At 56.2% G+C, this 255394-nt stretch overlaps 27 protein-coding genes, 1 long non-coding RNA gene and 12 other non-coding genes across 49 annotated transcripts in view; 19 read left to right on the top strand and 21 right to left on the bottom strand.

Annotated features, from left to right (window-relative positions):
- Positions 1 to 16129, top strand: part of SYN1 (synapsin I) — a 22427-nt gene extending 6298 nt beyond the window's left edge. Inside the window, 11 exon segments of the mRNA XM_043501079.1 lie at positions 1885 to 2041; positions 3081 to 3170; positions 10014 to 10076; positions 10698 to 10840; positions 11230 to 11304; positions 11956 to 12058; positions 12259 to 12399; positions 12939 to 13002; positions 13199 to 13314; positions 13316 to 13763; positions 14219 to 16129. Of these exon segments, the coding sequence (XP_043357014.1) occupies positions 1885 to 2041; positions 3081 to 3170; positions 10014 to 10076; positions 10698 to 10840; positions 11230 to 11304; positions 11956 to 12058; positions 12259 to 12399; positions 12939 to 13002; positions 13199 to 13314; positions 13316 to 13762 (1399 nt within the window). The 3' untranslated portion in view covers position 13763; positions 14219 to 16129.
- On the bottom strand, positions 3693 to 7484 carry TIMP1 (TIMP metallopeptidase inhibitor 1). Of its 2 annotated transcripts, XM_043501078.1 has the most exons (7): positions 7331 to 7484; positions 6618 to 6731; positions 5994 to 6029; positions 5257 to 5354; positions 4993 to 5110; positions 4505 to 4626; positions 3693 to 4138 (listed from the first exon to the last, which is right to left on the bottom strand). In XM_043501078.1, exons 2-7 carry the CDS (start codon positions 6706 to 6708, stop codon positions 3908 to 3910), a joined length of 696 nt encoding a protein of 231 aa, XP_043357013.1. In that variant the 5' UTR covers positions 6709 to 6731; positions 7331 to 7484; the 3' UTR covers positions 3693 to 3907. The 2 variants fall into 2 exon arrangements, with proteins under 2 accessions (XP_043357013.1, XP_038237762.1); XM_038381834.2 differs by lacking the exon at positions 5994 to 6029 and having other exon boundaries at positions 6582 to 6731; positions 7331 to 7483.
- Positions 16094 to 28253, bottom strand: ARAF (A-Raf proto-oncogene, serine/threonine kinase). The gene is made up of 16 exons (XM_038381833.2): positions 28197 to 28253; positions 25293 to 25494; positions 24128 to 24231; positions 23620 to 23722; positions 22865 to 23019; positions 22478 to 22570; positions 21772 to 21919; positions 21281 to 21308; positions 20816 to 20946; positions 19922 to 20124; positions 19045 to 19221; positions 18656 to 18702; positions 18226 to 18344; positions 17801 to 17932; positions 16865 to 16999; positions 16094 to 16607 (listed from the first exon to the last, which is right to left on the bottom strand). Exons 2-16 carry the CDS (start codon positions 25467 to 25469, stop codon positions 16476 to 16478), a joined length of 1884 nt encoding a protein of 627 aa, XP_038237761.1. The 5' UTR covers positions 25470 to 25494; positions 28197 to 28253; the 3' UTR covers positions 16094 to 16475.
- Positions 28254 to 31816: 3563 nt separating this feature from the next.
- LOC119847038 (olfactory receptor 1G1-like) lies at positions 31817 to 32574 on the top strand. Its single transcript, XM_038381400.1, is given in 2 exon segments — positions 31817 to 32114; positions 32117 to 32574. Coding segments are annotated over 2 exon segments (702 nt in total). The 5' UTR covers positions 31817 to 31870.
- Positions 32575 to 34511: 1937 nt separating this feature from the next.
- LOC119847037 (olfactory receptor 1B1-like) lies at positions 34512 to 38773 on the bottom strand. The gene is given in 3 exon segments (XM_038381399.1): positions 34512 to 34679; positions 38085 to 38203; positions 38206 to 38773. Coding segments are annotated over 3 exon segments (855 nt in total).
- Positions 38774 to 43989: 5216 nt separating this feature from the next.
- Positions 43990 to 44927, bottom strand: LOC119847036 (olfactory receptor 1E5-like). The gene is given in 2 exon segments (XM_038381398.1): positions 43990 to 44165; positions 44168 to 44927. Coding segments are annotated over 2 exon segments (936 nt in total).
- Positions 44928 to 63692: 18765 nt separating this feature from the next.
- LOC119847035 (olfactory receptor 7A5-like) lies at positions 63693 to 85880 on the top strand. The gene is made up of 3 exons (XM_043501691.1): positions 63693 to 64165; positions 64236 to 64404; positions 85632 to 85880. The coding sequence occupies exons 1-3, from the start codon at positions 63693 to 63695 to the stop codon at positions 85878 to 85880; spliced, it is 891 nt and encodes a 296-aa protein (XP_043357626.1).
- On the top strand, positions 79410 to 79600 carry LOC119847536. The gene has a single exon (XR_005290110.1). It is a non-coding gene; the product is annotated as a U2 spliceosomal RNA (small nuclear RNA).
- Positions 85765 to 92987, bottom strand: LOC119847463 (cold-inducible RNA-binding protein-like). Of its 2 annotated transcripts, none has more exons than XM_038382261.1 (7): positions 92809 to 92987; positions 90779 to 90893; positions 88744 to 88850; positions 87640 to 87730; positions 87469 to 87553; positions 86915 to 86979; positions 85765 to 86432 (listed from the first exon to the last, which is right to left on the bottom strand). In XM_038382261.1, the coding sequence occupies exons 2-6, from the start codon at positions 90879 to 90881 to the stop codon at positions 86916 to 86918; spliced, it is 450 nt and encodes a 149-aa protein (XP_038238189.1). In that variant the 5' UTR covers positions 90882 to 90893; positions 92809 to 92987; the 3' UTR covers positions 85765 to 86432; position 86915. The 2 variants fall into 2 exon arrangements, with proteins under 2 accessions (XP_038238189.1, XP_043357068.1); XM_043501133.1 differs by having other exon boundaries at positions 85765 to 86780; positions 92809 to 92967.
- A 2909-nt stretch (positions 92988 to 95896) lies between these two features.
- Positions 95897 to 102342, bottom strand: LOC119847320 (RNA-binding protein 3-like). Of its 4 annotated transcripts, none has more exons than XR_006276716.1 (8): positions 102192 to 102342; positions 100725 to 100855; positions 100236 to 100342; positions 100036 to 100141; positions 99866 to 99947; positions 99286 to 99350; positions 96304 to 96381; positions 95897 to 96078 (listed from the first exon to the last, which is right to left on the bottom strand). XR_006276716.1 is itself a non-coding variant. In XM_038381996.2 (7 exons), exons 2-6 carry the CDS (start codon positions 100825 to 100827, stop codon positions 99287 to 99289), a joined length of 465 nt encoding a protein of 154 aa, XP_038237924.1. In that variant the 5' UTR covers positions 100828 to 100855; positions 102192 to 102341; the 3' UTR covers positions 98203 to 98884; position 99286. The 4 variants fall into 4 exon arrangements, 2 of the variants coding, with proteins under 2 accessions (XP_038237924.1, XP_038237926.1); XR_006276715.1 differs by having other exon boundaries at positions 99286 to 99353; positions 102192 to 102341; XM_038381996.2 differs by lacking the exons at positions 95897 to 96078; positions 96304 to 96381 and adding an exon at positions 98203 to 98884 and having other exon boundaries at positions 99286 to 99353; positions 102192 to 102341.
- A 382-nt stretch (positions 102343 to 102724) lies between these two features.
- On the top strand, positions 102725 to 120703 carry LOC119847033 (metalloproteinase inhibitor 1-like). 2 transcript variants are annotated; one of them, XM_043501131.1, is made up of 7 exons: positions 102725 to 103883; positions 105861 to 106022; positions 116860 to 117009; positions 118490 to 118587; positions 118786 to 118903; positions 119746 to 119867; positions 120380 to 120703. In XM_043501131.1, the coding sequence occupies exons 2-7, from the start codon at positions 106013 to 106015 to the stop codon at positions 120620 to 120622; spliced, it is 741 nt and encodes a 246-aa protein (XP_043357066.1). In that variant the 5' UTR covers positions 102725 to 103883; positions 105861 to 106012; the 3' UTR covers positions 120623 to 120703. The 2 variants fall into 2 exon arrangements, with proteins under 2 accessions (XP_043357066.1, XP_043357067.1); XM_043501132.1 differs by lacking the exons at positions 102725 to 103883; positions 105861 to 106022 and adding exons at positions 110847 to 111010; positions 111994 to 112189 and having other exon boundaries at positions 120380 to 120702.
- Positions 120704 to 121914: 1211 nt separating this feature from the next.
- On the top strand, positions 121915 to 124026 carry LOC119847032 (lysozyme C-like). Its single transcript, XM_043501656.1, has 4 exons — positions 121915 to 122070; positions 122781 to 122939; positions 123348 to 123426; positions 123835 to 124026. The coding sequence occupies exons 1-4, from the start codon at positions 121932 to 121934 to the stop codon at positions 123899 to 123901; spliced, it is 444 nt and encodes a 147-aa protein (XP_043357591.1). The 5' UTR covers positions 121915 to 121931; the 3' UTR covers positions 123902 to 124026.
- Positions 124027 to 129748: 5722 nt separating this feature from the next.
- Positions 129749 to 131624, top strand: LOC119847297 (lysozyme C, milk isozyme-like). The gene is made up of 4 exons (XM_038381953.1): positions 129749 to 129890; positions 130323 to 130481; positions 131022 to 131100; positions 131558 to 131624. Exons 1-4 carry the CDS (start codon positions 129752 to 129754, stop codon positions 131622 to 131624), a joined length of 444 nt encoding a protein of 147 aa, XP_038237881.1. The 5' UTR covers positions 129749 to 129751.
- Positions 131625 to 139803: 8179 nt separating this feature from the next.
- On the bottom strand, positions 139804 to 139877 carry TRNAT-AGU. The gene has a single exon. It is a non-coding gene; the product is annotated as a tRNA-Thr (tRNA).
- Positions 139878 to 141218: 1341 nt separating this feature from the next.
- On the bottom strand, positions 141219 to 141292 carry TRNAT-AGU. The gene has a single exon. It is a non-coding gene; the product is annotated as a tRNA-Thr (tRNA).
- Positions 141293 to 144640: 3348 nt separating this feature from the next.
- Positions 144641 to 156469, top strand: LOC119847249 (zinc finger protein 501-like). Its single transcript, XM_038381859.2, has 2 exons — positions 144641 to 144854; positions 153807 to 156469. Exons 1-2 carry the CDS (start codon positions 144704 to 144706, stop codon positions 155036 to 155038), a joined length of 1383 nt encoding a protein of 460 aa, XP_038237787.1. The 5' UTR covers positions 144641 to 144703; the 3' UTR covers positions 155039 to 156469.
- Positions 156470 to 165109: 8640 nt separating this feature from the next.
- TRNAS-CGA lies at positions 165110 to 165191 on the top strand. The gene has a single exon. It is a non-coding gene; the product is annotated as a tRNA-Ser (tRNA).
- A 3683-nt stretch (positions 165192 to 168874) lies between these two features.
- Positions 168875 to 168947, bottom strand: TRNAK-UUU. The gene has a single exon. It is a non-coding gene; the product is annotated as a tRNA-Lys (tRNA).
- Positions 168948 to 170739: 1792 nt separating this feature from the next.
- On the bottom strand, positions 170740 to 172938 carry LOC119847502 (histone H2B 8). The gene has a single exon (XM_038382346.2). The coding sequence runs from the start codon at positions 172882 to 172884 to the stop codon at positions 172504 to 172506; it is 381 nt and encodes a 126-aa protein (XP_038238274.1). The 5' UTR covers positions 172885 to 172938; the 3' UTR covers positions 170740 to 172503.
- LOC122457239 lies at positions 170740 to 181930 on the bottom strand. Its single transcript, XR_006276714.1, has 2 exons — positions 181897 to 181930; positions 170740 to 171303 (listed from the first exon to the last, which is right to left on the bottom strand). It is a non-coding gene; the product is annotated as an uncharacterized LOC122457239 (long non-coding RNA).
- LOC119847496 (histone H2A.J-like) lies at positions 173245 to 175129 on the top strand. The gene has a single exon (XM_038382335.2). It carries the CDS (start codon positions 173289 to 173291, stop codon positions 173676 to 173678), a length of 390 nt encoding a protein of 129 aa, XP_038238263.1. The 5' UTR covers positions 173245 to 173288; the 3' UTR covers positions 173679 to 175129.
- LOC119847157 (histone H2B 8) lies at positions 178843 to 179673 on the bottom strand. The gene has a single exon (XM_038381670.2). The coding sequence runs from the start codon at positions 179631 to 179633 to the stop codon at positions 179253 to 179255; it is 381 nt and encodes a 126-aa protein (XP_038237598.1). The 5' UTR covers positions 179634 to 179673; the 3' UTR covers positions 178843 to 179252.
- Positions 179979 to 181314, top strand: LOC119847513 (histone H2A.J-like). The gene has a single exon (XM_038382370.2). The coding sequence runs from the start codon at positions 180032 to 180034 to the stop codon at positions 180419 to 180421; it is 390 nt and encodes a 129-aa protein (XP_038238298.1). The 5' UTR covers positions 179979 to 180031; the 3' UTR covers positions 180422 to 181314.
- Positions 181931 to 182222: 292 nt separating the features above from the next.
- LOC119847515 (histone H3-like) lies at positions 182223 to 188998 on the top strand. Its single transcript, XM_043501130.1, has 4 exons — positions 182223 to 182581; positions 187452 to 187457; positions 187957 to 188297; positions 188759 to 188998. Exons 1-3 carry the CDS (start codon positions 182253 to 182255, stop codon positions 188276 to 188278), a joined length of 657 nt encoding a protein of 218 aa, XP_043357065.1. The 5' UTR covers positions 182223 to 182252; the 3' UTR covers positions 188279 to 188297; positions 188759 to 188998.
- TRNAN-GUU lies at positions 183733 to 183806 on the bottom strand. Its single transcript has one exon. It is a non-coding gene; the product is annotated as a tRNA-Asn (tRNA).
- TRNAS-GCU lies at positions 184543 to 184624 on the bottom strand. The gene has a single exon. It is a non-coding gene; the product is annotated as a tRNA-Ser (tRNA).
- On the top strand, positions 184736 to 184807 carry TRNAA-CGC. The gene has a single exon. It is a non-coding gene; the product is annotated as a tRNA-Ala (tRNA).
- TRNAG-UCC lies at positions 185567 to 185638 on the top strand. The gene has a single exon. It is a non-coding gene; the product is annotated as a tRNA-Gly (tRNA).
- TRNAM-CAU lies at positions 186022 to 186093 on the top strand. Its single transcript has one exon. It is a non-coding gene; the product is annotated as a tRNA-Met (tRNA).
- A 2580-nt stretch (positions 188999 to 191578) lies between the features above and the next one.
- LOC119847514 (histone H4-like) lies at positions 191579 to 192062 on the bottom strand. The gene has a single exon (XM_038382371.2). It carries the CDS (start codon positions 192054 to 192056, stop codon positions 191745 to 191747), a length of 312 nt encoding a protein of 103 aa, XP_038238299.1. The 5' UTR covers positions 192057 to 192062; the 3' UTR covers positions 191579 to 191744.
- Positions 192063 to 192934: 872 nt separating this feature from the next.
- LOC119847202 (histone H3-like) lies at positions 192935 to 200866 on the bottom strand. The gene is made up of 2 exons (XM_038381759.2): positions 200494 to 200866; positions 192935 to 193335 (listed from the first exon to the last, which is right to left on the bottom strand). Exons 1-2 carry the CDS (start codon positions 200820 to 200822, stop codon positions 192996 to 192998), a joined length of 669 nt encoding a protein of 222 aa, XP_038237687.1. The 5' UTR covers positions 200823 to 200866; the 3' UTR covers positions 192935 to 192995.
- TRNAT-AGU lies at positions 198569 to 198642 on the top strand. Its single transcript has one exon. It is a non-coding gene; the product is annotated as a tRNA-Thr (tRNA).
- Positions 199065 to 199136, bottom strand: TRNAE-CUC. Its single transcript has one exon. It is a non-coding gene; the product is annotated as a tRNA-Glu (tRNA).
- Positions 200867 to 202327: 1461 nt separating the features above from the next.
- LOC119847197 (histone H2A.J-like) lies at positions 202328 to 210018 on the bottom strand. Of its 2 annotated transcripts, XM_038381755.2 has the most exons (2): positions 209925 to 209978; positions 202328 to 202851 (listed from the first exon to the last, which is right to left on the bottom strand). In XM_038381755.2, exons 1-2 carry the CDS (start codon positions 209964 to 209966, stop codon positions 202504 to 202506), a joined length of 390 nt encoding a protein of 129 aa, XP_038237683.1. In that variant the 5' UTR covers positions 209967 to 209978; the 3' UTR covers positions 202328 to 202503. The 2 variants fall into 2 exon arrangements, with proteins under 2 accessions (XP_038237683.1, XP_038237682.1); XM_038381754.2 differs by lacking the exon at positions 202328 to 202851 and having other exon boundaries at positions 209523 to 210018.
- On the top strand, positions 203263 to 211292 carry LOC119847200 (histone H2B 8-like). 2 transcript variants are annotated; one of them, XM_043501128.1, is made up of 2 exons: positions 203295 to 203686; positions 210733 to 211292. In XM_043501128.1, the coding sequence occupies exons 1-2, from the start codon at positions 203310 to 203312 to the stop codon at positions 210734 to 210736; spliced, it is 381 nt and encodes a 126-aa protein (XP_043357063.1). In that variant the 5' UTR covers positions 203295 to 203309; the 3' UTR covers positions 210737 to 211292. The 2 variants fall into 2 exon arrangements, with proteins under 2 accessions (XP_038237685.1, XP_043357063.1); XM_038381757.2 differs by lacking the exon at positions 210733 to 211292 and having other exon boundaries at positions 203263 to 203690.
- LOC119847199 (histone H2B 8) lies at positions 210327 to 211292 on the top strand. Its single transcript, XM_038381756.2, has one exon. The coding sequence runs from the start codon at positions 210356 to 210358 to the stop codon at positions 210734 to 210736; it is 381 nt and encodes a 126-aa protein (XP_038237684.1). The 5' UTR covers positions 210327 to 210355; the 3' UTR covers positions 210737 to 211292.
- A 1874-nt stretch (positions 211293 to 213166) lies between these two features.
- LOC119847201 (histone H4) lies at positions 213167 to 213757 on the top strand. Its single transcript, XM_038381758.2, has one exon. It carries the CDS (start codon positions 213196 to 213198, stop codon positions 213505 to 213507), a length of 312 nt encoding a protein of 103 aa, XP_038237686.1. The 5' UTR covers positions 213167 to 213195; the 3' UTR covers positions 213508 to 213757.
- Positions 213758 to 218869: 5112 nt separating this feature from the next.
- Positions 218870 to 236707, bottom strand: LOC119847031 (RNA binding protein fox-1 homolog 1-like). 2 transcript variants are annotated; one of them, XM_038381392.2, is made up of 12 exons: positions 236294 to 236707; positions 231345 to 231578; positions 223948 to 224091; positions 223504 to 223557; positions 222912 to 223004; positions 222561 to 222621; positions 222216 to 222269; positions 221611 to 221743; positions 221323 to 221362; positions 220728 to 220783; positions 220235 to 220307; positions 218870 to 219755 (listed from the first exon to the last, which is right to left on the bottom strand). In XM_038381392.2, the coding sequence occupies exons 1-12, from the start codon at positions 236378 to 236380 to the stop codon at positions 219711 to 219713; spliced, it is 1074 nt and encodes a 357-aa protein (XP_038237320.1). In that variant the 5' UTR covers positions 236381 to 236707; the 3' UTR covers positions 218870 to 219710. The 2 variants fall into 2 exon arrangements, with proteins under 2 accessions (XP_038237320.1, XP_043357051.1); XM_043501116.1 differs by lacking the exon at positions 236294 to 236707 and adding an exon at positions 232354 to 232473.
- Positions 236708 to 237177: 470 nt separating this feature from the next.
- JOSD2 (Josephin domain containing 2) lies at positions 237178 to 243366 on the bottom strand. Its single transcript, XM_038381752.2, has 5 exons — positions 243209 to 243366; positions 242765 to 242954; positions 240465 to 240590; positions 239868 to 240062; positions 237178 to 237581 (listed from the first exon to the last, which is right to left on the bottom strand). Exons 2-5 carry the CDS (start codon positions 242887 to 242889, stop codon positions 237482 to 237484), a joined length of 546 nt encoding a protein of 181 aa, XP_038237680.1. The 5' UTR covers positions 242890 to 242954; positions 243209 to 243366; the 3' UTR covers positions 237178 to 237481.
- A 1450-nt stretch (positions 243367 to 244816) lies between these two features.
- Positions 244817 to 248820, bottom strand: ASPDH (aspartate dehydrogenase domain containing). Its single transcript, XM_038381745.2, has 7 exons — positions 248117 to 248820; positions 247639 to 247783; positions 247092 to 247176; positions 246677 to 246826; positions 246297 to 246514; positions 245738 to 245895; positions 244817 to 245363 (listed from the first exon to the last, which is right to left on the bottom strand). Exons 1-7 carry the CDS (start codon positions 248334 to 248336, stop codon positions 245326 to 245328), a joined length of 1014 nt encoding a protein of 337 aa, XP_038237673.1. The 5' UTR covers positions 248337 to 248820; the 3' UTR covers positions 244817 to 245325.
- Positions 248821 to 255394: the final 6574 nt, after the last annotated feature.

The raw sequence follows: 255394 nt of genomic DNA, 5'->3' as shown, positions 1-255394 counted from the left end.
CTGGGAAGCCAGGAATCGGGGTTCTTCGGCCCTGGGAGGGGAGTGGGGTCTAGTGTTTGGGGGTGGGGGCGGGAGCCAGGACTCCTGGGTTCTCTTCGTGGGACTCTCTGTTTCGGTGCCTGCGTGGTGCTGGGCCCAGCCAGACCATCGGTCACTGACTCAGGCCAGAGATGCTGGATCTGGCCTCTTCATTTGTAACTTTTCTGTTCCAAATCACAGGCAGGTTCAAATCCTGCCACCACCGCTGAGGGGCGCTGTGCTGTGGGGAGCAGGCTGGGGGGCTGGGCAGGGGGGTGCTCTCCCCGGGCAGTCAGGGCCGGGCACTGGGGTCTCGAGGGAGCAGGGGCTGGGCAGGGTATGGGCTGGGGGGGGTCCAGAGTGGGAGAACGCCATCCTGTGGCAGGTTATGGGGCTGCTCTGTGGGTCCCGTCTTGCCTCCGTCAGCCCCGGACCCCCTACGACAGGAGCTACACCCCAGATTTGGCGCTGTCCCTGGGAGACCTCCGGGCTCTGCCAGGCTCAGGTCCCCAGGTGCCCAGCCCGGGTTTGTGGTGTCTCCCCGAACATAGCCGGGTTTGTTCGGCCCCCGGCACATGGCCTTGGGGAGCCCATAGGTCAGCAGAGAGCCCCACTGGCTGTGCCCTTGAAGTTGGGGCACCATGTGTCTCCCACCTTAGGCTGTCCCCCTGCCACTGAGAGGCCATGCAAGGTATGGGGAAACTGAGGCACAAGCAGGCCTTCTAAAATCTCCCCCTCCATCTCTCTCTTCCAGGGCCAAATTATTCAAGGGCAAGAAGCTCCATGGTGATGTCGAGGTGCGGGTGGAGCAGGTGGGTCTGGGCCCCGTGGGATTGGGGGTGCTGGGGGGTGGATGGGGGCGTTGTGGAGGTAGAGGGGCTGGTGTGGGATGGGTACTGGGGGATGGGAGGGTTGGTGACGGGTCGTTGGGGGGGGGATTTGGGGCGCCCTGTTCCATCCGTGGGTCTGACTCCCACATTCACCCCTTCCAGGCCGAGTTCTCAGAGATGAATCTGGTGGCTCAGGCCAATGGGGCCTTTTCGGTGGATCTTGAGGTTCTGCGCAATGGGGTCAAGGTGGTGAGGTGAGTGAAGGGGGGGAGGACCGGGGGGGCAGGAAAGGGGGGACCCTAGCCAGGGGCTATGGGTTCGGAGGGGAGAGGACTGATTGGCGGAGCGCTGCTCCCAGACCCCTCTCCCCATTCCCCCCTCCCATCTAGCTCCCCCCCCAACTGGCTCTGTGTGCGGGGGGGGGGAACAAGGGGGTCAGGGCTCTTTCATGGGAGACAGGGAGGAAGTGGGGGGTGCAGGGCTCACTCTGGGGGGCGGAAGGGGGAGGACAGCAATCCGTTGTGGGAGAAGGGGGGCATAGAAAGGGCAGGGCTCACCAGTGAGGTGTGGTAGGTGGGATTTGCGGGGGAGGGAGGCCCCAAGGGGGGGGAAAGGGAGGTTATGGGGGGCAGGCTCATTCATGGGGGACAGAGAGGATGTGGGGGTCAGGATTTCCCTGTAGGGGGCAGGGGGCACCCCATGGGGGTCAGGGACACCTCATGGGTGGAGGGGCAAGTGGGGGTACAGGGTTCCCTTGTGGGGGTAGGGGGCACCCCATGGTGGCAGGTGGGATCTGGAGGGGCAGCGACAAGTGGCAGGGGCAGAGTTCCCTTGTGGGGGGGCAGGTGTGATCTGGGGGGGCAAGGACACCTCACAGGGGGCAGGGGAAAGTGGGGGGGCAGAGTTCCCTTGTGGGGGTTGGGGGGCACCCATGGGGGGGCCAGTGTGATCTGGAGGGGGGCAGGAACTGGGGAGGGGCCAGGGGTGCACCATGTGGGGCTGGGCCCCGTGTCTAAACCCCCTTCTGCCTGTCCAGGACGGTGCACCCCGACTTCGTGCTGGTGCGGCAGCATGCCTACAGCATGGCCCCGGGGGGCGACCACCGGGGGCTGGTCATTGGGCTGCAGTACGCCGGGGTGCCCAGCGTCAACTCCCTGCACTCCATCTACAACTTCTGCGACAAGCCCTGGGTGGTGAGCGCCCGGGGGGGGGAATGTGGGGGGGCTGCCAGAAGGGAAGGAGGTTAGTGGGGGGAGCAGAAGGTGGAGGGGGCCGTGGGGAGGGGGGGTTGCTGGCTGTGAGGGTCTGGGGTCTGGCAGGTAGCCATGGGGGATGGGGAGTTGGTGGGTAGCCGGAGGGCTGGTGGGTAGCCAGGGGACGGAGGGGAATCCAGGGGGCCAGGGGGTGGTGTAGTGGGTAGCCAGGGGGCAGGCTGATGGGTAGCCGGGGGGATGGGAAGTCAGCGGGTAGCTGGAGGGCCTGGGGGGCTGGTGGGTAGCTGGGCGGTGAGGGAGGCTGGTGGGTAGCCAGGTGGGAGATGGGGGGGGGCAGTGGGTAACCGGGGAGGCTGGGGGGGTGGTGGGTATCCAGGTGGGAGACGGGGGGGGCAGAGGGTAGCTGGGGAGGTTGGGAGGGGGGCCGGTGGGTAGCCGGGGAGGGTTTGTGGGTAACCGGGTGGGAGATGGGGGGCTGGGGGGGCTGGTGGGGGCCAGTGGGTAGCCAGGTGGGAGACGGGGGGGCAGAGGATAGCCGGGGAGGCTGGGAGGTGGGCTGGTGGGTAGCCAGATTGGAGACGGGGGGCTGGTGGGTAGCCGGGGAGGCTGGTGGGGGCTGGTGGGTAGCCGAGCAGGAGACGCGGGGGGCAGTAGGTAGGCGGGGAGGCTGGGAGGCTGGGAGGGGGGCTGGTGGGTAGCCGGGGAGGGCTTGTAGGTAGCCGGGTGGGAAATGTGGGGCTGTGGGGGGGGCAGTGGGTAGCCGGGGGGGGATGGGAAGTCGGCGGGTAGCTGGAGGGCCTGGGGAGCTGGTGGGTAACTGGGCGGTGAGGGGGGCTGATGGGTAGCCAGGCGGGAGACGGGGAAGGGGGGGCAGTGGGTAGCCGGGAAGGCTGGTGAGGGAGCTGGTGGGTAGCCAGGCAGGAGATGGGGGGGGCGGTGGGTAGCCAGATGGGAGACGGGGGGGGCCGGTGAGTCTCCGGGTTCTGCACCCCCCTGACCCGTCCCCCTCCCCTCTCAGTTTGCCCAGTTGGTACGGCTGCGCAGGAAGTTGGGGGCTGAGGAATTCCCCCTCATCGAGCAAACCTTCTACCCCAATTACCGGGAGATGGTGAGTGGGGCAGGGCTGGGGGGCGTGCAGGGGGTGAGGCTGGGGGGGCTGGGGGCCAGGCAGGGGGGTGGGGCTGCAGGGGCGGGCAGGGGGAGAGCCTGCGGGGGGGGCTGGCATGCAGAACTCAGGGCATGGGGGGCACGCATAGGGCACAGGGGTGGGTAGGTCTTGGGGCTGCCCTGGACCCCCAGGGGCTGCCCTGAGCCATAGGGCCACAACCCCTCAGTGAGCTGGGCGGAAGCCTTCACCAAGGGGGGCCCATTGGCTGCAGCCTCAGGGAGCCCCGGGGGGGCAGAGGTGAAGGTAGGGTCGGGCCTGGCCACCCCCGGCTCCTCGGGGAGGGCCCTCAGGATTGGGAGGGGGACAGTCAGGGATTGCGGCGCGGGGGGGGGTAGCTGGGGATTGGAGCATGGTGGGGCTCTGGGGTCACCAGAATGTGCCAGGGGGCAGCTGGGGCTGGGGGCTTGCACGTCCCCTGACCCCCAGCCCCCCACCCTGGCCCCTCAGACAACGGTGCAGATCTGAGTCCCAGCAATTTCTTTATTTACGAATCAAAAACTCAGGAAACCACTTTTAACAGAGCCCAAGCTTGGCGGGGGCGGGGGGGGCACAGAGATGGGGAAAGGGGGTGACCCCCCGCTTTTGCCCCACCCCCCAGCGCAGAGCACTCCGGGAAGACCCCTGGTCCTGCCTCTGCACAGGGGGGGGTCACACATCCCAGTCCATGGTGTGGGGGGTCACTGCCCTTGGCTCTGGGCTGTCTTGAGCAGGGCCCCGGGGAGGCTGCTCTTGAGGGTCTCCCAGGCGCAGAAGGGGTCGGCCCCGGGGGGTGCCCCCTGGCTGGGGCGGGGCAGGCAGGCCAGACGCTGGGCCTGGGGCCCCTGCCAGCTCCGGTCCAGCAGCCCGTCGGTCCAGAGGCACTGGGCGTCGCCAGACAGCGCGCAGGGCATGGAGTTACACGGCACCACCTGGAGAGGGGGCGGGGTTAGCGAGAGAGCCACGCCCACCCACAGGCCCCGCCCACGTATCACAGACCCCGCCCCTTGACGCCCCACCCCCATCCCTCCAGCCGCAGCACCTGCAGCATGGGGTAATGGCACCAGGTAGAGATGCAGGGGCGGGGCTAGAGAGAGCCACACCCATCCCTCCTCGATCCCGCCCCCTGCCCACAGAGGGGCCTCCTGGACACGCCCATCCCACATAGACCCCGCCTCCCAAGCCCGCCATCTGCCCCCCCCATTGGGCCTGGTGTACCATGGCATCACCTGCGAGGGCCGGAGAGGGGGAGATTAGGGACCCTCCCACCCCCCATCTCCCTGCCCCCCAGAACTCACTTGGCAGGCGCAGCCCCCTCCGTAGGCCTGGCTGATCCCACGGCGCTGGCTGGGGGGAACGCGCCCCCAGGGGCGCACGAAGGAGCAGGTGGAGACCGTCAGGCGCTCACCCTGCCGCACAGCTGGGGGCAGAGGGCAGAGGGAGTGGGTGGCACAGCGCCCCATAGCACCCCCGAGCCCCATAGTGCCTCACCCTCCCAGTGCCCCCCAGCCCACCCAGACACTCAGAGCCCCCCAGCTCCCCCAACCCCCCATAGCATCCTCAGAGCCCCCCAGAGTCCCCAATCCCCTGCAGACCCACATCCCCCCACCAAGACCCCCCCAGAGCTCCCCCCCATAGCCCCACAGACCCCTCCAACGACTCCTAAAGGCCCCCCGGCCCCTATAGCACTGCACAGCCCCTCAGCCCCCCCTCCCTGCACCTTTGGGTAGGGAATGCTGTGTCTGGGGCAGGGGGGCTGCCCCAGGCCGGTGTCGGGGTGCCTTACCCATGATGAGGTACTCCTCCCCCTTCAGGGGGGCCGGGGGCTGATACCCACAGACGCTCTCCAGGGTCGGGGTTTCTACGAAGTGAACGTCTGCCGGTGGCTCAAACCCTTTGTAGATCTGTGGGGAGACACGCGTCAGAACAGCTGGGGGCGCTGTGGGGCGCGGGGCAGGGGGACTGGCTGGGCCGGGGGGGAGCTCCTGGCTACCCCAGTCCCGGCCTGAACCAGCAAGGGTGCTGTGCGGCTGGCAGGGGTGGTTGGTACCTTGGTGGTTTTGATCTCGTGGCGGACCCACGGCACGGATTCCCCACGGCTGTTGTTGTGGCTCAGCGAAGTGACCCCCACGAACCTGCCCCGAATCACTGCACGGCAAAGAGACAAGGGTCAGGGCACCCCCAGAGGCCCCCAGAATGCCTCCCACCCTCCCTCCCATGACATCTAGAACCATTTGATTCTGATGTGACACAGATTATGGGGTGGGAGTGGGGGGGCATGATCCTGGTCGCCCGAACTCCTGGGTCTTCCCCACGCCTTGGGGGTGTCAGGGGAAGGGGGTCTCCCCCTCCTTCCCGGACTCCTGGGTTCTTCCATGCCTTGGAGAGAGGAGGATCCCCCCCCGCCCTCATACACACTCTGGAGCTGTGACCCCAGAATCAGCTCGGGGCCTCTCCAGAGGGTAATAGCTATACTGACGGTGGGGCCCAGGGGTGGGGGGGAGCGCTGCCCGGTTGGCTGGAGGGGTGGAACATCACAGCTGGGGGCGGGAGGGGTTGTTTCTAGCTCTGGGGGAGGGAAATGAGCATTTGATGGGTGTTCAGGGGAGCTGCAAAAATTGGGGGAGGACTGTGCTAGGGGGTGGAGCATTTGGGGGTCACTCACCTACATCAGCCTGGCAGAATGGCATCTGGGGGTGCTGGGGGTCAGGGTGAGGGCTCAGAGGGGGGAGCTGGGGGGCTCAGAGGGATGCCGGGCGATAGGGGGTGGGGACAGGGGTCACTCACCAGTGTCGGCCTGGCAGAACGCCATCTGGGGGTGCTTGGGGTGGGGGGGCTCAGTGGGGGGTACTGGGGTACAGAGGGCTCTGAGGAGTACTTGGGGGCAGTGGGTGGGGTCGGGGTCACTCACCGACGTCGGCCTGGCAGAACTCCGTCTGGGGGTGCTTGGGGGTGGGAGGGCTCAGCGGGGGGTGCTGGGGTACAGGGGGCTCAGAGGGGTGCTGGGGGGCAGGGCGTGGGGTCAGGGTCACTCACCAATGTTGGCCTGGCAGAACGGCATCTGGGGATGACGAGGGACAGGGGGCGAGGGTACTGGGGGCAGGAGGGCAGGCTTAGCGGGCGGTACTGGGATACAGGGGGGCTCAGCAGGGAGTTCTGGGAGGCAGGGGGGCTCAGCAGGGAGTACTGGGAGGCCGGGGGTGGGGTCAGGGTCACTCACTGACGTTGGCCTCGCAGAACGCTGTCTGGGGGTGCTGAGGGACAGGGGGCGGGGGTACTGGAGGATGGGGGGGCAGGCTCAGCAGGGTGTACTGGGGGATGGAGTGCTCAGAGGGGGGTACTGGGGCATGGGGGGTGGGGTCAGGGGTCACTCACCAACGTCAGCCTGGCAGAACGCCATCTGAGGGTGCTGGGGGGCACAGCTGCAGGCGGCTGTGGGGTCCCCCAGTGCCAGGACCAGGATCGCTCCCGCCAGCAGCCGGCTCGAAGCGACAGGGCTCATGATGATGCTGGGATCGAGGGGGTCTGGGGGGGGGGACGGACACGGTTAGGTCCAAGAGAGATGGAGACACCCCCCGCCCCCCAAAATCACCCCAGCCTGGCCTCTCCCAACAGGGGGCGCTATGGGGGGCTCCCCACTACTCCAACCTCAGCCTCTTCCAGCTGTTTCTGCTCTGGCCTGGCCTGGGCCTGGAGACGGGGGGGCGCAGGGCTGGGCTGGCAGGGGACTGCGGGTCGGGAGTGAGGGGCACCGTCAGAGCAGCGGGGGGGGGTGTTTCTCTGCCAGAGAAAAAGGAGAAGTTAGAAGAGAAGTGGGGAAGGGGCTTGGGGGCCCCAGAGGAAAGGACTTGGGGGGGCCAGCAGAAGGGCAGGTGGGGGCTAGCGGAAGGGGCGGGGGGGCCCAGCAGAAGGGCCGGTGGAAGGGGCGGGGGGGGCCCCAGCAGAAGGGCCGGTGGGGGCCGGTGGAAGGGGCGGGGGGGCCCAGCAGAAGGGCCAGTGGGGCTGATGGAAGGGGCGGGGGCGCCCCAGCAGAAGGGCCGGTGGGGGCCGGTGGAAGGGGTGAGGGAGCCAGCGGAAAGGACCGGGGGGGGTAGCAGATGGGCCGGGGGGGCCCTCTCTCTTACCTGGACCGTGGGGCTGTCGGGCTCCGCGGTGCCTGGCTCAGCCCCGCCGGCCCCTATATAGTCCCACGTCCCCCCCCGGCCCCCCCTTTTCCTGTGCCAGCCGCGCTGGGCGGGGGGCGAGGGGGGTGATGTCAGCGGGGGGGGTTTCTCTGACGTCTCTTGCCCGGTGGGGGCGGCTCCAGCTCCCCCCTCCTCCCAGCGTCGTCCCCCCATGAGGGGGGGGCTGATTAGTCAGCAGCCGCGGCTGGTTCTTGAGAACCCAGCAGCGAGTGGGGGAAGAGCGGGGGGGTGGGGGATGGTGCAGGCTCTATGGGGAACCAGGGGCTGGCTGGGGGCTCCGGGGGGCGGGCGGGGGGCTCTCAGCCCCCTCCCTTGGGGTGACACCCCCTGCAGCTCCTCTGCCCTCTTCCTACCCCTGGTGCTGAGCTCACAGGGTCTTATATCATCTGCGTCACTGGGACCCCGCTGCGGGTGGGGCAGGGCAGCTGGGGGCTGACTCACCCTGGGGACTCAGTGACCTCCTGCCCCCAGGGACACCCCCGCCACAGAGAGCTCAGAGCAGTGGGGGGTGGGGCAGGGAGCCAGGACTCCTGGGTTCTTTTCTCCCAGCCTGGGCTAGAAGGTGTAGGAGGTTCTGCCAGCGACACCGGCCCGTTCTGGTTAAACCTGCCCCTTTGGCTGGGACTCCGTGACTTGCCCTGAGCCGGGGCTGTGGGTCGGGAGTGAGGGGCACCGGCAGAACTGGGGGGGGCAGGGCTGGGCTAGCTGGGGCTGCAGGTCGGGAGTGAGGGGCACCAGCCTAGCTCGGGGGAGCCCAGGGCTGGGCTAGCAGGGGGCTGTGGGTCAGGAGTGAGGGGCATCCCTGCCCTGTGTGTGCCAGAATGGGGTTAGCCCCCCCACAGACAGCCAGTGTCCTGCTCCCCACAACGCCCCGGCTGGAGCAGCGGGGGCAGGGCTGTGTGTGGGAGGCTCCATATGGTTGTGGGGGGCTGGTTGCGAGGGCGATTTGCAATCCCAGGGGCCTGGCTAGGGGGAATTGGGGCAGGGTGTATGGGGGATCCGGGGCCTGGCTGGGGGGATTTGGGGGGCAGGCTGTATGGGGAATCGGGGGCCGGCTTTGGGCCTGGCTGGAGGGGTCAGGGGGCCTTAGTGGGGACAAGCAGGGGGCAGGCTGTGGTGGGGATTGGGTGCAAGCTGGGGGCCAGGCTGGGGGGATCGGGGCAGGCTGGGGAGCAGGCTGGGGGCCAGCAAGGACAGGCTGTATGTGGTGGGGGAGGCACGTGTGGGTCGCGCTTGCAGAGAAAGTCTGGGTTTCCCAATGCCGGTGGCAGGAAGTGAGGCAGGCGTGGGGGGGGGCGGTGACTCACCCTGGGCTATGGGGGAAGTGGGGCTGTGACCCCAGGATTCCCTCCCAGCCTCACTCCTTGCACAACCTGGGCTGTGCTCATACACACATCAGAGCCGGGAAAGGGGCGAAGGATGGGCCGCGAGTCTCAGAGCCCCCCTGCCCCTAAACCAGATGCTCCCCTCAACCCAGAGGTGGCTGCGGCAGGGGGAGGCGTCCCCATGTGGCGTTATATGCAGCTGTTCCCCAGCTGCCCCGCCCCAGAGCTGGCTGCATCTCAGCGCCGGGTGGGCTGGCTCCGGCTGACACAGCTCGTTGTTATTTTCTTTAATAACAATTTACTGAAGTTCATGGGAAATTATTTTCTGTCTCTGATCTTTGACCCCTGCCGGGCAAAATCCACCCAGTGATGCCTGAGTGCAAAGTGTCTGGTTTCTGTATGTCCATGGAGTGGGGCCTACTGGGGGGGGGGCTGGGATCCAGGACTCCTGGGTTCTCTCCCTGGCTCTGGGATGGGGGTGGGGTCTGGTGGTCAGAGCAGTGGGGTGCTGGGAGCCAGGACTCCTGGGTTCTCTCCCTGGCTCTGGGAGGCGGGTGGGGTCTGGTGGTCAGAGCAGTGGGGTGCTGGGAGCCAGGACTCCTGGGTTCTCTCCCTGGCTCTGGGAGGCGGGTGGGGTCTGGTGGTCAGAGCAGTGGGGTGCTGAGAGCCAGAACTCCTGGGTTCTCTCCCTGGCTCTGGGAGGCGGGTGGGGTCTGGTGGTCAGAGCAGTGGGGTGCTGGGAGCCAGAACTCCTGGGTTCTCTCCCTGGCTCTGGGAGGCGGGTGGGGTCTGGTGGTCAGAGCAGTGGGGTGCTGGGAGCCAGGACTCCTGGGTTCTCTCCCTGGCGCTGGATGGTGGGTGGGATCAGGTGGTTAGAGCTGTGTGTGTGGCCGGGGGGGCGGATCCCAGCTCAAAGGGATTTCCAGGGAGTTGGGGGCTTGGGGCCGAGGTGTGATGGACCCGCTGACCGGGGTGGGTGTCTACCGGGGGGGGGGGTCCATGTCTGGCGCGGCGGTGAGTGGGGGATTTACATTTATAGCCCGTTATTCCAGGAAGGGAGGGGGGTGGTGCCAGGCCACGGGCAGACGGGCAGGGAGCCAGGCCTGGATTGGAAACAGATGGCCGGGGCTGAGGGGCAGCCAAAACCGCGCCCGGGCGTCTGGACTCACGGGCTGGGGGGGCTGCGGTTCAGGAGTGAGGGGCACCGGCAGGGCTGGGGGGCCGAGCCCAGGGGGCTGTGGGTTGGGAATGAGGGGCACCCCCTGATTCCCCCCTCCCCTCTCTCTCTCTCCCCCCAGCTGACGACCCCCAGGTACCCTGTGGTGGTGAAGATGGGCCATGCCCACTCTGGGATGGGCAAGGTAAGAGCCCCGCCCCCTTTGCCCTCTATGCCCTGTCCTCCGCCCACTTTGAGTGGGGTATCCCCAGCGGTCCCCCTGCATTGGCCCCCTAAGTAACTAGAGGAGGGAGGAGATGGGGGTTGGGGAAATACTGAACAGAACATGTGTGGGGTGGGGCAGACGAAGAAGGTTCCCGCCTCTCTCCCCACTAGTCAGTCTGAGCGGCCAAAGCAGGAAGTTCCGCCCCAGGGGGTGGGGTTTGGCTCTCTAGGGGCGTGGCCTGCCTGACCTGGCAAAACAGGAAGTCCCTCTTCAGAGGGGGCGCGGGGGGGGCAGAGATGTTTGTCTTGGGGGTGATGCTTTGATTGGGGAGCGGAGGCATCGCCGATGCCTGCTCTCAGCTGGAGGGCCCCTAGGGGTCAAACGTGCCCCACGGCTTGGGGCAGCCCGGGGGGAGCCCCCCCACGGCATCCCCTAGGTGTGAGATGCCAGGTTCAGAACCTCCCCCGCGGGGTGATCCCGCCTGGCCCTGGGGGGCGGCCCGCGGGGTGATCCTGCCCGGCCCTGGGGGGCGGCCCGCGGGGTGATCCTGCCCGGCCCTGGGGGGGGGCCTGGCGCTGACGGGTCCCGCCCACCCCCCAGGTGAGGGTGGAGAACCAGTACGACTTCCAGGACATTGCCAGCGTGGTGGCGCTGGCCCGGACGTACGCCACGGCCGAGCCCTTCGTCGACGCCAAGTACGACCTGCGGGTGCAGAAAATCGGCACCAGCTACAAGGCTTATATGTGAGTGTCCCCCCCGGCCTGCCCCCCGACACCCCAGTCCCGTTCCGACCCCTGGCGCCCCGTCCCGTCACACCCCCCAGGGCCCCAGTCCTGCCCCGCAGCACCCCCTCAGGTGCCATCCCCACCGGCGCCCCCATCCCACTGCCCCATCCCCCAGTGCCCCCGTCCTGCTGCCCTGCCCCACGGCGTCCCTGTCCTGCCCCATAGCATCCCCTTGGGGTCCCCACCCTGCTCCGTGGCACCCCGTCCCACCTGTCCCACCCCACAGCACTTCCACCCTGCACTGTCCCACTGTGTCCCTGTCCCACCCTGCAGCATCCCCTTAGGGGCCCCCGTCCCACCCCACAGCACCCCCGGTGTCCCCCTCTAACGCAGCCATCTCGGCCCAGGAGAACCTCGGTCTCGGGGAATTGGAAAACGAACACGGGCTCGGCCATGCTGGAGCAAATCGCCATGTCTGACAGGTGCGGGGCTGGGGGGGCGACCCCCTGGGGGCGGAGCTCCATGGGGCTGGAGAAGGGGTGGGGCTAAGGGAGGCTGCAGGGGCGGAGGGGCAGAGACTAAGGGAAGGGTCACTGGGGTCGGGGCTGAAGGGGGCTAGTGGGGGCTGGGCTGGGGTAGTCCAGGTGGGCGGGGCTAAAGGTGAAGACCCCAGTGGAAGGCAGGGACGGGAGGGGTCTGGTCACCCACCGGGGGGGTGGGAGCAGGGTTTGGGGGGGTCCTACGAGGAGGGCTGGGGGCTGGGCAGGGAAGGGAAGGGGAGACCTTTGAGGTCGGTGTGGGGGATGGGGGCAGTAGGGATCCTGGTGGGGTGTCCATGAAGGCGGGGAGGCCGGGGGTCTGTCTGGGGGGGCATTGTCTCTGTGTGTGGGGGGAAGTCTGTCCATGAGGGATGGGGGATAATAGGGGGCTCCCCAGGGCTGGGGGGCAGGGGGTCTCTCTGTTGGGGTCATTGGGGGGAGTCCCTCGGGGCTGGGGGTCTCTCTGTGGGGTCTTTGGGGGGCCCACAAGGGCTTGGGGGAAGGGGGCCTCTCTGTGGGGGTTATTCCGGGGGTCCTCAGGATTTGGGGTGAGGTCTCTGTCAGGGGGTGTTGCTCATCCCCCCTACCCCCCAGGTACCGGCTGTGGGTCGACACCTGCTCAGAGATTTTCGGGGGGCTGGACATCTGCGCAGTGGAAGCCCTGCATGGCAAGGACGGGCGCGACCACATCATTGAGGTGACCACGCCGTGGGGGGCTCGGGGGAAGCGGGGGGGGGCTGGGAGGCCCGGGGGGAGGGAGCCCACAAGTGGCTGTGTCAGAGTCTGTCTCCCGGATGCCTGGGTCCCCGAGGGAATGGCTGATGAGCCGCTCCCCACCACTGGCCGGACACCTGGACACCACTGCTGCTAACGTCCCCCCCCATTTCCCCCTCCCAGGTCGTCGGCTCCTCCATGCCCCTGATCGGGGACCAGCAGGACGAAGACAAAGAGCAGATTGTGCAGCTGGTCCTGGGGCGCATGGCGCAGGCCCTTCCCCGAACCCCCACCCCCTCCCCGGTGCGGGGAGGCCCGGCCCAGGTACCCCCCCTGCTCTGAACCCCCCCTCCCCAGGTGTGTGGGGGGGCCCAGTCCATGTACACCCCTGCTCTGAAACCCCCCCTCCCCAGGTGCCCCCTGCCCCGAACCTCCAGCCCCTCCCTGGTGCGGGGGGGGGCCTGGCCCAGGTACCCCCCCTGCCACACCCCCCCCATCCCAGGTGCCCCCTGCCCCGAACCCCCACCCCCACTGTGGGGAAGCCCCAGGCCCTCCACCAGCTCTGGGCGCCACGTCCCGGGTGGGACACACGAGTCTCTGCATCAAACGCCGTCCTACCACCTGGGTCATCGTGCAACGCCCAGGGGAAACTGAGGCACAATACAGTATTCACACCAAACATTACGAAAATTCCCCCACCCCACCCCCCCTCCCTGGTGGGGGGGGCTAGGTCCAGGTACCCCCACTCCCCCATAACTTTGTGACCCCCACTTCCTGAGCAGTTCAGGCCCCCCCCACACATCCCCTCCTCACCTCCCCGGGCGCGACCCCTCCCCCAACTGACGCCCCCTTTTCTCTTACAGGCGCAGGGGGCCCCGGCTGGGCAGAGACCAGGACCCACGGCGCAGCAACGGCCCCCCCCGCAGGGTGGGTCTCGAACAGCGACTCCCGCCCCCCACTGCACAGCCCCCCCCGAAGTCCCCCCTTTCTGCCCCCTGGAGCATGGCGCCCCCCACTGAGCCCCCCAGACCCCACAACACAGCCCCCCCCACCAACCCCCTGGAGCATGGGGCCCCCCCATGTCCACCCACTAACGGTCTTTCTCTCTCTCTCTCTCTTGCAGGGGGACCACAGCCACCGGCCCCACACCCCCAGCGCCCCCCGTCTCAGCAGCGCCCCCCCCCACAGGGGCAGCAGCTCTCCGGCCTGGCCCCCCAGCCAGGCGGCCCCCCCCCTGCAGCAGCGCCTGCCCAGCCCCACCGCCCCCCAGCAACGCCCCATGGGCCCCCCCCAGCAGCGCCAGCTGGGCCCCGGCATCCCACAAGGCTCCCGAGCCCCCCAACCCGGTGGGGGAGTCCCCCCAACCCCCCAGCCCCAGCGGGGACCCAGCCCCGGGGCTGGGGGTCAGTCCCCCCAGTCGCAGCCGAAGTCCGGGGGGGCCCCTCCCCAGCCTCAGCAGCCTCCCCAGCAGCGCCCCCCAGGGGCCCAGCAGCGAGCGCCACCCCGGCAGAGCAGCCAGGGGGCGCCCTCCGGCCAGCGGGTCCCCCCCCAGCCCCGCCCAGCGCCCCCCACCACCCAGCAGCCACGGCCCAGCGCCCAGGGGGGCAGCCGGCCCCCTCCAGCACATGGGAAACCCCAAGTGGCTCAGAAACCCACCCCGGAGCTGCCGGTGCCCCAGCCCAGATGAAGTAGGAACCCCCAAGCCCCTAGGACTCCTGGGTTCTCTTGGGCTACTGGGAGGGGAGTGGGGTCTAGTGGTGGGAGCCAGGGACCCTGGGTTTCTCATCCCCGGCTCTGGGGAAGGGTGAGTGTGGTGGTCTAGTGGGGAAGGAGCTGGGCTGGGATCGCCGAAAGCCTGGCTCTCCGCCCTGGCTCTGGGAGGGGGACCTGGGGGCTAGTTGTGGGGGTGGCGGATGGGGGGTCTCCAGTGACTCCAGCTTCTCTCCCCCTCACCGCTTATGGCCTGCGCCCGGGGGGTTGGGGGGTCAATGCCTGTCCCAGGGGGGCCCCCTCACTCACCCCCTGCTGTGCTACTGCCTGGCATGGATTAATCGTGTCTTTCTCTCCCCCCTTCCTCTCCCCCCCATGGCCCCTTTCCCCCACAGCAAGTCCCAGTCTCTGACCAGCTCCTTCCCCCTTGCAGAGCCGGCACGGGGCAGCGCTAGCCCAGAGGACGCCCGGGCTGAGTCCATTCGCTCGCTGCGCCAGAGCTTCGCCAGCCTCTTCTCCGAGTGACCCCCGGACCCCCCAAACCTCCTCAGAGACCCCCCAGATCTTTGCCAGCCTCTTCTCCGAGTGACCCCCAGCTCCCCCGAGACCTCCTTGGACCCCCCGAGACCTCCCTGGACCTCCTGAGACCCTCCGAGACCTCCTCAGAGACCCCCCAGAGCTTTGCGAGCCTCTTTTCCGAGTGACCCCTGGACCCCAAGACCCCCCCGGACCTCCCGAGACCACTCTGGACCCCCTGAGACCCCCGGGCCCCCCTGGAGCCCCCGAGACCTCCTCAGAGACCCCCCAGAGCTTCGTCAGCCCCATCTCCGAGTGACCCCCCTCGGGACCCCCTGAGGTTTGCCAGCCCCTTCTCTGAGTGACCCCCCCGGAGCTTCGCCAGCCTCTTCTCCGAGTGACCCTCCGGAGACCTCTCCAGACCCCCAGACACCCCCCAGAGCTTCACCAGCCTCTTCTCTGAGTGATCCCCCCTGCTGCCCCTGGTTCTCCCCTACTTCCCTCGGTGCTCCCCGAGACTCTCCCCTGCTGCCCTAGCCCCTAGAGACCACCCCACTGTCCCCGGTACCCCCTGCTGCTTTTCAGAGACCTCCCTTTTCCCCCAGAGACCCTCCTGTTGTCCCAGCCCCCCAGAATCCTCCTCCACCCCTGGTTCCCCACACTTCCCCTGGCCCCCCAGAGACCCCTCTGCTGCCCCTGGGTCTCTCCCACTGCTCCTGCCCTGCTGTCCCTGGGAGCCCCCGAGATCCCCCCCAAGTGATGCCATGGCCCCTCTCTGACACCCCCAACGGCCCCATTGATCCTCCTGGGGACCCCAATGACTCCCCCTCACTGCACCGTCCATCCCCCCGACGGGGACCCAAAGGAGCAGAAGACCCAGCACCTGCCGCTGCCTGGAGCCGGAACTGCTGCACTCAGCCGCCCCCCGGACACCGGGATCCCCAATGCGCCCTGTGCTGGTGGGGGGGGACAGGGGCGGGACATGGACGTATGTGTTTGTGCTACTGACAGGTTGGTGTGGCTGTGTGTAAAAGTAACAGCTCCCACCCCCAAATGCACCCTAGCCGCCCCATAACACCTCCACATCCCTGCCCCCAGCAACACCCCCCCATGGTGCCTCCCACAAGCCCCCCACCGCCGAATCCACCCCTAATACCCGCACATCCCTGCCCCCCCATGCTGACTCATGCAAGCCCACAACCCCCCAACTGCACTCTAGCCCCCCACATCCCTGCCCCTCAGCAACACCCCCCCAGGCTGCCTCCCACAAGCCTCCCACCCCCAAATCCACCCTAGCCCCCCATATTATGCCCACATTCCTGCCCCCCCAGCAACACCCCATACCCCTCCTCTGATACCCCCCTACGTAGCACCCCACCAGCCCATCTCCCTTTCCCCAATTGCCCCCACAACGCCCTCCTGCCCCATCAGCTCCCCCTGTACAGATCTCAGAGTCTTGCCCCCTCTATATTTTTGAGCACCCCCCCAGCGCAGTGTCGTGATGCCCCCCCAGCACGTGATGTTTGCGTGTCGTTTCCGTGTCGTGCCATGACGCTTTGACCCCCTGCCCCAAATTGGGCCCGGGGGGGGTGCAGGAGGGAGCCCAGGATCGGGCCCCTCCCCCTGCTGGCCCAGCTGCTGCCCTCCCCCCCAGTTCCCACTGTGAAGGGGATGGGGTGGGGCAGGGCAGTCGAGCACTAATTGCTCCCCTTCCCCCGGTTAGTGATACTTGTGACACTGTTGTGGGTCCCCGTCATCTGTGATGTCAAAGAAACGCGGCGCGAGGCCGAGAAACCAGAGACTGATATATTAAATTCGAGATTTAACAGCCCATGGGTCACCGTTAATGCAGCCGCCTCTGGGGCGGGGCAGCCGGGAACGGCCGCACAGAACGCCGGCTGGGGATGCCGGGATGAAGCCACCTCTGGGGTGGGCAGCTGGGAAGAGCGAATTGCCTGGGGGGGATGACGGGGGGGGGGATGGGTTCACACATCGATCTCCATACAAGCTCCCCAGCCCCTTGGTGTGTTTGCCCCCGTCTCCCATAGTTGCTCCTGGACGCCTGGGTCCCATAGCCCCCCCCCCCAGGCTGAGGGAGGCTAAGAGCAGCGGGCAGCTCCTGGCACCGGGGGGTCGTCCGCCCATCCTGGCATGGGGCAGTCTGTCTGTCCGGGCTAGGCGAGGGGGGGCAGGGGCGACGGGGGGGAGGAGCCGTCGGGGTCCGAGGCGCGGTGCAGGGAGGGCTCGGACATGCTTCGCTCCAGCTTGGGGAGGAGGCGCTGCAGCTGCTCCACTGTGGCCAGGATCTGGGGGGAGAAAGGGGGTGAGATGGGTCCCTCCAAGCCCTGCCTCCAGGGACCAGCCCCGGAGCTGGGGAGAGAACCCAGGAGTCCTGGCTTCCTGTTCCCCTCTCTGACCACTTGCCCCCGCTCCCCTCCCAGGGCTGGAGAGAGAACCCAGGAGTCCCGGCTCCCAGCCCCCTTCTCCACTCTGACCACTAGCCCCCACTCCTCAGCCAGGGCCGGAGAGAGAACCCAGGCATCCGGGCCCCACCCCCGCTCACCTGGGGGAAGAGGGGTCTCTCCTCTCGGTTGAATTTCAGGCAGTTCGTCATGAGTCTCTTCAGGGCCTTGGGGCAGGTGCTCGGCACCCGGCTCATGTCAGGGGACAGGTACCCCCGGCCCACCATGAACAGGATCTGGCGGGCGAGGGATTGGGTCAGAGCCAGGACACCCCCAAACCCCCATTTAGAACCCCAGGAGCTACGGGTCGGGAGTGAGGGGCACCGGCAGAGCTGCGGAGAGCCCAGGACTGGGCTGGCAAGGGCTGCAGGTTGGCAGCGAGGAGTGCTGGGGGGCTGCTGGTCGTCAATGAGGAGTGCTGGGGGCTGCAGTCGGCAGGGAGGGGTTCCAGGGGGTGCAGGTGGCAGCAAGGAGTGCTGGGAGGTGGGAGTCGGGAGTGACAAGCGCCAGGGGGCTGCAGTCGGCAGTGGAGGGCACTGGGAGGTGTGGGTCGGCAGGGAGGGGTGCTGGGGGGCTTCAGGTCAGGAGTGAGGGGTGTCGGGGGGGCAGCGGGGGGTGCCGGGCGGTACCTGGTTGTGGCTATGGATGTGCCCGTAGGGGAGGCTGTGGGTGCAGGAAGGGGCCGGGAGGTTGTGGGGGGGCTGGGCAGCACTGGGAGGGCCCAGGGGGGTTGTGGGGGGGCCGGGCGGTACTGGGGGGCCCAGGGGGGCTGTGGGGGGGCCGGGCGGTACCTGGTCGCGGCTGAGGACGTGCCTGTAGGGGAGGCTGCGGGTGCAGGGAGGGGCCAGGGGAGCTGTGCGGGGGCCGGGTGGTACTGGGGGGCCCAGAGGGGCTGTGGGGGGGCCGGGCGGTACCTGGTCGCGGCTGCGGACGTGCCTGTAGGGGAGGCTGTGGGTGCAGGGAGGGGCCAGGGGAGCTGTGCGGGGGCCGGGTGGTACTGGGGGGCCCAGAGGGGTTGTGGGGGGGCCGGGTGGTACCTGGTCGCGGCTGCGGACGTGCCCGTAGGGGAGGCTCCCCGTGCTCAGCTCGTACAGAACCACCCCGTAGGCGTAGACGTCGGACTGGAAGCTGTAGGGGCGGCTGTCCTGCATGCGGATCACCTCGGGGGCCTGCGGGGAGACACCGTTAGGGGGCTGTGGGGTGGGGGGCCTGCAGGGGGCGAGGTGGGGGGGACTGGGCAGGGAGGGGTGGGGGTGACGGCAGGACTTTAGGGGGGTCAGCAGGGCGCCGTGGGGCACCATGGGGCTCAGCAGGGCACTGTGGGGGTCAGCAGGGTGCTATGGGGCGCCGTGGGGGTCAGCAGGGCGCCGTGGGGGTCAGCAGGGCGCTATGGGTCGCTGTGGGGGTCAGCAGAGTGCTGTAGGGGTCAGCAGGGTGCTATGGGGAGCTGTGGGGGTCTCACCATCCAGAGCACGGAGCCCCGGGGCTGCTCAACCCGGCGGGCCCCACTCCAGTGCGTCTTCACCGTGGCCAGGCCAAAGTCGCCGATTTTCACCGTCAGCCCCTCGTGCAGGAAGATGTCTGGGGCGGGGGGTTAGGGGGCGTCCGGCACCAATGAGCCTCCCCCGATGCCCCCACCTCAAGGACAACCCTGCAAGTCCCCTCCCCCACCGCGCCCCACAGCACAGAACCCCGCCCCCCGCCACCTTGGCATCCCTCCGGTTCCTCTGGCCCTGCTGCCATCTTGGATATGGCCCCCATTATGCTGGCCCTGCCGCCATCTTGGATATGGCCCCCCATTATCCTGGCCCTGCCGCCATCTTGGATAGCCCCCCCCCATTCCCCTGGCCCTGCCGCCATTGGAGCCTGGCATGGGGGGGCCGGTAGGATACTGTTGGATTTCAGGTCCCGGTGGATGATGTTCTTGGCATGAAGATAACTGGGGGAGGGGAGAGAAACCGGGGGGAGCCCCCCATGAGCAGCGTCCCTTACCGTGCCAGCCCCCCCCACTCCCATAATGCCAGCCCCCCCACCCCTCCCCCATTGGCAACCTCCCACCATGCCAGCCCCCCCATACCTCCATAACGCCAGCCCTCCGTCTCCCACCCCTCCCCCATTGGCAACCCCCACCATGCCAGTCCCCCCATATTCCCACAATGCTAGCCCCCCCGCCCCCCACTGGCAACCCCACATCGCGCCAGCCCCCCATATTCCCATAACGCCAGTCCCCCCCCACTCCTCCATAGCACCCCCCCGTCAGTCCCTGCCCCCCCGGACTCACTCCATGCCCTGGGCCGTCTGGCGCGCCACCTCGGTGCGGGCGGGGGCGTCGAGCCGGGTCTCGCACACGTGGAGGTGCCGGTACAGGCTGCTGCCCTCGCACCACTGGGTGATGATGGCGAAACTCGGCCGTGTCATGAACCCCATGAACAGGAGCACATTGACGTGACGCGTCCGTCTGCGGGGCCGGGGGGGGTCACTGAGGGGGCAGGCGCCCGGGTCCGTCCTCCCCCCCGGACGCCTGGGTCCCTCCCCCGACACCATCCCTGGACACCTGCTTCCCCGCAGACTGGTACCCCCGGAAGCCTGGGTCCCTCCCGCCACCCCGAGATGCCTGGGTCCCTCCCCCAACACCGTCCCCAGACGCCTGGTTCCCCCACAAGACTGGTACCCCCGGATGCCTGGGTCCCTCCCGCTGCAAACTGGCACCCCTGGACTCCTGGGTTCCTCCCCTGACACCAACCCCAGACGCCTGGTTCCTCCCCAGATTGGTACCCCCGGAAGCCTGGGTCCCTCCCGTTGCAAACTGCCACCCCTGGACTCCTGGGTTCCTCCCCCGACACCAACCCCAGATGCCTGGTTCCCCCCCAGACTGGTACCCCCGGAAGCCTGGTCCCTCCCGCTGCAAGCTGCCACCCCTAGACACCTGGATCCCCCCTGACCACCCCCCTGGATGCCTGGGTCCCTCCCCCCACACCCTCCCCAGACGCCTGGTTCCCCCCTAGACTGGCACCCTGCAGACGCCTGGTTCCCTCCTGCCCACCCCGGATGCCAGGGTCCTTCCAGCCCCACCCGGACACTGGGGTTCTCCCTGGATACCGGGGTCCCTCCTGCTCCTCCCAGAGGCCAGCGTCCCTCCCGGATGCCGGGGTTCCTACCTGAGTACCTGCATCTCGTTCTTGAAGGCCTGCACCTGCTGGGCCGTGGGCTGCGTCACCTTGAGGATTTTGACGGCCACGTGGCCGTGCCAGCGGCCCTGGTAGACGGTGCCGAAGGACCCGGCTCCCACACGGCGCAGTAGGATCACCTCGTGCGGGGGCACTTCCCAGTGGTAGCCCGAGTCCCGGTAGCCCAGGGCCTTCTGCAACGGGGCGGGGGGGAAGAGGGCAGTGGGGGGCTTATCTTGTTCCCTCCCCCAACCTACCCCAGCCTGGGGCGGGGACGCCCCAGCCGAACGCCGCCACCACCAGCCTCGGACCCAGCCTCAGTTTCCCCTGGTGCAGATCCCTGGAGAACGACCGATCCATGGCTTCTTCGGAGCCCCGCTTCATGGGAAGGCCCCTGGGGTGCCCCCCCCTCAGCTGTCACTTCTCCCATCGGCCCTGCAGTCTCACCCCCTCCCCAGTAGGGCAGTTTCCTAAACCACGCCCCCGTGCTGCGGCCCCGTCCGTGGGGTGCCCCAGAGCAGGATGGGTACTGTCCGTGGCTTGCGGCCAAGTACTCCGCCCCCCCCGGCCTTTCTCGCTGGTCCCCCCATCGGTGTCGTGGAGGAGTCAGGGGGCAGGGGATGGGGGGGCCGGCTCAGGGGTTGGGGGAGTCAGGAGCCCTGAGGATGGGGGTCAGAGGTAGCAGGCCGGGATTGGGTGGGGGGCAGGAGACAGGGGCCCAATGTAGGAGGGGGGAGAGCATGGGGGGGTACAAGGTATGGCGAGTAGGGCAGGATTGGGGGATTGGTGGGCAGGGCATGAGGAGGAGGGGGGTATAGGGCATTGTGGGGGGCAGATACACTGTGCGGGGAGCAGACATCCCTCCCAGCCACCCCCGCAACTCACCACCTTCTTCTTGTCCTCGGCCGACCCTTTCCGCTCCTTGGGGGGCTGCGGAGGCGACTTGGAAGGGGCCCCGCGGCGCCCGGGAGGGTCCTGGGTTGGGTTGGGACCTGGGGAAGACCCTTCCGCCCCATCTGAAGGTGGGCAGAGAGAGTGGAGTGAGCCGGGGACCCCAGAGCAGCCCCCCGACCCATGGCCTCCACTGAGCCCCCGCCTGCCCCATGCAGAACTACACCCGCCCACCAACCCTCCCACCTGCCCCCCGCAGCACGGCACCCCCCCGAATCCCCTGCCCACCCCCCACAGCACAATGCTCCCCACCGAACCCCCCACTGCCTGGTGCCCCTCAGAACCCCCGACCCACAGCCCGGCTTTCCCTGCAGAGCCCCCCACTGAGCCTCCTGCAGCTGGGTGTCCCCCACCAAACCCCCCCACAGCCCGGCGACCCCAAATGTCTGGGCTTCTCACCGTCTGTGATGAAGCTCATGGCTGCGATCTGAAAAAGGGGGGAAGAGCTCAGAGACCCCGAGAGGAAATGAACCCGCGGGGCCCCGTCTCCGTGCCCCCTGCCGGCGGGGCCGAGCCCTGCATGCGACCCACCATTCCTGGCCCCTTCCCCTGTGCTGCCCACACTCGCTGGCCCCCCTCGTCCGGGCCCCCCAGGCCGGACATGGGTTGGACAGGCTCCCCCCACTGGTCCCAGGGAATTCCTGCTCGTTAATAGCAATTAACATGACACCTAGAGGGGACAGGTCCTGGGCCCCATTCCCCACCCCACTGAGCTAGCCACTCCCTGCCCTGGGGTCAGATGGGAGCCGGAGCCCCCTGGAGGGGCCAGGCCCCTGCCCCGTTCCCTGCCCTCCGGAGCCAGCCACTCCCTGCCGTGGGGCCAGAGGGGAGCTGGCGCCCCCTAGAGGGGCCAGGCCCCTGCTCCGTTCCCCGCCCTGCCGGGCTCTCACCTGCTGGGCAGCGGCGTCCCCGGGGTCAGCCGTGCTCACCATGTGCACGTTGGGGGTGGAGGTGGAGCGGTGGCGCTGAAGGGGCTGCCCCCCACCGGGGGGGTCCGGGAAGCTGAAGGTGTCGGGGCCAAGACACTGCTGGCGGGAGCTGGGAACGGGGGGGGGGGCAAAGGCGGACGAGAGCCGGGTCAGCTCCTCCCTTCCTCTCTGCGCCAACGGGACCGACCTCCCGGAGTCCCTCGCGCCAGGGCGGGGTTCCTAGCCCCTTCCTCCTCCTTGGGGGGGGCTTCTCTGACTCCTCCCCAACCGATCTCCCTCCACCCTGAACTGGGGGGGCCGCAGGGTCCCGGCCGCGGTCGCCCCGGGGTCAAACCCAGAGCTCTGACTCCAGATTCCCCTGTTTACACACCCTGGGATCCTGTTAGCTCTTTGCAGCAGCCCCCCAAAGCTCTTTGAGAGTCGCTGCCCCGCAGCCTGTCAGGACACCCCCCCAACCCCTTCTTTCCCGGGCATCCAGGTTTCCACAGAACCGTATCACACCAGATTGCTTCCTGGCGCCGTTTACACAGCCCAGGCCCTGGCTGCTCTGGATCGGTGACCCGGCCTCTGTCTTAGCTCCCCCCACAATCTTTGTCCCCTCCAGAAACTTGCTGGGGGTGATTTCCTCCCGCGCCCCCTGTGTGGTGGGATTGGGGGGCTCCAGTACCTGGTGGGTTGCGGCGTTAGGGGGGCCAGGCCGGGCCGGGACGAGGGGGAATCCTGCCCTGGCACATCAGGATACGGGCCATGACTGTAAATCCTGCGGTGGGGGAGAGAGAGAGGGAATGTGGGGTGCGGGTGCCCCTCACTCCCGACCTGCAGCCTCCTGTCCACCCAGCCCTGGGCTCTCCCCAGCCCTGTCGGTGCCCCTCACTCCCAACCCGCAGCCCCCTGCTAGCCCAGCCCTGACCACCCCCATCTCACACCCAGCTGTGCTGATGTCTCCCACCATCCCCTTCCCATTAGCACCCCGGATGCCTGCATCCCCTCGTCCCATGGCAGGCTAGGGAGTCCAAAGGACTGGGGGGCCGAGGGGCCCGCGGGGGACACTCACGGGCAGTGGGCCACGCCCAGGTCCACGCAGATGGTGGGCACGCGGCTGCTGCACTGCTGGTGGAATTTGTAGCCACACGTCTGGCAGCGGAAACCGTGGAACAGGAACTTGAGGCAGAAGTCGCAGAAGGCCAGGCTGAAAAATGTCTTACGGACCTGGGGGGACAGACGGGGTGGGGGTGGGGGTGGGGGGTGAGGCGGGGACAGACAAACACCGCCCAGGGAACAGCCACCCTGGGGTGTTGTTGTAGGGTCTCTCAGGCCTGGGCAGGGGCTAATCTGTTGTAGGCTCTCTGAGAGCGCGGTGTGGTGTTGTAGGGTCTCTCGGGGCCTGGTGTGTTATTGTAGGGTCTCTCGGGGGGCCAGTGTGTTGTTGTAGGGTCTCTCAGGAGCTGGTGTATTATTGTTGGGTCTCTCGGGGGCCGGTGTGTTGTTGTAGGGTCTCTCGGGGCCGGTGTCTTATTATAGGGTCTCTTGGGGGGCCAGTGTTTTGTTGTAGGGTCTCTCAGGGGCCGGTGTATTATTGTTGGGTCTCTCGGGGGCCGGTGTGTTGTTGTAGGGTCTCTCGGGGCGGGTGTCTTATTGTAGGGTCTCTCGGGGGGCCAGTGTGTTGTTGTAGGGTCTCTCGGGGCCGGTGTCTTATTATAGGGTCTCTCGGGGGGCCAGTGTTTTGTTGTAGGGTCTCTCAGGGGCCGGTGTATTATTGTTGGGTCTCTCAGGGGCCGATGTGTTGTCGTAGGGTCTCCTGGGACTCACAAAGTTGTGCATGGTGAGTGGCACTTCATCCAGCACCTCCACGTAGAGAACCTGCCCCTCCAGCGGGCTGATGTCGGTGTCCCACTCGGTCAGCAGCTTCGTCCTGACAGAGAGACGGGTCAGAACTGGAACAAGCCCCAGGGCCCCCCAGCCCTGCCGGTGCCCCTCACTCATGCCCCGCAGCCCCCAGCCCTGCCGGTGCCCCTCACTCCCGCCCCGCAGCCCCCGCCCCCAGCCCTGCTGGTGTCCCTCACTCCTGTTCTGCAGCCCCCAGCCCTGCCGGTGCCCCTCACTCCTGACCCCAGTCCTGCCGGTGCCCCCACTCCTGCCCTGCAGCCCCCAGCCCTGCCGGTGCCCCTCACTCCCGCCCCGCAGCCTCCAGCCCTGCTGGTGCCCCTCACTCCCGCCCCCAGCCCTGCCGGTGCCCCTCACTCCTGCCCTGCAGCCCCCAGCCCTGCCGGTGCCCCTCACTCCCGCCCTGCAGCCCCTGCCCCGCAGCCCCACTCACCCGCCTGGGCGCCGATACACCACGCAGCAGTCCTGGTTCAGCCCTCGCACCTTCAGCGCTTTGTCTAGGGCGTCGTAGACGGTGGCTCCTGGTCGCACGTTGACCTGATGGTGGGGAGGGGTTACACATGGCTCCTGCCCCCCCACCGGGGCACTGGTGAGCTCACCCCCCTCCCCCTGCCCAGACGGCAACAGACCCCCCCAAGAAGCCAGGCAGACCTCCGCACTTGTGCAAGGGCATGGCTGGAGTGGGGATTGCCTCTAACCACTGGAGAGCCGTGCAACAAGACATACGTGTGTGCAATTGCATGGACTGTGCTCATGCTCCCTTGCATGCCCAGGGAGCCGTGAACCAAGACACATGCGTGTGCAATTGCACATGCCTTGTGCATGCCCAGGGAGGTGTGTAACAAGACACATGAATGTGCAGTTGCACACACTGTGCTCACACTCCCCTTTGCAAGCACAGACAGCCAGGCAATGAGCCACACAGGTGGGCAATTGCACAGACCGGCCCTCACTCCCCTGCCTGTCTCATGCATGCTGAGCCAGCCATTCAACGGGAAGCATGAACATGCAAATGCATGGATTGTGATCAAAATCCCTCGCACGCCCAGGGAGCCATGCAACGAGCCACATGCATGTGCAATGACACTAACTGTGCTCATATCTCCTGCACACCCAATACATACCTAGGGAGCCGTGCAAGAAGCCGCCCATGTGCCAATGCACATCTGGTGCTCACACTCCCCTGCACACCTAGGGAACCGTGCAAGAAGCCACATGCCTATGCAATCGCACGGACCGTGCTCACTCTCCCCGGCACACCACAGGTGTGCTCCGGCAGCCGTGCACTGAGCCACACACGTGTGCAGTTGCACGGACAGTGCTCACACTCCCTGCATGCTCAGGGAGCTGTGCGAGAAGCCACATGCCTATGCAATTGCATGGACTGTGCTCACGCTCCCCGGCACACCATAGGTGTGCTCCAGCAGCCGTGCACTGAGCCATACGCGTATGCAGTTGCACGGACAGTGCTCCCACTCCCTGCACACTCAGGGAGCCGTGCAAAACGCTGGAGGCCAGGGCAGCAACATGCGCTTGTGCCACTGCCTGGCGGGGCCCCTGCTCGCTCCCAGCCCCCGCCCGGCGAAGGGGCCCCTCACCACAGTGCGCTGCTGGTTGGGCAGATAGACCTTGACGGTGCCGGTGCCGGCGCCCGGGCCCGGCTCGGCAGCGGGGCTCTCGTCCGGCGCCGGCCCCCGGGGCGGCTCCACGGGTACTGGGCCCCCCACGTGCAGGCCATTGGAGATGGGGCAGGCGGACTCCGAGCTGCGCCGCATGGGGGGAGGCCGGGGGGGGCAGGGCCTGGGGAGAAGTGGGGAGAGTAAGATACATGGTGCCCCCCCGCCCTCGCCCCCCAGAATGGCAGCCCTCCCCTCACCCCACAGCACCCCCCCACCCCGGCGCCCGTAGCCGCTTGCAATCCCAGCCCTAGGCTCCCCTCACCCCCTGCTCTGCCAGCCCCCCTCAGTCCTGACCCTGGGTTCTCTCCCTCGCTTTGGGATGGGGCAAGGGTCTGGTGGTTAGAGCAGGGGGGGCTGGGAGCCAGGACTCCTGGGTTCTCTCCGGCCCTGGGAGGGGAGTGAGGGAACAGCAGTGGCTCGAGCTGACAGCACCCCACCTAGTGGGCTATCAGGCGGGGGGGGAGGGGGCTTTGCCGAAAGCCGAGAACTGGAGTCTTTGGGGCCGGCGAAGCTGTGGGGTGAAAACCAGCCCCCAGCGCGGAACATCGTGAAAGCGTCACCCCACGGCTGGAAACAGCCCACGGCGCCTGGGAGCTGCTGGGCAGAGAGCAAAAGCCTGGCGCTGGGGTGCAGCCAGCTCTGGGGCAGGGCACCTGGGGAAACAGCCACATACAACATGGAGGTAGGGGGGTGGGAGATTCCATTGCACTGGGGGGGTCGCTGCAGCCCCCACTGCCCCCCTGCTATGGGGGGAGGGAGATTCCATTACACTAGGGGGGGCGCTGCAGCCCCCACTGCCCCCCTGCTATGGGGGTGGGAGATTCCATTGCACTGGGGGGCTCGCTGCAGCCCCCACTGCCCCCCTACTATGGGGGAGGGAGAATCCATTGCACTGGAGGGGGGAGCTGCATCCCCCACTGCTCCCCTGCTATGGGGGGAGGGAGATTCCATTGCACGGGGGGGGCGCTGCAGCCCCCACTGCTCCCCCGCTATGGGGGGAGGGAGATTCCATTGCACGGGGGGGGTGCTGCAGCCCCCACTGCTCCCTTGCTATGGGGGGAGGGAGATTCCATTACACTGGGGGGGGCGCTGCAGCCCCCACTGCTCCCCTGCTATGGGGGGAGGGAGATTCCATTACACTGGGGGGACGCTGCAGCCCCCACTGCCTCCCTGCTATGGGGGAGGGAGAATCCATTGCACTGGAGGGGGGCGCTGCAGCCCCCACTGCTCCCCTGCTATGGGGGGAGGGAGATTCCATTACACTGGGGGGGGCGCTGCAGCGCCCACTGCTCCCCTGCTATGGGGGGAGGGAGATTCCATTACACTGGGGTGGCGCTGCAGCCCCCACTGCTCCCCTGCTATGGGGGGAGGGAGATTCCATTACACTGGGGGGGCGCTGCAGCCCCCACTGCTCCCCTGCTATGGGGGAGGGAGATTCCATTGCACGGGGGGGGGCGCAGCAGCCCCCACTGCTCCCCTGCTATGGGGGAGGAAGAATCCATTGCACGGGGGGGGCGCTGCAGCCCCCACTGCTCCCCTGCTATGGGGGGAGGGAGATTCCATTGCACGGGGGGGGCGCTGCAGCCCCCACTGCTCCCCTGCTATGGGGGAGGGAGAATCCATTGCACGGGGGGGGCGCTGCAGCCCCCACTGCTCCCCTGCTATGGGGGGAGGGAGATTCCATTGCACTGGGGGGCGCTGCAGCCCCCACTGCTCCCCTGCTATGGGGGAGGGAGAATCCATTGCACTGGAGGGGGGCGCTGCATCCCCCACTGCTCCCCTGCTATGGGGGGAGGGAGATTCCATTGCACGGGGGGGCTCTGCAGCCCCCACTGCCCCCCTGCTATGGGGAGAGGGAGATTCCATTGCACGGGGGGGGCGCTGCAACCCCCACTGCTCCCCTGCTATGGGGGGGAGGGAGATTCCATTGCACGGGGGGGGGCGCTGCAGCCCCCACTGCTCCCCTGCTATGGGGGAGGGAGAATCCATTGCACGGGGGGGGGGGCGCTGCAGCCCCCACTGCTCCCCTGCTATGGGGGGAGGGAGAATCCATTGCACGGGGGGGAGGCGCTGCAGCCCCCACTGCTCCCCTGCTATGGGGGTGGGAGATTCCATTGCACGGGGGACGCTGCAGCCCCCACTGCTCCCCTGCTATGGGGGAGGGAGAATCCATTGCACTGGAGGGGGGCGCTGCATCCCCCACTGCTCCCCTGCTATGGGGGGAGGGAGATTCCATTGCACGGGGGGGGCGCTGCAGCCCCCACTGCTCCCCTGCTATGGGGGAGGGAGAATCCATTGCACGGGGGGGGGGCGCTGCAGCCCCCACTGCTCCCCTGCTATGGGGGGAGGGAGATTCCATTGCACGGGGGACGCTGCAGCCCCCACTGCTCCCCTGCTATGGGGGAGGGAGAATCCATTGCACTGGAGGGGGGCGCTGCATCCCCCACTGCTCCCCTGCTATGGGGGGAGGGAGATTCCATTGCACGGGGGGGCTCTGCAGCCCCCACTGCCCCCCTGCTATGGGGAGAGGGAGATTCCATTGCACGGGGGGGGCGCTGCAGCCCCCACTGCTCCCCTGCTATGGGGGGAGGGAGATTCCATTGCACGGGGGGGGCGCTGCAGCCCCCACTGCTCCCCTGCTATGGGGGAGGGAGAATCCATTGCACTGGAGGGGGGCGCTGCATCCCCCACTGCTCCCCTGCTATGGGGGGAGGGAGATTCCATTGCACGGGGGCGGCGCTGCAGCCCCCACTGCTCCCCTGCTATGGGGGGAGGGAGATTCCATTGCACCCGGCTGAAGGGGGTGGAGTAGGAAGTTCCTACCTGTCACAAGGAACCAGCCACCATCTTGACTGAAAGTTACCAAAGGGGCGTGGCCTGGGGGACTGACGTCAGATGGGCGTGGTCTGTGTGGGACGGGTTTAACCCTTCCCCTGCTGCAGGACTCCTGGGTTCTCTCCCCGGCTCCGGGAGGGGCCTGGGGTCCAGTGGTTAGAGCAGGGCGGGGGGCGGTCTGGGAGCCCGGACGCCTGGGTTCTCCCCGCTGGCCCTGCGTCTCTCCCCGAGCTGTGACCCTCCGCGCGGCGGCGGCAGAGACCGGGGCCCGGACGCCTGGGTTCCCTGGGCCTGGAAGGGGCGGGTCTGAGCTTCCCATTTAGGGCCAGGCGCTGGGGGGCGCCGGGCAGGGAGCTCTGGGGGGCTGGGTGGGAGGCACCGGGGGCGGGGGGCGCTCTCCCCTGGCAGGCAGGGCTGATGCAGGAGGACGCTGTGGTTTTGATGAACTCCTGGGTGCTGTGCCCCCCTTTTCCCCCCCAAACTAGCCTTCAAGAAACTTTTCTCCGTTTTTCAGTTTTTTCCCTCCTGCCACCAAGTGCAATCGAAAGGGTCCAGGCTCTCGCTTGCCCCGTCCCCCGGCTTCCTCTGGGTTCCCCCCAAAGCTGGAGGGGGATTGGAAACAGGATGGGAACAGACGTGTGGGGTCCCAGGTACCTTGTGGGGTCCCAGGTAGGGCCCTGCTGTCGCATCTGGAGAACACACCCAACCTGACATCAGTGTGGGGACGTTTTACAGCATCTGGGCAAAGAACCTAATTAAAAAAACCCCAAACCCCAGTTTTTATTCCTTTCCCGCCTTCAGCAAATCTCAAAAAAAAAAAATTTAGGGCAGGGGGTTGTTGCCCCCTCTGGACGATCCTGTTTTGAAAGGACTCTGGCCGGCTCGGCTTGAGATTGGGGGCTCCGGGAACAGAGCGCTAAGGTAGACCCCGTCGATCTCAAAGCACGTTCCATGGGAGAGCTCAGTGTTAGTGCCATTGTATTCAGGGGAAACTGAGGCACGGGTCACAGGCACAGCGAGGCTGAGAACTGGGGTCTGTGGAGTCCAGCGCTCTGTTGGCTCTGTGTGGGGACGGGGGGGCGAGGGGTTGTGATGGGATGGCTGAAATTGAGGGGCGCTGTACAGACCCCTGCCCGACCAAGACTGTGCAGCTCCTGGCATGATGGGGGAGGGGCCCCAATCTTGGTAAGGGAGGGATCTGCACAGCAGCCAATGTGGTGGGGGAGCCCCCCCCCAAACACAGTGAGAGACCTTTCCTGTCCTGAACAGCTCAAAGTCTAAAGACACTGAGGCAGAGAGCTTGGAGGACAAAGGATAGGGAAACTGATTCACAGCTTGGTGAGAGGGACTCCCCTAAGATCTTGCAGGATATCAGTGTGGGGGGAGGGAAAAGAAACCAGGCGTCCTAAGACCCAGTGATGGGCTCTACCCACTGGGCCATGTTGTCTCCAATTCGGCCCCCTCTCCGCCCCCACAGCTGGTTGAGCCCCATGTCCGAGTGCCCCGGGGCTGTGGTGAGGGTGGCGTTGCTGCTCCCTCCTTCTGTCCATCTCCACTGGGCCCCATCCAGAGAGTGTCCAGAATGGGGAGCGAAGCACTCAGGTATCTGAGGCCTCCAAGGTGGCAGAGAATCAACTAGGCAAGATGTGGCCCCTGGGTCTCTGGTTGGGGCCCAGCCCCTGGCCCCCAAGGGAGCTGGGAGGTGCCCGTGGGCTGGCCGGGTGAAGGGGCCAAGTCCAGATCTCTGGGGGGCTGGGCATCTCCCCCACCCCTCGCTGCCCCGGGAATAGCACTCAGCTTCTGAGGGTCCCCGCAGCTCAGTGCATGGGGGCCTGGAGACCCCCAGCGGCCCCTGAGCTCCTGAGCCAGCCTGGATCCCACACCCGCTGCTGGCAAGGGCAAAGAGCCGCAATCCCCACCCAGGGACCTTTGCTAATGAGCCTCACTGGGAGATGGCTCCAGGGACCGAAGGGTGAATTAATGGGGTCCCCAGGGAGCCCAAAGCCGCCAGCCAGGCACTGGGGAAACAGCTAACGTTATCTAACAGCAAAAGTTATCACTGAACTGGGACCAGAGAGCGTCTGAGTGGGACAGAGCGGGGGGGCGAGGGGGGAATGGGAGCCAGGACTCCTGGGTTTTCTCCCTCGCTCTGGGAGGAGAGAGTGGAGTCTAGTGGGTTGGGGGGGGGCAGGACTCCTGGGTTCTCTCCCTAGCATCACAATTGGTGTGCGAACTGACTGGAAAGCCCTTGCTGAAGTAAGCTGGAGTGCAAGAGTTGGCAGGGAAGGTCTCTGTTCGTGGTGGGGAGAGTAGTAGGTTGTTATCCTTGTTGAGTCCAGCTACTACCCACAAGCCGGTTGGCTTGTCATTTCCGACCCACTGGGTTGGCAGGTACGTGACACTTCCCAGGACTGTAGAGGCCGAGAAGGCTAAAAGCCCACCGGGCAATCGCTGCAATGCAGCTGCCTCTGGGGTGGAACGAGCTACTTGTCCTGTTCTCCGCAGCACGGTGCCCCCTAGCGCCCAGCCCTGACTGCCAGGGGAGAGAGCCCCTGCCAAGCACCCCCTTCCAGCAGCACGGTGCCCCCTAGCGCGGTATTGGGGGGGTTCAGGCCAGCAGTCACTGTAAGGCTGTGGTCCCTTGCATAGTAGGTTGTTACCCCCTGTGCTGGGCAGGGCTCAGCAGAATTCCCAGAATTCCACTGCAGGTCCCCCCCCTGGCGTCCCACTTGTCCAATCAGAGGGCACAAGTCACAGCATGTGGCTTCCTCGGGGGGGGTCACAGGTCACGGGGAGCCAATCGGGGAGAGGGAGGGACCCGACTGTTGCAGAGAGGTGTCAGGGGGCGATGGGCCCATGGGCAGCGGGAGGGCGGGGAAGGGCTGGGGGCTGAAGGGACACCCTGCAGTAACACCCTGCAACAACACATGCCACAACCACACCCCACTGCAACAACACACCCACATCACAACACCACACCCCACTGCCACAACACCCACCCCCGCAGTGCAACCACACCCCACACTAACACCCATGCTGTAACAACTCCCAGCGCATCAACATCCACTGCAACAACCACCCAGCAGTGCAATCACACCCCACACTAACACCCATGCCACAACTCCCTGCGCAACAACATACAGAGCCTGCAACAACATCCACTGTAACAACACACACAACACACCCACACCACAACAACACACACTGCAACATCATCCACGCACATTGCAATAGCACTCACTGCGACAACACAGACACCGCTTGCAGCAACACCCACTGTCACAACACCCCGAGTTCGCAACAACACCCACTGTTGGATAGAGGGGATGGGTGGATGGATGGATAATGGGGAAGGATAGGTGAAAGGATAGTGGGGATGGATGGATGGGGTGGGTGGATGGGTGAATGGATAGAGAGGAAGGATGGGTGGAAGGATAGTGGGGATGGATGGATGGATGGGTGGAAGGATGGATAGCGGGGAAGGATAGGTGAATGGATAGTGGGGATGGATGGATGGGGTGGGTGGATGGATGGATAGTGGGGAGGGATGGATGGACGGGGTGGGTGGAAGGGTGTTGATGGAGGGACAGAGAGAAGGCCTGGCCCCTGTGGACATCTTCCTTAGCCACCTCTCCCTGGCAGACCTGGGCTTCACTTCGGCCATGGTGCCCAAGCTGCTGGCTGGCACGTTGACAGGGGAGCAGGGCATCTCCTACATCGGCTGCCTGACCCAGATGTATTTCTTCATCGCCGACAGCTTCCTGCTGGCCGCAATGGCGCTGGACCACTACGTGGCCATCTGCCGCCCACTGCACTACCCCGCCGTGATGAGCCCCGGGCGCTGCCTCCTGCTGGAGGCCACCTCCTGGCTGAGCTCCCACCTCTACTCCTTGCTGCACACCCTGCTGGCTCCTGCCTTCCCTTCTGCGCCTCCAACAGGATCCCCCACTTCTTCTGCGACATCTTCCCCCTGCTGAACCTCTCTTGCTCCGACACCTGGCTCAGTGCCCTGGTGTTGCACACCAAGGGGGCCCTGGTGGTCAACGTGGTGCTGGTTTTCATCCTCCTCTCCTATGAAGCCATTGTGTCTGCCGTCCTCAAGGTCCCTTTGGCTGCCGGCCAGCGCAAGGCCTTCTTGACCAGTGGCTCCCACCTGGCTGTCATAGCAGTCTTCTACGGCACTGTCATCTGGGTCTACTTCCAGCCCTTGTCCAGCTTCTCTGCCGAAAAGGATGCTCTGGCAGCTGTCATATACACTGTGGTCACCCCTATGCTCAACCCCTTCATCTACACCCTGAGGAATGACGAGATGAAGGGGGCTCTGAGAAAAGTCATCAGTTGGATAGTGGCCTCTCTGGGAATGTAGGTGCTGCTGCGGGTGGGATTTGGATCTCCCCAATGCCTCGGAGATGCAGTGCAGGAACTCCACTGTACAGTCTAGAGGTTGGCTCTAAAGTGAGCTTTGGGGGCCGGAGGCTGATGAGGTATTTCTGAATCTTGAGTTGTCTTCTTGAGTCAACCTCTTTCTGAGTCACCTTGATGGATCCTCTTTTTGAGTTGTCTTTCTGAGCCATACTGTTCTTGATTTGTCTTGAGTCATCTTCTTAAGCTGTTTTATTGAGTCATTATTATATGCAGTGTAGCTGTAGCTGGGTCAGTCCCAGGATATTAGAAAACCATGGTGGGTGTAGTAATATCTTTGGTCAATTAAAGATATTACCTTGCCCATCTTGACTCTCTTATTGAGTCCTTATCTTTTGGAGTCTTCTTGATATTATTGAGTCATCTTCTTCTTGAGTTGTCTTTCTCAGTCGCCTTCTACTTGAGTCATCTTTTTCAAGTTGACGAGTCATCATCTGAAATCATCTTACTGAGTCATCAACATTTTGAATCTTATTAGTTGTTTTCTTTTTGAGCACCCTTCTTTTTGAGTTGTCGTCTTTTGGAATCTTCTTCAATTGTGTCTTCTTGAATAATCTCCTTTTTGAGTAATCTGCATCTTGAGTAATCTCCGTTTTGAGTCTTCTTCAGTTGTCTTCTTGAATAATCTCCTTCTTCAGTAATCTCAATCTTGAGACTTCTCCAGTTGTCTTCTAGAGTTGTTTTCCATTTGCGTTTTCTTCCTTTTTTAGCCATTTCCCTGAGTCATCCTCTTGAGTTGTCTTCCTGAATTGTCTTGATTCTTCTTGTGTCATCTTCTTCTTGACTCATTGTCACGGATCCACAGGATTGGTGCTATGGCCCCAGCTCGGGTAGTCTCTGGGAGGAACCCCATTCAATGTGCCTGACCCCCTAGGGATTCCATTCTACAGCACCTCTGCTTCACACCGTGAGCTCCATTCAGCGAGTCCCATTGAGACAGATCCCCGAGGGAGACTTGTCCTTTCTTAGGGAGCAACGCACCTCCTCTGCCAGCATCTTCAGGGATGCTCGGTCAGCGCTGTCCAATAGTCGGGGTTATTAGTCAACTGGAATCCAGCATAGGAAGTCTTTGGTTAGCACAAAGAAATGGAAGCCCCGCTTGGCTTTAGTGAAACTCATTGGTCAAGCTCCATCTGTCCCCCCATCTCATCTCCGTCACCAGACTCCAAGGTGTGCCTCAACTGATTTCCACCTCACCCCCTGCTCTTGTCCTTTGTTCCTGAGCTGGGCAGATGTGGCTCAGTCCCCCCTGCGGAGAGGCAGGGCCATCCATATCACTCTGGGTTGTTGGTTGGTAGGTGTTCATGTCCTGGTGATTGGATTTGCCATTGTCTTCTCAAGAGCTCCATTGGTACGGGACCCAAGGCCCCAGGCAGCAAGGTGCCATCCACACTTGTGTCTTTGCCTGCCCCAAGAGCAAGCCGTCCCTTTTCCGTCACTGGGTAACAATGCAGCATATAGGGGAAACTGAGGTGCACATAAGGCTTCATGAAAATATTACAAAAAATTCCCACTTTGTTACAGCCATTGTCTTCCTGCAACTTCTTATGTCATTGTCTTCTTTAGTAACCTTCTTCTGATGTCCTCTTTGGAGTTATCTTCTTCCCGAGTCATCTTTTTCTATAGTCTTCTGTTTGAGTTGATGTCTAATTGAGTTGTCTTTTCGAGTTGTCTTCTTAAGTCATCATCTCTGTCCCATACAGACGCTCAGCGATAACTTCCTCTCATTAGCTCTGTTTTTCCAGTGCTGGGCTGATGGCTCAGGGCTCTCTGGAGGCCCCGTTAATTCACCTTTCAGTCCTCAGAGTTCCAATGAAGCGGTCTCCCAGCTGGGCTCGTTAGCAAAAGGCCCTTGAGGGAGATCGCAGTGCTTTGCCCTCATCAGCGGTGGGTGTGACTCCCTCGGCGGGACCCAGGCAGGTTCAGGTGCTTAGGGCCACTGGGGGTCTCCAGGCCCTGCTGTGCTGAGCTGGAGGTGGGGGGCTCTGGGAGCTGAGTGCTGTTCCCAGGGCAGAAAGGGGTAGGGAAGCTGCGCAACCCCCCAGAGATCTGGAGATAGGGAAGAACCACCAGTTGTCACCTGCACTGTGGCCAACCAGGCACCTCTGCCAGGGGAATCTTGAGTTGGAGCAGAGGGGTGATTTTCCCTGTGTTTGACCCTGGTGTGACTGTGACTGGAACCCAGTTTTGGGGTGCACCTTTTAAAAGAGGATGGGGAAAAATTGCAGAGGGGGGCATGTGACACTGTACCTCAAAATACCACCCTGGAGCCCCTGTATTCACCCCGGTGATAAGGTTGTGCTGGATTTGGTACAATGCGTGCCTTGCAAGGTCTCATTTGAGACATCACAATCGGCTAAACGTTGCTACCCTGTTGGCTGGCGCATGGGTCTCATTGGATGGGGAGCTAGGAAGTCTTGCTACGTGTTTGTCACTGAAATATGTGGCAAGTGGGAATGCCCACAGCCGGCCTTTCAGTGGCAAGAAAGGAGCAGCACACGGACAAGACGGATTGACCTCTCGATTGGCTGGACAAGCGCTGAGGGCCCATCAAGAAGAATCCACTGTCCTGGAGACTCCTTAGAGGGGGCACGTACACCACGGGGGCGGCCTGAGCCCCAAGTCATGACCAGGAGCTTTCCAGCACCTGGAGAGAAAGTATAAACGATGATCGCCGGGAGGACAAAGACTTTGAACTGGGGAGATTGGTCCCAGGCTGGAAGGGAATCTAGCCTGTGTATTGAGAACCGGGAGCTGCCTGGAATGTCTGGCCAGGGGGGCTGGGGGGAGAAAAGCCATCTGATTCCAATCTTGCTTCGTCTGATAAAGTTTTGCATTTAGCCTGCAAGTCCATTTTTATTTCCTAGGTAACCAACTTTGACCTCTGTGCCCACCATTTATAATCACTGACCATCGATCTGTCTGCAGTTAATAAACTCATTGTAACGGTTTGTCCTGCCCAGTGAGTTTGTTGGTTGGGGAATCTGGTCAGACTACAAAGGCGGGTGTGCGTCCACTTCCCTTTGATGAGGGGGCGAACTAATTAATGAGCTTGCACTGTTCAAGGGAAGGTCTTGAGCAGCGTAAGAGTGGACATCTCCAGGGTGCAAGGCTGGGAGTCTGGGGAAATTGGCTGGGGTCTCCCTGTGTATAATTCATGAGTGGCTGAGAGAACATTTATGCAACTCAGCTGGGTGTGTCCCTGTGTGTTGATGGCTGAGTGATCACAGCACCTGGAGGGGCTTGCAGCTGGTCAGTGGCATGGTGTTAGGAGAGACAGGCCAGGCTGGAGAGTTTAAGAGGACTCAGTGGTCCTGCAGGCTAGATTGTAACCTGGGGGTATGTCACAGGGTGTATGGGGATGGATAGATAGATGGGTGAATGGGGATAGATAGAGAGGGATGTGTGGATGGGATAGTTAGATAGATAGATTAGATTGGATAGATAGGGGTATGGGGATGGGTAAACAGAGAGATAGATGGGTGTGTGGGGATAGATAGATAGGGCATGGGAATGCATAAATAGAGAGGGTGGATGGCAAAGACGAGACTTGCCGCCAATCCTGTAATGAACTAAATATTTATTCACCCAGAGAAAGAAACGAGGGCGTTATCTACATAGTGAAAGACACACCATGAGCTGTTGGTGCCTAGGGCAGCCCTTCCTGAAAATGCCAAGGAGAGCAGACACTCCCCAGAGTGGTGGGTAATACTGAAGTCAGACTCCCCAACCAGTCACAAACTGTGCTCCTGCTCCCCTATGCTGGTTTATCAAGAAGCTGAAAAAAGAAATCACACAGCCCCCTTTGTTGCCTTCCAGTTCTCTGGCTCCCAATCAGCACCTGGGGCTAGTACAGTGAGAAGTTATTTAAAAACTCTGCTCACTAAACGAAATGTTCTTCTGACCCTAAAGGGCCAGCCATGTTACCAGGTCAATATTAGATTTGACCCAAAATACCATGCTGCTGGCCAATCCTTTAGCGTCTAAAACTAAATGTTTATTATAAAAGAAAGAAAGAAGGAGAAGAGAGCTGTTAAATGGCAAAACAATCACATACATACAAAGACTTCAAAGTCCATAGATCAGGTTCTAAGCAGCATTGGTGAGTTTGCTGGCTTGTAAAGTCCTTTTGGAACAGATCCACCCTGTGGATGGGTCTGTCAGTCCTTTGTTCAGAGCTTCAGTGTGTAGAGAAGTTACTCCCCGGGTAAGAAGCAGGATTGAAGACAAAATGGAGAAGACATAGCTGCCTTTTCATATCCTTTGCCACGTGGCATCTACATCCCATGTCCCAAACACAAGCTGCCCAGCACATGGAGTGGAAAAGCCTTAGAGGTCTCTGTTTACCGACCTGACCCTACATGTCTTGCTGACTCAAAGGCCTAGCCCCGGGCTTCTCTCAATAGGGTCACCGTACAGCTGATGGCTTTTGATGGGCCATCAAACAGGCTGGCTCGTGCCTGTGCCAATCTCCAGAAACACAGCACAAGTTGGAAATACAAATATACCCCACGTATTTATAACTCATAATACAATAATGATACATACATATAGCCGTGATTATCATAATTAGCCAATCCTATCCTTCCGGCTGATACCTTACATGGCGTATCTGGTGAGATAAGTTGCAACTTTGTAATATTGGTCTCAATAATATTATAAACGGTCACCCCTATTCCATGCAGCATCACAGACGCACCAACGGGAGACGGCCCAGAGATGCTATAACACGTGAACTCTTTGCATTCTGCAGGGCTAACCCGGCTGGGGATGCCAGGCCTATGAGGGGAGCTCACGTCCACTGATATCAGGTGCCTGATGTTTGCGGGGCAGGGGAGGACCCCGCTTGTGGGGAATGAGTGATTCACCCTGGGTGACGTGTCTCCCCCGACCGGGGGGTTCCCAGTGTTAGCAAACAGTTTTATAGTCACAGAGCAAACACTGCACCATGGTACCGCGGGGCACCGGTAGCATCAGGCGGCTGAACACACGAGGTGCGGCCATGCCATAAAGTCCCAATGCCAAACACACCTGGCCTGCCGGCGTCACAGGGACGAAGTATTCTGGATCCGGCCAAAGGCTTTAAAGGTCTGTATTTTCATCGTGGACAGACAGGAAAGGCCCTGTGCCCCATTCCCTGCCCCACTGAGCCAGCCAGACCCCCGCCCTGGGGATGGATGGGAGCCAGTGCCCCCTAGAGGGGAAAGGCCCCACGTCCCATTCCCTGCCCCACTGAGCCAGCCAGACCCCCGCCCTGGGAATGGATGGGAGCCAGCGTCCCCTAGAAGGGAAAGACCCCCTGTCCCATTCCCTGCCCCCCTGAGCTGGGACCCCAAGTCTCATGGCCTCTGGGAGAAACCCCCCCACCCCATCAGTCTCCTCAGAGCCCCCTGGACGTCCTTGTTGCGCAGGCAGTAGACGAAGGGGTTGGCGGCCGGGGTGACGACGGTGTACATGACGGAGAAGACGGTCCCCCGGGGGAGGGTTGGGGGGCGAGTAGCTGGCCCCAAGCTGGAAGTAGACCCCAACAATGGCCCCGCAGAACAAAGCCACCATGGTGAGGTGGGAGCTGCGATGAAGATGAAGGGCCCCAAGATGACCAGGCTGCAGTCGAAGAAGATGGCCGCCTCGCTGACCCGTGTCGGGGAGCAGGAGAGGTGCAGCAGGGGCTGGTGGTCACAGAAGACGTGGGGCAGCCGGTTCCCGCCCCGGTGGCTGAGTCACAGCAGCAGCCCATCACGGCCAGGTAGTGCAGGCAGGTCGCAGATGGCCACGTAGTGGTCCAGAGCCGTGGCTGCCAAGAGCAACGTGTCGGAGATGCCGAAGAGGTAGAAGAAGAAGAACTGGGCCAGGCAGGTGTGGAAGGGCCCGGCCCGGCGGCCGGAGGGAGCGTGGGCCAGCGCCTGGGGCACGGGGACCGCGAGCAGGCCCACATCCACCCGCGACAGGCTGCGGAGGAGGGAGTACATGGGGCTGTGGAACCGGGGGTCCGCTGTGGTGAGAGCCACCATCAGGGAGTTGCCCAGAACGCCGGCCACGTAGAGCGGGAGGAAGAGGAGGACAAGGAAGGGCTGAGGGCCCGGGCGGGACGACAAGCCCAGCAGGATGAACTCGGAGATTTTGCTGCCATTCTCACAACCCATGCGGCTGTGGGGAGAAGGCAGGGAGCCAGGGTCAAAGACCAGGCAGTAGAACCCAGGTGTCCTGGCTTCCAGCACCCCCCCAGCTCTAACCCCCCCAGTCCCCTCTCCCCTCCCAGAGCCGGGGAGAGAACCCAGGAGTCCTGGCTCCCAGCCCTCACACACAGTCGTACCCTAGGATTCTGGTTCCAGTTCTGGAAAAGGTGTTTGGAGCTGTGTCTGGGGGAGTGGGGGGTGCTGGGAGCCAGGACTCCTGGGTTCTCTTCCCAGCTCTGGGAGGGGTGTGGGGTCTGGCGGGTTAGAGCAAGGGGAGGCTAGTGTCAGGATCCTCCCCAGGAACCTAGGCATCCTGGCACCGGCCTACATTGTGGCTGCTGGTCCCTAGGCACGGTGCGGTGGGACAGGTATGCCTGGTTGTCCATCCCTGCCGACCCGAAGTCTGTCTGTCCAGGCCTCCCAGCCTAGCGCTGGTGTGGAATTGTCAGTCACTGAGCAGGGGGCTCTCTGCTGTCTGTGTGTGTGCGGGGGTGGGTGTGTGTCCATGGGTCCATCCACCGTGAGCTGTCTGTCGGTCCCATGGGGGGCCCGCTCTACCCCTTCCTCATGGGCTGCGACCTGAAGCCGTTCAAGTCGCCGGGGCACCCGTCACAGCCTGGGTGGAGGGCACTGAGTGCTAGATCAGTGGCTCCAAGGTGAGGGGTGTGGGGTCTAGTGGTTAGAGCGGGGGGCTGGGGGCCAGGATTCCTGGGTTCTCTCCCTGGCACTGGGAGGGGAGTGGGGTCTGGTTATTGGAGCGGGGGGGGGGGGGGACGCTGGGAGCCAGGACTCCTGGGTTCTATCTCTGCCTCATTCCAGGCTCTTGGTGCCTTTGTCACACAGCTGAGATCACACGTCCCTCACCCCCAAAGAGCCTCCTGTGGGGGTGTCCTGGGCTCTGAGCGCTGGTCCCATTCCCCACAGGGGGCCTTTTCCCTTTTCTGCCAGGGCTGGGGGGGGCAGGGGGTTACAGAGAACATGGGACGGAGCCCTGGGAAGTGAGGTTCACGGGACCATGAAGGACCCCTGGGATCCAACGCACCAACACCACGCCCGCCTCCCCAAACACAGACCCACGCACAGAACTACAAACAACACACACACACACACGTACAAACACCACCCACACCCCCGAGCATTTCAGAAAACCCAATTTCCATTCTGGGACAACGCCCGAGAGTTTGTAAAAGGTGTCCCTCTCCCCCCTCCGGCTCCCCTTGAGAAGGAAAATTCAGAAAAACTTTGCCTGGAAATGTGGTGTCTTTTCGCCCCGATTGTGTAAACAGGTTTCGTTCTGCTGATCTCAAAGCACAACCGAACGACCGGGCGCAATTCCATTATGTCTCTACAATTGTGATGGCTAACATCGAGCCATGGTTTTAAGGATTTTCTTTCCAATTCGATCCATTTAAATGCTGGAAATCGGAGGCAGCTAGACCTCAACAGGGGGCCAGAAACAGAACTATTTCATGACAAGTGATGCTGACGACAGGCTTAGGAACCCTGAAAGCCCAAACAGTTCACCTCCCCTGTCGAAAGACGCAAAGAAATATCCTTCGATTGAATCTGAGTTCGCCAGCCACGTTTTTCTCACTTGGCCGCTCTGTGCATTCTCATGATTACCGCCGGAAAGCTTCGTTCGGCGGGTGTGCTGTGAAATTGACGGGGACAGACACAAATCGAATCATTCCCAGCCGACAGGAAAGATGGGCTGTCGGATATAATATAGAGCGTAAAAGAGCTATGGGGCTAAAATAACGTGACCAGAAACGTTTTACGGCAATATAAAAGCCATGCAGGGCTGGAAAGGAGGGGTTTTTAATCTCAGAATGAAGGGTCCTGTCATTACAGAACGTGGAGGTAAGTCTGATTTCTGGCAGAAAAATGACCCCACCGGAAAGTTGTCAGCCGACTGCACCAGGCACACAAATGCCCTCCTCATGCAAACACTCACCTACCGCTGGCCCATTCATAGCACAACACAAAACACACAACTACACACAACCCCACTGCTCCAGGCTCTGCTCCCAGCCCCTCGCACATCAGGCGCCGGGTAGCTGAGCCCCCAGAACAGGGGATCCGATTCCACCTTCCCACAAACCCGGTGTCTCCCGGCTCCCTGTCGTGCCTGTCACCCCCTCCCAGCCTGCACCCCCCCACACTAGCAGCCGCAGCGACATCCCTCTCCGAGGGGCAGGAGAGGGGCGGAGAGTCAGACACCAAGGAACAGGACAGCTCAGGAGTGATTCCGGAACAGGATCAGCAAAACCGGGATCCCACAATGAGATTTATACACGTGCAGGGAACCCCAAGGGACCCTGAGCAGAGAGCAGCAGGAGAACAAAGAAAATGCCAGATCCCAGGAGGGGTCAATCAGCCGTAGCTCCGCTGGAGTCAATGGGGCAGATCCCAGGAGGGGTCAATGGGCTGTAGCTCCATTGGAGTCAGTGGGGCCAGATTCCAGCAGGGGTCAATGGGCTGAAGCTCCAAAGGGTCAAATTATTTCCTGACCCAGCCCCGTCCGCTGCACCTTCTCCTAGATTTCCTGACCTCCCGTGTAAATTACACAGCTTGGAGGAAGTCCCCAAAACCGTTCCTAGGGCAGATTGTTTAGAAAAAACCCTCCCGCTGCTTTGAAAAATTGCCTGTGATGGAAGCGCCGTTGCGGCCCTTGGGAGGTGATGACGATGGCCAGTTGCTCTCACCATTACAAATATCCCCCTCCACCCCCCTGGCTGTTCCACACCACACAGAGTTTAGCATGGGAGCAGCCGCTGTCAGGGACAGGAACAGGGGAGCTGAGGTGATCCAAGTTGGTCTAGTTGTTTGCCCAGCTGGCCCCATCCAGACCTGCCCCTTGTAGCTGAGTCCCGTTGGTTTGGGTGCTACAGGGCTTGAATCATGTTTACGTCTTGCTTCTGCCCCTGCTCTGATTTTCAGCCTCCTTTTAAAACCTGGTCTTCCCAGAACTGGGCACAGGATTCCAGGATGGGTCTCTGCAATTCCGGAAGCCAAGGGAAGTCACCTCTATGAGGGTGTTGGGGTCTGGGCAGCGCCCGGCACAACGGGTCCCTGATCTCGGTTGGGGTCTGGGCAGCACCTGGCATGACGGGGCCCTGATCTCAGTGGGGATCTGGTAGATAGACAGACAGGCCAGTGTACAAGGACATCGGAGGGTGAAGAGTCACTGCATGGACACGTAGTGAGAGGCAGCGAAGAGGATCTAGGTGGGAGGGGAAACTGAGGCAAGGGATTGGGCAAGGACTTGGCCAAGGCCAGCCAGCGGGTTGTACGTCATGGCTAGGAATGGCTCGGGGTCCTTTGGCTGGGTTTTTTCACCACAGCTCAATAGTTCAAACCTGAGACCCATTGGCAAGTCGGGATTGGAAGGAGTGCGGGGGTCGTCACACGGTTTTGCTCGAGATCCCTGATGGGAGAGGCTTAGATGGGATTGCGAGGACAGAGGAGGAGCATGGGGGAGACTGGAAAGATCTGGGGCTGTCTGAGACACCAGCCAGCATGTACAGAAGGGAGGGAGATAAAAGCCCCCCCCCATCGTCCAGTGCTCCTCTGGACCCAGATCTGCACAGGGGAGACCCCCTCCCCTCTCTGGGAAAAACAGGATCAAGGTGACGCCGTCCACTCTGCCCTTCCACGTCCCTTCCTTTCAATTTCCATTTAGCTCATCCCCTCCCTCGGGCTGTCTCCTCCCTTCGTGGGCTATAGGAGACCAGCCCTTGGCATATGAATGACCCTGGCAGCTTGGCAGTGCGCCCATGACCGGGATCCACTCTCATGCTTCAGGGCAGTGCAGCGGTCAGGAAGGATTCATTTTCCCCTGGGGCATGTGACCCAGGGACTTCTAGGATCCTAGCTGAATCCAGAGGTTAAATCACCTTTCTGCTCCTGCTCATGATTCCCTTATTTATACATCCCCAAGTCCCCCACCTGCCCATAGCTAGCTCCTCTCTGCCCTTTCCCAGTCCCCTCCCCCAGCTGCTGAACAGCTGGGGCTGGTGGGTGCTGAGTACTACTTGCTTTCCATGGGTGCTCCAGCCCCAGAGCACCCACAGAGTTGGCACCTGTGATACATCCCAGCATTGTGCTGGGAGCTCACGGTCAGCGGATCATGCCCCACGACTTAATCCCCTCCCCCAGTTTTTATTGATGTAAATTTCCACCGTTGTGTGAAATTTACTGGGGGGGGACAATGCGGGGGGGGGGGTCAGACAATAATTAGTTAACGACATTTAGCAATTAAAAAAGTGAATCCTTCCTAGCCCGGCTGTACCATTAATAATAATATTTTAATCAAGTCCGCACAATGGAAAATGAATGGACTTTATTGAAACCGCAGCTATTTACCTTACAGAAATAAAAGTAGATGGCTGCAGAAATGGAACATTTCCATGGGTCACCCGTCAACATTATTCAGGATTTTCGTCTCAAGGGCAACTCTGTCTTTTTGGCTGCATTCGAAATATAAAAGCGAGTTTCAGAAAGTCAGAGTTTCCCACAGACTGGGATGTCTGGTTTTATCTGCCCCATCCGGACAAGGAAAAGCCACAGATTTGAAGGAGGAACAAAGGAAATTCAGTTTATTGTCACTGGCTGCCTGCGGAACTCTCTGCCGCAAGACTGAAAACAGGAGCAGGTGCCCAGGACAGGCAGAGTCAGATGAGACCAGGTTGAGCCCTGCCTCCTGAAAGGGAAATTAGCCTGCTGACTTTGTGGGAAAGCTACCCCAGTGGGCCAGGGAAACTCATAATCCCCACCAGGGGATGCTTGCCGCATTCCTCTGCCAGCAGCCACGTGAAGATGGGATACCGGGTTAAATGGGCCCGTTGCCCTGGTCCATGGCAGCAGGGAGTGTGGGAGATAATACTTTGGATGGGCCTCTGGTTCTCATCGACACCAGCAATTCGGCTGCTTCCATTTTCGGGGCCAGGAGTTGTGACTCCCAGCCCCGCTGCTCTGACTCTCTAAGACCCTGCTCCAGGCCCAGAGCCAGGGAGAGAACCCAGGAGTCCTGACTCCCAGCACCCCTCCGCTGTAACCCCTAGACCCCACTCCCCTCCCAGGAAGAAGGAACTGGACCAGTCCTCCCCCATCCCTGCCGGCACCTTAGCCCCAAGCCCTCGCTGTCCCCCTGTCCTTGGCCACTGGCTCTCCTCCCGCCTGGGCTAGGCTCCCAGGGGTGCCGGCCCCCTCCCCAGTGCCCGCCAGAGAGCCCCCCTCATCTCCTGGTTGCGGAGGCTGTAGATGAAGGGGTTGAGGAGGGGCGTGACGGTGGAGTAGAGCAGGGTGGCCGCCATGTCCCGCCAGGGGGCGTAGCGGCTGGCTGGCCGGAGGAAAAGGTGCCGTAGAACAGGGCCACCGTGGCCAGGTGGGCCCCGCAGGTGGAGAGGGCCCGGCGCCAGCCCCGGGCGGCGGGCAGCCGGGCCAGGGTGGCCACGACGCGCCCGTAGGAGCCGGCCACCAGGAGCAGCGGCCCCAGCACGGCCAGGCTGCCCTCGGCCAGGACAGCGGCGTGGTTGGGCCAGGTGTCCCCGCCGGCCAGGGCCAGGAGCTGGCGCAGGTCGCAGAAGAAGTGGCGGAGGCGGGGGCGGGCGGCGAAGGGCAGGCGGGCGAGGAGCAGAGTGTGGAGCAGGGCGTGGAGCTGGGCCAGCCCCCAGGAGGCGCCCACCAGCCCCCAGCGGCGCCCGGGGCTCATCACGGCGGTGTAGTGCAGCGGGCGGCAGATGGCCAGGTAGCGGTCGTAGGCCATGACGGCCAGTAGGAAGTTCTCCAGCACTCCGAAGGCGATGAAGGTGTAGTTCTGGGCCAGGCAGGCGGCGTAAGGCACTGCCCGGCTCCCGGACGCCAGGGTCCCCAGCGCCGTGGGGGCCGTGGCCGAGGTGAAGCCCACGTCGGCCAGCGAGAGGTGGGCCAGGAAGAAGTACATGGGGGCCCGGTGCAGGCGGGGGTCCCGGCGGATCAGCAGGGCCACCAGCAGGTTGCCGAGGAGGGTGGCCAGGTAGGTGCCCAGGAAGAGGGGGAAGAGCAGACGACGCGTGGCCAGGTGGGAGGTGAGGCCCAGCAGGACGAACTCGGAGACGCTGGTCCCATTCCTCGGTCCCATGGCCCTGCGGGGGGAAGAGCGGGGGACAGAGTTATGGGTCTGGGCCCGCTGCCCCCATCTGGCCCCTAATGCCCTGCCCATGGAGCTCTCCAGCCTAGACTACCTGCCGGACCCCACGCACCCCTTCTGGCTACTGATTCTCCCCCATCCATCAATCCCCACATACCCCTTCCAGCTATCAGTCTATCCCTCAATCTATCCATCCTCATTCCCCCCATGTATCTATTCCCACACCTCCCTGCTGTCTGTCCATCCATCCCCAGTCTGTTCATCCATCCCCATCCACCCCCTCTGTCTATCCATCCATCCATCCACCCACATCCACCCCCCTATCTGTCCATCCATCCCCCCACACCCCTTCTGTCTACCCATCCACCACCTCTGTCCATCCATCCCCCACACCCCCTCTCTGTCTGTCCATCCCTCCTCATCCATCCATCCCTCCTCATCCATCCATCCATCCATCCATCCATCCATCCATCCATCCCCTCTACCTATCCACCCCTCCCCACCCACCCCATCTCTCTGTCCATCCATCACCACCCACCCCCTCTGTCTGTCCATCCATCCCCAAACACCCATCTATCTATCTATCTATCTATCTATCTATCTATCTATCTATCTATCTATCTATCTATCTACACTCTGTCCCCCTCCCCCCATACACCGTGTCTATTTATAAAATGGATTCAAGGGCTCTGCGTTGGTGCAGTGGAGTCAATTGTTTTGAACGGTGAAAGGGTGGGGCAAAGGGGGGCAAGAAGAGCAGCATCCCTCAAAATGTGGGGCACGGGAGCAATATGGCTTGGCCTGTGGAACTCACCGGTACAAGATATTCCATTTCACAAGGTACTTGGGTGCTGCAGTGTCAAGTCCCTCACAGTCATTTGGATTTTATCTACCCAAAACCCGGGAAGAATTATTAGTCCTGACGGAGAGCTGGGGGCGGCTTTGTGCAGTTCAGCTCCCATCAAACTAATCGGCCTTTCTCTGTATGAGTGTAACCCACTTTAGAACTGGATTAAACTAATCCAGAAAAAGGGGACGTGTTATTCCAGAATAAGAGAGTCCACACATGGAGGCATCAGGGGTAGCTAACCCGCTTTCTATTCACACCCTTCCTTAACTTCCCACAGCTGGCTCCCATTTCCTTGGCTTCCTCCGGTGCCTGAGACAGTGTGAACAGAATCGGTTTGGCTCCACTTCTCCTCTCTTGGCCTCCAGAGGGCTCCGTAGCATTTTAAACATGCCTGAAGTGAGACAGGAACCACTTTACTGGCCTTCTCTTATTCCAGTTGTGATGTCTACTGATTTTCCTGATTTCCGTTCCCCTCGTCTGGGTGTGTTTCTGGGTGTGTTTCCCCCCGATTCCACCCTCTCAATTAATGCTACTGAGCCACCACAGAAAAGAACTGGGGATCTGTGACCCCAATAAATAGGTGTCATCAGTGTTCAGGTTTCAGAGTAGCAGCCGTGTCAGTCTGTATTCGCAAAAAGAAAAGGAGGACTTGTGGCACCTTAGAGACTAACAAATTTATTTGAGCATAAGCTTTCGTGAGCTACAGCTCACTTCATCAGAAGTCCAGTCTGTTATTTCGACCTTCAGGAGGAGTCCACCCAGAATCCTTCTTTTTGTAGTGTTGGTAGGAAGGTCCCTGTGGGTTAATACGTTGGTTAGAGGCGTGTTGGAAATATTCCTTGAGTCGGAGACGTAGAAAATAGGATTCTAGGTCACCACAGAACTGAATCATGTTCGTGGAGGTGGAGGGGCAAAAGGAGAGGCCTCGAGATAGGACAGATTCTTCTGCTGGGCTAAGAGTATAGTTGGACAGATTAACAATATTGCTGGGTGGGTTAAGGGAACCACTGTTGTGGCCCCTTGTGGCATGTAGTAGTTTCGAGAGTTTAGTGTCCTTTTTCTTTTGTAGAGAAGCAAAGTGTGTGTTGTAGATGGCTTGTCTAGTTTTTGTAAAGTCCAGGAAGTTTGTGTGGAAGGTTGGTTCTTTATGAGAGTATCCAGTTTTGAGAGCTCATTCTTAATCTTTCCCTGTTTGCTGTAGAGGATGTTGATCAGGTGGTTCTGCAGTTTCTTTGAGAGTGTGTGGCACAAGCTGTCAGCATAGTCTGTGTGGTATGTAGATTGTAATGGATTTTTTACCTTCACAGTCCTTTTGCTATGATGTCCATCTGTTTGCATTTGGAGAGGAAGATGATGTCTGTCTGTATCTGTACGGGTTTTTTCATGAAGTTGATAGATTTCCACTCCATACGGCTAAATTCAGTGCCTTGCATAATAACAGGTTTCAGAGTAGCAGCCATGTTAGTCTGTATTCGCAAAAAAGAAGAGGAGGACTTGTGGCACCTTAGAGACTAACAAATTTATTTGAGCATAAGCTTTCGTGAGCTACAGCTCACTTCATCAGAAGTCCAGTCTGTTATTTCGACCTTCAGGAGGAGTCCACCCAGAATCCTTCTTTTTGTAGTATTGGTAGGAAGATACAGATATAGACAGACATCATTTGGGCAATTGGGGAAACTGAGGCAGGGAGCAGTGCAGCATCTTGCCCAAGGCTAACGGGCAGACATGGGGGTTTGAGCCCAGATTTTCTCAGCCAGTGCTCACTGGTTTCTCTCCAAGAGTGATATTTTTCACCCGCAGTTTCGGGACGCCCGGAGTGGCCGATCCAGGTAATGATCAATAACGAATGGGGTGTGGGGGGGTATAATTAGTGCCCACCAGCGTGGCTATGTGGCCGATCTGTCCTGTCGCACCAATCGGCCTTTCTCCGTATGATCTCAACCCGCTTTGGACCGGCATTGAACTCAGCTGGGAAAAGGAGACGTGTGATTCCTGACCAAGAGAGTCCACCCATCACGTGGATTTGCGTCCTGGTCGCTGAATTAGTTCAGCTCCCCGGCCCCAAATTTCCAAGCGATTAAAATGGTCGGATGGTTCGGTTCGGCCGATGGGCTTTGGGAAGAAAATGGACCTTGGAAAGGAAATGTTCTGGTTCGGGGGGGGGGGGGGGCCGCAAAACGCTTCGTTCCACCCGAAGGAAACTGCGCGGCTCTCTTGGGTTTGGCCAAAGGGGCGGGAAATCAGTTCTCCCCCTGGCTCAGCGCTTAAGGAACCTCGGGGCCAGACCCCCACCCCAGATTAGGACCCCCGGCACGCACTGAGTTACCCGCCCTGTCTCTGACTGGCAAGTTGGTACCACTGACCTGCCTGGTTCACACCAGATCCCTTCATGGAAAAATTCCTCCCTCCGCTTGCAAGGCCTCGGAAAGGACAGCCGGAGACGAGGCTGGACATGGGGATTTGAATGCCTCCCCGGCTGGCTCCGGTGGGGCGGCTCCAGCAGCTGAGGTGAAGGGAGGCAGGTCCCGTTCTGGCACCTCGCAGAGGGATATAGATGGGGGAGGCAGGGGAAGGGGTGTGGACAGCTGGGCCCCCTGGCATTGTGGAGGCGTGGCCCACCCCTTCTCAGGCTGCTAGGAGGTTAATGATGCACAGGAGAAGCAATTAATGCACGGTGGCAATTAGGGGAGCAGAGGAGCCCGGGTGGCCACCTCCCCCGTCCTAGGCAGGGTAGAAAACGCAGCTTTATTTCTCCTGTCCCATGTCAACAGTGTGGGGGTCAGTGGCTGAGTGGAGCGTCCAGCTGGGAGTGCTCTCTGCTGGCAGTCAGGGCCAGGCGTTGGGAGATGCTGTGTGGCAGGGAGTGGGACGTTATGTGCGGCTGTTCGCAGCTGTCCCACCCCAGAGGTGGCTGCATCTCACTGCCGGGCGAGCCATCCCCATGCAGCATTCTATGTAGCTATTCACCGGCTGCCCTGCCCCAGAGGTGGCTGCATCTCACTGCTGGGTGAGCTGCCTCCGTGCGGTGTTACATGCAGCTGTTCCCGGCTGCCTCGTTCTAGAGGTGGCTGCATCTCACTGCTCGGTGAGCCACCTCTGTGCGGCATTACGTGCAGCTATTCCCCAGTTGCTGCGCCCTAGAGGTGGCTGCAACTCAGCACCGGGCCAGGATCCCTGAGTGGCATTACTTGCGGCCATTCTTCATCTGGCCAAGCGGCTTGATTTTGCATTGTCCTCCACAGGAAAAACATTTGTTTTCCCTGTGAACATTGATGAACCAAAACAATTTGTGGGTTAACGTTGGTTAAAATTTCCTCCCCAGTGCTATCCCCCCTCTCAAAACAGGCTTGTTTTCCCCCTGGCCGCTGTCCTGCCAAACTCCTAGCCCACCCTATGGTGCAAAGATCTTTCCTAATCAGCCCCCAGGCACAATGCCAGCCACAGATACACAGGGCTGCTGCGACTGTCTTGTAAGACCCAGATCATGATGAGCGTCCCAGCAGGGCTCTCGAGCTGCTAATGGGACACTCCCCAGAGCTAGGTGCATTTTAATCCATCTGAATGCAGGGTTTGCCATCTAGGAACTAGGAGGCCAGGCCAGACCTACACAATGGGGGCTGGGTCCCGGAAAGCAGGGCTCTGGGAAGGAGCTAGAGCAAACAACTCAACATGAGTTGATCGCTTGATGATTCCCTGTTCTGTTCATTCCCTCTGGGGCACCTGGCACTGGCCACTGTTGGCAGACAGGACACTGGGCTTAATGGACCTTTGGTCTGACCCAGTCTGGCTGCTCTTATGTTTTTATGAGGGATTGCAAGTGCTTTGGAGGACAGGATCAAAATTCAAAATGATCTGGACAAACTGGAGAAATGGTCTGAAGTAAATAGGATGAAATTCAATCAGGACAAATGCAAAGTTCTCCACTTAGGAAGGACCAATGGGCAATGACCGCCGAGGAAAGAGCACTGCGGAAAGGGATCCGGGGGTCAGAATGGATCATAAGCTAAATTATGAGTGAACAGTGTGACGCTGCTGCAAAAAAAGCAAACTTCCTTCTGGGCTGTAGCAGCAGGAGTGTGGCAAGCCAGAGACGAGAAGTGATTCATCTGCTCTGCTCCGCACTGATCTGGTCTCAGCTGGAGTATTGGGTCCAGTTCTGGGCACCGCATTTCAGGAAGGATGTGGACAAATTGGAGAAAGTCCAGAGAAGAGCAACAAAACAGATGAAAGGTCTAGAAACCATGAGCTATGGGGGAAGATTGGAAAAACGGGGTTTGTTTAGTCTGGAGAAGAGAAGACTGAGGGGGGGATGTGAGAACAGTCTGCAAGTACATAAAACATGATTACAAGGAGAAGGAGAAGAATTGTTCTCTTTAACGTCCGAGAACAGGACAAGAAGCCATGGGTTTAAATTGCAGCGAGAGCGGTTTAGGTTGGACATTAGGAAAGACGTCCTGTCAGGGTGGTGAAGCACCGGAATAAATTGCCCAGGGCGGTGGAGGAATCTCTGTCCTTGGGGATTTTTAAGAGTGGGTTGGACAAACCCCTGTCAGGGATGGTCTAGATAATACTTAGTCTTGCCATGAGGGCAGGGGACTGGACTAGATGATCTCTCGAGGTCCCTTCCAGTCCTGATTCTGTGATTCTATGAGTCGTTATCAACGGTTTGCTGTCAAACCTGGAGGGCGAATCTAGTGGTGTCCGTCCCGGGTCCAGTGCACTCCAGTATTTTCATGAATGACTCGGCTAACGGAGCAGAGAGCCGGCTCCTAACCCCTGCAGGTGATTTCCCATGGGGAGGGGCAGCCGGCGCTTTTGTGGCCGGGGTTAGGGTTGAAAACGACTTGGACAAATCGGAGAATGGCTCTGAAATCGAGCAGGGCACACGGGACAAGGACCAAGCCCAACATACGCCTCCGAGAAAGGAAAAATCAAATGCACAGCTGCTGGCTGTGTCGCCGACGGGGGGCGGGAGGTTCCTGCGGGGGTCAAATCGGATCCGAGCTAACAGTGGGGTGAAGCTGCGGAACAAGCAAATCTCTTCCTGGGGGGGATCAAAGGCTCATTCACCTGCCTGGTGGGGAAAGGTTCAGAAACTGGCCTGCTTGGAAAAAGCCTGACGGGGGACCAGAGAAATCTGTCCCAGGCTGCTCCGATAGGCCGGAGATCACTCGCTCTCCATGCCTGCCGAAGGCAGGACAAGCGGGGACAGGCTGAATGCTCAGCATGGGAGGTTGAGATGAGAGATTAGGGAAAAGGGTGAGTCTCCTACAGACCCCCCCTCCCAGGCACCCGTTGTGCTCTCCGTTCCCCCTTGAATCGGGGACTTGGGATCCCAATGGAGGAGGAAGGGGAACCCCACACAATACAGCAGCACCCAGGCCTGGAGGTTTCTGAGGGTGGGACGCCCATTAGAAGGTGCACAAGCAACGGGGCTCCCCCAGCATTCCCCGGCTACGTGAGGGGCAGAACGTTGTGCTTGGAAAATAATCAGAACATAAGACCGGCTGTATGGGGTCAGCCCAGTGGTCCGTCCAGCTCACTGTCTCAGACAGTGGCCGGTGCCAGGTGATTCAGAGGGAATGAACAGAATGGGGCAAATATCGAGTGACCCATCCCCTGTGTTGGCCAGTCCCAGCTCCTGGCCATTGGATATTTAGGGACACACAGAGCATGGGGTTGCGTCCCTGCCCATCTTGGCTAATCGCCATCGGTGGACCTACCCTTCAGGAACTTCTCTCATTCTTTTTGTGAACCCTGTTCTACTTTTGGCCTTCCCAACATCCCCGGGCAAGGAGTTCCACAGGTTGACTGGATGCTGGGTGAAGAAGTCCTTCTGTCCGTTTTAAACCTGCTGTCTATTAATTCCATCGGGTCACCCCAGTTTTTGTGTTATGGGCAGGAGTAAATAACACTTCTTTATTTACCTTTCCCACCCCAGTCGTGATTTTATAGACCTCGATCATCTCCCCCCAAGTTGTCTCTTCCAAGCTGAAAAGTCCCCGTCTCATTAATCTCTCCTCATACGGCAGCCGTTCCGTACCCCTAATCATTTTTGTTGCTCTTTTCCGAACCTTTTCCAGTTCCAATCTATCTTTTTTGAGATGGGGGTGACCACATCTGCATGCAGTATTCAAGGTGGGGGCGTCCCATGGATTTATATTGAGGCAATGTGATATTTTCTATCTCATTATCCGTCCCTTTCCTAATGACTCCCACCACTCTGGTCACTTTTTTGACGCCGTGGCACACTGAGTGGATGTTTTCAGAGAACTCTCCACAAGGACCCCAAGATCTTTCTCGAGTGGTAACAGCTAATTCAGACCCCATCATTTTACAGGTATAGTTGGGATTCTGTTTTCCGAAGTTCATCACTTTGCATTTATCAACATTGAATTTCATCTGCCATGTTGTTGCCCAGTCACCCAGTTTTGTGAGATCCTTTTGTAGCTCTTCGCCGTCTGTCTGGGACTGAACTATCCTGAATAGTTTTGTATCATCTGCCAACTTTGCCATCTCACTGTTCACCCCTTTTTCCAGATCATTTATGAATACGTTAAATAGGACTGGGCCCAGTACAGACCCCTGGGGGACACCACTATTTACCGCTCTCCAGTCTGAAAACTGACCATTGATTCCTACCCTTTGTTTCCTATCTTTTAACCAGTTACTGATCCATGAGGGGACCTTCCCTCTTACCCCGTGACAACTCACTTTGCTTAAGACCCTTTGGTGAGGGACCTTGTTAAAGACTTTCTGAAAGTCCAAGGACACCATATCCACTGGATTCCCCTTGTCTACATGGTTGTTGAACTCAGCCCTGATTGTTGGCACAGCTGGGGCAGGGAACGGGATGCGGGGTCTTTCCCCTCTTGGGGGCACCGATCTGGCCCCAGGATGGGGGGACTGGCTGGCTCAGAGGGGACAGGGAGTGGGATATGGGGTCTTTCCCCTCTAGGGGGCACTGGCTCTGACCTGGCCAATTCAGTGTGCAGGGGATGAAGGGGGAGGCTGGGGGTAAGCACCCCAACTCCTATTCCCAGCCCTTCAGAGAGGTCCCAGCTCTTGCTGCCCCTCAAAACTTGCCCCCTAACTAAAAACAGAATTAGCTGCACTGAGACTGCGGACGCTCGTCCGGGGGGTGAATAGCGCTAACGAACCCCACAGGGCCTGCGCTAACGAACCCAATTAGTGCTAGGTCCCCTTGGTGCCCGAGTCTCACCCAGACCCTCCCATGATTAATTAGCCAGAGCCACAACCAAGGAGCAAATGAGAAAATTTGTGACACAGGGGAGGAGTGAAAAAGTCCAGAAGTTGCTGTGAGTGTAAAGAGTTTGACAGATGTACAACTCCCGACACTGCCACCCCATGTCATTTGGGGGGCCAGGAATCCAGATACGCCCACCCCATATCACCCAAGGGGCCATGGATCCAGATACCCCTGCCCCATATCACCCAGGGGGCCGTGTATCCAGATTCCTCCGCCCCATATCACCCAGGGGGCCATGGATCTAGGTACCCTGCTACATCCCTGGGTAGTCGTCTTTGTGCTTGTCTACATGGATACACTCAGGAAATAGTATACAAAATCCTTGTAATTGAATTATTTAAACCAGATTAATCTCCTCTATAGAGAGCCCCTGGTTTGGAACTAAAGTGGCCTTAATTCTGTTTAGTGTAATTCAGAATTAAATTAAATTAAACTAAACCACATTAAAGCTGAGTTAAAATGCCTCTTCTCAACTAAACTAAGGCCACTTTCATTCTGTATGGAAGGGTCCACACAGGGGATATAATGCGGTTTATCTAATCCACTTTCAATCCACTATCTTGATTGGAATGGTGTATTGTGTGTGTCCTAAAACGTAAGTCTATCTGCATCCAGCGCTGCCAGCAGCGACCCGAGATTGCAACATCGACAAGCGATCCCCAAATCGATTGGACGGAGAGCTGTGTGCTGTTATGGCTCCGGTGAAAGAATTTGTCTGTTACATCTGGAGATCGCAGAGAGACACCCAATTCAGAAGACACTGCTGTGAACGGAGGGTCATAGACTCATAGAAGATTAGAGTTGGAAGAGACCTCAAGAGGTATCTAGTCCAACCCCCTGCTCAAAGCAGGACCAACCCCAACTAAATCATCCCAGCCAGGGCTTTGTCAAGCCAGACCTTAAAAACCTCTAAGGATGGAGATTCCACCACCTCCCCAGGTAACCCATTCCAGTGCTTCACCACCCTCCTCGTGAAAAAGTGTTTCCTAATATCCAACCTAGACCTCCCCCACTGCAACTTGAGACCATTGCTGCTCATTCTGTCATCTGCCACCATTGAGAACAGCCGAGCTCCATCCTCTTTGGAACCCCCTTCAGGTAGTTGAAGGCTGCTATCAAATCCCCCCTCATTCTTCTCTTCCACAGACTAAATAATCCCAGTTCCCTCAGCCTCTCCTCATAAGTCATGTTCCCCAGCCCCCTAATCATATTCGATGCCCTCCGCTGGACTCTCTCCAATTTGTCCACATTCCTTCTGTAGTGGGGGGCCCAAAACTGGATACAATACTCTAGATGTGGCCTCACCAATGCCGAATAGAGGGGAATAATCACTTCCCTCAATCTGCTGGCAATGCTCCTGCTAATGCAGCCAACCTGCTCTTGAAAACCTCCAATGACAGTGATCCCACAGCCCCCCTTGGGAGCTGGTTCCAGAGCTGAACTAGATCTAGAGTTAGAAAGTTTTTCCTAAGGCCATATCTACACTACCAAATTAATTTGTCCTAACTCACGGTGGCATCCAGCTGCCACAGTAATTCCATTGCTCGTACAAGTACACATGGGGTTTCTGGTGTCAGCAGGGCACGTTGTCAGCCAGAGCGCTTACATCGATTGTAATATCAGTGCAGTGTGTTGTGGGACCGCTCCTGGACGCCGCATCGCCACCAACCCTACGCCGACCTAACGTCACTGACTGTGACTCTATGCTACTTGCGGGGGTGGTGGAGCGGTTACATTGGCAGGAGCAAAACTGAAGTGTAGACACATCTATGGTCAGGTCAATGTGAGCTGCCTTGCGTTGACCTATCTCCATAGTGTAGGCCAGACCTAAGATCTAACCTCTATCTCCCTTGCTGCAGATAAAGCCCATTGCTTCTTGTCCGAAATTCAGCAGATACAGAGAACAATTGATCCCTGGCTTCTTTAGAACAGCTCTTAACAGATTTGCAGACTGTTATCAGGTCCCCACTCTGTCTTTTCTCCAGATTAAAGATGTTCCGTTTTTTTAAACCTTTCTGCCTAGGCCACGTTTGCTCAACCTTGGATCATTTTGCTGCTCTCTCCAATTTGTCCATGTCTTCCTGATAGTGTGACGCCCAGAACTGGATACAGCCCTGTACCGCTGCTGAGGTCTGTGCTTTGCAAACTTTCATAAAAGACCTCGCTTGGTATATTTTGACAGTACAATCACATTGTATTCAATCAGTTGGTTTAACTGCTTATATTGGGGGGGGTTCCATCTCTTGCTGGTCTGGGAGACCCAGCTCTGAGAAGACATAACCAAAGAGTCTCACTTAGCCAGATAAGACATATATTTTGTAACACGGCCATGAGCCCGTAACCAGAGAGACAAGCGATGCCTGAAACAGCCCGATGCTGGTACAAGTTGGCCAGGGTCAGAGTAGCCGTATAAGAACGGCCAAACTGGGTCACACCAATGGTCCATCCAGCCCAGTATCCTGAGTTCAGACAGTGGCCAGTGTCAGATGCTTCAGGAGAATGAACAGACCAGGGTAATTATTGCGAGATCCGTCCCCTGTTGTCCACTTCTAGCTTCCGGCCATTGGATGTTTAGGGACACCCAGAGAATGAGGTTACATCCCTGACCATCTTGGCTAATCGCCATTGATAGACCTACCCTCCAGGAACATATCTCATTCTTTTTGGAACCCAGTTCTACTTTTGGCCTTCACAACATCCGCTGGCAAGGAGTTCCACAGGTTGACGGTGCGTTGTGTGAAGAAATACTTCCTTTTGTTTGTTTAAAACCTGCTGCCTGTTAATTTCATTGGGTGACCCCAGTTTTTGTGTAAAGAGAAGGGGTAAATAACACTTCCTGATTGACTTTCTTCTCCCCATTCATGATTTTCTAGACATCTATCCTATCCGCCTCTTAATCATCTCTTTTCCAAGCAGAACAGTCCTCCTCTGTTTAATCTCACTGCACTGAGAGGGTGTTTTCAGAGAACTGGCCATGATGCCTGAAAACACGTGCCAGGCCCGTGATTCTCGAGCGGTGCGGTTGCAAATAAAAAATCAGCAGCAGAGACAGAAGTGGAATTGTCTTTCGTTGCTGGTCTCCTTCCACATTTCATGTGCATTTGTCTTAGATTTGCCAATGCTTTGCCTTCTCTCCATAAAAGGTGAACAGGATTTTTAATGCGGTGTTTGCCAGGGGTGTTAGGCAGGCTGATGGCTCTGATACCAAACCCCGAACTGTGTTTAACACCGTTTAATGTGGGACAGTGACAGGGTCACGTCTCTGGGCCCGTTTATTTCATGGAAATTAATCCAGCTTTGGAGATCTAGAACTTGGGGTTTGAGGGTCCTAGAACATTGTCAGGGACCTAGAACCTGTAACCTGTATCTTCCATAAAAGACTAAAAGGAATTTTAACAGGATCACATCTCTGGGCCCGTTTATTCAGTGGAAAGTAATCCAGCATTGGGGATCTAGAACATGGGGCTTGAGGGACCTAGAACCTTGAGCTCTGGAGCTGAGGACAGGTCAGGAAATGCACAATGACTGAGGAGGGGAACCACACTTGGAGCTTCCGCTGTGAGTGCCAGTTCCAGGAGGGCTGGGATGGGTGTGTCTCTCCAGCTCGAAATGTAGACTTACCTGGAGGAGGAAGGAGCATTGGGACCTGTACATGGGGCTGCCCTCCAAGGCTTGGAGCCTAAAGCCCAGAATGGACCCTGACATGAATGAGGATTCAGAAACTAAAGCTCCTGGCATCTTCTGCCAACCTCACAGGTTTGGGGGCTTCTGAGTTGACGGTGGGAGCCCATTGGGGGAACATCCTGGGGCAGAGGCGGGCGGGCTGGCAGTGTTGGGTCCAGGGCTGCTGGGGAGTGGGCGGGAGAGGACTCCAGCCCCTCCTGAAACCTCATTAAGGCCTCCCCAGCTAGGGGGAACAAGGAGCTCCCAAGGCACCAAACAGGACTTGTCTGCCTGGCTTTGGGAGGGGCTGGAATGGAGTGAAATATCCCCACTGGCCACCCAGCCTGGCTCTTTCCTCCTCTGTAGGGTCAGAGATCTGGGCGCCAGTGATTCCCCCCACCGCCACTCCCCCTGCTCCGAGAATACTGGCCAAGCCCCACCACACAGTGGAGAATCTGAAATCAGGTAAGCAGAGGGTCGAGGGCAAGGGGCTTTGGATCAGCACAGAGGGTCCATCTGCTGGCATCAGTTGTGGGTCACTCCACTATGACATTGACTCCCGGCCTTCCCCACTGCTCTAACCACCAGCCCCACTCCCCTTCCAAAGCTGGGCAGAGAACCCAGGTGTCCTGGCTCCCGGCCCCCTCTGCTCTGACCCACCAGATCCAAGGATAGAACCCAGGAGTCCTGGCTCCTAGCTCCCCCTGCTCTGACCCACCAGAACCCACTCCCCTCCCAGAGCTGAGGAGAGAACCCAGGCATCCTGGCTCCTGGCCCCCCCTGCTCTGACCACAAGACCCCACTGCTCCCCACCGCCCCAAGAGCCCTGGACAGGTTGCCAGAGTCCAACACCGAGTTGCTCCTGGCATTTTCCAAACCTCGAATCAGCTGCTGACCTGACCCCCATTGGCAGCCCCACACCCTGGCCAGCCTGAGGCCCCTGTCCCCAGGCCAGATGCTCTGACTCCACAGCCTCTCGGTGGAACCCCAGCAATGTGCCAGCCCCCCAAAATGGGGCCCACTCCACCTTCAGGATCGGCCCCGCAGCCTCGCCGCCTCTGAGACTGAGCCTCCGGGCTCCGGGCATCCTGCTCCACCCCGGCAGCTCTGCCCGGCACGTCCAGCTGAGATGGACCCCTGGTAGAGCTGGTTACGCCTCTTCAGGGACACAGGCACCCCAGGATTTGCTGCGACCCCCCCCCCAGCTGCCTTTTCCAACCAGAGCCGGGTTTGCTGGCCCCTGGCATGCAGTCTCGGGGGTAGCGGGGCTCAAAGAGAGGCAAGAAGGTTAAAGCCCCAGCCGGCCATGCCAGAGCATCCCCCAACCGCACGCTGGTGGCCCCGTGTCTCGTCGTCCAGCCTAGCCTCTACCCAGCCCTTCATCCCTGTCCCGTCCCCGACTTCCTCAACAACCCGCTGGTTGGGCCCCAGACAGCCAGGCAGCAGCCCCCGCTCCTGGCTCCCGTGCCAACCCAGGGACAGACAACCCCTCCTCCCCTTCACCCGCTAGCCAGCAACACAACACCCAGAGGGAAACTGAGGCAGCATCCCATCGCTATTACAGACTAGTCCCACCGCGTCACAACTCTGTAGACAAGCTGTGGTGTGGGCATTGCCCCAGGAGGTGGTTCGAACCCCACCCGCAGCCTGAGTGGAGACCCCACTGAAAAGCCCCAGTCTTATTAATCTCTCCTCAGACAGAAGCTGTTCCATGCCCCTAATAATTTTTATTGCCCTTTTCTGAACCTTTTCCAGTTCCAATCTATCTTTTTTGAGATGGGAGTGACCACATCTGCACGCAGTATTCAAGGTGGGGGCGTCCCATGGATTTATATTGAGGCAATGTGATATTTTCTGTCTCATTATCCGTCCCTTTCCTAATGACTCCCACCACTCTGGTCGCTTTTTTGACGCCGTGGCACACTGAGTGGATGTTTTCAGAGAACTCTCCACAAGGACCCCAAGATCTTTCTCGAGTGGTAACAACTAATTCAGACCCCATCATTTTACAGGTATAGCTGGGATTCTGTTTTCCGATGTTCATCACTTTGCATTTATCAACATTGAATTTCATCTGCCATGTTGTTGCCCAGTCACCCAGTTTTGTGAGATCCTTTTGTAGCTCTTCGCCGTCTGTCTGGGACTGAACTATCCTGAATAGTTTTGTATCATCTGCAAATGTTGCCACCTTGCTGTTTACCCCTTTTTCCAGATCGTTTATGAGTATGTTGAACGGTGCTTGTCCCAGTACAGACCCCTGGGAGAGAGAGAGAAAGAGTCCCCTTTAGCAGATTTCAGGGTTCACACAGGCCAGAGAGTGTCCCCCACAGTCACCCCGAGAAAAACAGCTCAGCTCGATTGAAAAAGGGCCAGTGATGGAGAACCCACCGCGCCCCGGGGGAAATTCTCCCCAGGGCTCATGCCGCTCGCTGCTAACAACTGATGCCTTACTTCCTGTCTGAACTTGTCCAGATTCAACTTCCAGCCCTTTGGATCGGGCTCAGCCATCACTATTAAATCGTTGTTCCCCACATCAGTACGTACAGATGGGATCCAGTCACCTCTTCACCTTCTCTTTGTTCAGCTCAATAGCAGGAGCTCCTGATGTCTCTCGGTCTCAGGCAGGGTTTCCAGCCCTTTAAATCATTCTTGGGGCTTTTCTCTGACCGCTCCCCGACTGATCAACGTCCTTCTTGAAAGGTGGCCACTGGAAACGGAGGCAGGATCCCAGCTGCGGCCACACCAGAGTTCAAATCCCCGCTCTGCTCCGACTCGCAATTCCCCTGGTTATACATCTCAGGATAGCATTAGCTCGTCCGGTCCCAGCATTGCACTGTGATCTCCCATTCGGCTGATTGTCCCCCCCATGACCCTCAAATCTTTTCCAGCATCTCTGGGCCGAGACCCACTGCTGGAAACACGCCCACACGACGATTCCTGTTGGCAGTCACATTTTGAGATCTATCAGTTAGCCAGTTTTTAAATCCATTGAATGGGGTGGGGTGGGGTGTGTGTTTATTTCATATCCTTCTAGGTTTATTTAATTGCGGGATCAAGTCAAAGGCCTCACAGACGTCTTAAGTCTCAGACATCAGAGCCGTCTCCTTGAGTAACTGGACTTGGAATCTCATCTCCAGACGATTCCAAGTTAGTGCGACAGGGTCTCTCCTCCGTAAACCCAGCCTGGGGCCAACCGTCAGTTCCCCATGGCTCCAACCGGCTGAGCCAACCCCATGCCAGCCCCCCCAGGCTTGGGGGGCCAGGTCCCAGCCCCCAGCCCGGGACACTGGGTCATCAGAGATGTGCCCCCCCCACACACACACCTGGCTTGGTCACATTGTTAGGCTAGTGCTGCCACCCGGTGGCTGTCCCCATAACTGCAGCCCCAGGGGTGGGGACGGGACGGACGACGGACAGACAGAGGGAGGGGGGGAAATCCGGTAGTGGGGGGATGGGATGGAAGGGGCAGAAATACTCAATGGGGCAAAGAAAAAAGGTTCAGGGACTTCCACTCATCATGGAGAGTGGGATCTAGTGGGGAGGGAGGGCTGGGAGCCAGGACTCCTGGGTTTTCTCCCCAGGTCTGTCACTGACCTGCTGTGTGACCTAAGTGAACCCACTTCTGCTCTTTGTGCCTTTCCCCCCCTCCCACCCAATATCGAATGGGATTGTCAGTGCTTTGAAGGAGGGACTGTCTTTTTCTGTGGGTCTGAGCAGCGCCTGGCGTGACAGGACCCTGATCTCGGTTGCGGTCTGGGCAGCGCCTGGCACAACGGGGTCCTGATCTCAGTTTCTATCACTCACTGAAGGGATGGATGGAGTATTTAGATGGCTTGATGGATGGAGGGATGGATGGGTGTGTGGATGGATGGAGTATTTAGATGGATGAATGGAGGGATGGATGTAGTATTTAGATGGCTAGATAGCTGGGTGGATGGAGGGATGGAGTATTTAGATGGATGGAGGGATGGATGGTTTGTTTGTAGATTAGCGGGTGAATGGAGGGGATGGATTCCTAGATTCCATGGCCAGAAGGGACTGTTCTCACCTAGTCTGCCCCCCGTATATCCCAGGCCAGAGCCTGTCCCCACCGTAATTCCCAGGGCAGAGCTTTCAGAAAATAATCCCATCTTGATTTCCAAATGGCCAGTGATGGCGAAGCAACCGCGACCCTTGGGAAATTGTTCCTCACTGTTCAAAATTAATGGTTTATTTCCAGTCTCAGTTTGTCCAGCTTCCACTTCCAGCCATAGGATGGGGTTCCACATTCCTCTGCTGGACTGACGGTCCCATTAGTAAATATTTGCTCCCACAGGTTGGTACTTCTAGCCTGGGATCAAGTCACCCCTTCACCTTCTTTGCTGCACTAAATAGACCGAACTGCTGGCGTTTCTCACTCAAAGGCAGGTTTACTGATCACTTCACTATTTTTGTGGCTCTTTTCTTAGCCCTCTCCAATTTATCAAGCTCCTTCTTGAACTGTGGGCATCAGAACCGGATGCAGGTCGCACCAGGGCCAAATCAAGAGGTCAAATCACCTCTGTGCACCTACTTGAAATTCCCCTGTTTACATAGGCACCAGCTTCTTGGGGGGGGGTGCTCAACCCCCTGCTCCAACCCAGACCCTGCCCCCACCCCATCCCTTCCCTCAAGCCCCCACCCCTGCTCTCTCTTCCTGCCCCTGCCCCACCTCTTCCCACCCAGTTCCACCTCCTTCCCCCAGTGTGCCCCATCCCCACTCCTCCCCCTTCCTCCCAGAGCCTCCTGCATGCCGGGAAACAGCTGATGGTGGTAGGCACTGAGGTGGGGGTGGGGAGGGGGAACTGGCTGCCAGTAGGTGCTAAGCCTGGTTATACATCCCAGGATTGCATTAGGTTTTTGACCACAGTGTCACACTGGGAGCTCGTGTGTTCAGTTGATTATCCCCCACTCCGGATTCTGCTGCTTCCCAGAAGAGAAACAGCTGCCCTTGTTCCTAAATGGACCCAATTACATTCAGCCATATTAAAACACCTATTCTTTGCACGCACCCAGTTTACCAAGTGATCCAGATAGCTCTGTATCAGTGACCTGGCCTCCTTCTTATTTACTCCTCCCCCAACATTGTGTCATCTTCAGACTTCATCTAGGAGGGTTCTGCTTTCCTCCAGCTCACTGATAAAGATGTTACCTAGCATAGGGACAAGCCACAGACCTTGCAGGATCCCACTGGAAATCCAAAAAGAAAAGGAGTACTTGTGGCACCTTAGAGACTAACAAATTTATTAGAGCATAAGCTTTCGTGAGCTACAGCTCACTTCATCGGATGCATTATGCTCTAATATGCATTCGATGCATTATGCGTCAAAAGCTTATGCTCTAATAAATTTGTTAGTCTCTAAGGTGCCACAAGTCCTCCTTTTCTTTTTGCGAATACAGACTAACACGGCTGCTACTCTGAAAACTGGAAATCCACTCGCTCGATGAGGATTCTCTGTTCACAGATACACGCTCAGATCAATCAGTTAGCCAATTACAAGCCGAGTAAGTTAATTTTATATCCTTCTAGTTTTTTAATCTAAATATCACGCGGTACCAGGTCAAACACCTTACAGAGATCTCAACCGATGATATCACACTATTACCTTTAGCAACCAAACTTGTAATCTCATCAAAAAAAGATCATGAGTTAGTCTGACAAGCTCTATTATTCAGAAACCCATGTTGACTGGCATGAATTACATTACCCTCCTTTAATTCTTTATTAATTGAGTCCTGTATCAGTTGCTCAACTATCCTGCCCAGGATTGATGTCCAACTTATAGGCCTACAATTACCTGGGTCATCCCATTTGCCTTTTTTACCAATTGGCACAACATTGGCTTTCTTCCAGTCTTCTGGAATTTCCCAAACATTCCAAGACTTATTAAAAACCAGCATGAACGGTCCAGGGAAATCCTCAGATGGCTCTTTTAAAACTCTTGGATGGAAGTTATCTGGACTTGCTGATTTAGAAATGTCTACATTTAATGGATGGCTGGATGGGATGATTAGTGGATGGATGGAAGGAAGGCTGGCTGGCTGACTGGATGGATGGATGGCGTGATTAGTGGATGGATGGATGGGTGGGTAGTGTGAAGAGTGGATGGGTGAATAGATGGATGGACAGATTGGTAGTGTGAACAGTGGATGGGTGAATAGATAGATTGATGGACGGACAGGGTGATCCATGGATGGATGAATCAATGAAGTGATTAGTGAATAGATGGATGGATGGATAGAGTGAAGAGTGGATGGATGGGTGGATGGATGGACAGATGGGTAGGGTGAAGAGTAGATGGATGGATGGGTGGGTGGGTGGGTGGAAGTATGGATGGACAGATGGGTAATGTGAAGAGTGGATGGGTGAATAGATGGATGGATGGATGGGTAGGGTGAAGAGTGGATGGATGGATGGGGTTGTGGGGGGTTTGGAAGGATGGATGGGTGAATGAGTGGAAGTATGGATGGATGGATAGAGTGAAGAGTGAATTGGTGAATAGATGGATGGATGGATGAATGGATGGGTAGGGTGAAGAGTGGATGGATGGATGGGTGCGTGAGTGGAAGGATGGATGGATGGATTGAGTGAAGAGTGGATGGATGAATAGATGGATGGATGGATGGGTAGGGTGAAGAGTGGATAGATGGATGGGGGTGTGGTGGGGGTTGGAAGGATGGATGGATGGCTGGAGTGAAGAGTGGATGGGTGAACAGATGGATGGATGGATGGGTAGGGTGAAGAGGGGATGGATGGATGGGGGCGTGGGGGGGGGTTGGAAGGATGGATGGATGGACGGGGTGATTAGTGGACAGAGGGATGGAGGGATTTGTGTGTAGACTAGTGGATGGATGGATGAACAGATGGGTGGCTAGCTAGACAAATGGATGGATCTCCTTTCATCCATCACCCACACTCTCAGCTGTATCCCCATCTCTTTCCCTGATCAGGCCCATGGACAGCACCAACGACAGTGTCCACCCTGACCTCCTCCTGCTTGGGCTTACCAGCTGCCCCAGCCAGGATAACCTGCTCTTCTCCCTCTTCCTCTGCAGGTATCTCCTCAACCTGTTGGCCAACCTACAGATCCTGCTGCTGACCCGCTCTGACCCCCGCCTGCATGGCTCCCCCATGTATTTCTTCCTCAGCCACCTCTCGCTGGTGGACATCTGCTTCACCTCCACCACCATGCCCAAGATGCTGGCCAACCTGCGTGCTCGGCGCCAGGGCATCCCATACACCGGGGGCCTGGTGCAGAGGTCGGTCTCCGTGGCCTTTGCCATCCCTGAGAACTTCCTGCTGGCAGTCATGGCCGGGGACCACTACCTGGCCCTCTGCCGGCCCTTGCGCTACGCCGCCCTCCTGAGCCCTCCTCCTCATCGTCCACTCCTAGGCCCGCATCCTCCAGGCCATGCTCAGGACCTGTGGTGCCCTCCTGGCTGTGGTGGGGCTCTTCTATGGCACCGCCATCGGCGTCTACTTCCTGCCCCTCTCCAGCTACTCTGGGGACAGGGACAAGCTGGCCTTGGTCATGTACACCGTGGTCACCCCCACGCTCAACCCCTTCATCTACAGTCTGCGCCACCAGGACATAAAGGCCGCCCTGTGCCAGGGCCTAGACAGGCTAAGGGGGGCGTGGTGGGGCTGGGGCAGGGGGTCAGGAGAGGTAGGGCCAAAGAGCAATGGGGGAGGGCTAGGGCTGGGATAGGGGAGGAGGCGGGTCTCTGTGGGGCTATGGGGCATGTCCTTTTGGGGGTGATGCATGTGGGGGGATAAAGGGACATAGCCTGTGAGGTGATGGGGGTGTCTCTTGAGGGGGTGTGTCCTTTTTGGGAATGAGGGGGTATGTCCCTTTGGGGTTGAGGGGTGTGTCCCTTCAGTGGGTGTGTCCCTTTGAGGGTAGGGGCGTGTTCCTTGACTGGGCGGGTCCCTTTGGGGAATGAGGGGGCATATCCCTGCAGGGATGTGTCCCTTGAGGGGGTGTAAATGGGGGGGGGGCATGTCCCTGTGGGGTGAAGGGGCATGTCTTTTGAGGGAGTGTGTCCCTGTGGGTAGAGGGTGGGTCTCTTGAGAGGGCATGTCCCCAGTTCAATTCCGGGAGCTTGCTGAGTCCCGGTTCGCCATGAGCGTGTCGATCCGCTTTCTTTTCAACTTTGGCACGACTTTAAATCTCTCTGCCTCTTTCTTGCCACTTCCCGAAGTCAGGGCTGGCGCCGTTACAGCCTGTGGCCAAAACTCCTGATTGTAGACTATTGTGGAGGTTGGTTTCTCTGAAGCCCACTGATCTCCGGTCTGTGGACCAAATCTTTGGTTGCCCCCTTGGTCGTCATTACAAGAGCTGTCCTACCGACAGTAATCTCTGGTCTCCGTTGGATTATAGGACGTTAAATTTAATATATATTATGGGTACATGGATGTTACGCTCTGACATGTCCTGTAGCCTTCAACGACCACTGAGGTGGTGCTACATCCTACCCAACTTACTCAGGCATTACTCAATCCTTCCTCAGAGGTCACTGAGAATTCATTCCAGGTTTACTCTGTGCTTCCTCAGAGTTTCACCGGTCTTCATTCAACTTGTTCTGACTTTGCTCGTCCCTTACTCAGACTTTGCTCTGTCCTTACTCGGCCTAGGACTCCTGGGTTCTCTCCCCAGCTCTAGGAGGGGAGCAGGGTCTAGTGGTTAGAGCAGGGGGGGCTGGGAGCCAGGATGCCTGGGTTCTTTCCCTGGCTCTGGGAGGGGCGTGAGGACCAGTAGCGGTGGGTTTAGGGTGACTGGCTGACTCAGGGGTTGGGGAACAGGACATTGCACCTTTCCCCTCTGGGGGGGGCCAGTTCTGAGGCACCCCAGGAGGGCAGAGCCTGGCTGGTTCACGCCGCTCTCTCTAGTTGTGGGGAGCCGGCTGGGTCCCGGCACATGCCCGGCCCTTTCTAACCTGCCAGGCTAGAAACAAGGCCTTGTCTACACAAGAGTGTCGCTCCAGATGAACTGAAATCGGTTTGTAACTAAAGCGCCGTCAAGGGCTTTGGCACCGTCTGTAGCCTGAGTCGCGGCCCGGGCAGTTCAGGCTGAATGGGCACCTCACGCGCGGGCCGAGGCCGGAAGTGCCCACAGGGAGGTTTCCCCCCCGGCACCCTTGCATCGAACCTCGTGCGGCCAAGGCCTGGGGGGAAGTGGAACAAGCCTCTCGCTTCTCTCCAGCCCAGGACTAGCATGCCAGCCCCCGCTCTAACCACTTGACCCCACTCCCCAACCCAGGAGTCGGGATAAATACAGGAGAGGGAGAAGAATTATTTAAGCTCAGCACCAATATGGACACAAGAACAAATGGGTATAAACTGGCCACCAGGAAGTTTAGACTTGAAATCAGACGAAGGTTTTTAACCGTCAGAGGAGTGAAGTTTTGGAATAGCCTTCCAAGGGAAGCAGTGGGGGCAAAAGATCTATCTGGCTTTAAGATTCTACTTGATAAGTTTATGGAGGAGATGGTACGATGGGATAATGGGATTTTGGTAAGTAATTGATCTTTAAATATTCAGGGTAAATAGAACTAATCCCCTGAGATGGGATATTAGATGGATGGGATCTGAGTTACCCAGGAAAGAATTTTCTGTAGTATCTGGCTGGTGAATCTTGCCCATATGCTCAGGGTTTAGCTGATCGCCATATTTGGGGTCGGGAAGGAATTTTCCTCCAGGGCAGATTGGAGAGGCCCTGGAGGTTTTTCGCCTTCCTCTGTAGCATGGGGCATGGTTGACTTGAGGGAGGCTTCTCTGCTCCTTGAAGTCTTTGAACCATGATTTAAGGACTTCAATAGCTCAGACATGGGTGAGGTTTTTCGTAGGAGTGGGTGGGTGAGATTCTGTGGCCTGCGCTGTGCAGGAGGTCGGACTAGATGATCAGAATGGTCCCTTCTGACCTTAGTATCTATGAATCTATGAGTCCTGGCTCCCAGCCCCCCCGCTCTAACCACTAGTCCCCTCCCAGAGCCAGGACAGAACCCAGGCATCCTGGCTGCCAGCCCCCAAGTCTTATCACTAGAACCCGCAACCCCCCCCCAGTGGGGGACGGAACCCAGGAGTCCTGGCTCCCAGCCCCCCTGCTCTAACCCACTAGCCCTCACTCCCCTCCCAGAGTCTGGGAGTCCTAGGTCCCAGACCCCCTGCTCTAACCACTAGACCCCACTCTTCTCCCAGAGCTGTGGAGAGTCCTGGCTCCCTGTATCAGGTGTGGCAGTCTGTAAGTTTGGGGGGCAGGTTTAGGGGCTCAGTCAGAGGGTGGGTGGGGGCTGAGGACAGAGGAGGAGATCTCTGGGCCAAAGGTCTAACAGCCCCACCCGGCCCAGCCATGAGGCTGGGTTCTCCTCCCCCCCCCAGGCTGCGCATATCAAAGGGCAGGAGATGGCCCATTGTGTAGGGCTGGGCCCCCTGGCTCCAGGAGTCTATTGGCATGCAAAGAGCTGCCTGCCGGGGGGGGCCAGCAGGAGCCGGAGTCAGCTAGGGCAGGACCCCCCAGGCCTGAACCCCGCCCTGCCTGCCCCCTCGACCAGCCCCGGACCCTCAGAAATCACCCCAAGCAAAGCCCTGGGTCCCCAAACTCAGATCCCGTCCCCCCTCCTGCGTCTTCTCCCCACACTCAGCCCCTGCCGCCCCCAAAACTCAGTCCCCCCAAACGATCTTCCCTCCCCATTCCCTCCAAACTGAGCTCCCGTCCCCCCATCCCAGCCCCCTCAAATTCAGCCCGTCCCTCCAACTCAGCTCCTGTCCTGTGCCCCAACATAACTCGCATCCCAGCCCCATCAAATTAAGCCCTACCCCCCTATATAACCCCATCTGAGCCCCCCTCAAATTCATCCCCCATTCCCCCAAAATAACCCCCATCTCAACCCCCTTCAAATTCATCCCCTATCCCCCCAAATCAGCTCCTGTCCTGTCCCCAACATAACGCCCTTCCCAGCCCTCATCCCATCAGCTCCCATCCCCCCAACTCATCTTGTCCCTTCCCCCCAAATCCCTCCATTCTAGCCCCCCTCAAATTCAGCCCGTCCCCCCAACTCAGCTCCCAGCCCCATTCTAGACTCCCAAACTCAGGTCCCAGCCCCCCAAACTTGTCCCCTCCTGTGCCCCCAGACTCAGACTGAGCCCCCTGCCCTAATTTTAACCTCCATTTCTGAGAACCCCCCCATTTCAACTTCACCCCAAACTTACACTCAAGGCCCCAAATTGTCAGCCACTCCAATCTCCACATTCACCCTGAACTCCAAACGGGGCCCCCTTTTTTCCTGGTGCTCAGACTGAACCCCCAGACCTTTGCCCCACGGAGAGCCACCCCCTTTACCCAGCTCCCCCCATATTCACCCCAAGGGAGCCTCTGAAACTGCCACCCCCAAATGTAAACTGCTCTAACCCACCAGACCCCACCCCCCTCTCACAGCTGGGGAGAGAACCCAGGAGTCCGGGCTCCCAGCTTCCCCTCCCCCTCAACAAACTGGGCTTTTAGCTGTCTTTAGACTCTCTCTAGGGCAGATTTCCCCTTCCCTGCTGGGCCCTGCCCACCCCCTTCGGGCCCCACTGATATGCAGGAATCTGGGCCCAGGGCTGAGCTGGATTAGTTTGCAAATTAGCTTGGGGGATGGGGGGGGAAGGCAAATAGAGACAAAGGCCCAGGGAGAACAATGGAGATCGCCCCCCCACCCCCTCACCGGAGCCATTCCACACCCCAGCCTGTCTGCCCCCTCCCCCCGCCCATCACAGAGAACCCCCCATCACAGACTATCTGCCCCCATCACAGACATCCCCCAAACTCAGCCTGTCTGCCCCCAGTCCATCACAGAGATCCCCCCATCACAGCCTGTCTGCCCCCATCACAGAGATCCCCCAAACTCAGCCTGTCTGCCCCCCACCATCACAAAGATCCCCCATCACAGCCTGTCTGCCCCATCACAGAGATCCCCAAACTCAGCCTATCTGCTCCCCCACCATCACAGCCTGTCTGCCCCCCATCAAAGAGATCCCCAAACTCAGCCTGTCTGCCCCCCACCATCACAGAGATCCCCCATCACAGCCTGTCTGCCCCCATCACAGAGATCCCCCAAACTCAGCCTGTCTGCCCCCCACCATCACAAAGATCCCCCATCACAGCCTGTCTGCCCCATCACAGAGATCCCCAAACTCAGCCTATCTGCCCCCCATCATCACAGCCTGTCTGCCCCCCATCACAGAGATCCCCAAACTCAGCCTGTCTGCCCCCCGCCATCACAGAGATCCCCCATCACAACCTGTCTGCCCCATCACAGAGATCCCCCCATCACAGCCTGTCTGCCCCATCACAGAGATCCCCAAACTCAGCCTATCTGCCCCCCACCATCATAGCCTGTCTGCCCCCCATCACAGAGATCGCCAAACTCAGCCTGTCTGCCCCCCGCCATCACAGAGATCCCCCATCACAGCCTGTCTGCCCCCATCACAGAGATCCCCCAAACTCAGCCTGTCTGCCCCCCACCATCACAGAGATCCCCCATCACAGCCTGTCTGTCCCCTGCCCATAACAGAAATCTCCACCATCACAGCCCATCTGCCCCTACCCCAGCCTGTCTGCCCCCATCACAGATCCTCCCCACACCCCAGCCCATCTGACCCTACCCATCACCAGAGCTGCCCTCCACCCACCCAGTCAGCCCCCCAGCCCAGCACTGGGGCCAAGGCAGGGAGCCGGGGATGATGGGGGATTTGTTGGCCTTAGCTGGGTTAGCGTGAGCCAGGTGCATTCTGGTAGCTATCCCACAGTGCCCAGCGCTGAGTTTGGGGGGGGATCTATCGGGGGGAGGGACACGGTGGAGAAAGGGCCTGCAGGGATTCTGGGAGCTGAGGTGGGGTGACGGCCCAAGGCTCTTCTCCTTCGGGAGGGAAGGGGCAGCTAGTGGTTGCGGGGCGGGGGGGGGAGCCAGGACTCCTGGGTTCTCTCCCCAGCTCCAGGAGGAGAGTGGGGGCTGGTGGGTTAGAGCGGGGGGGCTGGAAGCCAGGACTCCTGGGTTCAATCCCTGGCCATATGGCCTTCATATATCTTCCCCCACCTTGCTAGGCCTGGTTTCATTTCTCTAGGGGAGCTCCCTTTGAGGGGCCTGTTGGCTCCCCAGCCACGCCAGAGAAGGCAGCTTGGCCCTTCCCTTGGGACTAGCAGGATTTCCCCCCAAGGAGGATCCCCTGACACCCCCTCCACCCCTCCCCAGCTGATTGAATCAGGGTGGGGTGGGTGATTCACCCTCTCCAGGGGGAACATTCAGCCCAGACCTTGGTCAACAACTTAATGAACAAAAAGAACAGGAGGACTTGTGGCACCTTAGAGACTAACAAATTTATTTGAGCGTCATCTTCGGTGAGCTACAGCTTATGCTCAAAGAAATTTGTTAGTCTCTAAGGTGCCACAAGTTCCCCTGTTCTTTTTGCGTATACAGACTAACATGGCTGCTACTCTGAAACTTAATGAACGACTGCTAGAGAGTCTGGGCTGGACCCCCAGGGGTCAATCAGTGCGGCGGGCGGGTCAATGGGGGGGAAGGGCCAGATCTCCAACTAAGCTCAATGTGCCCTGTAGCTCTACTTGGGTCAATGGGACTAATCCCTGGGTATGTGGGGGGATCCCCTCCCTGGGAGAAGGGCTGGGGGGTCTGTGAGTTGGGGGATCCCCTCCCCAGGAGAAGGGTTGTGGGGGTCTGTGAGTTGAGGGATCCCTTCCCCAGGAGAAGGTGGGGGGTGTCTGTGAGCTGGGGGATCCCCTTCCTAGGAGAAGGGTGGGGGGTCTGTGAGTTGGGGGATCCCCTCCCTGGGAGAAGGGCTGGGGGGTCTATGGGCTGGGGGATCCCCTCCCCAGAAAAGGGTTGCAGGGAGTCTGTGAGTTGGGGGATCCCCCCCCCAGGAGAAGGGCGGGGGGGGGTCCGTGAGCTGGGGGATCTGCTGCCCGGGGGGAGGGAGGGGAGCGGACGTAGAAGGGGGTTTGTTGCCTGAGGCTGGGGAGATTCCCTGGAGCAGCTTCTGGGGTTCATGGCTAAGCCCCGCTCCCATTCAGATGCAGGACCTGGCCCCCGGACAAAGAGTGGTCATTGAAATGCAAATATCCGGGCTCCTCTGCTTGGTGGAAATCCAAATAGCCCCCATCCTGGCCCCCAGTCCAAAAAGGGGGCAATGCCTCTCATCAGGGTCCAGCCCCAGAGATGCCCCTGGGCCTGCATACAGCCCCTCTCTGGGCAATTCTGGCCAGCCCAGCTGGAGGGAGTTTGGGGAGGTTCATTTGACCCGGGGGGTGTCATGCTGGGACTGAAGATTTCCCCAAGCTGCGAAAGAGCCCCAAAGCATTTTGTGCCCACTGAACCAGAATGGCTCGCCCAGCCCTGAGATGCAGCCATCTCTGGGGCGGGGCAGATGGGGAACAGCCACACACATCACCGCATGAGCATGGCTTGAGATGCGGCCACCTCTGGGGCAGAGCAGCTGGACTCACTTGGGGTAGGATTTGGCCAGGACACCAGGGTTCACCCCTCACGAGCCCTGGGGGTAGGAGCCATGGGGTGCTAGCATCTTGTTTCCATGTAAGGAGAGGCTCCTGCTGGCCCTGTCAGGCCAGGGTCTGAGCCAACTTTGGGGGGCTGGGCAAGGCAGGGCTCCCCCATTCCCTTCTGTGGCAGCCAGGCGGAGTCACTGTCCAGAGGCCTGATAGCAGGGTAGATGGGCCCCATGATCTTATGTGGGGGGAACAGGGGGATACATGGCTCTGATTTGGGCACCCCGACTCTCCCCCCCATTCAGGACTTCAGGCCTCCTGCCCCAGCGGCCTGCTCCCTCGTGGACCCCACCCCCACCCCTCTGGCCATGTGGTATGCAGAGCCCCCCCCCCACCACTCCAGGCCCATTGTCTTTGGCTGACGAGGGGTCAATGGCCCATCCAGCCCCCCACCCCTCACCCACTCCTGATCTGAATCAACCAGGGAGGGGCTGGGTGGGTCTTTGTTCTCCAAGAGTTGGGGGGTAAGGGAGGGGGCCTTGAACTTGATTGGAGGAAAGGCTGGGAGTGGAGGGAGGCCGGGGTCCAATGGCACGAGGGACCAGCCCGCGGGGTGCGACCTTTATAAGGTCCTGAGTAGCTGGGGGGCAGGACAGGACCCACAGATCTCAGGAGGGGGCAGGCCCAGCAGATGGCAGGTATCTTGGGAGGGGGAAATAGTGGGGTGAAGGGAGGTGACCTATAGGATGTGGGACGTCTAGGGGCTGGGGGTCCCAGGGAGACTCTCCTTTCTGGGTGAGGGGTGGGTTGAGGTGTAGAGGGGTGAATAGGAGATGGGGGGGCTTTGAGTGGTCGGGAGGGGGCTTGTGCTAGGATCAGTGGGTTGAATGGGGGGTGCTGTGGGGTTACCTGTGAAGATGTTGGGGTGACCTGTAACTCCGGATATTGTGAGGGGGAGGTTAGTGGAGTCTCGGGGGTGAGATGTGGGGCTGGGTGAGGGGGATTTAGTCGGGCCTCGTGTTGAGCTGTGGGGGAGGTAGTGGTATCTTGTGGGGCTCTGTAGACCCACAAGGTGTATGTGTTGGGCGCTGAACTGGGTCTGGATATCCCTGGGGGTGTGGAACTGGGGGGGAGTTAGTGGGGTCTCCTGGAGCTGATAACCCCTGGTGAGGGGCTAGGTGTAGGGAACTGGGTGAGCTGGGGGGCTGGGAAGTCTCATGGGGTGGTGTTGGGCTAGGTGATGAGGTTATTGGGGTCCCGGGAGGGGGTGGGATTGCGGTCCGGGAGTGACCTGTGGGTCCGGGAATCCCTATAGACCAGTGTGGGGCTGGGGCGGTGGAGGGGTTAATGGGTCTTGGAGTGACCTGTGGGGCTGGGTTTGTGTGTGTGTGGAGTCCTGGGGTGAGGTGTGGGGCTGGGTCTCCCTAGGGAGTGGGAAGGGGGCTGAACGGAGCGTTTAATGGGCTTGGGGTGGAGGTTAGTGTGGGCTTGAACATGAGCTGTGGGGCTGGGTTTGTGGGAGTCGGAGGGGGCAGTAGGATCTGTGTATGGGAGTTAGCATGGTGTGGGGGGTGATGTGTGGGGCCGTGCATCCCGTGGGGCTGGGTGGGTGAGGTCTCGGGGCAGTGGGGGCTGGGTGAGGGGTTAATGGGGTCTGGGGGTGCTGTCAAAAGGGTCTCGGGGCAAGGGGGGTTGGGGTCATCCGGGTCTGATGGCGGCTTAGCAGCGCTGGGCGGTGAGCTGTGGGGCTGGGGATCCGTTGGGACCGGCGTGGGGCCCCTCCACATTGGGGGGCCAGTGTGACCCCGCCGGCCGGAGGCCGCCAATACGGTGGCCCTGTCTTGTGCCCCAACCTTGAGAAAGTGCTTCATTGTATTGGCAGCTTCTGGTCCGGCCACCTCTCCAGTGGGGCAGCCGGGGAGGGGGGCTCCCCAGGGATCCCCCTCATTGTGGAGGGGCAGCGCCCCCCCGCACCCTGCAGAGCCACCGCGCTTGGGGGGCACGGGGCGGGGGGGGCGTGTGTGTGCAAAGGTGACTTCGCTTTGCTGCGAATTTCTTTTCTAACCCACAGAAACGGGGTGAGGCTCGCGCGCCGGGTTGGGTCTTTGCCACGTGTGTTAAGGAGGCTTCGGGCCACCCCCAGCAACTGGTCGCAACACCCGCATGTTCCACATCCCGCAGACAGACCCACATCCACATCCACCCCCTGCACGGGGGGGAGGCCCTGCCCCACTGAATGTGGGAATTGTCTCCCGGACCCCAGATTGCCAGTGTTAGAGCCTGTCTCTCAAGATCCCCTCTGCCCCGGCCCCACCCCTCAGCCCCGGGCCCATCCCCCTCCGACCCCCCCCCGGCTAGAGTAACACAACGACACACAACACAACATTCCTGGGCTTCTAGGGGGTCGTGTTTGAATTGTAACATGACTTCATACGTGCCAGAGTGTGTGTAGTGTATACATGGTATATAGTTAGTGTGTGTGTGTGTGTGTATGTAAATAGTTTTTAGCTTTGTATAGGTTGTCATATATAAAATTAGTGTATATGTTATATACTACATGTAGTGTATATAGTGTTTATGAGTGTATACAGTATAATTTGTGTGTATAGTTATAATTTTAGTTTGTGCTTACAGTTTTTTATATATATAGTGTGTGTATATATAGTATTTTATATATATGTATATTTCTAGTTTAATTTTTATAGTTTTTATATATAGTCTATATGTAGTATATAGTTAGTTATATAGTGTGTATAGTATAATTTTGCTTATATATAATTGTATATGTAGTGTATAGTTTGACATACTATGTCTTTATACTATAGGTTGCTAGTGTCTGTATATATATTACACAGAATGTATGTACATAATGTAAATTATATGGTGTGTATATATGTATACGTCTAAAATTTGATTATAAAATAGGGCCTACAGACAGGAATTGTACATATGCAGGTGTTATGTGTAATACAGATGAATTATATGCACATATGTGATAGTGTGTGAAATTTTTGTGCATGTTACAATTTGCAATTATATCGATTGCTATATACATAATTTTACATTACTCTTATAGAAATAAGAATGTGCATATCATGACTCAAAGTTGTTTTAGAGTGCAGGGATTGTATAAATACTTGTTTAAAATGTAGTGTGTATGAATGATGCATACACTATATAGATACTGTGAAATCATTGTGTGCATGTCCAGCTTTGATTAGCAGATTGATTGCATAGCAATTGTATGTCTATATTTAAATCGAGTTTTACTATAGAGGAAAGTTGTGCAAATGTGGGCATAAAATGTTTAAATTTGATTATCACATAAGACTTGCATGACCAGAGAATGCTAGTCTAGAAATTGTATCTCCATATAATCAAATTTGGTTATAAAAGGGGATGGACGGGAACTGCATGCTGAGTGCAAGTTTGATTATAATAAAGTGTGTGCCAAATTGGATTATAAAATGGAAAGAAACTCCATTTAAATAGAAATTGGATTATAATTGGAAAATGGATATATGGAATCCATGTTTAATTGTGTAAAAGAATGTATATAGAAAATTATGTGTAATAAAGCTTGCATTATATGCAGCCACAATATGAAACACACACACACACACACATCTAATTCTACATTTCTGTGATCTAAAATGTATGATAACCATGTATGCTGATTCCAGGTACGTATGTGTCTCCTCTTTCATCCCTTTGAAGTTCTCCAAATGCAAGTCCTTGGATTTATCTGCCATGCTATTCCCCTCCATTTTGGAATTCTTTGCTGTGGGGATGCAAATTCAGACTAGAAGTGGGCTCAGTTTGGTTCAGAGGAATTTGCTGCCAAAGTGAACTCTGCTGAACCAGACTGAGCTCACTTTCATTCTGAAGGAGCAACCACATGGATGGCTAAGTCAATAAAGATTAATTTGGATGAACTAAGCCATTTTAATGTTAATTAAGATTGTTCATCTACACAGGGAGATGAACAATCTGTCTTGTCAAGAGTATTAACTAAAACACACCTCATTTTGGCTTTATCTTGGCCTGGAAAAGTGGCGTTTTAGTCACTAGAGAACTGCACACTAGTTGAGTGTATTTGTGACTATGGACACACCTACAGACAACCCAGTGCAGCTTGTGCAGCACAGCTGACCTAAGTCTCAGAACTCCTGGGTTCCACTAACTCTGCTGGCCTATTGGGTTACCTGGCACAAGTCATTTCCCCTGTGTGGTGCCTCAGTTTCCCTGTTAAAAAAAAACACTACTGGCTGCTGGTGTGAAGTGATTTGAGATCTACTGGTTGAAAATGCTGGACAGAACATGTCAGCACTCTGTGCTTGTCTGGATATGTATGTGCAGTAGGGTTTTTGGAGGGTTCCCCCCCAAGTGGCCATCCATGCCCCACACAGACACTGGCACTTCTTTGTGACCTCAGCTTCAACTAAGTGCTATATTGTTTGTGTGGGGCAGGGGCCAGGCTGTGCAGCGGGGGTGAGTGCAGGGTGCCCCCAGCCCCCCTCAAGCCAGGATTTGCTGTGAGTATGGATTACTCTATGGGGTGGGGGCAGAAGAGGGCACCCCCCAGGGGTAGGAGCCGGAGGTCACTGCCCGCCCCTGGCCCAGACAATAGCACTTTCTTTGCTCTGCTCTCTAGGAAAGTGCTCTATCGTTTGGGTGAGGTTCGGGACAGACTCTCTGCAGGGACCGGGACCGGACGCCCAGACCCTCTCCGGTTGGTCCCTGCCCAAACATTGGCACTGTCCTGCTCGCCCCGCTGGGAAAGTGCTGCATTGTTTGGGTAGGGGCTGGCTGGGCTAGCCATCGAGGTTGTGCGGGGGGAGGGGATCTGTTGTGGGCAGGGGGGGAATGTGGGCAGGGGCAGGGATGAGGGGGAGAGCGGCCGGGCTGGACTCGAAATCGTCCCTTCCCACCCCAGCCCCCTATTCCCATCCGACCCTCTGCTGCAGCCTGCCCTAGAAGAGCCTGGCCCAATGTGTGTCCCTGCTGCCCCCTGCTGGAGGGGCTTAGTTCTGTGCTTGTGAGTGCATGTGTGTGCGTGTGCACGTGCGCGTGCGCAGGTGTCCCTGCTGCCCTCTGCTGGAGCGTACAGGCTCTGCACTCTGTCCCCGCTGCCCCCTGCTGGAGGGGATGAGTTCTGCTGTGTGTATCCCTGCCAGACAGGATGAGCCCAGGTTTTGGGGGGGGGTGTCCCCGCTGCCCCCTGTTGGAGGGGATGACACCTGCAGGATGTGTGTGTCTAAAACCAGGGCTCAGCTGCTCTGAAGGCCTGGATCTGCAGCCAGGCCAATTAGAGGTTAGAGATTAGGAGACGCATACTCAGGGGAGTTCAACTCTGTATCAGGCCCCCAAGGGATCCCTGTTGGTGTGAGTCACACGCCAAGGCCCATGGATCCTGACACAGAATCATTGAATTATAGGACTGGAAGGGACCTCGAGTCCAGTCCCCTGCCCTCACCGCAGGACTAAGTATTAGACCATCCCTGACGGGTTTGTCTAAAAGATCTCCGATGATGGAGATTCCACAGCCCCCCTAAGAAGTTTATTGTAGTGCTTAACCACCCTGAGAGGTCCAACCTAATTGCCCACTTGCTGCAATTTAAGCCTCTTTCTTGTTCTATCCTCAGAGGTTACATACGTACCTGGAAACTGGGTTGGGTCCCCACCATCTATGAACATCCTCCAGATAATGACATTGAGAAGAACGCATTTGGTGTTTAGCTATATGAAATGCCGGTGGCAAATCTCACTTGGAACCCCTGCAGCCCGTGTTACAAGGTGACACGCAGGAAAGAAAAAAGGGGCCATTGGGATGCACCAAAGAACAAAGTCTTCATCAATCGCTCTTCCCACCCAGATAGAAGACACATACAGGTGCACTCTGAGATCTGGGGGAAGGGAATCAAAACCCCTTGACAAGAAATTGTAAGATCCGCAGTGCTTATAGAAGCATACCTGATTTGTGTGTCCTTGCCACCTCCTTTTAGCCTTGTAAATACCTTGTTTCTTTTGCTTTGTTAATAAAGCCCTAGTTAATCATAGGATTGGCGACAAGCACTGGTGGGTGGTTTGGATAGCAGGGATCAAGCCCACTGCGGTATTAAGGGAAGTGGGTGGAGGGGTCGGCTTTGCAGAATGCCCCCTTTGGAGAGGCCTTGAATAAACACTGCAATTTGGGAGTCTCATGTCTTGGCTTGCACTTGAGTGTAAAGGGGAGTGACTTTTCACTAGAAACCTTGTACCAGAACTGACCTTTGGTTGCCTTCTGCTTTGCATGCTTTACAGTGGAAAGCTCCAGTGAACCTCCGAGGTGACAGTAGGTTAGAGAGAACCATGAAGGTGTAATGAATGCCTCTGGGACAGCTGAGCGCTGAGGCTGTGCCTACACTACAAAGTTAAGGGTATGTGTACACTACGAAATTAAGTTGAATTTATAGAAGTCGGTTTTTTAGAAAGTGTTTTTATACAGTCGATTTGTGTGTCCCCACTAAGCGCATTAAGTCGGAGTGCATCCACAGTACCGAGACAACCGTCGACTCTGGAGCGTTGCACTGTCGGTAGCTATCCCATAGTTCCCACAGTCTCCGGCACCCATTGGAATTCTGGGTCGAAATCCCAGGGCCTGATGGGGCAAAAACATTGTCACGGGGGATTCTGGGTACATATCGTCAGGCCCCCCTTCCCTCTCTCCATGAAAGCAATGGCAGACAATTGTTTCGTGCCTTTTTTCCTGGGTTACCTGTGCAGACGCCATACCACGGCAAGCACGGTGCCCGCTCAGCTCACCGTCACCGTACATCTCCTGGGCGCTGGCAGATGTGGGACTGCATTGCTACACAGCAGCAGCTCATTGCCTTGTGGCAGCAGACAGTGCAGTATCGCCGTACTCCAGGGTGCTCTTTTAGCTGACCTCGATGAGGTCGGTCAGGGGCGCCTGGGCAAACATGGGAGTGACGTCAGCCAGGTCATTTCCCTTTTTAAGTTTCAAAACAAGAAATAGACCAGATTTGTTTTGTATTCATTTTCTCCCCACTCCCTCGCTTCATGAAATCAATGGCCTGCTCAACCCAGGGTTTTGAGTTTCTCCTTGAAGGATTCTGTTTCTCCTTGACGCAAAGCCACCCCCTTTGTTGATTGTAATTCCCTGTAAGCCAACCCTGTAAGCCATGTTGTCAGTCGCCGTCAGAGCAGGAAGCTTGCAACGCTAGACAGTTACCATTACCAACCCTAATTCGAAACTGCGATGTCAATTTCAGCACTAATCCCCTCGTCAGGGAGTACAGAAATCCGTTTGAAAAGCACTTTATGTCAAAAAATGGCTTCGTTGTGTGGACGGGTGCAGGGTTAATTTGATTTAATGCTGCAAAATTCGACTAACTCGTAGTGTAGAACAGGCCTTAGTGATTGGCTGAACAAGAAGTAGGATGGAGTGGACTTTGTTTTGTTTTTGAGTGCAGTCATGTCTACATTTGCAAGTTGCACTTTGATGACAGATTGCACTACAATACTTGTATGAGGTGAACTGAAATTTATCATTTTTACAGTGCAAATATTGGCTAGCATTGAGAACTTCCATTTTCCCTAAATGACCATATGTGGACCTGTGGGATCCTCCCCTGCGCTGGGCAGTCATGGCATGTGAGGAAGGGGAAACTCTCTCAAGAGCCCACAGGGCATCATAGCTGCCCCCCAGCCTCGTCACCTCCCGTGCCCCGGAGGTCCACCATATGTGGACCTGTGGGATCGGTCAACGCTATGCACGGTCCAGGGACATCTACATCAAACATCACCAGCCACCGACAGTACCAGGAGGTGTGAGCTAGTACGACATTGTGCATCAACTATGGGAAAGGGACTGAGACTTTTTTTCCATTGGACCATATGAACTGGAACCATAAACTCACAGAACATTAAATCCCACCAGATGAGCGTAGATCCATCCTCATCATCATATCCACTCATACTCCACACCTGGACAACATACCCCCATATCTCAATGTCTGTACTTTGACCCATTAAACTTTTACCCCCAGTCAGGGAGATTGCAGATTATGCATTCCTTATACCACCTGTTCCTAAACTGAATTTCGCACTCCTTGATAATCTGTACCTTATTCCCTGATAACCAGAAACTTCTATGCTTAAACTCTGCACCGTTTTCTTTTTACTTCAACATTATCTTAATAAAATTAAATCTGTTCTTATCAGTTTAATATCTGATGTGTTTTCTATGAGAGAACTTTATATTAAATGGATTTTTGGAACAGGGAGCTGGATTAGGAGCTTACTCTGTCCACTCCTCGCATCAGCCCGGTATTGCAGTACTTCTGGGTATGGTGCCCTTCCCCCTAGGAAGAACATGCTGGTTTAAAAAAAAAAAAGAAAAAAAGATGCGTTGTGTGGCTGCAGGTCTTTTACAGGTCTGCAGCACACTTGTAGGCTCTGAAATTTTCCATTTTGTTTTTGAGTGCAATCATGTAACATCTACATTTGCAAGTTGCACTTTGACGACAGATTGCACTACAGTACGAGGTGAACTGAAATTACCATTTTTTACAGTGCAAATATTGGCAATAAAAAAACACTGATTTCTATTACAACACAGTACAATATATTTGAAAACATAGAAAAACATCCAAAATATTTAATGAATTACAATTGGTATTCTATTGCTTAACAGTGATTAAAACCGATTAATTTTTTTTGATCGCCATTATTGAATTTTTTTATCAGTTGAATTGTTTGCAGTTTAAGGGCTAGCATTGAGAACTTCCACCATTTTCCCTAGGTGACCATATGCAATATCCCTCTCCTGAGGGAAACAGATGCTGCAAGCGTCTGGGTACATACCTGGTCCTTATGCTGTAAACTGCAATGATGCCAGCAGAGTTAATACTGGAGCGGGGTGGGAAAGTGCTCTCCTGTGGTGAAGAAAATAAGGCAGCCCTTTCCAGAAACTGCAAAGGATTGCAGAGTACCTCAGTGAAAGGTTCCTAGAGGATTATTCCCGGGCCATTCCAGTGCATATAAGCTCCCTCTGCATAGGTGGAGTGCCCACCGATACCCATTTCACATGTTTGTTCAGATTAAACAGCATGTAACCCCTAAAGTTTGATTGCCCGCCAACTGGCCCCGTGATGGGCTCCTAGGTTAAAAGCAGTTCTTGCCTTCCAAGGGAGAACGGAACCTCTGCTTGCCTGTCCCATTCTCCTCTCCTTAATGTTGCTGGAGGTCACCAGGGCTTCCTGGGAGGTATGCACAGAGCTTTTTAGGGTAGGGGTGGGGTTGCCACCACAAATCTTCAGCTCTTAAAGGACATCTGGGGAGCAGAACCAGGATGACTGTTTGCCTCCCTTGTCTTCTGGTACGCTTGCCGAAGCACTGCTGCGTGTCTCTGGTGTAGCCCTTTCCCCCCGTACTTTGGGCAATTTTGGCGTAGATGTTAGTGTTCTGGATTGGAGCTCTACCTGCAGACTCTTCCACCCCCTCTCTACTCCATGCTGGAGTGTGTTTGTGGCCTTGAGTCTCCATGATCAGATTTCAGGGGGTGGGGGCAGCTGTTTCCTGTGTACCTGGCTGACCTGCTGTGAAGTTGAAAGTACTCAGCACTGTGACAGCAGAGCTCTGTGGGACACCTGGAGGCCAATTCATTCAAATAGCACAATGCACCGCTTACACAATCTCAAATCTTCAACTGCTATGCCTCTCAGGGAGGCAGAGAACAGAAGTAGTCTTTTATAGGCCACTTCGGTCAGCAGAAAGGACTCTTAACTACTTTGTAGGGCGGACCAGGCCTCAGCTCAGAACCTGGAAGATCTCAGAGTCTCAAATACTGGAGGTGGAGACACCCCAGGAGCGTGAGGTGGCCATACAGCACGAGATGCTGCACCTTCTGAAGGACCAGTCAGACATCTTGAGACATCTGGTTGAGCTTCAAGAAAAACAGCTAAACGCCCTCTGTGCAAGGGCCTGCAAACATGGCCCAGTTCCCAATTTCTTAGCACCCTTACCTCACTGTCTGCAACGAGTAAAAGGCAGGTTTTTGAAGACCTTTGATGCGCTATCAAAGACTGGCTGGCTTGGTTTCTCCCCTCCCAGTTTTATCACTGTTTACCCAAGGTTACGCGATTTGGTTTGTGCAATAACAGTCAAGGTTTCAAAAATGAAATACACTAACTATTGTGGGGTGCATTGGAGGAGGAAGGGGAGGTGCAGGGAGACTGATGCAACAGCAGGAAAGGCATTGGAATGCAAAATGCAGATAAGCAGTGTACATGGATTTTTCAAAGTCTCCTGGAGCCTTATTGCCCTGGTATCGGGCTGCTGAAAATTCGCTGCCAGCCTATCTGCCTCCCTGTCCCACCCCTGGGAAACGTGTCTCCCTTCACAAGAAGACTGCACAGCTGAGAAAGGTCCATGCTTCTCTAGCTATGGTGTACGCGTGGCTAAGCCAGGCTTTTGAAAACACACATGGGGTGATTTGGGGTTCATGGCAGGAGGAAGGAAACTGCATCATGGGAGGTCAAAGCCACATTCCCATTCCCCCTTGCTGTTGCAAGCCTTACTGCAAACCCAGGCAGCTAGTTGCACTGTGGGATAGCTACCCATGGTGCACCACTCTACATCAACATTAGCGAGGATGCTCGCCACCGCAGAGACATGAACATCCGACACTACGGAGGCTGGGTGTTGATTTAGATTAAAGTTGGCTTAATTTTGCAGTGTAAACATACACACAAATGAGGTAGTCTAAGGGTGTCTCAGTTGCTTGAACTGGGTTTAACCATGTCCATTAATAAATCTCCAGTTAATGATAGGATTGGCTGCAAGTGTTGGCTTTGGTGTCACATTTAAAGCGCAAGTGATCTGGGGAGTTCTTTGGGACTGGAGTAACCACACTATTGTGATTTTGGGTGTAAGGGACCATCCACTACAGGGAACCTTGCCTAGGTGACAAGAGAGCCTAGGGGACACTGGGGTCATTGTAAAGCCAAATAGGTTTACTTGGTCCTGCTTCAGTGCAAAGGGGCTGGACGTAATGGCCTCTTCTCTAATATTTGGTGTTTATGCACCAGGCCGGTTCCTAGCCATTACTGCAATGGAGTGGGGTTTCTGTATTTCCCGTAGCAATATAAAGTCCCTGTGTTTAAAACACTCTGCTAACCCCTGTGGTGCTGATGAACGGGGGCAGGGTGAGGGAAGACCCTGACCCTCAGGTTGAGGTGCAACAAATCAGAAATGCAGAGTGCATTCTGACACCGCCCCACCCAATTCTCAAACACTGCACCCCTCACCTACCTGCAGGGTCTGATTGCAGCAGGTCAATCGCAGGGGGTCTTTGAACCCTGGTCCTAACATCCTAGAGGTGTGCCCTATTTCTTCTCGGAGATGGAAGATATCTAATGCTACGTCTTCCCATCCCTGCCCTGCAAGATGCCAGGCTGTTCAAATAAAGAGCTCTTTAACCTAGCAGGGAAACCCACCTCCCTATAAGTTAAATCCAGCCACATTTGAGCTGGGAACAAGCCCCCCATTTATAAGGGTGACCGACCTCAAGGGAAGGTGGTCTAGATCAGGTGCAGGGAACCTTTTTTCTATCACAGGCCATTGGCCCACAGGAAAAAAAACAAACAATTGCAGGCCACACACAGAAAAACTAAGTTACTTTTTACTTGAAAGAAATATAAAGTGTTCAACTCACCCACCTGGGGAGGCTCGGAGCTTCCCCCCGTGGCAGGGCGAGCTGGCGCTTGTGGATCCAGCCCTGTGGTGGGTAGAGGACCGGCTTGGAGCTTCCCGCCAGCGGTAGGGTGAGCTGGCACTCGCGGCTCCACCCCGTGGCGGGCATCACAGAGACTTGCCGAGGGCCAGAGGAAATTAAGCAACAGCGGATGCAGCCCGCGGTTTCCCCACCTGTGGTCTAGAGAATATTTAGTCCCGCCCTGAGGGCGGGAGACTGGACTAGATGACCTCTCGAGGTCCCTTCCAGTCCTAGGATCTCTTCCATGTTTGGCAAATCGAGTCTTGAAGACTTCAGCCACTTTGGTGCCCAATAACAGGAACCCAGGTGAATTTCTCCTGTCTAATACCAAGATTGTCCTAGGAGAGACAGATCCTTGAAACAAATAGCCACCATCCTCACAGCCCTTCTAAGTACCCTTCTGCATCATCCAGACCCTTAGCTTCCTCAAGTGTGCAACTCGCTGCCCCATCAAAAATGGTGCGACAGTGAAAAACACCCTTCCCGGGAAGGGAAACCATTGATGGGCTGAGATCTGGATTAGGCCAACCTTTGATCCTCTAATGCTCTGAGAGGCTCCCAGCCCTGGACAGCTACTTTAAGATGGTGACACCCTACTAGACCCTACTCCCCAGAACCAAGGATAGAACTGAGTCTTGGATCTGCCCCCAATACCCCACTCACTTCCCAGAGCTACAGCCATAACCCAGCCCCCCTGGCTCCCAGCCCCCCATCTGCTCTGACTTTCCCCCATCCCCAAGATCAGCTCCCAGCTCTGCTAATTGATCCCTGTGTGAGCTTCCCCCCACCCCCCCAATCATCTCCCCTCTGGTGCCTCAATGTCCCAGGAGACCCAGCCACAGAGTGACAATCACTCAACAGCTGGAAGCCAGGGGGCTGCTGGGATGGTTCTGGCCCCCAAAGGCAGCCAAGCACAGACCCCAGCCCTAGCTTTGGCCTTGTTCTCTTCTACCCCAGCAGGGGATAAAAGGGTTTGTCCTGACTGCGAGATAAAACGCCCGCTGTCTTTAGCCCCAGCCCCGGATGAGCATCACCATGCAGGCCACAGCTGCAACACCAATGCTGACACACCGGGCCCCCACCCTTTCCCCAGTAGGATGTGGCCAGGCTCGCAAGGCGGAATAAACCCTACCCAAGGGTAAAGGGCCCTCTGCCACCTGCAGAACCAGCCAGAAAAGCCAAGCTGCATCAGAATTGGAAAAGGTGCAGACACGGGCAACCAAAACAATCAGGGGCATGGAACAGCTTCTGTATGAGGAGAGATTAAAGATGAGGACTGTTCGACTCGGGGGGTGGGGGGGGGATACGACCAACCGAGGTCTATAAAACCATGCGTGGGGTGGAGATAGTGGGTAGAGAAACGCTAAGTGTTCTTTACCCCTTCACATGACAAACAAACCAGGGGGCACCCATGAAATGAACAGGTTTAAAATAGACAAAAGGAAGGATCTTCACACAATGCAGTCCATGTGTGGAACTCCTCGCTGGGGAATGTTGTGAAGGCCAAAAGTAGAATTGGGTTCAAGAAAAAGAAGCTCCTGGAGCATAGGTACCTCAGTGGCTATTAACCAAGATTGTTATGGAGGCAATCCCATATTCCAAGTGTCCTTAAATCTCCCAAGTGCCAGAAGCTGTAGACAAGGGATGGATTGCTTGGTAATTGCCATTCTGCTCATTCCCTCTGAAGCACCTGGCACTAGCTGCTGTCAGACAGGATACTGGGCTATATGGGCCATTGGCCTGACACAGCTCAGCTGTTCTGATGTGCCCATATTATCCCTTTTTACCTGAGCAACTAGCCAAACTCCAAGTTCTGCTGGAGAAACTGGTGCTAGAGTCAGTTGGCCACCCGTTTTTATTTCCAGAGCCCCATAACAGGTTCCTTGCTCCTAGCCTCTTTCAGCCAGCCCTCTGCCCAAAAGCTCTCAGGGCTGTTCCCAGGCCTGTGCTACCAGCTCCTGTCTCGCTCTGTGCTCCTCTCTTCCACCCTTGGAAATTGTCACAGTGTGCAAAGTGGCTGCTGAGTGGACAGACATGCCTTATAAAGAGACAATGCAATGCCAGGGTGAGCGGGCACAAGACCAGCTCTGGGTGGTCTTTTGACATCATAGTATTTTCCCCTGCCCTCCCTTACCCGCTTTGGTACAGCTGCTTTGAAATGGATGGCTAAAGGATCTGGAATTGAGCCTTGGAGGTCAGGCTGCCCCCTAGGGAAATGTCAGACCTGCCCCCTAAAGAAGGGTCATGGCTTGTGTTAGCTGTAGAACACACCCCGGAAACAGGAGTTCTCTCAAATCCCACGTGGGTTGGCCTTGGTCTGGGTCTCACACGCTAGCAGAGAATTCTGCAGGGGGGCCATGTCAGGATAGAGCTAGCTACACACAGGCCAAATTCAGCCCTGCCCAACAAGGCCAAGAAGAGCCCTTCCCCGAGTCCAGGCCCGGCTGGCATACCACCAGGGACGCAACCCCATGGTTGGGGCAATTCTAAACCTCTGACTACCAGAAGCCAGGGGAGGTAGATGGGGGTGAATTACTCCATAACCACCCGGATCTGCATGTTCCCCTTGAGACAGGATACAGGGCTAGATGGCTGTTTTTATGGATGCCTTTTTCAGAGCCGCCTCAATAGCTCCGTCATCCTGCGATCGAATTCCCGTCGTCCCACCCACTCCGTCCCATCTTCTCTAACATCCACACACCCATCCGACTTTGGCTGTCTTCGCTACAGGCAAAACGTCAAGAGCAGAGTTTTGTTTCGGACTGTCTTTAATAGGCTCCGTAAAGCCGAAGAACTGAATACAGGAATTCCTTCGCCACTTCAAAAAACACAGTATCAATGGAATTATGAGCGCTTCTTCCAGTAAAAAAAAGGGACGATATAAACAAACATTTTCGAGAACCTCTCGCAGAAAGCTTTTGCAAATCTAAGCTCGGGCTCGGTTACATCTCGCAGGAAAAATACCTTTTGCGTACGAGTCGTGAGTCTCCCTTTGTTCTACCTGAGAGACTTGCCTCCCCTTCCTACAGGCTAAAGAAAATTTACAAAAACTACAAAGGTGTTATTTTAAAAAAAAAAAAAGTGAAAACCCCTCCACAGCTCACGCTCTACAGGTCAGTCAGGCCCCACCTCCCATTTTGGCCAATTAAAAAGCCGAATTGGAATCAAACAGATAAACAGATCCCCAAATGCTTAACTCCTGAAACCAGCCTGATCTTCGCTTTGCAGGGGAAGGGGAGGTGGAGGGGGGGGGTCCCTGGAACGGGCCTCTCCTCTCGGGGCTGCATGTGACCAGGCTACAAAAGGGAAAGTACAGGCGGATGTAACAGTAAGATTCAGCGAAGCTCCAAAAATCTTTATAAATACGGCCATTGGAAGGACGATCTCAGTTCGGGAAGGGCTGTTGTTCATTGCCGGGCTGAGGATAAGAAGCAGGTAGAATGGTAAAGGCACTGCCGCACACAAATATGCCGGTGGCATTTCACACCCCTGCCTCCTTCCCTGGCATGTGTGTGTGTGGGGGGCGGGGGAAGGGGGGCGCCCAGGAGGGTGCTGTTCTTAAAAAGGACCCTGGTAGCTAATGGCGCTGAGAGAAGGCACTTATTTCCTCATTTGGGCATCATCTGTAGTCCCCACTGATCTGGAGTAGGTCCTACGTGAAGGCGGGGAGTTCAATTCCCCTACAAACTTACAGTTTGGTGGGTGTTTTCCCCCAGTCGCGTTAAAAGGCAGCTCTGGGGTTTTATAAGACGGCCCAACAGCGCCCCTTTAAGAGAGAAGTTGGATGGATTAAAAGTCCCTGGTGGGTTAAAGCCTCCACATGCATTTAGGCTAGACGGCGGGCAGGATGAACAGAGACCGGGCAGCCCAGCCAGGCTGGTTCCTTTGGCACAGACTTACCCTAGTTGTCATAGCTGTCTCTATAGGAGCCTCCAGAGTAGCGGTCCCCATAGCCTCCCTGATTCCTGTGGAGAGAGCAAGGCGTGAAACCAGGACCCCAGCCAGGGGATCTCAGTTGCAGCGGAAGGTTGTGAGGGATCTAGTTAGATCAGATGACAGAGGGCTGGGTTTCTGGCTCTGGGAAGCCCGGCAGTAGAGTCACACCTGCTCTCTGCCCGCCTCTTGCTGTTCCAGCATTGCTTCTGTGCCAATTTCACACACCTGGGCAGTGCCAGTGGGGCTCTAGTGCCCCACTGCTGGAGGTGGCCTGAGAAGGCCACAGGAAGCTGTGAGGGAGTCAGCTGGATTCTCTCCCCAACATGCCATACCACGAGCTGGCTGAAGGGCACAGGGCAGCACACACCACATGGCAGAAGAACGAACAGGGCTCCAATCTCAGCTGGTAGCTAGTTACAAACAGACCATCTGGAATAAACCCCCCCACCCCAGATCACCCTCTAGCTACCATCAAAAACCGATCACAGCAACCACCACAGCCTCCCACGCCTGCTCACCTGCTGCCGTAGTAATCCCTGGACCCGCCGTAGCCTCCACTTCGGCTGTCATAACGGCCGCCGCCATAGCCTCGGTCCCCGCCTCCTGCAGCAGAGAAAGGAGGGGGGCATTTGGCACTGGCTGCACCTGGCAGTCAGCACTGATAGGCACGGTCAGGGCAGGACACTCACCTCTTGAGAAGCCACCACGGCCTCTGCCCCCTGAAGAGCCACGGGATGATTTCCCAGCCTGGTCAACTCGGATCTGGCGCCCGTCCACAGACTGGGGAGAGGAAAAGATGCAGTTAGAGGCAGCTTCGCACACATGGCAGGGAAGGGGGGCTGTGACAGCGCCGGTGGGGGGGAAGGAGGAAGAAGAGCCCACAGCAATGAGTGCTTAACCCCCAAGGCATGTCCTTTTGGCCACGCGTGGCAACTCTGCAACAAGACAATGACTGTAAGACATCCTCACACTTCAGGGCTGCAGCAGGCTGGCTGCTGAGTCAGGCCAAATGGATTTGTTGTGGTCTGCCCACCACCTGCCTTTCTCTGAAGTATGAGGGGGTCAATCACAGCTGGGGCTGGTACTTGAGGGGGCAATCCCCCATCTCAGGAGCTTGGCAGCCATGTCATGCTCAGATTTGGGGTCAGAAAGGAATTTCCTACCTAGGGTGGACCAGCAGGGACCCTGGGGGTTTTCACCTTCCTCTGCAGCACGGGTCACCTGCTGGGACAGTCAGGGAATATCACCTTGCCAAATCCCTTCCCTTGGTGGCACCTTGGTTTCTCTGCCCCCTACAGGCTGAAGTGCTTTGGTCTAACTAAAGTCTCAGGCAGCTGGGGGCAACCTAATGGCTGGGGCTATACAGGAGATCAGCCTAGATGTTCTAAGCTGCAGGCAACCATGTCTACTGCCTGGTGGGCTGCTGACCTGCAGCTGCTCTGCTGTCCGCGACTGGCTACCTCCAGAGCCACAGTCCAGTGAGGATGTCTGGGGGGCACAGAGTGGGCTTGGAAAAGCTTTTAACCCAGACACAGGGGTGGCCGGCTTGCCTAGCTCCCAGCCCCCTTTACTGCATTTGAGCTGCTGCTGCTGGGGTCCCCCACTTACAGGACAGCCAGGAGTTTGTTTGGTAGGAGAGCAGCTAGCTTTGGGGAGATGAGGCAGAGGCAGCCCCCAGTCACACGGCACCAGCTGTCAGACCACAGGTGCTCTGGCACCAATGCCTGTGATTCGGGGGGGAAATGGACGACAGGAAGTCTGGTCATCTCCCCCAAGGACTGGCTCCCACTCACCTCCCCATTCATAGCTCTCATGGCATCCTTGGCATCCTCTGGACGGCGGTAGGTGATGAAGCCGAAGCCTCTGGATCTCTGGGTGTCCCGGTCCTTCACTACCACCACTGGAAGAGCGAGGGACAGAGTGTCAGCATCCCCAGAGGGCCCCAGGACACACCCCATGCCCACCTCCCATCAGGCCATGGAGCCTCCTCACCCAGCCAGGCACCGCCCTGCTCAGAGCCACAGGACACCCCGCCAGGGATCCCAGTATATGGACCTGGCTTTGCAGCATGGGTGCTGCCCCCAGGTTAGCTGCAGCCAAGACATGCCCTAGAGATCACGGTGACAGCACTCCCTGGCCACAGAAATCAGAAGGAAGGGCTTTAGGGCCCATCCACACAGAAATAATCAGGAACAGTGGCTGGGTTTCACATTCACACCCTACCTTGGTCTGAATTAATTCCGAGCCCTTATAAGTCACTGGTTTCTGTACACACAGATGAGGGCCAGGGTCCCTGCACTTTCAGCCCCCCTCTCCTCCCACACAGTGAGATAATCCTCCTAACATGGTGTCTGGTCAAACCCACCCGCAAGGGCCTCCTGGAGCCATCTCTCATTTTGTAGCACCAGGGATCCAAGACGCAGAGGGAGACAACCTGGGGAAGGAGTCGAGTGACTGGCAGCCAGGACTCCTGGGTTCTACACTTGACTGGGGGGGGGCGCTCACTTTAAGAGGGGGATGAGACTCCTGCTCTGCACAGTGCTTTATGAGTCATTGCAACACACTGGAGACACCAGACTCCAGCTGGCAAGGGCAGAAACAGCCAAAGCAGGAACAGTGCTGGAGGGCACATGGGTAAAATGGGACCCAGCTGGGGCCACCACTCCCACCTTGCACTGTCCCAAACTTAGACCAGTGCTGGAGAACCCCCACTGCAGCCTGTGTGGGCAGGGGATGGACTGCAGAGAGGAGCCAGAGCTCTCTGTGTTTGCTCCAACCCTTTCTCTCCTATCTTTCACCTCTGCTGTTTCATTCTCCTCTGCCCTGCCCCTTCAATTCAATGTCCCCTTTCCCTTCCCTTTAATTTACATTTCACTGATCCCCTCCGGAAAAAAAAAAATCATACTGTTGCTGTCATCCCATTGATTGATCTCTCTCCTGGCAGGTTCAGCCCTTTCTCCCACCCGGCTCCTCGGGGCCAGGACTTTCTGCTCTCCTGTGCTGGACAGACACAGCGGGGGCCTGTTCTTGGTTGGCCCTTAGACTCAATAGTAACTGACAGCTTAAAAATGTTTGCAGTGTAGCTGTAACCAGGTTGGTCCCAAAATATGAGAGTGACAAGGTAGGTGGGAAGTAATATCTGGCAGAGAAAGAGCAGCTTTCCAGCTACACAGGACAGCTGTGCCCAACAGAAGACTATCCGTTAAAAGATATTACCTCGGCCACCTTGTCTCTCCCATCCTGGGACCACCGTGACTAACGCTACACTGCCAGCACCGGGATGCTACTGCTTGAAAATGAGTTGGGGTTAAATCATGGTGTAGTCTTTGTGATAATTAAATGGCTCTCGCTTGAGCTACTTTCAGACACGATCTTCACCTGCCACAGGATTACCTGGCTGGTCCGAACCCAGGTTACAGTTGGAAGATGCAAAGCGGATTCCCACGAGTCTCTATTCTTGTTAGATAGGATTGGTTGAATGAGCCCAAGCAAGCCCTGTTTTTGGCCCAAACCTGAAAACTTTCTAGACTTTTCAACCAAAATGTTGTCACCTTCCCTGCAGGAAAAAGGCACTTTCCAGGAAGAGATCCAGTTTCCTGTCTGGCCCCATTGTTAAAAACAGAACCCCAGAAATATTTAAGCCACGCTAACTTCTCTCCCAGCACTTCACTCATACACCTGCCTCCATTTATACCAAAGCAGCTCCCATGCTAACAAGCAGGCTGCATGGTTTACCATGTCCGTGGCAAGGCTAAGTCATGGACGTCACCAGGCTCCTAGTGAGGGGAGGGAGGTTTCCTGCGGTGGGGCTGGCAGACAGGTACTTACCCTCTGAGATGTCACCATACGGGGAGAAAAGCTGCTCCAGGTTCTGCTCATTGGTGTCGAAGCTGAGCCCTCCAATGAAGAGCTTGCCTTCGTCAGATGCCATGACTGAAGTCACCTGCAGGCAAAGCAAACATGGTCAATGAGGACAGGGACTGGCAGGCGGCCAGGGAAAGGCCTGGGGCTGCAGCGACAGTTCTTTAGCAAAGAAGTTCTGAAATTAACTCCTGGCTTAGCAGAAAAATTGCAGTTTAATAGCCCCGGCGGCACATGTGGTGCCTGTGTCAGATGAAGGAAATGGTATATTTAGCCCAGTATTCCTGCCCAGTCCCCCCCAGCAGTTGTCCCATCCAGGCAAGTACTCTCCCCACACCCCATCCTTGCTGTCCCACATTAGACCAGTTGTCCCACCCTGGCCAGTTGCCCTCCTGGAACACCCAATAGTAGATCAGACTGGTGGTCCTGGCTTGCCTAGCATATCATCTCCAGTGGCAGGCACTATTCAAGCTCTTCAGGGAGCCAGAAACTCAGTGCAAGTGACATAGTAAATGAGACGAGGAGATTTTTTTTTTTTGTGTATGAGACTTCAGAGCTGCTACAGACCAAGTTATTCTGTGTCCCATTCCACCGTCTCCCTTCTCTATGCATCATACATGAGCAACTTGTGTTCACTTTTGAGGCCCTTTCATGGCCCATCCGCCCTCATTTGGTATCATTTGGTATCAACGCACATTTCTGCTTGGCCAATGGCACTAGCCTGCATCTTCCACTGTTACATTTTCAAAAAAGCCCTGTCATGCTGCCTCTCATGCCTCCCCTCACACTTGGGAGTCTTCCCTGTAAACATCCACAGGGCTACCCCATTAACTATTGTCAAATCCCTCCTTTGCCACAATACCTACAAAAAACCAACCCCCACCCCTCCAAAAGTCTGGCCGCTGGTGTGCTGAAACCACTGCCGATCAATACCGTCTCATTGTTTCCTAGTACTCCCCCATCTGCCTGTCTCCATCTGTTGTCGCTCCTCTTATACTTAGATAGTGAGATCCTTGAGGCAAGGATTATCTTTTTGTTCTACATTTGTACAGAGCCACACACACAAACCAGTGGAAAAAGTACCATCACCAACAGAAATTTACAGACAATAAAATGGGTGCTGCTTGAGAAAGGATTGGAATTAGATTTAAGGACCATTGTATATTTGCATGTGTAGGGTGAGGATTTCGGTTTTAACAGGTTAGCTCTGATGCCCCACAACTGTGAAAACTTGAAAGAAAAAAAAAAAAAAAACCAATGCTTTAGGACCCGCCAAAACCGACTGAATTCTACCAAGCCCAGGGGTCCGGCTGGCTGCTCCTCCCGCGGGGGGCCGGATGCAGCGAGATGGGAGATCACCCTCAGCTCAGTCAGCAGCAGCCAGGCAACGCCCCCCAGGTCTCCCAAAGGGGGAGCTGGAAGCGATGCTGGGGGGGAAATCACTTGCAGCCCCCAGGACCCCTCCCCTCCCTGAGAGCTCGACTCCGCAATGGGGGGAGAAGGCTCCCTCCAGGCTGGGGGCGGCACCCCCTCCGTTCGGGTGGGCTCCCATCAGGCTGGGGGAGAGGTGTTGCCCGACAACCCCTAGCGCGCGGAGCCGTTTCCCCCTCCCCCCGAATCCCAGTAAGATGGCAGCGAGCACGTGGGGCCCGGTCGCCGCACGTGGCGACCACCGTAGGCTTCCTCAGGGCCCCGCGCGCGCACACACGCAGGCGCACGCGCGGCGGGCCTTCCACCGCCCACCCATCCCCCCCCGCCTCGAGGCAAGGGGGCCCCGCAAGACCGCGCATGCGCGGCGCGACCTCGGCGCGCGCTGCGCAGCGCTTCTTCCCCCTCCCCCCCCCGCCGCCAAGGTCCAGCCGAGGCGGCGGCGAACGGCGCCATTTTGACCCCCCGCTCCCGCTCCCCTCTCCCCAGCCACGCCGCCCCCCTCCTCCCGCTCCCCCTCAGCCTCTGCCCGCTCCCGACCCCGCGGGCGGGCGGGCAGCGGCGCTCACCGGGATGGGTCGGAGCAGAGCGAAGCGGAGCGCGGCGGAGCTGCTGCTGCCTCAACGTCGGCGGGAGAAGCGAGAATGAGAGCGAGGCTACGCAGGCCACACCCCTTCCCGCCACCGAGCGCTGATTGGCGGCCGGAAGCGGAGGGGGACAAAGCGCCCTCCCCCCTCAACGGTCACGTCCTATGAGCGCGCCGCCCATTGGTCAGCGAAACAAGAGCCGCGCCCCGTCCCGGGCCGGAGGCTTGATTGGCTAGCGGGGTCGCCCCCGCATAACGCAGGGACCGTTGATTGGCTGAGTAAGAAACAGACAGGGAAACAATAAAGCCACGCCCACTGACCGTCTAATTGGCTGGCCCAGAGACAGACAGCGGCAGGGCCACAACCTCTCACCGCCTGAAGCCATGACTGGCTTATGGAGAAGCTGCCTTACTGCCGGGAGCGCTGATTGGCTGAAACGGCCAGTGCTCGGATCAGGCTAAGACCACGCCCCTTACGTGACAGTAACGCTGATTGGCTGGCACAGATTGACAGACGATACCAAGGCCACGCCCCTCCCCCTTCTAGAACCCTGATTGGCCGACGGTGAGTGAGGCCGGAGCCAGGACCGAAGACAGGACTCTGGACTGGGTGGAAGGGGCGGGACTAAAGCCACGCCCACTTCAAATCTCCCTCCCCATGGCATAGGCCCCAGGCCTGGGGGGAAAGCTGGGGGGGTTAAGGGTGCCATCCTGCCCCCCATAACCATGGGCCCCAGGCCCTGAGAGCTGGGGGGAGTTAGGGGTGCGATCCAGCCCCCCCATAACTGTGGGTCCTAGGCCCTTAGAGCTGGGGGGGTTAGGCATGAGATTGAACCCTCCCCATAACCATGGGCCCCAGGCCCTGAGGGCAGAGGGGGGGTGTGATCCAGCCCCCCATAACCAGAAGCCCCAGGCTCTGAGAGCTGGGGGGGCACAGTGGGGAGAACCAGCCCCCCTCATACCCGCAGGCATTAGACCCTGAGAGCTGTGTGTGAACAAGCCCCCCCCCCATTGCTATAGGCACTGAGAGCCTGGGATGGTGGTGCGGGTTAGGGGGTGAGAAGCAGCCCCCTCTGCAATCATGGGCCTCAGGCCCTGAGAACTGGATGTGTGAACCAGCCTGCCCATGGGTATAGACTATGCAGTGAGAGCTGGGGGGAAAGAAAGAAATTAGGGGTGAGAACCAGCCCCCCAACAGTCTCAGCCCCCCCACTGTCTAGCTCTGACCACACCCCAGGGGGAGCAGAGCTGAGGGGCTCCATCTTAGAGGGGTGGCAGGCACATGGCCTGCCCAGCAGGCAGAGTGCAACCCCTTGGGGGACTGCCTCACTGACCAGGTTCCTTCACAGGCCTGTTTAACAGCCAGGGTGTAGCAACCAGCCCCAGGAGCTGTGCCAGGCCCCCAGCTGGCAGCCCAGCCCCTGGGCTCTCCTTGGTGTGAGCTCCACCCCCCAAGTAAGCCAGCCAGTCCGCCAGCCCTGAGGCTAGACCCAGCTCAAAGGTGGAGTAGTCTCTGCCTCTCTCCTGTCCATGCCAAGAAGTTTGGGGCACCCCCTATGCTGACTGAGGAGAGGGTGATGAGTTGGGGGCAAAGCTGGTTTAGTTTAGGATTGTTGGGGGGAGGAAGGAAGAAGGGTGTAGCCTACAGCTCTTGCTCTCAGGGCCCCAGGCCAAGAGCTGGAGATGAGGCACGGGGGGGGGGGGGAGAAAGGGTGTACACACAAAGATAGCAGTGAACGCCCAGCAACATGGGGGATGAAAGGGCTTTTCCCAACAGGGGTTGGAGGGAAAAACTCTCAAGCCTGACCCTCAGTCTCTTTTCTCTGGCAGATGGCTAGGCCTGCTCCCTCCCCAGGGGAGCACCCACCCCACAGGCCCCAGCTGCCCTTTTATTTACAAACCAGGCCCAGTTTGGCCCATGCCTTCCAACATGCAGCAGTGTCATTACAGGAGAGCCAGCCACTGTTATTGTAGGGTCTCCCCCCCAGCCCTCACCCTGTAGAGTGGGTTTGGAAGCAGAGGGCTGGTGGAAGGGCAGCTCAGCAGGCTGCTTTGCTAGGGCCAGGTCTCACCCCATGGTGGGGGAGAGCATCACAGGCCAGGCTGGTCTGAACTGGTGCAATGTCAAACACACAAATGAGGAAGTAGGCTTAAGAGGAAGCCTGCCAGGAAGCTAACTCCTCTGCCCAGCCAGCCCCACCCCCTCTGGTGACAATAAACCCACCATAGTGAGGAGTAGCCAGAGACTGTTTGATGGGAAGGACACTGGCGCCTTCCAGCCTGGAAATCTCAGCCAAAGGCTGCTGCTGACAGCAGGCTGGCTGGGAAAACCCTTAGCAGCCACCCAGGAACTCAAGATATTGGGTGAGGGAGTGGAGAGACACTACTCCCTTGAGTCCTGGGCAGTAAGGGCCAGGTGGTTAGGCACTTCCCTGCCAGTGCCCACAGGCCTTGGGCTGCAGACAGCCATTGCTGCTTGCCCCCTTCCAGCCACAGCTCCCGCAGCCCTGTCACTGAAGCAGCAGTCATGTGAGCCCCTCCAGTGCAGGGGCTGCACCTGTCTATGCCCAGAAGGAAGAGACCAGAGGCAGAGCAGGTGCCCACTGGCTCTGGCGAGAGAGCCCAGCTGAGGCTGGCCAGCCAGAAGAGATCAGAAGCCTGCACTGGCTGTCATCCCCTAGAGGAGCTTAGCTTCTGCGCCTGGCAGGGGCCTGCTTCCTCCCCTGGGGAAAGCGGCTGCTTTAAGAGGAAGGAAGCTGCCAAGCTCCAAGCAGGCTAAATAAGGTACATTCCTGGGCATCTGCTCAGCCCACTGTCCAGCAGCCTGGAGCTACTGAGAGAAAAGCAGGAACATGCAGCCCTGGGCTGCCAGCCGCCTTCCCTTTTCAGGCTGCAGCTGTCACCCCCTCCCCAGGCCTTACTCCACTTAGTGTGGACAAGAGTGATCTGACACTGCCAACTCTCGGCATCAGCTCCTCTTCCAGGCTGGCACCAGACTGGCCCCCAACACAGGGACAACAAAGGGAGTCCCCCCCATGTTCCTCAGCCCCAAAGGAGGCTCACCACAGACAATGGGTCCAGCAGCCTTTATTGTTACACTAAAAAGGACTCTGGCCAAGGAATGATTTGCTCATTTGTGCTGTTGCCAGCTAACAGGCTCAGCAGGGCCTGACTCTCCCCACAGCAGCCACCGGGACCGTCCAGCTCAGGCTTGCGGGTGCCTTTGTGGCAAACTCCCGTGTGTGCCGACCACCTGGAAGGAGAGATGGACACAGGTTTATGCTTCAGAAGGGTCCGGGCAGGTGATTCTTTCCAAGATCAGGGCTAAGCTGCTAACTTTGTCCACCCCACTTCGAGCTAGTCACTGGATGCCCTCCTCCATCCACTCCCATCCCAGCACAATGGTATATGGGACCACCCCTGCTTTGTAGCCATGGTGGAGTTGTGCCCTTTGCCATGATGTGGCCAGGATCTGTACCTGGGGTCAAACTGTCCATTCCAATTTCCGATTCCCTTCCTTTCAGGGTAGTGCAGCTGGCGCCCTGTCCTCTTGCACCTGCCAAAGCAAAGCAGTGTTACTAGCCCATCTCAACTCACCCAGCACCTTACAAGCCATTCACTGAACCCGGCGGTCTGAGCAGGCTACTCCAGGTCTGGCCGATGCCACCCATTGGCCAGCCCTGGAAAGTCAGTCACTATGGAGGCTCCCCCCAACCCCACGTTTTGAGAACCCTACCCAAAAGGTGTCTATTTGTCACCGGCGCATAGCAATTTAACCTGGCAGGTCCAGAGGCACCAGCGTCCCCTCCACCCGCCCGCTGCACTGGGAACAGCCCCTCCCAGCAGACGAGTCCAAGGGCTGCACAAGGCATGGATTAAAATCTTGGACCAAACGGCAGTGATCGCGAGGGGGAGGCTGGGTGTTCGGTACAGTCCAGACTGCCTCCCCCCACTCCCACAGAAGTAGGGGTTAGGCACAGCTCAGACAGGCCCCCAAAAAGAGTCAAGTCAAAAAAACAAAACAAAAAACCAGCGTTAGCCCTAGGGAACGAGCTGTGGAGGAGAGAAGATGCGGACACGAGCAAAAGAGTTACCTCGAATTACAGGACTATATCCACAAATGAACTAGGCAAGAGAGCAGCTTTCGTCTCACACGGATCGCACTGAAGGAGAGTCACAACACACTTCGGGGTCTCGAAGGACACTGGTTTCCATACGCTAGCAGAGAATGCTCACAGCGGGTAAGATCAGGACAAGGCTAGCTACAACAGGCCCACCTACCCCTCTGACACCAGCTGGCTGTCTGACCCTAGCTCTGTGCTAACCAGGCTGCCAGGTCCAAAGAGCAGTGCCTCTTGACTGCTCGGCCAACAGATGGAAGTGTTAAAAGGAGAACGGAGGTACAAGACACCCCCAAAGGGGGGTGGGGGGGAGGCGGCGGCATGCTAACGGGATGATTTGACACATCCTGCTGCTGTGGGCTGGGAAGACACCTCCCAGGTTCATCAACTATGGTCAAGGCTGCTGGATTTAATCTCGGCCACGCAGGTTAGCTTCCCATGCACCCTGGGAAGGGCGAGCAAATACACCCTCCCAGCCAGTGTCACAACTCAGAGCGAGGGGCATCCGTACCCCCTGGCATATGCGCCAGCTCCAGGAGATTCAGTGGTTTAAGTTACTGTTTCTTTTCCAGCTTCTGTTGCCACCGCTACCAAGAATGGAGGGCACTAATGGAAGATGTGATGTGCCGGCTGAAGTTGAAGCGACTTCAGTTAGGGATTCGTGCTGTTTAGGAACTGAGCAGCCTAGACAATTCAAGATCCACCGGCATCACTGGACAGCCAGCTGCATCATTTTTGGTTTCTTAGAAACCAAAGACTCTTTCCTAAAAATCACCTTCACCACCAAATCCAATTGCTAGAGCTTCCAGCTTAGGCTCAAGCACTTTCGATTTGTGGCTCATGCGGCAGCACAGACAGCAACGTTTGGATTGCAAGACGCTGCAGGGAGCACCCAAGGAGTCATGGAAACCGGTGCTGGTATTAAGGCTAAGTTTGGAGCCAGATTTGAGAATGCTTGCCGGTTTAGTTGGGAATTTGTCCTTGATGTAGCCGCAAAGCTTCAGAAGCTGAATTAGACTGCAAACCCCTTTCGGTATTTTAAGCTGCTCAACAAGGCAGACAGAGGGGATAACGGGTTTTAATGTTTGTGCTACACTGACAGGAGATCAGGGCCAAGCTGCCTTCTGGTTCCATGTACAGTGACATTTAGGTCAGTGTACATGGGATCAGAAACAGTCTCCTCTACCCTAACCTCACTCCCATCTCTGTCTGTCTTGTGCAGTGCAACGAAATGTCAAAATGTCGAGAGCAAAGAGTTCGTTTCAGAACGGTCTTTTAATAGGCTTCGTAAAGCCAGAGAACTGAATACAGGAATTCCTTCACCACTTCAAATACAATACCAATGGAATTATGCGCATTTCTTCCAGTAAAAAAAGGACAATATAAACAAACATTTTCAAGAACCTCTCGTGGAAAGTTTTTGCAAGTCTTAGTTCTGGGGGCTGTTACATTGTACACTGAAAATACCTTTTTTCTGAAGATCGAACTTACGAGTCACTTGTGTCCCTTTAGATATACCAAAGGCTGCCGCGCATTTCACCCCTCCCTTGCTATACACTAAAGGAACAGAACTCCAAGGCATCATTGCACTTGTCTTAGAATATCCAGCTTGCGGGAACAATGTGTTAGAGTGAGTTCAGGGCCCCGTCTTGGCAATTTAAAAGAAACCTTGGGTTGTTGACAAATCAAAAGGAGAAAAATAAACCAGATTTCAAAAATGCTTTAAAAAAACCTCAAAAACAAACAGAGCTTTCTTGAGGAAAGTCTCAATGGGCCATCTTGTAGCAGAAGCTGTCAGGCTGCGTGTGACAAGACTACAAAAGGGAAGATACAGGTAGATAACTAAACAATAAGATTCAGCGAAGCTCCAAAACTCTTTATAAATACGGCCATTGGAAGGACGATCTTGAGTCAGGAAGGGTTTTTACTCGTTGCGAGCTGAGGACAAGAAGTAGGTACAATCGTAAAGGCACTGTAGCATACGGACATGTTTGTAGCATTTCACCAACTGCTAGACTTTTTTGGGCTCAGCGAGGCTAGGAATCTCCAGGACTCCCCCTCCCCCAATTAGCTAGTCACTTGGACGCTCGATGGCGGTCATTTGCGTTAAATGGAATTCTAAGCCTCCACATGCATTTAATGTTAGCTATCGACCAGGGTCACGGAACCAAGGCCTGGCAGTAAGTCTCGGACAGGCTTGTTAAAGGCGGATAGAGTCGTCCCAGATAATAAGCCTCAAGTATGGCCACTGCTCAGCACAAGATGGTGCGTTGCAAAGGTTTTAAGTATACCTGCTAAGCAAGAGAAGTGCTGTATTTCATTCTCTGAGCTTCACCTACCTTAGTTGTCATAGTTGTCTCTGTAAGAGCCTCCAGAGGAGTAGCGGTCATTATATCCTCCCTGACTTCTGAAAGCAAAGCACAACTGTTTTACACTGGCTCCAGACACCCCCGATTCTAAGGGCAATGGGAACACTGATCTAATCTGACCCATATAAGACAGGACAGCCAAGATTAGCTTAAGCAGTTATTTAAAAAACCACCCAATTTTGAGTTCAAATGTAGCAGTGATGGAGAATCCCCACACTTGTGAGAATCCTCACTTGTTCCCAGTAGATAACATTCCTCTCACTTAGAAACCACGTGCCTTATTTCTAAAATTTGTGTAGCTTCAACTTCCAGTGCTTGGATCATGTCAGACCTCTTCAATTGAGCAGAGCATGCCTAATATCGAAGTGTTGGTCCCTCTGTAGGTACTTACAGACTTCAATCAAGCCACCCTTAACATTCTCTGTTAAGCTACATAGAGCTCCTGGAGTCTTACTAAGCGAGTTTCTAATCATTCTGGTGGCTCTGCCTGGGTCCTCCCTTCTCCAACTGGTCACCAGCAGGGTACAAGCCACCCCTCTGCATGAGTTACCTGCCGCCGTAGTCCCGGGACCCACCATAGCCTCCACTTCGGTTGTCATAGCGGCCACCTCCATAGCTTCTGTCTCCGCCTCCTGCAGCACAAAGGACAAAGATGTGAGTGCTTTTCCTTCCAAGGGCCAGCTGGCTTTCAGCTCAGACCAACATGGCTGCTAGACTCACCTCTGGAGTAGCCGCGGCCTCGTCCTCTGCCACCGAATGAGCCACCTCTGGATCCACGGGAGGATTTCCCAGCATGGTCAACTCTGATCTGACGCCCATCCACGGACTGCAGAGTAACAAGACACATTTAAGAAATGGGGAGCTAGGCACACAGGGAGAGCGGGTTAGGCAGCAGCCCCCATCAGCACGGAAAGACTCACCTCTCCATTCATAGCTCTCATGGCATCCGACGCATGTTCTGGGTTGGCAAAGGTGATGAAGCCAAAGCCTCTGGACCTCTGGGTTTCTTTGTCTTTAATTACGACCACTGGAAAGAGAAGAAATAAAGGGTGAGGACCAAAAAATTATTTGAGCCTATGCAATAGGAATTGGCCTGGGTCTACAAATCATCCTTACTTACTAAGGATGTCAGATAACCATGCTAGTCCTCAGGATATCCCAGCACCTGACCACACTGTTGTATCTGAACCTGCCATGTGGTATCAGCAGATGGCCTCTTACAAGACCTGTACAACTCTTAACTAGGCAGCTGATATTAAGGCTTAGAACAAAACAGCTTTTTTGGAGCAGGGGCCTAAGCACCCACTGCAATGAGGTCCTGGGTACATGACAGCCCCCCAGTGCTCCAGCAAAACCAATTCTCCTCACAGCTGTAGGGACCAGGTGCACAGGCATAGCCGGATCCTGACCTTCAGAGATGGGTCCGAAAGAGCCGAAATGCTGCTCCAGGCCTTGTTCGTCAGTCTCAAAATTCAGACCCCCAACAAAGAGTTTTCCTTCTTCAGAAGACATGGTGAGGAGGAGGAGGAGGAGTCGTCGTCTGGGGAAGGAGATACAAGGTGGTTAGAAAGAACAGAGGACAGCTACACCAGGGCTCCTCCCTACCCAGCCTGGGGCAGTCCCCACATGAAAGGGGAGGAAAGAAAAGTAGAAACTGCAGCAGGGGAGGCACACTCTCCAGCTATAGCTCACAAAAGCTTATGCTCAAATAAATTTGTTAGTCTAAGGTGCCACAAGTCCTTTTCTTTCTCCAGTATCAGACTCAGCCCTTCCTGCCTTGGTGAGGTGCCCTAGAACTTCACCTCCTCCCCCGGGCAGGAAGTAACATTCTCCTTGAGAGCAACTGACCACCACTGCTCTTCCGAGAGTCCCTTCTCGCTGGGGGCCTTATGGAGCCTGAAATCCTCGGCATGTTCCTCAAAGCCCTATCACTATCTGCTCCCGCCCTACAGGGAGAAGGGATTCTAGGATCGAGTTATAGGACCATTATAGGGAGCACCACCAACAGACAGAGCCCAACAACATACCCTTAAAGCTCCCCATTGCTTCTAGCTCTCTGATGGAGGGAATGTAACCACCAGCTCCTGGATGGATTGCCAACCTCCACAGTACAGCTGCTAATCTAGTGAGAGCTATGCTCACAGGGTGACCCCACAGCCTCCCGCCCCAGGCTTCGGGCAGGGTATGTGGCTCAGCTGACCCACTACATAAAGGGGTCAATCCCGGACAAGGGTTGTTTTCAAGCCCTCGCCTCCAGATCCAGCCCTCATCCAAGCAACCCCAAGGACCCAACCCCCATGAAGTATCTTCCAAAACTCCACCCCCATCCCACAGGGAGTCCACATTCCCCGCACGTGCCCTTCACCCCCACCCCGATGAAGACCACATGGCCCCACCCGCATGGAGGCAAACGCGCCCCTCCCCCCACGGGCCGCCATCTTGTGTCCCGCGCAGAAGAGATGGCGGCGGCGGTCACGTGGCCGCGAGCGCGAGGCCGGCGCCCGATGGAACGCCGACCACTCCAGCGCTCCCGAGCTCCTCCGCTCCGCACCCCCGGCGCGGGAACGGCCTGAGACAACACGACGACGCAAGGGCCTCCCGCGCATGCGCGCCTGCCGTGTTCCTCCACCCCCCCAGGCCGGTTGAGGCTCCCCCGCGCATGGGCACAATTAAGGCCTCCCCCCTCACAAAAACCGAAGAGAACCCCCAGGCCATCAACGTTTTCCTCGAGCCCCGCATGCGCATTTTAGGGCCGCCCCTACGGCCTCAACGACTCCCCCCACAGGAAGGCTCGAAGCCACCGCCAATTCCCGGGCCGAGCGAAGAAAGGCCCCGCTCGCGGCCCCCCGAACCAACGGGAAACCTCCCCCACTCACCAAGCGGATCTGTCCCGGGATGGAGCTGCTGAGAAGGTGGCCGAAGCGCCGCCCGGCCGAACCTTATATAGCGGGCCCGCCCACCAGCCTCAGGCCACGTGACGAGCACGCGGCGCTCCCATTGGACCGACGCCGAAGCGCGCGCGCAAGGGAAGGGCGTAGGGAGGGAGGAGCCAGCAGAACGGCGCCCATCCGGGACCTTGGCTGGCGGCCTACATCCGGGTCCTGCCCAACCGCCATCGCGCCCCACCTCTTCCCGCCAAGTCGAGCTCAGGGGAAAACCCGGGACGTGCGCATGGCTCAGCCCTGCCCCCACCACTGGCGCACATCCGGGTCCTTCCCATCCCTCAGCCCCACCCCCTGCTCGATAACCCCGCGCTGAGCTCTTCCTGCTCAGCCGTGTCCAGCTCCTTATATAGCCTAGCCCCACCCTCCCGAGGACATCCGGGTGCCTTCGACACCTGAGCCCGCCCCCTGTTGAGGACCCCCTGAGCCCCGCCCCCCGGCGACATCCGGGTCCTTCCAAGAACTGGCTCCCCCGCCCTGCGCGTGAACCCGCGAACCTCCGAGATCCGTCCTCTCCGCGCGCGAGGGTTACCATAACAACGCGGCCTGGTCTGCACTGAGACCATCCTCGCCTGGCCCTGACCTGGCTCTGCCCAGTCCCCGAGACTCTCCCGTAACAGCCCGCCCTGAGAAACCCCCCCGTAACACCCCCCATGCGGCCGAGAGACCCGCCCGTAACAACCCACCCTGAGAGACCCTCCCATAACACCCCCCATGCGGCCGAGAGACCCCCCCGTAACAACCCGCCCTGAGAGACCCTCCCTTACCCCCCATGCAACCGAGAGACCCCCCCCCCGTAACAACCTGCCCTAAGAGACCCTCCCATAACACACCCTCGTGCAACCGAGAGACCCTCCTGTAACAACCCACCCTGAGAGACCCTCCCATAACACCCTCCATGCGGCCGAGAGACCCTCCCATAATAACCCCCCCTCCCCTCGTGCAGCCAAGAGACCCTACCATAACAATCCAGCCTCTACGGTCTTGAGAGACCCTGCCATAACAGACCATCCTGAGAGGCCCTACGATAACAAACCAGTCCCTCCTGCCCCCTGTGCTGCCGAGAGGCCCTTCCATAACAAACCAGCTGCTATGGTCCTGAAAGACCATTCCACAACAACCCAGCCGTAAGAGACCCTACCATAACAAACCAGCCCCGAGAGACCCTACCTGAACAAACCAGCTGCTACAGTCCTGAGAGACCCTCCCATAACAAACCAGCTTCTAAAGTCCTGGGGGACCCTACCATAACAAAGCAGCCCTGAGAGACCGTCCTGTAACAACCCAGCCCCCCATGCTGCTGAGAGACCCTGCCATAACAACCCGGCCACTAGGGTCCTGAGAGACCCTATCATAACAAACCAGCCATGAAAGAACCTACCATAACAAACCAGACTCCAGCACTCCCAAGAGACCCTACAGTAACCCAACACCTCCGTGGTCCAGCACAGCCTCCCCACCCCACCATCTCCCCTGGCCGTCACCTCTTTTGGGCGGGGACCCACATCTCACTCCCTGCTCCCCCCACGGGGCGCCTCCAGGCTGCGTAGCTCCCTGCCTTCCCTGCGTGCTGCCCAGCAGAGACCGGCTGCCTGAGTACTCCCGCATGTCTTCTTGTCCGAGATGGTGAGTGCCCCCGCTCGTAGATCCCCCATTGTACGCGCTGGACCTGCTGGTTTTATCCTTAAGGTGAAAACGCTGCAGAGAAATCACGGTAAAAACCAGGACAGAACCACACGCGCCTGCTGATACGCTAGCCGGAGATCCCCAAGCCCTGATGTTGGATCTGGCAGGAGAAAATTAATAATTTGTAGATTCCCAGGACAGGGGGGGATCACGGTTATGATCTAGTCTGGCCTCCCGTTTCGCACAGGCCAGAGAGCGTCCCCACACTAATTCCCAGGGCAGATCTTGTAGAAAACAGCCCATCTTGATTGAAAAATGGCCAGTGATGGAGAATCCACTGTGCCCTCTTGGGAAATTGCCCCCATGGTTCACTAGTCTCAGGGTCAAAAAAACCCGATGCATTATTTCCTGATTAAATTTGTTTAGCCTCAACTTCCAGCCACTGGATCACATGAGATCTTCCTCTGCTGGACTGACGGGCCTGTTACCACGGATTTGTTCCCTCCATTGGCACTTGGAGACTGGAATTGAGTCACCCCTTCACCTTCTCTTTGTTCAGCTAAATAGACTGAGCTGCTGGTGTCTCTCACTCTCAGGCAATGCTCTTCTCGGACCCTGCCCCGACTGATCAACGTCCTTCTTGAATTGAAGGCCCCAGAATGGGACACAGGATTCCAGCAGCAGCTGCATCAGGGCCAAATCCAGAGGGAAAATCCCCTCTCTGCTCCGACTCGAGATTCCCCTGTTTATACATCCCAGGATCATGTTAGCTCCCTTTTGGTCCCAGCGTCACACTGCGATCGATCTCATGTTCAGCTGATTTTCCACCACGACCCTCAAATCTTTTTTCAGTGTCATTGCTTCCCAGGAGAGAGTCTGGCCAGCATCCTTTATTCCTAGATGTTGATGTTGATAAATCAGGGAGGGGTCAGAGAAGAGCCATGAGGATGATTAAAGACCCAGCCTGAGAGTGAGAGACGCCAGCAGCTCAATCTGTTTAGCAGAACAAAGAGACGCTGAAGGGGTGATGACTTGATCCCACTCTGTATGTACTGACGTGGGGAACAAATATTTATTAGCGGGCTCGTCAGTCCAGCAGGAGAAGGTCAAACTTGATCCAATGACTGGAAGTTGAAGCTGGACCAATTCGCCTGGGAATAAGGCGGGGTGGGCAAACTTTTTGGCTCGAGGGTTACACCTGGGTCTGGAAATTGTATGGCTGGCCATTAATGCTCACGAAATTGGGGGTTGGGGTGCAGGAGGGGGTGAGGGCTCTGGGGTGGGGCCAGAAATGCAGTTCCTGGCCAATGGGAGCTGCGGGGGTGGCGCTTGGGGCATGGGCAGCGTGTGGAGCCCCCTGGCTGCCCCTACATGTAGGAGCCGGAGGAGGACATGCCGCTGCTTCCGGGAGTTGCACAGAGTGGGACAAGCCCTGGATCCTGCTCCCTGGCGGGAGTTCAAGGGCTAGATTAAAACATCTGAAGGGCCAGATGTGGCCCCCGGGCCGTAGTTTGTCCATCCCTGGAAGAAGGCATCAATTTTTTACTATGAGAGTCATGAACCAACGGGTCGATTTCCCAAGGGGTGTAATGAATTCTCCATCACTGGCCATTTTTCAGTCAAGCTGGGCTGGTTCTCTGCTAGATCAGCTCTAGGAATGATGTTGGGGATGGTCTCCGGCCTGTGTGAGACAGACGAGATGAGCCTGGGGGCTACTTGTGGCCTTGATCCTTGGGTTGCCTTTAGCCCGGTGGTTACGGTGCTCAGCCAGGGCGTGGGAAGGATTTGAACACGGGTATTTTAACTGAGCGCCCTAATCTCTGAACTGAAGGACGTACTCAGGCGGGTCGCTCTCCCTCGCTCGCATTGGTCCCCTGTTGGGTTAACTCATTCAATGTTAATTGGGGCAGTGACTCTGCAGCCCGGTGCTTAGGGGTCCCGGTAGAGATTCCTGTTCAAATCCGTACTTCTCGGCAGGCTGTGATGGGGGTCTCTCCCCCGTGGTGGATGTGGTCTCTCAGCAGGGGGCTGGCAGCTCGAGGGGCATCCCTTTCACCATTGAGTTTTGTGGAGCTCCAACACCTCCCATCTGATCCAGGAGCCAGCCATGTGGGGAGCTGCCCAGGACAATGGAGAGAGGTGAGATGCACCCGCCAAGCTGGGCAAGCCGGAAAAGGCATTTCAAGACATGTGGGAGACTGAGCATCTGTGGGAAGCATGCCAGCCCTCAGAGATGGGGCGGTCCCAGGGCCTCCCCTTGTGGACAAGCAGGACCCCTTAGGGAGGCTGCTCCAAGGGAGTGACATGGTGGGGGGCAGACATTCCCAATACCATTCTAGGTAGAGCTAGGTGCCTTCTTGGAGCCTGGACTTAGGTGCTGCAAGACACAAGAGGGGCAGGATTTTTGTGGGTCGCGTGCTGGGTCACCCATCTCTCTCTGCTTGCTGTAGAGAGAATCCAGGCCCCTAACTCGGATTCTGTGGGTTGCAGCGATTTTTCAAGGGACCTAGAAGGGCAGCATCACAAGGCCTAAGTCCCTTTGGGGGTCCAGGCCTAATGTTCTGGAAAATGCTCCATCGCCCTCATTTGATATGCAAACCTCATCCTTCTTCTAGCCAAATATGGGACACAGATGTTGAATGAATATGTCTGCCTTTTCTGTACCATCATTAACAATTTTTCCATCTCTGTCTATGATAGGATGTATTTTGTTCCTGATATGCTTTAACCTCCCCCCCCCCCCTTGTCCTTAGCCAGCTATGGACGTTCCTCTCTTGCCTTTAGTTTCCCTTATCAATTTTCTACACTTCTAATTTATATTGATTACTGTTTATCTCATATTTTTCCCCATTTTTTATATGTAGCTTTGTAAATTTCTAAGTGATGCCTTCATTTCCCCCACTGAAAGAGCATGGGCTTTTAGCCAAATGTATCCACTTTCTTGATTTCTGGAATTGTGGCTTTTTGGTCATCTGAGGAACTTTTCTTCGAAAACTCCCCAGGTGCATTCATATTTTGCAATCTAATTTTTTCCTTCCAGTCTATTTCATTCATCATTTTTCTCTGCGTTAGGAAATAAGCCCATTCAAAGCACAGAGGAAAAAAATATGTTATAGGTTGGAACATCCTGTTTGCCCATATTGAATAATTTAATAATAATAATAATAATAATAATAATAGGAGGTGGCGCATCACAGCCATGCAGTGGTATGTGCAGCTGTTCCCCAGCTGCACTGCTCTAGAAGTGGCTGCATCTCAGTGTTGGGCGAACCATCCCCAGGTGGCGTTATGTGCGGCTGTTTCCCAGCTGCCCTGCCCCAGAGGTGGCTGCATCTCAGTGCTGGGAGAGCTGTCCTGGTGTGTTGGAATGAAGGAGACAGAGCCAGAGGCCTTTCAACACCTTTATGACTGTTCCATGCTGCATTCAGCGCCCCATGGGTCTCAGTTCCAGTGGGTGGCTGGGTCCAGGCTGAGGGAGATGACGGAGGGCGGGGGGGCAGGGGGGGAGGTCATAGCGCGCAGGGAGCTGTACCAATCCTCGGGGGCTCGGGGGGGTGGCGGGGGGTGGGTGCATGGGAACTGGCCAGGGGGAGACGGGAGCCCTGTGGGGTAGGAGGCAGGGAAACGGGGGAGGTGGTGGTGGGGGGCCAGGGTTGGGGTGTACTGGTACTGCCGGGGTGGGGGAACGGGTACTGGCCCGACTGAGAGGACCCGCGGAGGGCTGGGCTTCAGCAGGGCCCGTTCCTGCTTCCGCTGCTTGGCCCGGCGGTTCTGGAACCACACCTGGAAAGAGATAAAGACACCATCCAGACCCAGCCGCATTACCCCACGGAGCCCCTCACACAGGAGTGCCCCTGGCTGGGACCTCAACGATGCCTCACCCGGCACTGAGTGCGGCCACCTCTTGGGCGGGGCAGCTGGGAAACAGCCACACAGAACGCCCTCCAGTGCCCAGCATTGACTGCCAGGGGAGAGCACCCCCCTGCCCAGCCTCCCGTTCCGCAGCCTTCCACCTGGTACCTGGATCCTGGCCTCATTGAGCCGCGTAGCCCGGGCCAGCTCCTCACGGACGTAGATGTCCGGATAATGGTTCTTGATGAAGGCGGCCTCCAGCTGCTCTAGCTGCTCCTGGGTGAAGCTGGTGCGATGGCGCCGGCGTGTGGGGGTGGCGAAATGCAGGGAAGGGGGAGCAGCCGGGGGTCCCCCCGCCAGGCCGGGCATCTCTGGGGCCTTCCTGAAGGGGGGGCTGATAATGTCTGAGAGGGAGACGGTGTGGGGTAAGGGGGCTGTCAGGACCTCAGCCGGTGCCCCACACTCCCGACCAGCAGCCCCCTCCTAGCCCAGCCCTGCCCCCTCCCAGCTCTGCCGGTGCCCCTCATTCCTGACCCACAGCCCCCTGCTAGCCCAGCCTCGGGCTCCCCACAGCCCTGCCAGTGCCCCTCACTCCCGATCTGCAGTCCCCTGCTAGCCCAGCCCTGACCCCCTCCCCAGCTCTGCCGGTGCCCCTCACACCTGACCCGCAGCCCCCTGCTAGCCCAGCCCCAGGCTCCCTGCCCCCACCCCCTATACTTTAAACGGGGATATTTCTAACCTCTGTCAGCGCGTTCTCCTGCAATGCGCGGTGCCCCCGTGGCAGTGTGCTGTGCCCCCTAGTGGCCCAGCATGGGTAAAAGCCCTAATACCTCCGCTGTGGGGAGCGCTCCCCCTGCAGCTCAGTGCATGGATGTCTGCGCCACTGTGGAGGCGCGTTGCAGGTTACGGGGGAACGTCTCTACACCCCAACAAGGTCCCTTCTCGGCAGGTCGGTGGCAGCCTCTGAGAGTCCTCCCCCCCGCCCCGCTGGTGACATGTAATTCCCGGCTGTGATCCCCGGGATTAAGTGGGGGGAACCTGATCACCCTTCCCCACCCGGCCCACTGAACCTGAGAGCGTGAGAACGCAGTGCCCCGGGGGACACAATGCACCCGGGAGGCTAATTAGTCTGGGACGGGTGGGGGGGACAGGGACAGGGAAGGAATTTGAGCCCCGGAGAGTATGTGCCAAGAAGCTTTCTCATTAATGTGTACATGACCTGGGGCCACGGACCTGGCTTCCAGCCCCACCACTGTAACCACTAGACCCCCCCAGCGCCCCCCAAGCCAAGGAGAGAACCCAGGAGTCCTGGCTCTCAGCCCCCCTTCCTGCTGTAACCACTAGACCCCCCCCTCGAGCCAGGGAGAGAACCCAGGGGTCCTGGCTCCCAGCCCCCACCCTGGTTCTGCATGGGGGAGGAGTAGTGGCAGGCCCCCTCCCTGGGACCCCACTCACGGTTTGAGCCGCCAGCCCCTGCCATGGCTGCAGAGGATGTGGGGTCAGTGCTGGGTGGCCAGGCTCAGCACCGGGGGACGGGACGGTGTCGGAAGCAAGAGTGGACTAACAGCATTGGAGGATAAGGTAGGACCCAGGAGTCCTGGCTCCCAGCCCGCTCCCCCGCTCTAACCACTAGATTCCCCTCCCCTCCCTGGGGAGAGAACCCAGGAGTCCTGGCTCCCAGCCCCTCCCCCCACTCTAATCACTAGACCCCACTCCCCTCCCAGAGCCAGGGAGAGAACCCACGAGTCCTGGCTCCCAGCCCCTCTGGCTGTAGAGCAGTTCCCCCATCTTTCTCCCTGAACTCAGACCCCCCTTTCCTCCCCTTTCTCTGCCCCCTCCCTAGAAGGGACTCGTCCCTGAAGGCTGGGGGTCCCCACTTACCAGCCTTGGAGCTGACAGTTTGGGGTACCTGTCACCTAACCCCGCAACCTTCCTACTCCTTCCCTGCGCTCCCTCCTCCTCGCCCTGTGCCCCACGCGCCCCCACCCCAAACTTTTAAGTCATCTCTGAGTCCGCCTCTCCCCTCTTGGGGGGTGTCTGCATTGACCAATCGGTTCCCCCCCAGTGGGGACCATCCCCCCTCAAGGCAGGTCCTGGCAGGGGCGGGTCAGGGCAGGATCAGTGTGGGCCCCAGGTGGTGCGACCCCTAGATAGCTAGGGGATAGCTGTCGGGGGGGGGTAGTTAGCAGTGTATGTGTGTGTGCCCCCTACTGGAGGGGGTGGGCCCTGCTCTGTGTGTCGGAGCGGTCTGCACTGCGGGGGAGATCAGTTAGTGGGGGAGAGGCTGGGGTGGCTTGGAGTTTGGGAGGCTCGGGGGAGGGGGGCTCTGTGTGTGGCAGCTCCCGCCTCCCGTCCCCTGGGATAAGGTTCCAGTAATCAGGGCTGCCCATTGTGAGTGTAAATCCACCGAGATTGGGAACAGCCGCAGAAAAAAACCCAGCCCCCTTCTGCCCCAGCCCTGCCGGTGCCCCTTACTCCCAACCCGCAGCCCAGCCCAGGGCTCCCCCGCCAGCCCTGCCAGTGCCCCTCACTCCCAACCTTCAGCCCCCTGCCAGCCCTGCCGGTGCCCCTCACTCCCGCCCTGCAGCCCCCTGCCAGCCCAGCCCTGGCCAGCGCCTGGCACTAGGGGGCCCAGGTTGTGCACAGCTGCTGGATTTTTTTTGATGGCCTTTCCCTGCTGGCCTGTAATGGGCGGGTTAGAGGTTGAGCAGCTTGCCCCCTTTCCGGCTGCCCTCAGTATGGTAAGGCATTGAGCAACCGCCGGGCAAACGGGTTTCCTTTATATCTGGAGCAAGCTCTGCCATGGAACCCAGGAGTCCTGGCTCCCAGCCCCCCGCTCTAACCCACTGGCCCCCACTCCCCTCCCAGAGCCAGGGAGAGAACCCAGGAGTCCTGGCTCCAACGCCCCCCCTGCTCTAACCCACTAGAACCTACTCCCCTCCCAGTGGTTGGGAGAGAACCCAGGTGGCTGCTCTGTGTTTGTGTGTCCCTGACGCCTCCTGCTGGAGGGGATGGGCCCTGCTCTGTGTGTGTGTGTTAGTGCAATGAGGTTGAAGCACTGACTCTTGTGTTCCCTACAGAGCCAAGAGCTAATAGTGATTCCTCCGTCAGCTCCAGGTCTCTGCTTTTGGGACAGGAGCTGAGTTTTAGATGTACAGCTACTGAGATGCAGCCACCTCTGGTGCAGGGCAAGTGGGGAAAGGCCACACCTAACACCATATGGGGAGGGCTTGCCCGTAGCTGAGATGCAGCCACCTCTGGGGCGAGACAACAAGGTAAGAACAGCACAGCAAAGCCACAAACCTGGGACGGGAACTGAAGGACTGTCCATATTTGGTTGACCGAGGTTCCCGAAATAGGGATTTGGCCGAGCCAGTGGGGGTCAGAGACTGCACTCGGTACCATTGTGAGTCTCTCGTCTGACCTCCTGTATCACACTGGCCAGAGACCTGCCCCGAATGAATTCCTATTTGATCTAGGGCAGAACTCTTAGCAAAACTGCCCGTCCTGATGAAAACCTTCTCCGGGCTGGAGAATCCACCGTGCCCCTGGGGAAGGGTCCCGAGGGTTCATTGCACTCACAGCAAAAACATGCACCTTATTCCCAGGCTGCATTTGTCCAGCTTCAACTTCCAGCCATGGGCCAGGGTTCGACTTCCCACTGCGGGGCTGACGAGCCCGTTAGTAAACGTTTGTTCCCTACAAGGGACTTAAAGATGGTGATTGAAACACTCAACATGTCGGGACCCTTGGGCTAAAGAGCCAGAGATCAGAACTGGCGCCCCCCCAGCCCCATTCCCTGCCCCCCTGAACCAGCCAGTCCCCGCCCTGGGGCCGATGGGAGCTGGTGCCCCCTAGAGGGGACTGGCCCCGGCCCCATTCCCCCCCACTGAGCCAGCCAGTCCCCGTCCTGGGCCTGGATCGGGGCTGGCGCCCCCTAGAGGGGACAGACCTCCTGTCTCCTTTTCAGAGTAGCAGCTGTGTTAGTCTGTATTCGCAAAAAGAAAAGGAGGACTTGTGGCACCTTAGAGACTAACAAATTTATTAGAGCATAAGCTTTCGTGAGCTACAGCTCACTTCATCGGATGCATCGGATCCGATGAAGTGAGCTGTAGCTCACGAAAGCTTTTGCTCTAATAAATTTGTTAGTCTCTAAGGTGCCACAAGTACTCCTTTTCTTTTTGTCTCCTTTTCAGCTGTCTTTCTTTGGCTCCCTGATTTCCAATGGTCTAACGATTCTCTCCCACTTCCTTTCCAGGCCCCCACGGTTTGTTACAGCTCCTGGCCCGGGGCTCATGCGCTTACAGCCAGAAACACAAAACGCCAGCCCAACCCTGGGCTGCCCCCCCCCAAGCTCTGACCCGCAGCCCCCCTCTAGCCCACTCCTGTTTCCACCCCAGCTCCGGCAGAGATCCTGCTTCACGTTGTCAGGGATGCAGCATAGCGGGAACCGGGTAAGTCCCAGGATCCTAGAGACACAAGGTGGGAGAGGTAAGAGCTCTGATTGGACCCACTTCTGTCGGTGAGAGAGGCCTGCTTCCGAGCCCTTCTCTAGGGCTCCCGCTACCATGGGCCTCTGCTCCCCTCTGGTAGCTTTTTGATTTCCCCTGCTTAGAAGGCCAAGAGAAAAAGTGACATCCCACCTGACTTCTAGTGCCCCCGCTCCAACCTGGAGGGTCTCAAACCCGGGGGGGCAGACTGTATTCGGGTGTTGGGGTGGCATGAGAAGTGACTGCTGCCTTCAGAGCTGGGTGGCCGGAGAGCAGCGGCTGCTGGCTGGGCACCCGAAGGGAGGGTGGCCTGGCAGGGGATTTCTTGCCTTGTGTGCACCTGGCTGGGTTTGAGTCAATGCCTTACAGGGTTTAATAGTTAGTGAGAGGTGCATGTTGAGAACCCAGGAGTCCTGGGCACCAGGGTGGGGTCGCTCCATGCTTGGTGCAGACGCAGGTCGGTGGTGGACAGGGTCACCTGACCCAGCTATGGCCTCTGGCAGAGGCGGCTGAGCTGCCCCCGGGGAAGGCCCTGGGAGGTGGGGAACGTTGCTGCTACAGCACCTTGGCTGTGGTGTGGATGTACTCGAGGAAACTGGCTTGTTCCTGGGGGGTCGGGGGCTGCCAGCCCCTTAGTGCTGTCTGGGGTTGGGCTGAGCTCCCAGGGCCTGGCATGGGGGGAGGGGCAGCACCCCCTTCCCCCACTGGTCATTGATGTCAGGACACGTGGAGTTAACCCCAAACCCTGACTCCAACCCCCTCACCCCCCATGCTGCATCCAGGAAGCTGTCCACCCAGTTACACACACACAATGCGTGTGTGTGCGCGCGCACGTGTTGGAGGAGACAAGCCCTGCACTGTGTGTGTGTGTGTGTGTGTGTGAAAAGAAAAGGAGGACTTGTGGCACCTTAGAGACTAACAAATTTATTAGAGCATAAGCCTTCGTGAGCTACAGCTCACTTCATCGTGTGTGTGTGTGTGTGTGTGTGTGTGTGAAAAGAAAAGGAGGACTTGTGGCACCTTAGAGACTAACAAATTTATTAGAGCATAAGCTTTCATGAGCTACAGCTCACTTCATCGTGTGTGTGTGTGTGTGTGTGTGTGTGTGTGTGTGTGTGTGTCCCTGCTCCCCCTGCTGGAGGAAACAAGCCCTGCACTCTGTGTGTGTGTGTGGAGGGCGTGTGATGAAGTGGGAATTTTTCATAATATTTTGAATATTGCGAATGCCTCGGTTTCCCCTATGTGGCACCGGGCTAACGAGGCTGCGGGAAATGGTTGTTTGCTCTGCGCAAAGACTCAGAGATCCTGGTGTGACTGATGCCTGTCTGGGCCCAGACAATCGCCCAGCCATTGGGTACCGAGAGCTAATCACCACGGTCGATCCCTCTGTAGGAAAACGAAGAGCTAAGGAGGAGGGCCAGGTCACTGAGTGGACTATTGGAAGCTCAGTGCCATGGATCTCACAAAAGGCTGGTGCCTTTAGACCCAGAGGTCAGACAGAAATCTGCCTTCATCATCCCCTTTGGGGCTCTTTGAATTCCTGGTCCTACCTTTTGTCTCAAGGGGGTGCCTGCCACCTCCCACGCCGGCTGGATCAGTTCGTTACTGAGGAGGGTGGAGGACTTTGCCCGGGTGTACAAGCCCTTCCAGGTGCTCACCGACGCCTGAGGCACAGAGCTGGGCATGGTGCTGATGCTAAGCGGGAGAGACACCCTGTCGTGTACGTGGGCGAGAACTTGCTGCCCCAGGAGCAGAGCTAGGCCCCCAGGGAGAAGGGATGCCTGGCCATGGGGTGGGCTTTTAAAAGGCGGCAGCCGTATCTAACTGGGCGGCATGTTACCGTGTAGACTGACCACTCTCTTCTGGCACGGCTGCACCAAATGAAAGGGGCTAATGCCGAGCTTCTGAGATGGAGTCTGATCCTCCAGGATTATGAGATGCAGGCGGGTCACGTGAATGGATGTGCAAATATTACAGCAGATGCTTTATCCCAGGGAGGGATCCTTGGGCTTCCCCAGGTCACGGGCTGTAGTGACCCCACTGAGTTGGGTCTCGAAGGGTGGAGAGATGTGACAAAGTGGAAACTTTTCCTAAGGTTTTGTGTGAATGCTGCGTGTGTCTCATAGTGTGCACCTATGTGGTGCATGTTTAACTAGCTGGCGGAATAGGTCGTTGACTCTCTACGCTGTGTCCAGAATTTAATAAACTCTCCTGCTTTTACCACACTGGCTGAGAGTCACTCCCACATCAGGAAGTCGGGGGTGCATTGCTCCCTTTGGGGGTACAAGTCTTCCCCAGGTGTCCAATCCAGCTGGACTGGTCGGGGAGGGGTCATGGCATGATGCGGGGGTGCTGACAGCTCCGAGGTTTGGTCCCACGGGGCGGGGAAGCCGAGGGGCTCACCCCAGTGAGTGAGTGTGCCCCTAAGGGGCTGCCACGCTGAAGGGGATCTGTTCCAGAGCCGGGCGAGAGAACTGAGCTTGTGGATCCATGACACCTTCCAACCCATCCAACTACCCATCCATCCCTGCCCCCCCCATCCCTCCACCCACCCATGGCTGCCAACTCACCCCCCCATCCAACCACCCCATTCTCTCAACAACCTCTGCCCAACCATCCCCCATCCAACCATACCAGTCCACCCACCCCCTCTCCCATCCATCCATCCATCCATCCAGTCATCTGTTCCCACACAACCATCCCTGCCCACCCATCCTACAACCAACCAGCCCTAGAACCTGTCCATCACCCCATCCAACCACCCATACCCTCTCCCATCCCTTCCCACCCACCCATCCAACCAACTACACACCCATCCCACAACCAACCAGCCCAACAACCCATCCATCACCCCATCCAACCACCCATGCACCCACACATCCCTGCCCACCCATCTCCCCTCCAACCACCGACATACCCATCCATTCCTGCCCAAACACCCACCCATCCAACCACCTATCCATCCCCCTTCCATCCCTGTCCACTCATCCATCCTTCCAGCCCCCACCCACCCCTTCCCAACCACCTGTTTATGCACCCACCCACACAACCCCGTCCACTCATCCATTATTCCATCCACCCAACCGTCCCTACACCCTCACCTATCTATAGATCTGTTCTGACCAAGGCAACGGAACAATGAACAAAGCCTGAATTCCCGTCAGCCTTGTAAATATGTAGTTAGTAGATAAGGGAACAGCAGACAGTTGAGGAATGAGGAACGGATGGCGAACGTGTGACCAGGGATTGGCTCCCAGGAACTAAGGAGCTGATCAGAGAGTGTGCGAGGGGATGTAGAACAGAGAGTGCGGGCGGTGTCCGTGTGAGGACGTGTTTATCAGCTGGTGAATGAGTTCGTACTTTGGGTGCGTGATTCACCCTGGACCCCACCCCCTGCACCTGTGAGCCTCAGTAGCTCAGTGTTGGGCCCCTGGGTGCCAGGAGAGAAACCTCCATGATGAGCCTGGCCTCGAGCTGAGTTCTTGGGGACTGAGTGGATAAGGTCCCAACATCATCCACCCAACCAGCCCTGTCCACTCACCCACCCATCCAGGTGTCCACTCACCCTTAGACCGATCCATCCATCTACCCATGCATCCCTGCCCCCACACATCCCCCCAATCCATCTGTCTATCCACCCACTCTTACCCCAACCCATCCCTCCACCCAACTACCCATCCATCCCTGCCCCCATTCTCCCATCCACCCACCGACCCAACCACCCATTCCTGTCCAGCCGCCCAACCATCCCTGTCCGCTCACCCACCCATCCAGGTGTCCACCCACCCGTAGACCTATCCATCCATCCAACCATCCATCCCTGCCCACCCCCACACATCCCCCCATCCATCCTTTTATACATCCGCTCTCTCATGACTCCATCCATCCCCCAACCACCCTGTGTACCGCTAGAGCACAGCGCCCCACTGAGTCCCCCGCCTGCCCCTAGCAGAGCCCCCCCACCCCCTGTATCACAGTGCCTGCTCTACCCCGTGCTGCCCCTCCACCCCTGGGTTTCCACCCCTCTCCTACCTGACTCACTGCAGGCGCTGAATGACCGGAAATTTCCCCTTTCCGCAGGGAGCAGTGCTGGGGGGTGGGGGTGGGGACTGTCCCACGCACCCGAGCAAGAAACGTCAGATAATAATTACCCCCCCTCCCCCACTGACATTCCCCCCTTCCTCCTGGCCGGTGGAGCGGGGGAGGAGAAAGGTGTGGTGCTGCTTATATAGGAACCAGTGGGGCTGAGCCACACACTGAGCAAGTCAGGATTCCCACCCCCCGCCTGCCCCATGGTCTCAGGTAGGAGAGAGGAGCCCCCCTGCTGCCCCCCTCCACTGGGCCCCCAAGACCCCTCTGCTGGGCCCCCCTGGCACCCCTTCCAGCCCCGCTGCTGTCTCCCTCCCAGCCCTGCCAGTACCCCTCACTCATGACCCACAGCCCCCTGCTAGCCCGCCCCTGTGCTTTCCCCATCTCCAGGCCAGGCCAGAGCAGAAACTGCTGGAAGAGGCTGGGGTTGGAGTAGTGGGGAGCCCCCCATAGCGCCCCCTGTTGGGAGAAGCCAGGCTGGGGTGATTCTGGGGGCTGGGGTGTCTCCATCTCTCAGGGGTCTAACCGGCTCCGTCCCCCCCCAGACCCCCTCGATCCCAGTGTCACCATGAGACCTGTCGCCTTGAGCCGGCTGCTGGCGGGAACGATCCTGGTCCTGGTCCTGGGGGACCCCACGGCCGCCTGCAGCTGTGCCCCCCAGCACCCCCAGATGGCGTTCTGCCAGGCTGACGTCGGTGAGTGACCCCTGACCCCACCCCCTGTCCCCCAGCACTCCTCTGAGCCCCCTGCTCCCCAGTACTCCTGCTGAGTCCCCCTTCCATGTCCCTCAGCACCCCTCTGAGCCCCCTGCCCCCAGTACCCCCCTTTGAGCCCCCCATCCCCCAGTACCCCCTGCTGAGCCTGCCCCCCATTCCCCAGTACCCCCCACTGAGCCCCCCTGCCCTCTGTCCCTCAGCACCCCCAGATGCCGTTCTGCCAGGCCAACGTCAGTGAGTGACCCTGACCCCACCCCCTGCCCCCCAGCACCCGTCTGAGCCCCCTGCCCCCCAGTACCCACTGCTGAGTCCCCCACCCCTGTCCCTCAGCACCCATCTGAGCCCCCTGCCCCCAGTACCCCTTCTGAGCCCCCATCCCCCAGTATCCCCCGCTGAGCTCCCCACCCTGCCCCCAGCACCCCCAGATGGCATTCTGCCAGGCTGACATTGGTGAGTGACTCCTGAACCCATCCCCTGTCCCTCAGCACCCCTCTGAGCCCCCCATCCCCGAGTAACCCCCGCTGAGCCCCCTCATCTCCCCAGCACCCCCAGATGGCGTTCTGCCAGGCCGACGTCGGTGAGTGACCCCTGACGCCACCCCCTGTCCCCCAGCACTCCTCTGAGCCCCCTGCCCCCAGTACCCCTTCTGAGCCCCCATCCCCCAGTATCCCCCGCTGAGCTCCCCACCCTGCCCCCCAGCACCCCCAGATGGCATTCTGCCAGGCTGACATTGGTGAGTGACCCCTGAACCCATCCCCTGTCCCTCAGCACCCCTCTGAGCCCCCCATCCTCCAGTAACCCCCGCTGAGCCCCCCATCTCCCCAGCACCCCGAGATGCCGTTCGCCAAGCCGATGTTGGTGGGTGACCCCTGACCTCACCCCCTGCCTCCCAGCACCTCTCTGAGCCCCCCCCCAGCACCCCAAGATGCTGTTCTGCCAGGCCAACGTGGGTGAGTGACTCCCCCAATGCCCCACACCCCAGCACAGTTCACCTGTAATTTTTGCAGCTCCCCCAAACACCAATAAATGCTTGGGCCCCTCCCCCAGAGCTATCAACCCCACCCCTGAGCTGAGACGTCCCCATTGGCCAACCAGGGAGCGCTCCCCCGCACCTGTGCCCCAGCGTCAGTATAACTATTACCCGCTGGAGAGACCCTGAGCTGATTCTGGGGTCACTGCTCCAGCCCTGACGCCCCCACAGAGTGTGTGAGTGTGAGTGTGAGTGTGAGTGTGTGGCGATGGGGATCCTCCTCCCTCCAAGGCGTGGAAGAACCCAAGAGTCCAGAGACCCAGACCCAAGGTGCAGGGGGACCCGGAATGGGAGGGAGGGATTCCCCCAGTTGTCTGTGTCATATCGGAGTCGACTCTGGTGGTTTTAGATGCCGTGAGCCTGGTGGGGGGCTGGGGGCATCCTGGGGGCCACTCAGGGTGCCCTGACCCCCCTCTCTTTGCCATGCAGTGATTCGGGGCAAGTTCATGGGGGTCATTCCACTGAACTCCAGCAGCAGCACCCAGAAGTTTGAGTCCTGGATTCGCTACAAGATCAAAATCACCAAGGTACCTGCACCCCCCCCAAACTCCCTCCTGCTCCCCACAGCCAGCCCCCACCAACCCCACCCCCCCGTCCCGCTCCCCACGGTGCCCCCTGCTGGTCCAGGCCAGGACTGGGGTAGCCGGGAGCTCCCCCGCACAGCCAGGCCCCCTGCCCCGCTCCCCAGAGCGCCCCTGGCTGCTCTGACATGCGTCTCCCCACAGACCTACAAGGGGCTCGAGTCACAGGGGAATGGCCTCTTCATAGACTCCTTGGAGCAGGAGACCTTCTGTGGGTACCAGCACCGGGCGCCCCTGAACAGGGAGGAGCATCTCATCATGGGTAAATCACCCCCAGCACCCCAACACCGGCATGGGGCAGCCCCCGCCCCGGGGACTTCCCAATACCCCTCATGGCCCCTTGACACCAGCCCCCTTCTGGGGTAATTCCCCCCCGTGCCGAGAGACGCCCCCCCGCCCCGGTCACAGATCCACAGATCTGGAGCTCACTGGGGCGAGCCACTTGACTTCCCCACATCCTGGGACCAACTCCCGGAGGCTGCAGCCCCCCTGGGTCATTCTGGAAGCCCCCCCCCCCCGCAGCGAGTCCCCCCTGAATTGGACCCGTGGGGGGAGACACCCTCCCAAAGGCAGCAAAGTCCTCCCGACTTCCTTAATGTGGAGTGACTCTCAGCCAGCTGTGTGAATGCAGAGGTTTATCCGCCTGCCTTTCCTCCAAGCCCCCCATCCCTCTCTTCTGCTGAGCGGCCCCCCACACCCTTGGAGACGGCCTCCTCCCCTCAAACTGCTCTCCCCATTCAGGCCCCCCTCCCCGGCTATGGCCCCCCAAGACACTGCATTCCCCGACCAGAGGTCTAGTGTGGGGGGATGGGGGGGCTGTGCAGTGCTCTAGGGATGCTCTAGGTGTCCTTAGAGGGCTCTGTGGGTCCATGTCGGGGGGGGGCTCTGGGGGGGCTCTGGGGGAGCTGTTGGGTGGATGTGAGTCTGCGAGGCTCTGTGGGATTGGGTGACTGTGGATATGTGGGGGGCTCTGGGGGGCTACAGGGTATGGGGGCTATAGGGGGCTTTGTGGGGGGCTATAGGGGGCTCTGTGGGTCACGGGGGGGGGGCTGTTGGTCACTATGGGGCACTGTGCCAGCCACTGCCTCTGCCTTCTCCCCCCAGCCGAGCGGCAGGACAAGCGCCTGATTATTTCGTTCTGCTCCTTTGTGCGCCCCTGGGGGCGCGTCACCCCCAGCCAGCGCCAGGGGATCAGCCAGGCCTATGGACGGGGCTGCGCCTGCCAGGTGAGTTCTTGTGGGATTGGGCCTGGAAGGCCTGAGGGTCAGGGGCTGGGAGATGGGGGGGCGAAGGGTCTGGGGGGCTGGGGCTGGGAGATGGGGGGGCGAAGGGTCTGGGGGGCTGGGGCTGGGAGATGGGGGGCGAAGGGTTGGGGGGCTGGGGCTTGGAGATGGGGGCGAAGGGTCTGGGGGGCAGGGGCTGGGAGATGGGGGGGCGAAGGGTCTGGGGGACTGGGACTGGGAGATGGGGCCTTGGAGGGCTGGGGGTGTCCCTAACCCTAATGTAACATCAGGCCTGGTGGGGGGCAGATGTGGGGCTTGGGGGGGTTGGGTCTATGTGGGATGGATGTGTCCTAGAGGGCCCTCTGTGGGTGGGTGTGTCTCTCCCTAACTCCACCCACTCTTCCCCCCATGCCCGGCACACAAGTGGGGGGATGGGCTTCAGGGGGCAAGTTCTATGTGATAAGGGCGGGGTCTGTGGGTAGGCGTGGCTCTCTCTAACCCCGCCCCCTCCCCAGGCGGTGCCCTGTGAATTCAGGCCCTGCGCGCTGTCGGGCGACACCCAGTGCCTCTGGACCGACGGGCTGCTGGACCGGAGCTGGCAGGGGCCCCAGGCCCAGCATCTGGCCTGCCTGCCCCGCCCCAGCAAGGGGGCGCCCCCTGGGGCCGACCCCTTCTGCGCCTGGGAGACCCTCAAGAGCAGCCGCACCAAGGCTACAGCAAACTGCCCTGGACTGTGCCCCCCCCGAAACACCCCCTGACCTCCACCCCAAACCCCGGAACTGTCACTCCCTCTCCCTTTGACCCACCCCGAACTTTATTCCCCCACCCGAGCTCAGGCTCGGTTAAAATGCTGTTGCTGAGTTTGATTCTTAAATAAATAAATTGCTGGAACCCAGATCTGCGCCGTTGTCTGCTGGCCCAGGGCTGGGGAGCGTGAGAACCCCTTGCATTGAGCCTCAGGCCCAGCTCCGCCCGGCACATACCCCCGAGCACCCCCATGCTCCAATCCCTGGCTGCTCCTCTGCAACCCAATCCACTGCACCCCTAGGACCGGAGTTCTCTATGTACAGCTCCTGAGGTGCAGCCACCTCTGGGGCAGGGCAGCTGTCAAACAGACACACATAACGTTACATGGGGACAGCTTGCCCAGTGCCAACATGCAGCCACCTTTGGGGCGGGGTGGCTGAGGAATGGCTGCACATAATGCAAAACACCAGCCCCCTGTCAGCCCACGCCTGGGCTCCCCTCCCCAAGTGCTGCCGGTGCCCCTCACACCTGAGACCCACTGCCCCTGCCTGAGAGCTGGGAGGGAACCCAGGAGTCCTGGCTTCCAGCACCCCTTCCTGTGCTCTAACTACTAGCCCTCACTCCCTCCCAGAGCTGGGAAAAGAACCCAGGAGTCCGGGCTCCCAGCCCACCCTGCTCTAACCCACTGGACCCCACTGCTTTGCCAGAGCTGCGGAGAGAACCCAGGGGTCCTGGCTGTGTGCAGATGAGGGGTTGGATCTACTGGCTCCAGGCCGGGGCCCGGTGTGATGTCACAGTGGGTCTCCATGGGGTGGTTCTAGAACCTGGGGTAGCTGGGAGACATCAGGGCAAGGGGCGGGTGTGCAGCTTGGGGGTCACTGGGGTGCTGTGGTGCTGCAGGGCCTGGTAAGCGCCCCACAGAGCCGCTGTCCCTAGGGGACCCGCTCAGCATCGCCTTCCCACCAGGAAAATAGAGGCATGGAAAGGCTTGGGGACAAGTACCTTAGAGTGGGCTGGGGGGCTGGGAGTCAGGACTCCTGGGTTCTATTCTGGCTCCAGCATTAAGGGGGGGGCATCTAGTGGTTAGAGCGGGGCTAAGAACTCCTGAGTTCTCTCCCCGGCTCTGGGAGGGGAGTGGGGTCTGGTTGGTTAGAGCGGGGTGGGGCTGGGAGCCAGGACTTCGGGGTTCTTCTCCAGCTGTATGCAGGAGGCCAGCGTCATGCTTCTCCCCTTCGTCCTGCCTCCGTTCCCTCGCCTTTCTCTCCCCGCGCAGGTGGCACGGTGGGTGTGGGGCCCTGAACCTGGCGTCCTCGCCCAGGCATGAGGGCTCTGGCCCTGCTTCCCGTCCTGGCCTGCCTGAGCGCTGGGGCCCGGGGCGAGGTGCTCAGTCGCTGTGAGCTGGCCCGGCTGCTGCAGAGAGGGGGGCTGGACGGGTTCATGGAGTACCGCCTGGACAACTGTGAGTGCCCATCCCCCGTGCTCCTCGGCTCTCGCCTGAGAAGGCTCCCAACAATTCGTCCCCCCCAACTATGCTGAATGGGGGAGTGGTTAGAGTGGGGGGGCTGGGAGCCAGGACTCCTGGGTTCTCTCCCTGGCTCTGGGAGGGGAGTGGGGTCTAGTGGTTAGAGCAGGGGGGGCTGGGAGCCAGGACTCCTGGGTTCTCTCCCTGACTCTGGAAGGGGAGTGGGGTCTAGTGGTTAGAGCTGGGGGAGGGGGGGCTGGGAACCGGGATTCAGTTTGCCAGTATCTGTCTCACCAGTGCCAGCTACAGAGGCAAAACCATCCCCTGACTCCCAGGCATCTCCCTCCTGTTTGCCCGTCCCAGAATTTCATGAGCCCTGTTTCCCCCGCCATGGCCCGGGTCGCTCAGGTTGAATTCCTTGTCCACGGGGGCCCCCTAGATCCTTTCCAGGGTCCCTGCTTTGCATGATTCAGTCCCCAGTTAGACTGGCCTTCCTCGGTGTATGGCCTGGCCCGGGTCCGTATGGGTCGAACGGGCCCAGCTGACCGAGCCGGCCCAGCGTCACTTCTCTCTGCCTCCAGCCACGCTCCGGGCTCTCAGCTGCTCGGGGTCCCCCTTGCCAGCCGGGAGGGATGGAGACCCCCTTTCTCTTTGCACTGGAGGCCAAGGGGCTGCCTGAAATGTCCCCCCTCACACCTGCCCCCCAGGGCTCTGCCTGGCTTTCTACACCAGCCACTTCAACACGGGGACCGTGACGGAGAACTCAGACGGCAGCTTCGACTACGGGATCTTCCAGATCAACAGCCGCCGGTGGTGCAGTGACCAGCGCAGTCACACACTGGACCTGTGCCAGACGCGCTGCCGCGGTACGGCCCCCCCACCCCCAGGGGAGAGGGGGGCAGGGACCCCAGCCACACAGGACCACCTAGCTGGGCAAGGTAGGGACTGGGAGAGTCTGGGACAGCTAGATAGAGGGGGTGGATGGGGATGGGTAGATAGATGAGCGGGTGGATGGGGATAGATAAGTAGGACTCAGCTTTCCCCAGCCATGTGGCCTTTCGTAGCATGACAGACAAACCAGAGTTCAGTTACCCAGCTGCTCCATTCCAGAGGTGGCTGCATTTCAGTGCCAGGTGAAGCAGCCCCGCACAGTGTAGATTTGTCTGGTTCAAGTAAGCTGGCCCGGGGGCCTGCACGGGGGGCCTGCCCAGCTGGGGAATCAGGGTCCACACATCCTGATCCCCTTCACACCTCATCTCATTCTTTCCCCATAGATTTACTGACTGCGGACCTAGCGGATGACATCAACTGTGTCAAGAAAGTCGTGATGGACTGGCAGGGGATGGGGGCCTGGTATGGGAAAAATTATCTATCCCCATCCACCTCATCTATCTATCTATCAATCATCTCCACTCTTAGCTCTGTCTTTTTGCAACCCTGAGAATCACTACACAATACAACAAATGGATGGATTATGTAGCACAAGAGAACACAACAAGTGCAGTGCAATCCATGGTGTTATATAATGTAACACCGCACAGCATAATGTGAAACTGACATTCATTGCTGGATGAGCCATCCCTGTTATGTGCAGCTGTTCCGCAGCCACTCTCCCCCAGAGGCGGCTGCATTGCAGCCTAGGCGAGCCATCCCCAGGTGGTGTTATGTGTGGCTGGTCCCCTACTGCCCTGCCCCAGAGGTGGCTGCATCTCAGTGTCTTCATTGCTCCTGTCCCCTGACCTTTCTTCTCTGCCCTGTCAGGATGCCGTGGCGCGACCATTGCGAGGGCCGGGACCTGAGTCACTGGGTGGCTTCCTGCAACCTGTGATCTGGCCAGAGCACCTCGGCGTCCATCTTCAAGGACCCAGCCAGCTTCTGTGTCCGGCTTCGACCGTGGGGCTGGGTGAGGGGCCCCCCACGCACAACGGAGAGTTAGACGCAAGGGATGGGGAAGGAGAAGGTCAATAAACCTGTCCCTTCGAGTGCCGAGTTTGCTGGGCTTGTGGGGTCTCTGGGGTTGGGGCAGGGGGCCGGCATGGGGCGACGGGGTGTCTGGAACGGCAAGGGGCACTGTCACTGCAGCCAGAGGGACCCCGAGGCAGTTCCAGATGCTGGGGTAAGGGAGAGGGGTCTGATCAGCGAAGGAAGTGTCCCGATGGCGAAAGCAGCCCCAAAGTGTATACCGTGTTCTCCCTCTCTGTGCCCCTGTTGCCCCTGCTGGAGGGGACAGACCCTGCAGAGTGTGTGTGTGTGTGTGTGTGTGTGTGTGTGTGTGTGTCCCTGCTGCCCCCTGCTGGAGGGGACAGACCCTGCAGTGTGGGTGTGGGTGTGTGTGTCTCCCTGCCACCCCCTGCTGGAGGGGACAGACCCTGCAGAGTGTGTGTGTGTGTGTCTCCCTGCTGCCCTCTGCTGGAGGGGACAGACCCTGCAGTGTGTGTGTGTGTGTGTGTGTGTGTGTGTGTGTCTCCCTGCCGCCCCCTGCTGGAGGGGACAGACCCTGCAGAGTGTGTGTGTGTGTGTGTGTGTGTCTCCCTGCTGCCCTCTGCTGGAGGAGACAGACCCTGCAGTGTGTGTGTGTGTGTGTGTGTGTGTCTCCCTGCTGCCCTCTGCTGGAGGGGACAGACCCTGCAGTGTGTGTGTGTGTGTGTGTGTGTGTGTGTGTGTGTGTGTGTGTGTCTCCCTGCCGCCCCCTGCTGGAGGGGAGGAGCCCTGCTCTCTGTGTGTTCATGGCTTCTCTGAGTTCAAGGCCAGAAGAGCCCCACTCACCTAGTCTGAGTTTCTGGATCTCACCGGCTACCCCCTGGCACCAGCGCGCCAACCTCCATGGCCGAACGAGACCCACGTATCACAGCCCACGGGAGATGAGACTGCGCTGTGCAGAGAGGTGGAACCGGGGTGCACCAACGCCCGAGGCCCCCCAATGGCAAGGCAGGGATTAAGGGAGATAAACCCAGATAATCCCGGTGAATAACCCACATCCCACACTGCAGAGGAAGGGGAACCCCCTCCTCACTGCCAGGTCCCTGCCAAACTGACCAGGGGGAAGGTCCCTTCCTGACCCCTGTCGGTGGCCGGTGGGAGCCCTGAAGCATGAACTTTAGGGTCATATGACATAACCCAGAAGGGAGCCCTGGAGCAGCTGAGTCCTGTCCCTGCTCTCACAAGCAACGTCGGCCTGTAACTGCCCTCATCCACTCGCTTTTCAAAGTAGTTAAGTTGTTTGCCCCCAACCCCCCACTCCGAATGGGGGGCTGGTCCCGAGCCTCACCCTGCTGATGAGTAGAAACCGTCTTCTAATTTCCAGCCTGAATCTGTTCGTTGCACGTTTCTGCCCATTTGTTTACATCTCCCCTTAGCTTCCGTCACTCTTCTCCAGCCCTGGGGCTTAGTCTCCCCCCACTGTGGCTATTGAGAGTAACCAGAGCCCCCTAGAGCCTTTTTGCTCCCCTAAACAAGCCATCCTCTCTCAGTTTCCTCCATCCCTCTGGTCAGCCCAGCTGCCCGGTCTCTGCACCTGGGCTGGTTTGGGTTCCTCTTGCCGATTTCCTTCCATGACGTCCTGAGACGTGAGCTGGAGACATGCGGGCTCAGCAGAACTACCATTAAGTGGCTCTATAAATGGTTAAACACCCGCAAACGAAGAGTCATTATTAATGGAAGGATGAGGCATTGGAGCGTGGTCTTGAGTGGGAGCCTCCCTCCAGGAATGGCCAGACTGGGTCAGAGCAAAGGTCCATCTAGCCCAGTGTCCTGTCTTCCGACAGTGGCCAGTGCCAGGTGGCCCAGAGGGAATAACAAAACAGGGAATTGTCAAGTGATCCACCCCCTGCGCCCATTCCCAGCTCCTGGCAAACAGAGGCTCGGGACACCATCCCTGCCCAGCCTGGCTAATAGCCATTGATGGACCTATGCTCCATGAGTTTAGCTAGTTCTTTTTTGAACCCTGTTATAGTCTTGGCCTTCACACTATCCCGTGACAAGGAGTTCCACAGGTTGACGGTGCGTTGCGTGAAGAAATAGTTCCTTTTGTTTGTATTAAACCTGCTGCCTGTTCATTTCATTGGGTGACCCCTAATACTTGTGTTTTGAGAAGGAGTAAATAATACTTCCTGATTTGCTTTCTCCCCACCACTCATGATTTTATAGACCTCAATCATCTCTCCCCTTTGTCGTTGCCTTTCCAAGCTGAAAAGTCCCTGTCTCATTAATCTCTCCTCATACAGCAGCCATTCCAGACCTCTCATCATTTTTGTTGCCCTTTTATGAACCTTTTCCAGTTCCAATCTATCTTTTTTTGAGATGGGGCAACCACATCTGCACGCAATATTCCAGGTGTGGGTGGGCCATGGATTTATATAGAGGCAATAGGATATTTTCTGTCTTATTCTCTATCCCTTTCCTAATGACTCATCATTCTGTGCGATTTTTTGACTGCCCGTTTTCAGAGAACTATCCACCATGACTCCAAGATCTTTTTCTTGAGTTGCAGCAGCTAATTTAGAGCCCATCATTCTCTATCTACCAACAGGGATCTGTTCTGGGCCCAGTGTCATTTAATAGCCATAGGGATAGAGAGCAGACTGATCCAATCTGCAGATGACACAAAGCAAGGGGGGGTTTGCAAACCCTTGGGAGGACAGAACTAAAATTCAAAGGGATCTTGATAAATTGTAGGACTGGGCTGTCGCCAGCAACATGAAATTCAACAAGGTGCCCCACTTAGGGGACTAATATTTAATAACGGGCTCTTCAATTTAGCAGACAAAGGTCTAAGTGACAACAGGGCAAGTGCAGAGTCCTGCACTTAGGAGGGAAGAATCCCAGGCACCGATACAGACTAGGGACCGAATGGCTCGGCAGCAGTTCTGCAGAAAAGGACCTAGGGGTTACAGTGGATGAGAAACTGGATACAAGTCAACAGTGTACCCTTGTTGCCAAGAAGGCCAATGGCATTTTGGGATGTATAAGTAGGGGCGTTGCCAGCAGATAGAGGGACGTGATTGTTCCCTCTATTCAGCATTGGTGAGGCCTCATCTGGAGTCCTGTGTCCAGTTTTGGGCCCCCCACTACAAGAAGGATGTGGACAAATTAGAAAGAGTCCAGCGGAGGGCAACAAAAATGATTAGGGGGCTGGAACACATGACTTATGAGGAGAGGCTGAGGGAACTGGGTTGTTCAGTCTGCAGAAGAGAAGAGTGAGGGGGGATTTGATAGCAGCCTTGAGCTCCCTGAAGGGGGGTTCCAAAGAGGATGGAGCTCGGCTGTTCTCAATGGTGGCAGATGACAGAATGAGCAGCAATGGTCTCAAGTTGCAGTGGGGGAGGTCTAGGTTGGATATTAGGAAACACTTTTTCACGAGGAGGGTGGTGAAGCCTTGGAATGGGCTGCCTAGGGTGGTGGGGGAATCTCCATCCTTAGAGGTTTTTAAGGCCCAGCTTGACAACGCCCTGGCTGGGAGGATTTAGTTGGGGTTGGTCCTGCTCTGAGCAGGGGGTTGGACTAGATCAGGGGTAGGCAACCTATGGCACGCATGCCAAAGGCAGCACACAAGCCAATTTTCAGTGGCACTCACACTGCCCGGGTCCTGGCCACCGGTCCCGGGGGCTCTGCTGCTGGCCTGGGGTACTGGCCACCGGCCCCCTGCCAGCTGGGGTTCCATCCACCGGCCCTGCTCAGCCCGCTGCTGGCTCTGGGTCCTGGTCACCGGTCTGGGGGACTCTGCTGCCAGACTGGGGTCCCGGCCGCCGGCCCAGGGCTCTGCAGCTGCCCCCAGCTGTGGCCCACTGGCCCCAGCCTGGGGCAGTGCAGGGTGAAGACAGGGGCAAGAGCACCCCCACTTTAAAAATTGTTCCAGCAGCACTGTGCTGGGATATTTTTAAGTCCTGATTTGCTGCTTACATCACTCTCACGCCACGTGGATCAGCCATTGACATTGAGATTAGATTACGTGCAAGAACTGGAATCAGAATTCTCTGACAGATTTCAAGATTTCCAGCGGTTTGGCCCAAGGCTTTCTTTTCTAATTAAACCTGAAAAGTTCAACGAAAAGGACTTGGATTTGTCTGTATTTCAGTGGATGGGTGTTGAAGATTTCGAAATGCAGCTCATTCAGTTAAAAAGCTCAGAATTGTGGGCATCAAAGTTTGGAGATCTGTGGAGTGCACTTGAAGCTACCGAGAGTGATCATGGGGCCTCTGTTCTGACCTGCTGGACGTCCCTGCCTGTGAAATTTAAGGTTTCAGAGTAGCAGCTGTGTTAGTTTATATTTGCAAAAAGAAAACGAGTACTTGTGGCACCTTAGAGACTAACAAATTTATTTGAGCATAAGCTTTTGTGAGCTACAGCTCACTTCATCGATGCATCCAATGAAACTGTAGCTCATGAAAGCTTATGCTCAAATAAATTTGTTAGTCTCTAAGGTGCCACAAGTACGCCTTTTCTTTTTGTGAAATTTAACTGTTTGAAGAAAATTGTGTTTGCAATGCTTTCAGCATTTGGATCCACATACCTGTGTGAACAGGCATTTTCAGACATGAAATCTGATCACTTAGAAGCCTTTGTGCAGCTTAAAGTATCCAAATATGTGCCAGACATTGGAAAACTCAGCAAAGAAAAGCATGGGCAAGGATCACACTAAACTGATAAGATCTGCATTTTAATTTAATTTTAAATGAAGCTTCTTAAACATTTTAAAAACCTTATTTACTTGACATACAACAATAGTTTAGTTGTATATTATAGACTTATAGAAAGAGACCATCTAAAAACGTTAAAAAGTATCACTGGCACACGAAACCTTAAATTAGAGTGAATAAATGAAGACTCGACACACCACTTCTGAAAGGTTGCCGACCCCTGGATTAGATACCTCCTGAGATCCCTTCCAACTCTGATCTTCTATGATTCTTTGATTCTAAGTTGAAGCTAGTCAAATTCAGCATGGAAAAATGGTGTAGTTTTTCTAACAGTGAGAGCAGTTACCCGTCGGGACACTTTCCCAAAGGGTGCGTTGGGATCTCCATCCCTGGCCGTTTTTAAATCAAGCTGGGCTGTGTTTCTGCTCCGGGAGTTATTGTGGGGAAGGTCTCTGGCCAGGCAGACGGGAGGTCGGACTCAAATCACAAAGGCCCTGGAATCGGTAGATCTACCAGCAGAGAGCGACTGGCTCTTGGGAGCGACCTACCACCCCACCCCTTAGTGAATGATTGGAGCCAGGGGATCCCCGTGAAACACCCAGCGCCGCCCGCTGCCCGTTGGCACCGAGAGATCCTTGAGATCCTTGAGTCGCACTCTGGCCTGGCTCCAGCTGAAGTCACCTCTGATTGCAGTGAGGGTAGGGTGGGAATCTGACCTCACCCCTGCCCCCCCAGGTCAATCTGGAGTCACTCCTTCTCGTGGAACCCCAAGGGGGGGTTCTAGAACATGGGGCCTTCATGACACCACAGGGCGTTCTAGAAGGGAGGCCACGACCCCGGCCACGGAGAGCAGGGGTGTCCCCATACAGCTCCCAGCCACTGCCCAGCACCCCTCTGGTCATCCCCATACACCCCCCTTCTCTCTCTCCATCTTTCTCTTTCCAGCACGGCCCCAACGGTGCCGTTGGCCTGTTCCCGGAGTGTCCCCTCTCAGCTCCCCTCGATCCACAGTCCGACTGCCCCCCGACCCTAGCCCTGAGGGGATGGGGGTCCTGGGGCTGGTGACCCTGCTGGCCTGCTTGAGCGCGGGGGGCTGGGGGAAGATCTTCACCCGCTGCGAGCTGGCACAGGAGCTGCAGGAGAACGGGATGGACGGATACGAGGGCTACAGCTTGGCCAACTGTGAGTGAGCCCTCTGCTGTGCCCCACGGGCTCTTCTATGGGGCTGCAGGTCCCTTCCAGATCACCCCCCTCATGGGACCTCCCTATGGTGCTGTTGGCCCCTCCTGCACTACTTCCTGTGGGACCTCCCTATGGGGCTGTGGGCCCCCTCCCACACCACTCCCCATGGGACCTTCCTGTGGGGCTGTGAGCCCCCTCCCACACCACTCCCCATGGGCCATCTCTATGGGGCTATGTGCCCCTCCCACACTGCTCCCTTTCTCTCTGGGGCTGTGTCCCCCCCACACCGCTCCCCATCTCTAAGGGACTGTGCCCCCCCCACCGCTCCTCATCTCTATGGGGCTATGTGCCCTCCCCACACTGCTCCCCATCTCTATGGGGCTGTGTGCCCCCTCACACCGCTCCCTGTCTCTCTGGGGCTGTGCCCCCCAGGGGTCTGCCTGGCGTTCTACGAGAGTGGCTTCGACACGGCGGCCGTGGGGGCCAATGCGGATGGCAGCACCGACTACGGCATCTTCCAGATCAACAGTGGCTGGTGGTGCCAGGATGCCCAGAGCCCGTCAGAGAACCTGTGCCATGTGCGCTGCCAGGGTGAGGCCACCAGGGGGCGCCAGGCTGCAGGGGGTGGGAGGTCGGGGGGGGGGCCGTGCTGCAGGGGGAGGGCTGGGGGTTGGTGGGGGGTCTCAGCAGGGGTCTCTGTGCTGCAGGGGTCAGGCAGAGGGTCAGTGGGGGGCTCAGCAGTGGGGCACTGGGCTGAAGGGGGCAGGCAGGGAGCTCAGTGTGGGGGGCACCATGCTTTGGGGTCAGTAGAGGGCACAGCGAGGGGGGGCGCTGTGCTCTGGGACATTCCTGTGTGATGCCCAATCAGGCTTCCAATCACTCCTGCCTCCTGAAGCCCCCCCAGGATCTGGGGTATGTTCCCTGCCTGCTGAGCCGTGCCGGGGGCCGTGTTATGGGCTGCAGTGGGAACAGGCACCCTTCTCTTCAGCGGACACCAGGGGGGCAGCGGGGATTCGGGGGATGGATTTGGCTGAGGTGTGGTTGGAGCAGATCTGACCCCCTCCCTTTTCATCCCAGCCCCCCCCAACTCTGCAGCCCATCCCTGCCTTACCCTCCCACCTTTGCTCCTAGATTTACTGAACCCTGACATCAAGGACGACATCAACTGTGCGAAGAGAGTGGTGCAGGATCCTCAGGGCATGGAGGCTTGGTAAGGGGGCTCCCTGGGGGTGGGGTATTCCCAACAGAGGAGCTCTGCATCTGGGCACCGGGTGAGACCTCCCCGTGCGGCGTTATGTGTGGGGGTTCGCCAGCTGCCCTGCCCCAGAGGTGGTTGCACCTCAGCACTGGGCAAGACCTCCCCATGCGGCGTTATGTGTGAGTGTTCACCAGCTGCCCCGCCCCAGAGGTGGCTGCATCTTAGCACTGGGCGAGACTTCCCAATGTGGTGTTATATGCGGCTGTTCTCCAACTGCCCCGCCCCAGAGCTGGCTGCATCTCAGCACCGGGCAAGCCATCCTCAGGTGTCATTATGTGTGGCCGTTCTCCATCTGTCCCACCCCAGAAGTGACTGCAGCTCAGCGCCGGGTGAGCCCTCTCCATGGGTTATCTATCCAGGCTACTGTGCTGGTGAACTGCCATCTCATCTGTCACTTCCCCTCCCTCAGGGACGACTGGAAGAACCACTGTGAAAAGCAGGATCTGACCGAGTGGGTTGAGAGTTGTAATCTGTGAGGCCCGAGTGTGTCTCCCCCCCCGGGGGGGGGCGTCTGTCCTCACTGTGTCTGTCTGTCTATTCACATGAATGCTCCCTGCACTGAGCAGTCTCGAAGGAATTTATAAACCCCGTTGGATGAAATCTTCTTGCTGTGTTCCTCTGGTCAGACGCCCGCGCAGGCTGGCAGGGCCCCCCGAGAACCCGGTTTGAGACCCTGTGAAGTGAAACCAGTGATGTGAAGTGAATGAAAACCCTCCAGTGAAAACAGATCAGGCCCCTGGGCCCACCCCAGCCCGGTATCCGGTGCCAGAACCAGCAAAGGAAGCTGGAACCCCTTCCCCACCCGTTGCCCACGGACCCCTTCCATCCCCTGTTGTGGAGGAAAACCCCTCCTGAGCCCCAGCCCCAGGGCAGCTGTGCCCTGAAGCATGAGGATAGCCTGGCTTCTTTCAATGCGGATGTTAATATCCCTTCTACCCAGCTGAAATACACACAGTGGAGAGATCTCTGCCACTGCTGTGAGACAAGCTGTGTTTTTACGAGGGAAACTGAGGCACAGAACTAGTAGTGACTTGCCCAAGTTCAGACGGGTTGTCTCAGAGGTGGGAGGGAAGACAGGGGCTTAGAAAGGCCTTAGCCCCCCTACTGCCTCTCCTCCCAGCTGTGGCTGCATCTGTGTGCTGTGCGAGATGTCCCTGTGCAGCTACTAACTCGTCCCAGAGCTGTGGATAGAACCCAGGAGTCTTGGCTCCCAGCCCTTTCTGCTCTAACCACTGGACCACCTCCCCCTGTTGCAATGGTCCCTCCCTGATCCAGGTGTCCTATCTGCCGGGCTCCTGTAGGGAGGAGTGGGAGCAGCCGGGGCTACTTTCAGGGGTGAGTCTGTTTGCGGAGCCATGCCGGGATGGAGACGAGAGGTGAGATCAAGGTCCAGCGGCAGAGACTCCAGGCCGCCCCGGTGAACTGGGCAAGGTGGGCTTCCAGCCGTCCTGCCTCTCCCTGGCTGCAGTCCGGGGCACGGTCCGACAGCCTCTTGCCTTGGCGATGGGCTGCCCGAGGGAAGAGACACGTCTCCCGCAGCAGGATATAAACCACAGTACAGCTCCTAGCACTCAGTGACCAAGGGTCCGACCTCACAAATCCAGAGGGTAGCAGGGAGGAGGCATTTAAAGAAATGCTACATGGGGGGGGGGGGAAATGTTATTTCTTTCCTAGTTTTTGAGCCTTTGGTACCCAGCTGATCTGCGGCGTCTGGAGGCGCTGGGGGGGAAGGGGGAAGAGAACTGGGCGGGGAAGGATGGGGGTGGGGTCTGGGCAGAGCTGTGGGGAGCTCCCCCCGACAGACAGACACTCGGCGCCTATAACCCGGGCCCCCCTAGGGATGGCCCTGCCCCCTGAAAAGCAGCTGCCCTGACTGCTTGCCCTCAGGGACTCTGACCCCAGCAGCAGGGAACCTGTTGGAGCAGACCCCAAACTACCCCACCCAAATCCGGAAGCTTCTGGATGTGGAGGGCGAAATCTGCCTCGCAACAATGGCCCAGACACAACTCTCGCCTGCCTCCCCGCAATGGGCCTCTGACAGAGAAATCTCCCCATTAGGCACAAGCAGCAGGGGTGACATAGGTGCCTCCGTCCCTCTTGCCAGCACATCACGGTCCCACGGGGGTCTGCACTCCGAGGAGTCAGCGTGCGACTCTTAGCACCATGGGACCGGCTATGGGGCCGCTCTCGGGCCACCTCCGAGGAGCAGGGCTGAATTGGGAGGATGATCTTCCTCCACTGATCTCTCTCTCTTTCCGCCTCGCCCTCGCTCAGGAAATGCGCTTGAGCGCAGGTAAGCCGCTGCATTTCCGGTGCCTGCTTCTGCATCAGCCCACTTCCTATTGACTCAGCGGGGAGAAAGACCCGCAGAGGACTTGGTAACGTGCCTTGTTTCCAATAGAGGTGGAGACTCAGGGCCCCTTGTCCTAAGAGGCCTAGCTTACATGGGGGAAGCAAGACGTGGCTGAGAATTAAAAGTCGACCCTGCTTTGGTCACACATGAAAGAAGCGGTCTTAGTTTTGTCATTCCTTGCTGGCCCTGACTGCCGGGGAGGGGGCTCAGTCTTCCCAGGAGGGTCCCCCCACCAGTTATGAACCCCTCTGCTGGATTCTCCTGATTCGGTCCCCTGTCATTCTGTGCTAGGGTGATGTCCTGATTTTATGGGGACAGTCCTGATAGTTGAGGCTTTTTCTCACATCGGCATCTATTACTTCCCACCCTCTCCCGAATTTTCACACTTGCTCGGTGCCCACTTCCTGCGTGCTTGGCAGTGAGGCTGGCAATCCAAGAAAAGGCTGCCCCTGGAGGGTGGGGTTGGGATAGTTTGTCGATGCGGACAGATGGACCCTCCTTCGTGGGACCTCAGCGCCCTGATGAGCGGGTCGGCCCAGAGGATTTGGGGACCCTGGATTTTCATGGTTGCGCTCTGGAAGGAAAAAGGAATTATCCAGCACAAGGAAAGAGAAATCTTACAAGATGTAAACCAGAGTAGGACTTTGGGCTATTAAGAGAAATGGCTGAAAAGGGGAAAGCCCAACTGACGCTAGGGGCAAATAATGAAATACGGTCCTTGAAAAGAATCAAACTTAGAAAGCCCCTGATGAGAAAGGGATTAAGGAAATGTGTCACACAGGATGGAAGCAGCGGAGAAAGTAAAAGCATGGAAATCTGAGCCTCTACTTGGCATGTCCTACAGCTGACCGCCAGCAGGTGAGAGGTGCTGGCGGGGAGCGGGAGGAGCTGATCGGGTGGGGGGCCTGCCTTGGGTGCTGAGCACCCCCTACTATTTTCCCATGGTGTAAGCGAATGCTCCCTGGACTCCATAAAAAAGTGGGCCCTCTGATGTAGTGATTGCCTGTTGATTTGTGTTGTTCTTGCGGGGGAACGTTGTGATGGCTGCAACCTTGGTACGAGTGCTTGGTGCTGCAGTTTCTGGACTGCCCCATCAGAGCGACCCACACATAACACACCTATGCCTGCGACAATCAGACCAGCTCAGTCAGTGCACCAGGACGCAGCCCCCTCGGCTGGGGTGCCCCTCCTCGGACTTCTCCTTTTAGATACTGATACAAACAAGCTACATATCACGCCCCAGACTAGCTGTCAGCTAGTTACCACCCGTCTCCTTGTACCTCGTTAGAACAAAACTACTTGATCCATGATCCCGGCATCCTGTCTGTATCCTACCAGGACGTGGGGGTGTTCCTGGACTACCTCTTAGCAATTTGTTTCCATAGTTACTGGAGAGACCTGTGTGGTTTTGTACAGTCCTCTGTGGTCAGGAATGTGCTTACTTGGCGTTAGATAATACCGAGTGGGTTGTTATTTTGCCAAGGCCAGGTCTACTCCAGTTCACACTGTTAGTTATGCCAAACTAAGTTTGGATCACTTGGTGAGGACCTGTTCTGTTCATTCCCTCTGGGGCAACTGGCATTGGCCTCTGTGGGAAGACAGGACACTGGGCTAGATGGACCTTTGGTCTGACGCGATGGCCGTTCTTATGTTCTTATGCCTAGGGCTCCTGAAAGGCCTACAGTCAGGTTCACAGGCGCTGGCTCTGTGGGTGCTCCGGGGCTGCATCACCCATGGGAAAAAAAAGTCACCGACAGCCCCGCTATCAGCTCCTCGCCCTCCCCCTGGCGCCTCCTGCCTGTCGTGGATCAGCTGTTCCGCAGTGTGCAGGTGGCATTGGAGGGAGGAGCGAGGGTGGGGTGGGGCCTTAGGGGAAGGGGTGGATTGGGGGCAGGGCCTAGGGCAGAGCTGGGGAGAAGCATCCCCACCGGCACATTAGAAGGTCGGTGCCTCTGATCAGGTGATTGATTTAGTTTGCCGAATTGGCATTCTGTAATCCTGTAGGACTGTGTCCCACGATCCGGCCTTCTGTAATTGTCAGTTTTATTAGTCCAATAAGTAAGACCATCCAAACACGGCAAGTGATGTAGTACAACCCGGTCAGAAGAATGGCACCATTACAGGTGCCTCTGGGGAGAGCACTCCATGTTGAGCCAGATCCTAGCCCGACTCTGGCGTGCGGATCCAGAACTCCCATGGCTGTACCTGAGACCCAATGTTTTATAGGCCTTGATGTCCCTCATGCATATGTATGCCCAGCTCTTCCCTCCTTTACCTTATCTGAACTTCCTCAGAATATTGGGGTGCCCTTATCCTATTGGCTAGCATATCAATTAGGCAAAGCTCATTAACATATATATCAATGGAATGACTGTGGTTACCTGCAGTTAAGCATCTCCTGATATTTCTAACTGGCACACATTGCCTTCTTGCGGTTACCTACCAGCCGTTTGCTACACTTGTGGTTAATACAAAACAATCAACAAAGTCTTATGCCATCTTGTGACTTAAGGTCACTGTTAGTTTACTTACTTATGCTAACTTAGGGCTGGTCTCCACTTACGGGAGATCCACCGGGGGGTCAGTTTAGTGGGTCAAGGGACTGTCGGCTCTGGTACTCTCCCATCGACCCAGTGTGGCGTAGACACCGCAAAAGGTCGACCTAAGCTGTGTCCACTCCCATAGACGCTGACTTCCCCTCTGCCTGCTGGGTGCTTCTCCCCGCTACCCCCTGCTCCTGGCCCTTCCCCTGCCCTGCCTATTCCCACCCTGTGCCGCCCTTGCCCCACCCCGTTCCACACCTTCCCCAAAGTCCCCGCCCCACCCCACCTTTTCCTACCCCAGCCTTGCCCCCTTCCTGCTCCCATTCACCCAAGTCCCCGCCCCTACTCCACGTCCTCCCCGAGCGCGCCATGTCCCTGCTTCTCCCCCTCCCTCCTGGAAAGTCCTAAGCACCACCAAACAGCTGTTAGGTGGTGGGGCGCAGGGGCGGGGAGCGCTGGGAGGGAGGGGGAGGACAGGTGCTGTCCAGATATCTTTGCTGGGCCAGGTTTTGACGGGGGTGGGGAATTCAAACCTGAGAGAAGGAAATAGCTTTCCAAAAGCCACACGATTAGTCAGCGAAACTCTCTGCCACAGGGTGCCATTGGGTCCAAGAACTTCACAAGATTCATGCAGGGATCAGACATTTATAGGGATTAAAAAAAAAAGACCCTCCAGAGTATTTGTAACGAACGCCAGTGAATGTTCCAGCTGGAACAGACAACCCCCCACCTCAGCGCTTGGGTCAGTCTGTAACGACTAAAGACCAGGGTCAGACATCGCCTGAGGCAGATCATCCCTCCACCTGCTGCTGCGGGTTCCTACACACTCCCTGCAGCACCTGGCACGTGGCTCTGTTGGAAACAGGACACTGGGCTAGACGGGCCTCAGGGCTGCTCCAGTTTGCAAACGCTTGGGAGAACATAGCTTAATACAGCTCATTTTATGGAAAGAGTTGGGTGAGCGTGGGTCCCCGCTGTAGCAGAAAAGAGAGATGGTAAGGCTCAGAATTGTTTAGAGAGGGGGCTGGATAAGAGAGGACATGAGCTGACAATGAAGAGGCTGGAGAAAAGAGATCAGGGGAGTCCGTCCTCCCTGTTTCATGGCACCGAAACAAGGGGATAGTCCATGGACTTAAGTAGCAAAACATTCAAAAAAGAGGTCAAAAGAAAGACTCCATGTGCGAAGAGACAGTGGAACTCATTGCCACAGGACGGCATTGGGGCTAAAACACAGCGAGACTCAAAGAAGGACTGAATATTTCTAGAGTTAGCTCATGCGAACCAAAATGTGTGGAAGGGATATTAAACTGCACGCTTGAATGTTTCCGGGGTATCAAAAATCTCTAACTGGAAGAGCTCTGGAGGGAATCTTCCTGGAGGCAGATCCGCACCTTCTCCTGTGGGTTCTTGGCCCTTCCTCTGCAGTATGTGGCCAGAGATGGCTCCTGGGCTAGATGGCCTTTGGTTCTGACCCAGTCCGGCCTTTCCTAGAGCACCCGCATGGGGAGAAAGGACCAGACCCTTTAAACTCACAGAGAGAAGCAAGAAATTTTCATGAGAAATGTTTGAATTCCAACAAAGGCTCCTTATTTTTCCTCCTCCAGCCTAACCGCTTGTCAAAAAATTTCATGGTTTTGGTGCAAATTGGATGAAAAAGCTGCTTTTCTACCAACTTTTTTCACAGGGAGGGGAAACCTCCTCGCCCGCCGAGCTCGGGGTTGGAGTTCGTCATTCCATACAGAGGTGGTCTCCCCGGGATGGTCATGCTCACACGGTCACAGTCCCACATGCTGTCCGCGTGGCAGAGCAGACCAGGGTGGGGAGAGCTCAGTAGGTCTTGGAAAAGGGCTTGGAGAACGCCAATCCTGATGCCAGTGGGAGAAGAGTGAAGAGCTGGGACATTGCTGATCCGTTTGAACAGGGCTCTGCAGAGCAAAGAGCCTCTGGAGCATGGGACCTCTCCCCCCCGCACCATCATAGCATCTTGTGACACAGGATGGAGGGGCCGGGCAAGGGGTCAGGGAGGAGAAGGGAGTGGGGGTAGGTGGGAAGTGCCTTTCTGTACAGAGCCCAGATACCTGAACAGGGGGAAAGGGAGGGGCAGGGTTCACAGAGCACAAGATTTTGTACTTGCTGTCCAGCCTCCCGCTTTACCCCTGCTCTCCAGATTACCCTGCCCCCCTGTCTGCCCCACTCCCTGGGTCGTCCTCACTCCTGTCTGTTTCCTCCCGGGCTTCCCTGATGCACCCTGCACCTTCATCCTCTGGCTCTTCCTCACTGCACCCTGATCCCTGGCTCGCCCCTGCTCCCTGCCCTGCCCTGCACCCCAATCCCTGGCTCGCCCCTGCTCCCTGATCTGTCCGATCTCTGTTTTTCCTCTGCTCATCCATCATTACAGGGCTTCCCTCTCTCCCCCTGTCCTGCCCAGCACTAGTTCCCTCCTCCGACACCCTGCCTCACCTCTGACAAGAAGGACTGATGGCTGTCTTCCCTGGTATCTGGAGAGGAAAGGCAACCCCTTGCCGTGAAGATGAGCCCCAGCATTAAATAATCCCTGGGAGACTGAAATAACGCTCATAATAGCTTGACAGTGCAGTCCCAGAGCTCAGAGATGATGACAGGTCCATGAACTCCTGGGAGTTCTCCCCACGGACCTGCCTCCTTCTCCCCGTGTACAACTGCCCCATTGGCCCGAGTGGCTCTGCCGATATTCGGGGCCTCTCCGGCTTGTCCCTGTTAGGAGGAGAAGAAACTGATGCTCCGGGGTAGGTCTGATCTCAGTGTGCTCGCAACCCTCACATAATAACCTTGTGGCCCCCCTGAGGGATTGTGACCCCTCAGTTTGAGAACCCCTGGTCTAGAACCCAGGAGCGCTGACTCCCAGACCCTTCCCCTCCCCGAGTCTCTGCACCATAAAGAACCAGCAGGACCCCTGGAAGGAACGTCTGACTAGGACAGCTGGGGAAGGCAGAGCAGGACGCCCTGCCATCCTGGAGACCTCACCCGGCCGGGATCGAATCACCTCCATGGCTGGAGCAGCTCTCTGAGATGCTGAGCTCTGGGGAACCGCCAAGAAAACGGTATCCATGCCACATGCCCAGGGCTACTTATTGGCTGGGATTCATTTGTAATGGAAGAGGTGCTGGGGCTCAAGCAATTTTTTTACTTTCCTAACTGATGTGCCAAGCCCAGAGGTGCCAGGGCCAGGAACAGCCAAGCCCAGAGTGCCAGGGCTAGGAACGGCTAAGCTCTTAGGTGCCAGGGCTAGGAACGGCCAAGCCCAGAAGTGCCGGAGCTAGGAACGGCCAGGCCCAGAGGTGCTGCGACTGTGAACTGCCAGGCCCAGAGGTGTCGGGGCTCAGCCCTGGCACAAATGAAACCCTGTTTAGTGGTCCAGAAAAGGGCAGGAATGACTGGACAACCTGGGTGATCAGGGTATTCCCCTAGGAGGTGGGGCACTCCACTACACAGCTGTTCTCCACTGAATATCAGGATCTCTGTGCGTCGACATGCCCAGCGAATCGCCAGGGCGTGCGGCACGGGCTCTCGTCCTGTTGCAGTCAAAGCCACCTCTTAGCCAATGCCCGTCACGGCCGCCTTTCCATCAGCTCCAGGCTCCTGGTTGAATTCCTTCCAATGCACCTCCATAAAGGGGCCTCTTCTTTAACCAGCAATTGCCAGCCTGGCCTAGGGCAGGCTCTTTGGTTTCCTGGAAGGAGAAAGGAAAAAGTGAGCAGAGGAGACAAAAGACACAGAGCCAGGCACCACTGGGAGTTGAACCCAGGATCTCCTGTTTACTAGACAGGTGCTTTAGCCAGCTTAGCCATGGTGCCTCCTGCTTAAAAGTCCTCCAGGCTGCTGTACTTGATGGTCGAAGATAATAATGGCCAATTCCAAAGCAGAGATTTAATCCATTTCTTGCAAGACCTGCAGTCATGGAGCTGTGTGGCTCCCTGTGCACGGAAAGCCACAGCAGAGCTCACAGAGACTTTCCAAGGTGCTCACCTCCCAACTGCAGGTGTGATGGTGAAGTGATCCGTATTCTGCGTTGTGGCTGTAGCAACCTGGGCTTGACTGTGAGTCATAGCAACCTTTTCATCAGCTCCAGACTCGTCGTTTGCTGCTTTCCAACACTTCGGGGCCCAAGGAGGACTCTCTCTGTCTTCAGCTGACAAAGATTGCCCAAGAAGGTCTTTTTGGTTCATGAGGAAGAGAGACAAAAAAGGGAACCACACAGACAAGCTGGGCTCAGCGAGGAACAACTGGCTGGCCAAGCCGGCATCTCCTGGTTATGGGGAAGGCTCGTCCGCCAGCTCTTCTGAAAGGCTGCTCTCTAGAGGCCTCGCAACAACCCCTGAAGATGTTCAGCTAGAAACAAAGAGTTGCCGACACAGAGTTCTCCACTCCCTGGATACACCCAGCTCTCGGGTGCTCCTTGCGCAGAGCGGCCCCGGCTAACGGAAAGGGGCTTTGGCAGAGACTCCTCTGTTCGCAGCCGTGGCCACGTAGTGCTGAGTTTTCTGCCTGGTGCCTTCCGCGGCTGCGAGTGGAGTTACAGCGACTGTTCGTTGTCTTCACACTTGCCGAGAGCCTCCTTCCAACATGTGTCCCCCAAAAGGTCTGTCCCTTTGACAAGCGTTTGTACGGCTAGACAAAGGCGGGTTTCTCCGTTTCCTCTGAAGAGAGACAACGAGGTGGGAAGAGGAGACAGGTTTGGTGAGGCACCACTGGGAGCTGGATGCAGAATCTTGTTTTTACCCAGCAGGTGCCTTGACCAACTTAGCTACGGTGCCACCCTCGGGGCCTTTTCTCCTCCCTGCTCCACTTCTTCCCCAACGACAATCGAAAGTGAAGTGAACCGAGAGCAACTCTCCATTTCCTGCCAGCCCTGCAGAGGGGGCGCTCTCAGGATCTCTGCGCGTCGACATGCCCAGCGAATCGCCAGGGCGTGCGGCACGGGCTCTCGTCCTGTTGCAGTCAAAGCCACCTCTTAGCCAATGCCCGTCACGGCCGCCTTTCCATCAGCTCCAGGCTCCTGGTTGAATTCCTTCCAATGCACCTCCATAAAGGTACCTTCTTTAACCAGCAATTGCCAGCCTGGCCTAGGGCAGGCTCTTTGGTTTCCTGGAAGGAGAAAGGAAAAAGTGAGCAGAGGAGACAAAAGACACAGAGCCAGGCACCACTGGGAGTTGAACCCAGGATCTCCTGTTTACTAGACAGGTGCTTTAGCCAGCTTAGCCATGGTGCCTCCTGCCTGAAAGTCCCCCAGGCTGATGTACTTGATGGTCGAAGATAATAATGGCCAATTCCAAAGCAGAGAGTTAATCCAGTTCCTGCAAGACCCGCAGACATGGAGCTGTCTGGATCTGGCTCTCTTCCTTCTCCCTGGTGCTCTCCTTTCTTATGCCATGGCGACAAAGAAGAGGTGTTGGCGACCTTTTTTGTCACGCAGGGGTGTGAACTCCCCCTTCCCCGAGCGATGTAGGTTTGGCCGGCATAAACGCTCGGGTGCACAGCGCTGCATTGGCGGGAGATGTTCTCTGGCCCCCACAGCTTCGCTGCTCAGGGAGCTGGTTTCATCATGTCAAACGCGGTGGCAGGAGCAACCTTCCAGCGGCGCAGCTGGAAGCTTGTACGGGTAGACGGAGCTCTTACCTGCTCCTGCCTGTCATCCCTCAGGGATTTCTCCCCTCTAGGGCCTGGGTGCCCTCTTTTAAGGGCAATTGCAGGGAGCCGATGGGTGCACCGGCCATGTTCCCTCTCAAAAGGGCAGAGTTGCCCCGCGACGCAAGTATCCGCAATCACGCAAGGGAGAAATTTCTGCGTGGGGAGTTCTTGTGAGATTCCAGTTCCTTTAATTTCAGGAAAACAGAGCCTGGGTGGGGAAAAGCCTTTGTTTTCCAGGAATCAAACACAGGCCAGAGAGACAGAGCAGCAAATCCCAAGCACTAGATCAGGGGTCTCAAACACGCGGCCCATGGGATTATTTCCTGCAGACCGCCAAGCTCCCCACATCCCCAGAGTTATTTCCTGTGGCCCGCCAGGCTCCCCTCCCTGCTCCTCCTTTCGCCAGCGTGTTGTGTCCCCGCTCCTCTGCCTACCTACAGGCGCTTCCCGCCGCCAAACAGCTGTTTGGCGGCACTTAGTGCTTTCCAGGAGGGAGGGGGGAGGAGTGGGGAGCCGCACGCTCAGGGGAGGAGGCGGAGAAGAGGTGGGGCAGGGGCGGGGATTTGGGGAAGGGGTTGGAATTGGAGGCAGGGAAGAGGCGGGGCATGGGTGGGGCCTCATGGAAGGGGTGAAGTAGGCGTGGGGCTGAGGGCAGCGCGGGGGGTGGGGAGGGGACAGTGATGCGGCCCTCAGGCCAATTTACTAGTCCTCATATGGCCCTCGTGGTGATTCGAGTTTGAGATCCCTGCACTAGATCATTGGCTCTCAACTTTTCCAGACGACTGTACCACGTTCAGGTGTCAGAATTGTCTTCTGCATCCCAAGTTTCACCCCACTTAAAAACGACTTGCTTACAAAATCGGACATGGAAATACAAAAGTGCCACAGCACGTTAGGACTGAAATATGGCTGGCAGTCTCATTTTTACTATATCATTATAAAATAAATCAATTAGAATATAACTATTGTGCTTACATTTCAGTGTATAGCCTATAGAGCAGTATAAACAAGTCATTGCCTGTAGGAAATTTTAGTTTGTACTGATTTTGTTAGTGCTTTTTCTGTAGCCTGTTGTTCAACTAGGCAAATGTCTAGATGAGTTGATGGACCCCCTGGAAGACCTCTGGGTACCTCCAGGGGTACAGGTACCCCTGGTTGAAAACCGCTGCACTAGACTACCAGGGCGGGGATGGGCATTTCATTACACATGACACATACAACACTAAAAATTCCTGTTTCTTTGTTTTTTCCAGTGAGCTCATTTCCCACCAGAGGAAAAAAAATTTTTTTCTTCATTTCATGAATTAGGCTTTGTCCACACTATGCAGCTTTTAGCGACACGCCAGGGCTGCTCTACAGCTGGGATGCTAAAAGGCGCATTTGTAGGCAGGAGAGAGCTCTGCCGCAGACAAAAAAACTTCCATCCCCAACGATTAGCATTAGTGTTGTCGGCCTGAGCTGTTCACACTGATGCTTTTCCTCGACAAAACTTTGTCTTTCGGGGTGTGTGTGTGTGTGGTTTTTTTCATACCTCTGACCAACAAAAGTTTTGTCTTTCCCTTGCCGATGTAGAGAAAGCCTCAGATAGGGGCAGGAACGAGCAGAGACAGGCATATCCCTGCACCATCATCATCAATTTGAACCTAATGAAAATCATGATGTTCAAACCAAGCCTTTTCTTTCTTGATGCTCTCCCTCACTAGTCACCTGCAGGCCCCCCCCCCAGCCCCCCGAGAAGATAAAAGGACTGAGGCTTCATCTACACTGGAATTTGACTGACAAAACTTTTCTCCTTCAGAGGTGTGAAAAACACCCCCTGCCCCCGAAAGACAAAAATTTTGCCTATGAAAAGCGTTGGTGTGAACAGCACTGTGTCAGCAGGAGCGCTTGGGGGGGTGGGGGGGAGGAGGAAAACGTCTCCCCCCAGCCATAGGTGCTGACTTTTATTTTCCCCCAGGGGTGCCACCCCACCCTGCCCCTTTCCCTCATAAATCCAGCTGTTTGGACAATGCTGTGTGTCCCTGCAAACGCTGGGTGAGGTGCATTGAACCCTGAAGAGGGTCCAGGTCTGTCCCAGGAGGAGTCTATCTCAGTTGGGCTTGCTGAACAGAGCTCACGGTGTGAAACAGGAGTGCTGGAGCCCCAGAGGTCCGGTCCAAGGAGACACAGGAAGAGTGAAACCCCTTGGAGGTCTGGCCCACTGAAGGGGTTCGTCCGAGAGGCTGTTCCAAAGCTGGGGGCATAGCGCTGGTCCTGTGGGTCCGTGACAAGGGGTAATCAAGGCATGGGGGCGGGGGAAAGCAGCCATGGATGAATTTACACGGTTAACCTTCTTGTCAAGTTCAGGGCTCCACCAGCTGTGAGCCAGGGGAGGTGGCCAAAACTCACAAGACTGTCAGTTTCACTGCTGGTTCGGCTCTGTGCTGTGAAACCGAACCCAGCGTCCTGCTCACAGCTCGGCTGCAGGTGGGGGGCCTCCAGCTGTGTGAGCCCCATGCACTGTGCAGGTCCCACACTGGCATCCCACAATGCCCCACTTCAGTGGGTGCAAATGCTGCTGGTGAGGGCACCCATCACTGGCAGAAGGAGGGTTGCACCTGGACACCAACAGCGGATTGAATTACTGTGGGGGCTGGAAGCGGATCTGAATTAAGTGGACCTAATTTTGTAGTGTAGACAAGAGTTGCTTTCCTGTTCCCGGGGGGCGCATTCACTCTCCTGGGGCTGGACTGGGGCTAACAGGAGCCAGAGCCTCTGTGTGTGTAAACACAGTGACTCTGGAGGAGGAGGAGCAGCAGAGATAAGGGCTAGCAGTTCCCTCTGGAGAAAATCCCCTGTCCAGTGAGTGTGTGACAGGCTGCAGCCCGGGTTGGTCTGGAAGGAGACAGGAAGGGGCTGGAATAGTTGGGAGCAGGGGGGTGCTGGCAGGAAGGAAGCTGGGAGAACAAAGAACAAGCTCTGGGCAGCTCCTGGGTGTGGGTGCTTTGGAAAAATGCAAGATGCAGCAGCTGCTGCTTCCCCGGTGGGGTCTGTACAGGGGGCGAGCCCTTCATTAAAGGGGGTAGACTTTCTCCGGCTGGAATCAGCCCCCCTAGGGCAGCCCTTGGCTCTGCAGACAGCGACCCCTGAGCTGGAGACAGCAGGTAATTGAGGGGAGGAGGGGTGCTGGGGATGGGGAGGAAAGTGAATCTCTGCCCCAGTGGGGTTGGGAGCTTCAGATCTGGCAGCCCCTGGGAATTTTCTCCCTTGTTCAGGAGGCTGGGCTGGTCGGTGCTTTGATTGAAGCTGCTGCTCCCCCGCACGCCCCAGGAGCAAAACTGGGGAGATTGAGGCAAGGAAAGAAAAGGGATTTCCCCTTTGTGTGTTTGTAGGGGGAGGTGGGCCAGGTCAGGGGTGGGGTGGAAAACAAGGCAGAGATGGAGCGGGAAAGACAGTGGGAAAGGTTGTGGATTGGACTAGGCGCAGCCAGGAATCTCCAGGGGCAGACTGTTCAGGGGGCTAATGAAATCCTCGCTGGTTTTGCCATTTGTCCCTCAAATGCAGATAAAATTCTCCCTAATGATCACCTATGAATATAAAATCCCTGCAGATTCCCCTCTGCCTTTTCTCTCAAATTATTTGGCTCTGTCTAGTCTCCTTCTCTGATTTTGCCCCTTTTTCTCTCTTAATTCTTCAATGTCCTTTTAAAATCTCCTCCGATATTTCTTCACCTGTTTGACCAGCTGCAAATTGTCCTTGTTTAGGTGGGAAATTGTTGCCCACCCGAGTGGTTTCCCAAATGGGAAGGGGGTCAGCGGGTGCAACTTGGAGATCCCGGATACTTGGCTGCTTCTGGGGTGGGCTGGGGCGGCTGTTTTCTTCCAGCAAGAAGGCATGGAAGGGGTAAGGAGGGGGCTGCCCAGTTTGAGATTACCCAGTCCCAGGTGCTGTCCCCGCAATGGCCTAACATTGCTCCCCGCCAGCTACCAGTCACCTGCCCACCCCCGCTGCTGTCCTCACCCCACTGCCTGCCCCATAACCCATCACTTGCCCTCTTAAAGCAGCATCCCAAAAGCTCCTGGCGCTGTCTGGAGGTGGTGGTGAGGAACTATTCCTGTCCACAGGTCTATTTCACTTTCCTATACCATCCCTTTTAACGTTCCCATCTGTCTCAGTTATTTAACAGTGACACAAAACCTCGAAAGAAGAGGTACACTTGTAACGGTGAGAGGAACTAATGACTGGAACAATTTACCATGGGTTGTGCTGGAGTCTCCATGACTGACCGTTTTTAGATTGTTTGGATCTTCTCAACTGTTCAGATCTTGGCTTTTTTCTCTCTTGGATGATGAAATATTTCATTTTTTGACCTATTTACTCCCCAATTCTCAAAGATTGATATAAAATACCCTAACATTTTACCCTGCTTTTTTTCTTTTCTTTTCTAGTCATCTGTTACTCGTGTTGTTCTTCTTTACCTCTGAGGGCAGGACAAGAAGCAATGGGCTTAAATTGCAGCCAGGGAGGTTTATGTTGGACATTAGGAAAAAATTCCTAGCTGTCAGGGTGGCGAAGCACCGGAATAAATTGCCCAGGGTGGTGGTGGAATCTCCGTCATTGGGGATTTTTAAGAGCAGGTTGGACAAACACCTGTCAGGGACGGTCTAGATAATATTTAGTCCTGCCATGAGTGCAGAGCACTGGCTAGACGACCTCTTGAGGTCCCGTCCAATCCTGTGATTCTATGATTCTAGTTAACATTCCCTGAGATTTCCCCTATCTTTCTAATTATAAAATATGAGCCTAAAATCTCCACAGATTTGGCCCTTTTCTCAAATTCTTGACTATTGCTATAAAAGTCTAGCACCTGTCACTCCTTTCCTCTCTGCTTATCAAATTCTGCTAAGAAATTCGCTCAGATTTTCCCTCTTTACTGCCTTCTTGCCCACTGGTATAAAATCCCTCACAGGGACCCCCTAAAACAGGAAGTTATTTTGGCATCACCGGGACGGGTCAAAGGGCCGTCCCTACCAATTATGGTACCCTACACAGCCTGAGCACTTGCTCCCCTCCGTGGAAGGTCTGGGCTGTGGTTAAGACCTGCGGGCTGGGGATTAGTGGAGGGCTGAGAACAGGAAGCGAAACAACCCGGCCCCAGCCTGCTCTGCTCCCTTCGCCCCAGCCGTGTCGCTTGGGGAAAGGGGTCCGCCTCCCCCCACACTCTCACCGGTGGTGGGAAGCCGAGTGACAGATCAGGAGGAGGTGGGGCAGGGGCAGAGGGAGTTGTCCCGGGCCCCGCACCCCCTTAGGAACGCACGGGGGGGGGCAGCTGGGGGATGGGGCTGGCCACTGGCGCTGCCGCATGTGAAGCACACAGCTGCGTAGGGCACCACGACATTGGGGGCAATTTGCCTAAGGATGGCACTGCAGGTTGACTATCAGATTCACCAGAAAGGAACTCAGATCAGTGGGCAGCTCTGGACTCAAGCTTGACTCTCTCCTCCCCCTTTTAGGAAATGGGCTGGAAATTTATCTCCCACCAAAGCCGGGAATCCAAATCCCGGCTCCTCACCTCTGTCCCAGCTTCTTAAGAGGGGACTCAGCTAAGAACGGCGCATATATGCTACCTGGTACCGAGAGGTACCGGGTCCCTTTAATTCTCTCTTCTGCTCGTTAAAGGGGGGATTCCCAAGAGAGACTGGGAAAAGGCTGGGGCATCAAACAACCTTGCAAACCGGTGACACCCCAGACGGTGGCTAAGCCTCCCCTGCCATAGCCGCTGCCGACCCCTGGGCCACGGTGGCCTCGCCTCTTTCCCCCCTTCCCCGAGGCTCCAACGCCTGCCGCTGCCTGGCTGAGTCCCTCCTCTCCTCCACTCCATCCCTGCCCTCCCCCACGAGGCCCCCTTCCCGTGCCGGCCCCTCACCGCGTCCCTGCGGGCAGTGGGGGTCTCGCGGGGCAAGGGGGGTGGAGGAGAGGAGGGACGTGGGGAGGGGCGGTGGGGGGTTGGAGGGGCCCAAGTGGGCATGGGGGCGGGGCCTGGGGTGGAGTGTGGGCGGGGCCACAGGAGGAAGAGGCGGGGATGCGGGCAGAAGAGGAGGGACTAGGGGGCTAACCACCCCCAGGGGAAGTGTCACCCGCCACCCACGAGTGACAGCTGCCCTCTGGGACAGTGTCCGGGGGAATTCCCCAAAGCGGCTCCTTTGATTCTGCTCTCCTGGGGCATTTGCTTCAGAGACTGTTACTGGAGGGATAAAGGGACTTCAAGGGTTTAATCCTGATGGGGGGGCCTGGGGCTGAGCTGTAATAAAGTCCCTAAGGCCATGGTTTTTTGGCGCGTTCACACAGTGCTCCGGGCAAGTCCCCCAACGGTGCTCTTGCATCGGCAGAGAGAGCAGTGCACCATGAGTAGCCATCCTACCGCGCAGCTCGCCACCCTCTGCCACGGGGAGTTCTGGGCAGGGCCTCGTGGGGGCGGGCTCACCGTCCCGGGATGCGGTTTTCTCCCCGTCATTTCGATGAGCTTCCGACTACATTTTGCGCTGCTTTTCAACAGCACCTCCCTCCCCCGTAAAAGGTGCTCCCGCCATCTCCACTTGAAAGCACGGTGGATTCTGCACTGCTCCCCACCTTGTGTCCGCACCGAGCAAACAGGAATTTCAATATACAGGGGCGCATGCCTCTGTATCTGGCTGCAGGCATAGGTGCTGGAACTACGGGTGCATGTGGGTGCTGATGCACCCGCTGACTTGAAGTGGCTTCCAATATACGCAGGGTTTACAGTTTGGTTCAATGGCTCTCAGCACCCCCCTGCCCCCCGTATAAATTGTTCCAGCGCTTCTGGCTGCAGGGCGGCGGAGTTCAAACTGGTGAGCAGAATGGTCACCATGGGCGTTGTGGGACACCTCCTGGCTTTTCTCAACAAAACTGTATCATGTAGACATGGCCTGTGTGTTTCCCAGGGTGGCAGAACCTTGAAAGTCCATTTGTAGGGGGAAAAGCCTGCAGGGGAATTTGGGAGTGAAATGGGGAAAAGCATTCCCGTTTCACTCCAGATCTAGGCGGCCAGGTGCCCAGTTTTCAACTGGAAAGTCTGGTCCAAAAGGGGACCTAACACTGTCCAGTCAGATCTACCCGACCACACGCCCAAAGTCCGGTTACTGTGGGCAGGGGAGGCGGGGAGGCGCCGGGTCATCACCCGCTCCAGCACCTACTCAGTTGGGGTCGCCTCCAACCTGCATTGGGCAGCTGCAATTCCCAACCTTGGCTCTGCAGGCAAGTCCCTCCTGGCCCGGGCGGGGAGGTAGGAGGGGAAAAGCAGTGAGTGACGAGAGGAATGGGGGGAAGAGGAGTGACTGGGGGGGTGGAGCCTCTGGGGAAAGGGGCGGGGCAGGGGCGGGGCCTCAGGGGGATGAGGCAGGGCCGGGGAGGTTCCAGCCAGTAAATGCACAGGACAATGAGAGCTGCTGGAGGTGGGAGGAGGGCAGGCAATACACAGCAGGGAGAAAGGGAGAGGAGTGACATGAAAAATCTGCCAGAACTCGTTTAACATGGGACATTGTTTCTAGGAACAGACTCCTGGGGGTTGGGAGTGGAACGTTCCCTATTTGTGGAACAGGAAATAACTCACCTATCCGGGGCTGGGAAAATTTCCCAGACTCCCAGAGCTGGAGCATGACACTCCTGACCCACTTCATTATTTGCCACTCCCCCGACCTTTGTGTCATCTGGCAATTTATCAGTGGCGATTTTATGTTCTCTGCCAGGTCACTGATAAAAATATTAAATAGCGTAGGGTCAAGAATCGATCCCTGGGGGATCCCACTAGAAACACACCCGCTTGACCATGGTTCTCCATTACTTTTTGAGACCTCTCAGTTAGCCATTTTTTGTGTGTGCCATGTTAATTGTGTATTGTTCTAGTTTAATCAAAGTATTGTGTGTACTAAGTCAAATATCTTACCGAAGTCTACATATCAACACTATTACTTTTATTGACCAAACGCTTAATCTCAGCTAAAAATATACCAATTAGTTTGATAGGATATATTTCCCCTAAATCTATGTTGATTGGTATTAATTAATTAAATCCAATATCAGCTACTTCATTAGCCTGCATGTTATCAATGTCAGAGTGACAGACCTATAATTACGTGAGTCATCCCTTTCACTCTTTCTAAATATTGGCACAGCACTAGCTTTCCTCCAGTCTTCTGGATCTCCTCAGTATCCAAGACGTACTGAAAATCGACATTATTGGTCCAGAGAGCACCTCAGCCAGCTCTTTTAAAACTCTTGCATACAAGCTAACTGGACCTGCTGATTTTAAAATGTCTAACTATGGTAGCTGCTCTTTCACCTCCTCATGAGTTACTAGTGGAATGGAAAGAGTGTCTCCATCATCATATGACGTGACTGCATCATCTGTTTCTTTTTTCCCAAATACAGAACAGAAATATATATTGAACGCTTTTTGCCTTTTCTGCATTATTATTGATATTTTAGCATTTCCCTCTAGTAATGGACCCATCTCATGGTTAGGATTCTTCTTGTTTTTAAAAAACTCCTTCATGTTGTGTTTCACTATGTTGACCACAGGTACCATACACTTTTTGTATCCTTCTGCTTCCCTTATTAATGTCCTACAATTCCAGCCTCTGGCTCATATTCTTTTCTATCAACTTCCTCTTTATTTTATGTGTTATACAGTAGAACCTCAGAGTTATGAACCCCCCAGGAACGGAGGTTGTTCGCAATCCTGAAATGTCTGAAACATCAGGGTTGTTCTTTCAAAAGTTTACAACTGAACACTGATGTAACACAGCTTTGAAACTTTACTATGCAGGAGAAAAAGGCTGCTTTGAACCATTTTCATTTAAATGAAACAAGCCCAGAAACAGTTTCCTTCCCTTGTCAGATCTTTTTATTTTTTAAACTTTCCCTTTATTTTTTTAGTAGTTTACGTCTAACATAGCACGGTACTGTATTTACATTATATATATATAGAGAGAGAGAGAGAGAGAGAGTATCTCTGCTTCTGCCTGATTACGTACTTCTGGTTCCAAATGAGGTGCGTGGTTGACTGGTTAGTTCGTAACTATGGGGTTCTCCTGTATATTGTTTTATCTGTTTTTTTTCATGGAGTGAGTGTTGGGATTCTGACTGTCCTTGGACTCTTCTGGGGGCTCTGATCTCCGGTCTCAGCCTCCGGCTAGTAGATGTGTGATAAATATGAAAATCATGCATCCTGGGGATGGGGGGTGGGCTCTCTCTCCCCTCACCTTGTTGCCTCCTGGCTGCTCTGAGAGGATTAGGCATGGGAATCCCTCAGAAAACTTCTTGGCCCAGCTCCCTTGCAAATAGTGAGGTTGTCAGGGGGCAGGAGATCACGAGCGGGGTAAGGATAGTGATATCCAGAGTAGTGATAACCTTTCACATAGCAAGCCTCTGAGTGCGACCCCCACTTATAAATTAAAAACATCTTTGAATATATTTAACACCATTATAAATGCTGGGGCAAAGCAGGGTTTGGGGTGGAGACTGACAGCTCGCAGCCCCCATGTAATAACCTCATGACCCCCCTGAGGGATCCTGACCCCCCAGTTTGAGAAGCACTGGTCTAGGAAATAGGTATTCTATTTAGGGTGGTCAGGAGCCCCGTTTTCGACCGGAAAGTCAGGTAGAAAAGGAGACCTGACAGTGTTCGGTCAGATGTACTGACCGGACACCAAAAGTCTGGTTACTGCAGGCAGGGGAGATAGGGAAGCATCAGGTCATCACCCACGCCAGCCCCTACTCAGCTGGGAGCCACCTCCTACCTGCATCAGGCAGCTGCAGCTCCCAACCCTGCCTCCGCGGGTGAGTCCCTCCTGACCTGGGCAGGGTGGAGGGAGGGGGAAAAGCAGCAAGCTATGGGGCCAGGGGGGAAGAGGAGTGAATAGGGGCGGGGCTTTGGGGGGAGGGGCAGGACAAGGGGCTGGGGTGGGGCCTCTGAGCAAAGGCAGGGCATCAGGGGAGGTTCGGGCAGTTCTGCTGGAGTGTCCCATTTTTAAACAGCATGAAGTTGGCAACCCTAACTGTGTTATGCGCAGACTGTGGGACGGTCAGATGAGGCCCTCTCTTGACAGGAGCGTATGAGTGGTGCCAGGCATGAAGGGAAAGTAGGGGAGCAGAGAGCAGGGAGGAAGGCCCCCTGCTCCGGGAAGTGGGCAGGGTGGGTGTCACGGATCCCCAGCACCGGTGCGGTGGCCCCCAGCTTTGGAGCAGTCTCTGGGAGGACCCTTTCTAATGGGCCAGATCCCCTAATGGGTCCCACTCTTCTGCAGCTTCACCTCCTCCTTAGGCTGGGCCCCGGAGCCTTCAGCACCCTTGCTCTGCCCCGCAAGAGCCATTCAAGGAGTATCACTGAGACAGACCTCCAAGGGAGACTCGTGCAGCCTTAGGGACCTGTACGCCCCCGCAGGCACCATCAGCGGCATTCAGCCCATGCTCTCAAACAAGAGGGTCTCTTAGCTGGCCGGAGCACAGCATAGGGCGCCCTGGGTTAGCACCGAGAAATAAAGACTACAGCAGAGTCCAGTCTAGTTAGCCAGAGCCCACAGCTGTCTCCTCCCGTCACTCCCTCAGGCCTCCTCAGTCAGATTTCCCTCTGAGCAGCCCCCCTGACTCCTCACCTCATACCCCCCTGAGTCCTTTGTTCCCATGCTGGGGCACATGCACCGACCCGGAACAGCCAGCTTCAGCCGGCATGAGAAGTGGCTCTGCCCACTCCCCACCCGGGTCCAGCTGCCCGGGAGAATGGCCCAATGTGCTGCGGGGGGGGGGGGTGCAGGTGGAGAAGGATGGAGGCCCCACCAGGTAATGTGGGGTGGGGATTGCGTGTCAGGCGGGCTCAGGGCTGAGGAGTTGCTGGGCAGAGAAGACACGTGGGGCGCTCACGTGTTCTCTCCTTGAGATTGTGCCCCCCCAACCCCAGTGCCCAGGGGCTCCAGAAGAGGCTTCTCCCCTACCCATCTTCAGCCACATGGGACTCCACGAGTGGGCTTCAGCCCCCTCTCCCACCTGGCTTCAGCCGCGGGGCTCCGGCTCTGGGCTTCAGCCAGGCTGCCTTACTGGGCACCATGGTAAAGAGGCAAGAAGTGGGGTGAGGTGCAATGCAGCAGAAGGGAGCTCAGAGCAATGGGCGGGAAGGAGTGGGGACTGGGGAGCAGTGGGGAGCCAGGAGAGGCAATGGAGGTTAGAGGTGATGGATGGGGGCAGTGGGAGGGAGCAGGGGCACCAAAATACAGCAGTACATTATTTTTATTATGGAGTCTGGGGAAAAAAAAGATCCTACATAAATAAATTACAATGATTTGGACCTGTACATGTGCATATTTATTTGTGTTTTCCTAAAGTTAATTAAGTATTTTAGGACAATTTGTCAGAGTGTCCACCAGCAAGAGTTGATCACCAAAAATTTTGTTGTGAGAACTCCTGAGTGTCCAGCCCTTGATCCCCTGGACACTGACTGTTTTCACCGATCTGCTTCTTGCAAAGAAACAGTTCACTCCAGCTTACCAGTTTCACCTCAGATCATACTCCTCTCTACCTATGGTACTTCGATGAGTTAGTAGCAAAAGCAAGGATAGCTGTATTGAATCGAGCATAGAGGTTCAGTCACAGGAAGCAGAAGTATTGGACAGAAATGGCTACATATAAAAATAAAATCATAACCTGCCTTCTAAAGCATAAGACGTCATGAACAAGAGACCCTCATGTCTGATAAAATGTAGCTCACCCAATATTCTTGAACCATTTTGGGGCCAAGCAGGATGTGATCCATCTTTCCGGGGGGGGGGAAAAATGTGCTGTCAGTTTCCCTCCTTGGTGAAGGAACCAATATGTCCCTTCTCCTGAATGCTGAGATGGGTTGTGGATTCAGAGTTGATCCCCTCCCATCTCTTTCCTCTGGGGAAAGGTTTGGGGTCAGAGAGGATTTCAGCTCCTGATTTCTTTGATCCCTCCATCACTTATATTGGTTCCTTCCCCCCCTTTTCCCACCCCTCTGTCAGAGGTTTTCTGTCTCCCCAGCAAAGGAGGTGACCCATGTCTGGATTCTCTCTCTGTCCCGGCAGGTGACGCCGGGATGACAAGTGAGAACGGGGAGGAGAAGCCCCAGCAAGAAGATGCTGATCCAGGAGAGCCTTGCGGGACATTCGAAGGGAGATGCAAAGGGGATGTTTGCTGTGGTTGGCCACAGACCAAAGCCTGTGAGAGTCAGCGCAGAGCAGAGGACACCGTCAGGAGCCGCTCACACCTTATTAGACATCGGAGCATCCTCATGGGCGAGAGACCCTACACATGCTCTGAGTGTGGGAAAAGCTTCAGCCAGAGCTCCTCCCTTATTAGACACCAGAGAATCCACACAGGTGAGACCCCGTACGTCTGCTCCGAGTGCGGGAAACGCTTCAATCGGTGCTCTGCCCTGATCACACACCGGAGGATCCACACCGGAGACACGCCCTACACCTGCACCGAGTGCGGGAAATGCTTCAGTCTGAGCTCGACCCTCATCACACATCGGAGGATCCACACCGGAGACACACCCTACATCTGCGCCGAGTGCGGGAAAAGCTTCCGGCAGAGCTCAAACCTGAACACCCATCGGCGGATCCACACCGGGGAGACGCCCTACGCCTGCACCGAATGCGGGAAACGCTTCAGTCAGCGATCAACCTTTATTAGACATCGGAGAATCCACACCGGGGAGACGCCTTACACGTGCTCTGAGTGCGGGAAAAGCTTCAGCCAGAGCTCGACCCTCATCACACATTGGAGAATCCACATGGAAGAGGCTCCCTATGCATGCTCTGAGTGCGGGAAACGTTTTAGCCACAGCTCTGCCCTTATTAGACATCTGAGGATCCACACTGGAGAGACCCCCTACCCGTGCTCCGAGTGCGGGAAACGTTTCAGCCACAGCTCTGCCCTTACCACGCACTGGAGAATCCACACGGGAGAGATGCCCTACAAATGCTCTGAGTGCGGGAAAAGCTTCAGGCGGAGCTCCGGCCTCTGCACCCATTGGAGGATCCACACTGGAGAGACGCCCTACGCGTGCTCCGAGTGCGGGAAAAGCTTCAGCCACAGCTCTACCCTGACCACCCACCAGAGAATCCACACTGGGGAGACGCCCTACACCTGCTCTGAGTGCGGGAAACGCTTCCGGCAGAGATCCAGCCTCATCACACACCGGAGGATTCACACTGGAGAGACACCCTACACTTGCTCCGAGTGCGGGAAAAGCTTCCGGCAGAGCTCAAACCTTTTATCACATCAGAGAATCCACACAGGGGAGACCCGCTGAACGTGCTCTGAGTGCGGGAAAAGCTTCAGTCATGAGTCATCTTTTCTTAGATGCCCACGGGTGACAGACCCTAGACATGCTCCAAGTGTGGGAAAAGTTAAGCCCTGCCCTTCTTAGGCATCTGAGAATCCACACTGGAGAGACACCCTACACCAGTGACTCCCAACCAGGATGACAGAGGTCTTCCAGGGGTACATGAACTCATCCTCAGTAGTTGCCTAGCTTTACAACAGGCTACATAAAAAGCACTAGCGAAGTCAGGACAAACTAAAATTTCCTACAGACAATGACTTGTTTATACTGCTCTATATGCTATACACTGAAATGCAAGGACAATATTTGTATTCCAATTGATTTATTTTATAATGCTATGGTAAAAAGGAGAACATCAGCAAATTTTTAGTATTAGTGTGGCTGGGACACTTTTGTATTTGTAGGTCTGGTTTTGTAAGCATGTCGTTTTTAAGTGAGGTGAAAACTGGTGGGAGGCAAGAGAAATCCGACTCCGGAAAGGAGGACAGTGGTCTGCAAAGAGGGAGAGCCCCTGCGCTATGGAGAGCTCTCATCTTATCACACGTCAGAGACTCCCCACAGGCGAGACCCCCAACATAGGCTGGGGCAGGCTGTGCCTCCCCAAATAAGCCCAGCGTGGCTCCACCCTCGCTCCGCCCAGAAGGCCCCCTCCTGCTTGCCCTTCCCCCTTGGCCACAGCCCAGGCAGGCTGGCTGCTCCTCCTCAGGGAAGCATGCTGGGGCTGGGGATAAGGCGAGGGTGGCCATGGGTGGCCAGCGGACAGGACTTGGGGTGGCTGGGGCCACACAGCACTGAGGGGCCCCGGGCACTGGCAGGGGAAAGGGAGCAGGAGGGGCGGGGCCGGCCGGGAGCTAGCATCCCCATGCCTACAAACAAATCTGCACGGGAGAGGAATGCCATGAATGTCTCGACTAAGCCTTGCCAAAGATTTTTTTTCCATTTAAATGCATTTGCTCATTCCCACACAGCACCCGGTAAGGCTCTTTGCACCATTGCCAGAACCATGGCCTCTCGTCTCCTGCAGGTGAGTGGCTAGGCTTGACCACAACTAGCTCCACTGAGGTGAAAACTACCTGTCCCTTGTCTCCGCTCAGATTGTAGGTGGAGTTAGCTGCTGAAGTGAGCTATCTTAATGTAAACACACACATATAATTGCAGTGCAGATATAAACCCAGGTACAGAAAATGGGGTTTGCTTTCCCCTTGACCTGACCTAATCCCCATTGCTTTTCCTAGTCTGGACAAACCCTGAGCATCACATCTATACTGTTCCCCCATTGCCATAGTCACAGAGATCTCCCTTTGGCGACAGAAAACAGGTACCAGTTTTCTAATATGCCGGGTGGGGCTCAACCCCTGCTCTACCCCAGGACCCGTCCCCATTCCACTCCTTTCCCCAAGGCCCCACCCCCTGCCTCTTTCCACCCTGCCCCGTCTCATCCCACTCCATCCCCTTCCCGCCCCCTCCCCCGAGCATGCCTCACCCTCGCTCTCCCCCCCCCAGCACTTCCTGCATGCTGCAGAACAGCTGATAGTGGCGGGCGGGAGGCACTGGAGGGAGGGGGAGGTTGCCAGTCAGTGCTGAGCACCCACCGTTTTTTTTCCATAGGTGCTCCAACCCCAGAGCACCCATGGAGTCGGCGCCTGTGGGACAGAATGTCTCATTCCCAGTGGTTTGCGTGTTGATCAGCATTGTGGGGAAAGATTACAATATAATGAAAAGCAGCACAGGGGGTAAGCGTCATTTCAGCCTCTCTTTCCCGAGGGAGATCAGGGATTCCCTCCTTCCACATCACCATCAAGATCCCACTTCCCCAATCTCAGCCCAGTCATCTGCATGAGCCGCAATAGAGTTTATACTCCCCACTTTCTACCCCTCCAGCTCCTGCACTGCCACATGATACAATGTTTGTGGCACTCTGCAGTGAGTTATCATACTTTGATCCTAAATCAAACTCACTGAGGGCAGGCAGGAAGTAAAAACGCTGGAGGGGGGATTTGAATGGATCCCAAAAGCAGAGTAATCATTCCCTCTTTTAATCTTGGTTTCCTTCCATCAGAAAAGTATTTCTGAGCTTTCTCCTGCTGAGTCTGGCTTCTTTGCAAGGTGGGAACGTTGGCTGTTTTCCCCCACTACCATGATGCGAAAACTTAGGACTGCTGAATAATAATGAAGTGGCTCTGAGTGAAGCAGGTTTGAATGCATCAGAGGAGAATACAATGGGAGAAACTGTTCTGATTTTGAATCATCAGATGTCACCTGCTCTGGAATTTCATTTTATATGAAATTGAAAGTGTCTGACACCCCTTTGCATTATGGGGGGCGGGTTTCCTCTCTTTCCTGATTGATCAAATATTGGGGTATTCGTTTTGTTTGACAGCATCAGCTCAGATTGATGGGGGGCTATGAGAGAAATGATCATTCCCTTAAAACACACTGACGCCCGGATATTTGCTTCCCAAAGCTGTTGCGGCCCAGAAGGTTACTCCTGAAAATATCACCTTCTTAATCAGGTGCTATTTGCCTATAATTTAGGGCAGCCATGCAATCCCTATCTATGTGGAGATGGAGAAAATGGAATGAGCCGTGTTGTGGTGCTTACCCCTTGTAAATGCTGCAACCATGTATAAAATGAATTGAGCACTGAATGTGAAAGAGCTGCTGGATTCTGTCTATGTTGTCATAGATGCCCCAGCTTTGGTGGCTGACAGGGACTGCAATCCAGACCTGTGTTGAGTCCCTAATTTAGATTTGTCCGATCAGATTAAATAAATAAACTGGACGTGTTTGGGGAAGCCGCACAACGATTACTCCTGAGATTTTGTGCGGATTCTACTCCTGAGAAATATGAAGTTATCCCCAACCAAGGCCAAGGATTAGACATGAATTTCCATAGAAGTAGCAGGTATTCAAAGTTGTCCTATGGCCAGGTAAACTCTTTGTATTTAGAACCTGACTCCCTAGCTCAGTGATATTGATTACGGTCCCACAAGTTGTCACGTTTCAGTGGGGAACGATTGTCCCCTTCCCATTTGGATCTGAAGTGTCATGAGATAATGAGAAACAATTGATGGACATTTCTTCCCGATGAATCCCAATCTGGCTGCCTTGCTGGACAAGAAGCATGGTCATGCTACACAAGTGATGGCTGCCCACTGGGGAAGGAATTTATAAGACTCTGAACTCAGGTTGCATGAATGTTGTGTTCTACTTCTCTGCTCTTGTCTCTTTGTTCGGCTCTTGTGGCTTATGGATTGGCATCAATTCTCTACCTTCTGCTCCTCTGAATGATTAGAAAGTGTGGAAACAGAGTCTGGGTGCTTTTTCTCATTGTGCCAACCTTCCCACAGAGGGGGAGGAGACTTTCACCTGTCTTTAGGGCAAAATACCTGGAGATAAATGAACTCACAAGAAACGGATGGCATGTACATTAGTGCTGAACACAACTTCACCCAGGGTTCCCGTGGAGGAAATGGGAAATACAAGAAAACTAACACACATGATCCAATTTTGCAGCCTTTGAATGTGTTGTTACCAGTGCAAATGGAATTAAAGATGAAGTGATTTATTACAGAATAAGACACGGATTATGTGATAGATACACTATCATTCGGGTTCACAATGAAAGTTATCTTGGATTCTCTGTTTCTTTGTTTGTTTTCAGGCCTATAAGAAATGGGGCTAATCCTGAAAAGTGTATTTGACATCGTTTACTCCCTGTGGATTAAAGACTTCTGATGTAAAACCTGACTCCAGAGGGGATGAGATGGGGAAATACGAGAACAAGCAGACAGTATATGAAAGTACAGACCTGATATGGACTTTAATGATTTCAAATGGAATTGATTTTGATAAACTTGAAAACCAACATTAACGTAAGAGAAAAAACGAATTAAGGAGACAAGCCAGGTAGCCTTTGACCAAGTTACACGGTAACAACCACTGAGTTCCCCACTTCTCTTGTTCGCAAAGCATAGATAAGAATATCAGAACGGCAAGACTGGGTCAGACCAAAGGTCCATCTAGCCCAGTGTCCAGTCTTCCGACAGTGGCCAATGCCGGGTGCCCCAGAGGGAATGAACAGCACAGGGAATCATCAAGTGATGCATTCCCATCTCTCAGGAGATGTTGGGTTTTAAAATGGCAATGGATCCATGATGCTGGCTTTTCTGTTATATAGCAACCAGTTATTTGTGTGGGTGCACAGCTGCCTTTTCCTTTTAAGGAGGCCAGATTTTAGAGCACTGCTGTTTAACCCTCAGGCCAGGCTATGGAAAAACCACCCCATAATTGGCCTCGTGTTTCTTTTCCTTTTGATATTGTGGGGTTCCCACATCCGCACTGCATGTGGTTTGCAACAATGGATAGCTTAAGGAAACTGCTGTTGTGAAGGCCAAGACTATAACAGGGCTCAAAAAAGAACTAGATAAGTTCCTGGAGGATAGGTCCATCAATGGCTATTAGCCCGGATGGGCAGGGATGGTGTCCCAGCATCTGTTTGCCAGAAGCTGGGAACGGGCAACAGGGGATGGATCACTTGATGATTCCCTGTTCTGTTCATTCCCTCTGGGGCACCTGGCACTGGCCACTGTCGGAAGACAGGACACTGGGCTAGATGGACCTTTGGCCTGACCCAGTCTGGCTGGTCTTATGCTCTTATGCTGGGCTAAGCGGGACTTTTCCAAATTGACATTGGCTTGAAAATCATCAAGGATAAAGATGAAGGGAAAAGCAGAAGTCCTTCGCTTTTCAGGTCAACAAGCTCTGGAAGAGAGGATGACTTTTCTGGACCCCCCCCCCAGACTCATCCTCTTTGTGGAAGGAAGTCACCGCATCAAAGGCAGGCAAAGCCAGCTTTGACTAGAGTCTCTGTACTTGAAAAACCTCAGTAGCCTGAAGCGCGGGGTCAGCTACCCTACCACCTGGTTCCCCGATGGTAGCTCCAGCTCCTACTCTGGGCGCGTCCAAAGAATGGGAGTGCCACAGAGGTCCCACCCCTTTTCATTATAGGCACTTCCTGAACTTTCTTCTTCTTTTTTTCTATTTTTGGTCTTTGTTTTGTATTAACTAGGAGACAGCTCAGCTTTTCTGTTATGTCAGGGGGTGTGGGGGTGTGGGGTGCACTCAGTGTGCGCATGCGTGTAAAAGCATCTGTAAAATCCATACAGAGAACGCTATAGAAGGAATAGGTTTCAGAGTAGCAGCCGTGTTAGTCTGTATTCGCAAAAAGAAAAGGAGTACTTGTGGCACCTTAGAGACTAACAAATTTATTAGAGCATAAGCTTTCGTGAAGTGAGCTGTACCTCACGAAAGCTTATGCTCTAATAAATTTGTTAGTCTCTAAGGTGCCACAAGTCCTCCTTTTCTTTTTATAGAAGGAATAGTTACACAAATCGAAGGGCTTTTTCACACCCCCGAGCAACATAAATTACATCAATTTAAGCCAGGGTCGCCAAACTGTGGGGCGTGCCCCCCTAGAGGAACATTCTGAGGTGGGAGGGCATGGTGGGTCCGGGCCAGCACCCTTGGGGTGGGGAGGGAGCACCACTCAGCCCCGCCCCGCTCCCAGCTCTGCTCCAGTCCCACCCTCAGCCACAGTCCTGACTTCTGGCCCCACGCCTGGCCCTATCCTCAGCCTCGGCACGGCTCCGCATTGGGCTGTGGGCCCGGCTGCCAGCCCCCACTGCGGCCTGGCTGCAGCTCCTCTCCCCCCCCCAGCCTTGGCCCCTGGCTGTGGCTATGGTCCCAGACCCACCCCTAGCTGTGCCCCCAGCATTGGCCCCTGTACTCCTATCTGTGTCCCCTCGCCCCCTCCCTGGGAGACATGGCCCCGCTCCTGGCCCTGGCTCCGGGGAGGGGGCAAGGGACATGGACAGGGGGAAGAGGGGTGCAACCCTCAACATTTGGGGACCAGTGACTTAAGGGGTAGCGTAGACAACCCCTTAGTGGTTCTAAATCTCTTCGCTATGAAATGACTGAAGCTATGATCCTCATCTGAGAGAGCGTTCAAATGCTTTAAGTTGCTGGGTATAAATTGTATAAAATGTGTAAAGTAGCCGTAAGATCTGTATCTATATTGGCGCATTGCTGGGGAGGCCAAGGAGAAGGATTAGCAACACTATAGTGAACTCTGAGACTATGTCTACACGGCACTTCTGTTGATACAACTTTTGTTGTCTGGGGAGTGAAAAAATCACACACCCCTGACCGACATACGTTTTACTGACGAAAAGCACCAATGTGGACAGCATTTTGTTAGCGGGAGACACTCCCCCCGCCACCCGCTGACAAAGCTACCGCCACTCGTTGCGAGTGGTTTGATTTTGCCGGTGGGAGATCTCTCTCCCACCGGCAAAGGCCGGCTACATGGGAGAACTTACTGTGGCACAGCTGTTTGCAGTAAGATAGGAAGTATAGACAGAGCCTACGGAAAAAACAACCAGGAGTCCTTGTGGCACCTTAGAGACTCACAAATTTATTTGGGCATAAGCTTTCGTGGGCTAAAACCCACTTCATCAGATGCATGGAGTGAAAAATACAGTAAGCAGTATATTTGTCACAGCACATGAAAAGATCAGAGTTGCCTTACCAAGTGGTGGTGGGGGGAGGGGATCAGTGCTAATGAGGCCAATTCAATTATGGTGGACGTCACCCATTCCCAACAGTTGACAAGAAGGGGTGAGTATCAGCAGAGGGAAAATTATTTTTTGTAGTGACCCAGCCATTCCCAGTCTTTATTCAGCCCTAATTTGACAGTGTCCAGTTTGCAAATTAATTCCAGTTCTGCAGTTTCTCATTGAAGTCTGTTTTTGAAGTTTTTTTGGTTGAATAATGGCCACTTTTAAGTCTGTTATCGAGTGACCGGGGAGATGGAAGTGTTCTCCTATTGGTTTCTGAATGTTACAATTCTTGATGTCTGATTTATGTCCATTTTTAGTTTTGCATAGAGAATTCTTCTGCCCAAATAAATTTGTTAGTCTCTAAGGTGCCAAAAGGACTCCTTGTTGTTTTTACTGATACAAACTAACACTGCTACCCCTCTGAAACCTAACGCCTAAGGAAGAAGCTTTAATTGGCTTTGAGGCAGTTTAAATGTAAGTGCTAATTTGGTTTCCGTATTGGGATATTCAACCAGCCACAGCTGGATTGTACTGCCTAGATAGAGATCACTGATTAGAGTTTATAACTAAATACGCAAGCCTGTTCTTTGGGTTCCTGTTTTAGATTTGATCAGGGTTGATTTTCTCTGGTATTAATCTGATGGCTTGGCTTAATTGACGACTGGATTCCAAAGCAATCGACGTACTACTTTGACCTTAACTGTGTGCCGGTGTAATTTAACCCTTCGTGCGTGGTGCCGTGTGTATGGCAGATTAGCCTTCGTGATGTGGGTGCTTGATTTTATTTGTTCACCATTTGAATAAAATGACTAAAACGAATAATCGAGTCCTGTTTCTTTGAATAGGCAACACAGGCCAAACCCACAGAGAACTGACGCCATCCAAATTAACTATTTGGCACTAACAGAGGGCAGTTGCAGAGCACCTTTATCAGCTCCAGCTGCACCCCGTGGGGCTCAGAGCATCAAAAGGGACACAAAACTCCTCACCTAGAGAGTGTGGATCGGGCCAGTGTGGTTGAGGGAGGTGATCAGAAGGTGTCTCTGAGTAGCGGGGGTGTGTGGGGTGGGGAGTTGCACTCCTGTGTGGATTAGGGTCAGTGCGTGGTCAGACCTGGCTGGGGGCTCAGGTTTGAAGGGCTGTAAATGGAGGTGAAAAGCTTGTACATTTCATCCACAGTAGGGGCCAACCATGTAAATGTATGTGTGTTAACGGGGAAGTTCTGAAAGAGGGCAGTGTTAAGGTTATGTAGGAAACCTTAACGGTGTATTTCATGAGTGTGAGTTTTGCTGCAGCTGAGGTTCTGGAAGGGCCCAGTATCCCACCAGGCAATTTGAACTCTGCACTGACGACACTTTTTGCCCTTTAATGCAAGGAGGGGAGGCACTGGCTGCCCACTAGACATCAGCCAGCTAGCACAGTATACTCCAAGGCTAAACAATTAGCAAGAAAACAGTAACATTACCCACCAACAAGGACTCCTTTAAAGCAAACCACATAATACCTAACTTCACCGGAGCAGCAAAGGAAAGCGACTCAAAGCCATTCCCTCTGGGGAGAAATTTCCCCACTTCCATGATGGGCGTCTTTGCTAGATGGATGAAGAACAAGAAAAGCAAACTGAACTCACAGGAAGACGTGGGGCAGAGGGGAGGAGAGGGGGCAGAGAGGCGCAAGCAGCTGGCAGAGGGCAGGGCCATCTGGAGAAGAGGTGGAGCCAGGATGGGAAGAGGCGGAGCGAGGGCGGGGCTTAACCTCCCCTGGCCTTTTATACCCGCTGCCCACGGCTCGAAGAAAGCCTTTTGTGAGAAGTACAGGATCTGGCCTGTTGATTTAAATGGCACTGCAGTGATAGATGCCAGACAGAGACCTGGCCCAGATACTTCTTCCCCACTCCCAGCTGGCAGCCCCCAGGAGCGGCCAAGGGCCATCAGCCCCACAGCGTGAAGGCTTTTCACTCCGCATTGCCTCGTTCCCGCAACTCGGAGGGACATCAGCGCCCCTCTATCGTTAGGGTCTTTCCCTCCCGCTCCCAGCCCGACTCCTACATGTCCATGATGCTGGCAGAGCAGGTCCCAGCTCATGCCCAGTTCCCTATGCCTCAAGGGAGCCTCCCCGCAAACCTGTCTGTGTTAGTATTGTTAACACCGGTGTTCAATGTATAGCCTGTCTTTAGTGATTAGCCCTGATGATGTGCTTGTAAACTGCTGCACACGATAATCTCACATCTGATCTCTGTATCCCACGTTGTGAGGTGACATTGACGTGTTCGTCACTGTGAAAGGGTTGGCTGTGAAACCATAAACCTCTGGTCAGGAGAGACACAGCATCAAGTGTGAAAGGCTAGTTTGCCTGAGCCCGTGTTATCTCGTGTATGTGTGTGTGTGTGTGTGTGTGTGTGTGTGTATACACAAAAGGCACAACACATTAATTGATGCATCCGATGAAGTGAGCTGTAGCTCACGAAAGCTTATGCTCAAATAAATTTGTTAGTCTCTAAGGTGCCAAAAGTCCTCCTTTTCTTTTTTGCGAATACAGACTAACACGGCTGCTACTCTGAAACACATTAATTTAGTAACCCTGAAAATGGTCCCTTCCACCTCCAGACCTGCCGCAGAATCACTTTCTGCTGGGTAGATTAACCCCCCGCCCCACCACGTTAGGAAAAGAAGGTTTCTGTGAAAAAAGCCATTTTTTAAAATCAAAGGGCATGACACTGACTGGCCACACGGTGGCGCCACACCATCAGGCATGAAAAGCACCAGGCCCCAGTCTGCACAGTTCTGGTGAAAAGGGGGTGACCTCCCCTTGCCCCTGTTCCCAGATGTGTTTTCCCTCCAGGCCCCAGTTGAAATGAATTCCCAGGGCTGCTGGAAGGGGCCGTTGGGGCTGATGTCCCTTGGCGCACACGCAGCGTTGGCTGGTGCGACTAGCCCCCTGGGCCGCGCCGGGAATGGAGAACACCCCTCCTAGTGAAATAGTGTTTTTCCTAACATCCAACCTAGACCTCCCCCACCGCAACTTGAGACCATCGCTCCTTGTTCTGTCATCTGGCCCCACTGAGAACAGCGGAGCTCCTTCCTCTTTGGAAGCCCCCTTCAGGGAGCTGAAGGCTGCTATCAAATCCCCCCTCACTCTTCTCTTCTGCAGACTAAATAACCCCAGTTCCCTCAGCCTCGCCTTGTATGTCATGTGCCCCGGCCCCCTGATCATTTCCGTTGCCCTCCACTGGACTCTCCAATTTGTCCACATCCCTTCTGTACTGGGGGCTCCAAAACTGGATGCAATATGCCAAGTGTGGCCTCACCCGTGCTGACTAGAGGGGAATGATCGCTTCCCACCATCTGCTGCCAGCGCTCCTGCCAATATGCCGACATGTTTACCAGTTTCCCTGGCATTGGAGGCATTTAGGGTCACAGCTGTGATGGCCGAGTGGTTAAGGCGTTGGACTCGAAATCCAATGGGGTTTCCCCGCGCAGGTTCAAATCCTGCTCGCAGCGAGGCCTGTGTTTTAGCCAGAGTATCTCAGCAGGGGAATGCGTCCCAGGATCCCCAGAGACGCTCCCAACTCGTTCCCCAAGCAAACCCCCCTCGGCACCTGGGACCCTGCCTCATGCCATGTCCCTGAGCTCTCCTGCAAACTGCCCCTGCGGGGCAAACACTCTGGGCTCCTGGAGCCTCTGCCACCTGCCTGGTGCCCTATGGCTCTGCCCTACCCCTGCCTGCAAGTGATTTTAAATAAGGTCTGGAGGTGGAAGGGACCATTTTCAGGGTTACTAAATTAATGTGTTGTGCCTTCTGGCCACACACACACACTAAACTTAATTATCTGAGCTACCAACACATGTCCAAGAAAGAAACGAACCCCTTTGTGTTCAACGTGAAGTGTGCATTTAAATAATTAAATAGAAACTTGGCTCAATTTCTTCCCCCTCCCCGTCTCTTTTCTCTCCAGAGCTAGAGCTGGGTGGATTTTCTCTTCCCTTGAAGAATATATTTGTAAATTTTAATCTAAATTTTCAGCAGTTTTTCTTCTTACTTTGTGTTGAGAAATGGAACTTGGGATTCTTGAGTTTTGTCCACCGAAAACTTGAAAGAGTTTGGGGGGGGGGGCAGGAATAGAGAATCTCTACCACATTGTGTTAATGTGTTTGGTTTATTTCTAAAATGTTCTTTCTGTTCCTTCACTTCCCTTTCCTTCTTCTCATTATTATTGTACTAGAGAAGTGGGCCCAGTCTCAGAGGTTGCAGGGTATCCAGGAATGGATAGTTGAGTTTGACCTTCAGCGCACGAAGAGTTAATGACACAGTGCCTCTGTCCGCTGCGGTTCCCCACAAGCAACTTTCACTAAATATTAAAAACATTGATTCTAACAGAGAGGTATACAGTCTATAGCAGGGGTTCTCAAACTGGGGGTCGGGACCCCGCAGAAGGTGGTGAGATTATTACATGGGAGGGCGGTGGTCGCAAGCTGTCAGCCTCTACCCCAAACCCCACTTTGCCTCCAGTGTTTATAATGGTGTTAAATATTTAAAAAGTGTTTTTAATTTATAAGGGGGGGGGGGTGTGTGGCCGCACTCAGAGGCTTGCGATGTGAAAGGAGTCACCGGCACAAAAGTTTGAGAACCACTGGTCTATAGCTCTCCAGACGCCCGACTCTGAAGCAGAGACGTAAGGGTGGCAATACCGTACTCATCATCATCACGTTCCTATTACACCTCTGGTGTTTAGGGCAGCGATGAAGCTCCTCCACTCCTGTCTGTTTCCTGCAAGTCTCTCAATGGTTCCCCAACCGTGCCCCACGTTTTTCAGCTCGGCTTCCACAGCTCTGCTCCAGGTTGTTTTTGGGCGGCCTTGTTTCCGCTTGCCTCCAGGTGTCCATCTTATTGCTACTCTGGTGATGGAATCAGTTTCCATCTGAAGCGCATGACCAATCCATCTCCAACGCCTCCTGGCAATGGTGGGGCTCAGATCCTCTTGGCTGCACTGTGTCCATAGATCTCGATTTGAGATTGTTCTGGGCCAAAAGATATGGAGGGTTTTTCTGAGGCAGGTTGTATGGGATGAAGACGGTTTGGACAGGTCATACTTTCTCATTCCCCAGCATTCTGTAATATAAAGTAGTCTTGAAAATACGCAGCTCTGATAAATCTTGAGTTTGGTTTTGGTGTTGTATTTTCATGATTTCCAGACTGTATTTAAGATCCTGAAGGTGCTCCTGGTTTCATTGGTTTTGTTCCGGATGTCCTGGCTTGTTCCACCATCCTGGCTGATGGTGCTGCCCCAGTATGTGAATGTTTCTACTTTGGTGAGAACGATGGGGAGGCAATAGTAAAGGGCATGATCTCTGTCTTATTGTGGTTGATGTTCAGTCCAATTTGCTGGCTGAATGCCTTGAGTCAAGTTGTTTTTTCTTGTATGTGGTGATGGGTATGTGATAGGAGAGTAAAATCATCTGCAAAGCCCAGGTCTTCAAGGGATGAGAAGAGTGTCCACACGATGCCATCCTTATTTCTGCATTACTGCTGACAGCAGCTCTGCCTTCAGAGCTGGGCCCCCAGCCAGCAGCCACTGCTGTGCCTTCTCATGCCCCCCCAAGTACATTCTGCACTCCCCTCCCCAGTCTGAGAACGTTGAGATTCATGGTTTTCATCCAGGTGACACTTGTTTGACTCCGAGTGGGGGGAAGAAATGAGATTTTGCTTAGAGAGAAGGCAGGCAGTGCGGACATCAGGTCCATCTGGCCATCCACGTGTCTCATGACTGACTGGGGTCTGTGTGGTCCCTGGCACGATGGGGTCCCCAGGGTCTGTAAAGAAGGCCCTTGTCTCGATCAGTGTGTGAAAATTGTGTCCTTCATCCTGATAGGTGTTTCTGCTGCACATGGTGCAATAGAGACCCTGATCTCAGTCAAGGTCTGTGCTGGTTGGTTATTATCCCCACTCAGTGCAGATGTACAGAGGAGGGGACAGTAGCAGGTTCAGCGGTTAATGGCTACACTGAACTTGGACTCCCATTCAAATTTCGATCAGCCGCAACACCCCTAGCTTTTTTTCTTTCATTATCATCATCATGATTTTGCCACCCTCTCTGGCGTAATCTCGGTCTTTTCCTTACCAAAGCATATTAAAAAACAACAACCCTCCTTTTATTTGTTTTCCCCCAATCTCCCTTTTCTTCACTTTGTTATCGATGTATCTTAAGGAACGTGCAACCACACAAAACCTTTGACTGCCCCGTTCTGGGCCCATCCAGCACCTCCTTGAGCAGGATTTGTAGCACTCCAGACACCAAGAGACACCAGATGCATGTTCCCCAAGGCTCGCTGTCTTTCTCAAATGACCCCAGGGTAACACCTACAAGTTCCAACTCCTTGTAATCACGCCTGGCTTGCAGGAGCCATTCCCTAGGGCAGGTTCTCAAACTGTGGTCTGTGAGCTCCATTCAGGTGGTCTGCGGATAGTTCCCTCTAAGGTGCGTACCTGGGCGGCCGCACACAAAAGTTTTAAGGGCCACCCACATAATTAGTGAAGCCCGGGAGAGACCCCCCTCCTTCAGTGGCTGCTGCGGTGAGGGAGAGAGGGCACATCCATCACATTAGAAAGGTAAGACTACTGGTATTAAAATATGAGTGGTGTGCTTTCATTTGTAGAAAAAATAAGTTCATTATAATTAAGGGTTTTTTTTATATAGTGCTTTTATCCAAAGCGCTTTACAATAGTTAGCTAACGGTACGAACAACATTTGGAGAGATCAGTAAGTGGCCCAATGGCACCCTCGGCAATTTTCATGTAGTTCGCAGGAAAAAAAGTTTGAGAACCACTGTTCTAGGGGCATCTGTGAGACAGTGGGGCGGGATCTGTACCCCGAGCTCAGACACAATCTACTTCAGTGGTGATGTGGTAAGAAAAGCTTTCTGGAGACCGGTTCATAAAATGGAATTGAACAATGGTCATTTCACATCAGTGATTCCCCCCCTATTTATTTCTTCTCTCCCCCTCCTCAATAATTCCTCTCATACCAGGCCCAAACACCATTTTGTGTGACTGTGTTTTACAGCAGGGTGTGGGGGGGTGGAAATGTGACCAGGCGCTTTTCTAGGAATTGTCTCTAGGAAAATGTGAACGGGGCAAAGTGCAGGGATGAATGTAGCTGCCAGCAGAATTATAAAATAACTTTTGCCGCCCGAACAGGGACTTGAACCCTGGACCCTCAGATTAAAAGTCTGATGCTCTACCGACTGAGCTATCCGGGCTCGCTGACTACAGAGAGAGGCTTTGTCTTTTTAAAGTGACGTCCTGCTTTCTGATTGGGCAAAGATTAGCCAATCAGTGGCTGGCCACTGTCCCAGCAAACTGAATCCCAGTGCAGAGATGTGACAACAGCCCAGGAAAGGGACCCTTGGAGGTGCAAATCTCTGCCCTTGTAGCTAAAGGCAGGAGCATGGGGGGCTGTGATCCTGCTGCTCAGCACTTAATCATTAATTACCCTTTGAGCAGCAGCCTAATTGCTGAGGAGGGAAAAGGACTGAGTGAAGAAAGGAGGTGATTTGTCCAGGATTCCCAACCCCAAATGTACAAAACTGATGAGTCCGGCTCACCAAAAATCACCAGCTGATTTTAAAATCATGAGATTATGTAAAAATAAGATATCTGGAGTTCATTTGTTTGCCTTCTGCTTTTGGAGCCTTTAGGGCCAGGGGCAGGGTGTGTGTCTCACATTTTGAAACTTTCTCCACAGCCACCAGGGCTAGAAACTTTAGGTTTGCTTTAAGAAGGAAGGCTGAAAGCATCCCATTATTCACTTGACTCCAGGAGCTGGGGCTTTAAAGAAAACAATAATGATTGTGAGACGGATGACAAAATGGTGAGAGTTGACAGCCCTGCTTTTCCGTATTGTAACAGTATCAGGGTAAAAAGGGTGTAAAGAAGACCCTAACACAGTAGTAGAGTTGTTTCAGAGTAGCAGCCGTGTTAGTCTGTATCCGCAAAAAGAAAAGGAGTACTTGTGGCACCTTAGAGACTAACAAATTTATTTGAGCATAAGTTTTTGTGAGCTACAGCTCTAGTGCAGGGGTTCTCCACCAGGGGTTTGTGTACCCAGAGGTCTTCCAGGGGGTCCATCAACTCATCTAGACATTTGCCTAGTTTTACAGCAGGCTACAGAAAATGCACTAGCAAAGTCAGTACAAACTAAAATTCCATACAGACAATGACTTGTTTATACCGCTCTATGTTCTATACACTGAAATGCAAGTACCATATTTATATTCCAATTGATTTGTTTCATGATATGGCAAACTGTGAATGTCAGCCATTTACACTGAAATGCAAGTACCATATTTATATTCCAATTGATTTGTTTCATGATATGGCAAACTGTGAATGTCAGCCATTTTTCAGTAACTGTGGGGCTGTGACACTTTTGTATTTTTGTCTGATTTTGTAAGCAAGTCGTTTTTACAACGAGGTGAAACTTGCTGGGGAGGGGTGTACCAGACAAATCAGACTCCTGAAAGGGGGGGGGTACGGTAGTCTGGAAAGGTGGAGAGCCCCTGGACTAGAGTCACTCCTTAGAGAGCCATCCTCACGGCAGCTACAATGAGTGCAAAACACTGAAATAAACGTTTCACATGTTAGGGCTGCAGAACCAGCAAAAAGTGAGCGGCGGTTGCCAGTCCAAACGATAGGGCTGAATTGTGTCCCTTTAAAAGAACTCTCCAGGAAGCAACACATACTATTTGCTATTCCACACCAGCAGGAGCTACCTTATTGCATCCCAAACGCTTGGGTTAACAATGCAAGTAATTGAAAGTACATAGAAGAGTGAATATTTAAAATACATTTAATATTTACTTTTTGCTAAATAAACCTAACCCTTTTGGTGTGGCAGTGAGCCAGCCTTCAAGACCCCTTTCTTTGGGTCATTGTTTCTTTTTGCAGCAGGCTGAAGGCTGAACACCCCCCCCAAAGGTGTAACCCTAATATCTGTTTCAGAGCAGCAGCTGTGTTAGTCTGTATCCACAAAAAGAACAGGAGGATTTGTGGCACCTTAGAGACGAACACATTTATTTGAGCATAAGCTTTCATGGGCTAAAACCCACTTCATCAGATGCATCTGTATACACCCCCAACCCAAGCACTACGTGTACACTTTTATCTTAGCCCCGTCTGTGTACAACGCTGTATCCCAGATCACATCATTCTCCAGGACAAGCCTCAGCCCTCCCTTGCTCTTCTGCAACATGTGTCGATTTAGGATTTCAACCCCCTAAAAACAGATCTTAGGCCTGGTGATACCCTGAACATTACCCTGAAGCACCTCACAGGGTTTTTAGTGCCTTTTTTTTTTTAATTAAAAAAAAAACATTTACCTCCCTTCCCCCACCCAAATAAAAATAAAAGTAGCAAAAATATAAGATAAAAACAGCCCTTGATTGATTGGTCATATGCAACCCAGTCAAGCCAAGCCAGGTGTTCTTATCAATGGTTATTGACTGGAGGAAGGCCTCTATAAAGCTGAGCCATTTGGGTCCTAGTTTAAGGCTGGCTGGCCGCAAACAGCGTGGATGTAATGGGATCAGAGGAAAAACCGAGGTGGAAAAGACAAGACTCCCCCCTCGCCCCAAACACACACACACACACACACGTTTCCTTTCTGACCGATGAGAGAAGGCGGATCGCACCGCGTCCAATCATAGCCGGCCCTGAGCTTTGACGGCAGGCATAGGAGCCGCCGGGAAAGCTTTAGCGTGAAACCCCCCACCGCCCAAGTAACTGTGTGGGGAGGATCCCCTGTAGGACTCTAGCAAGCGAGGGAGCTCCATGTGTTCCCCCCACCCCGTCTGCTCCCAGCAGGAGACCCACACTTTAGTTTATTTAAATGTTTGCAAACCCAGCCGCTCGCGATGAAGTTGTTAGACCCTCTGACCCCGTCATTCAGAAAAAGAACGCTAGACCATATTTAACTTTGATTCCCTCCCAAAAAACCCCATTTGTTGTAAGTTAATAGCAAGGGTCGTAACCCAGCACTAGAGATTTCATTGACCAGGGATTTCAGGTCTCTCCGTTTCCCCTTCCCAGTGTGGGAGGTTGTCCACGACAGTGGGAATTTGGGACTTTTGGCAATTTGACTAATCTCAAATATTGCTGCTTGTAGATGGAGAGATTTTTTGTTACCAGTGGGGAGGAGTCCTGTTACTGACTTTGGGCTATTGGCGATTAGGTACTGGACCTCTCATATGGTCTTTGTAGATAAAGTAAGCACGATACCCGATGTACAGACACTTCTCAGCCTAATTTTAAAGTTAAAGTTAAATTATCTTTTAAATTTGATTTTAAGCACTTTGTACCAGGTTTTCCTAGTCCTTTTATTGTCCAAAGCAACAACAAAAAAAGTTGTTCAATCCTACAGAATCTATTGAGTTATTAGACTAATAAAGGCTCCCCAAGGCTACAATATTTCACAGCCCCGCCGCTAAACAGCAAGGTAAAAGCCCACAAGCTTCCAGGACAAAGCCACTTAAAGCAAAGTAGCAAGCTACTTAATCTAAATGAATAGGCAATTAAATCCACTAAGGCAATAAAGACTTCCTAAGGCACAACCCCTACCGACACACAAAGCCCGAAGACAAACAGCAGACTAAAAAAAATGAACATGCAAATAAAAGCCAGCATACGCTTTGCTAGCCCGCGCCCTTAGCAAGGCAGGTAGCTCGCACACCGTGAAATGTTCACAGCTCTCTCCTGGAGACAGTGGGTGGCTCTTAAAAGAGCCTTTGGGGTTTTATCAATTGACGTCTCACAGAGCGGTTACTTAGAGCTGGTGTACTTGGTCACAGCCTTAGTGCCCTCAGACACGGCGTGTTTGGCCAGCTCCCCAGGCAGCAGCAGGCGAACGGCGGTCTGGATCTCCCGGGAGGTGATGGTGGAGCGCTTGTTATAATGCGCCAGGCGGGACGCCTCGCCAGCAATGCGCTCGAAGATGTCATTGACGAAGGAATTCATGATGCCCATGGCTTTAGAGGAGATACCGGTGTCGGGGTGAACTTGCTTCAGCACCTTGTAGACATAGATAGAGTAACTCTCCTTCCTGGTCTTGCGGCGCTTCTTGTCCCCTTTCTTCTGGGTCTTAGTCACCGCTTTCTTAGAGCCCTTCTTAGGCGCGGGAGCAGATTTCGCCGGCTCAGGCATCTCGATCGCTACTGACAGCACAAAACAGAACTAGCAACGTAATAATCCGCTTGCGGGAGAGTCCTTTATTTATAGCGCCCCTATGCAAATGAGGGTAGCCTAATCCCATCCTTCCTATTGGCTGTTTACATATCGGACGGCCATTTCAAGTTGTCACCGCAGATGTAAATGAGCTTCCTCGAAATATTGCGCTGCTATTGGTGGGCAGCCCCCTCTTTCTTTCCCGATTGGCGGGGTTGCGAAGTGGCTTTCCCATTGGGTGTTTTGGAACAGAAGCATGAGGCAGCCAATCAGGAGCCGCCCGCCCCATCCCCGTGAGGGAATAAAAGGCCGGGAGCTCGATACTTTTTCTGTAGTGTTATCCTGCATTTGTTTGCTTAGGTGGGCGTCTGAGGATCCCTGTTATGTCTGGCCGCGGAAAACAAGGTGGGAAGGTGCGGGCTAAGGCTAAGTCTCGCTCTTCTCGTGCGGGGCTGCAGTTTCCAGTCGGGCGGGTGCACCGGCTGCTGCGTAAGGGAAACTATGCGGAGCGAGTGGGAGCTGGAGCTCCCGTGTACCTGGCTGCGGTGATGGAATATCTGACCGCCGAGATTTTAGAGCTGGCTGGCAACGCTGCTCGGGACAACAAGAAAACCCGCATCATTCCTCGCCACTTGCAGCTGGCCGTGCGCAACGACGAGGAGCTGAACAAGCTGTTGGGGGGAGTCACTATCGCGCAGGGTGGGGTCCTGCCCAACATCCAGGCGGTGCTGCTGCCCAAGAAAACCGAGAGCCACAAAGCCAAGGGCAAGTGAGCGTGGATGCCAACCCTTCCAAAACCAAAGGCTCTTTTAAGAGCCACCCACAATTTCAGAAAGAGCTGGGAATCGCTCCGTTTCCAGGGGAGGTGGGGGCGGCTAGGGAAAATGTTGTCTACTCTCTCGGTATCCCATGTAACACTTTCTGAAACCTTCCCCTGGTCTTGCTCTAATCAGATCCCTGAGCCCGACACGGGGCGTGGCAGGGACAATGCTGCCTGTTCTCCTTTGTTATCCCCCTCATAGCACAAATTTCTGAAACCCTGTCTCCATCTTGCACTAATCAGATCCCAGAGCTGCACACGTGGGTGAGTAGTTGCAACTTCTGTGGTTCCTTTAGTCCTTCCAAATAATGAATTCTACAGTTTTCAGACAGCAACCCGCACACAGGAATAAAACATTTAGAACTCCTAAAAGGCAGTGTTTGGGTTCATTTTGGGTTAAACCTTTTTTTTGCTCTGCTGTGTAGCTTATTTTCTTTAGAATCATAGATCCCTGTGCTGAGGTGCGTATAAGCATCACAGCCTACAGATTTTGGCCTAAGTGTCTTTTCTAAAACCATACAGAAAATTGATAGTCAAGCTGGGAAAGGAACTAGGTACCTGGAACTCTAGCTGTGTGTGTTAAGCCCTGGACCAAGGCTACCTGGTAAAGGGAAGGTGTAATTCACAAAAGCTCTTGGTCTCAGCATTGCAAGAAATTTGAATTAATTTGTCACAAGTTTAGTTAGCATGTTACTTTTTGTTTTACTGGATTTTATGCATTATTTTTGTCAGCTTTAGGCAGTGTTATCTGGGAGGGTGTTTGATACATTCAAGATAATTGCTAGGGACAATTCTTTGTAAGGTCAGCAACTTTCTCAAGAAGCTGTTTCCTATTTTGTTTTCAGACTGATCAAATCACCCCTTAACCTTGTCTTTATTAACCTAAATAGATTGAGCTCCCTGGGTCTATCACTGGGGAGAAAAATTATGCTATTTATGTAGAAAGTGTGTCTAGTCATTGTATGCAGTCTTAAAGATTTGCAGCCATGTCTATGTGGTAAGAAGTTTACTATTTACTGGGGGGCTATTTTTGCAGCCACAGCCTCCTGGGCTGTGACTGGGGAGGGAGCAAAGCAGGGGCTGCCTCCCAGGGCTGCTAGTGGGGGTTGAGCTCTGCCCCCTCTGAAGACACAAATGCTGGAGGTGCAGGTAGCTGGTGACTTTCCCAGTGGGGGGAGCAGACTTCAGCTTCAGGCTCCATCCATGTGATGGCAGGCTCTGGCCCCAGGCTCACCATCCCCGCCATGGTCCCTGGGCTCTGCTGCCTCCTTGCCCATCTCCCCATCCAGGGCTTAATTTGTCCCAGGGCTTGCTGGGGTTGAGTAAGGTTTCTGCTGTGAAAAGTGTTAACGAACATACAAATACCACTTTTCACAGCGGCAGACTTACTAGCTAGCAAGTCTTTTTTTAAAAAGCAACCAAAAAAGGAAAAAACAACTGACAAGAACATGCAGAGCGCCTTATTTGTGTTTCTATTCTGTTTAGGGCCAGTAAAGAATAGAGATAATTGTACAGTATTTTTATGAGAGTCTGAAAAACCCTACATAAATAAACTACAATGATTTGGACGTGTGTTCATATTTATTTATTTTTTCTAAAGTTAATTTCAGGAAAAATTGTCAGCATGGCCACAGCAAGAGTTGGTGGCCGAACTCTGTGGCCACCAAAAAATTTGTTGGGAAAACCCCTGCACTAGTGGCTCCAAGTGACCCTAATGCTCTGACGACCATGAGCCATGAATGGAAACCAGGGTAGATTACTCCAGGATTGCCCTGTTCTGTACACTCCCTCCTGAAGCTCTGGTATGGACCACTGTCAGGGATAGGATATTGAACAAAATGGACCATAGTCTGACCCAGTTTGGCAGCTTTTATGTTCTTGTTACTGTCATTCTGGGTGGTCATAGTTACAGAGGGGACTACATTTTAAGAAATACAGGGTTTCTTTTTTTCCATTTTTGTTTTTATCTGAAGTAAGAGGAGCTATTCTATAGGGCTTGGCAAAGTGTGTAGTTTAAGCGTGTTATGGAAAGCATATTGATTTTACTGTGCTTCCATTTAAAAGGCCTGGGATTTCTCTCACTAGGGATAGGGGGTAAACAAAATCCCACCCAGAACCTAAACTTTGTTGTGTTACTTCGGTTCTGAGACAACTTCAGAATGTTTTTACCTTAACTCTGTTATTTACATCACTTTGGCTTGGAGCAAATCCAGCTCTTTCCATGTAGCCAGGGGAGGGTTTTTAAAGATGGAACATCTACTTTGTGGGGATGGCTGAGGGTTCAACGCCTCAAACCCATGTAAGGTGTGACCTTGATGTTTCAATGTATACACCACGTCCATGGCCTTCACAGTGTTTCTCTTAGCACAGTGATTCTCAAACGTTTGTATTGGTGATCCCTTTCACATAGCAAGCCTCTGAGTGTGACCCCCCCCTTATAAATTAAAATCACTTTTAAATATGGTTTCAGAGTTGCAGCCGTGTTCATCTTTATTTGCAAAAAGTAAAGGACTTGTGGCACCTTAGAGACTAACAAATTTATTTGAGCATAAGCTTTCATGAGCTACAGCTCACTTCATCAGATGCATTCAGTGGAATATTTTTGTTAGTCTCTAAGATGCCTCAAGTACTCCTTTACTTTTAAATATATTTAACACCATAATAAATGTTGGAGGCAAAGCGGGGTTTGGGGTGGAGGCCAACAGCTCATGATCCCCCCATGCAATTACCTAACAACCCCCTGAGGGATCTCAACCCCCAGTTTGAGAATCCCTGTCTTTTCGTGCATTAGCCCTAGAGTTGCCAACTCGGCTTGAAGCTATTCCGGGAGATTCCCCCCTCCCCACATGACAATATCATTTTCTTAAAATATCCTACTAAAATCTCCCAAATTGCTTTCAATACTCACCAGGAGATGGATGCTGATTCCTGGAGCATTAGCAACCCTAACTAGCCCTGAGATGAACTTCACACCCCACCCCCCTGTGTGGCAAGAAAGACGCACGCAGGTTTGCCAATACCCTAAATATTGGACAATAATCCCGATTCCCTCCGAATTTTGTGATGCCCCGTCCCGACCGGAGGGAAAACGGAGAGGGAACAAGACGGGCAGGAGAACCACTCACCTGTACTTCAACTCCCCCTTGCCTGCCAAACCCTAGCTTCTCCGCTTCCGCCAATGAGACCTCTTGCCATCCTGGCCAATCAGCATCCAGTCTTTCATTTAAAATTAAATAGTAAAAATTTGGCGCCTTATCTGCCCCAGAGCATGCGCAAAAGGTCGGGGCGCAGGAAGAGTCATTTTAGCATTAGGACTTTGGGAGTTACACGTTACCACTCAGTGTTGAGTTCATGGGCTGCGAATCATTTCAGGGATCTCTGAGCTGAGGCAGGCCGCAAAGTGAGCGTTAGAGGAAGTGTGGGTGTCCTTTAATTGCCTGTAGGTCCCTGCATTTTTGGCTCGGGTAACAGAGACGGCAGGACTGCATATCCCCCTCGCTTAACTCGGAAGAGATTTAAAAAGTCCCTTTTGGACTTTGGAAATCGGTTATTTTTCACCAGAAAGTATCACAAAGGTTTGGGGCTGGAGAGGTGACGGAGCACAAATGGATCCACCCCACGCCCGTGCAAATGGGACACCTTGTTCTTTCTGCCGCGTCCTGGCATTCAGTTCCTGAAGTCTGCCCTGCCCTAAACCTTGCAGAGGGGGGAAAAAAACCTCGCACGGCGCCACTTGGAGGGAGTACAGCTTTTTCATCTTCAGCCCAACGGCGGGGTGTGTCCCCACTCCCTCCCAATTCACACTTATGAGCATCTTAAATACTTGGATATTTGCAAACGTAAAGTGACCTTTTGTCTCCTCCCCACTTCCATGGCCGGGAGAATCATGTTGGCCGCAGTTTGGAATCAAAGACTGTTTGAGCTACACGCCCCCCCTCCCCCCCGAGATCCTTGGACTGCCTTGGTGCAAGGGCCTCCCAGGTCAACTATTTAACTTCCATGTGCTGGAGGAGGGGGGTTACATTAATATGAAAAAAATAAATAAAAATATCGCTCCATGTCAGAACTGAGGATTTTCGGTCCTTTCGAGTGTGTCTCTTACAGTTTTCAGAGTAGCAGCCGTATTGATCTGTATTCGCAAAAAGAACAGGACGACTTGTGGCACCTTAGAGACCAACACATTTATTTGAGCATAAACTTTCGTACATCTGATGAAATGAGCTGTAGCTGTAGCTTACGAAAGTTTATGCTCAAATAAATTTGTTAGTCTAAGGTGCCACAAGTATTCCTTTTCTCTTACAGTTGTAAGGAGATGGCAGCTTATACTAAATGTGGTATTTTGTTAAAAGGCCAGAAGTATACACTACTCTTACAATATACCTTTCTCTGCAAAGATCGAATACCAATTTATAATTTGACTTGTCTATAAAAGCGGCTTCAGGTTATTTCACAATGGTTTTCTTAAAGTCTTGGTGAAAGTGAATGTGGGAATATTTATTCTAGTGGATTCAAAATTTACAGTGAAAGTGTATCAGTTTACCATTAGAGATTTTATTTTACTCTAGGAATACACTTTTCTTGCAAAAAGAAAAGGAGTACTTGTGGCACCTTAGAGACTAACAAATTTATTAGAGCATAAGCTTTCGTGAGCTACAGCTCACTTCATCGGATGCATTCACTCACTTCATTCGGATGCTCACGAAAGCTTATGCTCTAATAAATTTGTTAGTCTCTAAGGTGCCACAAGTACTCCTTTTCTTTTTGCGAATACAGACTAACACGGCTGCTACTCTGAAACCTGTGACTTTTCTTGCAGTTACAAAACTTGGGAGGGGTGAACTCTAGATAAAAAAAAGCAAACAATTAAGTGTAAAAGAGTGACTAAAACCTCTTTCATTGGAGATGCACATCACTTACAAGAATGGATGCCTCCCCAAATACCTAAATGGTAATTTTTAAAATTAACATTCATTTTCTGATTAGAGAAATCCAGTCTGCATATTTACACTCAATGTCTCCAGGCCTCTCCTTCCCCAGTCCCTTTAAGTATTTTGGTGCTGTTTGTTTTAGAGCTATGAACTACAGTTCCTTCTGCTTCCAGAAATATTCTGCTTTTTGATGCAGATGTTAAGAAAATTTTTATTAGGGAAAATTAACTAAAAAAACCCCACTTATTAGTACTTTATAGAAATTGATATTTTATATTGTTTAAACATAAAGGTGTTCAGATGCCATTGCTGAATAGTAGACATTAATGGGACAAAAGATTTTTTACCTAAATATTCTAAAGTTAATAGTTTTAGGTAAGCATCTATTTTCCATTATGTATCAAACCCTGGGACAATTAGTTTTTCACAAAAGTTGTCATTCCTCAGAAGCATCTTATACATGTTAGTTCTCCTATAAAAAATAGGATCAATGCATTTTAGATGATCACCTATATCTCAGCTCTCTCATGGAGAAAGTGGGTGGCTCTTAAAAGAGCCTTTGGGTTCATAGTGGAAGTCTCTTAGAGAACATAGAGCGGTTACTTAGAGCTGGTGTACTTGGTCACAGCCTTGGTGCCCTCAGACACGGCGTGTTTGGCCAGCTCCCCAGGCAGCAGCAGGCGAACGGCGGTCTGGATCTCCCGGGAGGTGATGGTGGAGCGCTTGTTATAATGCGCCAGGCGGGACGCCTCGCCAGCAATGCGCTCGAAGATATCATTGACGAAGGAATTCATGATGCCCATGGCCTTAGAGGAGATACCGGTGTCGGGGTGAACTTGCTTCAGCACCTTGTAGACGTAGATAGAGTAACTCTCCTTCCTGGTCTTACGGCGCTTCTTGTCCCCTTTCTTCTGGGTCTTAGTCACCGCTTTCTTAGAGCCCTTCTTAGGCGCGGGAGCAGATTTCGCCGGCTCAGGCATCTCGATCGCTACTGACAGCACAAAACAGAACTAGCAACGTAATAATCCGCTTGCGGGAGAGTCCTGTATTTATAGCGCCCCTATGCAAATGAGGGTAGCCTAATCCCATCCTTCCTATTGGCTGTTTACATATCGGACGGCCATTTCAAGTTGTCACCGCAGATGTAAATGAGCTTCCTCGAAATATTGCGCTGCTATTGGTGGGCAGCCCCCTCTTTCTTTCCCGATTGGCGGGGTTGCGAAGTGGCTTTCCCATTGGGTGTTTTGGAACAGAAGCATGAGGCAGCCAATCAGGAGCCGCCCGCCCCATCCCCGTGAGGGAATAAAAAGCCAGCAACCAAACACCTAGTTATTGTTACATTTCGTTTTTCTGAGAAAGCTTTTAGGAAGTTGTGGTCATGTCTGGTCGTGGAAAGCAAGGCGGGAAGGTGCGAGCTAAGGCGAAATCTCGCTCTTCTCGTGCGGGGCTGCAGTTCCCCGTGGGTCGTGTGCATCGGCTCTTGCGCAAAGGGAACTATGCGGAGCGAGTAGGTGCTGGCGCTCCCGTTTATATGGCCGCGGTGCTGGAGTACCTGACTGCTGAAATCTTGGAGCTGGCTGGCAACGCGGCCCGGGACAACAAGAAAACCCGCATCATCCCCCGCCACTTGCAGTTGGCTATCCGCAACGACGAGGAGCTGAACAAGCTGCTGGGCAAAGTCACCATCGCCCAGGGTGGGGTCCTGCCCAACATCCAGGCGGTGCTGCTGCCCAAGAAAACCGAGAGTCACAAGGCTAAGGGCAAGTGAGACTGTCCTATCTCCTGGAGGAGACGTTTGCCCGCGACTCGATCTGTGTGAACCCAAAGGCTCTTTTAAGAGCCACCCACAAATTCCTAAAAAGAGCTTGTCAGTCTCTTATAGTTCCTAAAAAAAAATCTTTCTACTATAGAGCTGTGGTACTGAATTGGGATGCTCAGTGTTCGTGGTGTAAATGGAACAAAGCAGTCTCCTAATTCGTACAGGGGGAAAGGAAAATCAATACAGATCCATGAAATCCGGCAAAGATGGAGGTTTCGTTTTAAGAGTTGGAGGGGGTAGATGAAAGCTATGAATGTTTTTATCTCCCAGGTTGTGAGGTCAAGAGCTGGACCTGCCCCATGATTGAGAAGATAAACAATGTTAAGAGTAAATGAATAGGACTGGAGACCCCTCATTTCTGTCTTTGGTGAAACACACCCTTCTCCTTTTGGCTTGGCTCGCAATGAGCTGCAGCCGGCTGGAGAAGAAAGGAAACATTGGTTCTAAGGGCGGAATTTTCAAAACCTCTTCAGATCCCCTCCCCCACGCACACATCTCCGTTCTCATTCAGGAGCCACAAAGCGAATTCACTCTTTAGAAAACGTGCCTCTTTGTGTGTGTGGGGGATCAGAGATGCTAAAAGACATGCAAAGGATCACATAAGCAGCCTCTGGCATAGAATCCAGATCTCAGGCCATGTGCTTTAATCATTTAGATCATAACACACTTCCCCCCCCCCCCCCCCAACAACCACCCAGATCCTACTTCCACTGGTGTCAATTAAGTGGGGGATCAGGACAGAACAAACCATGTGGTTAGGAATAAGAGCTTCCCCCCTGCTCCATAGTCTAGCTCCCCTTTTGCTAGATCCTGTATCAAAGCCCCCTACCCTGTACTTAGGACTTCATATCGTATGTTGCTATGGAAATTGTGGATCAATGGTGGACCCTTATGGATCATATTCTCCTGTGGATCTTGCTTTCATTCAGTGTTTATGACATTGAGCTGGAGGGGCACGAAGTGCATTCAGATGAGAGGCACAGATTAAAATGCAAGCCGGAGGTTTGTTTCTAGGTGGGGTTGCAGAGGGGAAAACTGCCCCCCCAGCACGGGGCCCGACAGAAACGTTCTGCAAGCGTGGCTCACGTTGGGTGTCACAGTTTGAATCTTTCCTGCCACTGCATGGGCAGAGGGGAGTCCGGGGCCCGTTGCAGGGCCGGGTCCCCGTGCACGGTACACGAGCCGCTGACTCACCCCACCCCCCGTTAGCGCCGACACCCCGACTTTAGCAGCAGAGATCAAGGACCAGCCTGCCCCAACGCTTCGCCACCTGGGAGCCTTGTGTCTCCCCGGGGAGCGACGGGAGGGAAGGGCCACGGGCGCCTGTGGACAAACACGTATGGGCGTAAAATCTCCAGCCAATCCCTGTCAAGCCCGGGAAATTCAAATACTGGACAGCCAATCAGAGGAGGGGATTTAGTTACAGAAACCCTCCTTTCCACACCTGACCCCCGCACTCTTGTAAGGAGGTGGCGGGTTTCAAGTTCCAGCCAATCCCCGTGCAGAGTTCCTCCGTTGCCCCCGAGATCAGTCCCCTCCCCTCGCACTTCCAAAGGCGAGAAGCGCTCAAACCCCAGAAGCCTCGTGAGCCCAACGGAAGGAGCAGCCCCCTATGGCCAATCCGTGCTGAGCCCGGGAAATTTAAACCCCTCAACGGTCGCCCTGCTGCTCCTAGCCAATCAGGAGCCTGGACTGGGCTATAAATGGCGCACAGCAGCGGTGAAGCGCTTATTCCTCTGTAGCTGCACTAGAGAAAGGCTGCTAGTGCCCTGCAGCGAATATGGCCCGTACCAAGCAGACGGCTCGTAAATCCACTGGTGGCAAAGCGCCCCGTAAGCAGCTTGCTACTAAAGCTGCCCGGAAAAGTGCCCCCGCCACGGGCGGGGTGAAGAAGCCCCATCGCTACCGCCCCGGCACCGTGGCCCTGCGGGAAATCCGCCGCTACCAGAAATCCACCGAGTTGCTGATCCGCAAGCTGCCCTTCCAGCGCCTGGTGCGGGAGATCGCCCAGGACTTCAAGACGGACCTGCGCTTCCAGAGCTCGGCTGTCATGGCCCTGCAGGAGGCGAGTGAGGCTTATCTGGTGGGGCTCTTCGAGGATACCAACCTGTGCGCCATCCACGCCAAGCGAGTCACCATCATGCCCAAGGACATCCAGCTGGCGCGCCGCATCCGTGGGGAGAGAGCCTAGAGCCGCTCCCCTCGGACCGTGCCGCCTCCCAAACCAACCCCCCAAAGGCTCTTCTAAGAGCCACCACGTGCCCACGCGAAAGCGTTGAAATTTACTTTTGTCTGCCTTAATCAGGGTTACAATTTGCTAAGTGGCTTTTGTTTTTTCTAAACACGGAGTCCGTTTACTGCAAAGTTTCTTGTCTTATAAATATTGCAATGAGGTCCATCTGCAAATGTGATCTAGCTTTGATACCATTAGCTCAGCGAAAAATAAAGTTTACTTATAAGATGATCAGAGATTAACTATATTCGGGTTTTCAGCTTCCCCCTAAATCTTCTACAAAATGTCGGTTTAATCCAACCGAGCTGGAATTAGGGTGATTTGCATTTACACTGAACTGAAAAGTTGGTAGTGAAATGCAGACTTGGCCCAGGGTTGGTTGACGGATGTTGGTGTAAGATAGCGGGGGGCAATGAAAACCACCCAAGACACAGCATTTTTAAAGGCCTTATTGAGTGACTCCCCAGTCTGCCCCCCTCAGATATATGTTCCAAGGCTGGGTCCCTACTGTGGGTTTTATATGTAGAAACTCAAAATCTGTTCTTGAAGTTCTAGGGAGAGAGATATTTCGGTGAAAATAAATCTATTTAAAAGGAGATGAGCGACATAGGCGTGTCATGTCTTTGTACCTTGATGCTGAGAGCTGACTTTTTAACAATCCATCCATTATTCGCACGAGGGGGGCAAATAGGGGGCTAAACTAAATGGTGAAGAGAAATGGGTGCAACCAGAAAAGATCCCCAACTGCTGGGAAGTCAACGGACTCCCCATTCCTGTGCCTGCAAGGTTAATTAGGGGTCTAAAGTGTGGTGTATACACGACACAGATTATAAAGTAAACCGTGTGAACCATCTGGATAATAAGAAGAGTACTTGTGACACCTTAGAGACTAAGTACGCCTTTTCTTTTTGCGAATACAGACTAACACGGCTGCTACTCTGAAACCTGTCATCTGGATAATGTAACACGACAGCAGGCGCAAAAGTACCTGGAAGTAGCTAAAAGCACCGGCGCTTTAAATAGCACTCGTCCCTGGGTGGGCTCGAACCACCAACCTTTCGGTTAACAGCCGAACGCGCTAACCGATTGCGCCACAGAGACATCTACTTTTCCTGGGCACGTACCTCCTCCTCGATTTCACACGTAGCGTTATTTATTCGTGGCTTCTTCTTTGGGGCCATTGACTCGTTTCTATTACGGGAGTCGATGTAATTTCTTCTTCATTATACAAAAGCTCAACGCGGTGAAACCACAACTGAGAAGACGCAAGGGCCGCTGGGGCTACAGGGGAAGACCACCTGTGGGGGCAGAGATAAGCAAAGGAAAGCTAGTGAGGGAAAGGACCAGGTATGGATGGGGCTGGAAATACGAATCAGTGGGTCAGGTTAGAGAATGACCCCCAACCGGCTGCCGCTCAGAGCAGGACGAAAGAGGAGCTTGTATCTTGGACCCAAATAGTTGTCACCTTCTTTGCGCAGTACAGTCTCGCATACAGTAAAAGGCACCAGCGCCTGCCCCATCACAAACTCTTTCACGGCTGCTTTGAAGGCCGGAGGGCGAAGCCAGGCTTTTCAGAGGTTGCATGAAGCAGGGTGACCATTCCGTGCCCGGGGCTTTATAAACAGGCGCTTGCTTGGAACTCCCCTGCCGCCCAAAGCACAGACAAGTTAATTTTTTGGCATATTTAAATTAGCTTTCGCATCGAGAAAGAGCAACGTGAGGCGTGTGGGAATGAAACCCAGCGGGCGCTGGCAGCTCAATGGGAGAGGGGGTATCCTGAGCCCACAGTTTGGTGCTAATGTGTTGTACCCCAAAAAGATAACTAAACCAACAGAACCGACGAGGATGGGATTCGAACCCACGCGTGCAGAGCACAATGGATTAGCAGTCCATCGCCTTAACCACTCGGCCACCTCGTCTTGTCTAGGGAAAGTGGGAGTCCGATCTTCATGGACATCATATCCTGGGTGCTGGGCACCCCAGCCCAGTGCTGGAAGCAAACCTGGTGTATGGGAAAGGGGCTTGCAGAAGGGGATGTAGCTCAGTGGTAGAGCGCATGCTTCGCATGTATGAGGTCCCGGGTTCAATCCCTGGCATCTCCAAATTGTTTTCCCCCCTTAATTATGTGGGGGAAGGAAAGGAGCAGGGGGCAGACAATGGCCTCCCATCACACTCCCCCCCCATGGGCAGACTGCCTCAAGTGGCAAAGTGTAGCCCATGTTTCTCAGCGGCTCAGCTTCCAGGGAGACTCCCCAGAGTGGTTGCAGCCTTCTGTGAAAAGAAGATCAAAAAATGAGCCACGATTTATAATCCGGAGTCACCCTTTTACATAAAGTAGTTTCAATTTGGACGGAAGAGGGAGGAGCCGCTGGAATTCTTCTCCAGAGTGCTGGAAAACAGAGGGGTGCTGCTGAGCGTAGACGAGGGGACAGCCAAGGGGGCTTTCTGCTGCAACCTCCGGCCAAGAGGCAGGATTTATTGTATCTGCTATCCAAGACAGAGGCTTAGCCATCCCCTTTTTGAAAGCGTGTAGTGAAGAGGCATCCACCAACTCCCAAACCTGTCTGGTCCATCGTCCAGCTGAATAGCGGCAGGGTTAGAAAGCTTTGGCTCATGAATAGGTTTCAGGAATTTCTCGGGGGTGCCAGGGGGTTGGTTGGTTGGCTGGTTTTTTTAAAAGACTCCTCTTGCGAGCAGCAAAAGTCAACTAATAGCGCCAGTCGCACAGGGACCCAGGCAGCTGAAGGGGACCGTGGCTGGCTGTGGTTTGACGCAGGTAGGATTTTAATAGGTCCATGTGTGGCCATAGGCCACTGATGTGGAGTTGCACAAGAAACCTAGAAGTAATGTAACGCTCATGTGCGTTGGTGGTATAGTGGTGAGCATAGCTGCCTTCCAAGCAGTTGACCCGGGTTCGATTCCCGGCCAACGCAACAGCAAACTCCTTTTTATTAAAAGAACAGGATGTTAACGGGGTTAATTTCACACCCATGTTGCCCTTTATTAGTAACGAAACATACAAAGACTGAAGAAAGCAAGGAGCTCCCAGCACCCCCAAAAATCCCACTGCCGAAAGCAAGCCCTGAACCCCGCTGGTCATGCAGGCATCTCAGTGGGGACTGTGAATTAAACACAGCAAAGTCGCCACCCGAGAGTTCTCCTGGCAGGACTCTTGGTTGTTCTTGCCAGTGACCCTGTGCTTCAAGTGAATTAAAAGGAAACTGGATCGTGTTAAACTGGATCTCTCGCCTTATGGCACTGGTGCAAAAACATGCAAATGCAAGACACCCATTTATACAAAGCTGGGTTGTCACCTAGCAGAGTGGCGCAGCGGAAGCGTGCTGGGCCCATAACCCAGAGGTCGATGGATCGAAACCATCCTCTGCTATCTGCCTTTTCTATCCCATTCCCCAATAGAGCCAGAACATTTTTTGGTTTGATTTGTTCTGCATAGCATAAAAAACACACATTCTCTGAATACTTCGTGTTTGGCAATAAGAGACAGGATTGCTTATATGGGAGAATGGCTTCTAGTGTCTATTTATTTTTTTTCAGTCTGTGCTGTCTTGTGTCCACAGACAAAAGTTCGATTTTTTTATTGGTTGCTGTCTTATCTTGCTTTAGCTAAGGAGCTTGGAAGAGCTATACATCTATTCTGAAAACACTATACCATTGTAAGCTGTGTGCTCACGCTTTGGTATTTTGGATTGATTAAATTGCTTCTGCTAGTCCACACCCATTTTGCATTTTTCACATCTGGATGAGCCTGGTGGGTTACTTGTGTGACTTCCCACATCCCCCTTTATGATTCCAGCTCACGGCAGGTACATAAAGAAGGAATACCTAGCCCTGGGGTGGGTTCTTAAAGCTTCAGCCAGATCTATTTGGACAGCGCTTCACTGTGTACACGGACCACTCGCCCTGCCGTGGCTGTACCAGATGCAAGGGGCCAGTGTCAAACTCCTGAGGTGGACTCTGTCCCTCCAGGAGTATGAGATGGAGGTGGTCCCTGTTAAGGGGAGTGCAAATGTTATAGCTGATACTTTGTTCCAGAAAGGGGGGGCCTGAACTTCCCCAGGCCACTGGCTAAAGTGACCCCACTCAGTTTGGTCTCAAACGGGGGAGATGTGACAAAGTGGGAATTTTCTCTCATTATGTTGTATGTGAGTCTTGCTATTCAACCTATGTGAATTTTACTGTTTTGCATGAATACTGTGTGTGCCTCAGTTTCCCCATGTGCTGCACTAATATCTCAGTGAGAACAAGGGTGTGTGACTTTGGCTGAGACCTCTGGGGCAGGTGAGGCTGCTCCAGCTGTCTGCTTGGATGCTATGACTGGTGCCCTTCGTAACCTGAGACCCAGGAGGGGGATGTGACCAGCTGACTCTGCCCGGGAAGCGAGACAAACACAAGGAGGAGCAATGGGGGTATCTAAGGTTGGGTGGCTGGAAGCTGGGCAGTCTGTTTGTGGGGAGCCAAGGCCGCCTGGCCCAGGACTCCCCAAGATGGACTCGGTTGAAAGTCCCTGATTTCTGTGCTAACAAGTCCTGTTCTATGCTGTGTTTTGGTCAACTAATAAACCTTCTGTTTTACCGGCTGGCTAAGTCTCATCCGACTGTGGAATTTGGGTGCAGGACCCTCTGGCTTCCCCAGGAGCCCCGCCTGGGCAGATTCGCTGCAGGAAGAGCACGGTGTGGACAGGGATGCTGAATGCTCCAAGGTCAGACCCAGGAAGGTGGAAGCTAGGGCAGTGTCTTACCCTGGGGACAGCCTGCTCCCAGGGAGGAGGCTCCCCCAGAGTCCAGCCTGGCTTGGTAGGGAGCAGATCCAGAGCCTCGCCCGGGGACGCTGTGACACAGGCCTCCAATGGTCCCCTCAGTGCTGGAGAGAAATAACACCCCTGTCCTTTTGCTATGGAAGAAATGCTAGGGCTCAAGCTCTTTTTTTACATTCATAACGGATGCAGGAAGCCTAGAGGTGCAAGGACTATGAACTCCACACGGGCGCACGCGCCAAAATTAACTTTTGCATTTAAAGTAGAAGGCTGGCTCAGGATTGGCTGGGGTGAGATGCGCTGTGTCTCATTGGTGGGAGGGGAATGAGCGTCACGCGGCAGGGCTGAGGAGCGGGCCGGAGAGGGAGTTCCCGCCGGCTTCCCTCGCAGTTCTCCCTCTGGTCGGATCACAGCCTAGTTAAGCTCTTGACCGGCGCGGGAGGGCATTTTCGTTGTTGTGTTGCTTAGACTCAGCAGTAGGGTCGAAATGTCTGGTCGGGGCAAAGGCGGAAAGGGGCTGGGTAAGGGAGGTGCTAAGAGGCACCGCAAGGTCTTAAGGGATAACATCCAAGGTATTACTAAGCCTGCGATCCGCCGACTAGCTCGCCGCGGCGGGGTGAAGCGCATCTCGGGGCTCATCTACGAAGAGACCCGCGGGGTGCTGAAGGTTTTCTTGGAGAACGTGATCCGCGACGCGGTGACTTATACTGAGCACGCTAAGCGAAAGACGGTAACTGCCATGGATGTGGTGTACGCCCTGAAGCGCCAAGGGCGCACCCTGTACGGCTTTGGGGGTTAAATTGCCAGCCAAGGAGCCGGTACAGCTACTGTAACTCAAAGGTCCTTTTAAGGGCCACCCACTTTTGCACGGAAAGAGCTGGGTTTGCCGGGTACAGAGGTTTAGTTCATGTTTTAAATTACAGGCTACTAGTTTTGCAAAGACACTTTATCTCTATGCAAATACAACTTTGACTGGCGTATTAACGGGTAGCTCTTGCTAACCCGTGTTTACTCGAGTCTCCTGAACACTCAGCTTTTAGGCTTCCTTCCAGTTTAAATCCTTTTGAGTTCACTTAAACATAAACTGGCTCATGTATGCCACTAGGTCAATATAGGTAACTGTGGACTCTACTATTCAGAACAAAATTTCAAATCGTTTCTAAAGCTCTTCTGTTCTCTCATTCTTGAGATAATGAAACAGTGGTTTCCTTGCGGCTGAATAGATGAAACGCTGTAGCGGCCGTAAGTGCTCCTAAATGCTCTTCTGATTTTTCTGCAGAAACTGTGTTAGAAGGAGACCGTGCTTGTGATGTGAAATCCTTGCGCAGCTAACCTTAGCTGTGGATTGTTGGATTCGTGGCTAATGTCTGGCTTTTATTTGGAGATAAATATTTTCCTTCTCCGTTGTCCTTTTCGAAACCTTTTGATACTTTGTAACAAAGCAGCTTCCTTGCCTTCAGCAGGAAACTGCCTTTGGGTGATAAGGGAAATCTGTTTTCGTAGTAATCTAATGGTGACTTGTGACGAAGCGGGACTATTCTTAATAATTCCTCTGAATAGTGTGGGTGGTGCCTGCATCCGATGAAGTGAGCTGTAGCTCATGAAATCTTATGCTCAAATAAATTTTAGTCTCTAAGGTGCCACAAGTACTCCTTTTCAGTTTCCCCTAGGCAGTTCTTAAGTATCTAGGTGGTGGGATAAGGGTGTATGATCGTTGCAGAGCCCTAGAGGGAGGTGTGTGCAGGGGTCTGGACACAGAGAATGGCGGACACCCTGTTTCCCGGCAATTGATGGCCTGGCCCTTCCCCCTGCAAGGTGATAGCTAAAGGGTTGGAGAACAAAGGAATCAGGTGCCCTCCTGGCAGGAAAGGGACAAAGCCCGGAGGAGGAGGGGCTGGAGAGAGTTTCAAGTCTGGGGCTGGCTGGGGATATGGAGTGAAGTGCAGATGTGGTTGTCTGGCTCACATCCCCTGCGAAATGAACCCAGCTGAGGGGTCCTGTTCTCTGCACCTACAAGCTCTGTTTTAGACCATGTTCCTGTCATTTAATAAACCTGTTTTACTGGCTGGCTGAGAGTCATGTCTGACTGTGGAATTGGGGGGCAGGACCCCACCTGGGCAGACTGACTGTAGGAAGCGCACTGAAAGGCAGAGGATGCTGAATGCTCCGAGGTCAGACCTAGGAAGGTGGAAGTTGTGTGAGCTGTGTGTCCTGGAGACAGTCTGCTCACAGACAGGAGACTTCCCCAGAGTCCTGACTGGCTTCATAGGGAGCAGTTCCAGAGCATTCCCCAGGGACTCCATGACAACTAAACAAATACTAGAATTGTCATGATTTTCCTTCCTCCTGCCAAAGAATGGTCCCTTGCAAGTTGTCGTCTTTCCGTAAGGGAGGATTGAAGCTTCTTAAATTCCTCTAAATTTAATCTTCCAAAATCTCATTTGTGATCAGATGCATGCATCACTTCCTTTCCCTCAGCTCTATAAATCTGCTTTAAAAGCTTGTTCTGTGCAGAGGACATGACCAACATTACAATTGTCTTGTTCCCAACTTGTGCAAGACTGCAACTTGCCGGGACCCTGTAAGTACCCCTGGTTTGTGACTAAGCAAAACAAGTTGTCTAATGCAGCTTGTAACTGAGACTGGGTTAGTTCCTTCTCAACTGTTTAACAGCACTTTTTCTGCACCAAATGGAGATCTTAAGTTGTCAAAGACATCCCACTGCCAAAACAGACTAGTGTCCAGGCTAAAATTCCATTGATGCAAGATGGACCCATGTGATTTCTTTAGCTAAAGAACCTCCTGTCAACCCATTTGAGAAGACTCTTTCATGCATTCAGTATTATTGCTATCTACATGCAGCATTGATAGAGCACTTGTTTTTTATAAACATGCCTAGCTTTAGCTAATCTGAGGGCTCAGATTCTGCAGGTTCTCCCCCATGTCTTCTAGCATTAGCAATAGCTGAGACCTTCTTTCCCAGTAAGGCAGTATCTTGCACATAAGAGAAATCATCCTAAGTATACTATACAAATAAATCATTGGAGTACGTGTGGCACCTTAGAGACTAACAAATTTATTAGAGCATAAGCTTTCGTGAGCTACAGCTCACTTCATCGGATGCATCCGATGAAGTGAGCTGTAGCTCACGAAAGCTTATGCTCTAATAAATTTGTTAGTCTCTAAGGTGCCACACGTACTCCTTTTCTTTTTGCGAATACAGACTAACACGGCTGCTACTCTGAAACAAATAAATCATTGTTTCCCTTACCACCTTGAGCACTCCATGGATGCTTAACAGACTTGAAAGTGGCCATTCAACAAAAAAATGTTCAACACCAGACTTCAATGAGAAACTGCAGAACTGGAATTAATTTGCAAACTGGATGCCATCAAATTAGACCTGCATAGAGACTGGGAGTGGATGGGTCACTACAAAATAATTTTCCTGGTGCTGATACTTACCCCTTCTTGTCAACTGTTGGGAATGGCTGATGTCCACCTGGATTGCATTGCCCTTGTTAACACTACAAAAGTAATTTTCTCTCCATATTCACCCCCTTCATGTCAACTTTTGAGAGTAGACCCATCCACCTTAATTGAATTGGCCTGGTCAGCACTGCCCCCCAGTTTGGTAAGGCAACTCCCATCTTTTCATGTGCTGTGATATATATTCTGTTTACTGTATTTTTCCACTCCATGCATCTGATGAAGTGGGTTTTAGCCCACAAAAGCTTATGCTCAAATAAATGTTAGTCTCTAAGGTGCCACAAGGCTGACTCTTTTCTTCTTGAACAAAACAGAGCTACAATGTTTTTTAAAGGAACTGCAAAGTATTGGTTTATACCCTAGGGTTGTATCATTATTGTAACAAGGAGTCCAGTCAATTCCAGGAGAGGCAAAATTGCTTTTGTAGTGAGCCAGTCACTCCCAGCTCCTATTCAAGCCCAAATTAATAGTGTTAAATTTGCAATTTTTCCAGTATGTCTGCATATGTAATTTTCACTTCATGCACCCGAAGGGGGCTTTTTACCCACGAAACTTATGCCCAAATAAATCTGTCTTTAAGGTACCACCGGACTCATTGTCTTTGTCCTTACAGACTAACGTAGTAGCTTAGTTGAAAAAAGTACTTGCATGTTAATATCCAAACCAGATATGAGCACAATATTAATATCCGTGTAACCATACACAGCAAGACCAACTCTTTCTATGCAGGAATGAATGGCCCTTAAAAGAGCCTTGGGTTGAATTATTTTTTCGGATCAGCCCCCGAACCCGTACAGGGTGCGCCCCTGGCGTTTCAGGGCGTACACCACATCTATGGCAGTCACGGTTTTCCTTTTGGCGTGCTCGGTGTAAGTCACCGCGTCCCGAATCACATTCTCCAAGAAAGCTTTCAGCACCCCGCGGGTCTCTTCGTAGATCAGCCCCGAGATGCGCTTCACCCCGCCGTGGCGAGCTAGACGGCGGATCGCGGGCTTCGTAATGCCCTGGATGTTGTCCCGCAGGACCTTCCGGTGCCTTTTAGCACCGCCTTTCCCCAGCCCCTTTCCACCTTTCCCGCGCCCAGACATAGCAGCGCTAACCTCTTTTCAGAGCCGCTATCAGCGCCTAACTGGGCTGTGAGCAGACCAGAGGGAAAACCTAGGAGGGGAGCTGGCGGGATCTGTCTCTCCCGTCCCCTTCTCAACCCTACCGGTGCAACGACTCCCCATCCACCAATCAGACAGCGAATATCGCCGCCATTAAGTTTAAATTTGGCGCCCGGATTTATTCCTGAGCATGCGCACAAAGGATCCGCAAGACGCGAGGGAATAAACACTCCCCTCAATCTCAATAGGCTGGATGGGGGAAAAGATATTTCGGCCCCGGGCTCGTAAAACCCAGGAGCCCCCCCCCCCCCACACCCGCTACAGTATCTGGCGGGAGAACTGCTGCAGCAGCCGGCTCCCGCTGCCAGCCCTGTGGCGGAATATTAATTTAACTGGGAGAGGGGAAAAAAACCCTTTAAAACAGAGACACTCAGGGAATCCGTCATCGTGCCAAAACTTTTAATGTCCCTCTCCCCAAAAAAAGCTCCTACAGCAGTATTGCATGCAAAGCCGGGGCTGCACGTTCCGTTTTTTCTTCGTGCATAAATCGAGGCGTTTTCGTTCCCCTTTCCACCTGTGTAAACGCACAGCGTTCTGAATTCTATTCCCAATCCTATGGGTTCAGTGAGTTTGAGTAAAACGAAATCCTTCCGAAAGAACTGTTCGCAGAACTAATTACATCCTCTCTGGTGGGCTGGGGTAACTTTTTTTTTTTTTTTTTAATAACCCCCCCCCCCACACTATTAAAAAAAAAGTTCCCTTATTAGGACCAAACGAACCTATTACTACATCCCTATAAACCACTTCATTTCTATGTGAAGACACCAAGCAGTGGAACAAGCTCTTTCCGTGGGGAAGTGGGTGGCCCTTAAAAGAGCCTTTGGGTTGAACAAAATGCGTATCACGCCTAAAAGAAATAAATCAGCCTCCGAAGCCGTACAGGGTGCGCCCTTGGCGCTTCAGGGCGTACACTACGTCCATGGCGGTCACCGTTTTCCGCTTGGCGTGCTCGGTGTAAGTCACCGCGTCGCGGATCACGTTCTCCAGGAAAACCTTCAGCACCCCGCGGGTCTCTTCATAGATCAGCCCCGAGATGCGCTTCACCCCGCCGCGACGAGCCAAGCGGCGGATCGCAGGCTTAGTGATGCCCTGGATGTTATCTCGCAGCACTTTACGATGTCTCTTAGCGCCACCTTTCCCCAGCCCCTTACCACCCTTTCCACGACCAGACATGACTACAAAAAATACAACGTTCAGACAACTGAATAAAACGAAATGCCTTGTTTAAAGACCATGGGTTTATATAGGCGATGGTCCGACCGGACTGAAAACCGACAGGCAAAAAGAAGAGGGACAGCATCTCTCCCCTCTCGCTCGCCCCGCCCAGGGAGACGTTAACTTTCTCTCTCACCAGTGAGACACCTCGTACCGCTCCCTGGCCAATCATTAATCAGCAGTTAACTTCAAATGCAGCTTTGGCGCTGCCTATCCTCTCTGCACCTTCACCACACAATGATCAATGAGTTGAGAAAACAAACAATGCTTCCCTTTGAGCTGGGCCCAGGAAAAAGCAGGAAGGAGAATATATTTAGAATCATAGAATATCAGGGTTGGAAAGGACCTCAGGAGGTATCTAGTCCAACCCCCTGCTCAAAGCAGGATCAATCCCCAACTAAATCATCCCAGTCAGGGCTTTGTCAAGCCTGACCTTAAAAACTTCTAAGGAAGGAGATTCCACCACCTCCCTAGGTAACGCATTCCGGTGCTTCACCACCCTCCTAGTGAAAAAGTTTTTCCTAATATCTAACCTAAACCTCCCCCACTGCAACTTGAGACCATTACTCCTTGTTCTGTCATTTGCTCCCACTGAGAACAGTCTAGATCCAGCCTCTTTGGAACCCCCTTTCAGGTAGTTGAAAGCAGCTATCAAATCCCCCCTCATTCTTCTCTTCCACAGACTAAACAATCCCAGTTTCCTCAGCCTCTCCTCATAAGTCATGTGTTCCAGTCCCCTAATCATTTTTGTTGCCTTCCGCTGGATGCTTTCCAATTTTTCCACATCCTTCTTGTAGTGTGGGGCCCAAAACTGGACACAGGACTCCAGATGAGGCCTCGCCAATGTCGAATAGAAGGGAATGATCACGTCCCTCGATCTGCTGGCAATGCCCCTACTTATAGATCCCAAAATGCCATTGGCCTTCTTGGCAACAAAGGCACACTGCTGACTTCTATCCAGCTTCTCGTACACTGTAACCCCTAGGTCCTTTTCTGTAGAATTGCTGCCGAGACATTCGGTCCCTAGTCTGTAGTGGTGCCTGGGATTCTTCCGTCCTAAGTGCAGGACTCACTCATTCAGTAAATGGCCCACACTTTCTTTGACTTTCTTGCTGACCCAGATCCCTGTAGGACAGTAGTTCTCAAACGTTTGTTCTGGTGACCCCTTTTACATATCACTCCTCTGAGTGCAACCCTTGTGAATTAATAACACTTTTTTATATATTTAACACCATTATAAATTCTGTAGGCAAAGCGGGTTTGGGATGGAGGCTGACAGCTCACGACCCCCCACAGAATAACCTCATGACCCCCTGAGGGGGTTTGAGAACCCCTGGTCTAGAGTCCTACTTAGTCCTGCCATGAATGCAGGGGATTCAACTAGGTGACCTCTCGAGGTCTCTTCCAGTTCTATGACTCTATAAACATTCTATTAAGCAAAAGAAAATCATACAGTGGGATAGGGTGATTAAGGGTGATAAGCCTCCTCTATTAGCAGCCCCACCAACTGGCTCTCTAGCACCAAGGGTAGTATGGAGATCCACATGAAGGGTGGACTGCAGGCTCAATTGGAGGCTGACTGCAAACTCCCTTCTGTGGGTTTTTGCATGGGAGAACTGCATGATCTGATTGTTCAGAGTCAAGTCAAACATTGCTCCCAGCTGCTGAAAAAATCTTTGCAGCCTTGTCTTTTCATAGGTGCTGGAACTCAGGGTGATGCTGCACCCCCCTGGCTTGAAATGGTTTCCATCACGTACAGAGTTTGCAGTTTGGTTGAATGGCTCTCAGCACCCCACACTATACAAATTGTTCCAGAACCACTGTGTCCTTTTGGTCTGCTGCCCACATGGCTCATTTCATTCAGGGCTGATTCCCAGGTCCTACAGCAGGAGTTCTCAAACTGGGGGTTAGGCCCCTCAGGGGTCAGAACTTGTTAGCACAGAAATGATGTCCGATTTGTGTCCATTTATTCTTTTATGTAAAAGATGGTAACACACAAAAGCCAGTAGAAGAACACTTCAATCTTCCTGGACATTCTATAGCAGATTTGAAAGTAGCTATACTTGAACAAAAAAATTTCAGAAACAGACTTCAAAGAGAAACAGCAGAACTAAAATTAATTTGAAAATTTAACACCATTAATTTGGGCTTGAATAGGAACTGGGAGTAGCTTGCTCATTACAAAAGCAGTTTTGCCTCTCCTGAAATTGACACCTCCTCATCTATTATTGGGAGGGGACTACATCCACCCTGATCGAATTGGCCCTGTCAGCACTGGTTCTCCACTTGTGAGGTAACTCCCTTCCCTTCATGTGCCAATATATTTATGTCTGCATCTGTAATTTTCACTCCATGCTTCTGAAGAAGTGGGTTTTTTACCCACGAAATCTTATGCTCAAACAAATCTGTTAGTCTTTAAGATGCCACCAGACTCCTTTTTGTTTTTGTGGATACAGACTAACATGGCTACCACCTGATACTTGATACAATGACAGAGATTCCACAACCTCCCTAGGCAATTTATTCCAGTGCTTAACCCCCCTGACAGTTAGGAAGTTTTTCCTAATGTCCAACCTAAACCGCCCTTGCTGCAATTTAAGCCCATTGCTTCTTGTCTTCTCAGAGGTTAACAAGAACAATTTTTCTCCCCCTTCCAGTTGTAGCAACCTTTAATGTATTTGAAAACTGTTCTCACGTCCCCTCTCAGTCTTCTCTTCTCCAGACTAAACTAACCCCATTTTTTCCAATCTTTCTTCCCGGTTCATTCCACATCAGAAAACACTGGCTGTACGGATGATCCCATATCAGTTTCCCAAGTCTATATATGCTTATATCATCTCTGTGTCCATGTGTGCACACACACACATGTTAAGAAGATTGTTTCCAAGAATATCTGGAGATATATAGACATGAAGACGCCCAAGATTGTTTAAGATACAGCATCATAGATTAATTCCTGAATAGGGTTACTTGTAGGTCAAGGACCAGTGTTCTGAGCCTTCAAATTCAGACATACTCTTTGTAGAAGATAGAGATTCTAAAGAATAGTTACTATATACATGGATGAAATATGCAGAAAGAAAGTGAGGATGAAAGGATTAATATTTACCAACAGGTACTAACAGTGTGTGGGGGAGAAGATGGGAGAATGTAGCACTACCTAGCCGCCATGATGGGGGTTGCCCATGTGACTGCACAGATCCTGTGAAGGTAAATACCACAAGACATACTGCCTGGAAAGCCAGACTGACAGCTTCCGTTCTGGCCTATGGTTGGTCCAAGCACTTTATTTAAACCCAGGAGTGCAACAAGACGGACTCTCTTGCCAGTGATGCACTGGCCTATTGGCTGGCACTTGAAAGCCTGACTCTGACCCTTAGCTCCAGGAGTACTGGGACAATTTGTACAGTGGGGGTGCTGAAAGCCATTGAACCAAACTGCAAACCCTGTGTATGATGGAAACCACTTCAAGCCAGGGGGTGCGGCAGCCCCCTGCTTCCAGCACCTATGCACCCTACTCACCGTTGTACTAATCTATGTGTAAAATATGTATGCCATGCGAGGTGTGTCATTTGAAAACGGTGTGCAACACCATTCTACGTGAAGTTAGGATGATGTTGGTGGCACGGATGCAAACCCACCTGGCCTGGATTAGGCAAATCTGCTCAAGCAGGCCTTAAACAAAGGGCGAATTGACCTCTCTGTCACAGAGTGTGGGGGAGTCAGAGCCCTGCACCCCCACTTCCTGCAATTCAACATGACTCTCAGCCAGCCAGTAACACAGAAAGTTTATTAGATGACAGGAACACAACCCAAAACAGAGCTTGTAGGTACAGAAAACGGGACCCCTCAGTCAGGTCCACCTTGGGGAGGACGGGAAGCCCAGACCCAGGTTCTGGGCCTTCCCCTGTCTCCCCAGCCAGCTCCAAACTGAAGCCCCCTCCAGCCCCTCCTCTGGCCTTTCTCTCTTTTCCCGGGCCAGGAGGCCACCTGATCCCTTTGCTCTCCAACCCCCTCAGTTGGAACCTTGTGGGGGTGGCCCAGGCCATCAGTTGCCAGGAGATGGGGTGTCGGCCATTCTCTGTGCAGACACCATCACACCTGCCCTCTAGGGCTTTGCAACAATCACACCCCCTTATCCCACTGCCTAGATCAGTGGTTCTTAACCTGGGGTGCACGCATCTCCTGGGGGTATGAGAGGCCCTTTCTGGGGTGACAGGTTTCAGAGTAGCAGCCGTGTTAGTCTGTGTTTGCAAAAAGAAAAGCAGTACTTGTGGCACCTTAGAGACTAACAAATGTATTTGAGCATAAGCTTTTGTGAATGCGTCCGATGAAGTGAGCTGTAGCTCACAAAAGCTTATACTCAAATAAATTTGTTAGTCTCTAAGGTGCCACAAGTCCTCCTTTTCCTTTCTGGGGTGCGAGACAGGCCAGATTTTTTTTAGAAGGTAAATCATCGAAAACACAAATTAAGCACAGGCAGGTAAGTACAACGACTTTGTTTCATCGAAGCTATGTATTTATTAACATGATACATTTTTTAATGATTACAGTAATATACTAACAAAAAATATATCAGGCTTGAAGAACTGACCTACTTCAAAGATTTTTGATAAGGGGTGTGAGAACAGATTTTGAAAACCAAAAGGGTGCAGGCTGCAGTGAAGGTTAAGAACCACTGACCTAGAGACTTAAAAAATGCCTAGGGGAAACTGAGGTACCCCCACAGTATTCAGAGAAAACATTAAGAACAGGCCCATTTCCGCACACCCTCTAGCCAGGTGTCATCAAAAGGCCTTTCTCTGGCAAGGAAACAGAAACAAACAAAGCTGCGTTTTTAGCAAGGGCTCGGATACCAGTTACTGAGGGATTTAAAAGGTGCCATAGCAGCAGTTCATTACGGAATAAAGTTATTAAAACTAAACTGATCAGCCCTTGCGTCCCAGAAACTCTGCCAGTTAGATTCTTCCCTGACCAGCTACACACCAAGGAGGGATTTAATTCCCGTAGTCACCAGGGGGGGATTTACAAGTGTTTGTAGTAAATAACTGACAGAAGGGGCTGAGACCGTAGGCACGGTGCAGAAGCTGCGCCCCGCGGATTCCCTCTGCCCGGGGAGTCCCTCTCGCAGCTCACCCATGTATTTGCACAGAGGAGCAAAGTGGGGAAATGGAGCCGCTTGGGCATTAAGGAGACAGTTGCGGCCTCTGTCGCAAGCCGGCGCCGTGGCTTAGTTGGTTAAAGCGCCTGTCTAGTAAACAGGAGATCCTGGGTTCGAATCCCAGCGGTGCCTTTTCATCGGACAAACCTTTAAGCGCCCCACGCGTGTGGCCGCCGCTCCCGACTCCCTCCCCTTTTACGGGGCCCGGCGCGCGGCCAACAAGCCGCGCACCGGCCCGAGTTTATTGCCAGTCGGGGACTCCGGCTCTTTCCGGCTTTGGCCTCCCTCGCCCCCCCCCGGGTAGCTTTCCTCGTGCCGGGCCCCAAAACTTGCAGCCTCTGCGGCCAGCCCACAACCCGGCCCGCGGCTGCCGCCCAGGACGAGCAGGCACGGGTGGAGCAGCGTGTGGCTGTAGCCACCCGGCCCTGTGAGGAGATGGGAGGGCGGGGGCGGGGTGGGTGACTCGTCCCTGAAGGGCCTGGCGAGACGATCCTATAGATCGATCTGCACAAAATGCCACAGGGTAATAATGGTCTTTTAAAAAAACAAATTCCTTCCCTGACCGGGAATCGAACCCGGGCCGCGGCGGTGAGAGCGCCGAATCCTAACCACTAGACCACCAGGGAGGCGATGCGAGATTTCTTCATCAACATGCTATACAAGGCAAGGAGCGGGAGTTCGCTGCGCCGACTGGACGCACTCAGCGCCGCTGAGCGAATACGGATTCAGACCTAGCCCGGCTTTAGCACTCCGCCAACGAAGGAATAGAGTAAATGTCGGGATAAACCCTGGCAGCAGCGAGAGCACGTCTCCCCCGCCACAAGTCTCTTTGTCCTCCCTGCTGGTAGTTCAGTCCAGGGAGGAAAAAACACTCCGCGGAGGGACACAGTTACTCCTTTTCCCCCTTCCTCTTGGGAGGATTTGGGCGTGGGAATCGGATTAGAGAGGGATGCTGGCAGAAGGGTAGGAGGTGCCGTGTTTCAGGGGGTTTGGTGAAGGGGTGGGGGGTTGGGAACTGACTTTATTTAGAAGCCTCTGTACCAATTTCTCGGGGTGTTTGATTGAACTTGGGGGCACCAGTGGCGGGCAGCGGACCGGAGAGTTGCTTATTTTTCTGAGCTTCCGCGATTAGTTCATCCCTGTTCCTCCCTCCCCGGTCATTTGCATATCAACCCACCGCCTATTAACGGGGGCGGCGTTGAATAAAACGGCTTCTTTTATTTCAAAAGAACAAACAAACAAAAAAAACTTTCCTCCAAACAAGAGAAGTTGCAAATACGGAGTCAGACCCTTCGCTCAAACCGACTCCGAATCTTCACTCAGTTGTTGCAGGCCAGAAACAAGATGGTGATAAAACAAATATTTAATTGATTCCTTTCCACACCCTAGAGAAACTCTGTGGCCGCTTCCTTCCTCCTGCCGCTCAGTTATCACTGTATCAAATTATTTGCTTTCCTCTGGTTTCTTCTTCTTCCCTGCATACCAGACCCCGTCTGGGCAGGTTGGTTTGAGCATTAGAGAAGCTACGTTTTCAAAAGGGGCGTTTTAAAATTAAAATGGTCATGTTTGTACTGAACTCCTGCCTCTAGCGGGAATGGGTTTAGGTACTGCGGCTACTACCTTGTAAGACTAGAGATTAAATTCAAGCTTTTTCCTTCGTTTGTGATATAAATAGATTCGTAATTGCGGAACCAGCTCATTGTGACATTATATAGGAAGTGGAGTAGCACAAGTGTTGCGATGATCTGACTCTGGTACTAAGACGGCACTTAGCCAGTGTAACCTTATTCTAGAGGCAAAAAAAGGGTGAATTTCAACTCTTTTGCGTGGGCACGTGGTGGCTCTTAGAAGAGCCTTTGGGGGGTTGGTTTGGGAGGCGGCACGGTCCGAGGGGAGCGGCTCTAGGCTCTCTCCCCACGGATGCGGCGCGCCAGCTGGATGTCCTTGGGCATGATGGTGACTCGCTTGGCGTGGATGGCGCACAGGTTGGTATCCTCGAAGAGCCCCACCAGATAAGCCTCACTCGCCTCCTGCAGGGCCATGACAGCCGAGCTCTGGAAGCGCAGGTCCGTCTTGAAGTCCTGGGCGATCTCCCGCACCAGGCGCTGGAAGGGCAGCTTGCGGATCAGCAACTCGGTGGATTTCTGGTAGCGGCGGATTTCCCGCAGGGCCACGGTGCCGGGGCGGTAGCGATGGGGCTTCTTCACCCCGCCCGTGGCTGGGGCGCTTTTCCGGGCAGCTTTAGTGGCAAGCTGCTTGCGAGGCGCTTTGCCACCAGTAGACTTACGAGCCGTCTGCTTGGTACGGGCCATGCTCGCTGCAGCGCACTACCAACCTTTCTCCAGTGCAGCCACAGAGCAATAAACGCTTCGCCGCTGCTGTGCGCCATTTATAGCCCAGTCCTGGCTCCTGATTGGCTAGAAGCAGCAGGGCGACCGTTGGGGGTTTTAAATTTCCCGGGCTGAGCAGGGATTGGGGAGAGGTGACCAAACGCCTCTGTTTCCACTCCCTAGAGCAGAGCGCTAAACGCCTGGGTATAGAGCAGACACGGGTGTGTGCTCAATGCCTGGGCGGGGATAGAGGGGAACCGGGGGATACTTGCTCAGTGCCTGGGGGGATAGAGGGACACATTGGAGGGACCTTGCCAATGCTCAGTGCCTGAGGGGGAATGGAGGGGATACTGGGGGGTGCTGGCTCAGTGCCTGGGGGGATAGAGGGGACGCTGGGAGGGTCTTGCCTAAGTTCCTGAGGGGCACTTGGGGGGGGATGGGGGTAGAGCGCCACGCGAGGGGCTTGCTCAGGGCCCAGGCTGAGAGAGGGGACACTGGGAGGGGGTTTGCTCAGTGCCTAGGGCGGTGGCTCTCAAACTTTTTACTGGTAACCCCTTTCAGGTAGCAAGCCTCTGAATACGACCCTCCCCCCTTATAAGTTAAAAACCCTGTTTTATATACTTAACACTATTTAAATGCTGGAGGCAAAGCAGGATTTGGGGTGGAGGTTGACAGCTTGCGATCGTCCATGTAATCACCTCGCAACCCCCAAGGGGTCCCGACGCACAGTTTGAGAACCCCTGGCCTAGGGGGATAAAAGGCGTGCTCAGTGCCTGGGGGGGGCATAGAGGGGTACTGTGGGGTTTTGTGTGCTCACTGCCTAGCAGGGATAGAAGGGAAGTGGCGGTCTTGCTCAAGTGCCTCTGATCTGCGTGTTCTGCGCCCCCCGCGGATTTTCAGTAACTCGCAGCAGCGGCAGTTGAGCTTTTTGAATTTCACGGGCTGCCCGAGGATTGGCGGGAGACACAACCCTCCCCATCCCTCCATCCTATAAAGGAGTGCGGAGGGGGAGAAGGGGGCGAGCGTGCCCTTGACCCCCTTCGCTGATTTGCTGGCAGCATGGCGCGCAGCCGTTTGTAGCTTTTGAATTTGCCGGGCTGGAGTGAATTCCGCCGCCCTCCCGATTCCACCCACTTTCATTCCCACTCTCGGAAGACCGGATACTGGGCCAGATGGACCTTTGGTCTGACCCACTGTAGCCGTTTTATTGTTCTTCGCCCTGTTACAGCCTAACAGCCCCTACAGCACGGGAAAGCGCGCAACCCCACTCCAGCACTGTTTTCCTTGCTTTATTAAAATTACTACGTGTTTCACCCCCACACCTGGCAAAGGACTTGTTACTTGTTCTCATTACCGGCTGCACCGTTTTCAGTTGTCTGGAAAGGGATCAGAAGTTTTGTATCCCTAGGGAGAAATATGGGTCTCCTGTATATTCTTGCCACCCGTTTTTAACTGGGATAGCAACCTGGCTGTGAGTTTTTACTCAACTGTTTATGTTCCCTTCGCAACACCCCCCCAAAAAAGCAACAATCCAAAAGTAATACAAAAGGGATTAACAACTCTTAGCTTGACATTGTGAGTGGCTCTGAAAAGAGCCTTTGGGGTTGACATGCTCTGAGGGGCAGGGAGCTCCCTCGCCTGGAAGGCAGGAGCAGTAGCCTGCTCACTTGCCCTTGGCTTTGTGGCTCTCGGTTTTCTTGGGCAGCAGCACCGCCTGGATGTTGGGCAGGACCCCACCCTGGGCGATGGTGACTTTGCCCAGCAGTTTGTTCAGCTCCTCGTCGTTGCGGATGGCCAACTGCAAGTGGCGGGGGATGATGCGGGTTTTCTTGTTGTCCCGGGCCGCGTTACCAGCCAGCTCCAAGATTTCAGCAGTCAGATACTCCAGCACCGCCGCCATGTAAACGGGAGCGCCGGCACCCACTCGCTCCGCATAGTTCCCTTTGCGCAAGAGCCGATGCACACGACCCACGGGGAATTGCAGCCCAGCACGAGAAGAGCGAGACTTAGCCTTAGCCCGAACTTTACCTCCCTGCTTTCCTCGACCAGACATTATAAAACTTTTTAACAACAAAAAACGAACTCTGCACAATCGCAATAAAACTGCGCTAGAACACGCGCGTTTTTGCCTTTTTATGCCCTCGCAGCGATCAGGCCAGAAACTGGTGATTGGCTAAGCAAAAAGCTCCTGAAAGACCCAATGGGAAGCCGACTTCTCAACCTGACCAATCGAGAGGAATATGCTGTTGTCATAGCCAATAGAATCGCGATACTTGGAGCGGCACTTTATTTGAATATGAGTTTGTAATAGAGAAAGTTAGCTCAGTAGTTAGCATCCAATAGGAATGTAGGAGTTAGGCTACCCTCATTCGCATAAGGGTGCTATAAATAAAGGCTCTCCTACCTCAGCAGCTTACCGTGCAGTTTCTTGTGTCACTGTTTCGGCGAGTGAGTTGTTACGAAGCGAAAATGCCTGATCCAGCTAAGTCTGCTCCTGCGCCTAAGAAGGGCTCTAAGAAAGCGGTGACCAAGACGCAGAAAAAAGGGGACAAGAAGCGCCGCAAGACCAGGAAGGAGAGTTACTCTATCTATGTCTACAAGGTGCTGAAGCAAGTTCACCCCGACACCGGTATCTCCTCTAAGGCCATGGGTATCATGAATTCCTTCGTCAATGACATCTTCGAGCGTATTGCTGGCGAGGCGTCCCGCCTGGCGCATTATAACAAGCGCTCCACCATCACCTCCCGGGAGATCCAGACCGCTGTTCGCCTGCTGCTGCCCGGGGAGCTGGCCAAACACGCTGTGTCTGAGGGCACTAAGGCTGTGACTAAGTACACCAGCTCCAAGTAACTCGTCTTTTTCCCTGAAAAACAACACAACGGCTCTTTTAAGAGCCACCTACTTAATCCATGAGAGCTCTAGTCACTAACTGACAAAGTGCTTAACGTCTAACTTTCAGACGTATGTGTCTACAATTTTTGTAGTCTATTCCTAGACTCCACTAATTTGTGTAACATGCTAGTAAATCACAAACCTAGCTGATATCAGAGCATGATGTATGGAACTGATATGCAGTGAGAAAGTGTGAATTTACCCTTTGCTTGAGTAAAAAGGCTTGGTAGTTTGAGTTAATTAGAGAAACAGATCAGAACTTGTCTAAGACTAACACAGCTGCTACTCTGAAAACTTCCTAAGGATCACTTAAGGAAACAGAAAAGGAGTACTTATGGCACCTTAGAGACTAAAATTTATTTGAGCATAAGCAACAAATAAATTTGTTAGTCTCTAAGGTGCCATAAGTACTCCTTTTCTGTTTCCTTAAACTATCCTTAGAAAATGTCAGGTTTCAGAGTAGCAGGCGTGTTAGTCTGTATTCGCAAAAAGAAAAGGAGTACTTGTGGCACCTTAGAGACTAACAAATTTATTTGTTGCTTATGCTCAAATAAATTTTAGTCTCTAAGGTGCCACAAGTACTCCTTTTCTTTTTGCGAATACAGACTAACACGGCTACTACTCTGAAACCTGTTAAGGAAATAGTGTATTCAATATATTTCTCCCTCTGTATGACTGGAGTAGTGTTAATCAGCTTAACCACTATGTTCCATTTTATATTTAGCTGTGACACTCCAAGTACATTTTCCAGACCTGAAGAGCTTTGAAATCTTGTCCGTCTCACCAAGAAAAAATGATTTCTTGATTGTATTTTTTTTTTTCTGGAGTCCGGTCCTTCTCTCTAGAGAGACAAGATGAGTCGGTTAATAGAATTGAGTCTCAGCAAATATATTACCTTGTTTCTTAGTGTATTCAAGTGCATTTTGATAAAATAGAAATATTCCTTTTTCCATTTTATCAAATTTAAGGCGTTTAAAGACATTCAGCAACATTCTGGATGGTATCCATATCTTCCCAAATTATCAATTCAGTGGTTTAAATTGATTATAATTTTTCAAATAAAAACGTCTTTAAAATTTCTACACTGAGGGATAGATTACTGGTCACTGGAAAAAAAATTAATAGAGGGGATTGCAACTCTTAGACCTATAGGAAATGACACTAAAATGTTTCAAAGGGATAAAAAGCAGAGAAAACCTGGAGACATTTGAGATGGTGAAGGTGCAGACTGGAGTGATGAAGGAATGAATGTTAATGAAAACATTTTGAATTTAGCTACAGGTGGAAACTATTTTCCATTCGTTCTTGAAAGAGCTTTAATCAGTGCTTTTTACACTACGTTCCATTGTTAATTTATTTTAACTTGAGCTCGTTTTAATCTTGTAACAGATGAGATTAATGAGCAGGGCTGGCGCCAAAAAGCAAATTTTTGAATTTGAAGTTAAGAGCTAATGATTGGCCAGACTTCGCTGTGCGGTGTCTCATTGGTGGGAGCGAAGGTGCATCATATTGTAGAGCGAGAGAGGTGGAAGTGGTTTCGCCCGTCGCATCTCTCAGTTCTCAATTTGGTCGGTATCCACCCACACCATCTCCGCTCTAAGAAAAGGAGGACTTAGAGACTAACAAATTTATTTGAGCATAAGCTTTCCTGAGCTACAGCTCACTTCATCGGATGCATTCAGTGGAAAATACACTGGGGAGACTTATATACACACACAGAGAACATGAAACAATGGGTATTACCATACACACTGTAAGGAGAGTGATCACTTAAGATGAGCCATCACCAGCAGGTAGGGAAGGTGGGGGGAAGGAAGAAAACCTTTTGTGGTGGTGATCAAGGTGGGCCATTTCCAGCAGTTGACAAGAATGTCTGACAAACAGTAGGGGGTGGGGGGAAAATAACATGGGGAAATAGTTTTACTTTGTGTAATGACCCATCCGCTCCCAGTCTCTATTCAAGCCTAAATTAATTGTATCCAGTTTGCAAATTAATTCCAATTCAGCAGTTTCTGGTTGGAGTCTGTTTTTGAAGGTTTTTTTGTTAAAGAATTGCAACTTTCAGGTCTGTAATCGAGTGACCAAAGAGATTAAAGTGTTCTCCAACTGGTTTTTGAATGTTATAATTCTTGATGTCTGATTTGTGTCCATTTATTCTTTTACGTAGAGACTGTCCAGTTTGACCAATGTACATGGCAGAGGGGCATTGCTGGCACATGTGGCATATATCACATTGGGAGATGTGCAGGTGAACGAGCCTCTGATAGTGTGGCTGATGTGATTAGGCCCTATGATGGTGTTCCCTGAATAGATATGTGGACACAGTTGGCAACGGGCTTTGTTGCAAGGATAGATTTGTTCTAGATTTATGCCCTATTTCCAGTCTAAATTCATCTAGCATACATTCCAGTTACTGGATCTTGTTAGACCTTTGTCTGCTAGAGTAAAGAGCCCATTATCAAATATTTGCTCCCCATGTAGGTATGAATAGAGCATAGGGGATACAAGTCACCTGTTAATCTTCGTTAAACTAAGTAAATTGAGAGACTCAAGAAGTGCATTAGGGTGCTGGAACAATGTGTATAGTGGGGGTGCTGAGAGCCATTGAAGCAAACTGTAAACTCTGTATATAATGGAAACCACTTTAAGCTGGGAGGGGGTGGCAACACCCCCCAGTACTCTCAGTTCCAGCACCTATGCTCTAGCATGTTTTCTGATCTTTTAATCATGCTTGAAGCTCTTCTCTGAACCCTCTCCAGTTTATCAACATCTTTATTTAATCCTTTTTGGATCCAGAACTGGACACAGTATTCAAGCAGTGGTTACACCAGTGCCAAATAGAGAGGTAAAATAACCTCTCTACCCCTACTCGACATTCCCATTTATACATCCATGATCATATTAGCACCGTTGGCCACAGTGATGCACTGGGATCAGATGTTCAGCTAATATCCACCATGACACCCCCCCCCAGCCACTATTAACATTGTGGCATCCCAGGATCGAGTCCCCCATTCTCTAAGTATGGCCTACGTGCCTTCTTCCTAGATGTGCCCTTTACGTGTGTGTATTAAAATGCACCTTGTTTGTTTCTACCTATGTACCAAGCAATCCAGAGTCCTGGCATCACCCCATGCTCTGTATGGAGCCAGCCCATCTAGGTGCCTACAGGACTTCCTGGACTGGACCCTGTTGTTTAGAGTTAATCTGTCTGAGATGGGAATAACTTCTGACGTACTGCCTATGACAAGGCCACTATGGGGTCTTCCCCTACACACCTCCCCCCAATTGGCTGCCTAGCAACAGGATCAGTTGCTCCTGATAATGGTCTGATCACGTTCACATGCTAAATCTGGTTAGGCAAAAGCCATTTGAAAGCACAACAGCATGAGTTATACCTCACTCAAATGCCTCAAAGGGTTCCTCCTGTTTTTTTCTGTGCAACGGGGCAGGCTAGAATTTAATGAGATGACAGGTGGGTCTCTGGCACTAAAGGCAGGAGGTGCAGGTTCCCGCTGCGTGGTAGGGGCTCTGTGCCCAGGGAGAGGCAGAGGCTCATTCCACAGTAAATAGAACAGGATTATGGGCTGAGCTGGTGGAGGCCCTTACACACAACTTGATGGCAGTTGTCTGTAGGTCTGTCTGTAACATAATACAGTTGGAATCCTGCACCCAGTCAATTCCAAACATTCAGGAAATAGAAATAGTTCAGGCATCAGTGATTAGAATAATTTTTTGGGGGGGCAGGGGGGGGGAGAAATCAGAAAGCCGAAACAGGGAAACCTTAAGCTCCTACCCATTCTTTAGCATAGGCTAAGCCTCAAGAATTTCTGCAATTGTTGGTAGATTAAACAACTGGTTGATAGTGTTCTTTAACCCCCTTCCAGTATAACCACACACACACCCCATCTTATTCCTGCTTTTCCTCCACAAAGCCTCCTGTTTTACACTGGCTGAGAGTTGCTCCAGTCCAGAAAACAGGGTTGCATTATTCCCTCTGGGAGTGGTGGTCCCGAGCAAGTGGACTCCTTGAGGGGACCCATGGTGAGAGACAGGTGTGCTAAGGCTCAGTGAGGTGCAATTTGAGGAGCCAGAGGGGCTTCACCCCCAAGAAGGGCTGTCACACTGAAGGGGGTTCCCCTAGCAACTGCACAGGGGCAAGAATGAGCATGACCTGCAAGTCCCTGACACCTCTCAATTAACATGTTGACTTCTCTCCCACACAAAAATAATAATGGGGGGAGGGCATGGGGAGAATGCACAGCCCCTGGCCTGGGAGGAGAGAATAGAGGACCCTTGTATTGGGAAATGAGGCACGCAGAAGCCCTCACACGAGAAAGAAGGAGGTAACAGGCATTCACTCAGGGCTTCTGCTGGGGGGGAGGGGGGAAGGGAAGGATGAATGGGGACACACAGAACTTGTGCCAAACAAGGGAGATTGGAAGGCTCTGATATAGGGAAGAGGGAACAGTGGAAAAGGGGCATACTTAATTAGTGTGCAACTTTTCTATAAAGCATTTCAGTGTGGCCAAGGAGAGGCTCTTCCCCTTCTCTGAGTTTTCTCCCTATAAACCAACATCATTTAAAGGAAATATTTCACTCAACACAACCTGTGGAACACATTGCCAGGGAATGTTGTGAAGGCCAAAACTATAACAGGGCTCAAAAAGTTAGCTAAATTCATGGAGGATAAATTCATCCGCTGGCTATTAGCCAAGGTCAGGGATGCAACCCTGAGTATCCCTACCCTCTGACGGGGCACAGAAAAGGGACGGATCAATTGCCTGTTCTGTTGATTCTCTCAGAAACACTAGTCACCAGCTACTATTGAAAGACAAGATACTGGGCTAGGCAGACCATTAGTCTGAAGCAGTATAGTCATTCTTATGTTATCAATTTCCAGGTTTAGATTTCAATCTGAGACACTCATTGCAATGAGACACACCCCATTTATTTCACATATGCTCAGTAGCATGTTTGTGAATAAATTTATAAACTGAACCATTTAATTTTGTGGCTGCTGTATGAAAGCAGGAAAACCTGGGTAGATTTTGCAAATCAATATCCTCCCTCTCCCCCTCCATGTAGAACTATTAATCTCCCTCCTGCTCCGAGCCAGAACAGAGGCTATAAAAGATGGACTTGCACAAAAGCAGAAACAGGATTAATTCTTGCATCTGCACTCACATCCCAAAATACAGAACAGAACAATAATTTCATCCAAACTTTATTCTTTTTTCCTTAAATACCTATAAGATAAAGAAAGAGGAAGTAACTTTACTGCAAAATCAAGTACAGACCATTCTCCATTTTAGCTGATGTATGGGTGTTAATGCATTTCACTCTAGAAATGAGATTGCTATTTTAATAGAAAAAAGTTTGACACCAAACCTCAGCTCTCTGGTAACAGTCCAGAAACATAGCAAACTACCTGTAATCTGTTGCATGAGTGTCTACAGACTAGTTAAAAAAAAAAAAAAAAAGAGGACTTGTGGCACCTTAAAGACTAACAAATTTGAGTATAAGCTTTCGTGAGCTACAGCTCACTTCATCGGATGCATTCGATGGAAAAAATAGTATTTTCCACCGAATGCATCCAATGAAGTGAGCTGTAGCTCACGAAAGCTTATGCTCAAATAGTTTTGTTAGTCTTTAAGGTGCCACAAGTTCTCCTTTTCTTTTTGTGAACACAGCTGCTGCTCTAAAACCTATCATAGACTAGTACTTACACTTATTCTTTTCTATTTCTCATATCATTTTCTAAGATCAACGGCTCTTTATGAACTCGTGGGTGGCTCTTAAAAGAGCCTTTGGGTTCAGTTAATTCAAAAACTAGCAGCCTCCTCACTTGCCCTTGGCTTTGTGGCTCTCGGTTTTCTTGGGCAGCAGCACCGCCTGGATGTTGGGCAGGACCCCACCCTGGGCGATGGTGACTTTGCCCAGCAGCTTGTTCAGCTCCTCGTCGTTGCGGATGGCCAGCTGCAAATGGCGGGGGATGATGCGGGTTTTCTTGTTGTCCCGGGCCGCGTTACCAGCCAGCTCCAAGATTTCAGCAGTCAGATACTCCAGCACCGCCGCCATGTAAACGGGAGCGCCGGCACCCACTCGCTCCGCATAGTTCCCTTTGCGCAAAAGCCGATGCACACGACCCACGGGGAACTGTAGCCCCGCACGGGAAGAGCGAGACTTTGCCTTAGCCCGAACTTTGCCTCCCTGCTTCCCACGGCCAGACATCACGACGCTCCACAAACCTGCTGGTGCCAAAACCTACTTGCTCAACTTTGAGATCGAACACTTAAAATTATACGGGCCCAGCCTTTTATAGGCTCGGGCAGATGAGCCGCACGACATCTGATTGGCTCTGCCTGTATCACCCAATGGAAAAGCGACTTCTCCATCTAGCCAATGAGAAGAGAAAATGCTGTGGCTATCCAATACGAAGTGCAAGAATTAGAGTCCGCGTTCTTAATTGCTGGATTGGCCGCGGGGGTGACGTCTTACTTGCTATCAGCCAATAGAAAAGCAAAAATTAGGCTACCTCATTTACATAGGGGTGCTATAAAGAAAGGGCCACCGGCGCTGCTTGTAGTATTGCGTTTTATACGTTGTTTGCAGCGGTCAGGATGCCTGAACCAGCGAAGTCTGCTCCTGCTCCTAAGAAGGGTTCTAAGAAAGCAGTAACCAAGACGCAGAAAAAAGGGGACAAGAAGCGCCGCAAGACCAGGAAGGAGAGTTACTCTATCTATGTCTACAAGGTGCTGAAGCAAGTTCACCCCGACACCGGTATCTCCTCTAAGGCCATGGGTATCATGAATTCCTTCGTCAATGACATCTTCGAGCGCATTGCTGGCGAGGCGTCCCGCCTGGCGCATTATAACAAGCGCTCCACCATCACCTCCCGGGAGATCCAGACCGCCGTTCGCCTGCTGCTGCCTGGGGAGCTGGCCAAACACGCCGTGTCTGAGGGCACCAAGGCTGTGACCAAGTACACCAGCTCTAAGTAAGCAGGAGCTGTACCGCTTCGGGAAGCTGTTACACCTAAAACCCAAAGGCTCTTTTAAGAGCCACCCACTTTCTCAATGAGAGTTTCAGTCACTGTTTGTCACTGTTTTATTAGCAGAAAATAGGTAGACGTATACTCTTAAAACACGCCTTGAATATCTAGGCTAGATGTTAATTACATTCCTTGAACTTAACACCCAGTAAGGTGGATCGTGTGATCGGATCCGGGGTAAACCTATCTAATAAGGGCCTTCTAATGCTGTGAGTAAACTAGATATTTTTTTATTAGCTACTTAGAATATGCATTAGTTAAATACATGTAGCTTGTAGTACAAGCAAACTCTGAACAGGAAATGCAAAACCCTCAGTCCTGGCCGACACGCGTTTATCTCTAAGTAAGCGGGGGTAAATGAACATGGAAAGGACACAGCGCGGAGATGTCTCCACATTTTATATAGCTTTGGAAGAGCTCGCATCTTTATTTTATTCATGCCTGAAACTCAGTGTGTTATATAGATGGTCGTTCATAGACAAAATAAACTTCGTTTTAATACCAGATTTAGCGGGGTAGGCTGAATGGATTCTATCCTAAACCAACTTTTCTTAGCTCTTCCCCCGTCCAGGGGAAGCAGTTAATTTTCTTAGCTCCTCAGGAGGTTTACTTCCCAGATGGTCGTTAACAATCTCCATTAAATCTGCCTTTCTAAAGCCGGATTTGAGGGCTCGGGGAACCCGGAGCCTGGAAAGGGAGCAGCTGGTTTGCCTTTCGTACAAAAACGGCACCAAAACTGGAGCGGGAGAGGGAGGGAAATCTCCCGTTGGCGACCTGTGGCAGCTCCGGTCCGCGTAGGGAACTTCAATCCTATCCGCTCCAAGGAAGCTGCTCACTCCAACAGAGAGAAATATCAGCGAGAAGGCCAATCTTTGTGACCTCAGTCTGACCAACCGCAACTGTTCAAAAAGCAGGAGTCACCGCAGAGCACGGGATGGGCTTTAAAATCATCTAAAAATAATAGAATGTTTGTTTGACTTCAGGTTTTTGAGCCTTGCGGGTGCACGGGAGGTGGGGCGTCACATTTTGAGGCTTCCTAAGATAATCAATGACTATTAGCCAGGAGGGGCAGGGATGGGGTCACGAGCCTCTGTTTGCCAGAAGCTGGGAACGGGCGACAGGGGATGGATTCCCTGTTCTGTTCATTCCCTCTGGGGCACCTGCTTTTAGCCACTGAAAAAACAAGACACTGGGCTAGAGGGACCTTTTGGTCTGAGCCAGTCTGGCCCTTCTTATGTTCCTCCACACGCACAAAAGCTACAAAAAGAAAAGGAGTACTTGTGGCACTTTAGAGACTAACAAATTTATTAGAGCATAAGCTTTCGTGAGCTACAGCTCACTTCATCAGATGCATTTGGTGGTTTTTTCCACCAAATGCATCCGATGAAGTGAGCTGTAGCTCACGAAAGCTTATGCTCTAATAAATGTTAGTCTCTAAGGTGCCACAAGTACTCCTTTTCTTTTTGCGAATACAGACTAACACGGCAGCTACTCTAAAAGCTACAAACTTATTTTTTCTTTAAGAATGAAGGTTGAAATCATCCTATTGTCCCCTTGACTGCAAGGGCTAGGCTGGGGGGCTGACAGGAGCTGGGGAGGGGGGCTTTAAGGAAAATAATAATCAGGCTCATGACAAAATACTCATAAGAGCTGGCAACACTGAAAACACCTCTCAAGGCAGGAACCTGAATTTCCACCCTTGATTCCCGCAAAACCCCCGAGTCTGGAGTCGCCCCAGGACGAGGGACAAAGCACCAGTAAAATGCCCGTTTTCTAATGCACCGATAACAAAGCGTTTGAAAGCAGGAAATCGATCACCCCCTCTTCGGGAAGCGCACAGAGAAAAATGGGGGGGAAAGAAATCGGGGAGCGATTTGTGCACTGTGTAGTCCAACTGTGAGCTGGTGCGCCGGGGAGCTGACCTGCACGAGCCTCTCTGGGAAAGGAAATTAAATTGTTTTTTATTTCCAAGTGTGTAATGGGTAAATATTCAAAAGCGGGGGGGCTGTCTCTACAGCCACCGAAGTGCGAGGGGGTGCAGGGATGGTGGCTCACCGGCTTTGGATGCTGGTCAGTGAGAAATAAACCTCTCCGTCCCCTACAGCTTGTGGGGGGCATGAAGGGGCTTTTATCTCCCAACCCTGTTTGCAGCTTCTTGCTGTGCCACACTCGAGCGCCAAACTTCGCTGTTTGAATTTAAAATTACCCGCGGTGTTCTGATTGGCTGAGAGGTGAAGGCCGCCGTCTCTCATTGGTGAGAGCCGGAAGCGTCCTTCAGTCAGGGCGAGGGGAGGGAGACGCAAGCGGTGACGCCAGTTCTCACTCAGGTCAGACACTGTGCTATATAAACCCCTGCAGGCCGCCAATTGCTTTACACAGCGCTGGTGATACTAGTTGTTTGTTCGTAAAATGTCTGGTCGGGGAAAGGGTGGAAAGGGGCTGGGGAAAGGTGGCGCTAAACGACATCGTAAGGTGTTGCGGGACAACATCCAGGGTATTACGAAGCCTGCGATCCGCCGCTTGGCTCGCCGTGGTGGCGTGAAGCGCATCTCTGGGCTGATCTACGAAGAGACCCGCGGGGTGCTGAAGGTTTTCCTGGAGAACGTGATCCGCGACGCGGTGACTTACACCGAGCACGCTAAGCGGAAGACGGTGACCGCCATGGACGTGGTGTACGCCCTGAAGCGCCAAGGGCGCACCCTGTACGGTTTCGGAGGCTGAATCGGCTCTTAACCCCAAAAACTCATTTAGCTTTTCTAAGGTCCTTTTAAGGGCCACCCACCGGTGCACGGAAAGAGCTGGGTTTGCTCGGATTGGGAAGGTGGAGGGTTGTGGGGTTCGTGTGTAAATTACGGGTTTGGCTGATTTTGGGATTACACCCTGTTTCTATTGAGGTTTTTCTGGCTAAATTGGTTTCCTTAATACTGCAAACCTAGTACCCAATTAATGCTTCATTGCTATTTCCCCAGGAGTCTCTTCGTGCATGCCTTTGAGCCTGTTATTTACTATTCACAGTTCTCTACAGTAATCCACTCTACCCCTACAAAACACTAATCCCATGTGCTACTCTGAGATCTGTGTTCTGCTGACTAGGATACCTACTCTGTTGGCACATCTGTGCAGTGGGATTGTTCCCTCTGGGACCTGGTCCAGCCACTGATTCTGCAGCGCAGCTTCCTGCGAGCTCTATGGGTCAGTTCCTCCCAGACCTAGGAAATTCAGACTCTGCCTCTGGTTACATTTGTGCTGCTATGAAACCTTCTCAAAGCAGTATATGGGTGGCTGGTGAGGGGTGTGGGTTTTTTTGGTTTGGTTTTGTTTTTTTGCCCCAGCACCCAGGCACTTTGGCTGCACCCAGAGCTCCTTTGGCTTTTCCAAACTCCTACCTGAGCTGCTGGGGGTGGCTGCCGTGCTCTGCTCCACCTCCTTGCTCCCCTGGTTCCTCTCCCTGGGCACTGGGGGGGAGCTCCCACCTCCCTGGGGGCCCAGGAAGGTGGCTGAATGGTCTGGTGTAATGGAAGGGAGTCTGAGACACTTGGAATCATAACACAGTGGGGAAGGGCTGGTTAGTACAGGCTCCCAAGGCTGAGGTTTGCACAGAACAAGCTCCATTCTGGCATCCTTTTGTTGCCTCTGACCCTAAAACCAGGCACCCAAATTCTCAGTAGAGCTCAGGGGCAGGGGGTCAGGAGCCCAGAACTCCTAAGGCTGGCCTAGGTGAGTTCTGGGGTTGGGTGGCGGGACAGGGGTGCCAATGGCTGATACATGATAGCATCAAAAGTGCTTGTTGACTTGTAGGGTTGTTAGTGTGTTCATGATTCAAATCCACATTAAACTTGAAGCTGGCCTGGCCTGGCCTGATTAAAAACATGACCCACCTCTTCCAGTGAAACAGAAAACTTTATTGGGGAGGGATGAAAAACGAAGTGCAGCATAAGGAGAAATCGGGAGCCAGAAACAGGTTCCCTCCTTGGGACCAAATCAAGTCATCGGCCATCAAGGAGCATTTAACAGAGCACCTGCCCATCATTGTGCCTTTCGATATGGTACAATACGGATTTCTATCAAATACTCAAGGCCCCAGCAGAGGGTCATTTTCCACAGGTACCTACAGGCAGCTGGTTGGGGGGGTTTGCAAAGACACGGGGGGGGGAACAAAGCACTGTCTGAAATGCATTGTTTTTGTCATTGGCAGCATGTTGAAGCAGCCAGAAAGGAACCGTGGGAGTTTGATTAGCGGCAATGCCTGGGTGAGGAACTGTCCTTTCGGAAGAATGGGATCAGTTCACAGACTCAGGTTTGCCCCTGTCTCTAGCGCCGAGCCTGGCCCTGTCTTCATACGGCCCCCCTGCAGCACTATCGGGCGAATCCTCCGCTAGCACCGGACCCCTTACGCAACCTGCCGGCTGCACTGGGACACCGTTTGCCATCCCCATTTAAACCCCACTGTCCCCTAGCTTTGCACAGGCCCCCTCTAATGTACACGGTGCTAAATATCTGGCCGCAGCTGGCAGCCCATTTCTGCGGTAGTCACATCAAAAGCAGGGAACAGGCTTGCAAACCACCCCGCCCCATACACACCCACACACAATAGAGACAGGGTTGACATGGGGAACAGTCATGAAGCAGGATGATGTATCAGGGACCGAGAGCGAAGGAGGGAGAAAACGAGCTGCCAAGCAGGAAGATGAGATGCAGAGACGCTCCTAGAACAAGCTGCAGAATGTAGAAAATCAGGGAACAAGGGAGGAGGTGAAATAAGCAGCCCTAGTGCCTAAATACTAATACTACACTGCTGGACCAGCCCCCCTCTCCCCAAATAGCAGCCCTTACCCAGAATGCCCCTGACCAGCCGGCTGGGGGACCCAGTGAGGCTATGTCTACACCACAGCTTAGGTGGGTGTAACAAGTCGCTCAGGGATGCAGAAAAGCCACACACCCACACCCCGAATGATGTAAGTTACACCAACCTAAGCGTTGGTGTGGACCTCCCCAAGCTTCTCCCACTGGCCCAGCTACCACCGCTCATTGGGGGCAGATTAATTAAGAGCTCTCTTCCGCTGTCGGCTTCGAGCAGCCGAGCAGCTCCTGAAAATGGGCCCTGACTCTGCCCGCTGGGCAAAAGGGGTGAGACAAAGCGAGCAAGACAGCGTGTAAAGAGGTGCAAGAAAGAAAAAGACAGGCCTGGTGAGGAGAGAGAAAAGAAACAGCTTCGCAGAATTCATGTCCCCCGCAGATTTTCTTTTCCCCGCCCCGAAAAATAATCGATTCTGCTGGGGTGGCACGACAAGGCCAAAGTCCTCCTCCCTTGCAGCAGCAGCAGCTGCTCCTGTCCCTGGTGAGCAAAAGGTGTCACTGCAGCGCCTGCCCGGCAGAATGGATTATTCTACAGGGCAGGGAAAAGAAAGTCCGCCGGGGACATGAATTCTGTGCTTATGTTTTTGTGAAAAAGCCAGGGGGAACAACCCTCCCACTTTCAAAAGGAGCCAGGAGCGAGACAGAGAGAGGGAAAGCGAGCACAGCAAGGCGGGCTGAGCAAAAGGGCTGAGCAAGAGCAAGCGAGCAAAAGAGGAAGAGAACAACAGGAGAAACAGAGCAAGCAAGCATGCAGTGGGCAGGTAAGCAAAGGGCGCAACAGTAGAGCAAGAGAGAAAGACAGAGCAGCGGGGGGAGCAAACCGGAGCAGAAACCGAGAGAGAGACAGCCAACGGCAAGGCAAGTAAAGAGCAAGTGGAGGAGAGCAAGCGGCAAGCAGAGGAGAGCGAGTGAGGGTTTCGCTGGGTGCACATGCAAGAGCGAACGAGAGAAAGACGCCAGGCCAGCAAAGGGGTGAGGCCAGGGTTAAGTAAAAGGTGGAGCAGGGGCAAGAGAGAGAACGTGGCAGGACGAGCAAACGAGTGAGAGCATCTGAGCAGCCTGGCAAGCAAAGGGGAGAGCAAGCAAGACCAAGGCCAGGGTACATCACCCCGAGTGATATAACAGGCTGATTTAAGTGCCGGTGTAGCCAGCGCTGTGTGGCCAGAAATGAGCCAGACCAGCAGGGTGAGCAAAGGCAGGGATGGGTGAGGGCAAAGAGAGCAAGAGACGGGCTGAACAAGCAAAAAGCGAGCGTGTCAGGGCAAGCGTGCGGGCAAGCAGGTACGGGAGAGGGACTGGAGCGAAGGAGCACATGCCAGAGGGTGAGGTGGCTACATAGCCAGCGCTGGGAGGAGACGCCAGGAGAGAGCAGGCCTCAGTGAGCGAAGGAGCGCGCGCGCTAACGCCTGCCGCTGGACGAGCGAAAGACACACACCATCGCAGGTGAGCAGGGTGGGGGAGTGAATGGGCAGGAGCTAAAGCAAGGGAGAGCTAGTGTAAGCAGCCGGGTGAGCAAAGGGGAGAAAGATCCTGAGCCACGTCAGCGCAGACAGAGGGGTCCCTGCATCGCCCTCCTCCCTTGCCTTTGCCCGAGGGTTTGTCACACACACATACAGCCCCCCCAGCAGGCCTGACCCACTGTGAAACAACCCACAGAGCAGGAAGTGCTGGGGGGGCAGGATGAATGCAGGGTGGGGGGACAGGACTGCTGTCAGTGACCCCACGGGGGCAGAAGGGAGTAAAGCCCTCCATGCTCTCACAGAGGCAACCTCATGGCAGCAGGCACCTGAAGGCCATGGGGCTGGGGGGCAAACCCAGCTGGGATGGGGCATTGACGGGGAGCGATGCAGCCAGGAGCCCTACACTGAGGACAGATCTATCCCGGTTGATCGTGTGGCTTTCCTGCTCCATACAACTGGGGCAGCTTGGGGGGGTGGGAGGACCCTACATCTCACCCCCACATCCTGCCATGAGCTGGGTCCTGCTCCCAGGTGGCACAGGGCAGTGGGGGCTGCGCCCGCCTGCAGGCACCAAGATAGGCCTGGGTGAAGCCGGTAGGGGGTTGACCTCACTGTAATGCCCTGTGCCAAGGGGCCTGGAGTCCCGCCAGGAACCAGCCGCGGCAGGGAGGGACAGAGCAGGGAGAGGCGAGAGACAGAAACACAGCTCAAGAGAGACAGAGTGTGAAAGGACAGAGAGAAGAACTGAGATCAGAGCTTTATTACAACACAAGAAAACGGGGAAAGGAGAGAGACTTAGGCAGTTGCGAGCTTTCCCTGAGAGACTGAGCTGGGGCGCGAGGCTGGAAGAAGACCCTGAAATCCGCCACGGTTCAAACACCTCGCCACTCAACCTGCTGTCAATGCGACCCCAGCCAGGGACACCACATCGGACAGGCCCCCCCCCACCTAGTTCTTTGCTGAGCACAAAAGACTCTTTCCCCCCCCCCCACCCCACCCCGCAGCACCAGTGTGGAGCCGAAAGAGTGCAGGATGCATGCAGGAGACAGGAGCATTGTGGGCGGGGAGAAAGCTGCAGAGAAATGGAGTGAGATGGGGTAAGGGGTGAACAGCGGGGAGAGCTGGGCACTAGTTGGAAAAGGAATTCAGTCAACATCAGATCCCTGAGCCCAGGGGCCAGATGCTAGAGATTCAGTCCCATCTTCCCCACTTAGCTGAGGCCTCTGGCCACGATCCTGGGCCCTGATGGCCTGTGATGGGATGTTAGATGGGGTAGGATCTGAGTTACTACAGAGAATTCCTTCCTGGGTGTCTGGCTGGTGAGTCTTACCCACATGCTCAAGGTTTAACTGATCATCATATTTGGGGTGGGGAAGGAATTTTCCTCCAGGGCAGATTGGCAGAGGCCCTGGAGGTTTTTCGCCTTCCCCTGCGGCGTGGGGCATGGGTCACTTGCTGGAGGATTCTCTGCACCTTGAAGTCTTTAAACCATGATTTGAGGACTTCAGTAGCTCAGACATAGGGCAGGGGTTTGTTACAGGAGTGGGTGGGTGAGATTCTGTGGCCTGCGCTGTGCAGGAGGTCAGACTAGATGATCAGAATGGTCCCTTCTGACCTTAAAGTCTAGGAGTCGATGAGCCCCAGGTTTAGAATTTCCCTGGCTTTTCTTTTTTCATCAGCCTCTACGGCAGTGGCTCTCAACGGGGGGAAGGGGGGGGTGTTAATGCTGGGGTCTTCTGGGGGGTACGTCAACTCAGCTAGCTAGTTGTCCAGTTTTACAACAGGTGACATAAAAAGCACCAGCTGAGTCATTAACATTTCATACAGACAAGGCCTAGCTTATGCTGCTCTCTAGACTGCTTTCTACGGTTACATACTGTGTGGATTCACACTGTATTAGACACGCGTTTGGTGTCATTTACTCATGTGTGCACGCCAGGGCTAAATGTCGCAGAGAATATGTCCCTCCCACGCCCCAGCCTGCTATAAAAACCCCGGGGGGGGTTGGAAATATTGACCAGAGCTCCGCTCCGGATAGCTGCAACTAAATGTAAACCCTGGGGCGAGCAGCTTCAGGAGGTTGACATCATTTTTAAGAGGGGTGAAATGCAGGCGTAGGCAAGACAAAGCAGACGCCTGAATGGGGTACGGTCATCTGGGCGGGTTGAGAACCACTGATCGAAAAGACCGAGCCCCACTCGGTGACACCCTTACGGCCCCATCCTGACCCGGTTGTGATGCAGGCGTCGGATATTAAACACTGGCCAAATTCACCCTCATCTCCACTCCCTGGTGGGCAGCAGTGTTCCCCTCTCTGCACGTGCCAACCCCATTGTCTCTATGGCCAGGGGACCGGGGCCAGGCAGGATCTGGGTAACTGATGCTGGGGCCAGGTGGAGTTCCCCAGGGGGATTCTGGGTAACGGGTCTGGGGTGCTAGGGCTGGACTGGGTGTCCCGACCCGTCCGGGACACTCTGTGTTGGGAGCAGAGGACTTGATGTAAATTGCCCCCCCACCACCACCCGTCCCTATCCACACCGAGATCTCAGAGCCCACTGCCCAGGCTCCTTCCCGTCACCGCCGCCGGCCTTCGCAGCCCCTGGTTCCTCAGTATGGCGTGAAGCGGTTGTACCCTCCGCGGTACAGGCTGGCCTGCCGGGGCAGAGAAGGGTCCATTAGCATCAGCTGCTCTGTGGGGAGGGGCATAAGGGGGCACAAACCGGGCATGGGTGGGGTGAGAGAGGGAGGGGACACAGGCAGGGCAGAGTGCGTGTCTGGGGGCGAGCTGCCTGGCAGGGTCTGGGGGGAGTGGTCTCCCAGATGGGATTGGGGTTCTGGACAGGGTGGGGGAGGCCGCCAGGCTGGGCTTAAGGGCGTGAGCAGATCTGTCCAGGCAACCGCCTCAGCCCGTGAGCAGAGCCCCCTCCCCGGATAGGACCGGTCTGTTGGCTGGGGGCCGTGTTCAGGGAGAGCCTCTACCAGGGAGGAGCAGGGCCACCCGTGAGGCAGGGAGGGGGCGAGGGCACCGGAACGTGCCAGCCTGACGTGGGGTGAGACGGGAAGAGAATTGGGGAACGGGGCTCAGGGGCAGTCCCGACGCAGGCCGGAGAGTCCCGCCGGCTGCTGCTCACCATGGCTCCGACGCCGTAGGCTGGAGCGACGGCGTGGTGGTAAGGATCCGCCGTGGTGTAGACCCGGCCGTACCTGGGGGAACCGAGCAGAGGCCGATGTTAGGGAGTGAGCACTGTGCGCACGCGCGGGTGCCCACGCACACACAGCCAGCTATGCTAGGAGGAGGTGGTAGCACCAGTGCCAGAACCGGTGGGGAATCTGCCCCTCCCACTTTTAAAAACGGGCCCCGCACTTTTAAAAAAAGGAACATGAGCGCAGCCCCCTCATGTCCCCTCCTGATTACTTTCTCCCCCTGCAGAATAATTGATTCTCCCGGGGAGGCGCTGCAGTTACACCTTTAGCCCACCAGGGGCTGCTGTGGGCGCCAGAAGAGAGGGCAGCCGGCGCACCGCCGGACTGGGGGCAGGAAGGGGGCGCTCTGGCCTTGGTGGGGTGGGGGCCCCCCACTTCTACAGCGCCCTTGGCTAGTATTCCCCTCGCCCCGACACTTACCCGTCGGTGTACGCCGCCGCCCCGGGGGGTTGTGCCACCCGGTACGCTGCATAGCCCTGAAACAGCCAGGAAGGGGGGTGAGCCTTGGGTCCTGCACCCACCCCAGCCCCACCCATGATAGCCTCCAAGGGCAGAGCATGGCGGGGGCGGGGGGCAGCTTCCCTAATCGCTCCTGTTCCACAATGAAGGACCAGGGCTCCATCCGCCAGCTCATTCCCAGGGAGCAGGAGTCTCCGTGTGCACTCAAGGGAGGAAAGGGGCACCGAGGGCACTAATGGGGTGTGTGTGGGGGGTCCAGTCTCAGGCTGTAACACCCCCCCCCTTTCTCCCTCTGAGGTTGAGACAGACGGAGCCCTGGCCAGTGCAGATTCCCAAACCCCAGCCCCATACGCTGGCACAATCCGAGCCGCACACACCCCTCCCCGGAGTGTGGGGCAGGGATTCAGGAGCCCGGGATGACCCCGCAGCAGTCCAGAGAGACAGGGGACCTGAGGGGAGACATGCCAGACACTGGTACACTCTGGGTATAACACACACACACACACACACACACACACACACACACAACATGCCCACCAGCACGCCAGGGACTTACATAGACGTCAGTGCCATATAGCCCATCCGGGTACACCACACTGTGGGGAAAGGAGATGCGTCAGCTCCAGCCGTAAGCCCCCCACCAGCAATGACCCCCCCCCACGTCCCCGCCCCAGCTCCAGCTCCTCCGGCCGCAGGCTGCACAGAAAGTTCCCCTCCAAAAGCGGCCAGAGTTTTATTCCAATGCCCCCTCCGCCCTCCCGACCACCAGGATCAACACCCATGCCCCACGTCCCCCCACAAACATCCATTCCCGCCGGCACCCCCCACGGCCCCGCTGGCTCACCTCCCGTAGGCAGGGATGGGCGACGGGGTGGGAGCTGCCCGGATAGGGCTGTAAATGGCTCGGCCACGGCCCCGCAGGCCCCCGCGATAGGCCAGCGCCGCCGGGGCCACCATCGGGTAGGGGATGGTGGCCACTGGGGACAGAGCAGACGGTCAGCACCACAGGGTGTGAGTGGTGGGGATTTAGGGGGAGACTGGGGGATGGGAAAGGGACAGGGAGGGGGAAGCATGGGCAGTGGGTATAATCGGCCAGGGGAGGGTTGGGGCCCCACCCAAACTCTGCCCTTAGCCGCAGCCCTCGCTCCCCCCTCCCCCAAAACTGGCCATGGTGGGGGGTGGAGGGGGCTCAGGGCTCCGGCTGGGGGGGAGATGTAGGGGCAGGGCCTCAGGCTGAAAGGGGGGGGCTAGTCTCCCTGAAAGGGGGGGGTTCACCCACCGCCCGTGATGGGGGCATCATGGCGAAGCAGGAGACAGGGGCCGTAGTGGGGGCAGGAACAGGAGAAAATGCTTGTGGGGCAGGATGGGCCAGGAGGATGGAGATGCGAGCTGGGGGGGGGGGTAGACTGGGGAGACACAAGGGCAGGAGGGAGAGAGGAAAAGTCCCACCTGTGTAGAGGTCGGGGGCATAGACAGCGCCAACCAAGGGGTTGATCTTCCAACCTAGCCGCCGAGGGAGACAGAGAGAAGGGGGAGCATCAGAGCAGATGGAGGGGCCCCAGCCCCCCTTCAACTCCCTCCCCCGCCCCCCCCCACACAGCCCCCAGGTCAGCCCAGGGCACCGGCCTCTCCCCACAGACCGTGCCTGGGGCACGTCAGAGACAGGGGCTGCCATCAGATGGGGGCCAGCAGCAGGAGGGGCCTGCAGCGTGGCTGAGCCAGGCTGGGGGGCGGGAGCCCTGCTGGGGGGTGGGGGGGAGCCACACCTCACCTCCCGCCCCAGCCCCCTTGTACCGTTCACCGCAGGCGCTGCCGGAGGCTTCTTGGTGACCACACGGGCCGTGGCGTTGTTCACCTGCCGGGGGAAGGGAGGAAGAGGTGAGCGAGTCTGGGGTCCCAGCACAGCCAGCCCCCCCACTGTCCCCCACACACACACTGCCGTGGGGCTCAGAGCCAAGACACCGGACCCCACCCCTGCCCTGCGCGCAGGGGGTCCCGCCCAAACTGCTGGCCCCCGAGCAAAAACCGCCTCCCTGTGCCAGCGGCCCACACACATCCCCCCCGACACCAGCCGGGCACAGAGCAAAGCTCCCCCCCCAGAGTGAAACCACCTGGGACCCTCCCGTCCCGCCACGGGGCACTGACCTCAATTTTCCTGCCCTCCACAACGGTGCTGTTCAGCTTCTCTCGCGCCTGGTCAGCGTCCTGGCTGCTGTCGAAGGTCACAAAGCCGAAACCCTGCAGGACGGCGAGAGGCCGGGGAAGGATGAGGCCACGGCTTGTTGGGGAGAGAGGGGGGCTACGGGGTGTGTGGGTGGGGGGGACACAAGGGGTCATGTGGCTGCCCTGGCCAGGCCCCGCTGGGGGCTTTTAAACCCTGCCACGTCCCCCTCTTTTGTCCCCCTCGGGCTTGAGGGGTTCCCATCCCACAGGGCTCTTCCTCTGCCCAGTGACACACACACACACGCTGCGTCCCTCCCTGCCCCACATCCCAGTTCGCGCCCTTCTGGGCCCTCCCGCACAGGGGTCAGCGCTGCGGCCAGCCCGGGGCAAAGCCTTGGCTGCAGAAACCCAACCATGCCCCCGAGCCATGGCGGGCAGGCACTGCCCATTGGGTGGGCTCCACTTCCGGACTGCCCCCCTTTCAGCAAGGCCAGGAACGTCCCCTGCCACCACCAGCCCCTGCTGGGACACCCCCCCCCCCGACTCTACCCCCTCCACACCAGCACCTCCGCACCTTAGAACCACGTTCATTGAAGATGATTTCCACGTCTAGGATCTTCCCGAATTGCTTGAAAAGGGGGCGGCGGGGGGGGCGGAGAGGACAAGATAGGAATCAGTGACTGACCCCTCCAGAACCCAGTGGGGACCCGACCAATTGTGGGGCCCTAGAAGGGCCCTGGGTGTCACACACACACACGTACCATGGGTGCTACACACATTTCCCCCCCCCCCAAGGCCATCTGGGCCGCAGGTGGTACCTTGTCCCCCCATCACCACGGGGCTTGCTCACACTCACACACACACCATGGATGCTACACAACCCCCCCCCCCAGGCCATCTGGGCAGCAGGTGGAACCTTGTCCCCCCATCACCACGGCGCTTGCTCACACTCACACACACACACACATCCCATCTCCCAAACCCCTGGCCTGTGAGTTCACCCCCACGTGGGACTCACCCCAAACATCTGCCGCAGATCGGGGTCACGGAAGCGGAAGGGGATGTTGGAGACGTGCAGCCGCTTGGGCTGGGATTTGCCATCTTCGCTCTCCGCCTCCCGGCCATCTGGGGTGAGAGCGGCCGCGGGACTCTCCTCGGCTGGCTGGAGGGAACCCCAAGAGATAAACCGGACAGAGCTGGGGCAAAGAGATGTTGGGATCCCTGGCTAACCCCCGCTGGAGCCCCAGGATCCCATTACACACACACACCCCCAGGATTCCCTGATATCCCCCTCCCCTGGAATTCCCTGTTAACCCCCACAATGGGATCCCATCAGAATGGCCAGACTGGGTCAGACCGAAAGTCCATCTAGCCCAGTGTCCTGTCTACCGACAATGGCCAGTGCCAGGTGGCCCAGAGGGAATGAACAGAACAGGGAATCATCAAGCGATCCATCCCGTCGCCCGTTCCCAGCTTCTGGCAAACAGCAGTTTAGGGACACCCAGAGAATGGGGGTTGCATCCCTGACCATCTTGGCTCATAGCCATTGATGGATCTATCCCCCATTAATTTATCTCATTCTTTTTTTTTAACCCAGTTCTGCTTTTGACCTTCACAACATCCCCTGGCGAGGACTTCCACAGGTTGACTGTGAGCTGTGTGAAGAAATACTTCCTTGGGTTTATTTTAAACCTGCTGCTTATTAATTACACTGGGTGACCCTTGGTTCTTGTGTTATGTGAAGTAGTAATAACACTTCCCTTCTTCCTTTCTCCACGCCCTTTGTGATTTTATAGACCTCTATCGTATCCACTCCTTAAATGTCTCTTTTCTATATTGAACAGGCTCGGGCTTTTTAGACTCTCCTCGTTTGGAAGCTGTTCCATACCCTTCGTCATTTTTGTGGCCCTTCTCTGTACTTTTTCCAATTCTAATATATCTTTTTTGAGATGGGGCGATCAGAACTGCACTCAGTATTCAAGGTGTGGGCGTACCATGGCTTTATTTGATGGCATTATGATCTTTTCTGTCTTATTATCTATCCATCTCCGGGTGGATTCTAACCGCTGCACATGGAGTGGATGTTTTCAGAGAACTCTCCCCAATGACTCCAAGATCTCTTTCTTGAGTGACAACAGCTAATTTAGACCCCCTCGTTTTGGATGTGGAGTTGGGATTATATTTCCCTTTACAAATGCCGCATTGACTCTTCCCCAACAAAATATGTTCATCTGTGTGTCTGATCCTTCTGTTCTTTACTAGAGTTTGCTAAGGAAATCAGGCTTAACAGCCTGTAATTGCCAGGATTGCGTCTACAGCCTTTTTTAAAAATCAGAGATACATCAGTCATCTGCAAGGCACCTGGTCCAGAGGCTGATTTAAGCGATAGGTTACCTGCCGCAGTTATCGGTTCTGCAATTTCACATCTGAGTTCCTTCTGAACTCTTGGGTGAATCCCATCTGGTCCTGGTGATTTATTGCTGTTTAATATATCGAAAAAGTTCCAAAACCTCCTCTACTGACACATCAATCTGGGACCGTTCCTCAGATCTGTCACCTAAAAAGCATGGCTCAGGTGTAGGAATCTCCCTCCCATCCTCCACAGTGAAGACCAATGCAAAGAATTCATTTAGCTTCTCCACAACGGCCTTATCGTCCTTGAGTGCTGCCTTAGCACCTCGATCGGCCAGTGACCACACTGATTATTTGTCAGGCTTCCTGCTGCTGATGTATTTTAAAAAAAAAATTTGCTGTTAGTTTTTGTGTCCTGTTAGCCCTCTTCAAATTCTTTTTTGGCCTCCCTAATTTTACCTCTACGGTTGACTTGCCAGAGTTGATGCTCCTGTCTATTTTCCTCAGTAGAATTTGACTTCTGATTTTTAAAAGATGTCCTGTCATGTCTAGTCACACCTCAGTTGTTTAGCTATGGGCACAGGGTTTGTTTGGTTTGGGGGGGGGTTCCTCTTACCTTTTTCTTTAAATTTGGGGTATTCATAAAGTTGGAGCCTCTATTACGGGGATTTAAAAAAGTTTCCATGCGGTTTGCAGGCATTGCATTTTTGTGACCGCTCCCTCCCTTTGAAACCACATCAGGATCTCCTGCTATCTGCCCTGGGACTCCAGGAGTCCCTTTTACACATCTCCCCACTGATATTCCCCCCTTTCCCCTCCCACCTCGCTCGTTCTGAGCCACTGAAACCTGCTGTGTCGTCCCCACACCCTCCTGTCCCCTGCAGCGTGGCGTGTGAACCAGGATCCAAGGACCTGAAGAACTGCCCCAGCCAGGGAGACGGGCCCCCTGATCCCCGGCACCGGCATCGACGCCGGCCAGGAGCGAGAAGGCAGCTCCGGCTAGTGATACCCAAGCCCAGGATCAGGGGGTCTCCAGCCCCGTCAGCGTACAAGCCGGGACGAGGGTGAGAGGGGATCCAGGAAGATTCAGGGCCTCTGGCTCCCAGCCTCCATGGGCCCACGCCGAGAGCCAGGCGTGCCCCGGTGCGGGGCGCAAGATGCTGAGCTCGGATCCCCGCTGTCGGGGAGCAGGCATGAACACACCCAGAGGTCCCGGGCCGTTGGGTTAGTACCCAGAGCACACACGCCGGCACAAGCAAGGCCGTTAGTGAAGGGAAGCGGGGGGGGGGGGTTAGTGGGGGAGAGGGGGCCGGGACCGGCTTTTTCACTGTGCTAGGAGCTGAAGGAATCCCACCCCCAGGGACGGACGCTCTCTCCTCTGTCCATGCAGACGGCTCAGCTCAGCCCAAGGCCTCAGATCTCAGACATCCTCCAATGCACGGGCCAAGATGCCGCATCCGGGGTCCATCCGCCCGCCGGGAGGGTGTCGCCCACCGCACGGAGCACAGCCGCCACCAGGTCAGAAGGCGTGAAACTGATTAACCCGGCTGGAGAGACAGGGTTGAACTTGTCTTTAACCTTCTCCCTGCGTTCACGTGTGTTTGCGGGGGGGTGTATGTGTGTACGTGTGTGTGCATGTGTGTGCATGCACGTGGGGGTGTGTGTCACGTGTGTGTGGGTGCACACATGTGTGTGTGTGTGTGTGCGTGCACATGGGAGTGATGCGCACATGCCCATGTACCAGCCCAGGCATGGGGCTGCGTGCAAATGTGGGCGTGCGCATGGTGAGTGTGCATAGTGCCTGTGGGGGACATGTGCACCTGCAGGGTGCATGGGGGTGAACACGTGTGTACACAATGGGCATGTGCAGGTATGGGGGGGTGCAATGCTCACGTAGCAGGGGTATGTGCAGTGCAAACACCCCCGTGCATAGGAGTGAAGAGTGGGTGTGCGCATTCAGCTCACACACATGGGAGTAGGGGCATGCATGCATGGCCTGACTGTATGTGAAGTGTCGGTGCGTGCGCGTACCATGCTGGTGTGTGCAGCCTCCGTGCAGTGTGCGGGGGTGTGCAATGTACATACACCCGATGGAGGTCGGGGGAGGATGTGCAATATGTTCACACCGGCGCGTGTGTGTGCATGATTGTTTGAAACGTCCCTTTCCCTCGGCCACATGAATGGTCAGATGCACAGCAGCCAAACCCAATGCTCTGCCCTGGGCAAGGGGGTTGACCCAGGCGGCTTCCCTCTCTCTAGCTATGCCCCCCCCCGCCTCCTCCCCCCACCCGCCAGCCCTCCCTTTCTCTCCACCAACTCTGCACGGACCAGTTACCTAGCCCTGGAGTCACTCGGCTCTTAAAGACAAGTTCAACCGAGATCGCCCCCACTGAAGCCCAGGGACGGTATCCAGCCGGGGGGGGGGGGTGAGGGGTGCAAAGAGAAACTGAGGCAGGCAGGTGCGGCGCCGGGGGTGAGTAGGGATGATCACGGATTAATGCTACTAGGCCCGAGAAACGTGACGGATTCCAAGATGCCTGGGACAAAAACCTGCTTTTGCCGGGAGATCTGCCAGCGCCGCTGCCAACACCCCGGGGGGGCCCTAGCCAGAGAGGGGGGGAAGAGACAGAGTCATTCGCCACATCGCTAGGAGCCAAGAGGAGTCAGATCCGCTGGCAGCCACAGGAGAGGCCCTGGGAGAAGGAACAACCCGCTGACACTGCCAGGGCTCGCACAGGCGCCCCGGGGATTTTATCCCAGGCGAGCGTTCGTCGCGTTCCCTCCTCGCCGGGCTGGGAAGGTTGGCGGGCGTGGCTCAGGGGCAGGGTGAATTTTGCAGCCTTTCTAGATGGACAAAGGTCCCAACACACCCACAATGAGAACCGTGCCCCGCTTTTATCTGGGCATCGCCGCGGCGTCTCACGGGGAGGGTATTTCCAGGTGCCACTTGACAGGCAAAGATCTTTCTGATTGCAAGCCAGGCCTCGGGGACCCATTTCCCGGTGGGCAGGAGGCGAACGCTCAGCTGCAGAGTTAAGCAATTACGTCAGGGTGCACACTACAGCCTTGGTCCCACGCAAGGGCCCTGAGCCTTCCCAAAAGTGGGGGGCACCCTGAGACCCCCCCAAACCTCTCCCCTTTCCCCCAAGGGCCTGGGCCCACCTGCCCCCCCCCCGAGGCTCAGCCCCCAGACAAGCCAGAGTGGGGCTGGGGAGAAAGCAGCCCCCTGCCTGTGTCCCCGACTCCTGGGACCCCTACCTAGGGCAAGTGGAGGGACCCACGCTCCCCACAGCTGCCCGCGCAGCTCTCCCTGACCTGGCTCCGGCCATGGGGGGCAGGGGGCTGCGATGATAGGAGCCGGGCTGGGAGATGTGGGGTGCCGGCGCGGACCCTCCAACTCCACCTGCCTTAGGCCGGGCGGGGAGCCCGGGGGCCGGGGACACAGGTTAGGGGTTGCTCTCAGCTGCCCTGCACCATGGGCAGGTGGAGGGTCCGCGCAGCCCCCACAACTACCTGGGCTCCCCGGCCGCGCTCCATGCTGGCCTGGCTGCGGGGCTGAGGAAGAGGAGGGAAAAGAGCCACTCCCAGCTGCAAGGAGGCTCCCAGGAGGGAGAAGGAAACCTTGGCCGACTGAAGTTTATAGTGTAGACATGCCTTGCCTAGTCACCCCCCATGTTGGCGCTGAATCCCCGAGACCCAGTCTTTTGGGAGTCCGTAGAGGATTCGAGCACATTGTTGCAAACTCTCCCGCTATTTGGCCAGTCTCTTAAATCCCCAGCTCTCAGAGTCACGTGATTACGAGCCGATCTCAACTAGCATTGACAATAAAAAAAACCTCAAAAACCTGGATGCTTCTCGCCCACCTGGCTGAGGAGAAAAGGTGGGAAACGGGACCTGAGGCCAAGTGCACAGAACCCACTTTTGGCTGATTTGCTCATCTCACGATTTTGGGGGACACCGGGGGGGGGGGGCTGCAATGCTGATGTCACGGGTCTAAAGCGACCAGCTCAGCCTGGCAAGGGGGCAAAAGCGTCTGCCTTTGGGAGGCAGGGGGGCACAGCACCCCCTGCTGGCTCCACAAGGTGCTGCAAACAGAGAGTGCCCGAGCGACAGCTTCCAACAAACCCAGGACTCTGGGGGAGCCCACCACCACACACACACACACACACACTACGACAAAGGTCCCTTCACAATCTGCTGCCCCCAAACGCCTTCCAGACTCAGCCCGGACCTCCTGGAATCCCACTCCACAAACACCAGCCTGGGGGAGCTGTCCAACCCCCATCTACGGTACGCAGCTCTCCGGCCCCTCAGCCCCTTCCCGGGGTACCGTTACCGGTACTGCACTGCTGGCTGCTGCGTCATTTACCGTCCCTGGTCGCTCGGTGTCGCTCTCACCCCAGGGCTGGAAGGCTCTCATCTGGCAAAGGAGCTGCACCCCTGGTTTGGTGGGGGGGGCCGCAGGGTCGGTTGCTGCTGAGCAGAGTGGGGTGGGGGTGTGGGGTGGGGGACTCTTTCTATGGCACAAAGGGATCTGAAATCTGCGGGAGGGGGGCTGAGTAGGGGGGAGTGGAGGGCTCTGTGCCACCCCATTCTGGGTGTAGGAGGCAGGTGGGGGGCACCAGAGATCCCCAATCAGTGCAAAAGCCCCTGGGTGAAGGAGGCGAGAGAAGGGGGCACTGGTTCTCAGCACCCACCTCAGGGCTCCAGCCCTGAATCAGCAGCCCCAGGATTAGGGGGTGCCCAGGGGCAATCCATGCAGCCACCCTCCTTCCCCCCCCCATGTCTGTTCTCTCTGTCTGGGGACCCCAAGCAGCAGGGGCATGATCCGGATTGATGAGCAGTCCAGACGACAGCGGGGCGGAGGGCAGAATCTCGGGGGTAGTGAGGGGGGCTCCCTGGGGCAGGAAAGTGTCTCACTGGGGTTCACGAGGGAAGGGGGGGCGCAGCCCCTGTTTCCCACTGGGGTTCAGAGGACACCGCGTCCTTCCCAGAGCTGTTTGTGCATTTGTGGCTGAGCATGGAGGGGGCTGGGGGGGCCAGGAATGCACCATTTGTTCCATGTGGAAATAAACAGCTGCCGGCAGCGTTGGGGGGCGGGGGGGGGGAATCTGATCCGGGCAGGGCAGGCGACGCCATGACCCAATATGGGCAGAGAGCTCCGGAGCCCAGGCCAGAGGACGCCCAGCTGCCCCGAGACCGGGGGGGGGGGGTGTCACCATAACGCCCAGCACCGGACAAGGCGGGGGGGCCTCCCCCACAGCAGGGGAATGTGTAACACCAAACCTGAGGCCTCCGGGGCTGAGGGCACCTGGCTGTCAGCCGAGGCTGTGGGACAAACGCATTTTATCTGCAAGGGGTCTCAGGGTGTGGGTTCCATGTGCCCTCCCTTGCCCCCCACAAACGCACAGATCTGGGCAGCTGAGGGTCCAGGCAAGGAGAGGGGGGGAATCTAGGGTCAGGGCGGGGGGTGGGGGGTTAAGATCCAAACAACCCTGGGCCCTCATCATCCCAGGCTGGGGAGATTAACCCCTTCCCTAGGCTGGCGCGGGCCGAGCGGGGACACCAGTACCGGGGGGGGCTGGAAAGGGACCCAAGGCCACATTCCTCCCATCCCCCGTGGACCCAGATCCCCAGCCCCACGTGGGCCAGGGCAAGCCCAGCCCCTCTGCCGCTACGGAGCCAACACCAGTGCCCTCCAGCCATGCCCCCGATACACCGCCGATGGGTGACGCTGGGGGGCAGAGAATAGCCACAGCACCGTGCACCCCCCGATCCTCCCCCTATGGGCCCTGGGGGGGCAGAGAATAGCCACAGCACTCTGAGCCCCAACCATGCCCCGACCCACCCCTGGGGGGCAGAGCCTTTAGGCCACCTCTGGCTACCAAGGCCCCATGCCAACACCTCTGCCCACTTCACACCGGGGAGGGCTGGATTCCCGGGGGAGGGGTTTCAGGGAGCAGGAAGGTGGGCGCAGGGAAGGGGGCCTGGATACCTGGGGGTGGGGCCTGAGACACTCAGCAGAAGAAGGGGGTGGGAGGGCGAAGGGGGCCGGGCACTCACCACGGGGGGAGGAGGCAGGGCTGGCCCCAGGGGCTCCGGTGGGGCGGCGTGCTCCGGGGGGGGCTGGCCAGCCGGGTAGAGGTACAGGCTGTGCTCGGCGGGGGGCTGCGGCGGGTAGTCCTGCAGGGCGCCGGGCGGGCGGAATGGCGGGGCCAGCCGGGCCGGGGCCGGGGGGTACGGGGCGGGGTACGTCTGAGTCATGGGGTCGGTGGGGGCAGCTGCATCCTGGCTACCCTGCTGGGGGAAAGAAGAGAAGTGAGACCTGGAGCAGGGGGCCAGTCCCCCCCCCTCAGTCCCCACTTAGCACTGGGGAAAGGGGCCCCCTGGCCGGAGTCACAATTGGACATCGACGACGGCAGAGCTGAGAATAGAACTCAGGAGTCCTGGCTCCCTGCTCTAATCACTAGACTCCCCCCAACCCCAGATCTGGGGAGAGAACCCAGGAGTCCTGGCTCCCCACCCCCACCCCTGCTCTAATCACTAGACTCCCTCCACCCCTAGATCTGGGGAGAGAACCCAGGAGTCCTGGCTCCCCACCCCCACTCTAATCACTAGACCTTCCCCCCCATCTCCCCCCCAGATCTGGGGAGAGAACCCAGGAGTCCCGGCTCCCCACCCCCACTCTAATCACTAGACCTTCCCCCCATCTCCCCCCAAGATCTGGGGAGAGAACCCAGGAGTCCTGGCTCCCAGCCCCCCGATTCTAACCCACCAGCCCCCACTCCCCTCCCAGAGACAGGAAAGAACCCAGGAGTCCTGGCTCCCAGCCCCCCCCTCTAACCCACCAGCCCCCACTCCCCTCCCAGAGCCAGGAGAGAACCCAGGAGTCCTGGCTCCCAGCCCCCCCCCAACCCACGAGCCCCCACTCCCCTCCCAGAGCCAGGAGAGAACCCAGGAGTCCTGGCTCCCAGCCCCCCTGCTCTAACCCACCAGCCCCCACTCCCCTCCCAGATCCAAGAGAGAACCCAGGAGTCCTGGCTCCCAGCCCGCCTCGCCTCGCTCGACCCACCTACACTGAGCACCAGCCCCATCCCAGCAGCTGCCTGGGGCCGCCCAGCCCGGCTGGGGGATGCTGGGGGGATGTAGCCTTTGTCCCCCGGCCCAGGGGCTATAAGGCCAGTGGGATGCAGACCCCCCCCCTCCTAGCAGCAGCCAATGGGGAGCGGGAGGGGCTGCAGGGGGGACATCTCATTGGCCGCCCCTTATCGACCCTCCCCCCGCCCCCCAGACCCTATTTGGGCTATGGCCTTTTTCAGCTGTTTGAGGATTTTCTAAACCTCCAGGGAGCAGCCAGACAGCTGCAGGATCTGCCAGGCCCCCCGGGACACCCCCCTCCCAGGGAAAACCTGCCCCCCCAGGGGCCCCTCACAGACCTGGGGAGTCAGTGTCCCTGGCCCCCCACCCCAAGCGCGGGGGTGAATGCAGCACCCTGCTCCCTGGGGACTGGGGGGGAAGTGAGGGGTCCCTCCATCTCCCTCTGCACCCCACCCACCTGCACACCCCTCCTCCCCCTCCCCCCACTGCTCCCTCCATCCATCCATCCCTCTCCGCCCCTTCCCACCTGCACACCCCTCCATCTCCCCACTCACCCCTCCCTGCCACCCCCCTCCACTCACCCCTCGCTCCCTCCATCCACACCCCTCCCTCCGCACCCCTCCCACATGCACACACCTCCATCCCCACACCCCTCCCTCCATCTCCCCACTCACCCCTCACTGCCAACCCCCTCCACTCACCCCTCGCTCCCTCCATCCACATCCCTCCCTCCGCACCCCTCCCACATGCACACCCCTCCATCTCCCCACTCACCCCTCCCTGCCACCCCTTCACTCACCCCTCCCTTCCTCCACACCCCTCCCTCCCCCTCCCCACCCTTGCCTCCCACCACCCATCCCCCTCCAATCATCCCTCCCTCCATCCCTCATCTCCCTCCACACCCCCTCCATCCCCACCCCTGCCTCCCTCCACCCATCCCCCTCCACACCCCTCCAATCACCCCTCCCTCCATCCCCCATCTCCCTCCACACCCCTCCTCCCTCCATCTCCTTACACAAGAATTCTTCCATCCACCCCCCCCCACACACACACACACTCTGACCTCCCCCCACATACCTTCTCTCCCTCCCCATGGACACACCTGCCTCCCCCCAGCCACCCCCTTGGGATCTGAACCTCTCCCAGGTTCGGCCTGGTCCATGCCTGGCCTTTGCCCCGCTGGGCTGACGGGGTGGGGACTGGGGAAGTTGTTTCCTTTTTAATAGCCGCTTGTGCTAGATGGGAACAGCCCTGACCCCGAGGTCCCGGTCTGGCAGCGTAAAGGGGCTTCAGCCCCCAGCGCCGTTCGGCCCCCCGCGGGGATCAGCCCCCCGCTTCCTTTGCGCCATCGCAGCTGCTGCAGCACCAAGCCCCTGCCACAGTTTGGAGCATCATTCGCCGACTTTGCGATTCGTCCCCTGTGCTGCCGCTCGGGGCCTGCAAAAGGCTGAAATGCCCGGACTTGACTTCTCCTGCAGTCGCGTTAAGACTTGGGCTCTCCTGGGTTCTAGATGGGGTTGGTTCCCCCCACCCCAAACACTTTTTTTTGGGGGGGGGGATGACTGTATAATAAAGTGGCAGGAAAACGTCTGGTGAGCCAAAACTGTAGCGGGCGTAACGTCTGAGTTGAGGGTTTAAATCAGGGGTGGCCAAACCACGGCTCACAAGCCACATGTGGCTCTTTAACAGTTCAAGTGTGACCCATAGAGCCCCCCTCCACCTCTACCCCCAGGCCCTTGCCCATTCTCCGCCTACCAGACTGGAGGGGGGGACTTGGGGTTTCTACCCTGCAGGGAGGGGGGGCTGGAGGTTTCAGCCCCAGCAGGCGCCTCTCATGGGGCAGAGCCCCGAGCCCCCCTTCCCTGTAGGGCAAAAGCCCCGAGTCCCACCGCCGGGTAGAAGCCCCAAGCTCCATCAGGCGTGATTTTGAAGCATCTGAAGGTTGGCGTGGACTGCTCGGAGGGCAGAAAGTTTTGCCACCCCTGGTTTATACGGCTCCGACACGTTTTTTTTAAACCCACCGGGCTTTCCCCCATTCCCGCTCTCAAGGCAGGCCCGTGGCTACTTCCCCACGGCTTTCGGCTGCAGTGATGCGCCCCAAGCCAACCGCTGTAAAACGAGCGGCCACGGGACAGGTTTGTGTAGACAACAGCCCCCAGGGGTCCTTCTTGCAGGGCCGCAGGGAGTCCCCGAGAAGCGGCTGGGGCCTGAGGCAGAGCTCTGACGGAGCGGGGGGAACAGCTGCAGCTGTGGGGGGGAGTTATTGCAGATGGGTCGCTCCAAATGCTGGGAGCAGGGGGGATAAAATCAGAGCTGATGCTGGCCCAGTGAGGGCCCTTAGCAGGAATATTTACCCCCCCCCCCAAAAAACCCCACAATCCTAAAACAGTCAGGTTCTTATAATAAAAAGTGAAGGCGGGGGGGATCTTGCTGCTCCAGGCCCTAAGCAATGGCTTAATCTGCCAACCTCACCCCTCATGTGGGGCCCAGCCTCTCATACATAGATAAGACCCTCCCACCCATGCCCCCCCCAGCCCCAACAGCTGCTTTTAGAAGCTGCTATCAAGGCATCTGGCTGGATATAAATAGCAAGATCTTCCCCAATCACTCAATGCCTGGTGAGGGGGGGCCCCGAGGGGAAGACAGGGGGAGACAAAGGCCTGCAGGCCCTGCCCCTCTGCATTCCGTCCCCTGGAGGAGGGGGAGAGACAGGGTGGGGGAAGGGACAAGGGTGCCGCAATTCCCCATCACCCCCACCCCAGGGGTGTCTCTAACCTGGGAGTGGAGACAGAGCTACATAAACACAATGTCCCCAGCTCCCCCCATTCCCTAGGGGCTGGGTCCCCCCTTCATGTCGCACTTGACAACAGCCCCCTCCCACGTGGGACAGGCTCTGAGGGGTGGGGATCGGCGATGGGTCTTGGGAGAGGTGCCCGCGGGGGGAGACAGGTGCAGCAAGGGGTCAGGGATTGGGGGTGCCGCTACCTGCCCCATCTTGGAAAGCCACATCCAGGGGGCAAGATGGCCAAACACCATGGCAGCAGACTCAGACCGGGCCTGAGAAAAATGCCCCTCCGGCTTGGCCTGTGGAACTCCCTGCTACATGATTGTGCAGAGAGCACAAGTTTAGCATGGGCCGCCCTCTGATATGGCGAATGCGATCAGCCAGAGCGTGACAGGCTGGAAGCAGAAAGGACAGCGCCCCTGCTTCCTCTTGCTTTGGGGGCAAACCCCAACCCGAGGGAGCTGCTGGGGGAAGTTTCCCCTGGGAGCTGGTTATCCCCCCGAGCTGTGGGTTTCTGGCCCCTTCCTTTCTTGGGAGCTGGAGCTGTGCCGGATGGGTCCCTGCTCCAAACTGCGAGGGCCTGTGGCCCCTTCATCCGGTCCCCTCCGTGCAGCCCCAAGGCACAGCGGGGCTGCAGTGACAGAGGCAGGGGGTGGCATGGGCTGGGACCCTTGAGCGCAACTTACATCGGGGCTAACCAGGCCAGGGGGAGCACAGACCAGCAAGGGCTCCTGCCCGCTGCAGAGGTGGGCAAGCATCCATCTGCTCAAAGGTCAAACCCCCAAGGGTAAGGGCAGAAGACGTGAATCCTGCAGCCCTTGGGGGAACTCTCAGCCCCGGAGAAGCTCAATTTACTAGGCCCGGCCTCTCCAGCCTTCCCCCAGAGCTGCAAATAGCTCTTCCCATACATGGCCGCCCGTCTCCGCTATCTGACCTCCCGGGAGACGGAGGCCCCCCGAAAGGAGACGAGGAATCCAGGGAGCAAGGGGTTATCTCCCCGCGGTGCTGACAGGCGCGAGGTGTTACAGACGCCCCTTCTAATCCCCCCGGGGGGCTCCTGGCTCCCAGGCCTGGCCGGTCACTGCTGTGGGGGCACAGACACACACACATACAGATGGGAAGCGGGTACCTGAACCAGGCCGGGGTAGCACTGGGGCACCTGCGGGTAGACGGGCAGGCTGTACGGGTGTAGCACCACGGCCGGAGAGGACAGCATGGCTCGTAGGCCCCGGCCCCACACAGGGCGGCACGGCGAGGGTCCCGCAGCCCCGGCAGCCAGCTAAGCGGGGTCGGTCTCTCCGCCCCAAGCTGCGCGTTTGGCACTCAGCGGAGGGGAGGGAGCCGGGGGCTGAGTGGCAGCTGGGATGGTGCCACTGAGAGACACCGACAGCTGCTGGGCCTTGGTGACGCTGTCGCAGGTGCGGGGGGCCCAGCCCCCCCCCCAAGACAGGGCCGGGCTGACCCCAAAAGTGGCTCCTGCTCCCAGCTGTTCCCAAGCACCTGCTCCAGAGCCCCGCGCGGGCAGAGTGGTGAGAGTCGAGTACCGGGCACACACCGCCAGGTGCCTGGCACACACATGCAGCTCTCCGCAGCTGGCGCCCGCCCCCAGCCCCGGGGACTTCCCCAGCCAGCGACAGGCCCCAGCCCCAGACAGAGCCTAGCCCCAATCCTCCCACCCCCACAGAGACACCTCCCCAGGGGTGAAAGCACAATCGCCAGGGGAGCTCCAACCTGCAACACAGGCACCATGTTCACCGGGGTTCCCTGAGTAAAGGAGGGGGCAGGGAGCTGGGACCCTTCCCTAGGGGGCTGGAAGCAGGTGCCAAAGGTGTGGGGAGCGGGCAGGACCTGTCTGCACCTTAGCAGAATAGAACCCAGGCGTCTCAAAGTCTCAGCTGGGTGCCCCCCCGACCCCGCAGCCCTTGCTCCCACCCCCCACGTTGCCCTCAGTTTCCTCCCCCCGCAAAGAAACCCGGCACCGTCCCCACCCCAGGCAATGACACCAAGGCAGAGTCAGCATCGTGTCCTTTATCATAAACTTCGCAAGCACTCGTAAGAGAGCCCAGCAGGTACCAGGGAGATGGGGCTGAGCACCCTAAGCCAGCTTCCCCTGTGGCCCCATGGTGCCTCCTCCGGCTGCAGGGCCTGTGGGGTGAAGGGCCCCCTCGTGCACTCCTCAGGGCAGGCGGGATGGGGTATCTGATGCCAGTGCCAGGGAGGGCTGTTCCGAAGCCGGATTCAGCGTATGGGTCCTGCCCCCCTCCTGACCCCCCAGCAAGGCTGCTACAAACAGTCAGGATCTTTGGTATCTGCAGCGTCACTCAGGGTTCAACCAGCCGCCGGATTCCTCCACGGCCCGGGACACGACCAGCAGCACTTCGCAGGGGCCCTGGGACAGGAAATCCTGCAGGAAAGCCCTGGGGGGAGGGGCAAGGAGATGGGGGGTCAGAGCAGCCCCTGCTTTGCACCCCGTCTTACACACCTCGCCACACTCCTGCCCTGCATGGCCCCCTCGTCCAGACCCCGACGCCCCCCCCACCTTAGCTCTGCTCTCTGTACTCCAGCCACTCCTGCCCGTGCGCCAGACCTGAGCTCCCCCTCCCCCCCACACTCACTGCCCCATATACCAGCTCTCCGTGACCTGCCCCCGCTTGCCCCCCCTATGCCCGCACCACCCTTCTCTTCCCCCCACATAGCACCGTAGGGCTGGAAGGGACCTTGCAAGGTGTCCTGATCCGGTCCCCTGCGCTCAAGGCAGGACTAAGTATTATCTAGACCGTCCCTGACGGGTTTGTCCAACCCGCTCTTAAAAATCCCCAGGGACGGAGATTCCACCACTGCCCTGGGCAATTTATTCCGGTGCTTCGCCACCCTGACAGCTCGGAAGTTCTTCCTAACGTCCAACCTGAACCGCCCTGGCTGCAATTTAAGCCCATGGCTTCTTGTCCGGTCCTCAGAGGTTCAAAAGAACAATTCTTCTCCCTCCTCCTTGTAACACCCTTTTCTGTACTTGCAAACTGTTCTCGCGTCCCCGCTCCGGCTTCTCTTCTCCAGACTAAACAAGCCCCAGGTTTTCAATCTTCCCCAGAGCTCGTGTTTTCTAGACTTGTCATCATTTTTTCTTGCTCTCCTCTGGACTTTCTCCAGTTTGTCAACCTCTTTCCTGAAACGTGGCGCCCAGAACTGGACCCGACGCTCCAGCTGAGACTGTCTCAGCACAGAGCAGAGCGGAAGAATCACTTCTCGTCTCTGGCTTACCACACGCCTGCTGCTACAGCCCAAATGAGGTTTGCTTTTTTCGCAACAGTGTTACACTGTTCACAACTCCCCCACCTGTCATTTACCCTGAGCTCCCTCTCCCTGCCCCCAGATCCCCCCACCCCCTGCCCATCACCCATCCCTGAGCTCCACCCACCCCAGCTCCCCCCACCCCCTGCCCATCACCCACCCCTGAGCTCCACCCGCCCCCAGACTGCCTGCCCATCACCCACCCCTGAGGTCCCTGCCCCCAGCTCCCCCCACCCGTCACCCACCCCTGAGCTCCATCCACACCGCCCCCAGCTCCCCCTACCCGTCACCCACCCCTGAGCTCCCAGGCCCCGATACTCCCACCCCTTGCCCATCACCCACCCCGAGCTCCACCCATGCTGCCCCCAGCTCCTCCCACCCCCTGCCCATCACCCACCCCGAGCTCCCCCTCCCTGTCCCCAGCTCCCCCCATCCCCTGCCCGTCACCCACCCCTGAGCTCCGCCCGCCCCAGCTCCCCCCACCCCCTGCCCTCACCCACCCCTGAGCTCCGCCCGCCCCCCAGACTCCCTGCCCATCACCCACCCCTGAGGTCCCTGCCCCCAGATCCCCCCACCCCCTGCCCGTCACTCACCCCTGAGCTCCACCCACAGCTCCCCCTGCCCCACCCGAGCTCCGCCCACCCCCTGCCCATCACCCACCCCTGAGCTCCACCCGCCCCCCAGACTCCTGCCCATCACCCACCCCTGAGGTCCCTGCCCCCAGCTCCCCCCACCCGTCACCCACCCCTGAGCTCCATCCACACCGCCCCCAGCTCCCCCTACCCGTCACCCACCCCTGAGCTCCCAGGCCCCGATACTCCCACCCCTTGCCCATCACCCACCCCGAGCTCCACCCATGCTGCCCCCAGCTCCCCCCACCCCCTGCCCATCACCCACCCCTGAGCTCCCCCTCCCTGCCCCCAGCTCCCCCCACCCCCTGCCAATCACCCACCCGAGCTCCCCCTCCCTGCCCCCAGCTCCCCCCACCCCCTGCCCATCACTCACCCCTGAGCTCCACCCATACCGCCCCCAGCTCCCCCGGCCCACTCCCCAGACTCCCTGCCCATCACCCACCCCTGAGGTCCCTGCCCCCAGATCCCCCCATCCCCTGCCCGTCACCCACCCCTGAGCTCCACCCACGCCACCCCCAGCTCCCCCTGCCCGCTCCCCCCACCCCCTGCCCATTATCCACCCTGGAGCTCCCCCTCCCTGCCCCCAGCTCCCCCCACCCCCTGCCCATCACCCACCCCTGAGCTCCATCCACACCGCCCCCAGCTCCCCCTACCCGTCACCCACCCCTGAACTCCACCCATACTGCCCCCAGCTCCCCCTGCCCGCTCCCCAGACTCCCTGCCCATCACCCACCCCTGAGCTCCCCCTCCCCACCCCTCCCACCCCCAGCCCGTGCCCCACACCTGAGCTCCCCCTCTCCGCCGACACAGGCCGGGGCCTTCAGCTTGGAGTCCAGGTTGTAGTAGGTGCCTCCCACCTGGCGTACGGCGATCCAGTGCTTACGCCGCACAGGCAGTGACACGAAGCCCAGGGTCACGTTGGAGGGCACGTTCACGATGAAGCCATGGACCCGGCTCAGCACCAGCTGCTCCAGGGGCCTGCCGGCGGGGGGGGGGGGGGGCAGAATTAGGGGTTACACCGAGAGCAAAGGACGGGTTGCTCCAGAGAAACAGCCAGAGGGGGGACATGATGGTGGACACACAGCAGGGAGGGGAAGGCAGACGGACAAGGAGAGGCCCCGGGGCGGCAGAGAGCATTCTCCAGGCCCAGGGTATTTCAGGGCCAACGTTGGCCTCTCAGCTAGGGTGACCAGATGGCCCGATTTTGGGGGGCAGGGGGGCTTTGTCTTACATAGGCACCTATTCCCCTCCCAGTCCTGATTTTCCACCCTTGCTGTCTGGTCACCATACTCTCAGCGCCAGCCGGAGCCAGGCCGGGGTCACACATGGCACCAGGGGCCTCTGCGATGTGATGGGGGGGGAATCTGCCCCCCGCCTCACCGGCGCTTGTCCCACCAGATGGCCGCGAAGTCCAGGCTCTGCAGCGCCGCCATGATCACGTTGACGTCGTAGTTACCCGTACCCAGGACACTGCGATGGGGGTTCAGACGGGCGTCCGGCGCCAGGCTGGGGAGGAGACAGGTCCCCGTCAGCGACCCGGGGGCAGCCGGGAGCGCCCTGTGCCGGGCGGGCCGGGAGGGGAACTGGGGTGGGGGGCAGGAGTCAGGGGTGCTGGGCGGGGGAGTGCCAGGGGGGCAGGAGCATGGGGCGCCGGGTGGGGGGAGGAGGTGGGAGTCTGGGGCGGGCCAGGAGTGTGGGGCGCCGGGTGGGGGGTCGCCTGGAGGGGGAGCTGGGGCGCTGGGCAGGGGAGATGGGGGCAGCGGTGGGGCGGGGCAGGGGGCACCGGGCAGGGGAGATGGAGGCAGAGGCGGGGTGGGGGGCGCTGGGGTGGGGGAGATGGGGGTGGGGCGGAAGGAGAGATGGGGGGCAGGGGCAGGGTGGAGGAGATGCGGGGGCAGGGGAGATGGGGGGCGGGGGGCCCCGGGCGGAGGAGATGGGGGCGGGGGGCAATGGGGGGCAGGGGAGATGGGGGGCGGGGGGCCCCGGGCGGAGGAGATGGGGGCGGGGGGCAATGGGGGGCAGGGGAGATGGGGGCGGGGGGCCCCGGGCGGAGGAGATGGGGCGGGGGGCAATGGGGGGCAGGGGAGATGGGGGCGGGGGCCCCGGGCGGAGGAGATGGGGGGCGGGGCGGGGGCGGGGGCGATGGGGGTGGGGCGGAAGGAGAGATGGGGGGCAGGGGCAGGGTGGAGGAGATGCGGGGGCAGGGGAGATGGGGGGCAGGGGCGGGGGGGCGCTGGGTGGGGGAGATGGGGGGCAGGGGCGATGGGGGGCAGGGGCAGGGGAGATGGGGGGCAGGGGCCCCGGGCGGAGGAGATGGGGGCGGGGGGCAATGGGGGGCAGGGGAGATGGGGGGCGGGGGGCCCCGGGCGGAGGAGATGGGGGCGGGGGGCAATGGGGGGCAGGGGAGATGGGGGCGGGGGGGCCCCGGGCGGAGGAGATGGGGCGGGGGGCAATGGGGGGCAGGGGAGATGGGGGCGGGGGGCCCCGGGCGGAGGAGATGGGGGGCGGGGCGGGGGCGGGGGCGATGGGGGTGGGGCGGAAGGAGAGATGAGGGGCAGGGGCAGGGTGGAGGAGATGCGGGGGCAGGGGAGATGGGGGGCAGGGGCGGGGGGGCGCTGGGTGGGGGAGATGGGGGGCAGGGGCGATGGGGGGCAGGGGCAGGGGAGATGGGGGCAGGGGGCCCCGGGCGGAGGAGATGGGGGCGGGGGGGCAATGGGGGGCGGGGGAGATGGGGGCGGGGGGCAATGGGGGGCAGGGGAGATGGGGCGGGGGGCCCGGGCGGAGGAGATGGGGGGCGGGGCGGGGGCGATGGGGGTGGGGCGGAAGGAGAGATGGGGGCAGGGGCAGGGTGGAGGAGATGCGGGGGCAGGGGAGATGGGGGGCAGGGGCGGGGGGGCGCTGGGTGGGGGAGATGGGGGGCAGGGGCGATGGGGGGCAGGGGCAGGGGAGATGGGGGGCAGGGGGCCCCGGGCGGAGGAGATGGGGCGGGGGGCAATGGGGGGCAGGGGAGATGGGGGCGGGGGGCCCCGGGCGGAGGAGATGGGGGCGGGGGGCAATGGGGGGCGGGGGAGATGGGGGCGGGGGGCCCCGGGCGGAGGAGATGGGGGGCGGGGCGGGGGCGGGGGCGATGGGGGTGGGGCGGAAGGAGAGATGGGGGGCAGGGGCAGGGTGGAGGAGATGCGGGGGCAGGGGAGATGGGGGGGCAGGGGCGGGGGGGCGCTGGGTGGGGGAGATGGGGGGCAGGGGCGATGGGGGGCAGGGGCAGGGGAGATGGGGGCGGGGGGCCCGGGCGGAGGAGATGGGGGCGGGGGGCAATGGGGGGCGGGGGAGATGGGGGCGGGGGGCAATGGGGGGCAGGGGAGATGGGGGCGGGGGGCCCTGGGCGGAGGAGATGGGGGGCGGGGCGGGGGCGGGGGCGATGGGGGTGGGGCGGAAGGAGAGATGGGGGGCAGGGGCAGGGTGGAGGAGATGCGGGGGCAGGGGAGATGGGGGGCAGGGGCGGGGGGGCGCTGGGTGGGGGAGATGGGGGGCAGGGGCAGGGGAGATGGGGGGCAGGGGGCCCCGGGCGGAGGAGATGGGGCGGGGGGCAATGGGGGGCGGGGGAGATGGGGGCGGGGGGCCCCGGGCGGAGGAGATGGGGGGCGGGGCGGGGGCGGGGGCGATGGGGGGCAGCCCCCCACCTCTTGCAGATCTCGTCGGCCGCCTCCTGGGTGAAGCGCCGCTGCTGCAGGACGTTGTTCAGGGCGTGCACGGCGCAGAGCTCCCGGCGCTGCCGCTCGTGGTAGACGCCCGGCCCCGCGGACATCGCGCCCCGGCCTGGTGCTGCGGGGGGCGGCGGGAGCCTCACGGCGCGGCCCCGAGCGCGGCTGCCTGCGGGGGAGAGAGCGAGAGACGCGGGGCGGCGGGGCTAGGCCATGGGGCGGGGGACACCCCCCCGCCCCCCAGAGCCGGTACCCGCGGGGGGAGTCCCCCGCCCCAGAGACCCCCCCGGACCCCCCCAGCCAGGCAGAGCCGCGGCCCCCGGGGCCCCCTCGTGCCTGGACCCCCAGCCAGGGCAGCCCCCGGCCCCCCGCACGGGCCCGCCTCCTCTCCGAGCTGGGGCTGCCCTGCCCCCCCCGACCTACCCTGGGGCTCCTGCTGCAGCCGGGGGGGGGCGCCTCATCCCCCAGCCCGGAACAGCCTGAGACCGGCCCCGCGGCGCAGGGCGTCGGGCCCGGGAACTACAGCTCCCGGCATGCACCGGGGCCCGGGCAGCACCACAGCTCCCAGCCTGCACCGGGGCCAGAATGACACCGCTCCCAGCATGCAACGGGGCCAAAGCATCATAGCGCCCATCCTGCCTCGCGCCAACCCGAACTACAGCTCCCAGCATGCCCCAGGGCCAGAACAGGGCGTCTCCCGTCATGCGCCGCGCCAACCCGAACTACAGCTCCCAGCATGCCCCAGGGCCAGAACAGGGCGTCTCCCGTCATGCACTGCGCCAACCTGAACTACAGCTCCCAGCATGCCCCGGGCCCCCAGCCCTGCAGCTCCCAGCATGCACGGTGCTATGAGTGACGGCTACTGTTGCAGTCTGGGGGTCCCCCCCCAAAAAAATGGCCGTTCTCAGCGTGCACCACTGACCTCAGTGACCCTGCCCGCGCCTGGCACGACAGCTCCCCAGGCCCCCCTTTCCTCCGCCCCGCTGGGGTCCCCTCTCTGGCCTGGGTGGCCCCCCAGTTCCCAGCCCCGCCAGGCTGGGAGGGGGGTCAGTGATTTGTTTTCAATCTTTCGCTGCCCCCCGTCTCCGGGCCGAGTTTCCCCTTGGCTGTGATTCTCTGCTCTGTGTACCCCCAACTGGACCCCACATTTTCACCCTCGGACCCCCACTCCCGTTCCTTGTCATTTCTCTTGTGCATGTATTTGTTGCCCCCCACAATGAAGTGGGGCTGGTCCGCGCTTTGCGGGTCCTCACCCTTGTGCGAGAGGGGCGGGCCTTTAGCTTTGCGTCAGGCCTCTGCCTGCCCGTCCCGTTACCCACAATCAGGGAGCCAGGGGGCCGTGGCTTTGCCCTCCTGTTTTTTACAGTCCATAAGGGCGAGCGGCACAGAGGGGAGGGCGGAGAGGAGCGAGTGGGGGCAGAGTCTTGGGGGAAGGGGTGGCGTGAGGATGTGGGTGGGGCACGGTTCAGGTGCTGGTGGGCCCCCCACTTTTAGGGAGTTTCCATCGCTCCTGTCCACAGTGGGTACAGCTCCCAGCCAACGTTCCCTCTAATTTTTGACAGGCCGTGTGTGCAAAACAATATCTTCTGTGCAAATTGGTGTGTTTCCGTACACATTTTTGTGCGTGCGGGGTTTCGTCGTGTGTGCACACGGGTACAGCTTAGAGGAAACAGAGCCCAGCTTGCACCAGGCCCCACGCACAGAAAGCTTAGAGCAGAACACAGTGAACTTTATCCCCCAGCAAGACACCGGGAAGCTACGAACTATGGCGCCCAGCTGCAAACACGTGACGTGTGTGTCCCCGTCCCCCAGCCCCATGCACCAGTCTACAACGAACTACAGGAGAACTTCACAGTGACGCACTCCCCGGGAGCGGAGGTTGTGATTGTAACTGTGAAACGTCCGTAACGCTGGACAGGGTGGGTCTTGCAAAAGTTTACAACTGACCATTGACCTCATTGCGCTTTGCAACTTTCCTCTGCAGAAGAAGAAGAAAACAGCTGCTTTTAACCATCTTAATTTAAATGAAACAAGCCCAGAAACCGTTTCCTTGCCTCGTCAGATCTTTCTTTTTTTAAACTTTCCTTTTATTTCTTTTTTTTTTAGTCGTTTACATTTAACACAGGACTGAACTGGATTTGCTCAGTGTGTCTCTGCGGCTGTTGCCTCATCGCGTACGTGCGGTTCCAAGGAGGGCTGTGGTTGACCCATCAGTTCGTCACTCAGGTGTTCATAACGCTGAGGTTCTACTGTACAGGTCCCGTCATTACCCAAAAGCAACAGCCTACATCAGGCTCTGCAGAACGGGGTTACGTACATTATGACTCCCACTCGGCTCCGGGGAGCAAGAACTACATCCCCCATCACGCCTCTGGGACCAAGTACGAAAGATTTCCCACCCTTCCTCCCTGCCACCCTGCTCTTTAATGATCTCTTAGGCAGAGGCAACCCCCCCCCCCACTTCCCCTGCAACACACATTGCCAGCCCCACTGGCTTCAGCCGGGTCCCTGGGGCTGGTCCCTCCGGCCCCGAAACAGCATCAGCACAAAACGACATGTCCTCGGTGGCCCTGGCAAGCTGCAGGGGAAATGAGAAGGGGAGGTCAGAGGGGCTGATCTGTGGGGCCAGGGCCCCCCTACCCACCCTCTTCAGGAGAGTCCCCAGCCTAGGGCAGCCCCCTCCCTCCAGCACAGCCTGCAACCCAGTTACCCCATGGAGAGCCCCCAGCCCAGGGTACCTCACCCCCCACAGAAGACATCTTGGCCCAGGCGTTAGCCAGTCCCTGCAGCTCCTAGTGACAGCTGCACTCCCCAGGTCTGGGGGAACCCCCAACCCCACTCCCCACAGTGATGGCCCCCAGGAGTCGCTCTTCCCAGGGCTCAGTCTGTCCCAGCAGGGAGTTTCCACCCCCCAAACACACCCAAGAGCCCCCCACCCTACCCCCCCCTTACCCAGCAGGCTGCTCCAGAACGAAGGGAAGGTAGCTGCCCCAGTGACAGCTCCAGGGGAGGCCGGGTTCCTGCGGCTGGTGGTGACCGTGAAGGCCTGGTCCCCACACTCGCCGGATGGGCCGGTCACCTCCACCTCCACCACATGCCAGTCAGGGAGGCTATGGGGACGGGAGGGCAGTGAGGTCAGTGCGGGGGGAGGGGACCATGCTGGGGGAAAGAAACATGGGGGATGCAATGATCAGGGCAGGGAGCAGCACTGCCCTAGAGACAGCAGCACCCCCTTGATCCCCAGGGTGGGGGCAGCCATGCACAGCCATGCTGGAGGGGAGCAGAGAACTGGGGCAGGGGTGCATGGTGCAGGGAACTGGGGGGGTGCAGGGAACTGGGTGGTGCATGGAGCAGGGGGGAGCAGGGAACTGGGGGAAGTGCAGGAAGTAGGGGGTGCAGGGAGCATGGATCTGGGGGTGCAGGGAGCAGGGATGGGGGAGCAGGGAACTGGGGGAGTGCAGGGAGCAGGGGGGTGTAGGGATCGGAGGGAGCAGGAGGGGGATGCACTAACCTGGGGTCAGCAATGAGGCACCCCTGGACCCCGTCAAAACCCAGGCTGGGGGCAGCCATGCAAGCGGCCGCCATGGTGTTGACATTATTGGGGGCCAGCGGGCAGAGAGCGCGCACGGGCCCCTCGTACAGCACGGCCCGCGCGGCCCCCAGCCGCTTCCTCAGCGCCCCCTCCAGCCGGAAGCTGTCCGGGTGCTTGATCATGGTCACCTTCAGGCCCTGAAAAGTGAGGGCAGAGAGTCAGCCCTGCGGGGGGGGAGGGACAGCCCCCTTTACCCCCCCCCACTTCCCCAGGGGAGCAGAGACAGTTCCTTATCGCTATCCCTTTCCCCACACCAGGGTCCATGTGCCCCCCTCCCCAGGCAGGCCCGAGACCCCCACCTGCAGCACGCCCCTGTCATCCATGCGCTGTATGTCCTCGCCGCCCCACAGCGCCCCCCGGGGCACGTACAGCGTGTGGCCCCCACGCCGGGCAGCTTCCCGCAGGCGCATCTCCGTAGCCTGGTCAGCCAGGGACGTGGGGGAGCCCACCTGGGGGGAAAGAAACATGCAGTAAGCCAGGACCCCCCCCCCACACACACACACCCTCACTCCCCTTGGCCACCCCTATGTCACACCTTCACCCCCACAGAGAACGTCCTTGCCCATTGCCACCCCGTCCCCTACATGGCACCATCACAGCCCCAGGGCTTCCCCCTCGTCTTCCCGCAGGGCCCCGTGCTGTGCCCGCTCCATGCCACCCCATCCCCTGGGTGCCCCACTGCCAGCCAGGGATGGTGCCGCTCCTACCCCTCACCATGAAATCTGCCCTGGATAGGAAGGTCGCGCCGTGGTCCTGGACGATGCAGGGATGAGCCACTTCTACCACTAGATCCGCCTCGCTGCAGGGACAGGAGACAGCGACCGGGGGGCAATGGGGGGGGGCACATTAACGCTGACGCTGACCATGCTGGGCTGTAGCAGGAGCCACTGGGGTCTCAGGGGCCAGGTCCTGCAGCTTTGGGGGTGGGGGAAACACTCACCGCTCGGGGCATCGGGCCAGTTACGCAGCTGGAGGGGTGGCGGGGGGGTTTCGGGAAGCACTCACCGCTCGGGGCACCGGGCCGGGTCCTGCAGCTGGGGTGGGGGGGGGCGGTTTCGGGAAGCACTCACCGCTCGGGGCACCGGGCCGGGTCCTGCAGCTGGGATGGGGGGGGGCGGTTTCGGGAAGCACTCACCGCTCGGGGCACCAGGCCGGATCCTGCAGCTGGGGTGGGGGGGCGGTTTCGGGAAGCACTCACCGCTCGGGGCACCAGGCCGGATCCTGCAGCTGGGGTGGGGGGGCGGTTTCGGGAAGCACTCACCGCTCGGGGCACCGGGCCAGGTCCTGCAGCTGGAGGGAAGCTGGCACCTGCCCCTGCAGCTTCCGGGCATCCCGGTTCCAGACGAAGGCGAGTTCCAGGCCGTGCCGAGGTCCCTCCTCCTGGAGTCTCCGGACCAGATACTGGCCTAGGGCAAGGAGGGGGCTTGACTGACATGGCTGGGAACCCCAGAGGCCCATACACCCAACTCCCCCCACTCCCCGCCCGCCCCAGGACAAGGCCCCTCAGGTGGGGGGGGGTGGAGCTGCCCCCCCCACCAGGCCCAGAACTCTTGCAGCAGGTGCAGTGGTGCTGCCCATAAAGCCACCCTGCCTGTCTTTCCCCCCCACCCCCGTGTCAGCCCCCCAGTCCAGCCCCCAGGGCCCCAGCCAGGGAAGCAGCAGCCCCCCAGCCCTGGGTGAGCCCCAATCCCCTGGGAAGCAACTGGCGGGCGGGGTGGGGCGGGGGGGTTACGACATACCCAAATGTCCAAAGCCCACGATCCCGACCTTCCGCCTGGCCAGCCCATCGGACATCCTGGCCCGCTCGCCCCTGGGCCGAGACACAAGGACAAGCTGGGGAGCGTCACGCGGGCAAGGCACTGCCCCACGGAGCAGGGGGTGGGATGGTGTCACTGTTTGGGGAGGCGGAGGGATGCCAAGGCCGAAAGCACGGCCGCGGGTCCTTGTGCGCCCATTCATGCCAGTCCCAGCAGAGCACAGCACATGTCCCAATTAGCGTGGGGCTGGCTGGGGGGGGTGCAGCGGGGGGTATGACAGGTCCCACAGCCAGTCCACCAGAACAGGGTCCGTTCCCCACCCTCTGGGACCAAACCGGCTACGACGCTATCTGTCTATCCCCAGGCAGAGCCGTCTCTCTGTCCACCCCGCCCCATCCAGCTGTCTGTCCGTGGTGCTGTGCCGGCAGGATCGGGGCTGCCCCCCCCCACCCGAAGCCAGAGCGAATCCTGAGCCCCAGCGACCTTCGTCCCACGCTACCTTGGGAGAAGTTAATGGTCAACCCGGAGCGTTTAACCCTTTGTGGGGTGCAGGTGCTTCGGTGTCCTGGTCCCTGCAACTCCTTCCAGAGGCTCAGACTTCCAGGGCAGTGTGCGTGCGCACACGCACCCCGTCCCTGCCAGCACACAATCACACACACACAGAATCATAGAAGATCAGGGTTGGAAGGGACCTCAGGAGGTATCTAGTCCAACCCCCTGCTCAAAGCAGGACCAATCCCCGATTTTTGCCCCAGATCCCAAACAGCCCTCTGAAGGATTGAACTCACAACTCGGGGTTTAACAGGCCAATGCTCAAATCACTGAGCTATTCCCCCCCCCACACACACACACACACACTCACTGTCCCTGCCAGCACACAATCACACACACACGCCATCCCTGTCAGTGCACAATCACACACACACACACTCACTATGCCTGCCAGGCAGTGCTTGGGGATATTGCGGGTGCATGGTCCCTTGGCATCTTACCCAGCCCCACGCAGTGCCCAAGGTCCCATGGACCCTGGTGTCTAGGGACATCTGGGGCTGGGGCTGGTCGGGGTGGGGGGAGCCAGAGCATGGGGCCTTTGGCATTTCTCCCCCCAGACAAGGGCTCATCACAGCCAAGGGACCTTTCGTCGTCGTCCCCCCCCCAGCGACTGCCCTCCCTCCGGCACGGAGCCGAGGTCACCCTAGGCTGGGGGGAGTGAGGGGAGGGGGCGGCTGGACCAGGTGTCCCCATGGCAGGACTGCACCTGGCACTGGGCCGCGGGACCGTGGCACAGTGTAACTGGCCCAGCCGGAGGTGGCGCCGTAGGCCTGGCATGCGGAGGTGCGGCCGTTCCTGCTGCCAGGAGGTGGGGCTCCTGCTCACAGCTGGGTTCTGCAGGGGGGCGGGGCTGGAGCCAGGACTCCTGGGTTCTATCTCTGGGTCTGGGAGGGGAGTGGGGTCTGGTGGGTTAGAGCGGGGGCGGGGGCTGGGAGCCAGGACTCCTGGGGTCTCTCCCCAGCTCTAGGACGGGAGTGGGGCCTAGTGGGTTAGGAATGGGGGCTGCTGGAGCCAGGACTCCCGGGTTCTATCCCTAGTTCCAAGAAGGATGGTGTCCCCCCATAGCAGTAGCTGGGTTCCCTAGGTCCCCCGGTACCAGACAGGTGGCTAGGTCCTCCTGGTGCCACTGGAGCGCCTGGTGCTCACTGGGTCCTGGGCACCGCTGGGGTGGTTGGGTGCGCCCTGCCCCCATGGGATTCGTGGCTCCGGCTGCACCGATGGAGACTCGGCCGTTTGCCCAGAACCAAAGCCGGGCTCACCCATCACGGAGGATGCCCGAATCCTGCCAGGCACCTGCTGGTGGTGGCCCTTCAAAGGCTTCTCCCTCCCAGGGTTCACTGCCGCTCCAGCCCCACAGCAGCTGCTCCAGGCCAGACAGATTGCAGCTCTTCCCCTGCCCCCCGGCATTGGCACAGGTGGAATCTAATTGAGCAACCCCCCCACCCCCCGCCCAACCTGCAGCATCGGGTTAAACAGGCAGAAAATGAGGAACAGAGGGAGCTGCTCTGGGGAAGGGGGGGATTTCTGCTGGAGATGCCCAGAGCTTTACCAAGGTGGCGGGGGGGGCGGGGAGGGAGCCAAGCAGGCAGCTGGCACAGGTGTGTTATGCCAGGTGCTGCATAGAGGCCGATTGAGATTTGAGGCCCCCCCACACATACTGTGCCAGGTCCCTGATGGCAATGCTCCCCCCCACTGTCATGCCAGGTGCTACGCAGCCCCCTCCTTTCAAAATGAGATAAGGAGCATCCTACGCCAGCCACAGGGATCCACTGGTGTCTCTGTTCCCGCCCCGCCAGTATTGGCATGGCAACCAGAGAGGGGGTGTCAGAGAGAGTGATGGTTCCCCCAGCTCACATGCTCCCCCCACCGCCCGCAAGCACTCAGCTGTCCAAACACAGAACTCTGGCAAGGGCAGGGGCGTGGGACAGTCTGCATAGGGGCACGAGCGTGGCATCGGAGGTCACATGCATAATGCTTATGGCAACACGCATGTGCGATTACACGGCTCGGCCTATGATTCCAGTGGGTCTCTGGTGGATGCCAGCATGGGTGGGTGCATGTTAGTGGGGGTGGGTGCAGGCAATTCAGTGCACGGGGGTCTGTGTCAGGGTGGGCACGTGTGCTGCATCCGTATGATTCTGTACACATCTGCCAGCAGGTCTCTGTGTGCGTGAGCTAACTCTGGGGGCAGGAGATCGATCGATAGACAGTGTGTGAGGGGGATAGATAGATAGATAGATAGATAGATAGATAGATAGATAGATAGATAGATAGATAGATACGAGGGTGTATGGGGATAGATAGATAGATAGATAGATGGGGGGATGGGGATAGATAGATAGATAGATAGATAGATAGTGTGGGGGGGATAGATAGATAGATGTGGGGGGTGGAGGGGGATAGATAGATAGAGGGGGTGTGGGGGGGATAGATGGGGCGTATGGGGATAGAGAGAGGCAGGGTGTGGGTATGGGTGTGCACGCACGAAGCAGGGCTATCCAGTGGCTACAGCCCAGGGCTGGAAGTCAAGGCTCCTGGGACCTGATCCCATTTCTTCCCTGTCCAAATGGGTGAACTTGGGCAAGTCATATTCCCCTCTCTCAGCCTGGTTCTCCTCCTACTCTTTGTCTGTATAGAGTGTGAAGGATGCTTAGAATGTGGTTGCACAACGCCCGGTACGACTGGGGGCCCTGATCTCAGTCGGGGTCTGGGCAGCTCACGGCGTGACGGGGCCCCGATCTCGGTTGGGGGCTGGGCAGCACCTGGTGCGACAGGGCCCCATCTCAAGCAGTGCCTCTAATGCTACCATCATGGGAGTAAACTACCCCCGGCCACTGGGATTTCTGCATTCCAGACCCTTGTAGCAAAGGTTGGGGGTGGGGAATAGGTACCCTCCTTCCCCCACTCCGCTCCCCGCTCATCCCTTCTGTGACACCGAATAGCAATAAGGCTCCCACCAGCTACAACTTTACAATCAAAAAACGATCACAAATCAACAAAGCCCCAGACCCCCTACACCCTCCCAGCACCGGCGCCACTTACAGGCTGCAGGCAGAGTGTCCCGGGAAGCCCCCAGCCCCACGTAAGCCCTCGCCAGACAATGCCAGAGCCCAGGGCCCCGCATCTCCAGAGCAGGGGGGGGTCCTCCACACCCAGGCCAGGCTGGCCCGTCTGCACAAGCGGCGTCAGGGTCCTCGACCCCACGGAGACGCACGAGCCCCCACTTCCATGGAGAACCCAATTCAGTCTCCTCCATCTGTGTGGCTTTGTCATTACTGGCGGGGTGGAGCCAGAGCCACAAGAACTGTACCAGGCCACACGTGCCCCGACCGTGGCTGGGGGACTGGGGGTGTCAAGCAATTGTCTCGTTGGCCTGCAATGTCTCTCTAAACCTCCTCACCTGGTTAAAGGCCTTTACCAGCCACTTGCATCACAACTGCAATGAGAACCCAGGTGTCCTGCCTCTCCCCTCCTCTCTAATCCACTAGACCCCCCCACTCCCTTCCCAGACCCAGGGAGAGAACCCAGGTGTCCTGCCTCTCCCCTCCACTCTAATCCACTAGACCCCCCCACTCCCTTCCCAGACTCAGGGAGAGAACCCAGGAGTCCTGACTCCCAGTCCCCCCTGATCTAATCCACTAGACCCCACTCCCCTCCCAGAGACGAGGAAAGAACCCAGGTGTCCTGGCTCACTCTCCAGTGCCCGATCCCCTGGCCAGTGGCAGAGATCCGTGCTGCAGGGTTGCCAGTGCCTGGGTCTAACCCAGCTGGTGCCCGTTTTATGAGCACCGAGGGGAAAAGCCTGGAGCTGCTGAGTGACGGCCCTGGTACAATGAAGCCCCCGTCTCCCAGGAAGGGCAAGACTCCCTGGCTGAGATCCAGGGGCAATTGCCTGGCTCTGCCACAGATTCCCCCAGGAGCTTGGCCCAGACATGCACCCTCTGGGCCCCAGTGCCCACCTGGAACATGGAGGTGCGGGGTGCCCAGCTGTGGGATGGAGGGATAATTACAGGGCAGACCCAGAGGAGGTGCTGGGCATCAGGTAAATACCCTGAATAGAGACTGGTGGGGTGGGGGGCTGGAGACAGACAGCTAGAGGGCTGTGTATCGGGGTGGACAGACACACAGAGGTTGGGAGGCAAGGGGGCAGGGTGGAATCAATTGCATGCTCATTACTTTGCTTTAGCAGGGTTTGCAACCCCCTCTCCCCACACACAGCTCTGACAGGCACCCCCCTCTCCCCACACAGAGCCGATCTGGGCTCACGTTCCTGTCCAAGTTGAGGCCTGCTGGACGTGGGCCCCCCCGCCCCCTCCGGCAGCGTGGGCAGGGATGGGGGTGCCTGTCAGGGTGTCTCCTCCCCCTTCGTTGCATGGCTCAGCCCAGCAATGACAGCCTGTAATTCATCCAGGCACTTTCGGGGAGCGGGGGGTGTGGGGTAGCCGGGGGAAGGGACCACGTGGCCGTGAAGAACAGGGAGCAGACAGAAAGGGTGGGAACCAAGGAGAGAGAATTCCCTGAAGCAAACACCCTGTAGCCTGCACTCCCAGCGCTGCAGACAGCAAGGCTGTGGAGAGGGAGGTGCATATTCCAGTTTTTTGCTGCATGACCCACGACCAGGGCTTTATTTGGGCCAGGGTTGGCCGGGGCTAAGCCCCAGCACCTCTGGGCCTGGCCATTCCTAGCCCCGGCACCTCTGGGCCTGGCCGTTCCCGACCCTGGCATCTCTGGGGTTGCTGCCTCAGTTAGGAAAGTAACCAAAAAAAAATTGCTTGAGCACCGGCCCGCTTTCCTTACAACTCAAGCTCCGCCCGGCTCCAGCCGGCCGGGAGGAAGCAGCTGCTTGGGGGTGGGGGGCCGTGGAGCCCAGCGCATTCAGGGGGTGGGACTGGGGTGCCCCATCCCTGTTTCTACAGGCAGGCGGCTGAGAGCCCCCCCCCCCATCCTCCCCAAAGGCGGGCGGTGCCTCTGCAGACCACAAGGTCGCAGGGAGGACACGGCCCAGCCGGTCACTGGAGCATGCGGCAGCCTGGCTGTGGGGGGGCGCTGCGGAAGGAGGGAGCAAGCCCCCGGAGTGGGAGCTAGGGTTTGGGGAGGGAGGACCGAAGTGGGGAGCTGCCCAGTGGAGATACCAGGGATGCTGTGGGTCCCCTTCAGCCTCCCCCTCCGAAGTGCAGGCTCTGACTCAATCTCCCCCAGCCCGAGTGTCCCGCTCCCTGTCTGTCTGTCCATCCCGCCGTCCCCCAGACACAGGCACCCATTGAAGAATTCGCCGCCCCCTCGCCCCCCCAGCTGGGTTGCAGACAACGGGCCTGCCCCCCTGCCCAGTGTTGCTACCACCTGGAGCCTGTGGCGTTGCCATGGCGATAAGGATCTGCAGCAGCAGTTGCCATGGCGACAGGGATCTGCAGCAAAGAGGTTGCCCTGGTGACCGGGATCCACAGTGCTGCCCCCCCCACCTCAAGCCCCACAGCGTTACCACGGCAACTGGGATCCACAGTGATTTTGAGCATCACAGCCCCCTGGCTGGGGGATGAGGCGGGGGTCTTGGCATGGAGAGAACACACTTACCTCCCCTTACAGCTGCCAGCTGAGGCCACACCAGGCCTATACCGGGGGGGAGGCAGATCTGCAGAAGGGCCCCAGGGCCCCGAGGGGCAGGCGGAGAGCAAAGTCTGGGGGTCCCACAATCTGCCTGGAGAAGCCGGTTCCCACCGCAGACGGCACCGGCTGCCTGCCAGTGGGAAACGCCTGGCTCCCCGCTGGGAGCCTGCCAGTGGGGATTTAAACATCGTGTCCCCCCCCGCACCCCAGGGAACCTCTCCCCAGCCCCTGACCCCCTGCTTCTCCCAGCCCTGGCCTCTCCCCCGCAAGCCCCGGGAATTACCAGGCCAGTGGGACCTCGCCCAGGCGCTGAGCTGAGATCACTGGGTCTTGTTCCCTTTTGACCTACACCGGTTTGGGAAGCCAGAGGCTGGAGAACAAGAGCCTCCTTTGTGCTTCCCCCCTCCCTGTGCCCCCGGCCGATTCCTGGCCCGGCCCCACAGGGACAGATAGGCCCTGAGGCTGTGCCTGACAGGAGCCAGCAGAGGGGGAGTCATGGTTCGGCACAGGAGGGGTTCTGCCCCCCCTACCCCCACTCCCAGAGCCAGAGATAGAACCCAGGAGTCCTGGCTCCCAGCCTCCAGCCCCACCGGCAATCTACCAGACCCCACTCCCCTCCCAGGAGTCCTCCCTCCCAGCCCCCCTGCTCTCACCCACTAGACCCCACTCCCCTCCCAGAGCCAGGGACAGAACCCAGGAGTCCTGGCTCGCCGTCCCCCAGTTGACTATTGGGGGCCGCATCAGTCGCTCATTGCCAGGCTGCAGCCAGTCCCTGGCTGCCTTGCCAGGCTGTCGCTTTCCCTCTGCTGGGTTGCTGCGGCTAGGAGGAGCTCAAAGGTAAATGAGGCTGCATCCGCCACACGCCGGCCCAGCCTGGGAGTGGGAGGCCGCGAGGCAGCTCGCTGTGCCATGCTGCAGACAAGCAAAAGAGATGGTAATAGAGGAAAACATTTGCCACAGAGAAAACCCCCTGCCCCCCCCACCCCACCAAAACCTGCTCCCTGCAGCGCCCACCTCGCACCGTGCTCGGGCATCGGGGCCTGCCCTGACCGCCAGGGGGTCCCCAACCTGCAGCCCAGCGCCCCCTAGTGTCGCCTTAGGGAA

The sequence above is a fragment of the Dermochelys coriacea genome, chromosome 23, assembly GCF_009764565.3.
Source record: "Dermochelys coriacea isolate rDerCor1 chromosome 23, rDerCor1.pri.v4, whole genome shotgun sequence".
NCBI classification, from domain to species: Eukaryota; Metazoa; Chordata; order Testudines; family Dermochelyidae; genus Dermochelys; species Dermochelys coriacea.
Note: the sequence above shows the minus strand (reverse complement) of the source record. Positions and strands in the feature narration are given on the sequence as shown.

Coding starts and splice junctions, on each gene's coding strand:
- TIMP1 (XM_043501078.1), bottom strand. CDS start 6,708: ATGAGCCCTGTCGCTTCGAGCCGGCTGCTGGCGGGAGCGATCCTGGTC. Junction 5,111..5,256: donor ACGAGATCAAAACCACCAAG/GTACCAACCACC, acceptor GTCTCCCCACAG/ATCTACAAAGGGTTTGAGCC. Junction 4,139..4,504: donor GAGGGGGCTGCGCCTGCCAA/GTGAGTTCTGGG, acceptor CCCCCTCTCCAG/GTGGTGCCGTGTAACTCCAT.
- ARAF (XM_038381833.2), bottom strand. CDS start 25,469: ATGCGGCGCAGCTCGGAGTCCGCCTGCCCCATCTCCAATGGCCTGCAC. Junction 23,723..24,127: donor GTGTATCGGCGCCCAGGCGG/GTGAGTGGGGCT, acceptor TCTCTCTGTCAG/GACGAAGCTGCTGACCGAGT. Junction 23,020..23,619: donor CACTCACCATGCACAACTTT/GTGAGTCCCAGG, acceptor CTGTCCCCCCAG/GTCCGTAAGACATTTTTCAG.
- LOC119847035 (XM_043501691.1), top strand. CDS start 63,693: ATGGACAGCACCAACGACAGTGTCCACCCTGACCTCCTCCTGCTTGGG. Junction 64,166..64,235: donor GGCCATGCTCAGGACCTGTG/GTGCCCTCCTGG, acceptor GCCCCTCTCCAG/CTACTCTGGGGACAGGGACA. Junction 64,405..85,631: donor GGGGCAGGGGGTCAGGAGAG/GTAGGGCCAAAG, acceptor TGCCTTTTTCAG/AGCCGCCTCAATAGCTCCGT.
- LOC119847463 (XM_038382261.1), bottom strand. CDS start 90,881: ATGGCATCTGACGAAGGCAAGCTCTTCATTGGAGGGCTCAGCTTCGAC. Junction 88,851..90,778: donor GTATGGTGACATCTCAGAGG/GTAAGTACCTGT, acceptor TCGCTCTTCCAG/TGGTGGTAGTGAAGGACCGG. Junction 87,554..87,639: donor CCGTGGTGGCTTCTCAAGAG/GTGAGTGTCCTG, acceptor TCTCTGCTGCAG/GAGGCGGGGACCGAGGCTAT.
- LOC119847320 (XM_038381996.2), bottom strand. CDS start 100,827: ATGTCTTCTGAAGAAGGAAAACTCTTTGTTGGGGGTCTGAATTTTGAG. Junction 100,343..100,724: donor TTTCGGACCCATCTCTGAAG/GTCAGGATCCGG, acceptor TTCTCTTTCCAG/TGGTCGTAATTAAAGACAAA. Junction 99,948..100,035: donor AGGCCGCGGCTACTCCAGAG/GTGAGTCTAGCA, acceptor TTTGTGCTGCAG/GAGGCGGAGACAGAAGCTAT.
- LOC119847033 (XM_043501131.1), top strand. Junction 117,010..118,489: donor GTTCTGCCAGGCTGACGTCG/GTGAGTGACCCC, acceptor TTTGCCATGCAG/TGATTCGGGGCAAGTTCATG. Junction 119,868..120,379: donor GACGGGGCTGCGCCTGCCAG/GTGAGTTCTTGT, acceptor CCCCCTCCCCAG/GCGGTGCCCTGTGAATTCAG.
- LOC119847032 (XM_043501656.1), top strand. CDS start 121,932: ATGAGGGCTCTGGCCCTGCTTCCCGTCCTGGCCTGCCTGAGCGCTGGG. Junction 122,071..122,780: donor GGAGTACCGCCTGGACAACT/GTGAGTGCCCAT, acceptor CCTGCCCCCCAG/GGCTCTGCCTGGCTTTCTAC. Junction 122,940..123,347: donor GTGCCAGACGCGCTGCCGCG/GTACGGCCCCCC, acceptor CTTTCCCCATAG/ATTTACTGACTGCGGACCTA.
- LOC119847297 (XM_038381953.1), top strand. CDS start 129,752: ATGGGGGTCCTGGGGCTGGTGACCCTGCTGGCCTGCTTGAGCGCGGGG. Junction 130,482..131,021: donor GTGCCATGTGCGCTGCCAGG/GTGAGGCCACCA, acceptor CTTTGCTCCTAG/ATTTACTGAACCCTGACATC. Junction 131,101..131,557: donor CCTCAGGGCATGGAGGCTTG/GTAAGGGGGCTC, acceptor CCCCTCCCTCAG/GGACGACTGGAAGAACCACT.
- LOC119847249 (XM_038381859.2), top strand. CDS start 144,704: ATGCAAGATGCAGCAGCTGCTGCTTCCCCGGTGGGGTCTGTACAGGGG. Junction 144,855..153,806: donor CCCTGAGCTGGAGACAGCAG/GTAATTGAGGGG, acceptor CTGTCCCGGCAG/GTGACGCCGGGATGACAAGT.
- LOC119847502 (XM_038382346.2), bottom strand. CDS start 172,884: ATGCCTGAGCCGGCGAAATCTGCTCCCGCGCCTAAGAAGGGCTCTAAG.
- LOC119847496 (XM_038382335.2), top strand. CDS start 173,289: ATGTCTGGCCGCGGAAAACAAGGTGGGAAGGTGCGGGCTAAGGCTAAG.
- LOC119847157 (XM_038381670.2), bottom strand. CDS start 179,633: ATGCCTGAGCCGGCGAAATCTGCTCCCGCGCCTAAGAAGGGCTCTAAG.
- LOC119847513 (XM_038382370.2), top strand. CDS start 180,032: ATGTCTGGTCGTGGAAAGCAAGGCGGGAAGGTGCGAGCTAAGGCGAAA.
- LOC119847515 (XM_043501130.1), top strand. CDS start 182,253: ATGGCCCGTACCAAGCAGACGGCTCGTAAATCCACTGGTGGCAAAGCG.
- LOC119847514 (XM_038382371.2), bottom strand. CDS start 192,056: ATGTCTGGGCGCGGGAAAGGTGGAAAGGGGCTGGGGAAAGGCGGTGCT.
- LOC119847202 (XM_038381759.2), bottom strand. CDS start 200,822: ATGGCCCGTACCAAGCAGACGGCTCGTAAGTCTACTGGTGGCAAAGCG. Junction 193,336..200,493: donor CTCTTCGAGGATACCAACCT/GTGCGCCATCCA, acceptor CGTTTTATTCAG/TTGTCTGAACGTTGTATTTT.
- LOC119847200 (XM_043501128.1), top strand. CDS start 203,310: ATGCCTGATCCAGCTAAGTCTGCTCCTGCGCCTAAGAAGGGCTCTAAG.
- LOC119847197 (XM_038381754.2), bottom strand. CDS start 209,966: ATGTCTGGCCGTGGGAAGCAGGGAGGCAAAGTTCGGGCTAAGGCAAAG.
- LOC119847199 (XM_038381756.2), top strand. CDS start 210,356: ATGCCTGAACCAGCGAAGTCTGCTCCTGCTCCTAAGAAGGGTTCTAAG.
- LOC119847201 (XM_038381758.2), top strand. CDS start 213,196: ATGTCTGGTCGGGGAAAGGGTGGAAAGGGGCTGGGGAAAGGTGGCGCT.
- LOC119847031 (XM_038381392.2), bottom strand. CDS start 236,380: ATGCTGTCCTCTCCGGCCGTGGTGCTACACCCGTACAGCCTGCCCGTC. Junction 231,579..236,293: donor GCTACCCCGGCCTGGTTCAG/GTACCCGCTTCC, acceptor TTCCCCCAGCAG/GGTAGCCAGGATGCAGCTGC. Junction 220,784..221,322: donor TATATGGCACTGACGTCTAT/GTAAGTCCCTGG, acceptor TGGCTGTTTCAG/GGCTATGCAGCGTACCGGGT.
- JOSD2 (XM_038381752.2), bottom strand. CDS start 242,889: ATGTCCGCGGGGCCGGGCGTCTACCACGAGCGGCAGCGCCGGGAGCTC. Junction 240,591..242,764: donor GCCGACGAGATCTGCAAGAG/GTGGGGGGCTGC, acceptor TCTCCTCCCCAG/CCTGGCGCCGGACGCCCGTC. Junction 240,063..240,464: donor ATCTGGTGGGACAAGCGCCG/GTGAGGCGGGGG, acceptor CCCCGCCGGCAG/GCCCCTGGAGCAGCTGGTGC.
- ASPDH (XM_038381745.2), bottom strand. CDS start 248,336: ATGAATGGGCGCACAAGGACCCGCGGCCGTGCTTTCGGCCTTGGCATC. Junction 246,515..246,676: donor ATGACAGGGGCGTGCTGCAG/GTGGGGGTCTCG, acceptor CTCACTTTTCAG/GGCCTGAAGGTGACCATGAT. Junction 245,364..245,737: donor GTTCTGGAGCAGCCTGCTGG/GTAAGGGGGGGG, acceptor TTTCCCCTGCAG/CTTGCCAGGGCCACCGAGGA.